General features: G+C 47.3%; 3 protein-coding genes, 1 long non-coding RNA gene and 1 other non-coding gene across 10 annotated transcripts; 4 read left to right on the top strand and 1 right to left on the bottom strand.

The window, feature by feature from the left end:
• The first annotated feature begins 75,064 nt into the window (after positions 1-75,064).
• Positions 75,065-235,556, top strand: PCSK6 (proprotein convertase subtilisin/kexin type 6). 5 transcript variants are annotated; one of them, XM_072950676.1, is made up of 22 exons: positions 75,070-75,618; positions 113,695-113,799; positions 126,363-126,473; positions 126,973-127,116; positions 128,537-128,613; positions 131,490-131,578; positions 165,898-166,070; positions 171,805-172,017; positions 175,247-175,347; positions 178,323-178,426; positions 180,057-180,174; positions 191,245-191,433; positions 194,141-194,277; positions 213,512-213,691; positions 213,856-213,894; positions 218,965-219,067; positions 220,274-220,470; positions 222,116-222,203; positions 224,984-225,087; positions 229,386-229,515; positions 232,200-232,312; positions 234,190-235,556. In XM_072950676.1, the coding sequence occupies exons 1-22, from the start codon at positions 75,322-75,324 to the stop codon at positions 234,285-234,287; spliced, it is 2,910 nt and encodes a 969-aa protein (XP_072806777.1). In that variant the 5' UTR covers positions 75,070-75,321; the 3' UTR covers positions 234,288-235,556. The 5 variants fall into 5 exon arrangements, with proteins under 5 accessions (XP_072806780.1, XP_072806779.1, XP_072806777.1 ...); XM_072950680.1 differs by lacking the exon at positions 75,070-75,618 and adding an exon at positions 111,718-111,739; XM_072950678.1 differs by lacking the exon at positions 126,973-127,116 and having other exon boundaries at positions 75,067-75,618.
• Positions 204,653-204,725, top strand: TRNAV-AAC (transfer RNA valine (anticodon AAC)). The gene has a single exon. It is a non-coding gene; the product is annotated as a tRNA-Val (tRNA).
• A 7,808-nt stretch (positions 235,557-243,364) lies between the features above and the next one.
• On the top strand, positions 243,365-256,794 carry SNRPA1 (small nuclear ribonucleoprotein polypeptide A'). Its single transcript, XM_006211489.4, has 9 exons — positions 243,365-243,535; positions 245,113-245,260; positions 246,239-246,317; positions 250,973-251,019; positions 251,313-251,415; positions 252,016-252,095; positions 252,500-252,575; positions 253,444-253,537; positions 256,519-256,794. The coding sequence occupies exons 1-9, from the start codon at positions 243,454-243,456 to the stop codon at positions 256,575-256,577; spliced, it is 768 nt and encodes a 255-aa protein (XP_006211551.1). The 5' UTR covers positions 243,365-243,453; the 3' UTR covers positions 256,578-256,794.
• LOC140689689 (uncharacterized) lies at positions 250,775-262,253 on the bottom strand. 2 transcript variants are annotated; one of them, XR_012064725.1, is made up of 7 exons: positions 261,597-262,253; positions 258,362-258,432; positions 257,342-257,507; positions 256,349-257,079; positions 255,687-255,819; positions 255,015-255,123; positions 250,775-252,164 (listed from the first exon to the last, which is right to left on the bottom strand). It is a non-coding gene; the product is annotated as an uncharacterized lncRNA (long non-coding RNA). The 2 variants fall into 2 exon arrangements; XR_012064724.1 differs by lacking the exon at positions 250,775-252,164 and having other exon boundaries at positions 254,275-255,123; positions 261,597-262,251.
• A 122-nt stretch (positions 262,254-262,375) lies between these two features.
• Positions 262,376-268,753, top strand: SELENOS (selenoprotein S). Its single transcript, XM_031691893.2, has 6 exons — positions 262,376-262,534; positions 263,050-263,184; positions 265,563-265,669; positions 266,259-266,348; positions 266,450-266,528; positions 268,174-268,753. Exons 1-6 carry the CDS (start codon positions 262,459-262,461, stop codon positions 268,251-268,253), a joined length of 567 nt encoding a protein of 188 aa, XP_031547753.1. The 5' UTR covers positions 262,376-262,458; the 3' UTR covers positions 268,254-268,753.
• The last annotated feature ends 13,106 nt before the right edge of the window (positions 268,754-281,859 follow it).

Consider the following 281,859-nt stretch of genomic DNA (forward strand, 5'->3'; position numbering starts at 1 on the left):
GAGCAGACATTGTGGTTCAGTTTTCCAGTCTCTTGATGTGTTGATCTGGTTGGTCATGTACGGGCTGTTTGGGGATCTGCCCAGGACTTCATCCACCAAATTAAGTATCCCTGTCTCCAGTTCTTTTGGCTCTGTAATCCTCACCCCAGCTCTCAGATTGGGAGGGAGTGGGTGCTTCTTCTTTGTTCTGCTTAGTGCACAGTGGGGCTGGTCACAGTCTCCGCAGCTGATGTACTAGTTGGTTGGAGTGAGCACCACCTCTTTGCTGACATGTGTTTACTGCAGAGGGGGAATGTAGACAGGGATTCCCCCATAGTTTCTACAGTACTGGGTTTGGAGCAGCCACTCATGTTAGTGCAGGACCAGAATGGTTTACCCCCAAGTCTGCCCAAAATCCCCCTAGTGTGGGGCAGGGATGATTGACAGGGCTCCTCAGTCTCCATGGTCACGTCCAGTGGGGAGGGAGGGATGGTCCACAGGGCTGTGCCTGCAGTCCTTGCGGCTGCAGAATTAGTTGGGGCTGTGGGTGGAGTAGCTCTTTGGGGGTGTTCATCTGGAGCAGAGAGGTTCTCTCTGCAGGGCTGCCCTTTATCAAGGCTTTTGATCGGAGAGAAGCAGCCTTCCTTGGAGCTCGGAGCGTGTCTGCGCTCGATGGCCTGTGTGGGTTGTGGGCTCTGTAACTCTCAGGCAAGGTACGTAAGGGGAAAGAAAGCTTCACAAGGAGCTCACTGCCTGGCTGTTGCTTGCGTCCCAGGGTCCCCGCCAGCCCATGTCTCTCCTCCGCGCAGTCTCCTGATCGCTGCTCTGTGTATTTGTGCAGTTCTGTTTGCAGACAGTTGTGAGGAGTAGGATGAGATGGGGTTCCTCTGTTTTGTCTGGAACCAGAAGCTGTGAACTTTCTTGCGTCGTGATTGAAAATAAGAAAAGTGTTTTATATTTACCTCCTTTTTGCCATGTCTGGTTTTCTTTGCTTCTCTGTGGACAGGTCTCCATCTGTCATCACCCTCCTTGTGGCAGAGATTAAGGCTCCACTTTTGGTGTTGGACCACTTACCACTTTCAAGGCCCCCTCCTCCTCTTCCCCTGTTCTGCCCCACATCGGGGGCAAAAGCCAGTAAGAAAGCTGGTAAGAGAACCTGCGCATCCTTCGGGTGGCGCCAGCTGGGTGCCTGAGCCCTCCCCTCGCCCCACCCGCACCCCACCCGCGGCAGAAGTCGAGGTCACTGGCCCCATGCTGCTCCCGCCTTTTGTCCTGGCTTACGCCCTCCCTTCCCTCAGGAAATCCCACGAGGTGCTGTGGCTTCATCAGTCTCAATATCTCCACCATCCCCCTGGGAGGGGGACCATCCCACCCTCCTTGGGGTGACCATCAAACACCCCTTCTCCTTAAGAGCTCTCCTTAACATTTTTTGTGATGCAGGTCTTCTGTCAGTGAATTCTATAAGCTTTTGTTTGTTTGAAAATGTATTTATCTTACCTTAATTTTTCAAAGATGTTTTCCCTGAGTATAGAGCTCAGAGGTGACAGGCTTCTTCTTCCCTCACTTTAAAGATGCCTCTCCACTGTTACTGGGCCCTCGTGGTTTCTGATCAGAAAGTCTGCAGCTCTTATCTCTGCTCAGCTGGGTGTAATGTTCCCTCTTTCGTCTGGCTGCCTTCAAGCTTCTCTTTCTTTTTTTTTCTTTTCAGTTTTCCCCCCAGTTTTATTGAGATATAATTAACCTACAGCACTATAAAAATTCAAGTGTGCAGCACAATGATTGGATTCCCACATACCATGAAATGATTACCACAAAATGTTTAGTGTGTTACCGAGTCCAAACTCATTCTGCTTACTGCATGACAGGCCAATAGATCAGGAGATGTGGTGTTGGAGCAAGGAATAGCAACTTTGTTCAGAAAGCCAGAAGACCAAGAAGATGGGGGTCTAATGTCCTGGAGAACCATCTTCCCCAAGTCAGAGTTCAGGTTCCTTTTATACTAAAAAGGGGAGGGGGTATTGTTGCTTGTTGCAACTTCTTGGTGTAGGAATTCTTTGTTCTTGGAATCTCTTGCTCTTGTAGCTGTCCACGTGAGTCAGATCATGGTGTCCCTGTAAACCTCCAACAAGACAAAGGTTATTTTCTGTTCTGCAACTTATCTTTATATGAATGGGAAAATGTTAATATCTTTAAAGATCAGAGCCCTGAGAATGGGCTGTCCAGTATATTTCAGGCTCTCGGCAACATTTTTTTTTACAAAAAATGCAGAACCAGCATGACTAAGCCTAGGAAACAGAGCACAGGGTTAGAGCCAAAGGAACAGATCTAAGATGGAGTCAGATTTGTTCTTTTCTGTTGCAAGTGGACAGCTATCATCTCACAGAAATACAAAATAAAAGAAAAAGTCTTCCTTGTGATGATGACTCAGGGTTTACTTTCTTAGCGACTTTCATATATAACATAGGCAGTGTTAATGATGTTAGCCATGTGAAGCCTTTCTTTTCAGCTTTCAGCATTTTGACCATGATGTGTGTGTTGGGTGTGTATTTGTTGGTGCTGAGTTTTCCTTTTTGGTTTTTATTCTTTTTGGGGTTCTCTGAATTCTTGGAGCTGTGGTTTAATGTCTATTCTTATCTTTGGAAAATTCTTGACCGTTATCTTCAAATATTTCTCCCTTCAAATTCCCCCTCTTCTGCTGCGACTCTGATTACGCGGGTGTCAGACCGTCTGACGGTGTCCGGCAGCCCTGGGAGGCTCTGATGTGCTTTATTATCTTTGTGTTTCAGTTCACATCGTCTTTATTGGCCTCGCCTCAAGCTTGTTGATTTTCCCAGAGCTACATTCATTCTACTCATGTGCCGTCACAAGAATTTCCCATCTCTGGTATCACTTAGTTTATTTCTAGGATTTCTATTTTACTCTTTGTTGTAGTTTTCATCTCTGGTGAAGTTTCCCATCTGTTCGTGCTTGCTGCCCCTTTCCCACTAAATGCATCTGCATATTAGTTATAGTTACTTTAAAATCCCCGTCTGACAGTTCCAACCCTCTGGGTCATCAAATCTATTTCTATTGATTGCTTTATCTCTAGATTGTGGGTTTGGGGTTTTTTTTTTTTGAAAATTGTAATTTTTTGACTGTATGCCAGACACTGTGTGTACAAGGACAGTACAGACCGAGGGACATCATGTTTATACCTGCAGACCAGCACGCCTCTTCTGTCTGGCTTTCAGTGTGCGACATTGAGTCACTTTGTTGGGGGGGAGTGAGCTGGACTTGGGTTTTGTCATTGCCGTTGCTGCTGTCCGTGCAGCTAAGGCCCCTGGTTTCTCCAAATGGGGGACCCTTTTCCCTTGTGCTTACTGGGGGCCTGATGGGTTTTCTCAGTGATTCCATTACTCGTGTCGCCGTCAGCTGTTCCTGGTGCCTGGGCTCTTTCTGTGCTCTGGCCTCCTGTTCCTCAGCACGAGATTTATGTTTGGGGGCGCGGGGGTGGGGTGTCCTCTGCTGTCCTGGTCCTGCCTCCTTCTTAGACCCTAAATCTCAGTGTGGGGCTTCCAGCCCTCCTGCCCATGGCGGCTCAGATAGGACTGGAGTCTGCGTTGGTTTTAGACGGGGGATTCCCTGCCCCTCCTCCCTCACTGGTAGCCCACCTCTGCTCGATATTGACACAGGACCCCGGGCCCCAGATACTTTCTTATCTTTCCGCAGAAATAGGAGGTTTCTGCTTCAACCCCCACAGTCATAACAGAGCTTTCCTTGCGTCCTTGGGGCAAGAAGTTTCTGATTTGTGGGCTTTGCTTGTCCCCTTTCTTCAAAAGCCGTGGATTTCTACCTGTGCCCGGTGAGAGGGGCTACTTGGGGCCCTTCCCTCAATGTCTCGACCTCTGCTTCACGGCAGATGGACTGGGGAAGTGGTGGGCTCTGTGCCGTCCTCCCCGGCCTCCAGGGGCCGCTGGTCTCCCCTGCGCCCGCACATCCTCTTCCCTCCCTGTCTCCTGCCCTGCTCCTAACACTTCTCCCAGGAGCCCTCAAAGATCTTGCTCGTGAGTGCAGACTCCCCAAAGTCTGGATTCCTCAGCTGTTTAAGATGTACATCTGGCCCACACTTAGCCTTGAAAAGTCTATTCCATTGTTTGCTGGTGTCTTCATACCCCATGGCGGCCACGCACTTCTCCCTGGAGGTTCTGCTCCTCTGGAATTCAGCTGATTTGGTTGCCTCTCAACCTTCCATCTCTGCTAGACTCAAGAAAAATGATAATTTTTGTAGACTACCCAGATTTTTCTTGTTCTTTGCAGCTTTCTACTTCCTACAGAGGCAAAAATTAGATGCTTTAAATCAAAGTTACTAACTCACTTTCATTTATCTGCATTTATTGAGAGCGTTGCATGACCTTTTTTCCCCCCAGTTATATACTTCCGTATTTATGAAATTACTTTTAAAGAGTTTTCCAGTCATATCTAAAAGCTAAAGGCTGTGAATGATCCGCTTTTCTTCTTATTTTGTAACCTAGTAACCAAGGTTATTCATGAATATCCAAGTTAAGCTTTTTCCCTTTGAAAAAATTTGAGTCAACGTATAATCAGAAGGTTAATTTTTCCTTTTTCCTTTGTAATTTCTCAAATTACAGGCAGACCTCATTTTATTGTGTTCTGCTTCAGTGCACTTTGCAGAAATTGTGTTTTTTTATAAATTGAAGGTTTCTGGCAACTCTGAATTATCAGATGATGGTCAGCTTTTCTTAGTACTGAAGTGTTTTAAAATTAAGGTTTGTCCATTGTTTTTTCAGGCATAACGCTATTGCACACTTAATAGGCCCAGTATAGTGTAAACATAACTTTTATATGCACTGGGAAACAAAAAATTTCTTATGACTCGTTTTATTGTGATATTTGCTTTATTGCAGTGGTCTGGAAGCAAACCCACAATATCGCTGCGGTACTATGCCTGTATCTTCTTTTAAATGTATATAAACTCTCCACAACCAATTAGGATAGTATCTCCTGTGCATTTTAAGAGACCTTATAACGTGATTTATGTTTCCTTTGTGTTGGGCCTGTTTACCTGGGCTAGTTGGTTCTGCAACGTGGGCATAATAACAGAACATTTTTGTTATTACTTAACGTTCCAATGTCTGTGGCTGTGTAACAAATCACCTCCAAGCTTAGTGGCACAAAACACTCGTTTGCACAGATATGGAGGATCAGAAATGTGGACAAGGCACAGCAGAATGGTTCGTCTCTGTCCCGTGATGCCTGGGAGACTCAGAATAGTGGCTTCCTCTACCCCAGGGCCCCTGCAGGGGTCTCCCTGTGGCACTTGCTCACGCAGCAGAGGCTGGACTGCCTGTTCCCACCTGGCTCCAGAGGTCACCAGCATCGCTTGTACCATAGTCTCCTAAGTGAGTCGGTTACAGAGGCCCACTCAGGACCCGGGGGAACAGACATAGTTCGTCTCTTATTGGGGGAGTGGGAAGATTCAGGAGGAGCACATATGAAACTAGACGTGTTTCGGTGGATATTTTTAGAAAGTATAATCTACTGCCATTAATTTCCAAAGTCTTTAAAGTGGTGAGGGAAAAGAGGAGAAAAAGAAGTTGAGCAGAAGCGGGCTACAGTCTCCCTTGGAGCCCCTTCAGAATACCCCAGACTTTCTAGGGCCTGTTTTCTTTGTGGCTGGGATGGGACAGTTAATTTCCAGTTATTCCTTTATTTGCAATATTGCAATATTGTTAGAAGAGTTTCCACTCTGAGTTTTTAAGGGCTGGTTAGCCCTGTATCCCTTTTAGGGCCATGCCACTTCGCTTTCCTCATCCAAAGCCTTGCATCTGCTGGCCCTACCACAGATGGATGGTGGGAGGGGGCCGGAGATGGTGGGAGGAGTCTGGAGAGGCCTGCAGGGCATGTGCTCAGCATGATTCTGAAATCGTCACTGAATTTACAACAGCCGAGACATGGAAGCAACCTAGATGTCCATCGACAGATGACTGGATAAAGAAGATGTGGTGTATTTATACAATGGAATACTACTCAGCCATAAAAAAGAATGAAATAATGCCATTTGCAGCAACATAAGTCGACCTGGAGATTGTCATACCAAGTGAAGTAAGTCAGATAGAGAAAGAGAAATATCATGATGTCACTTATATGTGGAATCTAAAAAAAAAATGACACAAATAAACTAATTTACAAAATAGAAACAGATTCACAGACATAGAAAACAAACTTTTGGTTACCAAAGAGGGAAGGAGGTGGGGGAGGGATAAGTTGGGAGTTTGAGATTTGCAGATATTAACTACTACATATAAAATAGATAAACAACAAAGTCCTACTGTAAAGCACATGGAACTATAACATCTTGTAACCTGTAATGAAAAAGAATATGAAAAATAATATATATATGTGTAACAGAATCACTTTGCTGTACATTAGAAACTAACACAAAATTGTAAATCAACTATACTTTGATTTTTTTTAATTAAAAAATGAAATCATCACTGAAATTCTTCCTTTCTGACAGGGCATTTGGGAAACCTTTTAAGTAGACAGTTTTAGAATGTGAGTTGAATTTAGATGTCTTTCGTGTCAAGTAAAGAATATAAGCCACTGAGTTTTCAGGATTTTTTCCCATCTGGGTTCAGATGCCTCTCAAATTAACAATCCTGTCTATGTTCAAAGTTACCAAAGTGGCCAGCTGATTTCAAGTTGTCCAGGGAAAGTGAGTCGTGTATGTGCTTTAGACTTATAATGGGCGGACATGGAGTAAGCAGGTGTTGGCATAATAGGGGCACAGATCTGGACCAAGATGAGACCCCAAGAACTGCAGTGGGTGGTAGGGGGTGTGTCTGCAATCCCGGGTCCCCAGAACCTGGCCCAGAGCCTGCTGTCATCAGTGGGGTTGCCCAGGACCCTCCTGTCATCTGTCTGCGTGTCCCTGGCACCTGGGAGTAGATGTCTGGAGGGAGAGGACAGACACAGGCCTTGGAGCGTGCTCCAGGAGGGACGTGTTGGGCCCACATCTGCCTCTCTCTGCAGACGTCCTGTCCTCTGATGGGAAGACAGCACTCAACTCACTGATCAGCCTCCTGAAGTCTTTGGAGTTCAGGCTCACTCCCCTTGTCTGAGGGTGGCCTCAGACAGATGATGGCTCAAGGGGTCTCAGATGTACTTGTGATCAGCAAGTCAGGAGCCTGGCCCGTGGGACTGAGAGTCTCAGCTGAACTGTGTGGAACCTCTATCATTGAAGCCCACCCACCTACGCCCACCAGGAGCACATCAGTTGCCAAAAAAGGTGGGCTTGTTTAGCCTGCTGCCCCCAGGGAGAGGCTTCACTCCCAATGCCTCTGAGCCCTCGGTGGCTCTGCCGTAACTGGGTTGCTGCAGTGTTCAGTGAGCTGCATGGATTTTCAGTGGTCGATGGACTAAGAGATGCCCCAGAGAACTAACTCATTTCCTCATGGTCTGGCTCTTCCTCTTTTGAAAGCTTTCTGAGTGATGCCTTCCTGGAGGGAGAGCAAGGGTCTCTGAGACCTGACCGTGCTGTGCTAGGGGTACACTGGGGACCCCAGCTCGTTTCTCTGCTGGCTGAGCCAGGCTCTGTGGGGGCCAAAGGACCCAAGGGTGCAGGCCTGCCTGTCGCCTCCCACGTGTCCCACGATGTCATGCACTTCCTCCTGCCTTCTCCAAAGGTGCTCTTTCTGCTTTAAAGAACACCTAGACTCAGCTGGATTCAGAGCTCAGGCAGAAGGCCTCCAGGACAGGAGAAAAGGATGGTCTAGGCTACGGATGGAACACAAACAGAATGCCTGCCTCCACTTCCCATCCTGTTGGTACTGAACCAGACTTGTGTCCGCTCGCCTGTGCACAGTAAAGCCAATCTACTGACCCCAGGTTGAGGTGAAGGGAAATGCAGCGTTTATGCAGGTGCCAAGCAAGGAGTCCCAGCAGCAAAGGCTTAAAAGACCCAAACTCCCCAAAGGGTTTCAGCAAAGCCTTTTTAAAGGCCAGGTGAGGGAGGGGCGTCCCAGGGTCTGTGATCTGATGTGCACAGCTGGTTGGCTGATGGTGAGCTAACAGGGCAGCATCTCAGGGGTTAACTTCCTCAATCCTTAGGTGCCTGTAGGTCTGGGGTGCTCTTGACCAACAAGTAGTTAATGTCTTCCATTTGGTGCTGGTTTTAGCATCTGTAAAACAACTCAGGAATATGCATCAGATCCTGTTATCCGATACTTCAGAGAGGAGCTACAGCAGAGGATGTGGGGGACAGGTCAGCCCGGGAGGCCCCACAGGGTCCTGCTCAGTTACACTGTGACCATGACAGACATCACTAGCTGCTCACCGATTATGGCGTTCTTGCCTGCTGTGGGTGAAAGTGGCCTTGCCACCCTTCTCAGCAGAGCACACCAAGCAACCAGTCCCACCGGGACATAAGTTGAAGATTTTTTGTCATTCCCTGGACACACTTTGAATCTTGGAATGCAAACATTACTTCAGCCTAGTCTGGTCTGTGGAGCCCTTGGCCAGAGTTCTGCCTCCTGCTATGGTCCCATGAGATGTCAGAAGAGGTGGCATCCTTGTGAAGCCACCCTCTGGGGTCAGACTGAGACCTGTCATAACCCAGGGCCCCTTGGGAATAAGGCTGGGAACCCAGGCTCCTTGGAACATAAAGAAGATGGGAATTTGCAAAGTTCCGCCAGCACATGCAGGAAGGAGAGTGGGACATTTGCAGACACAGACTCCTTATCTAAACTCTGCTGAGTCCACTTGAAATCCCTTGGTGACATAAAAAGTGGAGGAAAGTACTTGTGTGAAATGGTCATCTTCCTAAGAAGAAAATCTCTGGTGCTGAGGGACCCTGCTGAGGAAAGGCAGACTTACCCCCTAAATCCCAGGACCTGAGAGCTGGAGGAAAGCTTTGAAGTTAAAGCAGGGTGAAGTTTAGATCTTAGAAGAGAAATGTGTTATCTTTCTATTGCTATACAACAAATTAAACTTAACTTTAAAAACCTGAACTTAAAAAACCCCAAACATTTATAATCTCACAGTTTCTCTGGGTCAGAAATCTGGGGTGGTTTTGTTTGCTGCTTCTGACTCAGGCCTCTCACAAGGCTGTGACCAAGGTGTCGTCCAGGACTGGGTCTTCTCTGAAGGGGAGAAGACAGCCCCATGACGTTGTCCTATAATAAGAAATAGATACTCTGATGTTTGTCCACGGTTCTTGGCACAAAGCTCCCAAAACCTTTGTAATGTCCTTAGTGATTTGAACAATAGAGGCATCTTTTGTTAAAATATTTGATTTTTGTCTGCAGTTTCCAACACGGTTCTGAGTAATGAAGTTGAAATGGGTATCTTTTGTTATTCACAACAAACCCCTAAAAGGGAGTTTATGTTAATGAGGTAATTTGGGGGAACTCTCTAGAGAACTGCAGGATGGGGGCTGGTTGCCATGGGAACCAACCAGGCAATTACAGGGTTGGAACTTTCAGCCCCACCCCTTGACCTCCAGAGAGGGATGAGAGACTAGAGATTGAAATAATCACCAAAGGCCAATGATTTAACCAATCATGCCTACGTGAAGAAGCCTTCATAAAAACAAAAAAGTGTGGGGATCTCAGAGCTCCTGGGCCGGTGAACATGTGGAGATTTGGGGAGACTGACGTGGTCCTGAGATATAACTTGGTATAACTTTTCCTGGATCACTTGATAATAAATCAGCAATCTAGGCGGGGAAAAGAAAACCATACATCCGCGTGCCAGGAGGGTGGCGCAGGGCAAGCTCCATGAGGATGGGAGCGCTTCCAGACCTCACCACATCAATCTCTTCTTCTGGCTGTTCTTTGGTTCCCTTTAATATCCTTTGTAACAAACAGTCACCTGGTAAATAAACAGTCTCCTGAGTTCCAGGAGCCATTTTAGCAAATGAAGGTGTCACAGGAACCTCCACCCTACAGCCAGGTGGTCAGAAGTCCAGGTGACAACCTGGACTTGAGGCTGGTGTCTGTAGCAGGGGTGCCTTGTGGGACTGAGCCCTTAAGCTGTGAGGCTGACGTTTTCTCCAGGTGCAGAGTGTCAGGATTGCGATCAGGACACCCAGACGGTTTTGTTACAGATTTTCTCAGTATGGAAACCCCACGAATATGGTGACTGGAAGTGTCAGAGGCAAAGTCCTGAGAGTGAAGAGTGAAGGAGAGGAGCAACACGGAGGACTGGGTTTCATTCCGCTTCCGAGTTCACTCCTGTGGTAGATGGAAGGCCTCGTGTCGCAGAGAGAAGATGCCAGCTTCCTCTGGAATAAGACAGTAAGAGGCCTGGGAGCCTGCGGAGTGGCTGGAGTCTGGCCGAGAGTCCCAGGGGGTCCCTGGGGAAAGTGCTCAGCAGTAGGAGGGACCAGCTGGGTCCCATGTGCCCATGGGTCAGAGAGACAGGACAGAGCCGAATCTGAGAGGGGAGGCTGAGCAGCTTGGACTCAGCACATCCTGCAAGAGAGACAGGGAAGGGAGCAGATGGGTGGGGGCTGGAGGGCTCCAGGTGCAGAGAGACTCTGTAGCTCTGAGGAAGAGCATCGTGTGCACGTCTGTCTGATGGAACTGGTCCTGTCGAGGGGAATTGGACGATGCAGGAAAGGAAGAGGAGGGTTTCTAGGTGTGTCCTCGGGAAAGAGAGGAAAGGGTCTGGTATGAGCGGTGGGCAGGCTGGGTAGATCACAGGGGTGGGTAGGTGGGGATTTGCAGGAGCACTTTTCTGTGTCTGCTTTCCCCCTGAAATAGAAGGCCAGGTTGTCAAAGCAGCCACCTCTCAGTGACGCAGAGGATGCAGGGAGGTGACTCGTGAACAGAGATGCTCACGGTTCAGGGTTGAGAAACCCACCAAACAGTGTTATCTTTCTTACCTCAATGTCACAGTGACTACATTTTCCAGACTGAACATCCCGACCTGTTGTCTGACATGTGAATGTCAGGGGCTGACAGGCAAGACTGATTGAAAGAGCAGAATGGTTCAGAAACATCTAGCCCTGTAATTTCCAGACAATAGACAAGATGGGTATAATCATATCTGTTATACAATAGATGTCGTTTCCTTAGAATCTTTCCCGAGCAATGATCCCATGAGGCAAAACACTGTAAATATCCAATTGAATCAGCAACATCTTTCTACCTACCTCTGTCCATGGGGACCTCTCCTTGTGGTCTTTTTATTATTATTATTATTATTAAGTTGTAATTGACATATTAGTTTCAGGTGTACAACATAATGATTTGATATTTGTATACACTGCAAAATGAGTGCTATAATTTGTCAAGTTACCGTCTGTCATTATGTAAAGTTATAATTTTTCCTTCTGGTGATGAGGACTTTTAGAATTTACTCTCTTGGCAAATTTCGAGTATGCACTACAATATTATGACTGTAGTCTCCGTGCTGTACATTACATCCCCATGACTTATTTATGTTATGACTGGAAGTTTATACTTCCTGACACCTCCCTTCACCCATTTCCCCCACCCCCTATCCATCACCATTATGTTCTTCATATCTGAGTTTTGTTTTCTTTGTTCATTTGTTTTTTTTTTTTAGATTCCACAGATCAGTGAAATCACACAGTATTATTTCTGCCTGACTTAGTTCACTTAGTGTCATTCCCTCGAGGTCCATCCCTGTCATTGCAAGTGGCAGGAGTTCTTTCTTTTTTCTGGCTGGGTAATATTCCATTGCATATCTATACCACATCTTTTTATCCATTTATCCATCAACCTACAGTTTGGTTTCCAAATCTTGGCTATTGTTAAAAAAAAAATACTGCAGTAACGTAGGGGTGGCTGTATCTTTTGGAACTAGTATTTTCACTTTCTTAGGATAAATACCTAGTGGTGGAATGGCTTGATCCCATGGTAGTTCTATTTTAAATTTTTTGCAGAACCTCCTTACTGTTTTATGTTTTTAGTGAAACAGCTACCTTGCCCAGTCTTGAAGGGGTGGCCTGTGGGAGGCGAGCCTTGTCCTTCCACCTGGCCCTAGACTGGTCTCTCCAACCTTTGGAATTGTCTAAGCAGCCTGATTTATCCTGGAGATGTCCCAGTCATGGAAAGTGTGCTGAGCGTCCTGTCAAGTGTTCCAAAGGGAGCAATCACAGTCAGAGCCTAGTTTCAGGCTGCTTGGAAGCCAGTGAAGGTATGCAGATACAAACGATCCTGTGGGACTGCAGTTAGAAACCCACAAGACTGCTGGCCTCCAGACCTGGTGATCAGGAGGTGTCCGCTGGGTGACAGCTGCAGAAACTGGGGCTCCAGCTGAGTAAGCGTGTCAGCTCATTTCTGGGAGGCGTGGGCCAGCCATAGCGAGGCCCAGACAGAGCACTGAGACAGTGTCCCCCAAACCTGAATCTTACCCTCAGGCTAAAACTCCAGGGCAAGGAAATAGGCCTTTTTCTGGAGGAGGGGGCTGCGGTATAGCTCAGTGGTAGAGTGTGTGCTTAGGTCCTGGGTTCAAATCCAGGTCCCTCCATTAAAAAATAAATGAATAAACCTAATCTCCCCCAATCAATCAATCAATATACAAGAAATAAATGCTCTAAAAAAAAAGGGCTTTTCCACAGGCAGACTAGGGGGTGTGTTTCTGTGTGCTGCTCTGGGGAGGTAGCCTACCAGGAACTGTCTCCCCAATTTTTACAGTCTCATGGGATGCGGCCACACAAGCCCCCCATTCCTTGCCCCCCAACCAGAGTCAGCATCATGGAGATGCACCCGTGTGTCTGCACACAGCTGCCGGCTTCAGTGGGGCAGCGGGAGGGGCAGGGTCTGTGTGCTCCTGGCCGCACTAGCAGGGCCGAGGGAGGGTGGAGACGTGGCACCACTGGGGCCTCTGTCAGGAGAGAGTCCCAGCAGGTCCCTGCCCGCCCCACACCCAGCAGATTAGCAAAGGGATTCTGCTTTGCCAAGAATCCAGGCACTTTCCAAAGTGCTGCTTTTGCACTGGATCCTGGGCGAGTGAGTCTGCGTGGGACCCTTTGAGAGCAGACTCTCGGTTCATACACCCTTTGGGTCTCCTGGACACATGCTTTGTTCTTTCTCTTTTACTTTTCCTTTTTTTAATCGGGGTACTAGGGATTGAACTCAGGACCTAGTGTGTGCTAAATAGGTGCTACACCCTCCCCCACCCGGCACTGTTTTTCAAAGCCAGATGTTTGGGGACCTCGTCTTTTAAATGCAGGTCCCCAGGGATGGGGTACCTGTCGTGGGAGGCTTCACTTCTCAGGGAGAAATTCATTTCTGCCCTGTGCTGTCCCTCCCGATCGATCGTGGGTCACTGCGCGGGGGATGGGTGAGACTGCATCTCTGCCTCTCCTGTCTCCATGTGGCCCTTTTATCCTTGGTTGTGGAGGACTGTTCAGCTGGTTGTCAGATCTTTCCCAGGGGGAACTGTTCCACAAGTGGCTGTGGACCCGGTGTGTCCCTGGGAGGAGGAGTTCATGGGCTCCCTATGCTGCCCTCTTGGACCCACTCATGGTCTTGATATTTGAAATAATTGTTATTATTGCCCAATCCCAGGATATCTTTCCCTGTCAGGGGTTCCAGAAGCAATGTTCCTAACAGATGTTTTACATTTCATCTGCCGGAGGAGTCTATTTTGAAATCTTAGTTCTCCTTTCATTTTTTTTTTTAATTCTGTAGATACACACACATTTAGAAACTGAAAGAACACCTTCATTTATATTCCGTGACTCTGTGGGTGAGGGAAGAAGAAACTGTTCAGCATATATTATATTTTTAGGTTGTTAACCTCCCTTTTTCCTCTTTTTCTTTTTTTTTCCACTAGCGCAATGAGATTAACATTTAACAGCAACTGAGAATTCCCAAGGCAGCAACGGTAGATAAACTAAGCTGGAGATTGTCCTCTCAGTACCCCAGGGGTCAGCCCTGGGCTCTGCGCCCTCTGAACGAGCAGTTAGAGGATTGTCAAGGTCATTGGTTCCCCCCTTCTCAGGAAACTCAGTCTGAGAGCAGTTAAGGCGCCTGTGAACAGAGCCCTGACTCTCTCCTTTGGGACCGTGAGTCTCTCCCCTGCTGTCCTGGGAGTCCTGGGAGTCAGGACCGTGCTTTGTTCTCCTGTCTGTACCTGGAACCCTGTGGATTCTTCTGAGGCAGCAGATGTGGTGGGCACTAGGGATGCCCATAACCTTTCCACATCACCCAGGCGTCTTCACTGTCCCCTTATTGTGAGTGTGACTGAGAAGAGGTCCATACAGCCCCAGGCAAGGCACAGGCAGGGGCAGTGGGGTGGGGGCGCCTCCCCCACAGTGGTTGGGGGCAGCACTGGGTCAGCAGGTCCGGCTCTGGTTCTGTAGCTCAGCTAGAGCCTACATCTTCAGTCTTACTGATATGAGACTTCTCACAGCCACCAGTAACCCCTCCCACCGAAGCGAAACTGAGTGAATCTGTGGGTTCACGGCACGGACTCAAACATGATCTAACTGGGGGTCCCTTTTATGAAGAAGAAACAGAACTAAGCAGAAAGGTGAATATTTAATGTGAAAAAAAGTAAGAAAAGAAATCACAGGAAAGCACATATTTGAAACCTCAAGCATTACAACATTCTGAAAAATCACATAATTTTAAGAATTAATTTGATACCCTAACATACCTCTAGGATATGTCTTTCCTATGTAGTTTTAATAATAACTTTGTTTTTTTTTTAAAAATAGTGTTGGGTTTTTTGGGGGGGTTGGAGTTGGGGAGGTAATTAGGTTTATTTATTTATTTTATTTTATTTTATTTATTAAAATGGCAACACTGGGGATTGAACCCAGGACCTCCAGCCTGCTAAGCACGCACTCTACCCCTGAGCTATACCCTCTTCTACGATAATTCTATAATGGCATTTTCTGTAAAGAGAGAATTAAAAGATAAATGAGGCTTTCCTCTAGCACTGATGATTAAAATTTGATCTTCTTGATAATTTAGTTATTTTCAGCTTCACCACTTGTCATTAATGCAATGTCATGGAAAGTTCTGTATTGTTTCCAATTTGAGGAAATCTTTGTCAACTTCCCATCATATGTGAGCTCTGAGATTACAAGGCATCTCAGGTTTTCTTGTGCAGCAGACAATCTGAAACAGTCTTTCAACTGGTAACATTCATTATGCACTTAGTCATCAATATTTTCTCATCACTTGCCAGGTGAGTCAACACAGTGGGTGAATTTTTGGAAGACATTCCTAGACCCACTGACTTCCAGTCATTTAATTATACCCTGAAGTCACTGTGGATCACAAGACTGTATCCCACCAAACTCAAGTGTAATGTGTGCTCGGTTCACTTCGTCTTCAGATCCATAGCCGCCCCAAAATCACCCAATAAGAGGGGACATATAAAGGAGGGGAAATTAGAGTGGAAACAGAGACTGCTCAGAGCCAATTATAATTCAAATCCCTTAGTCTTGAAAATTTTAGAAAATGTGTAGCCATGTGAACACTGCTAGGACCCTGTCCAGGGATTCAGAAGGACCCACGCTAGTGGGGGCATCAGGATATGTGGGGAGACTAGCTGTGCTTCCGTCTCCAATAATAATGGCAGTAGTAGTAGTAATAATGATGATGATGATGATGATGATGATGATGATGATGATGATGATGATGAAGCAATTTAGTCTCAGATCTGTGTAAGGGCCAAGTCACAAAAAACTAATTAATATCCTGAAGCCCTCAGTAAACTGTCTTACTATTTTGATGGACTTTACACCATTGTGCTGCAGTTTAACTCCACAATAGACTTTGAACTGTTTCCATCTTGCAAATTCATCTCAGAAGCAAGGCCATATAATATGCTCTTGGAGATTCACAAAATATTTAACAGGTAGCCTCTTGGTACTGTGGGGAATCGACTTAGGTTCCCAATCCTGGGTAAATGAAGGGAAATTTTCATCTAAAAATGCACACATTCCAGAAATATAGCTTATACATACTTCTGCTGTCTCTCTCGTTAAGTACAATGTAAACACTGGAAATTGTATATTAAAAGACTGATCAGAAGGAGGCTCTGAAAAATTGAGAGAAGGCAGACTGGCTGGGGAGCTCAGGACCTGAGAAACTATAGGGTGCTGAGTTCCTGAGGATGCTTTTTGCCTCACACATCCCAGACTCGGAGAGGAGGAAGCGGATGACCTACAAACACTAATGAGTGTGAATAAAACGTCCCAGCAGAGCCTGCTACATCTCTAGGCAAAAGGCCAGGAAGAGGGAAGCTCAGCGAGACAGAAAACGCCTAGCCAGTAACTGTTCTCCTCCAGCCGGACTCCCCAGAGGGACTAGGGCGCCCCTACCGGTGGCAAGTGGGTGAGCCCTGCCCTCCAGCCTCGCCAGACTGTACAGCATGTACCCCAGCCTCGCTGATGGAATGATGCCGGAGAAAGCTGCGCAGGGGCTGGGACTTCAACCTACGCCCGCAGTTACAGAGCACCACAGACCATGCCCCCTGATCCATGGTGTCAGGAGAGGCCACATTGGGGATAGCGGTGAGGCAATCTTGCCTCTCCCAGCAAGACCTGGGAGGGGCCCAAATCCCCATCCCTGCCAGCAGCAGGGGGTCCTTCCCCGCCTGGTGTCAGTGGAGGCCACATGGGGAGCCTGGGCGTCTAACCCCATTTGGCAGTAACAAAGCAGGGCTTCTGTTCACCTGCCAGAGCAGAGTCAGAGAAGCCAGCTAAAACAGAAGGTTTCAGCGGTATCCAGAGTCTTGTAACATAATATCCAAATGTCTCAATTTTCGTTGTTATACCAAGAATCTGGAAAATCTCAGCTGGAATGAAAAAGACAACATGTGCTAACACTGAGATGACAGAGATGTCAGAATTATCCAAGGATCATTTTAAGGCAGGCTCGCTAAAAATGCTTCCATGAAGAAATTAGGAACACATTTGAAACCAATGAAAAGGAGAACATTTCTGCAAAGAAACAAAATCTCAGAGAAGAAATAAAAAATATGAAGAAGAGAAATGGAACTTTAAGAACTGAAAAATATATCAATGGAAATACAATCTCAATGGGTAAGCCCAACAGCAGAATGCAGGGAAAGAAGGATCAGTGACCTTGAAGACAGAACAATAAAAATCACCCAGTCTAAACCAAAGAGACAAAATAGACTGAAAATGAAAAACAAAAACAAGGGGGCAGAGTCTCCCGGACCTATGAGATTACAACAAAAGATCTAACATTTGTGTCATTGGAGTCACAAAAGAAGTTACCAGGGAAATTTTCTTTGAAAAAGTTGAACTGAATGAAAATGAAAATGCATCGTATCAAAATTTGTGGGGTGTAAGCTTAAAAGTGCTAAAGGCAAATATATGGCACTAAATATTTGCATTAGAAAACAATGTCTCAAATATACAGTCTAAGCTCCCACTTCAGAATCTAAAAAAGAGCTAAATAAAGCCCAAACATTAGGAAGAAAATGATAAAGCTAAGAGTAGAAATCAATGAAGTTGAAAATAGAAAAATAATAGAAAAAAATTAAACAAAAAGCTGTTTCTTTGAAAAGATCAATAAAATGCATCTCAGAGTCAATAAAATAATAAAGTACATCCCCCTAAATCAATAAAAGATTTATAAATTTTAGCAAGATCCATAAAATTTCCCCCTGAATCGATAAAAAAATCAATAAAATCAATAAAATAATAAAATGTGTCCCCCTAAATCAATAAAAGATCTATAAATTTTTAGCAAAGGAAAAAGGAAGGGAATGTACAAGTTACTGACAACACAATTTAAACAGTGGATATCAGTCTAGAGTCTGTGGATATTAAGTGAAAAATTTGAAAACATTGCAAGCAGCTATACCATAACTTTGATGACTAAGATGAAACAGACCAGTTACTGACATATACCAACTGCTACCACAATTCGCCCAATGTTAATTAGGTAATTTGAATAGCCCTAGAACTATTAAGGAAATTGAATTTTTAAAAATTAATAGACTTTCATTGTTAGAGCAATTTTAGGTTTACAGAAGACTTGAGCAGAGAGTACAGAGAGTTTCCATATATTCCTCTCTGCTCCCAGTTTCCCTCATTACTAGCATCTTGTATTAGCATGGTACGCACGTTACAATTGGGGAACCAATCAAGATACATTATTGACTAAATTCCATAATTTACATTGGGGCTGACTCTTTTATGTTGTACAATTCTGTGGATTTAAAAAAATAGATTTTCACTCTGCAAGCAGTTTTAAGTTCACTACAGAACTGAGCACAAAGTACAGAGAGTTCCCATGTGCCCTCTGCTGTCACACACTCAGTTTTCCCCCCATCAGTATCCCACACCACTGTGGTACATTTGTTACCTCTGATGGACCTACATGACACATTATCATCGAAGGTCCATAATTTACATTAAGGTTCACTCTTGGTGGTGAAAATTCTGTGGGTTTGGACAAATGTATAATGACATGTGTACACCATTATAGTATTGTGCAGATTAGCTTCACTGCCCTAAAAATCCTCTGTGCTCTATTTGCCCCTCCCCTACCCCAACTCCTGACCACCACTGACTGATCTTTTTACTGTCTGCATGGTTTTGCCTTTTCCAGAATGTCTTATAGTTGGACTCATACAATGTATAGCCTTTTCAGATTGGCTTATTTCACTTAGTAATGTGCATTTACATTTTCTCCATGTCTTTTCATGGCTTAATAGCTCATTTCCTCTTTTTAGTGCTGAATAATATTGCATTATATGGCTGTACCACAATTTATGTATCCGTGACATACTGAAGGAAATCTTAGTTGCTTCTAATTCTTGGCAATTATGAATGAAGCTGCTGTAGACATCAGTATGCAGGTTTTCGTGTGGATATAAGTATTCAGTTCATTTGGGTAAATACCAAAGGGTGCAATTGCTGGACTGAATGATAAGACCATGGTTAGCTTTCCAAGAAATTGCCAAGCTGTCTTCCAAAGTGGCTGTACCATTTTGCATTCCCACCAGGAATGAGTGAGAGTTCCCATTGCTCCACGTTCTTATCAGCATTTGATGTTGTCAGTGTTTTGGGTTTTGGCCATTCTTATAGGTGTATTGTAGTATCTCATTGTTTTAATTTGAAATTAATTAACGATGTATGATGTTGAGCATCTTTACATATGCTTGTTTGCTGTGAGTATAGCTTCTTTTGGGAGGTGACTGTTCAGATTTTTTGCCCACTTTTGGATAAACAGTTGGGTTGTTTTCTTATTGCTGAGCTTGAAGAGTTCTTTGTATAATTTGGATATAATTCTTTTTATCAGTTATATGTTTTACAGATATTTTCTCCCAGTCTGTGACTTATAGTTTCATTCTCTTAATAGTGTCATTCACAAAGGAGAAGTTTTTTATTTTAATGAAGTCCATCATCAATATTTCCATTCATGGTTATGTTTTTGGCATGGTATCCAAAACACTGTTGCCAAACCCAAGGTTACAAACGTTTTCTTTCATGTTATAGCCTCGAAGTATCATAGTTTGTGTTTTCCATTTAGGTCTGAGATCATTTTGAGTTAATTTTTGTAAAAGATGTAAGATCTGTGTCTAGAATTTTTTTTTCTGCACATATCCAGTTTATCTGACACTGTTTGTTGAAAAGACTCTCCCTTCTCCATTGAATTGCCTTTGCTGCCCTCGTCAAAAAGTAGGGACTGTATTTGTGTGTATCTAACTCTAGGTTCTCTGTTCTGTTCCATTGACCTGTTTCTCTATTCTTTCACCCCAGCACCATACTACCTTAATTACTGTGCCTTTGTAGTAAGTCTTAAAATTGGATAGTGGCAGTCCTCTGACTCTGCTCTTTTTCTTCAATATTGTATTGATTATTTTGGGTCTTTCGCTCTCTATGTAAACTTCAGAATCAGTTTGTCTCTATTTACAAAATACCTTGCTAAGATTTTGATTGGGATTGTGTTGAATCTGTACATCAACTCTAGTTGGGAAGAATTAACATCTTAACAACATTAAGTCTTCCTATACATGAACATGGACACCTTTCCATTTATTTAGTCTTCTTTAATTTCTTTCATAAAAGCTTTATAATTTTCCTCATATATATTGTGTACATATTTTGTTGGATTTATGTAAGTATTTTATTTTTTGGTACTAATGTAAATGGTGCTGTTTTTAATCCAGAGTCCAACTGTTCATTACTAGTGTGTAAGAAAGCAATTGATTTTTTGAATATTAACATTGTATCCTGAACCTTGCTCTAATTGCTTATTAGTTCTAGGAATTTTGGTTTCTTCAAAAATTCCCAAGAAGGAAACTACCAGGAACAGATGTTTTCACTATAGGATTCTACCAAGCCTTAAAAGAAAAAATATTCTACATAAATCTTTCCAAATATAGAAGAGGAGGGAACACACCTCAACTCATTTTATGAAGCCAGTATTACCCTAATATCAAAACCAGACAAAGACAATAGAAAAAAGAAAAGCTACAGACCAGTATCCCCTTTTCATATGGATACAAAATTTCTTAACAAAGTATTAGCAAATAGAATTCAGCAATATATAAAGAGGCAGTTATAAATTGTGACCGAGAGAAGCAAAATTGTGACCAAGTAGGGTTTATTCCAAGGATGGAAGGCTGGTTTAATATTCAAAAATCAACCAATGTAATGCAGCAAATAAACAAGGTAAGGAAGAAAAATCATTTGGTCAAATCAATTGATGCAGAAAAGCAGCTGATAAAATTCAACACACAGTCTCAATCTTAAAAATCTCAGAAAATGAAAAATAGAGGAAAACATTCTCTACTGGGCAAAGACCATCTACAAAAACCCTGCAACTAACATTATACTCAGTGCTTAATTGAAACACTGAATACCTTCCCTCTAGGGAGATAAGTAATAAATAATTCCTCCTGGGAATAAGACAAAGATGGGCTCAGTGGAAAAAAAAATGGTTACCTACTGTATGAGTTCATTTAGGTAGCATTCTTCATGGCAGAATTACGTGACTGGAGAATATATAATGATTAGTGGTCACTGTAGGTGAAGGACTGGGGTGGGAGGCAGGCAGGAGGTGGGTGTGGCTACAAAGGGACAAGAGCAGCCCTCCCGGAGATGGAAATGTTCTGAATCTTGACTGGATGGGTGTCCAGTTTCTGGTTGTGATGATACTACAGTTTTGCAAAACGTTACCTACCACTGGGGGAAACTAGATAAAGGGGGCACTGTATCTCTCCATATTATTCTTACAGCTGCTGATGAACCTGCAATTATCTCAAAATAAAAAGTTATTCACAAAACAGAGACAGACTCACAGACATAGAAAATAAACTTATGGTTATCATGGGGGGAAGAGGGTGGGAAGGGATAAATTGGGAGCTCGAGATTTACAGATACTAACTAATATATATATAAAATAGATAAACCACTACAACTGTATAGCACAGGGAACTATATTCAATATCTTGTAGTAACTTATGGTGAAAAAGAATATGAAAACGAATATGTTTGTTCCTATGTGACTGAAGTATTGTGCTGTACACCAGAAATTCACACAACATTGTAAACTGATTATACTTCAATAAAAATATAATAAAAAAATAAATAAAATAGAAAAAAGTTTACTTTTTAAAAAGCAAGACAAATGCAAACTAGTAATGCTAAACCACGTTAGACACAAGGCTACAGTGGCTGACAGTAGGAATTCTCCCTCACAATTCCAGATGTGAGTGGATGCGTGGCCCCAGTGTGAGTGTGTATCTGTTACAAATTCACCAGACGGATGTGGGAAATCTTCAAAAGTGGAATTCTAAGCAAGTAGGATGGGCCGCACCTGGCATCTTCTCCCAGTTCTGTCTCAAGCCAGCTGGGCAACTGTGAATATAGTGGTTGGTTGCTTTGAGCAGCAAGTAGCAGAAATAATCCTATCTCATGCAGTACAAGGGTTATTATCTAATCCAACAGGAAGCAGGGAGGTCGGCAGTTGCTTGGTGGATCAGTGGCTCTAAACTGGCCTTTCTGAAATTCCCTTAAGTGAGTCATAATAACTCAAGGCAGCACTGCCAGATACCATGTGTACAAAGCCAGAGAAAGGGGGACACCAAAAAAGGAACTTTCTCGTTTCATGCCCTTTCCTAATGGAGAGGAAAATGATTGTACAATTTCCTAGTGGACTTTTTTGTTTCATTGGCTGGAACTGGTCACATGGCGGCCTCTACCACCTCACCTGTGGAGGGACTGAGATCCAATCCCTGTCTCTGGGCCCATGGCCACCCACAAACAAGCAGAGCTGAGTCAGCAAGGAAGAGTGGAGAGGGCTGTGGGACCGACAAGCCACAGGCCTGCCACAGAGGAAAGTTGGCCCCTGCCCCATGGAATGTTCTGGGCTTCCAGAGGAAGGGTGTGTGCTGCTCGAGGTCTTTGCTCTGCAATCTTGGAGAGGCTCTCCGTGGGGAGAGCGGTATGGTGGGCAGCCCTAACAACAGCCCCTTACCCATCCAGCCGATTAGAGTGTTTACATCCACAAGAATGGGAAGTCTGGCCCAGCTATTTGCCCCACCGCCTGCTTCTCTCAGCTACAGAGACAGACGTCCTGCGGCTTCCTCGGAATTACTCTGCAGCAATAAGGGGCCTGTTGAGGTGGCCTGAGGACGGGGTAAGGGATGGGTGTCAGTGAGATTAGCAGGAATACGGAAGAGATAGGCCGATTGTTGGCAAGGGCACCTCATCTATCTCAAGCCAGATCCTTGAGACATTCTTCATCCGTTCCCTGGGGGGCTCGCAAACGGCCAGATTCCCTCAGCATGCGTGCGGTTTCATATAAGTGCCCGTTAAATTTCTCCTGCAATTTAGGGGATCGTATCTGGTTGGCTGTCTTGGTTAGCTTTAGGATATTGGTTTGAGGATGGGTCATAAATTTTATTTTCAATTTTGTTTCCGTGGCTTTTATACTTTAATATGCCCCCGCAGCCTTGCTGAGCCTGACGGTCAGGTTAAGGAGAGAAATGGGTAGTGGAGAAGTCTTCCACACCGAGGGAGGACTTTCAGCCTTAGAGAGAGTCCCTCTCTCCCTCTGCTGTGTCAGGCCAGTCTGGGGTCTAAATTGTAGGGCCCTTGTAGGGCCGAAGATGCAGATGCCATGCAGCAGGCTCTTGGGGGAAGACCACCCCTCCTTCCTCCTTTGGAGGCGGAGCTGGCCCCACCCTCTGCCTGCAGGGTCTGACATGTGACCCAGGTCCAGCCAATCAGAGAACTCAGCCCTCTGTAAGGGGCGGGGCAGCCTTCCCTGGAGCTGCTGGCCTGTAGGCAGCCGTCCCCTGGGTTGGGGTGTGCCCGGAGCTGGACGTCCCACGGAAGCCCCCTTACATGAGCCAGTAAGCTCCCCACCCACCCCCTTCCACCTGGTAAGCGGCTTGGTGTTTGTATTGTCTCTTGCCACGGAAAGAGCCCTGAATAGTACGTGGGTCTTTAAATACCGAATCTAAGGTGTGCGTTAGGTGTTCCCAGGGCGTCAACATTTGTCCCCACCCCCAGGTCTTCCTCTAGGTGGCATTGAACGGCGTCTGAAGGGCTTGCAGCCACTACTGCACACCTGCCAGGCCCACAGAAGGGCATTCTTTCCTGACCGTGCCTCAGTTTCCTCTTATATAAACGAGCTGCCCGCCCGAGAGACAAGAAACCCGAGATAGCAAAAAAGTGCAGTGTCGGACAACTCCTGATCTGGAATTCCCGACCCCGAAGAGCTCTGAAAGTAAAGTCTTTCCTAGCTTTTCTGATGGCCAAAACCGGGCCCGACTTAAATGAAGGGACATGAGGCTGCCTATGGTCTGCGACAGTTGACCCCTTTCCTACTTGGAGCTTCTTATATCCTTGGGTTCCCAACCCCCGCAAAAGTACTTCCACCCTGATGTGCTTCTCCGTGCGCTTAATGCCGTCTGGTTCCTGTGCTTCTCCATCACTCGGCCAAAGTAATTGAGCTCACACCTTGCACAGGGGAAGTGGTCCTTCCTTGCCTTCAAAGGGAAGTCACCAGTTACTGAAGCCAGGGAGACTTCCCGCTCTCCTCCCTTCTCTCCCACTCCGCGCCCCTCGCCGTCATGCACGCACACTCTTGAGAGGGGAGGGGTATCGTACCGAATTTTCTATGGATTCTAAGACGTGAGTGGTGGTGAGGAAGGCGGGCAGCTGGTGACGGCAGGGTCTAGGCCAGGGGTGGGCACTTTGGTGGCTGTGGCAGATGTCATCTGGCCTCCTTCTCTCCATCCCAGCTTCTTTGGAGATGCTTCCTTGAGGTTGCATTTCTCAGACCCACTTGCTGCTGGACCATCAGGAGGGCTGTGACGATTAAGTGCAGGTTACCTGGAAAAGGAGGTGAGGTTCTGCTGTTTCCCTTCCGCTCTGCTGGCGGGTGCAGTCCAGGAGGCATTTGGTTTTTCCTGCGGTGGTGAAAGCAGTGGCCTCACGCTTGTAAGAGGTGGGTGGAGGGCACTGGCGTGCCTGGAGTAGATTGTGGCTGAGAGCTGAGAGGTGGGGAGCTTCCTGTGCTGGGGAGCCAGTGGCCAACCTCCCCCTCCCCAACTTCCTGATGGCGCCAGAGGTGGCAGCTTGCCTAGTGTTCAGTTCCACAGGGAGAACCAGTCCTGAAGCCACTAGCCATCTAACCCAGATGGTTTTGTGCACCCCTCACACCCTCTGTGAGCTCCCATTCTGTGTCAACTTGCGAGGGTAGTTTCTCTGACTGCACTTGAGTCCTGACTGTCATGGGGTCACATGAAAGATGATGCAGAAGCCATTAAACTTGGGGGAAGAACTCTTCTGGAGGACTTGGAGTTCAGAAGGACCTCAAGAATTGGGGCAGGTTTGGAGGTGCTGTAGGTGATGCTATCAGGGAGACTGTGGATGATACAGACTTTCAAAGAGAGCAGCTCTGGAGATATGACCATGCAACAGTGTTCTGGATGCAGCCACAGGATGTGCCCTTGAACTAGGAGGAGACAGCAGTCCCATTCAAGAAGACAGTCTGGCATGGAGAGCCTGGCCTGGGGAGACCTCGGGCTTGTATAGATCAAGGAGCAGAAGGAGGCTGAGGAGACAGGATGGGGGACAGTGGGGAGATTCTTTCCCCTAGAACAGGGCTTGTCAGGCCAAAAAGGAAGTTCCGTGGAAGGACCTGGATAGGCGCTGGGAGTGAGAAGGAGGTCTGGGAACTCCACAGGTGCAGCTGGAGGCCAGACAGGAGATGAAGACAGTGGCCCCATCTGTCCCTTGGATGGTCCTTACCCTTCTCTGCGCATCACTGGGTCGAAACATAGCCCTGGGGCTGGGAATAAGCCCAGCCAGGAACAATTTTAGTAAATAATCCCTCAAATAAAATGAAATGAAAATGGTTTCCCTGGCTGGTCTCCTGTGATTATATAATTATAGGTGATTAAATCAGTCCATCATTTTTCCGTTTGTCATTTTTTTTTTCCTGATGAATTTGCACTGACTGACTTAAAAAAAGAAAATTTTAGCAGGGGAAGATATGATGGGAAGAAATGGTGTTGTGTTTACTATCCCACCCCTGTATTCTCAATGGGCTGATGCTCTGACAGGGAGTGTGTGTTTTGGGGAGGAGTTGGGGTCAGGGATGGAGACACAGCTGGAGGGCGGGGATTCCTGCCCCTGGAGCTAAGCGGTCAGGGCGGTGGTGTGGGAGGGTGGGAAGACCAGACAACTGTTGTCCTAGTCAACCCTCATCATCTGCTCCACTCGCCCCGCCCCCCTCCCAGCTGCCATGGTGGGCACCTCCGGTCCTGCCACCTTGAGCTTCCTGCCAGCCTTCCTAGCTGTGTAGGCACAGAACCTGCTTCTCGCCAGCCCCACGGCCTGGGGCCCACCTGGCCAAGCAGGAAGGCAAGCCCTTCCGCCCCCGTGTCCCCAGAGGTCTCTCCTGGGCTGCCCCTCCCTACCTACTGTCCTCCAGCCTCACTTGCCATTTCAATTTTGTATCATTCTGATGAGTCTCTGATGTTTCATTTACTTTTTTCTTTTTTAATTTTTTTGTTTCTGCTTTTTAAATTAAAAAAAAATTTTAAGTGGCTGTTTGTTTGTTTGTTTATGGGGCTGATTAGGCTTATTTATTTACCTTTACTGGAGGTATTGGGGGTGGAGCCCAGGACCTTGTGCATGCTAAGCACTCACTCCACCTCCCCCCGTCATTTGCTTTTTGATATTGGGATTCTTTTCACACGTTTATAAGCAGCTGGAGTTCCTTGGTGAACTGTCTGCTTACACCCTTTGTCTGTTTTCTAATAAGCTGTTTCTTCTTCTGCCAACACACAGAGCCCTTATATACGTATCTTGGACATTGATTCTTCATTGACCGTGTATGGCAAATATTTTCTCTCAGCCTTTCCCTTATCTTTTTCTTTTTGTTGGTGACAGGCTTGGCTTTGGTTTGTTTTGTTTGTTTTTGTTTTTTTGCAGTAAATAGGTTTTCATTTTTATGTATTAAACCTCTCCATCTTTCCTTTGGTGAATCCTGAGTTCTAGTTCTTGGTTAGGAAATCCTTCCCAACCCCAAGATTATAAATATATTCTTCTATACTTTCCTCTGGTTTTATTTTATTTTGTTTTGTTTTTATTGAAGTATAGTTGACTTACAATGTCGCGTTAGTTTCAGGTGTACAGAAAGTGATTCAGTTACACATTTACATATATATATTCTTTTTCATATTCTTTTCCAATATAGGCTGTTACGAGATATTTTTGTTTGTTTGTTGGGGGAGGGCAGAGGTAATTAGATTTACTTATTTATTTTTCTATTTTTAGAGGAGGTGCTGGGCATTGAACCCAGGACCTGGTGTATGCTAAGCTTGTGCTCTCCCACTTGAGCTATACCCTCCCCTCTTACAAGATATTGAATATAGTTCCCTGTGGCTGCTTTTCAGACGTTCTCTGCTTTGCAGCAGTTTTACTAGGCTGCGTCCGGGTGTGGTTTTCTTTTCGTTTATACTGCTTGGTCTTTCTAGCGCCTCTTACATCTGTGGCTTTCTGTCTTTCATCACTTGTGGACGGTTTCAGCCACCATCTCTTCACATATGACTTCTTGCATCCTTTCTCTCTCTCTTCTTCTGGGGCTCTCATTGCATGTGCTTCTTTTAAATCCTCTTTTTAAAATTTTTTTCTTTCTTCAGTCTGGATATATTTTTATCATCTGCCTTCATGCTCACTTATTTTCTTCACATATGTATAATCTGTAGTTAAGCTTAATTTTAGTTAAAATCAGTGCCTTCATTTTAGTTACCATTGTTAAGTTCTAAAATGTCCATTCCTTCTTCCAGGATACTGATGAAAATATTTATCTTGTCATTTAATTGCTGAACATATGAATCTGTTATTTTAAAGTTTTTAAAAGCCTGACAGCACCAACATCAGAATCTCCAGTGGTTCTGTTTCTATTGTCCATTTTTTTCTCTTGGTCCAAGCTTGTCATCTTTCATACTTGGTTATTTTTTAATTAAATGATGGACATGGTGAATGAAAAATTGAGGCCCTGGGTGGTATCTTTCTCCAGAGAAAATTTACTTCTGCTTCTGGCAAGCACCAAGGAAAGGGAGAGTCACTTAATCTAATCAGGGACCGAGTTGGTGTTGGTCCTAGAGGGCATCAGGGGTGTCCAACCATCCTGATTTGCCTTGGAGTGAGAAGGGGTTTCCTGGTGCAGGGAACTTTCAGGGGATGGCCTCTTACCTCCTGAACCACAGCTTGTGAACTGGCAGATGCCTCACGGGGAGAAGAGGGCACCAAAAGTCAGGCTTCTCCTCATGTGCACCCTTTTCCCAGGACTTTGACCTCGCAAGTCCTCACTGTCCTAGGGTGACACCTGTGCCTTCAAGCAGGTGCTTTATATATTTTTGTCCGGCTTTTCCAGTTGTTCTTGTGGGAGGTCTGTTGTTAAACAGATCAGTCTCATACTGTTGGAAGTATAAACTGGTTTGCACACGTGAAGGCTTTTGAAAATCTTGAGATAGTGCCTTCCAGAAAGGTGGCAATCTTTGCTCTTAGTTGTGGACAAGAGCCCATTTCCCCTCATCTCACCCACTGGGTGTCACCATCTATACCAAAGACACCTTCTCTTTGTGTCTTTGCCATAGAAACCTTTTGAATGGCACGGAGTTTAATTTTTACCTTTCTTTGACCGCTAGTGAGGTACAGCCTTATTTCTTATGCTTATTGTCCATTTGTATTTACACAAAAGAATGTTTACAGTGTAAATCTTCACTTGGATCAGTGATGTCTGTCTGTCTGTCTGTCTGTCTATCTATCTATCTATCTATCTATCTATCTATCTATCTATCTATCTATACACCGACTATATATACATGTATTGAACATTGCTGAACAGATCTGATGGATGGAAGAGGGAAACACAAGCTACTGATAAGTTTATGGACAGCAGTGTCTTTGTCACAAGCTCAGCCGGTGATTTGATCAGTTAAAACAGCTCCAAACCATCAGGGTTGACTCCTTTGCAAAGACTCCAACATCAGTTTCCCGACTGCTGGGAGACTCTTCCTATTGAAGCCATGCAGGCCCAATGAAATCCTGACCACGAAGACTGTGTCCCGACAGGAGAGGGTGCCAGGTTCTGCAGGATGAAGGACTCTGTAACAGATGCCGTCAGGAAGGAGGGCGCGAAGTCAAAGTTCCCAACCCTGTGGAGAAGCGACATGAGCGACGTGAGCGACATGCCCCAGACTCAGAGCAGACAGCTGTCCTGGTTTCAGTGGCCACCATCACAGGGGCACAGGAGAGCATTACTATTGCAGGATTACTCTGTCCCTGAGTGCATCCCAGGCCAAGCAGCCCTTCTGGGATCCATTGTCTCAGAACCCCCATCCCCTCATCACTGGCATGGAAAGGGTGCCCAGACAGCATCTTCTGCCGCAGAGAAGAGTTTGTACCTGGGCTGATTGTAGGTGTTTGCTGTCTAAATAATTCTCTTGGCATGTGCCAAAGCTTGGGCAGCTAAGTAGTCATTTAAAAATAAGGATGCAGAGAAAACATAGTAAGGGTGCAGAAATCGACACACTGTAACTGACTAAACTTCAATAAAAAAATAAAATAAAATAAGGGGGCAGGCGGAGCATGCTTCACTTAGGAGGGGACGGAGACCCTTCCGTTCTCCTCAATCCTGCACCAGTTCTCTTTGGGCTCCCTTGTGGTCACAAAGGCAGCAGCTGTGGGGCCAGATCTGGGTAAGCCTCACTGCAATGCCAATTTCCAGGAGAGAGTTTCACAGGTAATGACTCTCCAGGTTGCCCTCAAATGTTCATCCAGTCAATGTATAATTGGGAGTTCCCACCTGGGGACTGGCGCTTCTGTCCACAAGAACTTGGAGACCAGCTCCTCACTGGTTCTAAATGGGTTGTTATGGCCAAGACTCTAGATACAGGGCTATTTTCAAAGAATTTCTACAGCAATTAATGGCTGGAAGCAAACACCCAAACCTCAGATCCTGACCGAGCACCAGATTCTCCCTGCTAGGGAGACGCCCACAGCAGTGTTTGTTCTCTTAAGTTGCTCTAAACAGGGAATATTTTACAGCCATAAATAATTTTCTTGCAGGCATGAGGGGTGGGGGGAGCACAGGTGAGCCACCACAAGATATTTTTTTAAAGAAGAGACACAGTAAACTTATTATGCCTTAAGAAATTTCCAAGGATGTCCCATAGATTCCTTGCGGGAAATACCCTGTAATTTTCCTGACTCCCGTGCCAATTTTCCTTACCTTGTTGTTTTAATGAATGGGGCTCACGGCCATCCCAGGTTAGCGCCCGTCCCTTTAACGTTTTTTCCATATTGTTATTTGGAGACTGGCTCTCCCTGCCAGCTCCTTTCCACCCACGCACGTGGTCACTGGAAACTGGCCGTCCGGACCTGTCTTGGTGGGAAGGGGGAATCATGACATGGGGGGAGCAGGACCGTGACACTGTGGCCTAGATGTGTTGAGCGGCGCAGACTCCCATGGGTCACGTGGATGGGCAGGGAGTGGGGGTGGGGAGCATCAGACCCCAGGAAGTGGAGAATGTTCTCTGTCACCAGTTCTCACCCTGCACGGTGGCCACTTGGGAACTCAGGCCAAGCTAGGGGAGAGAAGTGACAGGGATAGATGATAAATGGGTAAGGCCTGTAGGTTTGGGGAGGGGGACATGGTCTCCTGGGAGGTGACAGCTTCACATTAGTTGAGAATGTTCTTGGAAATCCTCCTGGCTTTGGGCGCTTCTGTGAAAACTCACTCTAAAGCGAAGTCTTCCCTGTTTTCCAGGGATGTGGTCGTGAACATGAGCTTTCCCGGAACTGTTTCCAGACTCCAGACCTTGGTTCTTGTTGGCTCTGCTGCTGCGGGGGGGGGGGGGGGGGGCGGGCGGGGTGGTGGGGATAGACCCACTGGGGCTTTATGAAAAGGAAAAGGCTACTTGTCATGACCTCTCAATCATCTCCTTTTTTGAGCAAAATAAGAAGATTGAAGTGCTAAGTTCTCATGAATATGCAGCCTGGTTTGGGATGTGGGCTCCAGTCCCTGCAGACTCCCACTGGCTGGTTCCTCACCCTCCTGAGCCTCAGTTTCCTCTCCTGGGAAAGGACCTTGTGTGAGGACTAAGTCAGCGTTAGGAAAAGGGCCGGCCCACTGCGCGTGCTCAGTAACTGTTGGCTCTTGCTAGTAGTTCCCGCTTCAGCTAAGAAGAAGGAGTAAAACACATGCTCTGATAAATACATCAGAGGCAGGGGGAGGGGAGCTAAGGGAGCGAGTCTGGAGGGAGGACGAACACGGAGGAGGCTGGTGAGGCCGGACCAGGAGGCCGCTCCTTAGGGGCAGGAGGGAGAGTAAGCGAGGAGGGCCTGGCCCGTCCCTCAACCCAGCTGGCCCCCCGGGGTCCTACCACCTCCTGCCCACCTGTCCTAGCTTGTCTCATCCTCCACCTCCAGCCCCACGTGCCTTCACTTTCATGGTCCACGTGACCGACTCTCAGCCCTGGCTGCAGGCTCCGGGGAGGCCCTCCTGTGTGGGGTGGGGACCCCAGACTCTGACAAGGGGACTGTCCTGCAGCTGAGTGTGTGAGTCCATGCGGTGGGGGCCACTTCCCACACATTGCATGGGCTGGAAAAAGGGCTGGCTCGGAGTCTCACCTGACACCAGAACCACCCCCTCAGAAGGCCTGTGGCCTCCTAGACACACCCCAGGGGTAGATGAGGCTGGCCCGGGCACTGGCTGGGGAGAGGGCCGCATTTCGGGGACAGAACCTTTTCCCTGCAGGACAACAGGCAGAGCAAGGCCAAGGCCAGGTGCTGACCTTGGTGCCGACTGCTCCCCTCCCACCATGCCCCTCTTCGGGATCATCACTCTGGGCATTCGTCCATGTTGGCTTCCGCAGCCCAGGATGCTGGTTCTGGGTGAAGAAGTGGGGAGAGCAGTATTGGGATTTGGGGAGGATCAGGAGACATCTTTCAGCCTGAGACAGGGGAAGGGGCTGGCGTGAGGGCCGTGTGTGGGGACAGGGACCACAGTCAGGCCCCAGGGCTGACAGCAGGGTACTCTCCCTGCAGACCCCGGGGCACAGGTGTGGGGGCTGGACCTGGACAGAGTGCAGCCCAAGGGTTCAGGCCATGGCCCAGGACCAAGCAGGAGAAAGTGTGGTCAGGAGGGACAGGGATGGGGACTGAGGGTGTGCAGGGAAGACATCAGTGGAAGAATGGAGGCCCAGATAATCCGGAACTTGACAGCTGGCCTCAGCCTCCCCTGCACCCGGCCCAGATGTGTGCTGTGCAGCACGTCCCCAAAGTTCTCCTCCTTCCTGCCCATGGAACCTGACCTCCCCATCCCCGCAGGGGCCTGCCAACCCAGCCAAGACTCCTGCCCCTCCGTGCTGCTGTCTAGGGTTTAACCAGGTTATCCGCACACAACCCTGAGCCCTGGAAGGCATCTGTGGGACCCACCCCGGAGACTAGGACCTGGATCACTCACTCACTGGCCCTCCCCCTGGGCCAGGGCGGCCTGAGCCCAGCCAGGCTGCACGCTCTGAGCCTGATGGGCAGGCAGCGCCCCAGCCAGCAGGTCCCCATCCTTGCTGACCTGCTATCCCAGGCAGGAGACAGAAGATAGTAGACAGATCATTTCAGAGTGTGAGCAGAATCATGAGAACAGTAAACAACAAAAAACAGGACAAAGGGGTGGGGGTGACTTTGGCCCCAGTGGGTGGGCTTGTCCCCACCCCAGTCCGGCATGGAGGTTGCAGAGGACTGATGGCAGTGGGCGAACTTGGGAGCCTCCACCCTTCTGTGGAAAAACAGCCTTCTCCACCTGCACTGCCTCCTGGAGCCCTCCAGGGCCTCCCCTACAGGATCAATGATCCCAACCCAAGGGGGAGGCAGGTGCTCTCGGGAAAGAGTCCTCACGTCCCGGAAAGCGGGCCTCAGGCTGCACCGAGCCTGCTGGTCCTGTCACTGGAACCTGTGGACGGCCGTGCTGTATGCCTCTCTCCTTTGCCAGGGTTCCCAGAGCCCTGTTCCAGGTGGAGGAGGAACCGTGAGGCCTCCCTCTGGTAACAAACTTCCAAACAGCAGTTATTTTGAACCTTAAACACTGAAACTAGCGGGATGCTCTGGGGGAGGTAGGGGAGGGGAAAGAAATGGTACTTGCAGTGCCATCCTGATTTAGGGGAAAAGGGTGAGAGTCCCTCTGCCCCCTTCCTTCTCCAGATCCTGCAGGGCAGGTCTTGGCCTTGAACTTATTACTCCACAGCCCGAGATGTGCTGAACCACTGTGCTTGTGTGGAAGTGTGTCTCATCTCCTGGCAATCTGCATTCCTGAAACTCAAGATGCCAGCGTTTATATGCGTATTTTAAAACTGTTCTTAGGGGCAGCATTTGAGGCCAGGCTCCTTCATTAACTAACGTTTTGGGAAGGTGTTTGGAAAGGAAATGTGTAGCAGAGATGCATTATGGACTGAGCAGGGGCCCCTCTCACCACCTTCATGCACACGGCCCTGTCCACTGCAGAGAAACAGGTGCAGCAGCCTCCCCTCTGCAGGGGCTCTTTGTACTGTCCACCGACCTGTCCCCGCCCAGCCACAGGAGGGCGGCAGGGCCCCGGCTGGCCCCGCACAGCACAATGGAATGCATACTATGGTCCTGCTTCCTTCCATTTGAGGGATTCATTTGTATGTTTTAAGTTTATTTTCATAACGTGAATATTCTGCAAACATTAGAAAATACCAAAGGAGGTATTCAATCCTCAGTACCTCCAGTTAAATAAACAAACAAATCTAATTACCTCTCCCCACCAAAAAAAAACCAAAAAAACCCTCCACAAAGCAAGCAAAAACATTAGAAAACATGAGAAAACAATAAGTGAATAGCAGCTCGAATTTCTTTATTCAGATATTCAGAAATTTCCTCCAGTTACACACATACACGAGAACATACATTTCTGATGGCTTTGGCTATGGTCTGAACGTCTATGTTTCTGCAGATTCATACGCTGAAATGTAATCCTCAACGTGAGGGTACTGGGAGGTAGGCCTTTGTGGGGGAATTAGGTCGTGAGGGAGAAGCCCTCGTGATGGCGTTGGTGTCCTTATCAGAGACCTCAGGGCACTCCCTCACCCCTTCTACCTTATGCAGACACAGCAAGAAGGTGCAGTCTGTGAACCAGGGAGCTTTCACCACACACCGAACCTACCAGTGCCTTGACTTGGACTCCCCAACCTCCAGAAACGTAAGGAACAAAATGTTATTTATAAGCCACGCAGTTAATGGTATTTCTTGATATACCGGCCTGCGTGGACTAAAACCGCTGTGGAACAAATTACCCCCCAGACTCAGAGGCACGAGGCAGCCCTTTATTAATCTGTGGGCCAGAAAAGGAATGCGGACTGGGTACAGCGAGGATGGTGGGTCTCTGCCCCGTGATGTTGGAGGACTAGACAGCAGGGGCTGGAAGGTCACCTGGAGTGTCCTCCCCACTGTGGCCAGAGGTGGCGCTGTTCTCGGCCTCCTCAAGTGGCCCGGGCCTCCTCCCAGCACCGCGGCGGGGTTCCGAGGGAGCTTGTGCTGAGAGATGGAGGGCACCAGGCAGGGCAACTCTTCTGACCCCCCCGGGGGTCCTGTGGCATCACCGCACTACTGGCAGAGGCAGTCCCAGAGGCCTGCCAGGCCCAGGGGTTTAGGAGGCAGACTCTACTTCTGATAGGATCCTGGAAAAGCCGGCTAAGTGTACCTTTACCCCCGACCCACCTCATCGATACAGCTGGCTACCTTCGCTCCAGCCCCGGGCCCCTTAGGGCACCTTCGTGGGGCAGGTGGACCGAGGAGGTTACAAGCAGGGCGGGGCCCTCAGCCACGTGGGCACGATCCTTGGGTCATACTGATGACTTGGAGAGAGGGTCTGTTTCTCCGTGACCATCGGACCATCCATGCGGTGTGCGCGGCGGGTCCGGGGGCTGGGCACGTGCGTGGACGTGGTACTCGCTGTCCCCTCTGCTCCCGGCTGCTCTGCCCTATGGAGCGGGTGCTGAATATGCTTCGTGGGTAAGTGTCAGCATCTCGCTTTGCAGACTGTCTTGTCTGGTAACTGTTTACTATGAGGTGTCGCCTCGTGTGTCCAGAACCATCCCAGAAGATAAAGGGAGGAAAGAAGGGGGAGTGAGGCGGGGGTTGGGAGGAGGAAGAGGATGGACCCGCAGGTCTGTGGAGTCATATATCACCACGTTAGGTTTACAAATAGAGACACCAGAGGCCACGGGGGCTCAAACACAGGATGCAGACTCTCTGTCTGCAAGGCTTTCTTTTCTAAGGAAAATTAAATTCCAAAAATATTTGCACTGACTTAAAAAAAAAGTTTTCCTTCACATCTCTCATTTTTAACCTCATGCCTCATTTGCCTGTCGAGTCTGAGTTCCTTTTTTAAAAGTCCCAAACAGAATGGAAGCTATCTGCCAAAGCTGAAGCCAGGCTTAGAGAGAACATCATATGAATGGAAAGGACATCATAGCAGGAGACAGACTAAATGGAGAGAAGCCCCCTCCCCCATTTAACTGGCATTGAAGGCAGCCCCCCAGGAGCCCCTCTGGATCACTTGGCTTTCTGGGCAGTGGGAAGTGGGTGCAGTTTAAGGGGTGCTGTCTTTGGGACAGCAGAAAAGGAGGCCCCAGTGACTGAACGCCTCAGCCTCTGGGATGTTCCAGAAGCAACCAGATTTTTAAAAAAATTAAAGTATAGTCAGTTTACAATGTGTCAAGTTCTGGTGTACAGCATAATGTTTCAGTCATACGTATACATACATATATTCCTTTTAATATTCTTTTGCATTATAGTTTACTACAAGATACTGAATATAGTTCCCTGTGCTGTACAGAAGAAACTTGTTGTTTACTTATTTTATATATATACCTAATTTATCCCTTCCCACCCCTTTCCTCAACCGTAAGTTTGTTTGCTATGTGGGTCTGTTTCTGTTTCGTAAATAAGTTCATTAGTCTCTTTTTTTTTTTTTCAGATACCACAATGAGTGATATCACATGATATTTTTCTTTCTTTTTCTGGCTTACTTCACTTAGAATGACGATCTCCAGGTCCACCCATGTTGCTACAAATGGTATTATTTTATTCTTTTTTAGAGCTGAGTAGCATTCCATTGTATAAATGTACCACAGCTTCTTTATCTAGTCATCTGCTGATGGACATTGAGGTTGCTTCCATGTCTGGGCTATTGTAAATGGTGCTGCTGTGAACATTGGGGTGCATGTATCTTTCTGAATTAGAGTTTCCTCTGGATACATGCCCAGGAGTGGGATTGCAGGATCATACGGTAACTCTGTTTTAAGTTTTTTGAGGACTCTCCATACTATTTTCCATAATGACTGCACCAAACTACATTCCCACCCACAGTGTAGGAGGGTCCCCTTTTCTCAGGAGAGGGAGGGAACACAAAACTGGAAAGTCCTGGGAGCCCCATGGCTGGTGGGATCCCTGGGAGTGGTGATGGGGATGCTGAGGGGTGGGCCCAGCCGCCAGGGCGGGGAGGGCAGTGGGAGCCGGGGTGAGGAGAGCTGTTTCTATCTCTGCCCTATTCCCCCGAGACAGAGCCCAGCAGCCCAGCCCGGCAGCCTCAAACTGGGGGTGTCTGGTCTACAAGAGTCTAGTCCGGGCAGCCCCAGTCCTACAGGTGAGGAGCTGATGGAAACTGGGCATATCCAGGCCGACTTTCCTCTGACACCCACCTCCTCCTCCCCCCCCCTGCTCCCCAGGGCTGGTGGACTGTTACCTGGGAAGCCAGCTCCTCCTGGGCCACCAACATCTATGAGTTTAAGGAAAATTCTGGCAGAAAAACAGCAAATAAGGGGGGTCGGCAGTAATCCTGCAGTCTTAGGGCCCCTCCCTCTCTCATCAGCCCCTCCAGGAGGGACCCAGACACCCCGGTCAGGCTGGGCTTCAGCTGGCCCCCCATGACTGACCCCAAACAAGGTGACAACAGCCCCAGGGGGGCAGAAGCCCACAGATCAAGGGTGGAGAGAAGTCCCAGCAGGAGAGTCTCTCTCGTACGGAGCCTGAGCGCTGGGTCACAGCCACCCTGAGGAGCAGAACCAGATCCAGAACTGAAAAGAAGTCCAATAAATATTCTCAGGCAAGGGAGGGTATTAATAATATAAAACAGAAACACGGATTCATAAAAAGAACCACAAGGTGGAAAATATAACCCTGGCAAGAAGGGTAATGATACCCACAAGATGGTTTTGGCAGGACTGCGCCGTGGGGCGGGGCCGCCCAGGGAGGGGTGATCCAGCTGTGGAGCGCACACCTGGGACTCCTGGCCCCCGTTGATGCCAAGGCCTAGATGTGCGCACAGATCAGAAATTAGCCTTAAGGAAATGGTGCTGAGTGAAAGTAAGAAACCAAACAAGGCCAGTAGAGTAATATTACTTACAGAAATTAAAGCTACAAGGCAACTCTACATGTCAACCAATGCATGGATAACCGCACTGTGGTCTCCAGACAGTGGGATGCTTTTCAGCCCTAAAAAGGAAGGAAACTCAGGGCGGGGTGGTGGGGAGTAGCTCAGTGGTAGAGCGCATGCCTAGCACGCATGAGGTCCTGGATTCAATCCCCAGTACCTCCATTTAAAAAAAAAAAAAAGGAAGGAAACTCTGACACCCTCTATAACATGGATGAACCTTAAGGCATCATGCTCAGTGAGATCCGCCAGGGGCAGGGGGAGGGGAAGGGGAGTTATTGCTGGTGGGTGTGGGGTGTCAGGTGGGGAAATGGAAAGAGATCTGGGGAGAGGCAGTGGTGATGGTTGCACAACCATGTGGATATACTTACAGCCACTGAACTGTCCACTTAAAAGTAGTGACAGTTGGCGAGGGAGAGTGTAACTCAGTGGTAGAGAGGGTGCTTAGCATGCAGGAGGTCCTGGGTGCAAGCCCCAGTACCTCCATTGAAAAATAAAAACGAAAAAAGTTAGTGAAACATCAGAGACCCATCAATGGTACAAAATAGAAATGACAGGTGAAGCAGGGGGTGCCTCCCAGCTTTCACAAGGATGTTGCTGAATTTTGATTGACATGTGCAGTTCGGGGAACAACTGAGTGGATCAGGACTCCCAGGGAGGGTTTAGTGAGGGTAGGCAGCACGGGGCTGCCTGGGCGTTGCACAGGCAAAGAGGGGAGAAGCCGAGTGTTACATCAAGCAGGCCCGTGGCAGTTTTGACCCAGAGCTTCCAGGACAGGGGTGTCCTCCTCCGCAGCAGCACAGGGCTGGCGGCAGAACAACTCTGGGTAATCACTGGGAGAGGCATTTACTAAAGGGAGACCACGTGGATGGAGAAAACTTTGGGAAAGTGATCAGGAACCCAGAGAGGCTGGGTGACCACATCCTGAGCCCAAGTCCCACCCTGGACGTGAGACGGGCTCATCACACCGCTGCTCCCTGAGCCCTGGGTGCTGCTGGGGTGCCCGTGAGCCCCGCCCACCCCACCATTCCCAGGGCTCAGGGACAGCACATTCTGGCCTTTTAGGTTTTTGTGGAACAAAGCAGGGTCTTGCCTCCCACTAAAATGGCCGATTCCCCGAAAGTGAGAAGGCCATTCTAAACTAAAAATGACCAAATAACCGCTCAGTGAACATGGGTATTTCTAGACCCCGTGGCCTCTCTTTTACTGAAGTAGGTTCATTGCTGCCTGTTGTAGGGTGGTTTTGCTTCTTTTTGCCCCTTCAAGTGTTCTTTCAGATTTCTAGCTGTCACAACTACACAGTGAGAAACAGACTCACAGACATAGAGAACAAACTGATGGTTACCAGTGGGGGAAAGGGGTGGGAAGGGATAAATTGGGAGTTTGAAAGTTGCAGATACTAACTACTATCTATAAAATAGATCAACAACAAGTTTAGACTGTCAAGCACAGGGAACCATATTCAATATCTTATGGTAACTTCTAATGAAAAGGAATATGAAACCGAACATAGGTCTGTATATGGATGACTGAAACATGATGCTGTACACCAGAAATTGACACCACATTATAAACTGACTATATTTCAATTTTTAAAAAATGCAAAAAAAACTATACTGTGAACCCTGAAAGTTTTCTTCCAATAACTTAAATAGTCTTGTGCCCTTTTCTCAGAGTATAAAAATGTATTTGTTCTGTGAAACCCAGGGCCGAATCCACCGAAATGTTGGTTCTAATAAACTAAGAGTTATTTTAACAAGAATTGATGTGCAGGGCCCCATTTCTTGTACAGATCGGTCAGAAGGGGACACTGTTCAGCATTTCATCCTTTCTAGCAAATGGCCAGGTGTGTAAATAGACATTTGGAGAGCTGTCCTTGGGTCAAGGTCAACTGTGGTTTGGGGCAAGATGGGCAGTGACTGGCCAGGAGGTGCCTGGGGTTGTGTGTCTACGATTGGGTAACTCCACAGTCCATGGCCAGGATGATGAAACAGGGAGTGTGTGTCTTAGTGTCACACATGATCTCCACTGTGGCACCTTCGAGACCAGCAACAGAATTCAACATGACAGCATTCCTTGGTCTGAAACTGGAATTTCACGTCCAGTTGACCCCAAGAGTGATCTGTGCGTAGGGAGGATGTCAGGCAGGGCAGAATGGCGGGGAACAGGCCCAGGGGGAATCAGGCTTGAGTAAGTGCCTGACCCTTCGCTCCCAGCCTGATTTATCCTGACTGGGTGAAGATGATCAGGTTCCTGGAGGCCTGGACCAGGGTGGGTGGGAGATACCATGAAAAGACTCCTATCCCACAGTCCCTGAAAACAGGCTGGCTTGTCGTCTCTGGGAAATAGTCCGGCCTGTGTCCCTAAAGGCCCAAGCGTGAGCTGGAGGACTTTCAAGGAGGCTCAAGATTCTCTCCACCAGCAAGTGCCTCTCCATTTGTGAGCACCTGCCCCCAGCTGTGCACACACAGTCTGCAAGGATTCCTCCTGGGATGGTGCAGGAGGTCAGAAGGACAGCCCAGCCAGGGCCTCGGGGTGCAGCTACCCACGCGAAGGGCCAGTGAGCTGGCCAGGAGCCCCCTCCCAGGCCCAGCTGCAGGGCTGGGTTTCCTGCAAACCATGATTCTGGAGCAGGGCCGCCAAACCCATGATGCGTGTTGATGGTTTTCACCGCACCCCAGGGACAGCCGTGGGCCTCCCCACCCCAGGCCGGTGGAGGAGAGGGCTCACATCTAGAGCCGCTGGGATCTAGAAACCCTGGCAGCTGCTAGTCCCCTAAAGCCGCCCCGGGCTTTGAGCAATCTGGGATGTTTGTTCATCTCTCTTGTAAACAGTTGTTTTCCCAGCGACTGCTCAGATTGTGTTAAATATTAACAAAGAGCTGCTTCCACAGCTGCTCATAGGGTGTCTGCTTTAAATATTTAAGTCATCGCATCGTTGAGTCCCTGAGTGACTTTGGCTCCAACTGCTCTGTAAACTGCATTTGCCTCCCTGACACTCTCTCTCTCTCTCCCCCTCTGTCTCTCTCTGTCTCTCTCTTCTCCCTTATGTCTCTCTCCAAATCATACAAGGAAACCATACAAAGCAGCTGCACCTCATGCCTGCAGGAACACCGAGGGCCGCGTCTGGTTCCTGGAAGTTCTGTTGGGGCTCAGGGCCCGCCGGGTGTGCCCAGAGTGGACACCTCTCAGGCCCTGGGTCTGATGTAAATGCCCCACTTGACTCCCAGCTCCGAGGTGCCTGTGTATATGCGTCTGCATCTATGTGCACGCGCCTCCGTGCCCGTGGGTATGGGAAGCTGGCGCAGCGCATGATCTCTTGTAAGCCATTCCTCATTTTTGGTCCTCATGCACATCAGGGTTCGTGGGAGAAGTGTAGGTTTTCCTCTGCAGGCCCAGGAAGCTCAGGGAAGAGGATTAAGAGCTCAGATAGCAATATTGTCCCCACAGCCAGGAAGCCACGCTTCCCTGCACGAGACAGGGTGCAAAGGGGCAGCCCTCGGGTGGGTCTGGAACAGGGCTCCTGGGAGCTGGAATGCACTGGTCATCACCACAGGCCTCTGGAACATTCTCCCTGAAACCACAGATTTACCTAGACTCAGCTCTGGACACTCCAGTGGATTCGGCCCCAAACTGGTTCTGTTGAGGGGACCACAAGATGGTGGGTTTCTCCCGATCCCCCATTCCTTGTTTGAAGCCTGAGGATGAAACCACGGAAGCTCTCCACAGATACGGCAGGAAATCCAACCGTCCGCCCTTGTCCACCCCCTTCCCCTCACTGGGGTCCCCTTCCTGGCAAGGAGCCTAAGTAAAGTCCTCAGGTGGAAAACAGACTATAGAAATTTCTAACCTAGTTTTGTGAGACCCCCCAAGACAATTATGCATATCCTAAAAGCTACTGAGATCTTCTCAAAGCCAAACTAATTCAAATGCACTTTCATTTATCTTAAGAACTACTGGGAAATTCTGAGAATAAAATGAACTTCAATTCACTTTAATTTTCTAAAGTCATGTTCTTTTTTTTTTTTTAATTAGAGTGAATTGAAGTTCATTTTATGTATATTAAAAAATTTTTTTTCAGCAGGGATAAGGGGTTACAGTTACAAAGTTGCCCTTCCCTTGGGCCCAGGTAGGGCATCACCGTGCCCCGGCGCCGCGCCCCATGGGCGGAGCGCGTTGTGAGGTTGCGCGCCACCCACGAGCCTGCGTGGGAGTCTTGCTTCCCCGGGTGCGTGGCCTGCTCTGCCTCTCAGTTCCCTTATTTCTGTTGGAGAAAATAATAGCCCCTACCTTGTCGTGTTCAGAGATCGTGGCATACCCCGTCAGTGGACGTGCTGTCTAAACACGGCGATTCAGCAACACGCATGCACCAGCTGCGGCTGGGACCCAGCGCGGCAGAGAAGCTCGTCTTGGGCAAGCAGGGAGCGTCCCGAAGCTTGCGGGGTTGGCTGTGGAGGATGAGCTGGCTCCCGAGATGTGGAGGCAGGGGCGTTAGCAGTCAACAGATTTTAAAGGCGGCGAAGGGTACAGCTCAGTGGTAGAACGCGTGCTTATCATGCAGGAGGTCCGGGGTTAAATCCCCACCAACCCGGAGTCGCACGGGCTCCGAGCGAGCAGACCCAGAGGGGTGGGGGACAGGAGTGCCCAAAAGTGCAGGACTAATTGGACATCCGTTTATGAGGTGGCTCGATCCATCGATCGCCCCACCCAGTCCCCACCCCCAGGCACGCAGCAATGACAACTAGCGGCCAAAAAGGGGCTCTTTTTGAGAATTGAACAAGACGTCCAGTGTGGAAGAATTTACTCTAAAGCTGTGCTTCTCAAAACACGTTCCTTTACCGGAATTATCAGCATCACTGGGAACTTAGTAGAAATGCAAATTCTCAGGCTTGTCCCAGATCTTTTGAATCAGAAACTCTGGGCATGGGGGCCCATTCACCCGTGTTTTAACAATCCCTTTGGGAATCTGAGGGGACACTAAAGGCTGACAGTCTCTGATACAGGGCAGAGCTTGTCAGCCTCCGCTGCATATTGGAATCACTTTAGAAAATGCTGATACCTGGGGCCCCGTCCCCCTGAGATTCTGGCTTCATGGGTTCTGCCTGTGGCCCGGGCATCAGGATTTTCAGATATTTACCAGGTCCAGGTTGGAGAACCACTGGTCTAGAATAAGGCCTCCCTATTTAGCTTGTACCAGCCTACAGTGCATTTTCTAGTCCACAAGCCCTGTCCACTTAATCAGATCTCGCTGTCACCCTCCCCAGTTAAGAGAGAGGCCTCCTGGTGTACAACTATAACCACAGGGCACCCAGAACAATCAGCCAGGAGCTGTGCTCTCTAATACCAAAGGAGGACCTAGAATCACCAGACACATAAGGGAAACCAGCCGCGTGAAAGGGAAATATGACGATTAGCAAGCAAACCACCAACCGTACAGGAAAAGGAAAGAATTCAAGGGTCACAAGATAATTCCTAAAAACTGTAATATCCTCAGAGGGATATGAGATGTTATTAAATCTGTAAAGCCAGAACTGATGCTACGAACAAGAAGTAATTTCATAATCAAAAAGAAATCTTAGAATTAAATATATGATTTTTTTTAGATAAAACTTGCAGTAAAATAAAATTGGGAAGCTTCCCAGACGATAGGGCAAAAATGAGAAGGAAACAAAAAACATGAAAGAGAGGGAAAAGAGAGAAATAGCAAAGCAAGCCAGGCTGTCCCGCGTCTGACGGGTACAGGCCCAGAACAAGGAGAGAACACTGAGGGAAACAAGATCACCTCAGGTCTAATAGAGGATATTTCCTCAAAGACAAGAGATAGACGTGGTCGGCCTGCAGGGACCTACGAGGGCCACCCTGCATCGATAATGCAAGTCCACACCCAAGCATGGTCTCAGGAATTTGAGAACGTGGGGAGGAAAGGCAGGTACTGAAAGAATCCAGGGAGAAAGTAAATAAATACAATTCGCCTGGGAAGAAATAAGAACCAGACCTCCTGGAGGAGAGCCGGCTCTAGGAGGCAAAGGCTTTCTAAGATCAAGAGAAAGTACCTTCTTTCTTTCTTTTCTAATTAAAATTTTTTTCAATTTTATTTTTTAAATTATTTTTGTTTTTATTTGTTTATTGCAGTATAGTCAGTTACAATATGTCAATTTCTGGTGTACCGCACAATGCCTCAGTCATACGTATATACACACATATCCACCTTCATGTTCTTTTCCATTAAGGTTATTACAAGATATTGACTATTATTTTACTTTTTTAGAGGGGAATTTTTTTGTAAGGGGGAGGTAATTAGGTTTTTATTTTACTATTTATTTGTTTGTTTGTTTGTTTATTTTAATGGAGGTACCAGAGATTGAACTCAGGACCTTGTGTATGTTCTACCACTGAGCTACAACCTCTCCCCCACCCTAGAGAGGAAGTATTTTGAATGGAGAATTCTATACCCACTGAAACAATTCTCAGGATTAGGACTAACAAAGGCAGTTTTTAGACAACTGAAAACTGAGACATTCTGCAGACTTTCCTTGTAGAGTCTCTTGAGGAAGTACTCCAGCAAAACAAGGAGAAAAACCAAGAAGGAAAGACCAAAAGCTGACCAACTGAAAATCAACAACTCCTCCTAGGTCTCTAGGAGAACTGAGGTCACAGGCAAACAAACCAATGCCCAAATACTAGAGAGACAGACAGGCAGGTGCGGAGAAGCACAGCTTACTGGAGGACAGGCCCAGGAGAAAACCTCTGGGGAACCAGGTGCCGGAGACTCCAGTGCTGTAGACTGAGAGGGGCTCCAGTCTTAGGTGGGGGCTGCACATTTTTAGGAGTTTTACCTCCAAGATCCCTAAGTGAAGCTCAGAGAAAAATCTTCCCTTGTATTTCCAGCAGGCGGATTAGATAAGTCGCCGTGCTGAAACATTCCCACGGCTTTTGTTCTTCTGAACAAGACCTGGCCGCAAGAGAAACTAGTTTACCAGAGCCTGACCAACCAGGGTTTTACCTAACTGACCTGGGAGGAGAAAGATGCCCAGTTCCAGCCCCGTTAGCTTTCCTGTCTTATTGTAGGGGAGATCACTGAGGGACACAACCCAGAGGCAAAAGCACTGAAAGACTGAGGTCTGAACATAGGACTATGGGCTGCTTCCCTCCCCGCCATCTCACCACCACATCAGCAGGGCTCCTGAGAGTCTCAGGACCGTATGTCTCAGGTTCTGTTTCAAAAGCCTCTAGGGAAACCCAAAGATGCCAAGGAAGACGTAAACAAAGACACCAGAGGAAATTTTGCCCTCTGACCCCTAGAGCTATAGCAAGCAGTAAATGCAGCCTAATTCCTAGCCAGATACACCTAAGGCCTCATGGTGTATGCATAACTGAGTCACTTTGCTGCACACCTGAAACTAACATTGTAAATCAACTACACTTCAATAAAACTGTTTCTTAAAAAAGGCCTACTGACACGCTTTGGTTCCTTTTGCCTGATACATCATGTCTGGCTTTAAGCAAAAATTTACAAGGCATACTAAAAAGACAAAAAACGTAGCCAAAAAAACACAGCTGAGCAGAGGGTATACCTCCATGGTAGAGTACATGCTTAGCATGCATGAGGTCCTGGGTTCAATCCCTAGTACCTCTGTTACATTAAATAAATAACTCAACAAACAAATAAGCAAATTAATTATCTCTCTCCCCACCCCCTAAAAACCCGCCCACAGTTTGCCAAGGCAGCCCAAGCCTCAGAACCAGACTCAGATATAGCAGAGATGTTGGAATTATCAGACCAGGAATTTAAAACAACCGTGGTTCGTACACTAAAGGCTCTCATGGAAAAGTGGACAGCATGCAATAGAAGGGTCAGGTCAGCAGAGGGAAGGAAACGCCGAGAAAGGATCAACAAGAATTGGCAGCCATTGAAAACACCATAGCAGACATGAAGAATGCCTTTGATATAATATGAAAATGAATATTTGTATATATATGCATGACTGGGACATTATGCTGTACACCAGAAATTGACACATTGTAACTGACTATACTTTAATAATAATAATTTTTAAAAAAAAGAATGCCTTTGATGGGCTCACTGATAGGCTAGACAGGACCAAGGAGAGGATCCGTGAGCTTTGAGGGAATGTCAGGGAACAGTCCCCAAACTGAAATGCAGAGAGGCAAAAAAAGTCATTGAAGGGCTAGAGGAGCAGACATGGGAAGTGGATGTCACCCAGTGTGCTAGCCTGACTGGGCTGTCAAAACACAGCCTGTAACAAAACACAGGCTGGGGGGCTTAAACAGTACTTATGTCTCACAGGTCCAGAGGCTGGGAGTCCAGGATCAAGGTGTGAGCTGGTGTGGTTTCTGGTGAGAACCCTCTTCCGACTCTTGGGTGGCTGCCTTCTCACTGTGTCCTCATGTGACCTTTCTTCTGTGTGTATAGAAAGAGAGAGCGCTGGTGTCTCTTCCTCCTCCTTTTTTAAAAAAAACTTTTTTTTTTTAAACGGAGGTACTAGGGGTTGAACCCAGGACCTTGTGCATGCTAAGCATATGCTCTACCACTGAGCTATACCAGGTGCCCCCTTCCTCTTCTTATAAGGACACCAGTCTTGTTGGATAAGGTCTCCATCCTACGACCTCATCTACTCTAAATCACCTCCATTAAAAATAAATAAATAAACCTAATTCCCCCCACCCCAAACAAACAAACAAAGATTATAGAGTGACAGGTTAGTAGACATGCCCATGAGCAAATAAACAGCACAGAAGACAGGTTTGAGGAATCTGAGATACAAGAGAAAAGAAAGGTACTGGAACACTGAGGGAAACACCCCGAAGTTACCTACAAAAGGCATGGTCTGATCATGAACAAACTAAACACACGGCAGGATGCAGAGCAAGATGAATGGGTATAAGAGAAAGAATCTGTCTGACCTTTATGCTAAAATCATTCTCCTTTGTGTGACTCAGGAAAGACATTGGCCTTATAGAGAAGGAAACCACTTGAGTACCAGGGACAAAGAATGTCACCTGCCACTTCAGCAAACAAGGGATATTGCTACAGCCATGAAGCCTAAAGCCATTGGCCACTGCAGCCGTGCCACGGCCCCCTCAACAGTGTACCAGGGGTGGAGGTGGGGCAGGGAGGGGCTCTGAATTCAGGATGGAGAAAAACAGGATACTGGCCCTAAGTAGTTAAGGTGCAGATCAAAGGAATAAATTCAATAAACCCAGACGCTTGCATCTTCCTGTACATAGAAAAGCACTGAATCATTAACTTGAAATGTCTGCTTTTTGTGATTAGCAGTAATCTTTTGATGTTCGACTCCATGGTTTTTCTTTTTTCTTTTTTTACCCCAGCAAAAAACTCCTATAAATGCTGGCTTCTCCCTCAGCTCTTTGGAACAGTTCCTCAGAGCGATCTGAGAGGCTGCCTCCCAGGCCATAGTCCTCGGTAAAGCCCCCCAAATAAAACATAATTCTCAGCTTCTAGGTTGTGCACATTTTTTTCCATCAACACTACTGGGAATAGTTTACAGTGCTGTAAAAATGCAAATGTCATTTAACTGTCTTCAACACGCAGATAAAACTTAACAAAGAACAGAAAACATAATTACGGTTGTCAAACAGAATTTTCTAAATCTTTGATGCCATAAAAGGAAAACCCAGCTGATTGGGGAGAGAGCCGGAAGGGAGGTGGAGGGAAGATGAGGGAGGCCGTGATCTCTGTCACACGGTGAAAGTCAGCAGTCTCTAGTGGATGGAAAAGCAACGTGTTCCAAGTCTGTATTTTTGTTGTAAATGCAACAAATACGAAAAACTAAGTAACAAATATGAAAAATTTAAAAATCATGGTTGGAGGAGGCAAGTTTAAGCTAAAAAAGTGAAATTCTCATTTAGAAAAAAACATTTTTAATTTTTCTTTATTTTAGAATTATTTTTAGAGGGTAGGTAATTAGAGTTCATTCTTTTTTTGATGGAAGTACCGGGAATTGAACCCAGGACCTCATGCATGCTAAGCATGCGCTCTGCCACTCAGCTCTACCCTTCCCCCCGAAATTCTCATTTTTAATAGTGCAGAATCAGTAGATACTGTCTAAAGATGACAAATTTAAAGAAGTGAAAACAGAAGCCTACTGTCAAGAATTCTGATGGTGATTTAACAGATTCTTTTTAAGGATGAAAACAGAGCCCCAAACTGCAGACCTGTGTCACAGAGTTCCCAAGACGGGGTTGGAGGCCCGATCACCTCTGGACAGTTCCATGCTCTGTTTCGTTTTTATCCTTGGCTGTTTGCTTTCAAAGGTATTTATACGAGTTCTTCTGTTTCCTTGAGCTGTGAGAAGTTGCTGGGGATTTTTCTGGGCCTGTTTGTCTGGCTGAAACCACCACAAAGCTATGTGTATCTTAGATGTTTGTCTAACTTCTCAAAGTCACACTTTTGGCTCAGGGCACGTTTGCCTTGTCTTTCTGCCTTGCTCAGGGCAGGAAAGAAAGCCTGGGTACAGCTTCAGATGCCCTCGGAAGGGCGAGCTGGCTGCCCTCCGGCCCAGGCAGCTCCCTGCAAGGCTGTGGCCCAGCACACGACTGGGAGGCCCTGGGTCTGGCTGGGCACAAAAGCAGGAGGGCTGGGTGCCCCCGGTAGCCAGTCCCCGCCTGCCTGGCGCTCACATCCCTGGTGGCCCATAGCTGTGTGACCCCAGGCAAGTTCCTCCTCTCTTCCAGTATCCACCTTCCAGTCGGCCAGGGACAAATGATGCCACATCCTACCAGGTACCTGGTAGGCAGCAGCCCCCTGGCCACCCCAGCTTGTAGATGTCCATGTGCCCCTAGGCCCCCACCACGGCTGTCTCGGACCTCCAGCGGCTCCGGTTTCACCCTCCTCCCCGGAGCCCTATCTCTTCCTGCTTCCAAGTCCTGCTTGCCAGGACCTGCAGACACCTTTCTTGTTCCCCGGCAACTGAGTTCCAGCCCATCCACTGGCATTTCCAGCAGGTTGTGTGTCCTGGTCCTGACTCTGCACACTCCTTGCTGTTAGCCTTTCTTGCTTGACTTTCCTGCTGACCTTGCCAGAACTCCAGATACTGGCCTGATCCTCTGGCCCCGAGTCCACCCATTCTCACTTCAATACAGCCCAGTAGGTGACCTGCTGTAGCCATGCTGTGAGCAAGGGGACAGATAGGACAACTTGCCTTCTCAGCAAGCACCGACTGTGTGTTGGATAGCTGATAGCATCCCAGGCATTTCACATCTGTTAACTCTTCCACACCTTGTAACAGCCCAATCTGACCTCCTTTCTATAGATGAAGCTATTGCAGCACAGAGACGGTGAGTGACTTGCCTGAGGTCACACAGCAGGGATGGGACAGAGGCAGGGTTTGAATTCAGGCTCCAGGGTCCAGGCCCTTGATTCCTACACTTGACTGCCTCTCCCTGAGGGTTGTTAGTGACCTTGGCCCTGGGTAAAGACAAGTTTTCTTGGATTGCTCTCTCACTTGACGTCCAGAGCCCACAGGAGGATACCGACAACTCCTTGGGGTCCTTGCTAGGGCTAGATATTTAATATTCTTTTTTATATTATTATTGGAGTATAGTCAGTTACAATGTGTCAACTTCTGGTGCACAGCATAATGTCCCAGTCATATCTATGTATGTATGTATGTATATATATATATATATATACATATACACACACACACATATATATACACACACACACACATATATATACATATATATTCCTTTACATATTCTTTTCCATTAAAGGTTATTATAAGATATTGAATATAGTTCCCTGTGCTATACAGGAGAAATTTGCATTTTATCTATTTTTTTTTACATAGTGATCAACATTTGCAAATCTCAAAATCCCAAATGTATCCCTTCCCACCCCCTAAGTATTCTTCTCTGTTAGTTTCCCAGGGCTGCTATAGCAAAGTCCCACAAACCGGATGGCTTAAAACCATGGAAATTGGTCATCTCATGGTTCTTCTGAGGCTAAAAGTCCAACATCAAGGAGAATCCTCTCCTGCCTCTTCCAGCATCTGGTGGCTCAGGGGTCCCCTGACTGACAGTTGTAGCCCCTCAGCCTCTGCCGCCATTGTCACTTGGCCTTGTCCCTGCGAGCAACTGTGTCTTCTCCTCTTATGAGGACAACAGTTGCACTGGAGTGGAACCCACCCAAGTCAGCATTGCCTCGTCTTAACTTGATCACATCTGCAAAGACCCTAATTCCAAATAAGGTCACACTCATAGGTACTGGAGGTTAGGACTTCAGCATATCCTTTGCAGGGACACAATTCAACCCACAACACAATTATCTTTGTCCTGTGTTGTTCTTTGTGTATGAGACAGAACTAGTGTAATTTTCAGAATATGCAGCCATACCCCTTCCAACATATAAGTTGGCTTCTCAGAAAAAGTATTTTTCTAGGTGTGGAGAAAAGGGAACTTTCCTATACTGTTGGTGAGAATGTAAATTGGTGCAGCCACTATGGAAAACAGTATGGAGACTCCTTAAAAAACTAAAAATGGAGTTACCATATGATCCAGCAATCCCACTCTTGGGCATGTATCTGGAGGAAACTCTAATTTGAAAATACACATGCACCTCAGTGTTCATAGCAGCACTATTTATAATAGTCAAGACATGGAAACAACCTAAATGCCCATCGACAGAGGACTGGATAAAGAAGGTGATATATATATATATATATAATGGAATACTACTCAGCCATAAAAAGGAAATAATGCTATTTGCAGCAACATGGATAGATCTAGAGATTATCATACTAAGTAAAGTAAGTCAGACAAAGACAATTATCACATAATATCACTTTTATGTGGAATCTAAAAAATAATACACAAATGAATTTATTTACAAAACAGAAATAGACACAGACACAGAAGAAAAACTAAGGTTACCAAAGGGGAAAGAGGTGGTGGGAGAGAGTTGAATTAGAAGTTCGGGATTTGCAGAGACTAACTACTATATATTAAACAGACAAACAGCAAGGTCTTACTACATAGCACAGGAAACTATATTCAAAGTCTTGTAATAAATAACCTATAATGGAAAAGAATATGAAAAAGAATGTACATATATACACATAGGTATAATTGAATTGCTTTGCTGCACACCTGAAACTAACACACCATTGTAAATCAATTATACGTCAATTAAAAAAAGAATCTTTTTCTAAGGGGACCAAAGGGGAGGTTTGCTTTTCCCTCCCTGGCGAACACTGAGGAGCAGTGTGAAGACAGGATGTGCAGAACTGGGGCAGCCCTCTCGTGTGGTGGGGAAGTGAGGCGACACCAGGGGCTGCAGGAACAGAGTGGGACAGTAGAGAGGGGCCCTCAGTGACACTGCTGAGCACAAGCACACCTGGGGCTGCCTGCCTCCTGAGTTCTCCCGGTTTTGTAAAGTAGCAAAATTTCATTGTTACCCAAACCTCCATAACTGGATGCTCTGGCAGCCAAAGTCCCCAGTCAGTCCCGGAGCCTCCACTCACCAGTGAGCCTCTGTGCTGGGTCTTCAGTTCAGCTCGCCCACGAAAGGGTTCCTTGGGCCTCTGGGTTCCTGGGGGTGGCGACAGCACAGTCAGAGCCTGTAAGTGCAGCTCAGGGGGATGAGGGGGGTGTGGCATCTGAGCAAGACTCCTTCTCACCCATCCAGCAGCTTGGTGAATGGAGACAGGAACTCTGAGTCTGCTGCTTCCTCACAGTGACCCCTCTCCTGCCCGCCCCCTCGACCCTGATCTGCTTTCTTTCCAGGGCTTGACTTCCTGTGGGGCTCTGGCCTTGCCAACCTGTCCCCGCTGAGCACCCTCCCCGACTCCCCACCTGATGGGGACATCATCCTTGTCATGTGCAGGCCTGGTGTTCCCAGCTTGGAAACGCTGGCACAGAGGGGCACTTCTTTTACTGCATCTAATTTCTAGAGTTCCGATTCCTGTCTGGGAATACAGGTAAGGAAGGATACCCAGGGAGTGGCTCCCCTGGATGGGGTATGGGGTCAGGCGGTGACTGTAATGGGACACCAGGAAGACATCCACCTTCCGACTGTGTCTCTGTCTGGACACTGGTCCCTTCCAGGGCTGTGTCCATCTGCGAAAATCTGTCGAAGGGTGCATGTGTGATGAGTGTGCTTTTCTGAGTCCATGTCACATGTCAATAAAAAGGGTCCTGAGGGGGAAGATGTAGCTCAGTGGTAGAGCAGTGCTTAGCATGTACGATGTCCTGGATTCAATCCTCAGTACCTCCTTAAAAATAAATAAACAAATAAACCTAATTACCCCCCAAAAAAGTAAATAAATAAATCTAATTACCCCTCCCCCCCAAATGTCCTGATTATAGTTGAGGTATCACCTCACACCAGTCAGAATGGCCATCATTCACAAGTCCACTAATGATAAATGCTGGAGAGGCTGTGGAGAAAAGGGAATCCTCCTACACTGCTGTGGGACTGTAGTTTGGTGTGGCCATTATGGAAAACAATATGGAGGTTCCTTTAAACACTAAAAATAGCCTTATATGTGGAATCTAAAAAAAAAAAAAGACAAAAATGGACTTATTTACAAAACAGAAACAGAAACGGACTCACAGATATAGAAAACAAACTTATGGTTACCAGGCAGGGAGGGGGATGGGCAGGGATAAATTGGGAGTTCAGGATTTGCAGATACTGGCTACTATATATAAAATAGATAAACGACAAGTTTTTTCTGTATAGCCTAGGAAACTATATTCAGTATCTTGTAACCTATAATGAAAAAGAATCTGAAAAGGAATGTATGTATGTATAGGTAAGACTGAAACATGATGCTGTACACCAGAAATTGACATAACATTGTAAACTGCCTATACTTCAATGAAAAAAACAAGAGGAAGGAGGTCCTGGTAGGGGTTTAACTAAAGGGAACAACCAGATTAGCATTTGCTTTGGTGAACAGAGGACACAGGTGAGGGTTTTCCCGAGAGCCTGGGCTCCTGCTCCCCCTCTGGCAGTGCCTTGGTCCACGCCCCAGCCAGGTTCCCGTGGTGGCAGCTAGAGGGACTCTGTTGGGACCCAGATGTCTTTGTCACAGTCCCTGCCTTTCCTCCCAGTGCTGCCTTTAGGGATCGTCATTGGATCTGAGTTTGCCTGTTTCCTGCTGTGGAATTTGTCTGGATGGTTTTGTGGGGTGGCTGCTGAGGGCCTGGGGCTGTCGGGCATGGATTCCATCCAGCACAACAGTGGGTCTATCCATCCACCTCTCTGCAACATTTATCCAAAGAGAATTAGACCCAAAGCCACTGCCGTGATGAACGTTCATACCCTTGACTCCAACCAGACCTTCTGGTCGAGCTGGAGCCTGGCTCAGTCCCAAGAAGGATAAACTTAATATTAATGATAATAATACTTTGCACTTGGTCTAGTAAAAATATTTTGAATACAGTGGAGGGGAGGATATGAATGTTTGCCTGGCGCTATTTATCAGGAAGTGCTCCTGCTTGTTTATTATGTTAGGGCTTTGTATACAGAAGCTATTTTTGCCTCTCGCACCACCAGGGGTCATATTTCTTTTCCCTTGCTACATCCAGAGTTGAACAGGAAGTTGACGTTCATATTTAAATGGTATGTTTTTGAAACATATCTGTAAATAGCTGAGGACAGAACGGGCCGAAGGTGTAGAGTTGCTTCATATTCTCCCCGACAGATATTTTTGCACTTGAAATTACATCTCGGTAGTTGGGAAGCAGGAAATTTGGAAGCACCAACTCCAGGCGATTGTGACATTTTAATGCGTATCTATCTCTGAATCTGTGGAGGTTTAGAGATACATCCCCTATGGGGGCTCTCGGGCATCAATAAAACAGCAGTACTGGGATGATGGGTTGGAGCTGCGCGCATCCCAGCCACGGGTCCCTCGGATGGGTATTACAGCCATCCGTCTCCGGCGCAGGGCTCGGATAATGTATTATCCGCAGGATAGAATCACCCAAGGACCAATAGACTTCGGCTCAAAGTCAGTTTAATCCAAGTGCAGCTTCAGGTTGCTTACTGGGTCTACACGGCAAGAATTCAGTACTTTGTTATCCTTTGGAGTCACAGATCTTGCTACAGCAAATCTAGCTTCAGATCCCGGAGACTTTGTTTCCCCCACCCCCAAACCAGCAGACATAAAGTCTGTGCCTCACAGACCCCTGGCACCGGCTGGCTCAAGGACTTGGACTGTTCTTTGATTCCTACTTAGATATTTCTCTAGGTTAAGGAAAAACCAATTATGTGTTTATTCTGCAGAAGCTTAAGGGCTCAGAAAACGAGGGGAAAACAGACTTCTGGTTTAAGATGGTAGATTTTTCACATGGCTTTTTCGTTTTCCTTCCAAATCCCAATAAAAAGATACAAAATGAAAAAATCTCCCCAAACAGGAAGGGGAGGTTGGAGAGGGGGTTACAGGCAAATAAGACATGAAAAGGGATACAGGGAGGTGAAAAGGAAAAGGTAACAGATGGGAAAAAGCCAAGGACGGGTCTGCTGTGCTCCGCCAGCTCAGAGGACACAGCAGTGGGGCTCAGAGCAGTGCATAGTCCTCCCCACAGAGCATGGAGAGGCTGTGAAATCACAGCTGGAAAGTGAGGGAAGGCATCAAACAGGATGTTTAATTAATGGCTTGTCAACCCAACAGTGTGTCAATCAATTCCTTCCCTAAACCCCTTGCCACTTCACAGGGAGAGACTAACAATCAGACATTTACCCTGAAGCAAACTAACAAACCAGAGGCTTTTCCTAAAGACATTTGACTAAGGAGAGCCAAGGTTCCTAGTGTTGGTATAGGTGACCTCCTGTTCTAACATCCAAGATGGTCCCAAGAGCATCAAAACCCTACTGGTAAGCCCTAAAGCCACGTCTACCGGGGCACAAGGCAACCCCACATGTGAAGCTCCCACTCAAGCCTTTATTAGCTCAAGGATTGGCTTGTTGAAGAGACACGACATGCCAGCTACTGTAAATATGGTCCTTCCTCGTCAAATACGAAGAGACAACTAAAGATAATTACACTCATGGGGGAATCTGGTCATCTGAGAGAAAGGACCAAGAATATTGGGCAGAAGAGCTGACACCAGAAGAGAAAAATATAGCCCTGGAAACAGAGAGAACCTGCCAAGTCTCGTTAGTATCCCCAGGGAAATTTGGGGGAGATTCTGCATCCATAAAATCAGAATTGGATGCTCTGAAGAGAGAATGAGATGGAGGGGCTTTTGTTTGTTTGTTTATTTGTTTGTTGCCTGTTTGGTTTTTTGGCTTAAAACAACAGAAATGTCTCTCACAGTTCTGGAGGCTAGAAGTTTGAAATCAAGGTGTGGTGCAAGAAGATAATACTACAGACAAACTTCATAAACTTAGATGTCAAAATGCTTAACAAAATTTTGCAGAGTGAATCTAACAGTAAATATTAATGACAATACATTATTGCCAAGTGGGGTCTATCCCAGGAATGCAATGTTAAACATTTGAAAATCAACATAATTCACCATATTAGCAAAGTAAAAAAGAAAAAAACCATCTGACCATCTCAATATATGTAGAAAAGTATTTAGCAAAATCTAACCTCCATTCCTGATAACAACTCTCAGCAAACTACAGTAAGAAGAGAACTTCCTTAACCTGATAAAGGGCATCTATGAAAAACCTGTAGATAACTTCAAACTTAATGGTGAAAAACTGAACGCTTAAAGCAACAATAGGGTACTACCACACACCTATTAGACTCTGAATCCAAAACCCTGACAACATCAAATGTTGGTGAGGATGTGGTGCAACAAGAACTCTCGTTCATTGCTAGTGCAATGCAAAATAGTGTGTCCACTGTGGAAGACAGCTTGGCAGTTTCTTACAAAATGAACCATGTTCTTACCATACAACCCAGTAATTGTACTTCTTGGTATTTATCCAAATGAGTTGAAAACTTCTGTCTACACAAAAACCTGCACACAGATATTTATAGCAGTTTTATCCATAATGGCCAGAACTTGGAAGCAGCCAAGATATCCTTTAGTAGAAGAATGGATAAATAAGCTGTGGTACGTCCATACAATGGAATACTATCCAGGACTAAAAAGAAGTGAGTTATCAGCATGTTACTTAGAAACACAGAGGTAAATACCGGAGGCTAAAAGCATGAATAGTGGTGGCTTCTGGGCCATGGGATGGAAACTACCAACTTCATTGTAAGATTTGTAGATCTATTTAATTTTTATAACCATGTAAATGTACAACTTCTATTAAAATTAAAAGAATAAAGACACACTAGAAGAAAATTTCTCAGAACTGAAGAAAAATAGTTACCGCCAGACTAAAAGACCCTTCAAGTTCCAAGTAGGACAAAGAATAAAGGATTCATACCTTGATACAGATTCAAGATATTTCAGCACATCAAACAAAAAAAGAAATTTCTAAAGCTTCCAGGAGAAAAGAAGTCATCCTTGAAAGAGGAAAAATAATACTGACCTCAGTCATCTTAGGAACATTGGCTAGTAGAAGAAAAACTTCTGGAAAATATAATAATTTAAAACCCAATATTCTATATACAGAAAAAGTGTTATGCATTTAGATTTGTAAAGACTCCGAAAGTTTATCTCCAAAGCACTCTTTCTATTCCTGCAGGATATATTCCAGTAAAAAGCTTCAATAAATGGTAATGATTAAGAGGCTTGATAACTGCAAAGATCTAGCAAAGAAAAAATAAGGCAAATAAAAAATCCAAGAAGAAAAAAAAAAGCAATGTAAGAAACTCATGTCCATGTCTAAATGTGAAGGAAACAAGTGGCATGACTTCAATAATTGACCGTTCGTGTGGCCTGTACTTAGTGACACTGTAATCACAGAGAAGGAACTAAAATCCTACCTCACTGATTGACTTTGCAGCAACAGTATTTATGAAGTCATACTAGCATAAACAGTGTTTACTGTTTTTTAGATTTAAAAAATCAGCCTATTTGCAAAACATGAAAGACTTAATTATGTTCATAAAATAATATATAAAACTGTCAACTCTGACAATGTAAAAGTTGTGAAGGTATAGTTGAGAGAAATTAATAGATTGTCTGAAAATAATACAATATGAAGAGTTTAGCATGAGACTGAAAGTTACAAAGTAATCAACAGAAAAATTAAAATAGAAACTGTCAAACATTAGGGAGGGGATATAGTGTAAGTTAGCTAAAGCCCTGTGTTTCATTGCAAGGAGTCAAGTCGACTATCAAGACAGAGACATAATGGTGCAGTCATTATGGAAAACAGTATGGTGATTCTGTTAGACTTACCACAGGATCCAGCAGTCCCACTCCTGGGCATATATCCAGAGGAAACTTGAATTCAACAAGATACTTGCACCCCAATGTTCACAACACTATTTACAATAGCTAAGACATGGAAACAACCTAAATATCCATTGACAGATGACTGGATAAAGAAGTTGTGGTGTATTTATACAGTGGAATACTATTCAGCATTAAAAAGCATAAAATAATGCCATTTGCAGCAACATGGATGGACCTGGAGATCATCATTCTAAATGAAGTAAGCCAGAGAGAGAAAGAAAAATGTCATATGCTATCACTCATATGTGCAATTTAAAAAAAAAAAAGAGGACACTAATGAACTCATCTACAAAACAGAAACAGACTCACAGACATAGTAAATAATCTTATGGTTACCAGGGGGAAGGGAGTGGGAAGGGAGAAATGTGGGAGTTTGAGATTTGCAAATGATAACCACTATATATAAAAATACATAAAAAACAAATTTCTTCTGTATTACACAGGGAACTATATTGACTATCTTGTATAACCTTTAATGAAAAAGAATCTGAAAAGGAATATATATATGCATGATTGAGACATTATGCTGTACACCAGAAAGTGACACATTGTAACTGATTATCCTTCAATTAAAACAAAAAAAATAGAGACATAACTGATTATCCTTCAATTAAAACAAAAAAAATAGAGACATAAGTATGCTAGGATTAGGATGCTCACCACCAGAAATGCAGACCAAATGCAGAAATGGTTCAAGATGACTGCTTCTGGGACTATGGATGGGAAAGGGAATAAAGTGGGTGGGTTTTGCTTTTCTTTATATGCCCTCTTCTACTGTGCATGTTCAGAAAAGTGTTTTGAAATGATTTCAGTGAATAACATAAAATGCTGATGTAGTGTAAGCCCTGACAGTTTTTTGTTTTTGTTTTTGTTTGTTTGTTTGTTTGTTTGTTTGTTTTGTAATGCTAGTGCCTGACTTAAGCATTGATTGTCCAGGCATCCCTTTGAAATAGGCATCCACTTCAAAGTCTGCTGTCTCAGCAAACTCACTGCCAGCCACAGGGCTAGATAGACAGCCGGGCCACCTCCTCTACCGAGGTGCCTGTGTTTTAGAGGTCTTGGTTGATTTCAATAACTGACCATTCTGACTGCTTGTTTTTTCTCTTCCTGCTCTTGTGTCTTCACCAATAAAGGGGGAGGGCATAGCTCAAATTATAGAGAGCATGCTTAGCATTCAGGGGGTCCTGGGTTCAATCCCCAGTACCTCCATTAAAAAAAAACTAACAATAACTAAGTAGACCTAATGACCTTCTTTCAAAAAAAATTTAATTCACCAATAAAGAGGAAGTCTGTGAAACTCTAAACCCTTCCCCTCAACCCCCATAAAAGCAGAACCTGGGGCCCGAGAACTTTCTGTCTCCCCCATGTGGCCCCAGGTATGCTATGTAATTTCCAGGTCCCGTAAGCAATAAACCTTTATTTTTTTCAAAGTGTCCTGATGATTATTGCCGAAGAGTGTCTTGCAATCATAATAAGAACCACAAGGTTAGTTATTGACAGGCTGGGACTGGCAATAACCAGCCAGTTTTCAGCCGAAAACTTAATATGGAAACTTGTTGAGAGTGAAAAGCAATTTCTTAGACCAGCAGGACATGAGGGTCTTCAACATTTGTCATCCACTTGTCATCAGGCTCCAGGATGGTGGCCTGGCTGGGGGAAGGGGAGACAGTCCCTTCCTCAGTAGGACTTCCCACCCAAAAATTAAAGACCAGCTTACAATGGACAAGGCATTGTTCTGTGGCTATGTGTGTGTGTGTATTTGAGTGTGTGTGTGTGTGTATGGATGGGTGCACATGCGTGTACCAGGGGGATATAAGAAAAGTGAAATGTCTGGACTATAAACCAAAATTACCAGCTGTTTTTTTTTTAATGAGAATATCAGTCTTTTTTTCCCCACTATATGGAACACCATTTTCTTTTTTCTTCTTCTTCTTCTTTTGGGGGAGGAGGTAATTAGTTTATTTATTTATTTATTTATTTATTTATTTATTTATTTTTATGTTTTCTTTAACTGAAGTGTAGTCAGTTTACAATGCAATGTCCATTTCTGGTATTCAGCATCATGTTTCAATCATACACACACATAGATAAATTCCTTTTCAGATTTTTTTTCATTATAGGTTACTACAAGATATTGAATATAGTTCCCTGTGTTATAAAGAAGAAATTTGTTTTTTAGCTATTGTATACATAGTAGTTAGTATCTACAAATCTCAAACTCCACATTTACCCCTTCATACCCTCTTTCCCCCCAGTAACCATCAGTTTGTTTTCTATGTCTGTGAGTCTGCTTCTGTTTTGTAAAAAAGTTCATTTGTGTCTTTTTTTCTTTAGATTCCACAAATGAGTGATATCATATGGCATTTTTCTTTCTCCATCTGACTTACTTCACTTAGAATGATAATCTCCAGGTCCATCCATGTTGCTGTAAATGGCATTATTTCATTCTTTTATATGGCTGAGTAGTAGTCCATTGTATAAACATACCACAACTTCTTTATCCAGTCATTTGTTGATGGACATTTGGGTTGTTTCCCAGTCTTAGCTATTGTAAATAATGCTGCTGTGAACATTGGGGTGCAAGTATCTTTTTGAATTAGAATTTTCTTTGGATATATGCTCAGGAGTGGGATTGCAGGATCATATGGTAAGTCTATTTTTAGTTTTTTGAGGAATCTCCATGCTGTCTTCCATAGTGACTGCACCAAACTACATTCCCATTGACAGTGTAGAAGGGTTCCTTTTCTTCACATCCTCTCCAGCATTTATTGTTTATAAAGTAAATGTATTAAAACCCAGTTGGTTTTTATATAATGTGATTTAGAAGACCTTAACAAAAGGCTAAGTGTAAGAAAAAATCCATTGCTATGACCTTCAGTGATAGAACCAACCGCCAGCCAGGACCTGTTCTGAAACTCTCTGCAGTGTCCTCAGAGAGTCCCTAGTGTGTTGATATTAAGAGAGAATCATGCCAGAAAGCCCAGTTCAGTTCAAAAGACGTGGAGACCCTTTTTGCTTCCTGTTTACATAACCCCCAGCCACCTCTGGATCCTCACCAAGAGTCCCCTCTTGAGTTGGCCCATAGACTTGCCACCTGGCAGGTGCAACCCTGTCTGCCCAGTCTTCCACCCGTCTAGTGAGAGGAAGTTCCTACTTCGTATGACCTCTAGCATGCAAGCCCAAGTCCCCCGTGGACGTTGTTGAATAGCCCAGATCGTAGGACAAGGGTCCTGGGGCATCTGAAACAGCAGGGAGGTGGGCACAGCCCTCAGAGTGATCTCTGGCCCTACTCCCACCCTAACCACCTGGATAACCGAGTTGTAGAAGGATGGCACAGACAGCTGGGGGACCCCTGAATTTCAGCATCAGTGAATGCTCTAACCTTTAAATCAGCTCTGGTGTTCCAGGGTGATGGCAGAGTCCCCAAGATCACTTACCTGTCTCACACGGAAAAACATTCTCACCCGGCCAACAGTGCGGCCCATCTAGCTAACTGCCTCAGACTGTTTTCAGTGTCCTTGTCTTTTTTACTCGCACTTAGGATTTTACCTTGATTGCTTTATTTTTTAAAAAATTTTTTATTGAAGTTGCATTAATTTAGAATCTTAGTTTCAGGTGTACAGCGAATTCATTCAATTATATATATACAGACAGATAATTTTTTCTTTTCAGATTCTTTTCCATTGTAGGTTATTACAAGAAATCGAATATAGTTCCCTCTTCTATACCGTACGTCCTTGTTGATTGCATTTTTTTTAGTTTTAATGACCACTTGGTTAGCTGTGTCTTTGGGGCTGAGGACCAGACCCTTTGCCTGGTGTCTAAGGGAAAAGCTCTGAATGAAGTGTGTTTGCGTGGAGGTCAGTGAGCATGGCTGCACCAATTAAAATGAGAAACCACATCGCCTTCATGCGAAACCATCGGGAAGAGAACTGGGGGACCAAGATGAGCTATTGATACTTGGTCTAAAAGGTGCCCAGGGTGGGGAGGCCATAGCTCAGTCATAGAGCACATGCTTAGCATCCCTGAGGTCCTGAGTTCAATCCCCGGTACCTCCATCCAATAAATAGATAAGTAAGCCTAATTACCTCCCCCCACAGAAAAACAAGCAAGCAAAAAATTTTTTTGAATGGTGCCCAGACACCTACCGATGCGGCACATCCTGACTGCTCCTCAGACCAAGGAAGAAGCCACCCTGCCAGAGTGCGGTCCACATCCCCAGTGACAGTCAGCAGGGAGCCTCCGCTTGTCTGATGGAGCTCGGGGAGGGGAGGATGTCCCTGCAGATGCACTCGGCTGGAAACGCATTCCCATGATGGGCAGGCAGCACAAGTTGGTGACATTTCCATGGCTCTTTGCCTTTTAACGTGCTCATCTGGGGGACAGCCCTGACCTGCTTCTCTGCCTCCAGCCGTCATTTGTGTCTGGGTAAAAGCACATAATAATACAGAATAGAAAGAGTTCTGGGTCCAGCGGGGGCAGGTACAGCCAGCTCTCTGTTAACCTGATGAATGTAGACAGGTCAGAACTCACGGTTAGCACAGTGTGACAGGTGTACAGCCAACACGGGTGACCAACTTGCAAATAATTAGAAAACAGTTCAGTGAGACCCTCTCTTGTGGATTCAGTTTAACCCATGATTCAGACAAGCCTCGGGTGGTTTACAGCCTTGACGTCGACAGTCCAAACACGGTCATTATTCTAGAGAAACTCAGAAGGGCTGGTTAATATAGAACCACAGTCGATAACCCTTGACCCAGCCCCTTCCCCCTTGACTCCAACAACCTCATTTTTGGAACCAGAAGACAGGGCTGTTGACATTTCTTTGCGGTGCTGGACTCCTCACTGCAAAGGGCTGTGTGTGTCCCTATGGCCTGCAGCCTAGTGTCCGAGCTGCCCCACGCATGTTCCACAATAAGGGACAAATAAATGTCTTGCTGACTCACAGAAAAACATTGGTGGAGGGCGGGGTCAGTAAAAAAAAATGGAGGAAAAACAGAATTGAAAACTCAGGGAAAACAGATGAGACGTGAAGGAAAGAACAAAATAGAAGACACAGGAATTGTTGGGGAGGGGCACCTCTGACATGGGCAGTGGTCCATTTTGCTGAGGTGTCAGGGTTGCTGGTGGGAGTGGGGACAATGAGGAAGGGAGAGGCGGATGGAGCATAGCAGAAGGTCCTTGTCACTCTGCTCTGCCCACCACAGAGCCCATGGAGGCCAGACTGGGAGGGGGATGGGCAGGCAAAGGGGCTCTTCCCGGGTCACCCCAACCCTTTCCAGTAGACCAGCTCCAGAGCCTTCCTGGCGTGAGCAGCCTCTGAGCCTCCACTTGTCTCACGGACGCTGCTGCCCGAGGCCCCAAGGGTTATTATGATGGTCTCAGATGTTCCCTCCCTGTCTGTCTCTTTCTTTGTTTTTATTTATTTATGCACTATTTTCATCTGTCTGGATGCCTAATGGGCTGTATCCGAGCTCAGCAAGACACTTTTCATGGTTGGAGTTGCCTAGATTCCTGGCCCCATCAGAAAGCATTCTGAATTTTTAAACCAAAACCTTAGCCTGGCACGTCTTCTTAAAATATTGGTGGTACGGTGGGTGAAGGAGAGGTAGAGCTTGGTGATAGAATGTGTGCTTAGCACGCATGAGGTCCTGGGTTCAATCCGCAGTGCCTCCATTAAGATAAATAAATTAATCCATTAAGATTAAGAAGTATAAACTCTCAGGTATAAAATAAGCTACAAGGTTGTACAATATGGGGAATATAGCCAAAACTGAATTTCCTCTCTCCCCCTACCAAAAGCCTCGTTAAAAAATAATTAATTAATTTAATGAAAAATAAACTAAAAACAATATTGGTCCTACATCACCCTCCCCAATTCCAGCTGAAGTATTTGTTCCCCATCTAGAGTTGCCTGATTTAGCAAATAAAAATACATGACAGCCAGGTAAGTTCGAATTTCAGATAAATAATGAACCCCCTTAGTAGTATAAGTCTAGCCCAACTACCGTGTGGGATAGACTTATGCTTTAAAAACATTTTCTCATTGTTTATCTGAAATCCAAATTTAACCAGTATCTAGTATTTATCTGGCAGCCCTACCAGCTAGTCCTTCAATCAGTCTATGAAAACATTTAACCCCAGGCACAGACCTAAGACAAATTTAGTCATAAATTCGATTGCCCATATAATTGACTCATGGTGGGCACGTCTCTGCCCGTCTGGAAGCATCCACGTGTGTCTCAGGCAGCGAGCTCCAGGCAAGCTCTCCTGCCCGTGGCACTTAAAACGCTGCCCTCGTGGTAGGGGGCTGGTCGCCCCTCTCCCTTTTGGAAGGCAGTGAGTCCCTCGAGGGAATGCCGTCGAGCACTGAGCAGCTTGGCCAAAGGCGGGTGGGTGGGATTTGGCGCTGTTTACACTGACTTCTGGGACTGGGGAGTTGGCCCTGGGAGTTGCTGCGAGTTCAGCTTCCTGTAGGGTGAAGGAAGCCCCTCCTCCATGTCTCCAACAGGCGCCCCCCAGCTCTTCTTTAATCCCTCTCCGCTCAGGAGGCTCACTACATCACAGACAGCGGACCCCCGCGGGAACCGCTCTACCTGTGAGTTTAACCTTTCAGCCCAACTCCTTCATTTTACAGCTTAGAGAGGTGAAGGGGTCTCCTTCAAAGCAGGGGGTCCCGACAAGCCTTCTGATCTCTAGTCCTACTCCTTTTCAGACAAGGGTCCCGAAGATGTGATGTAGATGGTGGGAAGGTCCGTGTGCATGGGTGGGCAGCTGTCCCCGGTAACGGGCATGTGCCTCTGGACTCTGTGGCTCCCGCAGCCCGCTGGCCTGTCGGGGCGGGGAGCGAGGTGACTGACAAGAGGATTTATTTTTGCCAGTGAGAGAATGGCTCATAACTTACAGCCGGCTGAGCTGGCTTCCACCACGTCATTAGAGCCTTCTTTTTGTAGACAGTAATAAATTGTCTTATCACCAGTGCTGACATAACATGCTCCTTTTTAAGTGCACCATAATTTTTGTTTTTAAGAGAATGTACATATTTGATGGCAGAGCGCATGGGCATCTGAATGCTGCCCCAGAGAGAAGATTTTTTCTTTTTTCTTTTTCTTTTTCTTTTTAAAAAAGGTATCATTCCAGTTCCAAATGCCACTGGCAGGGGTAGGCTTAAATAGACACTAGGGGCAGAAAGATGTTCCCAGACCCTCGATAGACAGAGTGCCTTGTCCTTCAGCAGGAAAGCATCAAAAAGATGAAAGCAAGACACTTGGAATGGTTGGAGTTGCCTTGATTCCTGGCCCCATCAGAAAGCGTCCTGAATTTTTAAACCAAAACCTTAGCCCGGCACTTCTTTTTAAAATATTAGAGATATATATCACCCTCCGTAATCCCAGCACAAGCACTTGATCTCCATCTAGAGTTGCCAGATTTAGTAAATAAAAATACAGGCTAGCTAGGTAAGTTTGAATTTCAGGTAAATGACATTTCATTAGTATATCTCAACTATCGTGTGGGATATACTTATCCTGAAAAAATTTTTCATTGTTTAACTGAAATTCAACTTCAACTTGGCATCTAGTATTTATCTGAAAACACTACCAGCTACCTCTCTCAACCACTCTATAAAAACCTCAAGCTTGAGCTCATAGACAAGGCATGTCCTCAGATGTAGCCACACAGCTGCTTCTGGAAGAATATAACAGGTGCCTCTTTAGGTTTTCCATCCTATGGACCAGTTTGACTCACTTTCTTGAGTTCGTCTGACAGAGAGGTCTGGGGAGTGACCAGGTAGAAAGCAGAGGCAGCTTCTAGGCTGGTGGTCCCCCAGGTGGCCGGGTGTCCACACACAGCTTCTCTTTCCCTCTGTCTCCTCTAGGGGGCGACAATGTGGCCTGCTGATCCCCAGGGAGTGGTTCTGGAGGGACTCCGAGTGCCCCAGGAACACAGCCCTGGGTAAGGGTGCCACAGATGCTCACTGATGGCCAGTGACTTCCCTAGGCCTGTCCCTTGTTTCTGCTGACCCAGGGGTTTCCTGGCCACAGAGCTCAACTTCCTTTCCCTCAAGGCCTCACATGCCTTGAAGGTCACCCCCAGATCTCCCTCACTGTCTGGAGGGAAGAGACAGGGACCTGGGCATCATGTGGTTCCTGCCTCTGTCCTTCATTCTGCGCCTTCACAACCACCCTTCCACCCCTACTGAAACGTTCGCTAGCTCACTTAACATCGGGGGGGGGGGTCAGAGGCCTCAGGCAGGGCCCTTCCTCCCTCTGAGCCTTGACCCTTTTATCTGTGAACCAGGAGAAATGATAAGCAGTGTATAGGGAGGCTTTAAAAGCAAACGAGACACGCATGCACCCAAAGCCTTACAGAGACCTCAGGAGAACGTGAGTGTGTTTCTCTGCCTGGGCCCTTCCTTCCTCCTTCTTTCCCTGCTTGGTTCTCTCCTCCTTATCAGGCGCACATCAGGAAGGGCCTGGTGCCCCCAAGCTGTGTGCTCCTTCTGGGTATGGGATGTGGAGCACCTCCTTTTATGGAGATGCACGTAGTGCTCACACAGCTGCACACACACACTTCTAGTACCGTCTACACTGACAAGTAGCAGTCAGCTATCACCAGACCTCTGCCTGATAATCGTAGCTCTTCCATGATGCTATCTAAGTGTGAGGTGCAAGTTGGAACACTTTATCTACACTGACTCATTTGAGATGAACCTGAATGTTGTGCCCAGTTTATTCTCGGCTGGGAAAACCCAGGCCCAGAGAGGTTAACTGACTTGCCTGAGGTCACACAGCTAGGAAATGGCGGAGCTGGAATGAGAACCCAGATGGTCAGTTCAAGAATCTCTGGTCTGCACTATTTACAGTGCAGATGCAGCAATACAAGACATGGAAACACCCCAAATGTCTACCGGCAGATGACTGGATAAAGAAGATATGGCATATATACACAAAAGAATACTACTCAGCCATAAAAAAGAATGAAACAATGCCATTTGCAGCAACATGGATGGACCTGGAGATTGTCATACTAAGTGAAGTAAGCCAGAAAGAGAAAGAAAAATACCATATGATATCACTCATATGTGGAATCCAAAAAAAAAAAAGACACAAACGAACTTATTTATGTAACAGAAATAGATGCACAGACATAGAAAACAAACTTGTGGTTATCAGAGGGAGAGGGGGTGGGAAGGGATAAATTGGGAGTTCAAGATTTGCAGATACTAACTACTATACAGAAAATAAATAAACAAGTTTCTTCTGTAGAGCACAGGGAACTACATTCAATACCTTGCAGTAACCTATAATGGCAAAGAGTATGAAAAGGAAAATATGTATGTACGTGTATGACTGAAACATGATGCTGTACACCAGAAACTGACACAACATTGTAAACTGACTATACTTCAATTAAAAAAAAAATCTCTGCTCTAATAGCGGTGTTATATCTCTGTCTGGGCAATTCTGCTCTGTTTGGATACTCCCCTGCCTATTTCGTGGCACAGGACCTGAGATCCCTTCCTGTCACGCTGTCTCGTGGTCCTGCTTGTGCCCCAACTCCTGCATGAACTTTGAGAGGCACCATATCTGAGCTGTGAGTGAGGTGTGCCCAAGGGTGGGGACTGAAAGAAGTTTTCTTCTCAAGGACGATGGTGACCACCCGTGACCTGGGATGGCTATGTGCTTGGGAGTGAGCACACTGCTGCTTTGTGCTGGTTTCTGGTGAAAGAGCAGCTTACAGGAGAGAGGGAGAAGGGCTCAGAGGGAGAAAGAAAAAGAAGGGAAATTGCCCCGATCCAGATGAAGACAGTGAGACCCGACGTCACATGGGCCACAGAAATACTGTTTGGCTAGCAAATTTTCAGTCTTTTGCAAAAGCCAGTATGGAACGGCAGACACCGACAGCTTCGCTGGGGTTCCTGGGAGTGGGAGGGAGTGGGTGTGCTGGCCGGCGGCCCTGAGGTTCCACGTGGCAGACTTCAAAGGGCAGAGGAATTCCTGAGTCTTGCTTCTGGAAGAAGAAGGGTGACGGGCTTGCTGGGGCCATGGATCTCGCAGCCAGGTTCTCTGCGGCGGGTGGGTCTGGGCGGAGGCAACACGTAGCAGGAATGATTTGGGCCGGGCTGGGGATTTGGGAGAGTTTAGATTATAAATAGTGCAGAGTGTATAAAAAGCCTCCAGTGGCTTTTTGGAAGCCCCAAATCCACCGCGTAGATCCAAGCAAGATAACAGCGAACATCTCGGTTTTAGTAATGGCTAAAAGTAACTTGGCACCGCGCCCCTCCACTTCTGCTGTCACCGCAGCCCCTGCCAGGTCTGCCCAACCGGAGACACACATCTTGGGAGCTGGGATGCCAGCTCGCTGGCGACCAGGTCCCTGTCCTGTGGGAGTGATCTTACCCACTCTGCACTGGGAGGGACCATTTTATTTATTTTTTAAAAATTTTTTTGGGGGGGTGTGATTTTTAAAACTTAATTTTAAAATTCCTTTTTGGGGGAAGTAGTTGGTTCATTTATTAATAATAATTATTACTTTTTTATGGAGACACTGAGGATTGAACCCAGAACCTTGTGCATGCTAAGCACAAACCCTGCAGGAGGAACCATTTTAAGTGTCATCTCTGGGGGAGGAAACGGAGGCCTAGGGGGCGAAGCGACCTGTCCAAAGCGACACAGCCGGCGAGTGTCCTGGTTGGGTTCCTCACTCCACCTGAAGCCCACAGCCCTAATCGCTACCCCGCCCTGCCTCAGGGACCTGGCTGCAGGGCCGCACTAGGACAGTCCTGCAGGAACTCCCGTGACAATCAGCAGAAAGTCCCCAGAGCACATGGAAAGGAACGGGATGACTCTGTGTCTTGCTTCCTGGGGCCTGTGGTCACCAGCCTTCTCTCCTCCCTGGGGCCCTTGTTTCACTTAACGTGTTGACTCATCTTAAAGCCCCTTTGCACCCCCGCAGCCCAGCTTTGCTGCCCTCACCCCGAGTCTGCTGGATATCTGCAGTCAGCTCTTCTGACCAGTCAGGTCTTGACTCTTCAGAAAATCACCGTCATCTGATGCTGAGGGACACATAACCTGGAAGGAGTGACACTGAGGATTACAGCTGGCGATCACATTTACAGCAAAACTCCAAGGCCCCAGTGGATTTTGTTTTTCAACCTATTGGATTCCTGTTGCTGCCCTGCTGACCCACGTCAGACCATCCAGGCCTCACCCAGGTTCTGGAAGAGGCTACAGGAGTGAAGGCACGCCCGGGAGGAAGTGGTGAAGCCAAGCAGCCTGGGCCTGACCGGCTGGTCCATCTGGGAAGGCGGGTGGCCCTTGGTAGGGCAGGCAGAGCAAGAAAGACAGCATCAGCTTGTGAAGGCCACGAGGGCTGTGCCCTGAGTTTGGTCTCCACCCTGTTGGCCGCAAAGACTCACGATGGTCTCAGCAGAATCACGAGGGGCTTGGGGATGGAGCCCTCAGTCAGTGGGATGAAGGGCAGTGAGCTGGAGCTGGAGAGACCATGTGGGAAGTTATCCTGATAGCCCGCATGCGCAGATGAGGCCTCAGCCCCGAGGGAATGACACTTCTGTCAATGTCACAGGGAACCTTCCAGGCCAGGGTCTGGGTGCGGTGCAGGTGAGGAGGCTGGCGTTTAAGAGGCCAGAGTCAGTGAAGATGTTGAGTAAAGAGCTGAAGGTGTGGGAGCCAAGGTGTGGTCTCCTGAAGACAGAGAAAGGCTGCAGATATAGGCTTGAGAGCCATGAGGCCAGGCTGGCTGGAATGAGGGAGTGTCTCTTCTCTGCTTTGGGTCAAGCCCAAATTCTTGCTGGGGGTTGATGGAGCTGTCACAGCGTGGCCTCTGGCTGTTCCTCCTGTCCCCTCTCCTGCTACCCTCCTTTCATGATTAGTGCCCCTGCCCCTCGTCCCCATTCCACCTTCCTCCTACCGCAGGGCCTTTGCACATGTTGGTCTTACTGCAGGATGCACTGCCTAGAACCAGGTGACACCTGGGTAACCCACCTAGGGGTTGGGGAGACGGTGCTGATCCCGGGCCTTCCTTCCCCCATCCCAGCTCCTCCATCACCCCTGTTACTGACTCCCTTCTTGTAAACACTTAGGGTGGTTTCTGTTTTCCCACTAGACCTACCTGACTGATGTCCACTCATCTGGGTATTTCCAATTTATTTCTCTCAGCTCAGCTTAAAGTCACATCATCCGGGAAGCCCAAATCAGGGCTCTTGTAGTGTCTGACAGTCCCCACTGTGCATGGTAGGGGTGGAGGGTGGGTTTGGTCATGTGGGACCTTTGGGGCGGTTAGGGCTTTGAGATTGCTCCGCGTGAGGCGGCCGGACTAGGAGGGATTCTGGGCTGAGGAGAGGTGGGGCCTATTGACTTTGGATTTCACATGTTCTTTCTGCGTTGAGGATGCACTCGAGGTGGGGCGAGGGCTGAATAGAGGCCTTCAGGGGACCAGTGATGGCAGGGGAGAGGTGAGGGGGCCTGGCCCAGGGCGATCAGCGGCGGGAGTGGTGAGACTTGCGAGGACTCGTATTCACTGAGGCCCCGCCCGGTGAAGGAGGGGTAGAGGGGGCTTTGCTTTGCCGTGTTGGGAAATCTGGGGACTGGGGTCGGGGTCGGGGCGGGAAGACCAAGAGCTCGGTTTGTATGAGGAGCCTCAGGTGCCAAGGGGAGAAGTCCTGGTGTCTGGAGCTCAGGTGGGAGGTGCACCAGCGTGTAAGGGCTCCCGCGGCCGCGATGGATGGTTGGCATCACCAGGGGGTGGAGGCGGAGAAAAGACCCAAGAACCGGGGCCTGGGGCCCTGGAAGCTTTGGAGGGGCCGGCAATGGGGACTGAGGAGCAGCCTCTGCAGTGGGAAGACCATTAGAGTCCGGGGGCGTCTGGCGCCCCGCGAGAAACACTCCAGGGACCAGACATCGAGGGCTGCAGGAAGGGCTGCGAGGACCAGGGCTGAGAACTGACCCAGGAGGCAGCAACTGGGGCTGGTGGTGATGTGAGCAGAGGTGGGGCGGGAAGTGAGGGGGTGGCCTGATTGAAGTGGGTTTAAAAGAGAGCAGGAGAGACACTGAGATAGGCGGTCAGTACAGCTTTTTGAGAATTTTGTTTTACTCTAAAGGGAAGAAGAGACATGAGAGGGCAGGTAGCTGGGGAGCTTGTTGGAGTTGCTGTTTGGAGGAGAATAGAATAATGGCCGTGGCTACCCATGCGCAGAGATGGTTCAGCGGCAGGTGCAAGGACACCCCTGAGTGCCAGATGGGGTGGCGTCTGCTCGGGACTGGAGGAGGGTCTTCAGCAGGAGGCCCGCAGCAGGGGTGAGAGGGCAGAGCCAGCAGGTGTGGGTGGATGAGGTCGGTGGTGAAGATGGACTGAGGCCTCAGCTGAGAGTGAGTTGGGGTGGCAGTGGGAGGCAGATAAAGGAGGGTCAAAAGTGTCGCTGAGAAAGAAGAGTGAGTATCGAGCAGGACTGTGGAGGTGGATGCCGACGAGGTCAAGGGAGACCTGGCAGGGGTGGGGTGGGGGTGGAGGTTCTCCTCCACTCGCGGTGGCTGCGGGCACAGGTGCCAAGTCCACAGAGAGTGGGGCCCAAAGTGACTCTCGGGTCAGGAGTGAGGGTCCTTCTCCAAGATTTCTTCTTATGAAGGCAAGAGGAGGGAGGGGTGGTGACAGGGGCCACAGGGGTAGGGGCGCCTTTGCAGGGTTGGGGCACCCTGGAAACGTGCAGCAGAGGGCAAGGATCTGGAGAAGGAAAAGACGAAGGGGGTCCAGAGTGTGGGTGGTTGCCAGAGGCAGATCCTGCTGGGGTGTTGGGGTCGGGGGATGGTTCTCTGGGGACCGGGGTCAGAGGGTAGGAGCGGTCTGGAGAGGGGCAGGAGGATGGAGAAGTAACCGCAGTGGGGCCTCTGGCCTCTGTTGCTTTGAGGGAAGAGAGCAGCTATAGGATGGAATCTGCGGGAACCTTCCAGGAAGCACCCCAGCAGCCCACCCCTCCCCACCACCCAGCCTGGCCACTTCCCTTGCGTCCCCTGAGATGCACATTCCCTGTTATCTCTTTCTACACTCGGGTTCCCCAGACAACCGTTGTCTAGAAAGGCCTTGATTTCAAGCTCTTCCTCTTCCTGGCTTGTGGCTGCAACCCCCATGGCCACCCCATCTTCTGCCCTGTGAGAGGGAGCCCGAGTCCCTAAGTTACTCTCACCTGGGAAGAGTACTCGGGCCACCAACCCAAAACTCATCCCGGCATCAAAGTGCTGTCTTCACCCAGGAGTGAGACATAGATCCCATGGCCGGGACGCTGGGCTTGCGTAAAATGCTGTGAACTCCTGAGGGTCTGCTGGGTGTGGGGTGGGGGTGGGGGCCGCGCCTCCCTCCCCTTCCTCCCATCTCTCCTTCCTTGCAGTAAATGTTCATTTGCAGGCTGCTGTGTGCCTAACAAAATCGATATGAAGGCAGTAAAATGAGAAACAGAGAGGAGGAGATGGTAGGCCCACCCGACAGCCTTCCAAGAGCTGCTTCGTGCTAACAGATCCCTGGTTTGGCTCCACACGGAGCAGTACTGTGCTTGGGGAATGTTTCCCCAGGAGAAAAGCCAAGACTGATACAAACTCACCTGGGTAACCCTGCCCACTCTGTCAGTGATTCCGGGGAGGGGCGATGGCTTTGTGGCCCAGTTAGAGTCAGTGGGGCCCGAGGTGAGACAGGCTGGACATTTTGGGTGTGTCCTCTGTAAAGAGGTGACAGACAGCCAAGAGAGGGTAGGCCATTCCTCCTCCTCGTTCTCTGGAGGCTGTCTTGAGAGGATGAGGTGCTCCTGTCTGGGGAAGTTACCTACGCATGCAAGAAGGCCAGGCAAAGTACACCAATGCTGTCTTGAGCCCTGAGATCACTGAACTGCTGAATTAACAAGCCTGGGTCCATCCATCACCAAATTCCTATTCATGAAATAGTGAACAGTTTTTATTGTTGGTGCTCCTTTTAGTTGGGCATTCTAGAACTTATCACTAAAGGCTTCCTGACTGCCGCAGCAAGGAGAAAGTAGACAATTGTGATGGTCTCTCCCATGTGGCTCTGAGCCTCCTGGAAGCCAAGGCAAGAAGGGAAACTAGAGAAATCACAAAATTCTCCTTCTTAGGTGGGAAGGGCTTCTTAGGGAGTCTCAGGGGTTTTTTTGTTTGTTTTTTTTTGTTTTGTTTTTGTTTTTTTTGCTCCTCAATTCCTAGTGTTATACTAAATTTCCACATGGGAGTCTATGAAAGGAACACTGAGATACATCATTGCTGGATTCAGGGTAATTGGATAATTGTTTTGCCAGCGAAGCCGTTTTCACAAGACTCTTTCTCAAGACAATGAGGATCTAGATACATAGGGAAAGTCCAAGCAGAGAGGCAAAGAGTGGGTGGGAGTCAGGTGGGCAGATTTGCTCCACGCCTCCCCTACCCCAGATGGATTGACAGCCCCTCAGAAAAGAGTAAAGCCCAATGTGAATCGGAGCCCACACCGATGAGACAACTGGATAAACTGGCATTCAGACAGAGAGTGATGGGGGGAGGGGAAGACCCCAACATGCTACAGCACCTCCTGTCCCCCTGGGCAGGGGACCCTGTGGGTTATTCAGGCTTGGAGGGGCTGTCAGCTCTGTGGAATGCCTTTGCACATCCCACCAGGTATCACACCTCAGAATGGGATGACATCTAAAGTCCCAGGTGTTCTCCTGACAGGAAGGTAGAATTTGAAACTTCAGACTAACCAGGCAACAGAAGAGCCTTTGCTTTGCCAAGGGATTCACAACGTATTTTCCTTAAAAATACTGCACTATCTGGACCTTTGCTGTAGGCTGCTCATAGATGCCACAAGAAAAAAAGGTCAAATATATTTGAGAGTGAAACAGGTATCTTTACTGCCATGTGTCTTGAGGGCATTGATGCTATCTTCACCAGATCTAAGAGACACTTTTGGGTGGAGGACACATCGGTATTTTACGTATTACTAAGAAAGGAAAATTGGCCAAATTGGGGAGTGTCACGGGGACCCCTCTGTAAAGCTGTAACAGAGACAGGCTGCACCATCAGTGCAGGAGAATGTGACAGACAAACCCACCACCAGAGAGGGACAGCCGGGAGCCCCCTGGCCTCCACCTTGGCCATGATGCTCTCAGCTGGGGGTCACAGCACCCACGTGGTCCCCAAGGGGTCTCAGGACCTGTGCCCCAGAGCACTGGCAGAAGCAAACACAAGGTCTCCTGGGAAGAACTCAATTTCAGTCCCGGCCAGGGGTAACTGAAAAACACTGACTGTGAGATTCTCCCCAATTTCAGGGAGCTTAAAATGCGAGACAGTATGCAAATAGCCCTGGAAAGGAGTCACTGTGGGCACAAGGACACATCCTGCAGTAACATCTCCCCAGTGATGCCGCCTCCTCTTGCCTGATTGAGAAAGATACCAGTCTCCATGTCATATCGTTGTGTTAGTGTTTTCTCAAACTTCTGAAAAGTAATGAGGCTCCAATCACCTTTCTGGTCCAGGTCCTGTCCATCCCCAAGCTGGTTGACCTCAGTCTAGGAAAACAGCAGCCCTCCCGCCGCCTCCACCACCATCCCTACAGAGCTGTGCAGCTCTGGAGGACCATCTGCAGAGATGGCGCCTGAGTCAGTGGTAAATCCCCTCCCTGCAGGAAGACAAGCCAAGTCTTATTACGGATCCTATCACAATGCAAAGGGCTGGTACTTCAGTGATTGAACTGTCCTGTCACCGTGCAAATCAATAGGAAACCCACAGGAGGTGATGTGATTTAGGATGCTCCTTCTGGGATGCTGGCTGGTCTTCCTAGAACATTGAAGTTGAGATGTGGCCCAGGCATCTCCACGATAAATGGAGACTTTAGTCCAAAAGGATCAGATCTGTTCATAAAATAGATTTGGATCCCTCCAAATAAAAATGCAGATGCATTTCAGTCTCCCTCACAGTTCAGTGGGCTGAATCCCTTAATCTACTCAATTATTATGGAAAAACCCTTATCTCTTCCTGTCAAAATCACTGCCATCTTGGGGGGATTATGTGCAGTGAGTGTAGCATTATCTCGAAGAGGGTCACATCCTTGAAGAAGTAAAACCCAGGATTGGGACAGGGCCGAGAGACAGGCTGGCCAGTGAGGGCCAGGAAGGTGACAGGTGTCATCGCATGTGTTGCTGGTAAGTGACAGAGCGAGGTCTTTAATCCAGGCCCTGACTCGATCCAGTGTCCCTCCTCTGTGGGCAGCCAGGGTGGCATCAAGAAGATACAGGCTGAGGGTTTGGGGGCTATTTCTTCCCAATAGGTCAGAGTGGTCTCCTGCAGGGCCGCCCCACTAGCGTGAGGGCCTCTTGTCTCCTGCTTGGGCTGGGACAGGGGTGGGAGAGTGTTTAGTGTCTGCAGGAGGGGAATAGGTGGCCTGAATCCTGCACGGTGGGGCCGGCCTTGAGCCTTTGCCCAGGGAGTGGACCCCACTTGGCCAGGGGAGCGGAGGGAGGAGAAGCTGGATCTAGAGCAGAAAAGGGAAGAATGTGTGGGAAATCGATCCCCAGGTTCCAAGAGGGGCCCCTGGCGGGAGCCCTTTGAATGAGAATTTGGCTCACCCTGTCAGGGCTCCCACCACACCTCCTGCTCTCCCACCTCCATTCGGGGTGACTCATACCGGCAGAAAGGATGAATCATGTGGGTTATGAAACCAAAGGGCTCCTGAGAGGGAGGATGGGAAGGACCTGGGGAAGCCATCTCCCCGTGAATCCTGCTCTTCTGGACCCCTCGTGCTCCTTGTCACCTCCCTCTACCTGCCAAGCCACAGACTCACAGAACAGCAACTGCTCCCAGAAAGTGAGCATCAGATCACGGTTCCCTTCCCACCTCAAGGCCTTCTCTGTCTATTTTTGTTTCCCCTCCTGTATCAGGGTACAGGCTTCCTTTCCACCAGGGGCGGGTTGGGACCAACACACCTGGGGAGGAACGGAAGACAAGGTCTCGAGGCCATCCTCACCTCTCACCATCTGCCTGTTCACGGTGTGAACATCCCTACAGTTCTCCAGGGCACACCAGGTCAATATCTGTGGGAATCTAGGCTGCTTTGGGCAGTAGGGGCCAGGATGGTTCAGTGTAGTTTCCCACTGACTGGCCCCAGGTCACTGGGAGCTTTTAAGCATCTACACCTCTAGTGAATACCTAGAAGATGGCAGCCCCTGGATTCATGGAAACAAACATTTATCAAAAGCTTATTGCCTGACCAGTGTTCACATCATGCTCAAAACAACCCTACAGGACAGACAATTGTCACCTCTGTTTATAGGTGGAGACTTGCGCTCAGCAAGATGACACAGATGGGTAGGGGATGGCCTAGGGACTCACAGGCACCGTCTGCCTGCCCTGGTGGGCTACTACCTTGGGGCTGTACCCCTGGGTTTCTCTCGAACCCAGCTAATCTGTCAAGTATCTCTGCACCTCTCAATATGCCTAGTTCTGGACAGGGCCACGACCCTCTTTTCTTGTGACCTCTTTCCCCTAGAATCCAGAACCCCGGGCCAGGGCTAGTCTACTGTCTACTGCTGAGGCCAGCAAGGCTTCACGTGAAGGAGGTCAAAATCAGGTGAGGGAGGCCTCCTGGCTCCCCGAAGGGTGGGCGGTGGCGGGCCTGACTCTCCCCGCAGGCTGGGCACCTGGGCGCGGGATTCACCTGAGATGCCCTCCCCGGGCGGGGCTCGTGGACGCGCGGGGCTGAAGCCGCCCCGGCCTGTCTGGGTCCCGAGCGCCCCGAGAGTCTGCGAGAAGTTCCCGACGGGGGGGCGTTTCCCGGGGGCCGGCGCCGGAGCGGAGCGCGGGCCCAGGGGCGCCGCCGGGCCGCGCGGGCGGGAACGCGCGGCGGCGGCCGCCTCCTCCTCCCTCGCTCCCGCCCGCAGCGGCGGCGGCGGCGGCGGCGGCGCTTCCCCGGCGCGGAGCGGCTTTAAAAGGCGGCACCCCACCCCCCGGCACACTCGCCGCTCGGGCGCCGCGCAGCCTGTCGCTGCCATGCCTCCGCGCGCGCCGCCTGCGCCCGGGCCCCGGCCGCCGCCCCGGGCCGCCGCCGCCGCCGCCTCGGACGCGGACGCGGACGCGGACGTGGGGGGCGCCGGCGGGCCCGGGCTGCGGCCGCTCGCGCCGCGCCCCTGGCGCTTGCTGCTGCTGCTCGCGCTGCCCGCCGCCTGCTCCGCGCCGCCGCCGCCGCCGCGCCCCGTCTACACCAACCACTGGGCGGTGCAAGTGCTGGGCGGCCCGGCCGCGGCGGACCGCGTGGCCGCGGCGCACGGCTACCTCAACTTGGGCCAGGTGAGTGCGGCCGGCGCCGCGCGCCGAAAACTTTCCCGGCCGCCGGCGGGCGCGGCACGAGGGGGCGCCTCCTGCGGGCGGTGTGGGCAGAGGACCCGGACGGCGCGGCCCGCGTGGCCGGGGGTCCAGCTGGGAGCGCCGCGCGCGCGGGACCCTTGGCGGGCACTGGCGGGCGGGCCGGGTGCGACGGGGGCAGCTCCCCGGGAGGGGCCGCCTGCGCTCGGAAGGGTGGCCGGGCTCGGACACCTGCCCTGCCGCGCGGGAGGGGAGCCTGTGGAGTGCGGTGCCCTCGGTGCCCAGTGACCCGGAGGTGCCCACTGAGCTAGAAGTGCCCACTGAGCTGGACGGGCGGCGCGGGACCCCGGATCCTGCGCGCGGGCCAGGGTGACCGCGGCTCCTAGAGTGACGCGCGCGCGGCCTCAATGCCCGCGACTCCCGGACAGAGGGCGGCCTGGGAGGCTCTCTGGACAGCCCGGGACCAGGCAGCCGCGCAAAGGGTCGCAGGCAGGAGTCCTGCGTTTAAAACCCCTCCAGGTCCCTGGTGGCGGTGGCGGGGTTGGGGTAGTTTGCTTTGTCTCTGGGCTTCTGCGCCTGCTCTCTGCGTCGCAGAGTGTTGACCTTAGGCAAGTCACTTCCCCATCTTCTTCAGCTGTAGGGACGGTGACATTGTGTACTGTGCGCGGGTGTTGGGACGATCAGTGTTGTCTGGCAGCGAAGCGCCTGCCCAGGGCCTGACCCTGGCCTGTGAGCCAAAACCCCTCTCGCGGCCTCACCCTGGCTCCTGTTGTCAGTGAGCAAGAGCGGGCAGGCCCCTGGCACGAAGGTGGCCCAACTCCAGAGGACCTCGGAGGCTGGTCCCTTCTTCCCGCCCCAGCCCCGCGGAGTGACAATGGGGCGGGGGGTGGAGGGCGAAGGAGATTGATCCTGATTTATGTTTTTGGAGAGACTGCCGCAGGCTCAGGGGTGCGGTCCCACGGGGGACCTCTCAGTGCGGTTAACAAATCTTTTCCAAACTACACAGAGATGAAGAAGTGACAGAGATGCGCCGGCTCATAATTCAAACCCTACTACAGGCACTGTTACATTTAGTTCCATCATTATCCGTGACAGAAGCCAACAAAGTGTGGTGCGGCCCTGATGCAAATGACATTTCTTTGCATCCGGAGCCCAGAGCTCTGGGGCTGCTAATATGAGCTGTGTGGCCTTCTGGGAAAGCAGACTCGGCTGTTTGAACCTTACTTCGCACTGTGGGCCAGAGGGCATCTGAAAGGACCCGTCACATCCTTTGTACGTCTTGTTTTTGGTTTTGTTTTGTATTTTGGCCACTTGGGTCTCTCCAGACATCGTGTGATTTAAGATTTGCCTTTGGAGAGTAGCTTGGATTCTCTCTCTGGTTCCTAAGTCTCCCTGGTTCATAGTGCAGACTGACCACCTCGCCCCTCAGGGCCCATTGGTTCCTTGTGTCCCCTGTTTGCTTAGGGCTCGGGCTCCTGCCACACTTCACTACTGTGCCCAGGTGGCCCAGCAATTTGTCTTCAGAGAAAAGTGACTCTTCACCTGCCCAGTAAATTACAGAGCGCCTGGGCTTCTGGCTCTTATAATTAAACGAGCAGAGGGGAACTGAAGTCGAGCTGTGAGCTCCCAGACCTTGCACGTGAGAGGCGTAAAACTCCCCCTCCTGACCCCTGTCCACTGGAATCAAAGATCCCCACCCCCCGGCCATGCCGGATCTTTGAGACAACTTCTGGCAGACTCCCTGAGTTGCTTGTGCACCAAGTCTGCTGTCCTCTTTTGGCCTGTTGTTGAGAAGCTTCCTCCGGACACGTACCCCCTCCACTGGGCACATCCTGGGGAGTGCCTCAGTCTGCACCGCCTGGTCCAGTGCAGCCAGGATGGACTGCGCACAGCCCGGTCACTCAGCTCATGAGGCACAGTGTGGGGTGGCACTGTGGAGGCGTCTGCAAACTGAGGGGTTAGCTGGTTTGGGAATCAGAGCTGTGTCGAAGGCAGGCGCACCGCGCATGTGCGTGTGTGGGTGTGTGTCTGTGTGTGCATGCGTGTGTGTGATTACTCAGGAGGGCCTGTGACTCTTTATCCCCAGACCAGCTTTCTCCCCGCCTCCCCCAAGCACACTGCTAATGTGGAAAAGGCCTGGAATCTTCCAACAGCTACCTACTCAATAAAGACTCTTTAAAAACTGTATTTGCCTTTTTCAGCCAAGGAGAATTTATGACTCATAAATAAGATGTAGGTGTTATTAGCTTTGATTGACAGGTGAGTAAACTGAGGGGAAGTTAAGCAAGGGGACGGAAGCTGTTTGCGTCTGCGCAACAAGCGTGTCACCTCTGCCACTTGTGCTCCATGCGCTTGGACTCCCGCTGCTCCGTTTTCTGGCCCGAGCTCTCCTCTGTGTGATGTGACTCTTTCCCCCAACCCTTCGCGGGGCAGCTGGTGTCCTGCCCAGTCCTGGCCCTGACTCACCGGCCTGCTTTTCTCATGGGTCTTTGCGGCTCTATGTCCTGGCTTGATTGTTTTACTTTCTCTCTTTCCTACAACTGATAACCTGACTCTGTTTATTTTACATGGTGCAAAGGTAATTCAGACCAGTGGTTATTCACCTTCCTTTTCTTTTTAGACTCCTGTGGTTTTTTTTTTTTTTTTTTGAGTTTTGTTAGATGTATACACCTATGAAACCACCACCACAATCAAGGTAGCTAACATTTCCGTCACTCCCCAAGAGGTGCAAATTTCAAATTCCCAATTTATACCTCCCCCCGACCCCGGTAACCATAAATTTGTTCTCTATGTCTGTGAGTCTGTTTCTGTTTTGTAGATCAGTTCATTTCCGTCCTTTTTTTAAGATTCCACATATAAGCAGTATCATAGGGTATTTTTCTTTCTCTTTCTGACTTACTTCACTTAGAATGACAATATCCAGGTCCATCCGTGTTCTTGCAAATGGCATTATTTTATTCTTTTTGTGGCTGAGTAGTATTCCATTGTATTTTATCTTCTCTACCACATCTTCTTTATCCAGTCATGTGTCAATGGACATTTGGGTTGCTTCCATATCCTGGCTATTGTAAATAGTGCTGCTGTGAACATTGGGGTACATGTGTCTTTGTGAATTATATTTTCCTCTGGATATATGCCCAGAGTGGGATTGCTGGATCATACAGTACTCCTGTATTTTTTTTTTAAGAGCAGTTTTACTTTCTTTTTGTAGGGGGAGGGAGATAATTAGATTTATTTATTTTTAATGGAAGAACTGGGGATTGAACCCAGGGCCTCGTACATGCTAAGCATGTGCTCTATTACTGAGCTACACCCACCCCCCTACCTTTCTTGAATCTTGGACCCCTTTCAGAGCCTGACAAAGGCTATAGAGCATCAATTTAAAAACAGGCATCACCAGGAACGAGACAAATTAGTCCCTTTTTATCCCTCAACTCGTCATTATACTGGAGGTCCCAGATGGCACAGCACAGATTTTTTTAAAACAAGGAATAACGATTTTAAAGAGTTGGATGTCACTCATGATAGATGACAGAGGAGAACCTGGAGCCTGACTGTGAGGAATGGTGCGAGGGTCCAGCGGGCAGCTTGACCACCGGGAGCTGCCCACACAGCACCATCATCGGAGAAGGTGGAGGAACTGTGGTTCCCACCCGCATGGATGCTGTTAGATACTGAAGAATAAATCTTTTCAAACCGGGAGACTTTCACGGAGAAAGCAACAATACTGTAAGGAAGGGTTGAAAAAAGGCCTGAATAATGGAGAGATCTGTGACAGTCATGGCTGGGGGGATGCTGACTATCACAGGTCCCCTGAATTAAGCTGTAAATTCTGTGCAATCTAGTTGCACCCATAGGATTCGATGTGGACTAGGACAGCACAGAAGGGAATTCTAGAATTCCTGTGGAAGAGGAAGGGCTTGGAGTACCTAAGCCGACTTGGACAAGGGAGGATGGGGGATCCCGTGGGCTCGACCATCGCAAAACCGTGTGATGGAGGCAGTTCAGCCGTAGCCCAGCTGAGGTCTGGGCCACCAGTGGGACTGACCCCAGCCCAGGCACAATTGGGAGCTGGTGCCTGAGCAGAAGCCGCGCCAGCAGATGGGGAAGGGCGGACAGTTCAGTAAACGTGCTGAAAGGACCGATTCCACACGGAGAATCAATCAGACCCTCACTCACACTCCATGGTGATAAATTCCAGATCGGATAACAGGCCCGGACCTACAACTATCGTGAAGTAGCTTCAGGCCTTGGGAAAGGAAGAGGTTTCTTAAACAAGACACAAACAGATCAAGTAACAAAAGGAAGAGATTGATACATTAAAAGTTCTGTATAACAAAGGCAACATAACAGTTGAAAAGCGAGTAGAAGAGTAGGGAAGGTATTTATGACATAAAACACATAGATGAGTGCACAGATTATCTTAAAAGCTGTAAATCAATAAGAAAAAAGAGAAATGCCAGGTAGAAAAGTGGGGAAGTATATGAATAAGGAATTGAATGAAAAGGAAACCCAAATGGCCAACAAACAAGAAAAGATGCTCGGCCTGCCTGGAGCTATTGGGACGATGTAACTTGAGGCAATAATACCATTTCACACCTGTCAGATTGGCAAACTGGGAAACGCGTTAGTATCAAGTGTTGCCAAGGAGGTGGAGGGAGTAGAACTTTCAGATGCTGCCAGTGGGCGTGGAAATGTGCATAACTGCTCTGCAGAGCAATTTGGAGTCGAATTACATCAGCGGGTCCACATTGAGACTTGCAGATGAGAAGGTCTTGCACAAGGGGAGACTTGCACAGGAATGTTCACAGAGGCATTAAAGAAAAAATTTTTTGTAGGGGGAGGTAATTAGGCTTATTTATTTATTTTTAATTGAGGTACCGGGAATTGAACCCAGGACTCTGTGCTTGCTAACCATGTGCTCTACCGCTGAGCTATATCAACACAGAGGCATGTTTTAGAGGAAGGGAAGCCATCAGTAGAGGAATGGAGAAATCAAATAGTCACACCATGGAGTACTGAACAGCAGTGAGAGGAATAAACTCGACATGTATCTGTGTAGTTGAACCTCAGCAATAATGCTGAATGAAAAAGGCAAGTTGCAGACGCACAATGTGATGGTATTTATGTGAATTTTAAAAATCACTAAGCACTGTGTGGAGGGTAGAGCGCGAGGGTAGAGCACATGCTTGGCACGCACGAAGTCCTGGGTTCAGTTCCCAGTAACTCCATTAAAGTAAATAAATAAATAAACCTAATTAACCACCCCCCCAAAAGACCCATAAAAAACCCCAAGCAAAAAAAAGACATAAAAAAACCCCACTAAGCATTCATAAATATGAATGCTTACACATGCAGTGGAAGCATAGACGCTTGGGCTGGAAGGATGCACATCAAATTCTAGTCTGTAGGGGCCTCTGGGGACAGGGGGAAGCTGGGGAGAGGAATTTCAAACTTCATCTGCGATGTTCTAACTCATTAGGCATCGTGTAGGCATATATGGATGTATACAGTGTATATAAATTATATAGCGAGTTACTTTTATGCATTTTGCACTTTGTGTCAGAATAGACCTTGTATGGTAAGCTATATGCCTATATACAGACATGCATGTGTACGTGCATACAATCCTGCATATTTACATACATACATACATATAAACCCATGTAAACCTATGTACATACACGTACACACACAGATACCCATGAAATATTAAAGGGGATAAAAAGAAAAGAAAAACACCCATCAGGCACAGACAGCACCGTGTTCCCATCCATTTGAAGCACATCTCCAGACACGCGCATGCCTGTGGGACCAGGTAAGAAGCCCCTGCTTTAGAAACCCCAGGCTGGGCTGGCCCACTTGTTAAGGAGATGGTGACCTGGAGAAGCAATGCCCAGTGGCAGCTCACAGGGCTCCTTGGACAGAGTTGGACCCAGAGCCCAGCAACCCTGCTCCTGGCCATGCCTTCTCCCTCCGCTTTGAAGTTGATGACTCCAAGAAGAGACACAATAAGACGTTTGCACAAACTGAATCACGACAGCGCAGTGTCTGCTGCTCTTAGAAGTGATGTTTATCTTAAAAGGTGGCGCTTAGACATCAAACTGGCTCTTGCATTTTTGCTTCGCCTGGGGTATTGAGCTCATTTGTTGGTTCTGAGTCTGAACGTAAAATGGTAGGCTGGCTGCCAGGACCCTTCAAGATCTAAGAGCCTTAGATGATTTTGAACTTGCCTCAAATAGTTTTACCAAAAATAGCTGCCGAGCGGGACCTACCTGGCCTGGGATTTCAGGCGGGCCTTCGTAATTCACTTGTCGACAGAGGAAAATTGTCACGCGGCAAACGGCTTGCCCTTACGACCAGAAACCAGCTGAAGCTTTACCTAGATGTTAAAAGGATTGGCCGGAGCGCATTCCAGCGAGTGTTGGGGGCTTGGGAGGGACTTGGTAAGGCCCAGAATAGCAGTCACCTGCGACCTAGTTCTCTGGTATTGATTTTTGGTTGGAGGTTGTCTGGCATTTATGCCCTGAACCGAGAGCCGTGGTCACAGCTGGCCTGGGAGTAGAAAGGGAGAGGTTCTGGTGTGAGCTGGGTCCGGAGGACAGACAAAATCGGGACTGGGAAGACCTCTAGTATCAGACCTTCGTTCCCATATGCCGTCTGTTTCCAGGTGGCAACAGAGCTGGGTGGGCAGGGTCTCATTTGCTGAACTCCTGTCCTGTGTCCCTGGAGCTGCGGTGGAGAGAGGTGGGCGCAGCTGTATTGCAGAGCCCTGGAGCTGGGAATGCCCACTGAGGGCAGCGTCCCAGGGAGACCAGAACCAGGCCGGCGTGGATGGCTCAGCTGACTGGTCCACTGAGTTTTCCAGGGAGAAACCAAAGGTGCACATCAGACACTCACAGACTGTGGCTTGGCCTTGGTCCTGACCGGAAGCCCTGGCCTACACCTGTGCCTGCACCTGGTAGATGTCCCCCCATGGGTGCGATCACTCGTGGACAGGTGTCACCAGGTCTGTTTAACCACAGGGAGACTTGGGGTCCAGTTAAGTTTGACTTGCTGTGGATCACAAGCTGGTGACTGACAGGCCGAGGCCCAGACCCCTCCAGACTTGCCTGGAACCACATCCTTTGGTAGAGCGACCACATCCCTGCATCTCAGACCAGGGCAAGCCATTAGGCAAGAAAGCCTTTCAGCTCTCTGCTGCCGCCGACAAGCGGGCCTATGTGGACTTCCCTGCAGACCTGGCCTGTGTGTGCATGCACACACACAGGTACACACACACGAGGGACTGTATACTGGCATCACTCTGTCGGGAACAGTCTGTACTTGCTCCTCCTCGTCAGCATCAAAACTCACAGCTTTCCATGCGGGAGGGAAAGAATAAACCCACCCCTTGCTAGGATGCAGTCCTCAAGCCCAGGCCCCTCACCTGTCCCTGCTGCTCCCTCCCGCCCCCCTCCGCCGCCTCCTGCTCCGGCCCCAGCTCCTGCTCTCCTGTTCCCCTGACTTCACGCATTTGCTTCCTTTTCGACTTCCTGATGCTGTTCTTTCTGCCTTGAGTGGCTTCCCCCGCCCCCTCGGTCAGCCCCCTATCCTTCCCCATCGCCCTCATTTCCCTGGCTCTGCAGACGTGTCCTTCTGGGCTCCCGGGCCCCCGTCCTCCTGACATTGTCCGTTGGCTTGTCTGTTTCTGCCCTGGGCTCTGGACTTGGTGGCTTGGTGTCTAAGATGAGGTCTAGCTCTGCCACCTCTGACAGCAGAGTCTCCTCCCGGGGGTGGCCTGGGCCCAGCGGGCACGCCCTCATTTTATCATCCGTGTTTGCTGTGTGCTCGCGCTGGTGCTGGGCCCTGAGATGAGCAAAGTGTGGCCCCTGCCCTGCAAGAGCTTCTTGTTGGAGCAGGGGTGTGAGCATTTGTGACTGAGGAAGGTCAGGCTCCCGCCTCTCAGCGCCTCTCAGATGGACTGAACCATCTCCACCCACACCTTTTATCTTAATCCTTTGCTTGTTGGAGTCACTCTCCTTGGAGGCCTGTCCTGTCCTGGATTTATGTGTGTACAGCGGGGAGGAACTGCCCTGAGATGCTCTAGGCTGCTTCTGGGTTGGGTTAGTGGCGCGTTGTGGCCCAGCAGGACCTTGGAGCCCACCGTGGATGCCCCAGACCCCAAGGGTCCCATCATCCTGTCAAATCCTGGGTCTTCCTGATGCCCTTGCACCTCTGCTCTGGGAGGATCTGGAAGCCCGGGTGGCAGGCGCAAGGGCCTCTGTCCAGGGCTGCGAAGAACAAGGATGAATAACCGTCAACTGTCGGGAGGGAGCCTTACACTCCCTGGGATGGGATCAGCAGCTCCGGTTCCCATGGTAACTGGCCCATCAATGCCCTCAGTGTCAAGACGGTGGCACCGCGGAGAGGAAGAAACAGTCTCATTGTCTGCCCCTTGGCCACTTGGGTCCAAACCAGCCACACTCCGCAGGCCCTGACAGCCCTGGCCCGACGTGTGATGTGGCCCTGATGCGCACGAACCGCCCGCTGAATCCGGCCGGAAAGGGGCCGTGAGCTTCAGTTTCCTCGCCCTCTCTGGGGCTTATATTCCTGCCACTGGCCGACATCAGTCACTTACAGACTCCTTGTTGGGCGGCTCAGTCTTCTCAGTGGGAAAAAGTGGCCCACCCACCCCGGGGGTGGGTACCGTGTCCACTGTCGTAATCAGTCCTTGAAAAGGACCTGGATTTCCAGACCTCTGTATGCTGTTTGTGCTGACAGTCCCCGGAGGATCCCCTGTATTTATCCTCCAGAATCTCATTGCTCATGAAAGGCTCATGTCCACCCGGTGATCTTTGTCAGACTGTCCGGGGTGGGGTGCAGTGGACAGTGTGGGGAGGAAGTGGGGGGAGGGCGGGGCTGCCTGCTCCTCAGATGAGGCCCGGGTGCCCCTAGCCTGGAGGAGGCAAAACTGTCCCTTGCTTGACCGTTCTCACCCCGTCCTTTAAGCTGGAAGCCAGCACATTACTGCATTTCCTGCCTTCCCTGGTGCCCAGGCTGCAACCCATTTCCCACACTGCCAACGTGAAGGTGCTTCAGATCCATAAACCCCAGGCTGTCCTTTCCCTGCTTTGAAATGCCCAGAGGCTCCTCTGAGGCAAAGCCTGATGCATCTGGCCTTTGGGGAGTGGGCTGCCCTCTCCCTTCCTTCCTCTCCATCCTCCGCCTGGAACCCGCCTGTTTGCCCCATACTCCAGCCTGTCCAGACCTTTGCCACAGTGGAACCTCCCCGTGTGCTTTTTCTTTGTTTTGCATCTGCTGTTTGAAGCTTCAGGTTTTTAAAAATAACTTATTAATTTTTTAATTTTGGAGGGTAATTAAGGTTTATTTATTTGATGGAGGCACTGGGGATTGAACCAAGGACCTTGTGCATGCTAAGCACGCACTCTATCACTGAGCTATACCCTCTTCCTGCATTTTTTAAAAAATTGTGCATGCATGCATATATTGGCATATATGGGGCATATGAGTGTATACGGATGCACACACATACACACACACAAAGACACAAATATCTTATGCAAATACAATCGTGCAGTTTTGCAGCTTGTACCTCCCAGGTCTCTACCGCCTTTGTGGCGGACTTCCTAGTGGCCACTCAGTGTGTCATTTAGTGACTGGCCCATGACTTACCTTCTCTTTCCCCTGACATTGAGGGCAGCGGCTCCTTTATGACTCCTTGGGGAGGTGGCTCTTGTGCAGCTGGTCTGGAAGGTCAGCATCGTGTGGGGAGGTGGCCGGGCTTCCATCACTGCCTGGTCTCCTGTCCTTTACCCGGTTTCCCCATCCTGCATCACCCACCCTGCAAAGACTCCAAGACTTGATAACACTTGCTCAGTTCAGCTCCTAAGGATGTTATTGAGCATGTTTTCCTGATTTTATAAAATTATACATGTCTGATATGAATATTCTCCCGTTGTAAAGAATTGAAGCAATGCAGGGATATAAAGAAGAAAAATCCCAAATCTCTTTCTTCCTCTCATCCCATCTTCAACTTATTCCTTCCCTTAGGGGCCACCACTGCCCACAGTGAGTATATGTGTGTCCTGCACATGTACAGAGAGGGTGGCAGTGGGGGGGGTTACTTTTACTTAAATGTTTTTCTGCACCTAGCTTTTCTCAGCCTGACAAGTACCTCTTGGAAAGCTTTCCATGCTTATACATGGAGATCTACCTCTGTCTTTCTTTCTTTCTTAATTGAAGTATAGTAAGTTGACAAACTTGCGTTGATTTCTGGTGTACTGCATAATGTTTCAATCATACGTACACATACATATGTTCCTTTTCATATTCTTTTTTGTTATAGATTAATGTAAGATACTGAATGGAGTTCCCTGTGCTAGACAGAAGAAACTTGTTCTATCTGTGTCATTCTTTTAAGGTTTTAAGCTCTTCTGTGGAAGCAACCTATTTTATTACAGCATTTATTTACCGTTGTTATTTGATTTGCCTCCAGGTTTTCTTTTCTTTTTTTTTGTGTGTGTGTTATAAACAACATTGCAGTGATCACCCTTATCCATGCCTCTCTGCACATGTATGAGAATTTCTGGAGGCTATGTCATAGCAAAAGCAAATAATAGTTATAATAATAAATAATGATTCCAGATACCTACTGGCCTCTGTTATGTGCCAGGTAATTTTCCAAGTGCTTTCCTGGAATGGACTTATGTAATCTTAGAAAACCTATGAGGTAGGTGCTGCTATTACCCCGTTTTACAGACGCGAGGCACAGAGAGGTTAGGTAACGTGTCTCGTGGTGACATAGCTTGTACGTGCCAGGGCCTAGGTTTGAACTGAGATGCTCTGGCTTCAGAGACGGGGGAACTGTTGAGGCAGAGTGTGTGACATGTTCTGTTGTGTTTGTTGTGTTTGTTTTGTTCAGTCCCAGAAGCGAGTGAGAGGCCCTCACCCATCCTGGATGGAGATTATCTGTGGTAGTGTTTCCACTTCTTGCAGGTGGAAATGAGATCTCATGGTTGTTTTAATTTGCTTTTTTTCCTGATTGCTATTAAAGTCAAATGCCTCATCGTAAAGTTGTTAATCATTTTACTTCTTCTCTGAATTGCTTATTTTTATTCTTTGCCCGTTTTCCAATTGGGTTCTTCTTCTTCTATCTTAATCATTTGTAGGTGCTGTCTCTAGATTGTGGGTATTAATCTCTTGTTTGTGAATAGATTGCTGCTGTTTCTCCCATCTGTCATTTTCCTTGGTACTTCATTCAGAGGGTCTGTTTGCTTGCTTGTCTTCTGACTTAAAATCTGCAGTTCCATGGGCTTACAAGACTTTGGGCTCTTCACTTGGTTTAATTCAGAGGTAGACAAGGCAGGGTCCCTGACGACGATAGGACCTTAAGTAACTATTGCAAGAGGCATCGTGAAAGCAACACAGCAGTACAATCCAAATGCTTTAGGATAATGGGAGAGCCGGGCTGGTTTTCACCTGGGAAGTCCGGGGAGGCTTTGTGACGCGTGGCTTTAAGGGTCCAGGGGATGGTCATAGGCAGAGGAATTAGAAGTGGGGAGTGGTGTTGCATCAGGTGGACCATGGGCAAGAGCGTCAGTCTGCATCCCGTCGGGAAGCAGCTTCACCACCATGGCTCCGAGGGGGCTCTTATGAAGACATGCGAGTGGGGTTCAGGGAACCAACAAAGATGCTGACCTGGAGTGATGGGGAGCTGCTAACTGCCTGAGGCTGAAGAGACAAAGGGAGACCTAAGGTTATTCGAGCCCCAGTGGAGGGAGGAGACAGCCCCCTCCTGGCACCTCCTGTGGACTGAGCCCTTGGGAAGGTGGCCCAGGAGGGCAGGGCAGAGAATGGAGAATCACTGGCACAGTAAGGATAAGGAGCGAAAAGTTCTGGGTATGTTGAGAACTCAGCGGACACCCTGATGTCAGTAGAGGGGAGGGGATTCATTTGCTGCTGCTTTTGTTCAGCAAGTGCTCATCGGTGCTGGTACAATGCCTGGCACGGGGTGAAGGACTGGGTCGCAGAGACACCAGGCTGGCAGAGCATCAGGGATGTAAGCCTCGAGGTACCACTCTTTCCCCTCCATGTGCCCTCATGGAAGGGGACGGAGGCGTGTGGTTTCAGCCCCGTTAGACCCCATGTACCTGGATCTGAGCCCCCTTGTCCTGGTCAGAGTTTATTTAGGTCTGTCTGGCTGAGGACAGATTTTAACACGGAAAAATGTGTCCATTTTTGGCCCCTCCTGAGCGTGGTCTACACACATCTTGATCTTCTGCTGTTTTCTGAAACTTAAGCAAACAAACATAAAAGCCCTATTTGTGTGCCTCTTGATAAAGTCTGGTTTCTGTAAAAGGAAAGGAAACCTTGTTTCTGTCCTGCTCTCAAAGTAACCGTTCATGCCTGAGTTCGTTAGCAGTCTTTTTATGCACGTCTCTTAATGTCTCATTTGCAGGAATGTGACACTATTAGCCTCAAACAAGAAGCGGGATTTGTTTCAGTGGCTGGCACAAGTTTATGTACCACGACTTTGCCAATTTAGGACCCTCACAACCCTTCATTGAAGCACAAGATGCAAAAGCCATCCATGGGGATGGATGCTTTCTGTTCCCATGGAGTTTCGTGTCCTTGTACAGAATGAATTTGTTAGCACTTTCTAGGTTTCTTTTTCTCCCTTGGTTTGCTTTTTCAAGGAACATGGTTTTCTGCCGTACTCTGATATCCGGCCACACCAGGAACATTGGAAAACCAAATTGTTCCTTCTCACACTAAATAGTCTTGAAACCCAAAGGAAACCCCAGAGGTAGGTGTGGGTTTGCAACGTCTAGAAGACGTTTCTGTGAGGCTCCTGTTCAGGGGCCGGGATTTAGCACCCCACACAGTGACGCACGTGTCACCCCTACTCTGACTGTGACGAGGTACATTCCCAAAATCTAACCAGGAAAGTCTTTCCACTTTGCATCTGGAGTTTTACTCACTACGAGCCTGGATGTGTTTCTGTTTTCTTCTTGTGTCAGAAGTTCATTTGCTGCCTAGAACCACGAAAGATCCTATCTTCAAGGCAATTTGTTTGTCTTAACTAAAAGTTGGTTTTACTTTCCAGCAACTGGTTTCTTTCCTGAAGTTCATCACTGATGGTGCTTTTTTTTTTTATTGAAATATAGTCAGTTTACAATGTTGTGTCAATTTCTGGTGTACAGCATCATGTTTCAGTCCTACATACACATACATGTATTCCTTTTTATATTCTTTTTCATTATAGGTGACTACAAGATATTGAATACAGTTCCCTGTGCTATACAGAAGAAACTTGTTGTTTATCTATTTTATATATAGTAGTTAGTATCTGCACATCCCAAACTCCCAGTTTATTCCTTCCCATCCCGTTTCTCCCCTGGTAGCTATGAGTGTGTTTTCAGAAGAGAAAATCTTTAAGGAAGTTCTGAACTCTCTGTAATGATGTGTATATTGAAGTATTTGCGGGGGCAACGTGCTGACACTGCAGGTTACTTTGGGATGCACCCGAAATACAGTGGATTGGCAGATGGAGAGAAGCACGGATGGATGGAGGGAAATGTGATGGAGTAATTTTGGTGATTATGTTAATGGAAGAATCAAGGTGATGGGTCTGTGGGTATTTGTGCTACCATTCTTTCAACTTCGCTGTATGTCTGAAATTTGTTTTAACTTTCTTTTCTTAAAACATTATTTGATTGAAGTGTAGTTGATTTACAATGTTAGTTCCAGGTGTACAGCCCCGTAATTCAGTTTTGTGGATGCACATACATATGTATTTTCTTTTCAGATTATGGTGGAAAATTTTCACCATAAAATGTTGGGAGAAAAAGATTCTTAGGATTGTGGTGGGGGTAGTACAGATTTAGGAGACATCTTCCACTGTCCTTGGAGACACACTCATAAATTTGTGTTTAGAGATGAGGATTAGAAAGAAGCTGTGGATTTAAGGGGGCAAATGATGTCATCAGAAAAATCCCTGTGGAATCTGGGTTTGGGGGAGTTACGCTTTTGTAAGGTGTGTTCTGGAGACATATTTGCCTCTGAAAGGATTACTGTGGCTCCCCGAGCACTTAACTTGCTAATTTTCCCTGGACAGAGAGAATCAGCCCCCGGGGTGGTGGGGGGAGCCTCTCGGTGACTGTAAATGAGTGAAGCCCTGCAGGAGAAGGACCTTCCTGCAGAGGAGAGACAAGCCTGCAGCAGGTGCCCCTGGCGTGGCGGTGCTGGTCTAGGTTGTTTGCCTGCTGGTTCTCTTCTTGGTCTTGTTCTGCAGTGGGCTTTTTTTTTTTTGTAATTGAAATATAGTCAGTTACAATGTGTCAATTTCTGGTGTACAGCATAATGTCCCAGTCATACACACACACACACACACACATATATATACATATATATATATATACACACACACACATATATTCATTTTCATGTTCTCTTTCATTAAAGGCTATTACAAGATATTAAATACAGTTCCCTGTGCAGTGCTTTTTTCTTTTTCTTTTTTTAAAATGCCTTTATTTCACCTTCATTCGTTTCTTTTTTCTTTTTTCTTTTCTTTTTTTTTTTTTGGTGGACAGGGGTGGGGGCAGATAGTTAGGCTTATTTTATTATTTATTTTTTTAGAAAAGGTACAGATTGAACCCAGGACCTCATGGGCGCTAAACATGCACACTACCACTTGAGCTGCACCCTCCCCACCCCCAGCCCACCCCCACAGTGGTTTTTCTCCCCTAGTTCCAGGGTTGGAATTCTTGACTTTGTGTGGCGTTTTCTGCCTCCTTGAGTGGTCATGTTCTGTATGGAGTCCTGCTGGGTGGCTGTCCTGAGTTGGAATCCTGCCCCAGCGTCCCCTGGGGGCTGGCCAGGACCCGATGAGGCAGGGACACAGCCATCCTTGCAGGAGAACGTCTGCCTCAGAGAGGAAGGTCTTGGTCTGCTGGTAAATTTAGGGCATGTGTGAGAGGTGGGGGCAGGGAGAGAGGAGAAGAATGAAGGTATTATTCTAAGAAGCTGCTTTTATTTATAGATTCTCCTAATTCTATTAAAATGAATGCCAGAGGGTTATAAAACTTGGAACATGGAACACATAATAGAAATGAAAGAACGTTAAGTGAAAATAGGGAGCAATGGTAAAGGCAAAGAGCCCTAGCACCGAGGGGAAGATGTGGCGTTTTGCTGAAATAAAATTGTCTGAGAGCACACTGTGTGGGGAAAGTGAATGAAAATAAGGACTTGGTTAAGACGAGAACTTGGAAGGAGACATCAAATATTTCATAGTGGAAAGGAGAACGTGTTAGCTGACTCAAGGGGAAAGCAAAGACAGAGATTACACTAATTATGTTATGGAGACAAATAAATAAAATGTCATCGTTGTAAAAGGAAATCCAACTAATTAAATGCTTAATAGGCTTTAAGAGCAGTTGGCAAAATCGAGTGTATTAACTGTGATAAAATATGTAAATAGCCATGGTTTGCCCGCTTTGCTCTGGCAAATGAGAGCCTTTTGATTCCTGAGATAACACATTAACAGGGCAGAACACAAAGTAAATAGCCTCTTACATTAGGAAATCTGAAATCAAACAAATGCTTTTGAAGGAATGAATTGATTAATGAATATGTTTAAAAACATACACTCAAAAGGAAAAGTAACAGAACCACCTTCTAAAATGAAAATCTAATGAATGAAGGCAGTAACTTAACCTCTCTGCCCCAGCTCTTTCTACTGGAGAATGGAAATGACTCGCCCCTCCAACAGTCAGATGCTTGGAGTAGCGCCAGGCTTGAAGTGGACCCTCATGCATTTTTTGTTTTAATTTCTATTTTTTGAAATTGAAGTATAGTCAGTTTACAATGTCGTGTCAATTTCTGGTGTACAGGATAATGTTTCAGAATACATATATTCCTTTTCATATTCTTTTCCATTATAGGTTCCTACAAGATATTGAATATAGTTCCCTGTGCTGTACAGTAGAAACTTGTGGTTTATCTATTTTATATACAGTTGTTAGTATCTGCACATCCCAAACTCCCAGTTTATCCCTCATGCATGTTACTACTACTAATATTATCATCATCACAGTGATTATTGTTAATGTCAAAACAGAAGGAAATGACATGTCCTTTCAATGTCAGGCATCGGAGTCAGACTAGGAAAGCACTGTTTGTTTGTTTGGTCTTTTTGGTGGGGAGATAATTAGGCTTATCTATTTATTTATTTTATTGGAGGTGCTGAGGATTGAACCCAGGGCCTTGTGCATGCTAGGCAGGCTCTCTACCACTGGGCTATACCCTACTCTCCAAAAGCACCAGTTTTAAAATTTTTATTTATTTATCTGTTTTATTGAAATATAGTTGATTTACAATGTTATGTTAGTTTCAGGTGTACAGCAAAGTGATTCAGTTGCACGCATATGTACACATATATATATATCTATTCTTTTTATGTACACACATATATAAATCTATTCTTTTTCAGATTCTCTTATGCTATAGATTATTAGAAGATATTGAATATAGTTCCCTAGCACTGTCTAATTTTAATAAAGGAGGAATTCACCTCTAGCAAAGGTGTCATGGAGATTTCAGACATCCTGTTGCTTTTACCTTGCATCTTTTTTGTGAAAAAGGTGAGCTGGTGTGAAAAGTTTAGGATAGGAAAGACAGGAGTGAAGCCAGACCAAGAAAGACCCGATGAGCCTTGGTTTGGGAAGCCAGGCCCTCCCGGCCGCAGAGCTGCCCACCTGGTATGCTCAGCCGGACTCGTTCCACCACCATGGATGCAAAACAGGACACTCTTGCTTGGAATTAGTTAATGACCCTCTCTTAAAGATAAAAGGAAATAAAAATTTGGATTCAATAAACTTTGCAGATCAGTTAACCTGTGTGAGCTCCTGGGAGCCAGCACAGAAGCTTATGAAGGAATACTGTGTTGCCTGAACTTGGCCACAGAGGGCCCAGAGCAGCTCTCTGCAACGTGCACTTGCCTGTTAATGACAACGGACACGTCCACTCATTCCCGAGGGAGACTGGTGTGCCTGGAGGTGCTGGCTTTTGATCCTTTCCCCCAACTTTTGTTAGTCTGGGCACTGTTCAGAGCAGTGCGCACAGAACACTGACTGTCCTAATTAAACAAGTAAGAGTCGTACTGGGAGTCCGGGAACAGGAAGGCAAGAGGTGGTCATTTTTTCTCCTACTGCTCCTCCCATAAGATCCAGATCTCTCCACATTGTGAGTTTTTCATTTTCTAGGGCTGTTTTGATCTGGAAGCTCTTGCAGGCAGAGCCAGTGGCCACAACACAGACTGTAGAATAGAAGAGCCGGATTCTGATCCACACATTTTTGTCTGCAAATTGGTCAGCGGTTGATGGCTACTTGACTTCTTTGGATGTCAACTCACACACATTCATCTGTAAAGTATGATTGTAGCAATCAACCCCCGCCCAAAGAGCGTTCTCAGCTGTCTGTGGTGAGAATTGCAGTGTAGACTTAAGCTTCTTCATGACTTGCCTCAGGAGCAAGTTCCAGGCAGGAGACAGGGTTGGGGCAAAAGGTGGAAGGGTGAAGTCTTTCCCTTTTTACTCGGGAAGGGTCACCATCCCCAGATGCTGACCTCTCATGGGACAGAACCAAGTCCTTGGCTGTGCTGGCTTCAAGGGAGTCTGAGAAATCGGGATTTTGAGTCTACAACCTCTGTAGAAGAGACGAGCAGAAGAGAAAGGGCTGGAAGTTGAGACCATATCTGCCAACCACATGTCACAGTGACTATAGTCTGCTTCTGCTGTCTTAGGCATGATCAGGAAGGAGACAGCCTTGGGTTATTATAGGAGAGAAACCACCTCATAATGGTGCTCAGAGAAAGCAGCAACTCAGAGAGGGGCAGGCTCTGACCTTGGAACCCTGAGGAGGCACCAAGGCAGGCAAGCTGCTCTCAAGACTTACTCTCCAACAAGGGAGATACCTGCACCAGTAACCACATCCCAGTAGCCTGTGGGAAATTGTCCAGGAGATGTGGAAGTGATACAGGAGGACCGGGCGGTGGGGGAATCACTTCTACTTTGTAAAGGAAAATGATGAGGATGATGATAAGGGTAATGATGGTGAGGATGGAGAGGAAGAGGAGGAGGAGGGTTATGAGGAAGAGGATGATGACCATGACAATGACAAGGATGGTAAGCTCTTTCGGGGCCAGAAACTGCTCTACGTGGTTGATCTCATTTACTCCTTAAGGCCACCTCCTTACAGTGGGTACCTCTTCCTGCCCCCTTGTGACAGATCAGGAAACTGAGGCATAGAGAGGTTAAGTAACTTGTCCAGATTAGAAATGGCTGAACCACATTTCTTTCTCCTTTGTTATCTTTCAAACATGTTGTTTGATACATATAAAATATTTCTCAGAACATATGTGTTAGTTGTTAAAAAGCATAGAAATAGTACTGTTGAAGCCAAGACGCAGTCCAGAAAGCAGACAATTATCAATATTGCTTACATATTTCTCTTTCATCTAAACCACTGCTAAAAGATAAAGGGAGGCATATAGAACATTTTAAGAATTTCCTTGAGCAAAAATCGATTTGAATCAGGCAGTGCCAAACCAGGAGTGGCAGGGAGCACTCTATGGCCAGGAGCAAGACTTTTATAGAGGAGACCCGGAAGAAAAGCAAGGAGGTGATTTGAATGGCTGTAGTGTAAGCCTTTGCCGTATTTGGGAACGCCTGGTTGGCTGTCTGTGACTGGTTGTCCTTAGGTGTTGACTTCTTAACCTTGAGGCATTTACAGGCTTAGATTTGGATTTTGCTTACATAAGCTGATAAGGCGTTGGAGTCACCTCAGTCTAATGGCCTCCTCGATTGATTAACTTAACCCCACCCTGCGCCCCCCACCATGACCTCTCCAGCCCCACAGGGTGGCCACTGTCCACGTGGTGTATGTGTTACAGGTGTAGGTGTGCTTAGACAGTACGTTGTTTAGTTTTGCTTTGAGCTCTGTAACAGTGATATACTGTGCATGGTGTTCTAGGGCTTGCTTTTTTTTTTTTTTTCTTCACTTAATGTCATGTTTCTCAGGCTCAGCCACATTGTAGATACAGCCCCAGCTTAGCTGTGGTTCGTTTGTTTTTACTGCTGTACCGATACTCATTGGCCAACAAATCATGATGTATCCATCCTTCTCCTGGCAATGAATGTTTGTGATTTTTATTAAGAACATTGTTGCTAAGGAGAGCCTCGTACGTGACCTCTGGTGCATGTATGCCCTGGTTTCTCTTGGGTGCGTGCCTGGAATTGGGATGATTGGGTTTTATGTATATTGGATACCAATGCTTTGTCAGTTACAAGTGTGGAAAACAGAATTTCCCAGTCTGTGAATTAAAACAAAACAAAACAAAACATGTTTCGGTGTCTTCTGATTAAATAGGAGAATTAACTCTTACATAATTGTATGTATCTTTTTTTAATAGCAGTTTTATTAAGATATAATTCACGTACCATATAATTTCCCTATTTAAAAAGTATGATTCAGGGGTTTTTAGTGTAGTCATGAAGTTGTGTTACCAGTCAATTTTAGAGCATTTCATCACCCAGTAAGAAGCCCCTTCCCCATCAGCACCACTCCCCGTTCTGTCCCACCCCCCGTTCTGTCCCACCCCCCAGCCCTAAGCAACTAATCCATTTCCTGTCTCTATAGTTTTGCTTGATCAGGACATTTCACATAACAGAATTATACAATATGTGGTCTTTTTTGTGACTGGCTTCTTTTCCTTAGCATGTTTTCAAGGTTCATCCATTTTGCAACTTGTATCGGTACTTCATTCTTTTTATTTTCAAGTAATATTCTACTGTATGGCTATACCAATATCTGAATATACCAATACAGGCGTGTTTTATTTGTCTGTCAATCAGTGGATGGATGTTGAGGTTGTTTCTCCTTTTTTGGCTGTTGTGAGTAATGCCGCTATGACGTTCGTGTGTAAGGTTTTGTGTGGGTGTGTGTTTTTACTGCTCTGGGATTATACCTAGGAGTGGCCTTGTTGGGTCATTTGCTGATTCTCTGTTTGGCCTTTTGAGAAACTGCCGGACTGCTTTCTGAAGTGGCTTGGCCGTGTTACAATCTCACCAGCCGGGTGTGAGTATTCCGGTTTGTGCACACACCCTTGTCAGCTCTTGTTACTGTCTTTTTTATTACAGCCACCCAGTGCTCATCGTGGTTTTGTTTTACGTCTCCCTGATGCCTGAGGATGCTGAGCACCTTTTCATGGGCTCATGGGCCTCGTGCATGTCTTCTTCAGAGAAATGTCTGTTCAGATACTTTGACCATTTATAGTTGGTTTGCCTTTGATCACTGTGTTTTTTAGACACAAGTCCCTTACCAGGTATGTGATTTGCAGATACCTTGTCCTGTTCTTTGGGTTCTCTTTGAACTTTTTTGAGTCTGATGCCTTAGACCATTCGGCCATCCTGACACACTGTCTTTGTACTTGCAGCACAAGCTTTTTTCTTTTTAATCCATTTTTTCATTTTCGGTCTTTCAATTGGTAGATTTAGACCGTTCACATTTAATGTGATTGCTGATAGCGTTGGGTTTCTATCCACCATGTTTCTCACTGTTTTCTGTTGTATTTGTTCTCCTCCCTGCTGTTTCTACCTTCTCTCATGATTATGGAACCTTCTAGATAGTTGCATTTGATCTCCTCACCTAGCATATCAATTATGCTTCAAAAAGATTTAGAGGTTTCCTTAGCTTTCACAGTACACACCATTAACTCACTGAAGTCCACCTTCAGATAACACTGTGCCACTTCACGGGCAGTGCAGGTGCCTTGTGACAGAGTTTCCCCAACGTCTCCTTCCTGTCCCTGGTGGTACCAGTCTCTCCTTCTGTGGGTACTGCTTCCTCTGCTCTTGCTGAAGAAAGCCTTCCTTACCAAAGGTCAGAAAGGTCTCCCCTGGTGTCAGTTATTGTCACAGAGGCAGTAGGTGGCTCCTTGGCCCTTTTTTTTTTTTTTTGGAGGGAAGGGGAGGTAATTAGAGTTATTTATTTATTTTTAGGGTAGGGACCAGGGATTGAACCCAGGATCTTGTGCATGCTAAGCATGTGCTCTACCACTGAGCCATACTCTCCCCTCCTTGCCCCCTTTGTGTTTTTAATAACATCCCTCATCCCAGAGCTGTTGTGCGGACACAGTCATTCCCTGGGATGTCTGCTAGCTAGTTTTAAAATACATAAATAAACCAGATAAGAAAGGAGACAATGAAGTTAGAAGCAGAATTCGGTAAAAATAGAAAATAAGTTTATAATAAAGAGAATAAACAAGGCCCAAAGTAGTCCTTTAAAAATCTAGGAAGATAGGGCAAACTCGTGGCAACACTGATATAGGAAAAATGGGAAGAGACACAAAGAAGTAATGTTATCAGTGGGAGACAGAATCCATAGATAAAGCAGAGAATTGAAAAATAATAAGGTAATGCTACCAGTGATGACGGGTTGGATCCCAAGGGGCCCAGGAGCTACTCCGGGAGGAGGGGGCCGGTGTGTGTGGGCAGGAGTCTGGGCCACGTGGGAGCAGGGGAGGGGATGAAAATAGTCAAGGTAGAGCCAGACTCGTGGATTCGGACGCATTCCTCACAGTCGGGTCAGGCAACGTGTAACTCAGATACGCAGTGGGGTTTACAGTCATTAAGATGGGCTAATTAACATCTTGAAAGTATCAAAACCAGCGGCTGATGAGGCCAGTGTCAGGGAGCTTCCTGACACCCTGGGGGACACTGAATCCCTGGAGGGACTTATCGAACTGCGACTGCTGGCCGTGCCCCCAGAGTTTTTGGTCCAGGAATCTGTGTTCCTGATGGGGTCCGTGATGCTGCTGTGCTGGTGACAGTCAGGTGGGGCGTGGGCAGATGGCAACATTGGAGGGTCTGCTCTGTGAAGCCTGCTGACCCACCCCCACCAACGCACCTCTGCCCAGGAGCTGCAGAGATGCCTGGGGGAGGCAGGGCAGTGTCCTCAAGGGACTCCATGGGGACCGCCCTCTCCATCCTGCAGGTGACCAACAGATGCTGCCCTGGTGCCGGGTTCCTTCCCAACTCTCAGTGGGAGCCACGGGATTCTGAGCAGTAGAGACCAGGGGCCAGCACAGCAGATGGGGGCCAGAAGCATGGACAGAATTATGACCCAGAAAGAGTCGGGCATCCTGACAAAACATGGCTTGACACACAGAAGCTAACACCTTCTCAGCTACTGGGCAGAACCTGCACTGGGGATTCACAATGTCTTAGTGCCCAGACCCAGAGCCCTTCGATGATCACAGGAAGACTGGGTGCCTTTAAGGGGGGGCTGTGACAAAAAGGGACGGTCACTCCCTGACTCTGGCAGTGAGAATAGCCAGAAACCAGAGTGGTGGCAGCAGGCAGTGTAGACTTGGGATGGGGAGACTTGCTGAGCCCTGAAAGCTGTGTTGGCCCATTGGCGCCTTCACCAAGGTCACGTGGCTCACTCTCCAGCCCAGGATGTTTCTCAGGCTGAGAAGCAGCCCCAGGAAGTCTTATCCCAGACTTCAGGACCAAGAACCAGGACACACGCTGTTTCCTGGGCTGGATCACCAGGCAAGTGGGAGCTTTCAACTAAGACAAGAGTGTGTAAGGAAATACTACACAGGCAGAGTTGTTTTTTATTTCTTGTTTGGGGCTTTGTAAAAAAAAAAGAACCAATTGTGGTAAAATACCTGTGATGTAAAATTGACAACTTTAACCATTTTTCTGTGTGCAGCTCGGCTGCATTAGGTACATTCCCATTGTGGTGCAGCTGTCAGCACTGCCCCTCTCTGAAACTCATCTTGCAAAACTGAAAATTTGTGTCTGTTAAACCCTTATTTCCCCATTTTCCCCTCTCGGCTTATCCCCTGACAGCTGTCATTTTACTTTCTGTCTCTGTGAGCTTGATGGCTCTGGTTACCTCATAGGAGTGGAATCTTACACTATTTATCTTTTTGTGACTGGCTTATTTCACTCAGCATAATGTCCCCAGGGTTCATCCACATGGTGGTAGGTGTCAGAATCTCCTTCCTTTTCAAGGCTGAATAATATCCCATCGGATGGATAGACCATGTTGGTTATCCATCCATCCACTGAGGAACGTGTTGGCTGTTGTGAATCGTGCTGCTGTGAGCAAAGTGTGCAAAGATCTCTTTGAGATCCCGTTTCTGATCCTTTTGGGGATATAGTCCTAAGTGGAATTACTGTACCATGTGGTAATTTTACGTTTTCCTTTCTGAGGAACCACAGTGCCGCACCACTTTGCGTTCCCACCAGCAGTGTACAGTGGTTCCCATTGCTCCATGTCCTTGTGAACACTTGTTACTTTCTGTTTTGTTTTGATGCTATTCATCCTGATGGGCGTGAGATGCCATCCCATTGTGGTTTGATGTGCTTTTCCCTGATGATTAGTGATGTTAAGCAACTTTTCAGGTGCCCATTGGCCATTTGTGTATCTTCTTTGGAGAAATGTCTATTCAAGTCCTTGGCCTGTTTTAACGTTGGATTTTGTGGTTGTTGAGTTGTAGGAGTTCTTTATTTATTCTAGACGTTAACCCCTTTTCAGATATACACCTTTGCAAATATGTTTTTCCTATTCTATTTTGAAAAAATAATAGGGATTCCCCAAGGGTTCAGTGACAGGAGTTGGGTGAGGACATTTGAGGGGTGGAGGGTGGGGAGAGCTGACCTGGAGAGAGTCTGAGCGCATGAAATGAGTGAGTAGCAGTTGGTGTCTGAACCTTGGAGAGAGTCACCCATATGACACATGTGTGGACGTCTGGGATGAGGGGCGCTGGGCTGTTATGTTAGACGGGCAGCAGGGGTGGCTGGGCGTGTAAGGCAGGGGTTGTGTGAGGGGCTGACACCCTGGGGTTCCCCGGCCTGCTGCTGTGGTTACAGCCCTTCCAGACTCTGGGGTCTCTCGACACCAGGCCAGGTGGTTTCTGTGACTTGAGGGCAGAAGAGCCTCCCCAAAGTTGAGTTTTCATTTCTTTCTCTGATCTCTTCTTCTATCCCAAAGCCTTTCTCCCTTGGCTGAGAAAAGCCACACATACAACTATTCTGTATGTGTATTTGGCAGAACTGCTGGTGGTAAATAGCCAGGTGCGTAAAAGATTCTTTAGGAAAGTTCCAGGGGCGAGCCAGGTAGTCAGGGTAAATGGAAGGCAGTGTGTTTTTTCCCAAGTGTGATGGACTTGCAGGAAGTGTGTCAAAGCTGACAGAGATGTACCAAAAGCTGCTGCACGTAGCTTGGATTCCAGATCAAAGAGCTTAAAGAAGTGATACATAGTGTATTCAGACCCATGGCCACGAATCCGAGGTCCGTTTGACAAGGTATGTGTCTAGTTGTCACCGAGGAGAAACAGAACAGAAGGGAAGTCTCTGAAAAGACGATCTGCTGAGAATGTGGAGCCTTAGGTGTTAGAAACATGCTCTGGGATGCTGGGGTCTGTCCCTCGCGAGGAGAGGTTCCAAGGGGAGCATGTGTGGTGAGTGTGGAGCAGCACGGGGTCCTGGGAGGTGGAAGACGGCCCCCCCTGAGGGGTGAGCCCACCTGGAGGGCCTTCTGTAGCTCCCCAGGGGCGTTCTGTTTTAATTAGAATGTTTTTAGAAAATTGAAACAATTATCAACATTTAAACCTGGGGAGACGTCAGACAGAAATGTTAATTTCCAGCTTTTTGTGAAAAACAGAAGCACTGGTCCCTTGCGCAGGTGGCAGAGAGGGAGGGTGCAGACACTGCAGAGCGCGGTGTCCTGTTGGGTCTCAGGATCCACGTCCCCGTTGCCACAGCCCACGGCGTCCCTCCCCATCCTTCCCGGGAGGGAGCACTCAGCCCAGCCCAGCCACGTTGGGTCCTCACTGATGACCCAGGTCCAGAACCAAAGCCGCTTAGCCCTGGGATAGCAGGGGTGCGGCTGCGGCCCCATGAGTCCCCCGCGCAGGGGATGTGTCATCAGTGTCTGCCAATGAGGGTGTGGGCAGTGCCGGTTCTCTGCTCTCGTGAGTGGTGACCATGACTCAGTGTCTCCCACGACCTAATGAGCACATCTGTTGCTCTGAGCAAGTTTGTCTTTACAGACTTGTGAACATGAATGATGACATGATGCGTGGATTCATTTTACAGGATGGGAAAAAAACGGTTCAGCCTGGCGTCGATTGTATGTGGCAGCCTCCTTTTATACGAGTGCATAACAATAGAAAGGCCAAAAACAAGTCCGTCTCATGGAATGGAAAAATCCAGTGGGTCATCACATGCGGGAGAACACGCAGCCTGTGGGTGGTGGGAGGGGTGCACGTGTGTCCCACGTGTCCCGGGTCCAGAGCACAGGCCTGACCAGCAAGGGCACCCTGTTCACGCCGACCTTTTAGGCTCTGTCTGGGTGGGATTGTTTGTCCCATAGGGACCCTCCCCGCTGCCCCGGTAAAGAAGTATATATATGTACATTTTTAATTGAAATCAGAGGGAGAATGGTATCTAACTACCTTTGCAGCTGGCTTTGTTGCATTCCATTTTTTACCCCAAACAAAGTGAGATGCATGTTATTTCTGTAGGAAATAACATGAAAAAAGCTACCTGAGTGACAGCCGGCCATGCGCCAGGCCCACTGCAGGCATTTCCCATGCGCTGTACCTCATTTCCCAGCAACTGGTGGGGGATGTCGGGGGACTCTGTTATCCCCATTGCACCGAAAGGGAAATGGAGATGAAGAAAAATTAAGAAACTTGCCTAGAGTCTCTTTTCAATTAAACTGAGGAGCTGGAATTCAGATCCGGGCAGTAGGGCTCTGAGGCTCACAGTTGCAGCTTGGAGTCCCACTGGGGTGTCCCCCAAGGTCCACGCAAGGTGATGACCGGGGTTGCCACCTCCCCACCCAGCCTTCCGTCCTCACCTCCTGTGTCCTCCATCTCCCTGCCGGGCTCCACCTTTTCTTGAAAACCCACAGAGAAGTTGTTCTCTCTACCAGCAGGACGCCAGCCTCTCCGAATGTGGGTCCCGTTTCTGTGTTAGGATGCGTTCAGGCCTCGTTGCTTGGAGTTTGGTGTCTGAGTGCCAGCCTGGCAGGAGGGCAGGCAGGTCCCAGGCCGTGTGAATAACACCTGCCCTGAAAAGCTGCTCAGAGCCTTGTGGGGAGGATGAAGGCGTGGACCAGCAGATGCCCAGCAGTCGGTGTGGGTGTGTCGGAGCAGTAAACACAGGAGGTGGCTGCGGAAGAACGGCAGGTCACTGTTGAGGGGCAGCCCCTCATTCACTAGAGGAGACCCCCATCTTGTGCATTGTCTCGGAGAATCGCGGGCGGGGCGGGAGGAGCCAGATGGAGAGTAGGGTGATCTCTTTTCTTCTGCTTTCCTTTTTTTTTAAAAAAAAATTTTTTTTGAAGTATCATCAGTTACAGTGTGTCAGTTTCTGGTGTTCAGCGTAATGTTTCAGTCATACATGCACATACATATATTCCTCTTCGTATTGGTTTTCCTCAGAAGTTACTGCAAGATATTGAATGGAGTTCCCTGTGTTGTACAGAAGAAACTTGTTTATCTATTTTATGTATAGTGGTTAGTATCTGCAAATCTTAGACTCCCAATCTATCCCTTCCCACCCTCTTTCCTCCTCACTGGTAACCGTAAGTTTGTTTTCTATGTCTGTGTGTCTGTTTTTGTTTGGTTAACAAGTTCATTTGTGTCTTTTTTTTTTCAAGTGTGGAATCTCCCGCTTTCATTTAAATTACTTCTCGCCTGCAAAATGAGTCCTTCTGAAGTTTTGCTTTGAATGTAAAAGTTCTGTGGAAATTTTTAATGGCTGAATATTCCATCAACCGCATCGTTACCATGAAAGGGACACAGAGAGGTGCTGATGCGGCTCCTCCCCAGACAAGAGAAGCCCCTGTGTCCCCCTGCCTCCTTCCCACAGTAGCTTCCGTGACAAGTCCCCAAATGTCACAGGGAAAGGGCCAAGAGGAAAGTGCTTGCACCAAGCCCTGCTTGTGGTTTACGAATCCAGATGTGCTCTGTGGGCGGGAGAGGGTGTCCCCTCAGTTGTGTGCTGGGAACACCGTGACAGCTGCCTCCCCGGTAGTGTCTTCCTTCTTAATTACCGGCTTGAGGTTGTGTCACAGAAGCCAGGTGACAGCACGTGTTTCTCTTGCCATCTGTTTTGAGTTTATGTTACTGAGTTTGGGCACTGATACACTTGGACGGAAGGTTTCCAGATCTCCACGATATCTCAGCCTCCTCTCTTGGCAGAGCAAGCACCCCCACCCCCGCCCCCCCTGAGGCCAGCTTGGAGGGTGGGTCTGCAGAACTTCAAGGCTGTCACTTGGGATGGGCGTCAGGATAAAAGGAAGCTGGGAGGATGGCGTTGGGTGCATGTGGTCTGTCTCCACGAGCAGGGCCATCCCCTCCCTGGTGTCTTTATTCTGTTTAAGGGAAACCACGTAATAGAGAGGGACATGGAGGAGCTGAGCTGCGTGGAGCTGAGAGTAAGTAGTGATCCCAGCTGGGCAGCATGCTGGGCTCTGGTTTCTGTCCAGGGCTCCCTGGGGCCAGCTCCGCCTTCCCCCATCAGGCCTCCAAATGCCACTGTCACTGGAGTCAGTTTTAGGAAAGGTGGGGCAAGACTGTAGAGGAGACTTTTTTTAAATTGTAGTAAAATAGACATAATGAAATTCACCATCTTCACCATGTCTAAGTGGACAGTTCAGTGACATTGAGGACAGTCACAATGTTGTGCAGCCACCACCCCCGTGCATCCCCAGAACAGCTTCATCTTCTACCCACCAAACACTCACTCCCCATCCCCTCCCCCAGCCCCCGGCGCCCACCATCTACTCTCTGTCTCTGTGAATGTGCCTCCTCCAGGACCGCACGTAAATGCAGTCATATACTCTCCGTCCTTTTGTGACTGGCTGAGTTCACCCAGCATCAGGTCCTCCAGGTTCATCCCCGTTGTAGCAGGTGTCAGAACGTCATTCCTTTTTAAAACTGCGTGATAGTCCCTTGTAGGAATGGACCACTTTCTGTTTATCCATCCGTCCTTCTGTGGACACTTGGGTCGTACCCTCCTCTCAGCTGCTGTGAGTCGTGCTGTGGTGAACATGGGTGTACAGCTACCGGTCCAGTCCCTGATATGCCTTCCTTTGGGTATAGCAACTCTTGATTTTTAAAGTGAAAATTTTGAAGATTAATTTCTCTAAGATACTTCTTAATCTCCATTAAGATCACTCTTCTCAAATGAGAGTGTTTTAGACATTAAAGTTTGAATTTTAGACGTTGCTTTCATAGGGATAAAAAATCCTTTTTTTTCCAAACCTTGCATCTTCCTGACCTGCCTCCATCAAGTGGCCCCAAACTGCAGCCAAGCACTGGCCCTTTCTCTCTGGGGAGGTGGTCCTCCTCAGTCCCCTGGGGATCCACAGCATCACCGGCCTGCCCCCGTGTGCTGTGTGTGGCCACTGTGCCAAAGGTCACGGCCATCTTTTTGCTCACAAGCCAGGGTGCTCTTTGCTTAGAGCAAATCCAAGATGTCCCAGAGCGTCTCTTCCCTGGAGAAGTTTCCAGCTGATACTTCCTGAGGAGAAGGCTCTCCCGCTTTGTCTTCCATACTCAGAAAGAGAAAACTAAGCCTCAGGCCTCCTAGAGTGAGGAATGTCTGGACCAACCATCTAGGCTCCCTGCTGCAAGGACAAAGGGCTGCCTGCAGCCTGCAGCCAGTGTTGTTAACATTCTAAGATGAGTTGCCCATATAATACTAAGAACTTGAAAGAGCTTGAATAGGATCTCAACGTTGCCTTCTCTGGAAGAATTGGGAGCTCTGGGTTCCCGAGTCTTCACCCACCCACCTCCTCCTGGTCGTGGGGTCCCTGCCTGGGCCCTGCGGGCATCGGGGGTGCCTCCCCCAGCCTGAGGCCAGACAGACTGCAGAGCAGTTTGCGGGCAGCGGGGCACGTGGTGTGACCCCAGCCTCCCTATAAATCAGCCGCAGACGGGCTTGATGGGGGAGATGGTAGTTACAGGACAGGCTGCGGCCAGATTTCCACCTGCAATGTCTTCATCTGAAGCTGGGCCCTTTGGTTTGGTGACTTCGGGGGAGAGAAAATGAAGTCTGCTAAGTAAAAATGAGTGATTTTTCAGGGATTTGTAGGAAGTCGAGCAGCCTAATTGCATGCTTCGGGTGGATACGTGTTGAAGAAAGCAATTTCAGGAGGCGAGGAAATTGGGCAATAATCTTAACTTGGGCCAGAATTGTAATTATTACAGCAACAGAATGTTGCTATGTGTATATGTGACCGAAATGGGAAGCAGGATTTTTTTTTCTTAAATGTTTAAAAAAAATAACAACAAAATGTCCATTCTTTCTCTCTGGACTTCCTTAATTATAAATACCGGGTAACCCAGTGCTGGCTAAATATAGGTTCAGTGGCCATCTGTATTTATAACTTCAGGCAGAAGTTACCAGAGCAAAACGGAATTAATTTGGAGTGTAGGTTTTATAGGCTCTAATTAGTTATGTTTTTCTTTTTTCCTTCCTTTTTTTTTTTAATGGAGGTACTGGGGGTTGAACCCAGGACCTTGTGCATGAAGCACACGCTCTACCGCTGAGCTCTGCCCTCCCCCCTCATTATGTTTGCCTTAAGCAGACCACCTGGGCTCAATAACATTATATAACTGAACTCTGACGCCCGGGCCTTTTAAACATAGACTCTACTCCAAAAGCCGGCCTGCTGCAGCTGTGAACAGACAAGGCTCGGAACATCTGTTTCCAGCTAAGGGCAGGCTTTGGGAGTGATAAAGTGAATCGTTTGTTTTGCAAAGTCAGAAGCCTCATCCCCGGCCCATTGTCTCTGAGACCTTGAATTGTGACATCTTGTGACCGCTTATCAGCTGTTCCTGTGAGGCCGATTTTGCTGTGCTGGCCTGGGGAGGTGGCGGGGGTGGGGAGTGGGGGGGTTGCTGTGGATGGGCCAAAGTATGCGCTTAGCCAACCCACCCCTGTCCCCGAACCCAGCCTGCTGCCTCTCTGGGCTTACGGAATTGCACCTGCATCTGAGGTCACATCCACCCAAGGGCTGTGTGGGCGGGTGGACCTTTGGATCGGGGGTGGATTCAGCAGGCTCGTGGTGACTCTGCCGTCAGTCAAACGTGCTAAATTAAACAGGGTGCTCCTCCTCCGTTCCCGAGGCTCTGCACAGAATGCCCAGTCATCTTCTTTTCCTTCCAGAAGGCAGGGTACACCCCAGCTGGCAGCACTCGCTGATGCCTCTGACCTCACCCCTGCCGCTGTCAGCAGGGAGGTGGTTGGAAGCTGGCTGCACTCATATTTACAGGGGTAAACAGGACAAGAGAGTCTCTTCCTGTAAAACCCCCAGCCCAGACCTCTCCCCCCATCGCTCTTGGCTTCTGCCCCTCCCCTGCTTGGCTTTGTAAGCTGTTTATGCTCATCCCACCTGTGGTCCCAGAGGTGCTTGCTCTCCACTGCCCGTGTGCTCGCCTCGAATAAGGGCTGCTGGGCCACTTGGGTGGAGGGCAGAGCCCTGCCCTGCCTGCCTCGCTCAGCCCCGAGTGCCCGGGAATGGACATCAGAGGAGCCACCTGGTGCCCCGCACTGGTCATGTGGCTGACGGGTAGCCAGCCTGACTCGAGACTGTCCTGAGGGGCATCTAGAGAGAGCCCAAAGGCAACAGCAGCCCCTGAGCTGGGGGGCCTGGGGTCTGGATCAGCCCCACCCCTGAGCTCAGGGCCGCTCTGGATATGAAGGTGGAGAGAGAAAGCAAGTGTGTCCTTCTCGCATCACTCGGGGTCTGGTCATTTCACCAGACATTTTTTGAGCTCTGGCATACACCAGATGCTGCCGGGGCCTGACAGTTGACAGACGGTAGGTCCAGCCTTTGGGGAGCCTACCGTGGAGGGAGGGGGTGTGGGCTGTGGTAGCCACATGCAGGCAGACCTGGGCCTCGGAGGCCCAGGAGGGCTTCCTGGAGGCAGTGATGGCTGAGGTGATGGTTAAAAACAGAGTGGGAGGTGGACTTTTGGTGTAAGGTGGCTGGCAAGAGCAGGCTCCGGGCTGTGAAACAGCACATGGGAGCAGGGTCCCTCATACATGGTGGCGATGCTGGAGGACAGAAGGTGATGTGGGCGAGGCCAGGCCTGTAGCTGGATGGCTGGCCTGGCCCGGTTATAGAGACATCCACGTGTCCTGTGTGGGGCTCAGGCTCCATCCTCTAAGGGGAGGCAGAGCTGGAATGGAAGTGGCAGAATGATGGAGGCGGGAGGCCAGCAAGGGTCCTGCTGTGGTTCAGGCAGGGGCGGGGGTGATGGGGTGCAGCTGAGGTCAAGGGCCACTCGGGAGGGTTTGGTGACTCTGGATGCACGTGGAGTGTGGTGCCTTCACCAAGACCAGGGATTCCTCAGGAGGTGGGACAAATCTGGAAAGATGAGGGTGGCGAGATGGTGTTTACTAAGGATGGAGGCGCTGATCGTGATGGGGGTTGTCTGGGGACACGCATGTTGGGGACATGCACGCCAGGAACAAGGAGACAAGGTGGTTAGGGTGTGGACCGGCTCTGAGGATTCAGCCTTTACAGAGCAGGGTGCTGGGGCCCAGGTGGTGCTAAGCTGAGCGTGCATAGCCGGGGTGGTCAGCAGGCAGGTGAGGGAGCAGCCTTCTCCGGGATTTGATGGCATCAAAGACGCAGCTCAGGGTCTCCAGGGGCAGATTTCAGAATCCACATGCTCAGTGGCGGCCCAGACTCTGGAACCAGCACCTCCATCTGGGAGCAAGCCCGGCTCATAGTGGGTTTCTGACCAAGGTGGTGGGCCTCTGACCCCAGGGTTAGGGTGACCAGCAGTGCCTAGGAGGTCTGCTTGGATGGGAAGCTGTGGACAAACCAGGGACTTGCCTGGCTGCATTTCAGAGCCAATTTGCTTGAGAATCTTGCATAAACACATATGCACAACTCTCTATCTACAAACATAAATATATACTCAAAACTGAAATACACACACAACATACGTGTACATATACACACACATCTGTGTACTTACACATGCAGTCTCCATCTATATACGTTCATCTGTACATATATAAATACGCAGACACACACACAGACATAATGGAGTAGATGTATGTGGAACACAGGAGTGTCTCTTCTGGTTTCTGCACTGGAAGGAGGGGGCAGTGAGCCCCATGGAAGGTCTGGGCTGTATGTGAACAATCCTGCCGCCGAGAGGAGAAGGGCCACTGCCCCCTAGACGGGACAGTGATTCTGCAAGATGTGTCAGGTTAAAGATGTGAACTTTGACCTCAGATCCTCACTGTGGTGGTCTTGACACGTTACCTAACCACTCCATGCCTCAGTTTCCCCATCTGTAAGATGAGGATAATCATGGCAGAATCTCAGGGTAACACATCTGAACTCTTAGGTGGCTGCCTGGGTGGGCGGGGTGGGGGACGGTCAGCAAGCACCCGCTGCTCTGGTGAGGGGCCTGGGGCACCCAGAGAGAGTTGGGGACCTCAGCGGCTGGGAGAAAGGGCAGGAAGGGGAATTACTGGTCCTTTTGTACCGTCTATACTTTGTACCGAGTGCATGTATTACTGGATTTTTTTAGTGTCTAATAGAGGATCCCGTTGAAGAGGAACCCCATCCATCTCTCCTCGCTGTGGGTTCTTTGATCTCATTTCTTCCAATGTTCTGGCTGAGATCGTTGAGCAAGATTTTTAATGATATTTTAACGATGTTACCAATTTTATCAACTAATATGTATAATTACACATCAGTGTTGAGTAAAGAGACGTGAGCATCGCGTGCTCAGCGGATTGTTCATTTGCCGGGATGGTGCGCTAAGAGACTGGCTCTAATTACCACGCTGCGAAGATACCACGGACAAGGAAGAGAAAAGCACGGACAGAAATTGTATGTTTGGACCAAAAACCAAAACACAGCCCACCTTGCAGACCAGAGATTAGATTCACTGAGGAAATGCAGATTGACGTTCTGGGAGCTCAGAGCAGCTGGGGGTGGCAGGAGTTTCTCTTACATTGTTCAGGACAGGAAGGCAGAGGAGGCCCGCAGACAGCAGGGTCCTGTTGCAGCCACTGCTCCTGCGTTGATGAAACAGGCTGCTTGGATGCTGCTGCCTCAGGGAGGGCACAGGAGGCCCCGGGGTAGCGTTTACCCTGGGCCACCACTGAGGAATGGTGGTCCAAGTGGACCACGTGCTCTCATGTCAATGCAGATGTCAAATAAAAATCAGAGTCTTTTCTCTCTCTTTTAAATATATTTTTGTTTTTATTTATTTGTTTTGGGGGGAGGTAATTAGGTTTATTTATTTTTTTGATGGAGGTACCAGGGATTGAGCCCAAGACCTCATGCATGCTAAGCATGCGCTCTACTCCTGAAAATCAGAGTATTTTCTTACTGGGAGATGACTTGGAATTTAAAAAGTCTCTATGCCGCCCCCCACCCCACCCCAGTCCATCTTCTATTCATCCTTAGGATTCCACCTCTTGTCACTTTGACCCTGAAGGTGTACCAAAGTGTAGCCATAGTCCTATGCCCTGCTTTGTGTGTCCGAGTGTCATCTGGTGTACGGTGTCATCACCCGTTTGTCTGTGGGCAGAATGGGGGGACTGTTGGATCAGGAATTGAGAGCCTCTGAGTGTCACATTGGGCTTACCCTCCCAGGGCCTCAGTCTTCCCATCTGTGAAATGGGGCCATCTCTGTGGTCCTTTCCCACAGCCCTCTCTGTGAGGTCAGAGGACAGCAGGCATCCTTCACGTTTAACCGGGCCAGCGGCCATGTCCCCAGAGTGACCAGGCTGTCCTGTCCTCTTCTCTCATGAGAGAAGCTTAAGGCACTCGAGGAGCTTAAGGAGCAGGCCCCCATGTGGGATTGGCACTGCTGAGATGGGTGAGGTGGGTCCTGAGAAGGACTCAGACGGGGCTGGGAGGAGGAGGGAGCAGGCAATAGCTGTCATAAATGCCACGTCACAGCTGAGATGAATGTCACTTGGCCGTGTCCCACTTGCGGTCGGATCACCCGCCTTCTGACCACTTGCCCGTCATGGGAACCTTGTCTTCCCGACCCATGCCTGATGCGGGGGGACAGCTGGGCAGGGGGCAGCACAGCGTGAGTCAGACAGACAGGAGTGACCCCCTGGGGCCTCTGACAAGGAGGGGCCTGGAAAAGGGACAGCTCAGAGACTCAGTGAGATGCACCGTAGCTGCCCCTGTGTTCCCAGCAGAGGCCCTCGGCGTGTGGACTGGTCACCCCCAACCTTTACAGAAGCTGTGTTCCACCTCAGAGCCTTAGGTGGGCTCCCCAAATACAGCAGCAGCAAATGCTAGAAATCACTGGTGGGCAGACTTCTATAACGTCCACCTGTGACGTGTTTTGGATTTGGGGTCCAGAGGGTCTCTGTAACAACTCTTCCACATGGTCATCGTAGTATGAAGGCACTTCTGGGCAGCAGGTGAGTGGCTGTGCCCCAGTAAAGTTCTATTTATAAAAACAGGAGGAGTTTTAAAAAATCACTTTTATTTTTATTTATTTTTTGGTGGTGGGGGGAATTAGGCTTATTTATTATTTATTTGTTTATTTATTATAACTATTTTTAATGGAGGTACTGGGGGGTCAAACCCAGGACCTCGTGCATGCTAAGCTTGTGCTCTACCGCTGAGCTATACCCTCCCTGCCCCAAAAGGATTGAAATCCGGTTCACGGACAGATACCTGTACACCCAGGCTCACAGCAGTGTTATTCACAATAGCCAAAAGGTGGAAGCAACCTGGGGATGAATAGATAAACAAGATGTGGTATAGACACACCATGGAATGTTATTCAGCCTTAAAAAAGAAGGACATTTTGGGTGGAGGGTTTAGGTCAGTGGTAGAGCGCATGCTTAGCCTTGCACGAGGTCCTGGGTTCGATCCCCAGTCTCTCCATTAAATAAATAATAAAAGAAAATAAATAAAAGCACAATTACCCCCCTTCAACGCCCCCCCCAAATTAAAATAAAAAAACAGGGATGAATGTAGACCGGATTTGGCCCATGGGCCATAGTTTGCCAATCTTTGCTCTGAGTGGGTTAGTCTTTTACTAACCACACAGCACATCCACAGGCTCTGGAGGGGACACTTTGGGGGTCACATCAATCCAGGCTGCAGACAGGTCAGGGCCTGTCACCGCGTCCGGAGTCCCTCCCGAAGGCCTAGGCCCTTCCTCCCACCTTTCCTTTCTTTTCTTATCCTCACAGCAGCCCCAGCCTCAGCAACCCTTTATATCCTCGCCCTGAATCTGACTGTCTGATCTGTGTTTGCCTGACTCTCCAATCTTTGGTGGCGGGGAAGAGGGTGGCTGGCTGCTCCCCACACCCTCAGCCCCACCCTGTGAGGACCTGCAGGGTGGTGGAGGCTCACGGAGTCTCAGAGAGACTCAGATTTCTGAGCAGCCAGTGACCCGGCTCTCTCCTCTTTTCTCCTGAGTCAGACTCCAGCTTCTTCTGCAGCCGCCTGGGGAGAGCAGGAGAGTGGACCTGACTGGGGTCCCCTTCTCCGCTGCATCAGGAGTGGCCCTCCCCAGACCCTTAGCCTCCATGCTGGGCTGGATATATGTCTCCAAACAGGGTGACAGTGGCCACTGCTGACCTGGGGGCCAGTTTGTCTGGTTAGCACTCTGGGAATTGTCTGTTCATCCCTTGAATTGCTCAAAGAGAAGGGCTGCATTGATTCAGACCCTCTGAGCCATTGCAAAGGATGGGGTTGGATGGGAGCAGAGGCAGGGGGCCGAATGGCCTTGGGACTGGCCTTTGAAGAGAGGCTTGGCTGCCTCTGGCCTGGCTTGGCTGCCCTAAGGCCTGTTGCAGCCCTGAATGGCTTCCAGGGCCACTTTGGGGTCAGCAGCTCTGCTATGAATCCATCTCTGCCAGCCAATTTGATTCATTTCTCCGTTTCTCCATGTCCCCGAGCAGGAATTGACTTGAATGCCCAGAGTGAAAAGACCGAAAGCTGTGAAACATCCCCAGGGATGGTGGCAGCTTATAAGCAAACACGCTAATTAAATATTGCTGTAAGTGAAGGCACTGTTACCGCTTCTGTTTCTAAATCCCAGCTCTGGCTACAGGAGGTGCCCTTGGACATACGGAACAATTAACTTTGCTGAAGATGGGAGCAAGGTGACTGTCTGCTGTAGGAAGAGAAATACAAGTGCTTTTGCTCAAAGGAGGCCAGAAATAATGAGGTTGATGATGGTGGAAAAATATCTTGCGGTAGAAAGTGAACTGAGAGTCATAATTGCAGAAAACCACTTATAGGGCACCTCCTACCTGCCAGGCTGTCTACTAGCTCTTCATATATGTGCATAAATGAAATAGTCTTGGGGCTGCCCTTCAGGGTAGTGGTTAGTTTTCTCACATGGAAACTAAGACTCAGAGAGGATCTTCAGCCTGGGTCATCCAGCAGGAAGATTGAGCTGGGATGCATCCCAGACCGAGTGAAGGGATGGAGGAACCTTGGAGAGGAGCCATGGGGAGAACCCCAGCCCCCCAGTACCAGGCAGAGTTTGTTGCATATCCACCAGGTTCTAGGCATTGAACTAGGCACCATACAGGTGATACCTATTAACCCTCACAACTGTCACAGTATTTGGTGTTCTGTGGTTGTAAGCAACAGAAACACACTGGAGCAAGCATAAGTGAACAAGAAGGATGGATGGGCATCTCCTGAAACTCAAGAGCAGAGGGCAGCCAGACTGCCAGGACTTCTGGAAAGGAGGGCTGAAGGATGTAGTAAAGAGAGCTCTCTCTGTAGACACCTGCTTTATCTTCTTGTGGAAAGATATGAAATGACCACTTAGAATATCCACACCCCTCCAGGTCTCTGCCTGGGCCGATCAACTCTGTTGGGGTCAAAATGGTCACAGACAGAACATCTGTGAGTGGGGAGGGGGTGCAGCAGAAGGGTGCAGTGTACTGGGTGGATGTTAGTCCTACTGAACTCCATGGGATGAGTGGTTTTATCCCCATTTTACGTGTAAGGACCTGAGATCTGCAGGAGGTAATCTTGCCCGAGATCACACGGTCATTGGCAGTGAGGGGAGTGGGAGGGGTGTGAACCCAGGCTCACAGTCACCATCTCTATCTGCTCGAGAGATCACTGAGTCTGAAACTCACCCTTCAGTCAGAGGCTGGAACAGAAACCAGGATGGTGTCACCTGAGAAGGGCAGTTGGAGAGTCTGTCTTGTATTCAGTCCATCTTGTTTTAGAAAGCTTTCAAGGAAGGAGACCAGCGAGCTGTTTTCAGTAACCAGTGAATGTTAGAACAAGCAGCAGGCCTTCTAAGAGCAGTGTCCAGATGCCCTAGGGTCGTGGGTGCTGCAGGGAGGGTCAGCCCATCCAAGGGCCCCATTCTTCCCTTCCCTGCGGCCCCTCCAGCCCTCAGGCTGAAATCTGTCCTGACAAACAACCCCTGGCAGAAAACTGGACACCCTGGGGGCTCAAGTGTTCGCAGCTGACCTTTGCACAATCCTCGAGCAGATGCAGCCGCATGTTTTCCTTGGCTCCCTTCTTGAGAGGGACGTTCGTTCTTGGATATTCCAGTTTACCCGTGGGGTGGAAAGGATGGAGTTTGTTTACACATAAATATTTCAGTGTAGACCTGACTTGACACTCACTTAGCTACTTCAGGGATGCTTGACCCTGGATGAACATTCATTCATGTCTAAAACACTTGGCCAAGATAACACAAGCTTTAAATGAGATGAACTCACCACATGCTTTGGGGTGGGAGGAGTGTGCTTCCTGGGAAGCATTACCTAGTGGTGTTTATCCAGAAAGGGGGTATCTCAGTTAATCTTCATACTCTCAAATGTGACCTCTGTGCCGGGATCGGAGTGGGACAGCGCAGTCGGGGGCATGTTTCCCCTGGGAGCAGGACGAGCCTCTTGGAGAAAGGGGAGATTTTTGTGGAATGCAGGATTATGTAAGACTGTTTTAACTGAGAATATCCTGCTTCTTGTTTTGCAGATTGGGAACCTGGAAGATTACTACCATTTTTACCATAGCAAAACCTTTAAGAGATCGACCTTGGGTAGCAGGGGCCCTCACACCTTCCTCAGGATGGACCCCCAGGTACGGATCTCTGTTCTGTGCACACGATGCTGTCTTGGGGCCCCTGAAGTGCTGTTTGCTTATTGCTTTGATCTGTGGTTCTAAAAATGGCCAAGTCTGGATTTTAATGTGATTCTAGATCACCATTAGTTTTCCCTATCCACTTTGAATAAACCAAAACCGACATGTAGCTACGTATCAGACCAGCTAAAGGCTCCAAATATTTGGGTCCCTTAGGAGACTTGAGAATTTAAATTCCTTAAAAAAATTTTTTTAGCTGAAGTATAGTCAGTTTACAATGTTGTGTCAATTTCTGGTGTACAGCATAATAGTTCAGTCATGTGTATACATACATATATTCATTTTCATATTCTTTTTCATTATAGGTTACTACAAGGTGTTGAATATAGTTCCCTGTGCTGTGCAGTATAAGCTTGTTGTTTATCTATTTTATATATAGTCATTATTACCTGCAAATCTCGAACCCCCAATTTATCCCTTCCACACCCTTTCCACTTCACCCCACCAGTAACCATAAGTTTGTTTTCTATGCCTGTGAGTCTGTTTCTGTTTTGTAAATACATTCGTCTTTTCTTTAAATTCAATATATGAGTGATACCATATGGTATTTTTCTTTCTCTTTCTGACTTACTTCACTTAGAATGACGATCTCCAGATCCATCCATGTTGCTGAAATAAATGACATTATTTCATTCATTTTTATGGCTAAGTAGTATTCCATTGTGTAAATATATCACAATTTCTTTATCCAGTTATCTGTCAATGGATCACCTTCTCTTAAAAGCAATGTGCTGAGTGTTGGTTTGGGCTCCCAAGCTGGCGTATGTTACCATGTCAGCTGTCTCTAGCGAACACTGATCACCAGAGTTCCTATGGAGAAATCAGTCTTGGTGTTGTCCCAAGCCACCCCACTGACAACCGTGGCTCTTTTGGGGTTGACTGAGCTGAGGGTGGTGAGAGAGATGGTTTATCCCTGGGCACTGTACCTGAAACACCCTTCTCCAGGGCATCGCTCTGTGGTGTTCTGATTCCAAGCACATGAGGAAGTGGTCCCATGGAACACATTCCTGCAGTTGGGGTGTGAGAAGGTGGACATGTAGTACCTGTATTTCTGAATTCTTTTTATAGGTGGGTGGAAGGATGGATAGATGGGAGGGTGGATGGGTGGACAGATAGAAGGAGACATATATAAAGCATTATGCTAATCCCATTCTCCCTTCTTGGCAGGAAAAGGAATTTCATGTTTATCAAGGGATTACTATGTACTTGGGCACTTTATCTGGGGGGGTAATTAGGTTTATTTATTTATTTTTAATGGAGATACTGGGAATTGAAGCCAGGACCTCGTGCATTCTAAGTACACACTCTACCCCTGAGCTATACCCACCCACCCCCCTTGCTTGGGCACGTTAACATGAATTATACGGGGCTATGATTATACCTGTGTGTGCTCACACCGTGGAGCTGGGAGGAATGGTTTTCAAGGGGGCTGGTGCATGTTTTTGCTCTTAGAAGCAAAGCCAGATGGTAGTAGCTCATTCCCACGGAACCACTGAGGCCACTGAAGATGAGTGAGCAGATCTGATGCGGGTCTCCCTGCACAGCTGAGTGCAAGGGATGCTCTGTGCGGAGTGCACAGACCTATCACCAAAGAGACATGAGTTCTGTGTGGCTGGAGGAGAGGCTGAGGTCCCCAGTGGTCCACCACCACCTGTCAAAGTGTGGAGACGTTTCTAGGCTTGCAAGGAAGTTGCTGCTGGGCCCCTCCACAATTTTGCGTTGAGCAAGCAGTTACCTGTCTTGTGAGGTCAGAGGTCTCTGGAGTCCTTAAATTGTTCCCACAGAGGTAGTTACAGCAAGGGGCCTGTTGTTGGCATTGGGGAGCCCCAGTCCCCCCACACCGGCATGTGCTGAGGAGATAATGGGATGATGGGTTCCTTGGTCCCGTTTCCCTAGGGATTTCTAAGGATTAAGCTATTTCTCAGCGGTTAGAACTGCCTCACAGTTGAAACAGGAGACTCAGCCTGTGTTTTGTGGACATCCACTTCTTTTGTGTGACTAAATTTTAAAACTTTTAAAGATACTCCACTCAGCTGCTCTCCCCTTCCTTCCGAAACATTAATTAATTGTGCACCTGCTGGGTGTGACGCAGAGATGCCCACCCAGCGGGTCTCTGCCCCGGGTGAGCCACCAGCAGATGTGAGATCATATGCGGGAGGTGGCGGAGGGGGATTCAGGGCGGGCCCCAGATGGCTTCCTCTGCAGTATCTGAGATGATGGGCTTCCTCATCTTCCGTGCGTTCAAAGGACTCCATCCAGTTCGGGTCTACGGGCCAAATATTCCCAGTAATCAGTTATGTCCTTGAAGGAGCGAGAAAGAGGCAGAGACTTATTCAGCAAAGGCTATGGCAGTTAAGTTTTTTTCAAATCAAAATCCCTTTTATTCAGAGCTTCTTAATAAGCTCCTGGCAGGACCGCTATGGAAGCATCCTGCCAACGAAGAAGAAAGAGAGAAAAGGTAAACAGCCCGCAGACTCCAGCCCTGCCTGCAACTCCCACGTGATTGGCTGACCCGTTCTCACAGTCCTAATTGTCTAGCCCCAGGGACAGCATACAGACATCGGAGCCAATGATGAATTCAGAATGCCTCTGTTTAAATCAGTCTAGTTTTAATGCAAACCAAATCAATGAGCTGTCAGTCTGAGTAATATTTCCTTTACCTAGTCCTGCCGATGAAATATTGGGCAAAATTAGCTCTTTCACGGAAGTGTTGAGTGTTATCTTCTCTGGCAGGGCACCGGCACGCTGTCTCACATGAGCCTAGCGTTTCTGGGACCTTAGTGATCAGAGAGTCGTGTGATGAATATTATTAAGAAAGGGAAAAGATGAGTTCATGTGAGTCAGAGACATTGGAATGCCGTCCCTGTTGTGTTTTGAATGAACAAACTGGAAATGAATGTTGCGGGGCTTGGGGTAAAGTTCAGTCGGAGGCAGATGGTATTTTATTTTAATTAGCTCCAGTCCTTATTGTCTACAATTGCTTTGATAAGTGATGGAATTTACCACCCAGCCCCACTTCGCGTGAGTGCACGTTGGTTAAAACAAAACGGAACAGCGCCCTTGCAGGAGGGAAGATCTAAGGCTGCGTTAGTCATACACGCACCTCTTTTCTTTAATTTGTTGAGCATCTCTGCTCAAGGATCCTGTACCAGAATCATGCATTCATTTTCCTCACAGTCTTGATCACCTTGTTTTTTGTTTGTTTGTTTGTTTGGTGGGGGAGGTAATTAGGTTTGTTTGTTTGTTTGTTTGTTTGTTTATTGGAGGTACTGGGGATTGAACCCAGGACCTCATGCATGTTAAGCATGCGCTCTGCCCCCGAGCTGTACCCTTCCCCCTTGACTTGATGTGTTTAACCCCCTTTGAAAAGGGCCCTTTTGCTCAAAGTGCTTCGTTGACCAGCCCTCTCCTCTGGAGGACAGCCCAACTGTTCTCAGGGTGCTGGGTCCCTCCCTGGGCTCTTCCAAGGGCTGTCATTTAAGCAAACTGAAAGCATTTGTTTTTAACTTGTTCTTTCGCCAAAAGTCTGGAGGAGGGTGGACGTTACAGAAGCGTCGGCCAATAGCTGCGATTGCTCGCAAATTTTCTTAAAATGACGCGTTCTGATTGTGTTCCAAGCTGGCTTAGAGTTCGACATTGCTGTCTGCGTCTTCCAGCCCTTACATTTTAGAGCGATGACTCTGGTCCAGCCCTTCTCTTCCCTCAGTGCTCGGCTAGACTAATGACGGAAAACGGAGGATGAAGATGTTATTAGGGGGGCCCTCACTGGCTCCTTCCCGGACGGTGGGAGGCTTCAGTCTGCTGCTTCATTTCGGTGCTTTCACACTCAGAAGCTGGAAAATGATTTCCAGGACCTGAGTAGGCATTCTGTTTTGGAGGCTGGGACTTTGCCCCCAGAGTTTAATCAAAGCTCAGGTTTCTTTCCAGCAGTGATGCAACGTTTAAGCAGATCTTTCCATTAACCACAGATGGAATTTTATCTGTCAGTTTTGTGTGCTTGAGCCATTCAGAGTGCAAATAAACAAAAAGTTCCTGGCAAATGCAGGCACATAGACAGTAAGTGACCACATTGATCTTGGGGTTGATGAACTGTGGGATGGGCTGAGGGTAGGGGCCTGGTGGATTTACCCACGTGGGAACAGGAGAGATCTCCAGCACAACCCAGCTGGGTCTGGTAGAATGGCTACTATGAGTTGGTAAAAAGCTAGAATTTTAAAGTAAACTTTAAGAGATGGTGCTTTACTGTTTCACAGTTACCACTCGACAGTCCCACATAGATCCTCAAAGATGTCTCAGAGTCAACCCATCCTGACTATAATTTGAAAAGATACATGCACCCCAATGTTCATAGCAGCACTATTTACAATAGCCAAGTCATGGAAACAACCTAAATGTCCATCAACAGATGAGTGGATAAAGAGGCTGTGGTATATTTATACAATGGAATACTACTCAGCCATAAAAATGAAATAATGCCATTTACAGCAATATAGATAGACCTGGAGATTGTCATTCTAAGTAAAGTAAGCCAGAAAGAGAAAGAAAACTACCATATGATACACTTATATGTGGAATCAAAAAAAAGAGACACAAATGAACTCATTTACAAATTAGAAACAGATTCATAGACATAGAAAACAAACTTACGGTTACCAGAAGGGAGAGGGTATGGAAAGGGATAAATTGGGAGTTCGAGATTTGCAGATACTAACCATTGTATATAAAATAGATAAACAACAAGTTTCTTCTGTACAGCACAGGGAACTCTATTCAATATCTTGTAGTAACCTCTAATGAAAAAGAATGTGAAAAGGAATATATGTATGTGTATGTAGGACTGAAATGTGATGCTGTACACTAGACATTGACACATTGTAAACTGACTATACTTCAATTTAAAAAAAAAATTGTACAACCGCCTGGGGAAGAAAAAGAATTCTAAAGCAAACAAAGAGCAATAATAAAATTAAAAAATAAATAAATAAATAAATAAATAAATAAATAAACCCAACCCAGAGCCGACTGACCACCCTTGACTGCACCTCTGTCTCAGAGAGAGGCAGCCTCCCTCCTCCACCCTGTTCCACTACCTGTGCAGCTCCGCCCCCTTGTCCTGCCTCCCCACCTGCACCCCAGCCCCAGGCCACACTCCTCTGTTCTGGACGCTGCACTGCCCTTCTTAGTGATCTACTATGGGCATTCTCGCCCAATACCAGTCCACTCCCCACTGTCCTCAGGGATCCTAGGAGACATTCCTATAATGATGCCACTGCCCCTTGGAACGTCCTGCCAGGGCCCTCCTTGGTCTGACCTCCCTGGGGACCCTGGACCCCAGCCATGCTGGCCTTTAGCATCCTCATCTGATGACATCTCCTCTTTCCCCCTGCACAGCCTTTGCACAGACTGCCTTCCCCCCGTATCTCTCTCCCCTAACTTCCGGTTCTAGCACGTCCATCCCTACCACAGGGATGCTCTTCCCAGCAGTAGTATGTCCACATTCCTGATTTGTGAGGTCCCACCTTAGCAGCTGTCTTTCCCACCGGACTCTAGGCGCTGAGGGATCAAGTCTGTTTATATGGTATTTAAAAATTATTTTATAATGGTAATTTTTTTAAGCAGGGAGGTAATTAGGTTTGTCTATTTATTTATTTAATGGAGGTGCTGGGGATTGAACCCAGGACCTTGTGCATGCTAAGCACAGTGCTCAGCCACTGAGCTATACCCTCCCTCCTGGACGAGGGTTTCTAAATGGCCTCTACATCCTTAGCTCCATCTTGGAGCAAAGACCCTGGAGTCTCCTGCCAGGATGTACCAGTTCCTGCCGACTTCCTGGGACTTCCGGAGCTTCACGGGGGCCCGCTTAGCAGTCAAGGGCTTTAGGCAGCGCCTGGGCAGATGGTAGCTTTGGATGGAGCTCGAGGGTCTCTCATGCTCTCTCTGGTGACACTGGCTCACGAAGGAGGCTTCAAAACAATTCCCTTGGTCGCTTGTCAAATCCAGGACCGGTGTGCCGGGCGCCTTCTGGGCCAGCAGCATGCCCAGGGCCCATGAGGAAGGGGACGTGTAGGGGCTGCCAGAGACACACTTGCCCAAAGGACAGTTGGACGATTTTACAGCTTGGCGTCACTGAGAACCCATGGCCTCTGAGGCTGGTGACTGGGATCCTGCTCACGTCTGTGCCTCTTTCTAAGCATCTTTTAGGTTCACCTTGTCTTATCCGCAGAGCTACATCCTGCAGGTGCCTCGTTGTAATCTGACTTCTCAAGGAGCAAGCTGGGGGAGGCGTTGCCTTCCAGAGGAAAGGGTTGCTGTTCACGTAATCTTGAGGTTGTGAAGCCTTCACGACTAGAATGTTTAGCAGGAGACGTACAGAAAACGGATGAAATGAAATCGGTCAGAGTGCAGTTCCCTCTTCAAAATATGAGTTTGAAGAATTCAAGCCATTTTACGCAGGTTGATACAGCTTTACCGGGAGGGACGATTTGTGTGCGGCTTTTGGCAAACGTTGCTCTTGCCCCAGATCACTGATGGTGGGTCATCTGCAAAAAGCCAACAGATCATCTTGTAGTCCCTAACACCCACTCCCATTTTCTCCTCCAAAGTGTTTTAAATAGTTTGCCTGTGGTTACAACATATTTGTCACCTGAAGGGTATTCACTGAGCGTCATCCCTTCGTTCAGGGAGCTTTAGGGACCTCCCACTGTACGCCCAGCATCACCTGCACATGGAAATACAGTGGTGAGCAAAACGGCCCACATGGCGTGTCCAGACAGGCCGGCGGGGAGCAGAGGGTCATCAGACCAACGCGGACACACCCAGGCACAGCTGCGGCTGGTGCTGGACCAGCCAGGTCAGGGCAAGCCCCCAGCCCCCGGCCCCCAGCCCCCAGCCCCCAGCAGAGACACACCTAACTTTGCATTTGTCTAGCATCCATTTTCAATTTGCCTTTTCATGAAGAGAGAGGATAATACTTGAGTCCAGCAAATCGTAGTCGAGCAAGTCCCTGTCACAGGGCAGGTGCTGGGTGAGAGCTGGAGAGACCAGGGTGACTGAGATGCAGCCCTCTCTCTGGGGGGAAGGTGAGCTTCTGAATGGATACCACCCATGTCCTGGGGTGAAGGCAGTGTCACCGTGCAGGTGTCTGCAGCCTGGAGGTCGGAGAAGGTTCCAGACGGGGGTGGGTGACAGGGCAGCACCAGTAAGCTGGCCTGGTGAGCAGGGGAGCAGGCGTCCCAGGCCCGTGGGTACCCTGAGAGCTCAGACCTGCAGGGACGGATGGGTTTTAGGGCCGCCGAGTTGGAAAGGAGAATCAGGAGGATGAGGAGGACCTGGGTGGGGGGCAGCTTTAATTTGCGGGGACTGCGAGGAGGGGAGTCCAGGGCCCAGTGACGTGCAGGGCACGTGGTCAGGGTGAGAGTGACGGGCCTGTATGGGTGGGGCTTTGAGCTGGGGCTGGCACCAGAGGGCACACCAGGATGACTGTCCCTTTTGTTTTGTTTTTTTTTTAATTCTATTTATTTATTTATTATTTGGGGGGAGGTAATTAGGTTTATTTATTTATTTTAATGGAGGTACTGGGGATTGAACCCAGGATCGCATGCATACTAAGCATGTGCTCTATCACTGAGCTCTACCCTCCCCCTGGTTTTTGAAACATCGGTAAAGAGCTGCTGCCTTGAGACCCCTCCCTGCCTGGTGCACCTCCCTGCAGCCTCCGCCAACGGGGTCCTGTCAGCTCCAGTCACCCGGGACACCTGCCGACGGGGGTGACTTCAGTTCCTCCTTTAGGAGGACAGCCTCGTGGAGCCTCAAATATTTAAAATCATCCTGGGTTCAACCCCCAGTACCTCCATTAACATAAATAAACAAACAAACAAATCTAATTGCCCTGCTTCTTCCACAAAAAAAAAAAAAATTACAACCCTGATTTAGCCCATGATTGAAACCTGTGGGTTAGTCTCCTAGGGCTTGTCCTGAAAAAATGACAGCAAACTAGGGGGACTTAAAACAACGGGAACTTACTGTCTCACAGTCCTGGAGTCCAGGAGTCTGAACCCAAGTGCCGGCCGGGCCCGGGTCCCTCTAAAGTTCCTGGGGGAGCATCCTTCCTCTCCTCTGCCAGTGTCCGGTGGTCCCAGGCATCCTGGGCTTCTGGAATCTCTTCCTTCACAAGGTCTCCTCCTTCTCCTGCTGTGTCTCCAGCTTCCCTCTGTCTGTCTTTAGTGAGGACACTTCTCATGGGATTCGGGGCACACCCAAGTGATCCGGGGTGACCTCATGTCGAGTTCCTAAATTTAATTACACCAGCAAAGACCCTGTTTGCACGTTCACCGGTGCCGGGTGAACATGCTTTTGGAGAGGCCCCCAGTCAAAACCAAAGCGGCATGGTGTAGAATGGGCAGGGACTTTCTTGTGGGCGAGGCTTCCGCTTCCTTTGATCCAGTGATCTGAAGGCTGTGAGGACCAATGGGTTCTCTTCACGAGAAGGCAGGGGACACTCCGTGATGGTCCAGCTTTTACCATGCACCCTGAACCACAAAATGTATTTTAATTCGCCCCAGGCCCACTCATTGCAGGCTTGCTTGGGTGTAGGACTTACCTCCCGGGTGTGCAGTCATGACCTTCAAAGGTGGGCAGTGTGTCCTGCCGTCTGTTCCCTGCCTTTTTCCGCAGGAGAGAGTCTGAGCATCTCCCATGGACGTTCTGAGGGGTCTGGAGAGTAGATCGTGAGTCAAACTTCAGTGTAAAGTGGCAGGTAAACTGCCAGCAAAATACTCTGATTTCTCTTGGGTACCAGCCCCCTTGGGAGAGGAGGAATGCTTCTAATCCCACAAAAGATCATAACTTGTTTTTCCTCGTGAAGGTAATCGCAGGGAGAGTATCACAGGCAGGCCTCCCTCCCAGCCTGGACTCTCAGCATAAAAACCAGCTCACCATATGCTCTGCTCGGCAGAAGCATCCACTCTGTGCGTGACATGTCCATGGGGACCCGAGACCGTGGGTTCCTGTGGCATCACTGGGGGGAGGGTATAGCTCAGTAGTAGAGCGTATGACTAGCGTGCATGAAGTCCTGGGTTCAATCCCCAGTGCCTCCATTAAAAGCAAATTAGTAAATAAAGCTAAAAAATGGCATCACTGTTGACAAGTGAGGTACCCCTCACCAGGACAGGTGCACCTGCTATTTTATGGGGGAGCTAAAGTTTCAGGCACTCAGTTTTGGGTCAGTGGCCCCTCTGACCTTCCTGGAGAGGCTCTGGTTCCCACCTGAGGGGTGTCTGGAGCTGAGCTCTGCGTCTGAGCTGGAGGTGCAAGAGAGGACGCCTTGGACCTGGATGGGAACTAGAGGTGTTCATGCTTCTGTTCCCAGAGCCTGGTGCCGGACACACCCTAAGACCCCGGGCAGCTTTGTTGAACGAGCAGCTGGATACGGGACCACAGGGACCCAACTATCCAGGGGAATCAGGGGAAATCTGGAACATGGCAGGAGGATGGAATCCAGGCCCCCCATACTTTCCTGGAGTTGGGTGAGGAGCAGGGCAGGGACTGGACCCCGGAGAAAGGAGTGGGAAGCAGGCCCTGAGCACATGACCACCAGCTGAGGCAGCCCCTGGCTGTGATGTCACCCGTGATTCCATCTCCAGAGGGTTGGGGGCCTGGAAGACCCTAGGCTGGGCGAATGATTTATTATATTCACTTCCATTAGCCTGATGGTACCTGGGTGGCTGTCACAGCCTTACAGTGACCTGGCCCAGGGGGAGGGCCACCTATGAGACCATGAGAGAGGGAGGGCCCCCAACTGTGTCACAGACCCCATCCCAGCACAGTCCACCCCAGAACTGTGAGTTAATGCTGGGTTCTTACCTGGAGCCCAGCAACAGCTGGAGGCCAGGATGCCTTCACTCTCATCCCAGTGGGGGATTGGGCTGTGACTCCTGGCAGCGTGCTTTCTGTCACCTGCCTGATTTGGGGGGGGTCCCCACTCGGGCTTGGAAGACGAGCGTTCACCTCGTCTGTGATGGGAGGTCAGCCTGGTGAGCGGAAGGCGCTGGATGTGGGTGGATGGGCCAGGAGTCAGCCAGGCCGGGTGGCGGGAGCATCTTGGGGGCTCCGAGCTGTCAGTGGTACGTGCACCACTGTGTTTTATAACAGGGTGCTTAGCGGATTAGGGAAGGTGGTCTTAGATATTGCGCACCAAGCGAAAGCTTCCTGGTTCAGCAGTAATATATGGGACAATGCCGTTAGAAGGTGTTTTAGAAGAATGTCTCACTGGATCCTTTGATTAATTTTTTTAAATTTCTACTTTTTTGGAGGGGAAATAATTAGGTTTATTTATTTAAAAAATTATTAAATGTCTACTTTTTGGGGGGAGTAATTTTATTTATTTTTTAATTAAACTTTTTAAAATTTTACTTAAAAATAATTTCCATATATATACTGTTCATTGTTTCTAAGAACAGTTTAGAGCTTTAGCTTTATAAACTTACATAGTATCAAAGGAATAAAGCCAACCACAAAATAAGAATCAAGAGAATGCAGTAATCCAATCATAAAGGATGGTCAGATGTGCTTACACATGTTCAAGAAATCAGTCACCTAAGTTATAAATAATGAGTAGTTCATTTGTGTCCTTTTTTTTTTAGATTCCACATATGAACGATATCATATGGCAATTTTCTTTCTCATTTATTTGTTTATTTTCCTAATGGAGGTACTGGGGATTGAACCTAAGACCTTGGGCATGCTAAGCACACACTCTACCACTGAGCTATGCCCTCCTGCCTTGTATAGTTTAATTTTGCATGAAAATATCCATCAGTGGCTGTTATCAGTTCTCTGGGGTCACCTCCACTGCCCCCACCCTGGAGGGTCCCATCCCCCCTCCGCATCCCCCTTCCCGGCCCTTTGCCTCCTGTCTGCCTCCTCAGAGCCTGCCTCATACTCTGGGTTGCCTGGTGGGAGCCCCTGACTAGAGCACACACTTCTGCGAGCAGGGCCTGGGCACCCTCCGCCCGCCTGTCTCAGCCCCAGTGCAGAGCTGTGCCTCAGTGGGAGTGGTACTGAGTCGGGGCGACCGTAACAGCAGGACCAAGAAAATGTTTCTGTTCAGGGTATGGGACTTGTCTTCCCCATGACCTTTTATAAAATATTTATTTTATTAATTTTTTGTTTTGTTTTTGTTTTGGGGGTAGGTAATTAGGTTTATTTATTTACTTATTTATTTTAATAGAGGTAGGTGCTGGGAAATTGAACCTAGGACCTCGTGCATGCTAAGCATGCACTTTGCCACTGAGCTATTCCCTCTTCCCAACCTCATGACCTTTTTTAAATATTTTTTTTAAAAACTGAAGTATTGTCAGTTACAATGTGTCGATTTCTGGTGTATAGCATAATGTCCCGGTCATGCATATGTATACACATACTCGTTTTCATATTCTTTTTCATTAAAGGTAATTATAAGATATTGAATATCGTTCCCTGTGCTATACAGAAGAAATTGCCTTTTTTAATCTATTTTTATATTTAGTAGTTAACATTTGCAAATCTCAAACTCCCCCATGACCTTTAAAAAGTGAAAAAAACTCTTCCACTTTGAAAAATGCTTGCACACCCACAGCCACACAGACACACACGCACACCGTGATAATACAGCCGTGTGCCAGGCACTGACATGCACCTTATATATACCAAGTTCATGTGCTAGTGTGCCCTGACAGCAAGCCATGCTGATGCCTGCTGTACAGACGGGCAGACAGGCCAGGGAGGCTGGCTGACGGCTCTAAGTCACACTCTGGTGAGTGTGCAGCTGGGTTTTGAATCCAGGCAGCCAGGCTCCTGGATTCCTGCTCTTAAATGATGTTTGTTCTACCTCTCAAACTTCTCCCCTTTGTTGTGAAGGCAGGTCATATGGATTGAAAGAAATTTATAAAACCTTGAAAATAATTTAGAAATTTTAAACGAACAGTAATGTTGCTGTCAAGGAGCTGCTGCTGTTAGCAGTTTGCTGTGTTCCTTTCTAGTTTTTCTCTGGACACGTTCTGGTACCACGTTTCCAGTAGCTGCTAAAAATTCCAGCATATGGATTTTCATACTTTACTTAGTCATATCCTCACCATAAAATATTTCATCTCAGCCTTCCAATAACCGTTTGACCAACTTCTCTCCTCTCTTCACTTGTGCTCGTCCCTCGCCTGGGTTTCCTTTTAATTAGAGTCAGGGGTCACCAGAGAGTTTATTGGCAGCTTCATAAGACTTTTTTTTTCAGTAGAATGATTTCAGAATCTCTGAGGGTGGTACTCATTCCTCCCCTACAGACACAGACTGCTTCTCACCTTTCAAATACGGTCACTTGGAAGTGAAAACGGTTCCTTGGAACTTACCATCCAAGACATCTAAGGTGACACAGGTATTCATGGAGAAGGACACGTGTGGCCCCTACGAAGAGGCCACATGAAATCAGCCGATCGTTGTTAAAACATAGAGTAACCACCTTTCTCCCCTGGCAGGTGAAATGGCTCCAACAGCAGGAAGTTAAACGCAGGGTGAAGAGACAGGTGCGAAGTGATCCCCAAGCCCTTTATTTCAACGACCCTATTTGGTCCAACATGTGGTACATGGTGAGTAGGGTGTGAGCCTCTGTCCCTAAGCATTCTCAGTGCCGGGGTCCTAAGACGGGTTAATCTCCCTGGTACCAAGCTGAATTCTCATGACAGCTCTGAACAGACACTTCATTTGAGTATAAAACCCCCACTTTCTTGCTGTGCGGTCCCAGGTTTCTTGTGAGTTTTTTAAATGATATGAAAAGCTTGGGCGAGGGGCTGTCTGAGTAGGGGAGCAGAGGATGCACACTGTAGTGCTAACAATTCGGTGCAAGGAGTCCTCGGACCAAGACCCCTGGGGGGAGGTGACTCCGAGGAAGATGACAGACAGGTCGCGGGGGACAGAAGAAGTGGGAGCCCTCCACATCGACTCTCCTGGAAGTGGGTGGTGGAGAGGGGGCCCCGCTCTGTCTCCTGTTCGCTTGCAAGCATGGAGGCGCCCCGGCTGGGTTCGCGGGTCTGTCCGTCCATGTCAGGGGTGTGCCTGCTGGGGCCTTCATGTCTCCTGTGCCTGCAGCATTGTGGCGACAAGAACAGTCGCTGCCGGTCGGAAATGAATGTCCAGGCGGCGTGGAAGCGGGGCTACACGGGGAAGAACGTGGTGGTCACCATCCTGGATGATGGTATAGAGAGGAATCACCCCGACCTGGCCCCCAATTACGTAAGTCTGGCCTTGGGACTGACAGGCAGAGATACAGCCGTGCTGATCGGTAAACAAGGACAGATTTAAAAACCAGTGAGATGCCTGGTCCCCTGTTAGATTGGACGGTACAGACAACCACGCTGCGGGGGCTTCTGAAACCAGCCTCCCCCACCGTCCCGGCACCAAGGGTCTCACAGAGGGATTTGCCCACATGTTAGAGGATTCACACGTACTTCTGGGAATGGGTCCTAAGAAACTCAGAAATGCGTGTGTTGAGGAGTTCATCAGGTCGACATTAGCAACATAAAAATGGGCAGGTTTGGGGGGAGGGTATAGCTCAGTGGTAGAGCATGTGCTTAGCATGCATGAGGTCCTGGGTTCAATCCCCAGTACCTCCAGTAAATAAATAAACAAATAAACCTAATTACCCCCCCAAATCAAAGTTTTTTAAAAAATGGCAAGTTCAGACTTGGACTCTGGACCCAAAGTGCCTGGGTTCCTACTGGGTTCCTATCCTGTCTCTATGACTTATCGACTCTGAGACCTTGGGCAAGTGACTTAACTTCTCTGTGCCTCAGTGTCACCATCTGTAAAATGGGATTAGTAATATGACTACTATCTCCTAAGGTTATTATGAGGATTAAATGGCTTCATAAATGTAAAAAAGACAGCCTGGCACTTGGTAAATATGATAAATGCTTTCAATATTCTGAGAAACCTAGGTGCCTAACTTTGGTGAAGTCCATCATCTCTAGTCTGTTTGACAGACAATCATGCAGCTCTTAAAGTTGACAGTTTTGAAATCAGCCATCTAGAGAGCTTATATAACTTGTCTGAAAAGGAGGGTAGGAAATTCTATGAATACTATGATTATAAGTATGTAAAAAAAAACGTACATATTAAAACTAGAAGATGAAGGACATTCTGACACCGGCTACCACGTGGATGAACCTTAAAGACACAGAAAATGTCACAAAAGGAGAAACACTCTGATTTCTGTGAGGTCCCTAGAGCAGTCAAATTCATCGAGACAGAAAGTGGACGGTGGTTGCCAGGGGCTGGGCTGCAGGGACGGGGAGTGAGTGCTGAATGGGGGCAGAGTTTTGCAAGATGAAAAGGGTTGTGGGGATGGATGGTGGTGATGGCTGCACAACAGTGTGGACGCCCCTAAAGCGATTGAACTGTGTGCTTAAAAATGCTTAGGGTGGTAAATTTTATATGTATATTATCACAGAAAATACATGTATAAGATGATCATCAGGGTAAGAGAGTACCTAATGTGTGTTTTTTTGTTTCTAATCGGGACGTAAAAATAAGTTAAAGCAGGGGTAAAAATAATTTAAAACAACAAATAATAATGTTGATAAATATTTATCAGTATTTAAAAATAATGATAAGCTGTGCTGTTTCCGTTCGGTCACGAGGATTTTTTCCTTAGGATTCCTACGCCAGCTATGACGTCAATGGAAACGATTACGACCCGTCTCCTCGCTATGATGCCAGCAATGAGAATAAGTATGTTGCTCTGACAGCTTGTCACATTGTCCCTTGGCTCCTTCCTGCCTCCCATCCCCTCCCCCTGCAGAGTCGCTGTTGACCTGCCCACAGTCGGGCCCCTGGAAAGTGATGGGGCTGCCTGGCTGTGGGGGGCTCACCCGGGACCCGGCCCTGCACAGCCCTTCAGGCATAAGGCAGCCTCTGTGGGTTTGGCCACCTCCGGGGGGTGTCACCGAGGCTGGTCCACCAGCCACGGATGTGTGAGCAGCATGGTTCCTCTGTGCTGCGTTGTCGGAATATTTTAAAAGAATAACCCTCATAAACACAAAGGCTCGATCTAATAGTCTGACAAGCTGCGTATGTGTGTTCAGTCACTCCTCTGATTGGTTATCGGGCAGGCAGGCAGTGCTGTAAAATGTAGGAATTTTAAAGTTTGTGGTTTGGAATTAGAGGGTTTGGCTTTGAATCCATGCTCCTCTGGCTAGAGCTTCAGTGATCTTTGACTAGGAACGTAACTTCTTTTTTCACACTCAGTTTTTTTAATTTCTCAAGTCAGGATAATTACTTTCCTCTCAATGGGTTTTGTGGAAAGTAAAAATTAAATGTTGCGCTCATGCTTAGCACGGTACCATCAATAAATAGGTTTTTGTTGTTAAGAAAAGAGAAAGAATAGCCCTTCACTCTAGCGGTCGCCCTGGCCAGCCAGCTGTGTTAAGAAGCATTTTGGTCTGTTGAGGCACACGGGTCACCTGCCTGAGCCTTTGTGACTCTGTCTGTGACCTTCTGAGGGAGGTGGGGTGATGTTGGCTAAACCTGGACTCAAATTTCAGCTCTACTGGTCCTGGCTGTGTGGCTGGCTCTGTGCATGTGGGGTGACCTTGTCGAGTCTCTGTGTCTTAGAGACCTTTCTGCGGCCTGATGCTATGGGAGGGGTGAGATGACAGGTGATGGACACCCGCTGTGGGTGTTCAGTCAAAGATGGTTTTTATCATCACTTTGCCGATGAAGGCGGTGGTGTCTGGAGAGGTCTGGTGACTTGGAGGCTGTGAACTGCAGCTCTGGGTTTGGAGCTCCATGTCCCAAGCCTGGTCCTGGGGCTTCGTTCCCTTGTCCTGCTGGTCCTTTTTCTGTCAGTCCACCCGGGCCCCCAGCTCCTCCCACACTTCCAAAAATGTTTACAGGAAAAGAACAAAAACCCTTTCTTTCTTCCTCACTGTTGACATGATGTCTGCCAAGGTGTGTCTCTCTCCACGGTATTTCAGTTTTCGGTTGATTTGATTCTGAGTCTCAAATACTGGTGCCCACGGGGTGTGGTGCATGGGTCTCGGCCGGCCATGTGGTCCGCACACACAACAGACAGCAGGGCCCGTCGGGTGCCTGCGGAGGCCCAGCCCTGGGGCTGCTCTCCTAGTTCAGCAGCAAGCATCCTGGGGTGCAGGCGCCCCATCCTCAGCCCTGAGTCCAGGGCAGGGAGGAATCCTGCAGACAGCAGCTGGCAGCAACCCACAAAGGGCAGGATTGAATCCGAGTGGGACGTTGGGCTCAGGACTTGTGAAAGCCCCTGCTGTGGGGCTGCAAGCGGTAAAGACAGACCTAGGGCTATTTTTAAAGGTGGTTTTAAATTGGAATCAGGGGGAAGGTATAGCTCAGTGGTAGAGTGCATGCTTAGCATGCATGAGGTCCTAGGTTCAATCCCCAGTACCTCCATTAAAAATGAATAAGTAAAATAGTTAAATAATAAACCTAATTACCTCCTCCCTCCCCCAAATAATAAACCTAATTACCTCTTCCCTCCCCCAAATTTTTATTTTGAGTCAATGTTTCTAATCCCCCAGGGACTCTCTCAGACATGGGCTGTTTAAACCTGCCCACGTTTTGGCCTCTGCTGGAGGGATTGACCCAATGCAGCACGTTGAAAAATGGGGTCATGACTGAGGCTAAGCAGTTTGTTTTTCTGGAAATCTCTTCCCAGTCCCTCTGCTGCCCGTGAGTGTTCCATTGAGGGCGGTCTTCCTCTGCTCCTGCTTATGTGGACGTGGAAGGGGTGAGAGGGCTGCCCCGAGGTGGGAGGTACACAGGGGACCAGACTGAAGCACTCATCTGTGCTGTTGTTGTCTTTTTAGGTGTGATTATAATGTTATATATAAATGTATTTTATTGAAGTATAGTCAGTTACAATGTGTCAGTTTCTGGTGCACAGCACAATGTCCCAGTCATGCATATACATACATATAGTCTTCATTGTATTCTTTTTCATGAAAGGTTATTACAAGATACTGAATATAGGAGTGAAGGGTGTAGCTCAGTGGTAGAGCATGTTCTTGCCATGCACGAGGTCCTGGGTTCATTCCCCAGTACCTCTGCTAAATAAATAAATAAATACAGCTAATTACCTCCTCTCTACCCCCCCAAAAGAAAAAAGATACTGAATATAGTTCCCTGTGCCATATAGAAGAAATTTGGTTTTTTAAAATCTATTTTTATATATAGTGGTTATCATTTGCAAATCTCCAGAAGGAGAAAGAAAAGTATCATTTGTTCTTCCTTCGGGCTTGTCACCCAGGTGGGTGTCCATGTTGCACCTGGACATACCAAGCAAGGTGTCGTCATCACAGGGAAGCAGGGTGGGTGGGAGCCCCTCCCAACATGGGAGTGTGGCAAGAGACCTCCCTGTGCGGTGGAGCCGGCGGGACTGCCCAGGGCTGTGCAAAGCCCAGCCTGATGCTCCCCCCCACCCCCTGGAGTGGGCGGTCGGAGGAAGGGTGGTGATGAGAGAGGGTGCAGGAACAGGGCTCAGGGATAACGGACTCTCCTTGCGTGAGAACTCAGCGGTACCCTGAATCCACTAGGAGGCGCTGTCCTGAGTCCTGACTTGGTTTTCTCCTTTGCCTCAGACATGGTACTCGATGTGCAGGAGAGGTCGCAGCCTCGGCCAACAACTCTTACTGCATCGTGGGCGTGGCGTACAATGCCAAAATCGGAGGTAAGGTCCAGGAGCACGCAGCTGGGAGCTTTGGGCTGGGGCGGGGGAGCCGGAAGCATCTTTCTCTGCAGGTCTCAGCAGCTTCCCCTCCATTGGCCTTGGGGGTCAAGTCAGACCCCCTGGGCCTGGCCTCATGCTGGGACGGCAGCCAGCACAGCGATGGGGCCTCAGGGGCAGAGGCATTACTCACTGCTTTGCCTGAAAAGCCTTCATGGGTCCTGCTAGTCTGGCTCCAGACTCACACCAACAAGCAGACCCCTCCTCCTCATGGACCACATGGGTCCCCTTCTGCTGCCCACCCTGTGTGGGCTCCCTGTCACTTTCCTCACAGGGTTTACCATCCTTACTTGGGATTGAGACCTTTCCTTCGGCTCCAGCTGCAGGCCCACTTCTGCCGCTGCCCTCCAGCTTTTAGCCAGAGGACATTTGTCCTTGTGTCCTCCAGACATGCCTGGTCTCCCCTATTTATGACTGTGTTTATGCCTCTCCCCGCCTGTTTTAAAAAAATATTCTTTTTTTTAAATGGAAGTACTGGGGATTGAACCCAGAACCTTGTACATGCTAAGCATGCACTCTACCACTGAGCTATTTCCCTCCCCCCCCTCTATTCAGCTCAGTTCACCCTTGACTTATGGCCACTCACGCCCGCTGTGCTTCAAGGAGGACTCCCCAAATCCAGCTACTCCCCCTTACCCCTCCACCTTGTTCACCTGGGAGGCCAGCCTTCCAGGTCCCTAGAAGGAGCACGGCCTGACCCTGGGTATCCCTGGTGACATTGTTTGGTTTCTCCATTTGGGAGTCAAGCTTTCCTTGTTGGGTGGAGTTTTAGAACAAAGAGTCACGTGTCTTTCTCACCATCCCCCACCCCCAACCCTTAGGCCTGGCAGGTTGACAACTCGAACTGGCAGACAGTCAGAGAATGGCATGAATGGGCCTCAGCATCCAGATAGCTTTGGGGCACTGCCGTCCTCACCCGAGGCCCTGGCTCTCTGTTTGGAGGTGGCCATACTCTCTGTGGTGGCTGGGCTGAGATGCCACCTTCTCAGGGCATGACCTTGTCTGCTGCTTTGCCTTTGAGGCAGTGCTGGACTCCCTCAGCTCCCCGGGGAGCGGATCTAGGTGGGGAAGTTGGGTCAGAGGTTCTCTGGATCACCCAGCCCTTGAGAAGCTTCTTCAGTTTTGCAAACAGGATCCCCAGCTTTTACCTAATTGGACTCTCTGCCTGCCCTTTTCCTTGGCAATCTTTGAAGTGGCTGGGATTTGTCATTCTGTGACAGTATTAACTACCAAGGGTGTGTCCTGCTGAGCAGGTCAGGAGGCTGTCACTTGGCCTAACTCCTCTGTGGATGGTTCTTTTAGGTTGAGCTGTGTAAGTTCTCCTTGGAGCTTTTGATGAGTGAAAACCCACGAGAAGTCTCCCTAGAGGACCTGGGTACCAATTCCATCCCCACCACCCACTGGCTGTGTGCCCTTGGACAATGGGTATAGCCTCTCTGTGCCTAGGTTCTGAAACCTGTGGGGGAGGAACAGCAGTAATGCAGCTGCCTCCTCAGATTTGTTGACATTAAGTCCAATGCCAAGTATGAAAGCAATGGCTCGGGGCTGAGTCTGCAGGGAGCCTCTGAGAAACTCCATCCCTCCTGCTGAAACTCTCAGAAGGAGAATAATGATTTGTGTTGCTTTGAGTGAGGGGCTGACCCCATCTTTGAGGTGATCTGAGCCTTGCTCTCCAAAGTCCCTAGACCAGCATCTTTGACATCGTCTAGGAGCTCTTAGAATCCAAGCCCCCACTGCTGACCTACTGAGCCAGAATCCACCTTGTCACAAGATCCCCAGAGGGTGTGACAATAGCAGTTTGAGAAGTGCTGGTTTAGTGGGCTCTGGAGTCAGATAGGTAGGTCACACCTCCACTGTGTCCTGTGATGAGCGGTCAGTGAAGTAACAAAGACTAAGAACCTACAGAGAAGTGGATGGTGTGCGCTCCCTAGATGTGCTCTGCCCTCGTTGCGAAGTTGTGTACCCAAGTGTCCCAAATTCCAGAGAGAGCACCCCTCCTGCTGGGGCTGGGGAACAGGAATATTTTTTAATTAATACATTTAATATTTTGGAGCATCCCTGCATGTGTGGTACTGTGCTAGCCACCAAGGGAAAGAATGAAGGGGTGGCAGGCACAATTTGGGACCTCCAGGAGCTCATCATGTCTTTAGGGTGAACAGTGCCGACACGGAAGACGGTACAGGACCAAGTACTGAAATGACAGGGCGGAAAGGGAGCCTCAGGAGGGGCAGGGTCAGTGCTCAGGGAGGGAAGAAGATGAAGGTGCAACATGACGTCGACAGGGGAGGGTGTGTCTGGGAGAGGAGGGAGCACTGAGGAAACAGTAGGATCTGCAGCATGGAGCCTGCCGCACAGGGAGAGGAACACAGGGCAGGGCTGGGTGTGGAGAGACACATGTGAGGTTGAGATGGGCATTGACTCAGGGAACCCATGACAGCCATGTCCCCAGAGTTGCTGTACAGCTTCAGGTGCTCCCCGCAGGCAGTCATGCCTTCTGCCCACCTCTCCATCCAAGCCCACCACAGACGGGCAAACTTCAGGCACTCCTAGTGTTGACTCCCTCTCCAAGTGCCGGCACACAGCAGGAATTTTTCTGAGATGTCCCTAGAGCTGACCATTAGCTGTACTTTTATGTCTTTTTTAAAAAACTGTTGCTCAGGAGATTAAAATGTATATCCTAACTTATTCCAGCCTATGTGGAATTACTGTTATACCACTTTGTGAATAATATATGAACCTAAGGCAGATTATTTGAATTCATGCTCCCTGTCATCCCTTGTGCCATTGTTTTTAATGTTTTACTTTATATTTTATAACCTCGACTTGAAAACACTTATGAAATATACTTGCCTCTGTATTTACCATTCTCAGTGCTTTCCCTGACTTTCTAGCTCCAGATTTCTATCTGGTTTCCGTTTTTCTGCAACCTGACAATTTCTTTTAGTATTTCTTGAAGTGCAGGTATGCTGTTGAGAAATCATCTCAGCTTTATCTGAAATTGATCTAAATTTCTTCTTCATTTTTGAAAGAAGTTTTGCTGAACATAGAATTCTAGGGTGACAAGTTTTCTTTCAACCTTTTAAAGATGTTGTTCCATCATCTCCTGGCACCCGTTGTTTCTGATGGTGAGTTCGTTGTCATCCTTATTGGTGTTCACCTTCATGTAATGTGATTTGTTCCTCTGGCTACTTTTATAATTTTTCTTTTCTATCTGTACTTTAGTTGTGACTGTAATTTTCTTCATCTTTATTCACCTTGGAGGTCTGCTGTGCTTTCTAGTGGATTGTTTTTTTCTTTTTCCCTAAATCAGATTTGAAGAAATGTCTGTCAATTCCTTAAATATGTTTTGCAGTCCTGTTTTCCCTCTCCTTTCTTTGGGCACCAATTCGAGGTGTTAGATTATTTGATCTTCTCACAGTTTGAGACTGTGTTCATTTTTTAAAATACTTTTTTCTCTGCTTCAAATTTGATGATTTCTTTTGCATTGTCTTCAGGTTCACTAATCCTTTCTTTTGTTGTGTCAAATGTGTTGTTGATCCTATCCAATGAATTTTTGCTTCTTTCTTTCTTTTCTTTCTTTCTCTCTCTTTCTTTCTTTTTTTTCCTTTTTCACTCAAATATTGTGCTTTTCTGTTCTATGATATCTATTTTGACTCTTGCTCTCTCTCTTTTTACTGTTTCCAAACCTTTCCTGAGATTCCCCTTCTTTTCACCTATTATAACTATATTTTATTTTAGACTCTTTATCATATTTATGAGTTATTTTACAATTTTTTGTACTAATTCCAATAGCTAGGTCATTTGTGAGTATGTTTCTAATAACTCAGTTTTCTTTTTACAATGTGTCACATATTCCTGTTTCTTTGCACATGTCTAGTAATTTTTTTGTACGCTAGACATTGTTATGCTACATTGTAGGGACTCTGGATTCTGTTATGTTTGAATACTGCTGAGTTTTGTTCTGACAGTCAGTTCAGTTTGAACTTATGAAGGCTTGATTTTTCTTTTTTTTTTTTAATGATTGATTTCTTTCTGATTTGCCCTTAGCCTTAGAGAAAATCCTTTAGCTCAAACACATAATCCTTACTCTTACATAGTGTGACCCTTCTGGTATTTCAGTGGAAAGACTGAAGTGTTTACCAGCACCTTTCACTTGCAAGATTCAAACTCCAAATTGCCTCCCCTGTGATGAGCAGCAGCTGAAATATCTGCTCAGCTCAGTTGAGACTCTTGTATTCTTTTCTTCCTGTACTTCTTAGAGACTTGTCCAAACATGTTTAATTCAGGAGTTAGTCAAGTGTTTGAGGGAAATTTATGCATATCCTCTTATGAGGCTCTTTCTCTTCTAGGATTTCGAGAAAGGTTTCTTCTGGGTTTCAGTCCCAAACCAATCTCATGACTCCCCAGGAAAATAAAATTGTGTTTTCCTGATTGAGTTCTAGCTTCTCTGCATCAAAAGAAATGGAGAGTTCCCTTAGAGAAAAAATCATATAAACTTGAATCAAACCCAGTATGATTTCTCTTTTACGAACTGAATCCCCTGCCTGCCTCTGCCTTCTTCTAGTTGCGTTCCCATGCCCTTAAAAGTTGGCTTTTTCTTAAATAAATATTTTGTCCAGAGTTTATAATTACTATTTTCAGAAGAGTTAGTGTGATAAAAGCTGCTCTGCCATTATTAGAACTAAAACTTGTGGTTTCTATTTATTTACCAAATACATGAGGTATTAGATGCATGACAGTTACTTCAAGATGTAGCTGCTTACAACAGTAAACATTTGTTATCTAACACATTTCTTTAGAAATGAATCCAATGGACAGTCAAGGAGAGAGAAGTTAGGCTACACCTTTTGAATGGAAAAGTGTCAAAGATTTGTGGATATGATTTAAAGTCACCACAAATGGGCTCCTAAAAATTTGACTACATACTCATGCAAATGGAGTAGTCTTTTCTATCAACTTCTTTGGTTAAATTCTATGTTTCTTTAATGTTTTGTCACATGAAAATAATTAAATTGAATGAAAGAAGTAGTAGAACTATCCAAATTATATCTTTAAAATAATATCCTTGCTAGAACATTACTACAAGTCAGGATAACTCCAAAATATGTATAATGCTTTATCAATTTACAGAAGAGTACAAAGAAGGTAGAATATCATCTAGATCGTGGTGAAAATAGGAATAACCAGTATGTACTGGGTGTTTGATGATAGGCACTGATCAAGGGTCTCTATATGTATTATCTTATGTAATCTATCAAATGCTATGTCATGCTGCTGCTTTTATCCGCATTTCACAGATGAGGGCTAGAAAGGTTAAGTAACTTGCCAAAGACCAAACTGAGCTGATTCCAGGCCCCAGCTCTCTACTCTTTAACAGAAATCTTTAAACCATATTTACCAATTTTGAATGGATGGACGGATAGATGGATGGATGATATTATTTCTTTAACATTTGATCATATTGTACAGATGGACCCTGACAATGATGGTTCGACTTATGATTTTAAAACTTTACCATGGTGTGAAAGTGATACACATTTGGTAGAAATCCTACTTTGAATTTTGAATTTTGATCTTTTCTTGAATTAGTGATATTCAATACTAATACTCTCTCATGATGTTGAGTGGGCAGTGGTAGCTAGCCACAGCTCCCAGTCAGCTGCACAATCACAGGAGTAAATAACCGATATTTACAACCATCTCGCTTTTCATTTTCAGTACGGTATTAAATAAACTGCATGAGCTACTCCACACTTTATTATAAAATAGGCTTTGTTTTGGATGATTTTGCCCAACTGTAGGCTAATGTAAATGTTCTGAGCATGTTTGAGGTTGGCTAGGCTGATCTATGATGTTTGTAGGACAGGTATATTAGATGCATTTTTGACTTACAATATTTGCAACTTATAATGGGTTTATCATGATGTAACTCTGTAGTAAGTCAAGGAAGATCTGTACTTGTTTTTAGTAACATATGTTAAGTTAAATTTTATGCAAACTTGAGAGAAACTAAGTCAAACTGAATGTTGCTGAACTTCAGATTTAATTTTATGTTTATTTTTTAATGTTTAACCTTATACTTAATTTATTTGACGTATGTGAATTTATCAGAAGAAAAAGAAACAAGTTTAGGGGGAAGGAATTACTGAACTTCATATGTAAACATGTCATTATAATGAGATATTCTCAGATATCCCTGTCAGGTTATTAAAAAAAGAACCCCAAGTTTATGACAATCTTTAAGAGGCCAGAGTTCCTTGTTTTCCAGTTACATGTTTCCCATATTAAGTATAATTATCACTTACTTTAGTTTGTTCTCACTTCTTCACCCTACACCTAAATTTTAGCTTTTTTCTGACATTGCTTTTACGTTGTCAGGGTTCAGTCCTCACCATCTGTCACTGTAATTCTCAGAGTTGTTTAGCTCATCATTTTTAGCACTGACTTCCTGAGTTACTTATTTTGATTCATCTCTTAATCCACTGAATTTTGCCAGCAAGTAACTTTTTCAAGAAAAGCCATCAGGTGCTGTTTTCTTTCATCTTTGAGAAGTTCTGAAGGTTGCACTTGAATTATACCTGTTACATATTATATCCTTACAGAAATTGGCAAAATCACTTGTTTGTCTTCTGGATTCATTGTTGTTTGGAAAAGCTGAGGCCAGAAGTTTGGGAGAGGGGAGTGTTTTTGTTTTGTTTTGTTTTGTCTTTAAGCCATTTTGAGTTTATTTTTGTGTATAGTGTAAGGGAATGTTATAATTTCATTGCTTTACATGCGGCTGTTCAGTTTTCCCAACATCACTTGCTGAAGAGACTGTCTTTTCTCCATGGTACATTTTGCCTCCTTTATTGAAGATTAATTGATCGTAGATGTGTGGGTTTACTTCTGGGCTCTCTGTTCTGTTCTGTTGATCCATATATCTGTTTTTGTGCCAATGCCATGGTGTTTTGATTACTGTAGCTCTGTAGTATTGTCTGAAATATGGGAGGGTTATTCCTCCAGCTTTGTTCTTTTTCTTCACCATTGCTTTGACAATTCTGAATATTAGTCTACAGCAGCTGTTCTTGGGACTCAGGATACTTGAAAAGATCTGGGCATTTAAATAATTTCAGGCAGATTTTCTCCTGTCATGATTTTTAAATAGTTTTGGTTACGTATATTCAGTTTTGTTCTTCATGTGTACACTTACACATGTGTTGGATTTCTGTTTCCTGATTTCTCTTTATCATCATATTTAACTTATTTTTTTCTATTTTATTTTTCCTCAGTTTTTCTCGAGCTTGCCCTCCATGTCTCTGACAGTTTCACCAGTGCCTATTTTCCTAGAGAAAACTCTCATATGGCTTTCATTTCTAAATTGTTTAGTTTTCTCTTTCTGTTTCTTTCCTGAGGATGCCCACACTTTGGGCCTCTTTCTTTTGTCTTGTTATTTCTTCATTGAGTTCTGGTAACTTTGAGCTCTTACTTCAGAGAGAAATCATTTTTTTCTTTAAATTTTAAGTATTGTGGGGGGAATGTCTGTTTAATTTTGCATCATTTCCTTGGACTTGTTATGCCTCCTTTTTCCTTATTTTTGCAGCATTGTTGCACAAGTGTCATGCTAATCACTTTCTGGTTGTCATTAATGATTGGCTGGTGAGGATGCAAGGTCTTTCTCTCTAGGCCAGTAAGATGCTAAAACATGGGAAGGAAGGGAAGAGGGTAGTGAGCTGGGCTCTAGGCAATGTGGGCTCAGATCATCCTCTTCTGACAGACCAGTAGCTGTAATAGATCCCCTCCCCTCAGTAGTATATTAGCATTAATTGATTATATACTGACCACAGTGGGGACAAGAGCAGAGCTTTTCTCTTCCAACAAATCATGCCACAAAAACAGCCTGTTCTTGGAAAGATGGTCTGTCTGTCTGACTCCTGGTCAGACCAAAAAGGACATTTAGGTGGCTTTTCACTTTTGCTATAAAAGCAATGCAATGTGGCAAAGAAACAAACTCCCCCAGCCACCCAGTCCTATGGCCTCTGGTGCATCACCTACTTTGGGGAGAATTATACACTCTTGGGAATCACAGAGACATGTGTCATCTTCATTGTGTTCAGAGAGGAGAGTGGATCACTCCCATGTGTTTAACTGGAAGTCCTGAACTTTCATTTTCAAGGAATTTTAATTATTTTTTAACATTGCAGAGCTGTGTGTAGATGATTTTTGCCCTTTTTCTATATGTGATATTTCAGTAAAAATCTGCTTAAATTTTTAATGCTGTTGTATTTGTTAATCTTCCATTATGACTCTTGAATTTGGGCTCTTGCTTAGAAAAGCCCAAGATAATACATCTAGTCTGTATTTCATCTAAAAACTTAGCTATAGGAGAATAGTTTATCTTAAAACCTTTATGGTTTTGTCTTTTCTGTTAAGGTTTTTAATCTATGTAGAATTTATTTCTATGAATGTTGTGAAGGAGAAACCTAACTTTGTTTTCCTCTAGAATTAATATTTAGTGATCTCTGCACACCACCCTTATCATATACTAAATTTCCCCTATACTGGGTCCTCCATTATGTTTCATTAGTCTATTTGTTTATATTCCCTAAATAATGTCATTTTAAATTATTATAGTTTAAGAAGATTTTTTGATAACTGATAGGATAAGTTTTTCTCTTAAGGTTCTTTTTCAAAAATTTCTTGGCTATTCTTGCACATTTTCTCTTTCAGATGAACTTGAGACTCTCCTTATCAAGTTCCATAAAAAATCCTGTTGGGATTTTGATTGGGATTGCATGGAAATTATAGATTAATTGGGGGAGAATTGACATCTTTACAATATTGAGTCTTCCCACCCAGGACCATGGTATGTTTTCATTTATTCAGGTCTTCTTTGACATTATTTAAAATAGTGTTATCACTGTCTTCATATTGATCTTATACATTTCTTGTTAGGTTTATATCTAGGTTGATTTTTTAAAAACTGTATTGCTAATTGGTTATTGTTATTATGGAAATGGATAGAGGAAAAATTACTGATTTTTGTGTGTAGTTTTTTGTATCTAACCACCTTAATGATCTCTGTTGGTGCTATTGTTTTTTTATTCTCTTGACTTTTCTAGACAGGTGTAAATAAAAAGCTGTCTGTAAATATAATGGTTATTTTTATATCTTTAATATTAATAGCATGTTTCTGTTTCATGTCTTATTTCAATGTACAGGGACTCTTGATGAATAGTAAATAGTGACGGTTTTTAGGTTTTGTTGTTTTATTTCTCATGTATACAGGAATATTCCTAGTGTTATTCCATTTTTGGATGTCTTCTGTAGGTTTCCTGTAGTTATTTTTTATTAAATTAAGGAAATTTTTATGCTCCTAGATTCCTAAGAGGTCTGTTCAGGTGTGGATATTGAATTGTATTACATGCTTTTTAAAAAACATTTATTGAGGTAATTTCATTGTTTTTCAACTTTACTATTTAATCTGTTTCATGTAGTAAATTGCAGTAATAGATTTCCTAACATTGGAAATTTCATTCTTCCATTCTTATAATAAATTCTATTTGATTGTGAGTGTTGTTCTTTTAATATACTGCTCCATTCAGTTGTTATTATTTTTATGCATGGATTTTGCGTCTTTATTTATAAGATAGATTGAACTACATTTGCTTTTTTTTATGATATCCCTCACTAGTCTGCATGTCAGTGTCATGCTGGTTTTTAGACTGAGTTAGGGAGCTTTCTTTCTTTTATTGTGCTCTGAAACATTTCATATACTGTGGACATTGCTTGTTTTTTTGAAATGTTAGTAGAACTTATTAATCACTCTGTCCAGACGTGGTGACTCTTTAAAGGGTTAGGAGAGTTCTGGCTTTCTATTTCTCTTTGAGGGAATTTTGTTAGTTCAGTTTTCCTAGAAAATCATCAATTTCTTCAGAAGATTTTCAAATATATGACATAAATTTTATATCATATTTTCATAATTAAAAAAATATATTTTTCATGTTTATAGTTAAATTGTTCCTAATCTTATTTGTGGCATCTCTCCTTGGTTAGCTAATGAACAGTTTGCCATTTCCTATAAAATAAGTTTTCAAAGAGCTAGATTTTTAAAAATTGAAATACAGTTGACATCCAACATTATATTAATGTCAGGTGTACAACATAATGATCAGTATTTGTATACATCATGAAATGATCACAGTAAGTCTAGTTACCATCTGTCACCCCACAAAGTTACAAAATATTTTTTCTTGTGATGAGGACTTCTAAGATTTATGTTCTTAGGAATTTCAAATTTGCAGCAAAGTATTATTGACTATACTCACCATGCTATATGATACATTCCCATGGCTTATTTATTTTATAACCGGAAGTTTGTACCTCTTGATCCCCTTCCCCCATTTTACCTCCTCCCGACACCCTCCCTCTGGCATCCACCAATCTGTTTTCTGTACAATAGAGCCCCCTTATCCATGGTTTTGCTTTCTGTAGTTTCAGTTACCCACAGTCAACTGTGGCCTGAAATACTAAGTGGAAGATTCCAGATATAAACAATTCGTAAGTTTTAAATTGCATGCCCATCTGAATAGTGTGATGAAATCTCGAGCCAACCTGCTCTGCCCTGCCTGGGACGTGAATCTTTGAATTCTTGAATTTCTTTGTCTAGTATATCTCACCATTAGTCAAGCAGTAGCCTTCTCAGTTATCAGGTTGACTGTCGCAGTAACACAGTGCTTGTGTTCAAGTGACCCCCCAAACCCAAGAATAGTGATGCTGGTAATTTGGATCTCCCAAAGAGAAGCTGTAAAGTGCTTCCTTTAAATGAACGGGTGAAAGTTCTCCACCTAATAAGGAAAGGAAAAGTTGTATGCTGAGATTACCACGATCTCCAGTAAGAATGAATCTTTTATCCATGAAATTGTGAAGAAGGAAGAGAAATCGACTAGTTTTGCTGTTGCTGCTCAAACTGCATAAGTTATGGCCATGGTGCATGATAAGTATTCAGTTAAGATGGAAAATGCAAAATTTGTACAATAAGATATTTTGAGAGATAATTTTATTACAGTATATTGTTATAATTGTTCTATTTTATTCTTATTGTTGTTAATCTCTTAGTGTGCCTAATTTATAAGTTAAATGTTGTCGTAGGTATAGGTACGTTTATATAGGAAAAAAACATAGTATGTGTAAGATTCAGTACTGTCCATGGTTTCAAGCATTCACTTCAAGTCTTGAAATGTATTCTTTACTGATAAGGGGGGACTACAATATCTGTGAGTTTTGTTTTGTTTTTTAGTTGCAACATGTAAGTGAAATCATGCGGTATTTGTCTTTATCTGGCTTATTTCACTTAGTACAATACCTTTTAAGGTTTGTCCATGTTGTTGCAAATGGCAAGATTTCATTCTTTTTAATAGCTGATTACTATGCAGTTGTGTATATATAGACCACATCTTCTTTATCCATTCATTCATCAGTGGACATTAGGTTGTTTCCATATCTTGGCTTTTGTAAATGATGCTGCAGTGAACATAGGGGTGCATGTATCTCTTCAAGTTAGTGTTTTTGCTTTCTTCAGACAAATACCCAGAAGTGGAATTGCTGGATCATATGGTAGTTCTATTTTTATTTTTTTGAGGAAACTTCAGAATGTTTTCCATAGTGGCTGCACCAGTTTTCATTCCTGCCAGCAGTGCATCAGGGTTCCCTTTCTCCATGTCCTCACTTAACACCTGTTATTTCTTACCCTTTTGATAATAGCCATTCTGACAGGTGTGAGGTGATAGCTCACAGTGGTTTTCATTTGCATCTGCCTGATGATCAGTGATGCTGAGCATTTTTTCATGTGCCTGTTGACCATCTGTATGTCTTCTTTGGAAAGATGTCTATTCAGATTCCCTTCCCATTTTAAAAATCAGATTGGTTTTCTTTTTGTTGTTATTAAATGTATGCGTTCTCTAGAATATTAATCCCTTATCAGATACATGACTTGCAAATATATTCTTCAGTTCAGGAGGTTGCGTTTTTATTTTGTGGCTGGTTTCCTTCACTGCACAGAAGGTTTTTAGTTTGATGTAGTTCCATGTTTATTTTTTGGTTTTCTCACCATTGCCCTTGGAGTCAGACCCCCCCCCCAAAACTGCCAAAGAGAGATGGCAGTAAGCTTACTACCTGTGTTTTCTTCTAGGAGTTTCATGGGTTTCAGGTCTTCACATTCACATTTTTAACCCATTTTGAGTTAATTTTTGTGTATGGTGTAAGATACTTGTCCAGTTTCATTCTGCATGTGTGTCCAGTTTTTCCAACACCATTTATTGAAGAGACCATTGTGTATTCTTGCCTCCTTTCTTGTAAGTTAATTGAGCATATGCGGTTGGATTTGTTTCTGGGATCTCTATTCTGTCCCATTGATGTATATGTTTGTTTTTATGGCAATACCATACTATTTTGATTACTATAGCTTTGTAATATAATTTCAAATCAGGGGTCATGATGCCTCCAGCTTTATTCTTCTTTGTCATGATTGCTTTGGCTATTCAGGATCTTTTATGGTTTCACAGAAATTTTAGGATTATTTTTTCTAGTTCTGTGCAAAATGCCATTGGAATTTTGGTAGGGATTTCCTTGAATCTGTAAATTACTTTGGGTAATATGAACATTTTTACAGTATTAGTTCTTCCAGTCCATGAGCATGAACTATCTTTCCATTTATTTGTCTTCTTCAGTTTCTTTCATTGGTGTCTTATAGTTTTCAGTGTACAGGTCTTTCACCTTCTTGGTTAAATTTTTTCCTAGGTATTTTATTCTTTTTGATGCACTTGTAAATTGTATTGATTTCTTAATTTCTCTTATGATAGTTTGTTGTTAGTGTATAAAAATGCAACAGATTTTTGTATATTAATTTTGTATCCTGCAACATTATTGAATTTATTAGTTCTATTTTTTTTTTTTTGGTTTTCTGTATACAAAATTACATCATCCACAAATAGTGATAGTTTTACTTTTTCCTTTCCAGTTTAAATACCTTTTATTTCTTTTTCCTGCCTAACTGCTCTGGCTAGAACTTCCAATGCTGTGTTGAATAAAAGTGGCCAGAGTGGGCATTCTTGTCCTGTTCCTGATCTTAAGGGAAAAGCTTTCAGTGTTTCACTGCTGAGTGTGATGTTGGCTCGGGGCCTGTCATATTATGTTGAGGTGCATTCCCACTATATTCACTTTGCTGAGAGTTTTTATCATAAACGGGTGTTGAATTTTGTCAAATGCTTTTTCTGCATCTAATGAGATGATCATATGATTTTTAATCCTTCATTTCATTAATGTGTATTATATTGATTGATTTGCAGGTGTTGAACCATCCTTGTATCCCTGAAATAAATCCCACTTGATCATGGTGTATGATTCTTTTAATGTATTGTTGAATTTGGTTTGCTAATATTTTGTTGAGGATTTTTGCATCTATGTTTATAAGGGATATTGGCCTGTGTAATTTTCTTTTTTTTTTCTTTCTTTCTTTCTTTCTTGCTTGCTTGCTTGCTTGCTTGCTTTTTTGCTTGCTTTCTTGCTTTCTTTTTTTTTTTTAATGTCCTTGTCTGGTTTTGGCATTAGACCAGTGCTCATAATGTGAGTTTGGGAGTATTGCATACTCTTCAGTTTTTGGGGAGAATTTGAGAAGAATAGATATTAAATCTTCTTTAAATGTTTGGTAGAATTAACTGGTGAAGCCATCTGGTCCTGAGCTTTTGTTTGTGGGGAGTGTTTTTTGTTACCCATTCAGTCTCCTTCGTAGTAACTGGTCTATTTGGATTATCTATTTCTTCATGATTCAGGCTTAGAAGATTGTATGTTTCTAGGAATTGATTCATTTCTTCTCTGTTGGCTGACTTGTTCATGTATAATTGTTCCTAGTGGTCTCTTATGATCATTTACATTTCTTTGGTATCAGTTTAAAGTCTCCTCTTTAATTTCTGATTTTATTTGAGCCTTGTCTTTTTTCCTTAGTGATTTTAGCTAAAGTTGAATCAATTTTGTTTATCTTTTCAGAGAACCCATTCTATTGATCTTTTCTATTGTCCTTTTAGTCTGTATTTTATTTATTTCTACTTTGATCTTTATTATTTCTTCCCTTCTACTAATTTGGGGCTTTGTTTCTTCTTTTTTAAATTTCCTTAGGTGTAAAATTAGATTGTTTACTTGAAATTCTTCTTGTTTCTTGAGGTAGGCCTGTATCACTGTAAACCTCTCTCAGAACTACTTATGCTGCATCCCATAGATATTTTAGTATGCTGTATTTCTTATTCATTTGTTTCAAGATATTTTTTGATTTCTCCTTTGATTTCTTCATTGATCCATTGGTTGTTCAGTAGTAGGTTGTTTAATTTCTACATATTTGTGATTATTCCAGTTTTCTTCTTATAATTGATTTCTAGTTTCATGCCACTACTTAGTATGATTTCAGTCTTCTTAACTTTATTTACATTTGTTTTGTGGCCTAACATATGGTTTGTCCTGGAGAATGCTCCATATTGCAGTTGAGAAGAATGTGTATTCTGCTGCTTTTGGATGGAATGTTCTTAGGTCTTCATTTAAACATCATATAAGTTTGATATTTCCTTATTAATTTTCTGTCTGGATGATCTACCCATTGAGGTAAGTGGGATATTAAAATCCCTTACTATTATTGTATTGCTGTCAGTTTCTCCCTTTAGGTCTGTTAATATTTGCTTTATATATTTAGGTGCTCCTATGTTGGGTACATAAATATTTACAAATGTTTTATCTTCTTGTTGAATTGATCCCTTTATCATTATGTAATGCTTATTTTTGTCTTTTATTACAGACTTCGTTTTAGAGTATATTTTGTCTTATATCAGTATAGCTACCCCAGCTTCCTTTTGGTTTTGCTTGGTATGAAATACATTCTTTCCATCCCTTCATCTTCAGTCTGTGTTTGTCCTTGTGTCTGAAATGAGTCTCTTATAGAAAGCATATAGTTGAGTCTTGGTTGTTTTGTTTTTTTTTCCTTTTATTCATTCAACTGCTCTGTCTTTTGACTGGAGACTTCAGTAAGGAATTATTGATAGATATATGCTTACTGCCATTTTGTTCATTGTTTTCTGGTTTCTTTTTTTTTTTTTGCTTCTTCTATCTTGCTTTCCTCCCTTGTGCTTTGATGACTTTCTGTATTGTTATGCTTAGACTCATTTCTTATTATCTTTTATGCATCTACTTTTATGTTTTTGCTTTGTGGTTACCATGGGACTCATGTATAATAGTCTATATATAACAGTCCATTTTATGTTTATAGCAAGTTAAGTTTGGGTACATTCTAAAACTGCATTTTCACTCCCTGCATCACATTCTGTGTTTTTGATGTCACTTTCTACATCTTTTTATTTTGTATGTCCCTTAACTAATTATAGTAGTTACAGTTATTTTTTTACTGCTTTTGTCTTTTCATCTTCATTTTAGCTTTATAAGCGATTAATCCACTTTCTTTACTCTATGTTTACCTTACCAGTGAGACTTTCACTTTTGGATGTTTTCTTGTTGCTAATTAATTCCAGTTCTTTTCAGCTTAAAGAAGTCCCTTTGACGTTTCTTGTAAACTCAGTTTAGTGGTGATGAACTTCTTTAGCTTTTGCGTGTCTGGAAAACTCTTTGTCTCTTCTTCAATTCTGAATGATAACCTTGCCCAGTAGAGTACTCTTCGCTGGAAATTGTTGTTGCTTTTCCTAGCGCTTTGAATATCTCTTTCTACTCCCTTCTGGCCTGCAAAGGTTCTGTTGAGAAACCTGTTGATCTGCTGGTAGTCTTATGGGGAATCCCTTGTATGTAACAAATTGATTTTCTCTTGCTGTTTTTGAGATTCTGTCTTTAACTTTTGACATTTTAATTATAATGCATCTTGGTGTGAGTCTCTTTGGGTTCATCTTGTTTGGAATTCTCTGGGATTCCTAGATCTGGATGTCAGCTTCTTCCCCAGGGTAAAGAAGTTAATCTTCAAATAAAATTTTCTCCTCTCTCCTTTGGATCCCCTGTAATGTGAATGTTTTTGTGCTTGATGTTGTCCCATAGTTCCCTTAAGCTATCTTCCCTGTTTTAAGTTCTTTATTCTTTTTTCTTCTCTGTTTGGGTGGAGTTCCACAACCCTGTCTTCTAGCTCATGGATTGTTTCTTCACTTCAACTAGTCTACTGTTGAACCCCTCTAGTGTGTTTTTCAGTTAAGTTATTGTGTTCTTTGGCTTTGTGACTTCTCCTTGGTACTTCCTTATATTTTCTGTCTCTTTGTTGAAATTCTCACTGTGTTCATCCATTCTTCTCCCAAGCTTGGTGAGTATTTTTATGACCATTATTTTGAACTCTTTATTGAGTAAATTACTTATCTCCATTTCATTAAGATTTTGTTTCTGGGATTTTATCATGTTCTTTCATCTGGAACTAATTCCTCTGTTTCCTCATTTGTTTGACTCTCTGTGTCCGTTTCTTTGTGTTAGGCAAAACAGCTGTCTCTCCCAGTCTTGAACGTGTGGCTTTGTGTGGGTGACGAACTTTATCATTTAAACTTGCCCTCATTCTTGGTTGTCTCTCAAACTATCTCCTTGATTGTTTCAGGCCTGTTAGCCCCAGAAACACAATCCTCTCTGGCCACCAGAGCCTGATGCTCAAAGGGCATACCTTGTGTGGGCTGGATGCACCCACTGCCTTTAGGGGACTGTAGGGGGATGGAGCATTTGCTTTCTGCCTTTTTAAAACAATTGGAATAGAATCTATTTACAATGTTGTGTTAATTTCTGGTGTACAGCATAGTGATTCAGTTATACATACACACATGTATATGTATTGTGTGTGTGTCTATGTGTGTGAATATATATATATACATATATATATATATATATATATTCCTTTTCACATTCTTTTTCATTATAGGTCATTACAAGGTATTGAATATAGTCTCCTGTGCTATATAGTAGGACCTTGTTGTTTGTCTGTTTTATATATTAGTCTATTTTATATTAGTCTATATATATATATAGTCTATTTAATATATTTTATATATTAGTGTCGACAAATCCTGAACCCCCAGTTTATGCCTCTCCACCCCCTTTCCCCCCTGGTGACCATAAATTTGCTTTGTAGGTCTGTGAGTCTGTTTCTGTTTTATAGATAAGTTCATTTACATCATTTTTAGATTCCACATATGAGTCATATCATATGGTATTTTTCTGTCTCTTTCAGACTTACTTTACTTAGTATGATAATCTTCAGGTCCATCTAGTGTTGCTGCAAAATGGCATTATTTTATTCTTTTTTTGGCTGAGTAGTATTCCATTATCTACCTAACTATCTATAGCACAACTTCTTAATTCAGTCATCTGTAGATGAACATTTAGGTTGTTTCCATGTCTTAGCTTTTTAAAATAGTGCTGCTGTGAACATTGGGGTGCATGTATCTTCTTGAATTAGAGTTCCCTCCGGATATATGCCCAGGAGTGGGATTGCTGTATCATATGGTAAGTTTATTTTTAGTGTTTTAAAAAATCTCCATACTGTTTTTTCCATAATGGCTGCACCAAACTACATTCCCACCAACAATGTAGGAGGGTTCCCTTTTCTCCACACCCTCTCCAGCACTTAACCTTTGTGGACTTTTTAATGATGGCCATTCTGACTGGTGTGAGGTGATACCTCATTGTAGTTTTGATTTGCATTTCTCTGATAATTAATGATGTTGGGCATTTTTTAAATATGCCTATCGGCCATCTGTATGTCTTCACTAGAGAAATGTTTGTGTAGATCTTCTGCTCATTTTTGGATTGGGTTGTTTGCTTTTTTTGTTATTGAGTTGCATGAGCTGTTTGTATATTCTGGAAGTTAAGTCCTTGTTAGTCTCATTGTTTGCAAATATTTTCTCCCATTCCATAGGTTGTCTTTTTGTTTTATTTATGCTTTCCTTTGCTGTGCAAAAGTTCATAAGTTTGATTAGGTCCCATTTGTTTATTTTTGCTTGTATTTCTGTTGCCTTGGTAGACTGCCCTAGGGGAGCACTGCTGAGATTTGTATCAAAGAATGTTTTTGATGTAGCTCTTTTATCCTTTGCTGTGGAGTTGCTTGCTGTCCAGCTAGTTCTCAGGTCCTTTTGAGAGGGAATTTTTCCATGTGTAGCGGTATGGTCTTTCGTGTCCATGAAAGGAGATGAGGTCAGCATCTTCCTGTGCCACCATCCTGGACCACCTCCTACCTCTTGCTCCTGACAGTCTCCATGCCTGGATGAGCATCCTCTGCGGCTGGCCCCCTCTGGTCTCCAGGTGTCTAGTTAGTCCCACTGATTCCACCCTGAAGAACTCAGTGTTCTGTCTTGCCCCTCAGAGAGCAGGCAGAGGCCATGGGATGCACAGCCACTTTGAAGCCATTACAACACCTGGCAGTCTAGATGGTCTGCCTCTTTATTCACTCTCTCCTTGTGCTCCACATACGGGGCCAATTTCAGATTTCAGCCCTGGAACCATGAGGTTTCCAGCCAACACTGCTGAGGCCTGGACCCCCAGCTCCACTTTCTCAAGCCCCTGGAAGCCACCTTGTCTCCCTCCCAAAGCTGAGGCTGATTTTTATGTCTTTGATCATTTGAGTTCTTTTATTTTCTAACTCACGAATTTCTACTTTTGTTTGTTTATTAATTCCTTCAGCTTTTAAATTTTTATTATTTTCTTTCTTGGGTCCTTGAATAGAATGTTTTGCTTTTAATTTTCAGGCTTTGATGTACTTTAATAAGTAATAAAGTTTTTATATATTTTCCTCTCGTTACCTATCTCTGGCTTAATCACACAGCGCTCTTATTGTTAGTCACTTCTGATAAATTTTTTATTTCAACTTTGATTTTTTTTCTCTTTAACTCAAAAGTTATTTATAAGGACTTGAAAATTTTTTCCAACTGGATAGCTGTTTTTTTGGCACTCCTTTTGTTGCTAATTTTTAACTTTATTATACTGGGATCAGAGATGGTGTTCTGTATCATTTCTGCCTTTCTGAATTTGTTGAACAGTTTTCTTGTGTGGCCTAGTACATGTTCAATATTTGTAAATATTCCAGTGGGTATTTGAAGGCTTCTTTTATTCTGTGGTTATGAAGTACAAAAATCTATATAAATTAGATCAGAGGTTGCCACTGGTGGCCCACAGACTGCTCGGCCTGCAGACGTGTTTTGTATGACCCACACAATTAAAAAGAAGAACAAAACTTGAGTAAACATCTACAAATCAAGACAGGTAAAAAGTTTCTTTTTATGTGATCAGAATGCTTTTCTGTCTTTAATTCCTGACCTTAATTTGTGATTATTAATATCTAATCCAATTGATTTGTAAGAAAACTTGAAAAAAAAAAAGGAGCCATATACTGAGTTTGGGATTCATATTTTTTCACTCAGCGTGATTCTTGGAAGATTCATCCAGGTGGTTGTGTATATCAATCATTTGTTCCTTTCTACTGATAAGTAGTATCATTCTGTGGCATACACGTAACAGTTTGTTGAACCACTCATCCACTGAAGCCCATCTGGGCTTTGTTTCTACTTCTGGGTGTTACAGACAAAGCGGCTAGACACATTCTTGTATAGGTGTTTGTGTGAACACTGAGTCTTCATTTCTTTGGGATAAATGTCCAGGAGTGCAGTTGCTGGGCTGTACAATAGTTACATGTTTTTTTTTTAAGAGACTGGACATTCCCACTAACAATGTATGAGTGATCCAGTTTCTTGGTCTGCTTGCCAGCTTTTAATATGGTCGCTATTTTTCATTTGAGCCCTTCTGATAGGTATGTAAAAACAGCTCATTAATTTGCATTTTTCTAAGGCTTGTGATGTTGAGTGACTTTCATGTGCTTACCTGCCATCCGTATATCCTCTTCAGTGAAATGTCTCTTCATGTCTTTGGCTCATTTTCTAAGTTTTAACTGACAAGTGTTGAGAGTTCTTTATAAATTCCAGCTGCTGGTCTTTTGATGATTATGTTATTTGTAAATATTTTTTCCCATTTTGTAAGTAAGTTGTTTTTTCATTTCTTTAACTGGGACTTTTTTTTTTTTTACAAAAAAGTTTTAAATTTGGATACAGTCCAATTGATCTTTTCCTTTTACAGATTTTTTTTTTTTTTTGGTATCAGTTTTAGAACGCTTAGCCTTGTCTTAGATTCTGAAGACATTCTGTGGTGTTTTTTTTCCTAAAAATTTCATAGTTTTATAAAAGTTTTACATTTTGAGTTGCATTTTGAGAGATCTACTTTGAGTTGATTTTGTATAAGGCGTGAGACAAGGTTTTTTGCTTTTGTTTTGTATGCCTGCGGACGTCCAGTTGCCCCAGCCCGTTTGTTGAGATGCCTGTCTTTCTTCCATTGAGGTGCCTTTGCACTTTTGTCAAGAATCATTTGGGCATATTTGTGTCAGTATATTTCTGGACTTTCTGTCTGTTCCACTCATCTGCGTGTCTGTCCCTCTGCCAGCGCAGCATAGTCTTGATTATTGTAGCTATATAAAAGTTGCCCAAATGTGGTAGACTGATTACTCCCACTTTATTTTTCTTTTTCAAAATTCTGTCAGCTTTTTAGTTCATTTGGCTTTCCATGCAAGTTTTATCATTATCTTGTTAGTATCTACAAAAAAAAAAATTTGATGAGATTTTGGTAGGGACTGTGTTAAACCTGTACACAAATTTGGGAGAATTAACATCTTGACTGTGTTGAGTTTTTCAGTCTATGAACCCAATATATCTCTCCATTTATGTAGATCTTCTTTAATTTCTTTCGTCAGCATTATGTAGCTCTCACAGCAGAAGTCTTATATATGTTTGGTTAGAATTACACCTAAGTATTTCATTTTATCTTAAGCAATGATAAATGGCATTGTATTTTTAATTTTCATGTTCATGTGTTCATTGTTAATATACAGAAACATCACTGGTTTTTGCCTGTTAATCTTTTATCCTGCAACCTTTCTGAACTTGCTTATTAGTTCTAGGGGTAGATTCCTTTAGATTTTATACTTGATGATGTCATCTACAAATAGGAGCAGTTTTACTTCTTTTTGATCTGTATGCCTTTTATTTCCTTTTCTTGCCTTATTGCTATGGCTAGAACTTCCAACCTAGAGCAAATGTCCTTCCCTTGTTCCTGATCTTAGGGGAAAGCAGTCAGACTTTCTTTTTTCACTTTTTACACTTATATACTTTAAGTAAAATGTTACCTGTAGATTTTTTAAATAAATGCTCTTTAGCAAGTCCTTGATATTCCCTTCTTTTCCTAGTTTTATGAGAGTTTTCTTTTTTAATGAATGGATGTTGAATTTTGTCACTGCTTTTATCTCACTGAGTGAAATGACAACATGTTTTTTTACTTTAGCTTGTTAATATGGTGGATTGATTTCTGAATATTGATCCAGTATTGAATCTGTGGAATAAGCCCTACTTGGTTATAGTGTTTTCTTTTTTATACATCACTGAAATCTGCTCGCTAACATTTTATGAAGGATTTTTGTGCCTGTGCCTATATCATGAGGATTTTTGGTCTGTATTTTTCTTTTTCTATCTTTTTTTCTTTTTCCTTTCTTTCTTTTTTGTTTTTTTCGATATTGTCTTTGCTTTTGGTATCAGGGTAATACTAGGTTCACTAAGTGAATTAAGACATGTTCCCTCCTCTTTTATGTTCTGAAAGTGATTGTGTAATTGGTGATAATTGTTTACACTCTTAGTAGAATCCTCTGGTGAAACTACATGGACCTAAAAATCTCTTTTGGGGGGAGGTGTTTTATTTTTTAGTTACAAATTAAATAGAGCTATTCAAATTATCTGTTTCATATTGGGAGAGTTGTGGAAGTTCGTGTGTTCTGAGGCAGCGGTCCATTTCATCCAGTTTGTCAAAGTTACGTGTGTAGAGTTGTTTGTCACTTTCCCTTATCACACTTTTGATGTTGGCAGAGTCTGTAGTTATAGCCTCTCCTTCATTTCCAATATTGATAATTTGTGTCCTTTTTTTTTTTCTTTGTCATTCTTGCTGGAACTTTGTCAGTTTTATTGACTTTTTTCACCAAACCAGCTCTTTGTTACACTTACTTTTTTCTAGAGTTTTTCTGTTTGCAGTTCCGTCGTTTTCTGCTCTTATCTGTATTATTTCTTTCCTTTTGCTTTAGGCTTATTAAGCTCTTCTTTTTTTAGGATCTTGAAGCTTTGGTTATGGATTTGAGATGCTTCCTCTTTTCTAATAAAATCATAGTGCCATAAATTTCCCTCTTGGCAGTAGTTGAGCCATGTCTCACAGATTCTGGTATGTTGTATTTTCATTTTCATTCAGTTCAGTGTTTTCTTTTTCCCTTGAGACTTCCTCTTGGACCCGTAGCTTACTTAGAAGTGTGTTGCTTTGTTTCCAAGTGTTGGGAGATCTTTCTGTTATCAATTATTAGTTTGATTCTATTGTGGTTTCAGGACACATTCCATGAGTTCAATTGTCTTAAATTCATAGAGGTCAGGATCTAATCTGTCTTGGTAGGTGTTCTGTGGGCCCTTGAATATGTATTCTGTTGTTGGGTAGAATATTCTAAAAATGCTTATGAGAACCTGCTGGTTGATGAAGTGAGTTTCTTTCTTTCTTTTTCTTTTTTTGAACAGTTACCCCCTTTTAAAACATTTGTATTTATTTATTTATTGTTGTGGGGGAGGTAATTAGGTTTGTTTATTTATTCATTTATTTTTTAATGGAGGTATTGGGGATTGAACCCAGGACCTTGTGCGTGCTATGCAGAAAGTGCTTCTACTCCATCTGCCCAGAAACAGAAGCTGTCTAGTGGATTTCTAACAGATGTGATACTTGCCGGCATCATTGCATGGCTATTCATGATACTTCTTTGAAGGGCTTTCCCCATTTGCTGTATTAAGCCTGTCCCCTTGGGTCCATCTTCTTTGTTGTCCTTGTTGTTTTGTTTAGCTTTTGAATTTAGTGGTTCTCTTTCTCGATGTTGATTTTCTTCTGATACCCACTTGATTCTTGGTCATCCGCTTGTGTTTTCCATGGTGGTGGTCAGGTCTGATGGGAGGGTCTGTCTGTGATGTGGGGGGAGGACCCCCTGCTGGGGAGCATTTCTCCTGGTGGTGGGTAGAGGGTGGACTCTCTGTTCCTTGGACACTGTCCAGCCTCCCCAAGCTCAGTGCCCTCTTTCATGGCATCTGCCTCTGTGCAGAGCCGCTGCCCACTCAGCCTGGAGGGGAGGCCACTGATCTGTCACCTCCTCGGAGCCCCCTGCCCTGCTCTCTGGCCCCCCAGGCCTGCCTCCTGCCACCCCATCCCACTTGCTACTGTCTTCCCAGTCGCTCAGAACATGTTTTAGAAGGACTGTTACAGATCTGTTCTTTTCTTTTTCATGCCACGTCTAGGGATTGGTGGACCGGGTGCTCAGTTTTCCTTGGTGGCCCCACCTGCTTAGTCTTTCTGTTGTGACAGCTGTTACTGTGTCCTGATGGCCGTTAGTGGCCAGATGCTCCACCAGAGACTCGTTGTCGTCTTTGCATCTTATCCTTAGGACGATTCTGCACGTTGGATGTTGTTACAGCCGTTTTACACCAGGGGAGCCTGACCATCAGAGAGGTCACCTCTGCGTTCAGGGTCTTGCGGCTGTGGGAATGGAGGCAGAGCTGAGATATGAACTCAGGCCAGCTGACCTGCAGCCTGGGTGTCCCTTTGCACACTTGTGACTCTGATGCCAGGATGTCAGGTGACTAGAGGCAGACAGTGCCCCGAGCCCTGTGAGCAGGAGCAGAGTGGGAAGGGATGTCCATGGTGGGCATGTGCATTCTACCCCCTGACCGAGTTCACCATCCTGCCCGAGATCATGTGGCCTTGCTTCTTTCTCTTGGCCTAAAATATAACACGCCATGTCCTTCATCTTTGCTCTGATCATGGGAATGGCACAGGAAGGTGGGAAACAGGGGTCCCCTTTCTCATCCTCTCTTTTCACTTAATCTTTCCTTACTCTCTCACTGTGTGAACCCTTTTTTTTTTTTTAAATTTCAGCCCTTTATTTAGTTTTCTCCTTCTCACTCCCTGTGATGATCCTTCCCTCTCATCCCATCTGCTTCTGGTTGGCATTGGTGGTGGGTGGTCTCAGACTTGGCTGCATCCACTGGCCTTCAGTCCATCGCCACCATCACCACCACCACCATCATCATCTCCTCCCCTGTGAGGTGAGCTCTGTGCGTTGAGCTCACAGCTCCTGCTGGAGCCTGGAAAGGCACAAAGGCCCCTCCCGGTGTCCTGTGAGACAGGCTTTCTGGGGAGCCCGGTGTCCACCCCCAGCCTGGCCTGAGCAGAACTTGCTCCATCAGGGAACCTGCAGGGCCAGTGAAGCCCTCGCCCCTTTAACTTAAGGAGGTGCCTGGCTTTGGGGGAGTTTCTCATCTGAGCTGATGCTTAACGAGTTTCAGACACTCTCCTGGGGCAGTACTGGTGTCACCTGGGACACAGCATGTCCCTGCGTCCAGCTCGGAGAAGCACCACTAGCACGAGGGACAGAGCCCAAGGCTGCTTGGGAGCAGGGCAGATGCTCTGAAACAGACAGGACCCCTGCTCAGGTGCTCAGGCTGCAGGAAGCTGCGCATCTTTTCAGCCTGTGTTTACTCTGTTTCTGGGAAGGAAAAGTCAAATTTCTGTTGGTGTTTTTATTCCCTATTTTGATTGGGGAACAGCATCATGTTTCTCTTTTCATAAACATGAGAATGTTAAGTACCTAACAGCTAAATTAATCCATGCCCCTAAATGAGTTAATTATGTTAATTCAGAGTCACTGAATTCAGTCTCATTAGCGTTTCCATTAAGCAGTTTAGGCTTATGAGCATTTAAGAGGGCTGAAGCTACAGATTAATCTTCAAAGGCTCTGAGTGCTTTTTCAATTGCAGTGGGATTTAAATGCATTGGGAGGTTTGGGGGGATTTGGTGACTGTGGGCAGCTACTACTTGGGAGTCAGAGCTCTCTGGGAGCTAAGCTTCCCACCTCCCTCCCCCACCAGCCCCCACATTCTCATCAGAGGCCCCTCCAGCTGGGTCTGAGCGTCCTTGGGCTGAGAGTCACCGTGGGAAGGAGGAGGTGGACAAGAATGAGCCACGGTGCCATCTCCCCAGTGGCCACACTGTCCCCAGGCCCCCCTGCTGCGGCCACCTTGCTAGGTGGCTCTGGGCTGCGCGCCTGAATCCCCAAGATTGTCCTCCAGACACAGGTTGGGGCAGAGCCCTGCCTCTGGGGGTGTGTGAGAGGGACAGTCAGGGAGGGAGCACTTTTCTAGTCTAAGCAATAATCTCTGTTAGTGGCCTTTGTTCTGGGTGATGTGAATGTGTTTTTTTTTCTAATACCTTTATTGTGGTACGCTTCCTGCACAGTAAACAACACATACTTCAGATGTACAATGTGATAAATTTTGACAGACGTAGACACCTGTGGAAGAAACCACCACCACAATCAAGGTAGCTAACATTTCCATCACTCCCCAGGAGGTACAGTTTTCAAATTCCCAATTTATCCCTTCCCACCCTCTTTACCTCCTGGTAACCATAAGTTTGTTCTCTATGTCTGTGAGTCTGTTTCTGTTTTGTAGGTAAGTTCATTTGTGTTCTTTTTTTTCTAGATTCTACATATGAGTGATATCATATGGTTTTTTTCTTTCTCTTTCTGGCTTACTTCATTTAGAATGATGATCTCCAGGTGCATCCATGTTGCTGCAAATGGCATTATTTTATTCTCTTTTATGGCTGAGTAGTATTCCATTGTATATATAAATACCACATCTTCTTTATCTAGTCATCTGTCAGTGGACATTTGGGGTATTTCTGTGTCTTGGCTATTGTAAATAGTGGTGCTGTAAACATGGGGGTCATGTGTCTGTTTGAATTAAATTTTTCTCCAGAAATATCCGAGGAGTGGGATTGCCGGATCATATGATAACTCTATTTTTGCTTTTTTAAGAAACCTCCGTACTATTTTCCGTAGTGGCTGCACCAACTTATATTCCCGCCAGCAGTGCAGGAGGGTTCCCTTTTCTCCACACCCTCTCCAACATTTATCGTTTGTGGACTTTTGAATAATGGCTGTTCTGACCGACGTGAGGTGACACCTTGTGATGGGAATGTCCCTGTCGCCGTCTTCTTGCCTTCTCCAGAGCTGCCTCGGGGTGTGCGCTCGCTTTCTCTGTCTTGGGTGCAGGTGGGTACTGGGTGTCCCCTTTGGATTGGAAACACATCTGCACCCCCAGCTGCCAGCTCTCACTGAACCGCCATAGGCCCTGAATGGTGGTGCTTTGTTGTCCTCTGTTCCCTGTCCCCTGGTGGGGAGACTATGAAAGCCAGTCTAGGTTGCAAATCTCTGGAGAACTACTGAGATTCTCCACTTTTTACTGCTCTCTGAAAAGTCAGCAGATCCTGATTATGCTGAAGAGTGACCTGTTATAAAATGCATTTTCATTATTATTTAGGTAGGACAGGGCCACCAGATCAGGAGACAGGGGCCACTGAACAGAGTTTGCTACTCATGATTCCCAAGGAGAGGGATCACGCCACCCACAGGGGACACACGGGGATGTACCGGGGTTGGTCGGGAGGCAGAGGGAACGAGGGAACCAGTGGACTGAAGGCTTTCCTGTGGTTTCTGCAGGAGGGAGCAGGTGAGGCAGGGTAAGCAGACTTAGGACAGGCTGGTTTGAATAGTTTCGGTGGCTCTGGGGCTCAGGGGCTGTCCCCGGTTGTCTGGTACCTGGCCCTGGGGAGGTGAGGGCAGGGGGCAAGTGGCCAAGGGTGTGAGCGCCCCTTAGAGGAGGTGATCGGGATATGGCTCTGCATTGGCCGGCTTGCTTTGGATAGACATGCTCCCGGGAGAGGTCTCATTATCTCCAGGAACTGGCCAGCCCCAGGGTGCGGGATGTCAGTCCCTCCAGGGCTAGCAAGGCCCCGAGATGCAAAGCACCAGGATTCAGCAATTAAAAGACACGGTTACTACATGACCCTACCTAGGAAGGGCCTCCTCTCATTGGCCCAGGGCTCCTTGGCAGGACAGGACCTTGAGTTGGCTGGTGCACCGCTGGACAGCTGTGTTTCCACCGTGGAAGGAGATTGAATGTCTCTATCGAGAGACCAGGAACCAGCAGGAGGCCAAGAGAGACTTGGCACGGTCTGCAGGCACTTCGTGCGACAGTGGGGACTGCAGGTGTGCCTGGACAAGCCCGCAGACCGCAGCTCCCAGGGGTTCATAGAAGGAGCTTGTCACGTGGGGGCATATTTAGAGATTTGAGAGCCCTGTTGGTGGCTTAGGCCATCATGAGTGTTCAAAGAAACCTTTTAGGTTTGTAGCATATTTAAACAACTGTGGAGACCTCACTTGGCCCGGAATGGCTGTTGGTAGAACAGAATGTACTGTAGTTTTAAAGGGAAACAAAAAACAATGAAACCCAATTCTCTGTGGATTTACTAAACTCGGGATTAACGAGCAAAATTTGTTAGAGGCCAATTTGTCACACTCAGGAAGCTGTAGTCTCATTTTACTTGCTGCTGTTCGTGGCTCTCATGTCGCCATTCATTTGCTAAAGGCAAAACACATTACTTCTCAATAAACAAAAGTGGGTCCCACGCGCCTGCTCCCCTGCCTTCCGCCAGATGTTAACAGCCAGGCTGATAGCTGACGCCGTGTGTCCGTGTGTGTCTGTGTGTGTGTTGTTCCCGTTGCCTAGTTTTTGGCTTACCAACAGAAATGTATTTACTGTCAGGTCTGGAGGCTGTAACTCCAAGATCAAGGTGTCAGCCGGTTTGGTTTCTTCCAAGACCTCTCTCCTCCCAGGGTCTTCACGTTGCTAGTGCCTCAGTCTGTGTGTCATCTGTGCCTGGATTTCCTCGTCTTGTGAGCACACCAGTCATTGGATGAGGGCCCACCCATTTGACCTCATCTTAGCTTAATTACTTATTTTTTTTTTATTGAAGTAGAGTTGGTTTACAATGTGTTAATTTCTGGTGTACAACATAGTGATTCATTTATATATATATATATATACATATATATTCCTTTTCAGATTCTTTTTCATTATAGGCTATTACAAGGTATTGAATATAGTTCGCTGCGCTATACAGTAGGATCTTGTTGTTTATCTATTTTATGTATAGTAGTTTGTATCTGCAAATCCCAAACTCCCACTTTATCCCTCCACCCTGCCCCTGTTCCTCCCTGGTAACCATTAATTGCCTCTTTAAAGACCCTGTCTCCAACTATTAGTGGGAATGTAAATTGGCGTAGCCACTATGCAGGGCAGTATGCAGGTTCCTTAAAAAACTAAAAATAGAGTTATCCCACTTCTGGGCGTATATCCAGAGAAAACGTTAATTTGAAAAGATACATGACCCCAGTGTTCACAGCAGCACTATTTATAATAGCCAAGACACGGAAGCATCCTAAATGTCCATCGACAGAGGACTGGATAAAGAAGCTGTGGTATATGTATACAATGGGATACTACTCAGCCTTAAAATAAGAATAAAATAATGCCATTTGCAGCAACATGGGTGGACTTAGAGATGATCATATTGAGTGAAGTCAGTCAGATGGAGAAAGACAAAAATCATGATATCACTTATATGTGGAAGCTAAAAAAAATGGCACAAATAAATTTATTTCAAAACAGAGATAGACTCATAGAGATAGAAAACAAACTTATGGTTACCAGCAGGGAAAGAGGTGAAGAGGAGGGATAAATTAGGAGTTGGGGATTAACAGATACACATTACTGTCTATAAAATAGATAAACAACAAGGACCTACTGTATAGCACAGGGAACTGTATTTAATTTCTTGTAAAACGCATAATGGAAAAGAATCTGAAAAGAAAAAGTATGTATGTATGTATGTATATGTATAACTGAATTGCTTTGCTGTACACCTGAAATTAATATTGTAAATTAACTACACATCAACAAAAAAGTTTTTAAAAGACCCTGTTTCCAAATACCACACGGTCTGATTTCTCCATTGCCTTCTAACTTGGAACTTCTTCAGAAAGTTTCCAGGTGAAATGCTGTGTCTCGTGCTGCGGCCCCTCCTTACTTCTGCCCAGCCTTATATACAAAGCCAAGGATTTGCAAAGTTGCACCATAAATTAGGAGCAAGGGGAGGGGCGGAAGGATAGGTCACTCTGCATAAATTGTGGTTGATTTTTTCATCTTCACCAAGAGACTGGTGAAATCATTTATTTCATCAAGTTCTCCTGGGGCATTTAAAACGTCACTGGGTGCCGGCAAGCTTGTGGAAAGCATCTCTTGTTTAAGGCGAGGCAAGCTGTGTGAAGTCCTCCCTGGGTGCGGCTTCCGGGTGTCTCCAGGGCTCCAGTGATTTGCCACCCAAAATGATTTATCCAAATTATTTTTGTACCCGCCAGTTTATGGGAAATGGGTCTTTATTTTTTCATTAGAGGAATGATTACTGTTCTCCTCAATTTGGCATTTCCGGCGAGCCATTCACATAGAAACCTAATATTGGGACAGCAGGTGTCCACTGCAAATATTTACCATGTCCCTGTTGGCAACTTGTTAATGTTGGGGAAATAGATGCTTCATTAAAATCGAAATGCAGTTTGCTTTCTCTCTCACACGGCCATCGGAGCATTGTGAGAGGTGTTGGCAAATCATTCTGGTCTTCTGTTTTTACATTTTTGGGGAATGTCTTCTGGCAGCTTGTTCTTGTTCAGAAATAGGCATTCCGACACCTATAACTTGCATGGAGAGGTCCTAGAATAGCAGGTGAAATCTCACTGCTAGAACATCAGAAGTGGTTTTGGCGGCCCGCGTGTCTGGCGGGGTCTCTTGCCCAGGAAAATCCATCACCAAATATCAGGGCACAGAGAACGCAGCTGCTGCTTCTGAAAAAGCACAGGGCCCCAGGGCCTCAATGTATATTTGATCCTCTCAGCTACCTGGCAAGTACTGTGGAAAACAAGGGCTCAGAGAGTTTGAGACTGTGGCCCAAGATCACACATGGCCAAGATTCCACCCCAGACTCTTTGACCTCTGTTCTTTTTCCCCCCACTGTGCTGTGAGCTGCTCTGTATCTTTCCAGGAGCCATCCCTTTGCCATATCACCCAGCCACCATCACATACTGACTGTGGCCCTTTCCTGGGGTTTGTGGCTCAGAGCACCCGGGCCCAATGTCTCTGACACAGCCCTGTAGACGGAGTCCCTGGATGCACAGACCAGCAACAGGGGAAGGGATTATGCTTTGGGCCACTTTGGCTCCTCTCATTCCTCCAGAAATCAGGAAGGAGAAAGTGCAGGGAGCCGATGCCACAGAGGTGTCTCTGCCCGACCTGTAACAGGGAGGAAGGCACCTGCTGGGGTGCCGCACAAGCCCAGAAAAGATGTGACCCTCATTATAACACCCTTGATCTTCAAAGGGAGATTGGTTCATACTCTATGGAAATTAAGAACCTCTATTTCTCAAAAGACACCATAAACAAAAGGAGAAGACAAGGCACCAACTGGAAGAGGATATTTATAACCTACAGAACCCACGAAGGATGAATTGCCAGCCCAAGCAAAACTAAGCAGTGTAGTATTGAAGCATGCAGACAACCATATTAAAACACCAGTTTTCCAAGGCAGTGGAAAGAATAACCCCAGATTCTGAGCCATTTCTCCTATGAGGGGCAGGGCACAGGTGCAGGCCCCAGTGTGTCCAGTTTGCATTTGCATGGGGCGGAGGGCTCATGGGGGGGTTCAATATTTTATTAGGCTTTGTAACTAACAGGTATGTGCCATGTGATCTGTCATATGTATCCCGTAGTAGAGGTTTTATTTTTATTTTTTAAGTTTTTTTCTCTTTTTTTATTGAAGTGTAGTCAGTTACAATGTGTCTGTTTTTGGTGTATAGCACCATGTCCCAGTCATGCATATATATACATATTTGCTTTCATATTCTTTTTCATTAAAAGTTATTATAAGATACTGAATATAGTTCCCTGTGCTATACAGAGGAAATCTATTTTTTTCATCTGTTTTTATATATAGTGGCTAACATTTACAAATCTCAAACTCCCAGATTTATCCCTTCCCACCCCCTTTAACCCCTGGTAACCATAAGTTTGTTCTCTATGTCTGTGAGTCTGTTTCTGTTTTGTAGATAAGTTCATTTGTGTCTTTTTTTTTTTAAGATTCCACATGTAAGTGATATATGGTATTTATCTTTCTCTTTCTAGCTTGCTTCATTTAGAATGATGATCTCCTGGTCCATCCATGTTGCTGCAAATGGCATTATTTTATTCTTTTTTATGACTGAGTAGTATTCCATTGTATAAATATAGCACAACTTCTTTATTCAGTCATCTGTCAATGGACATTTTTAAAGATAAAAAGTCACTAGTTATTGTTAACAGCCCCTGGAAGTAGGTTTTGTTATGTCCATTTTTACAGATGGGGAAACTGAGGCTCTGTGGGGCCAGACTAGGTGCTGACACACACCCTGCAGCTGCCCGCCTGCTGGGCCATTTGTGTGAACTGTCTGTTTTAATGTGTATGGCTCCTCTGTAGTTACAGTGATTCTCATCACCATAGTTTATGGAAAACTGAAGCTTAGTGACAGCAGGTAACTTCCCCTGTCACGAATGGGCCACATGTGGTGACCCACGCTGAGCTCTCACCTGTGACATGCCCTGATACCCTCCTGGGGGTGGGAGGCCTCCTCCATGGACCTATTCTTGGGCAGATGATGAGGTGCCACTTCCACTTGTCCTGGAGTGCCATCTCTGGTCTGGGACAGTGGTGATTCTCTTTATTCCACACTGTTCTGGAGGCTAGACATCCAAGGTCAAGGTGCCGGCCCAGTGGTTCCCCTGTGAGGGAGGGCCCATTTGGTGGCTCGCAGAAGCCACCCTCTCTGTCCTCACACAGCGGAGAAAGACAGGGAAATCTCTCTGCTGTCTCTTCTGATGAGGGTGCTAATTCCATCATGGGCCCCACCCTCATGACCTCATCTGAACCCAACTACCTCCCAAAGGTTGCATCTCCAAATACTGTCATCTGGGGGTTAGGGCTTCAGCATGTGAATTGGGGGTGACAGAAGCTTCCAGTCCATAGCAGGTATGGATGGAGAGAGGATGAGAAGACGGGTGGTGTTGAAGTTAAATTCACCTCTCCTGCTTGCTGCTAAGGCCTCCAGATACGAAGGGATGGTTCTTCCGACACTATCAGCACCAACAGCTCTCAGCACTGCTGCTGAGTATCTGATGCTTCCCAGACCTAATTGTGCTGTTGTTTGGCTGTGAATTCCTCTGACATTGTTTTTGAGTCCAATTTCCAGGCTTTCAGAGCAGAACTTTCCTGTTAGCATGGTGTCCCCGAAAGGAGTGGGGGTGAGGGGCCATGCCCCAGGATGGCCTCCCTCCCCACCACCGCCAATGACCTACTCGGCCTCCCAGGGACCCTCCGCAGTGACCCTCTCTCTCAGCTCACACCTGGGGAATCAGGGTGGATGTTAAGGAGAAATCCTCAGGGAAACCTGAACCTTAGAACCGAGTAGAGTGAACTGATAGATTGGAAGAATTTGGTGCAGTTAAGTCCTCTTCAGATCCTGTTAGGCAGGAAGTTTCTCAGCCTGACCCATGACGAAGTGCGTTTACCTATTTGTTTATAACCTATGTGCTACTGGGTGAGCGATTACAGGGCAAGATCCTTTGACACTGATGTGAGGGATCTCCGTGCACCAGTTATCTGCTACAGTGACATCAGAGCATCACCACGGTGACAGTTTTGGTGGAGGGGACAAGAAGCTTAATTTATGCAAAGCATCTGTCTCTGACCACCTGGGGAGGGGGTCTCCTCTATCTTCTTCCTGTGTCTCTTCCTGCTTGACCCCTTCCCTTCAGCTTGGGGAAGAGCCACTGTTCGTTTTTAAAAATCAATTATGTTCATAGTTGCTGTTTCTTGGGTACTCACTCTCTGTTGCTGTAGATTTTGGGATATCGAATGGGTAGATCCAGTCCAGTCTGGGGGGGCCCTCTCCTTGGTGAGGCAAACCCTAGAAAAAGTCCTGCATGGGGGTAGGGTGTGTGGGCGGGGGGCTGTAACCATTAACAAACATATCTTGGAAGAATCTTTAACGTCACAGAGAAATGTTCTGTATAAAGTTTAGTGGGGTAAAACAAAAAACTTGAAACCTGAAAAAACTTGGGGGAAAAAAAAAAGAACAGAAAATCTATGCTACGGGCCAAGAAAAACACTAGAAGAAAATAGCCAGGATACCGTGATTCGTTATTTTTCTGTTTCCCAAACTTCCTCTGAAGAGCATGGGTTAGTCTCGTAAGCAGAAGAAAATCTTTTCCATTATGTCCTAAAAAGCGCTAAGATTTAAAATTCGTTTGGAAAGGCGCTGTCGCTGCGTAGGTGGAGCTGGGCTGGGTGAGAGGGGCTCCCCCGGGGCCTCTGTTGGGGGTGATTGGGGGTGCCCAGCGGCCACTGGAGTCCTAGGTGGGTTTTGTGCGTCTCAGGTTCTACTTTACATACCGACTCACTAGTGCCCAGGCAGGACGGCTGGCGGCTGTCCTGTCCCCTGTTTTCAGTCTCGCGCCGGCATTGTTGCGGGGGAGGCCTGGGGCTGGGAAAGGGGCTGGTCCACACTTGCTAGATGCAGTGTGATCAGTGATGGACACCAGTGCGGGAGAGGGAGGAGGGGAGACCCCTGGGAGGGGAGGTGGGCACTGGGAGAGCTCCCGGGAGCCCGCTCACCCCCTCTTCTTTTGGGGTGCTCTTGGGGGAGCCCTCCTCCCACCTCCTAAACCTCTCAGGAAACTTGGAACTGGAGCTGGCGGGGATGAGGCGGCCCCTCCGTGATGGGCAAGGGTGTGGCCGTCGGTCTCCCAGCGGGAAACCTCCGGATGATGAATCAGGGGTGGAGTCATTATTATTACTTTTTAGTGAAATGAACTGTTAGCAGGCGGGAAAGTTGAAAACGACTCCGGAGTCCTGTTACCGAAACGTCCGTTTTCCCTCCCAACTGGCCACTGCGGTCCAGGGAAGCCGTATAAATCCTGTTTTCCGAACAACTCTGCCTTCCGTGCGCCTCCGCCTCCGCGAGGACGGCACAGCGCGGCCTCTTGGGCCGTTTCAGCTCTTTCACGCTAGCCAGCATGGGCCGGGGAGGAGGGCTTCCGCAACGGCAGAGCGCAAAGCCCGTCCCGCCGCGGCCCCGGGGCTCCGCGGGGCCCCCGGCGCCAGCGCACCGAGAGCCGCCCTGCTTTCAGGCGTCCGCATGCTGGACGGCGACGTGACCGACGTGGTGGAGGCCAAGTCGCTGGGCATCCGCCCCAACTACATCGACATCTACAGCGCCAGCTGGGGGCCGGACGACGACGGCAAGACGGTGGACGGGCCCGGCCGCCTGGCCAGACAGGCCTTCGAGTACGGCATTAAAAAGGTGTGAGTGACCCAGGGCCCCGGGGGCAGGGGGGACCTCGGGAGCCGGGGAAGGGGGCACCTGGGGTGGGGGGGTGGGGAAGAGGGAGCGTAGTTTAACGATGAAAAAGCAGAAAAAAAGGGGGAAGGAGACAGCTCAGTGGTAGAACGCATGCCTAATGCATGAGGTTCTGGGTTCAATCCCCAGTACCTCCCCTAAATAGTATGAAAGTAATATATAGCCCCCCAAGTAAATAAAAATTAGACTGTTTAAAAAAAGTCATTAAAATAAAGCAGAAGAAATAAAGGGGCTGGAAAAAGAATATTAAAGATCCTCTCAACCCTACAAACCTAAAGACCATCTTCTAAAACACTCTTCTAACGCCTCTGCGCTTGGAGAAGGAACTGAGTTCCTTTACTTTTTAAAAAAACAAATATGGGGTCATCCTCAGGCTCTTTCACAATAAGTCTTCTTGGATGACCAACAGGTCATCTCAGTGACAGGCAGACTTGTCATGGAGGTAACAATAAATAAATCTGAGCAGCACACACACACACACACACACACATCAGAGTGACATAGCTTAGAGCCCTGAAGCAGGCGTGGGGTGGATGACCCCTCTGTGTCATGACCCAAGTGAGGGACAAGTCATGAGGGGCTCAGGGAGGTGGCTGTGTACCAACCAGGGCAGAAGGGTTTCTCATGTTACCAAGTAGCTGTTCCCGATAGTGCCAGCTGGTCACTCACCAGCCCCAGGTCCCTGTGCCTTGAAGCCTGACGGCCCCCCACTGAGGGCTGTGTGCAGGTGGGTGGTGGGGGTTATAGGCCGACCCCCTGGCCTGTGGCTTTTTTTTTTTTGCTTTAGTTGAAGTATAATCAGTTTACAATGATGTGTCAATTTCTGGTGTCAGCATAATGTTTCAGTCATACATGTACATGTATTTGTTTTCATATTCTTTTCCATTATAGTTACCACAAGATATTGAATAGAGTTCCCTGTGCTATACAGTATAAACTTATTGTTTATCTATTTTCTGTATAGTTGTTAGTGTCTGCAAATCTCTAACTCCCAATTTATCCCTCCCCCCTCCCCCCCATTAATCATAATCTTTGTTTTCTATGTCTGTGAGTCTATTTCTGTTTTGTAAATAAGTTCATTTGTGTCTTTGTATTTTAGAGTCCACATCTAAGTGATATCATAAAATATTTTTCTTTCTCTTTCTGGTTCATTTCACTTAGCAATATTTGCTGCAAATGGTATTGTTTTGTTCTTTTTATGGCTGAGTAGTATTCCATTTTATAAATATACCATAACTTATTGGGACTGTGCAGGTGAGAGGGGTGTCTGGGCCTCAGCCCACCTGCCCACAGAAACATCAGGCTGAGGAGCTCCGCATGTCTGTGGTGGGGTGTGGCTAATCCACGCCCCAAAACAGCAAGTCTCAGTTTGGTTTCCCTGCCTGGTAGCACGCAGCCCGCCATGTTTGGAATCTCTTGGGTCAAACCTCCCCAGGCATAACACAGAGCAGGCGTCTGAGTGTTGCCTGAGGGGAGGCAGAGGAGGCTGGCAGGCTCCTCCCAGGAGGCCCACCCCAGGTCAGTCTGTCATCATCCGTTCTGGTCCCCTGTGAGTCAGGAAGGCCGGGGAGGGGGAGAGGGTGGGCGCTGGAGGTAACCCAGTGCTATAAGCAGAATGGCAAGGTGGACTTCTGGGTGAGGACAGCTTCTTGGAACAGACCCGGAGCTGTGGTCAGCACCTGGGTGGCCCTGGCTGGTCTAGCAAGCCCCAGCCCAGAGCACAAGGTGTGGCCCAGTGGTGCTGGCAGGCTTTGAGCAGGAAGTCCAGGCACCCCTGAGGCAGCATGGAAACCTCTGTCTATGGGAGACAAGAGAGTAGGGCCGGAGTCAAGCCCATTTTCTCATTTATATATTTTAAAACACTTTTTAAAGTATTTTATCTTTTTCTTTTAATTGAAATATAGTCAGTTACAACGTGTCAATGTCCGGTGTACAGCATAATGTCCCAGTCATGCATATACATACATATATTCGTTTTCATTAAAGGTTATTACAGCATATTAAATATAATTCTCTGTGCTATACCAAAGAAATTTGGGTTTTTTAATCTATTTTTATATGTAGAAACTAATATTTGAGATTTGCAAATGTTAGCAATATATATATATAAAAGTGTTCATCTTACTGTAAACCAGGCACCATGATTACAACGTGCATCATAAACAGTCAACAAATCAGATAGTACCAGGGGGTTATTTTGGAAGCAGCTCTCATCCCCCGCTGCCTATTCCCTGCATCCTGACCCACCAAGGAGCAGTCTTTTTTTAACTCTGTGATTTCCTTTTTCTAAACAATCCAATTTGATGGCTTTTCTGGATGGATTGAGTTTGGTCACTTTCTAGACGTTCCCTTACATTGGGGTGGAGTATTTACCTCTTAATGTCCCCAACCCAGCCACCCCACCCTCCCGACTGCATGCCTGAGAGTTTCCTCCATTTCCTCTCATATCCCGGGCCTCAGACCCCGTCATCCTGCACCTCCTGGCTGGTGAGCCTGGGCTCTGCCTTCCCCAGGGGAGGTGATGTTGTCCACAAGGATGAGGCAGAGGCTCCGAGCTCCTCGCCCTCTCCCCCCACCCACTCAGGGCTCGAGTGTCTGCAAAGTAGTGACCAAAAGCAGGGCACCGTCGGAGCTCAGGACTCACACACAGCGTGTCTACAGCGTTTGCCCCTGTGCTTGTGCTTGGTACACCAGACAGCTTCCTTTGTCCGCATGAGGCCAAGCAAATGCAAAGGCTGCTTTGGTCCAGGTGCTGAGCCCCATGCTGGCCCAGAGATGCTGGCATGTTCAGGTGTGACCAAGTCAGCCGCTGCCAAGTACAAAATCCCACCATCCCAGCAGACCATTCAGGTCTCACTCTTCATAACAAGCGAAACCTGAAAATTAAGCTTGCTGTAAGTGATAATAAGTTAGAGATTGCATTTTCTGCGTGGAAGGTGCTGCCTTGGAGGGTGTCAGTCCTGAAGGTCTGTCATTTCTAAGAGATGACTTCTGAGATTGGAGAGCTTAGGACGGGGCCCCGGGTCTCCGGGAGGGGTACTGATTGCTTTCAGATGGTTGTTGGGGTTCTCAGCTTCACATAGGTTTGTGTGGACAGAGCCCAGGCAGGATTTGGAGAGTCTGGAGATGTGGAGGGGCTCTCTGCAGCCCAAATTCTGAGCAGCACCGACTGCGTCGAGCTCTTAGGGGAGAGAGGAAGGTGCCTGTACCACGTGGTTTGCTGTCATTCTTGTCACAGTTTCTTGAAATATTGAGGTCGTTTCACATTTTTTTTTAGTGCTTCTGAATAAAACGTGTCGTATAGGGCGCCTTAAATCCCAGCTGTCACTGAAAATCCTCCTAGAAATTCGATGATCTCACACCGAACCGCATTCTCCCATCTGTTTTCCCGCCTTGATGCCCCATTTGTCCCCTCCCATCTTTCTCTGTAAAATCCTACTTGGTCTCTGGTAGACAATGAGGCTTGGTGGGAGGAGACTTCAGACGCCATACTTGGGCATCAAGATCTTTTGATGTTAGTCCTCACGTGGCTTGTCACCCAGAAGGGGAGATGAAACATCACTATGTCTGAAGACACTGGCCTTGTCCAGGTGCATCCATGGCTGAGCCCTCTCCCCACTTCCCAGGCGAGGTGCTGACATACCTTCTGGCCGGGTTAAGTTTGTGGCTTTCCTGACCCCAAGTGCAGGGTCACAGCTGGGGTTGAAATGTCCCCGACAGCCTCCGTCCTGCAGCTTCTGTGTGAGCAGCAGACCTGGAAAGGGAAAACGCCATCCTCAGAGGCAGCTGAGACTTCTCTTCCCACCAGATCTGGGTGTGTCCTCTGCCTTGTGCCCGTGTTCTCTTTCCAGGGAAGTGTTTTCCGATGTGACGCCTGTCAGAACTGATGGTTCTGATAATACCCTCGAAGTGGAGGGTGGGAGGTGCACATCTCTGGTGCTTAGGCCCTTGTGACTCTAAGTGGGGTCCAAAGCGGCGGCTGTGGTGTCACCCAGGAGCCCATTAGAAATGTAGACTCTCAGGTTCACCTGGACCAGCGGCGTCTGATCCTATGCCCTGCAGCGGCGGTGAGGTTGTGCTTTGCAGAATGACAGCCTTTCATGAATAATTTGGAGTGAGGTGGGAAGTCGGAGGTGGATGTGTCTCAGGGATGATGCTCTGGGAGTAAAGAGAGGCTCTGATGGGTTAAAACCCATCTGGATCTTAGTTGCCTTGAACCAGCTTCCGATTCTTCTTTCCCTACCAGTAATTGGAAGCACAGAGACATCCATTTCCTTAGTACTTGGTGCCTTTCTTCCATAAGGTTGACCTTTTTGCTGAATGTGAGTGACTTTCTGTTGGGGTCTTTGGCATCCTGGACAGACCCACCCTGGAGATGTGGGAAACAGAGTGAATGAGGCAGCTCTGAGCAGGAGACGGACTTGGTTGAGAGCCTTGGGTTGGAACTGATGGAGATGTCGGAGTTAGGACAGAGGCACGAAAGGGCAGGGAGCTGGGGTCCACTCGGTCTCCACAGAGGAGTGTCATGGGGCTTCTGGAGCAGGTGAGTCCCCTCAGCCCGGGTGGACTTGAACTGAAGCAAGGCTTCAGCAGTTGGACTCTACAGGAATTGCCGGGTTTTGTTGAAAGTTTTCTTTAGATTGACCAGCTGTTGGGCGTAAGTCTCAATTTCCTCTTGCATGTTTAGGAAGGAGGCTTCTTGGCAGGGACGCTGGAGTTACCAGCCCTGTGGGTCCGGTCTCGTGCGGAGATGGGTGTTGGCACCCTCTCTGGGGCTGGCTGTCCACCACTAGCAGATCTGACTAGATTGGACCAAATGGATCAGTTCCATCTTGGAACTGGTGTTCTTTTTCAGCTGGTGTTTGTGGCTGGGCTGAGCCCTTGATTGGGTCATAAATCCTAGTTCCTGTGGGTGTGGGACGGAGCAGCCGCAGGGACCTGCCCTGACCCGCTGCTGTCGATCAAAGACCTGCTTTCATGTGCACGTTCCTAAAAATGAAAACCCACATACAGGCGAGGCTACTGGCCTTGGGAGGGGTTGGCCATCTGACCGCTTCAATGCCTACCCACGTGGAGACCCTGGGGAGCTCTCCTGGGACAGCCCCAGGGGTTCTGGACCTTGACCCATGTACACTAATCAGTCCCCACCCACAGTTCCTTGTCCTGCTCCTCTTCTCAAACAGTTGGTCCTCCAAGAAGGGTGCTTCCTCAGCTGGGTGTGGAACATTCACTCTCTTCCTCCCAGGACTGGCTCTTTCAATCCAGAGAAATTAACGTTTGTAAAGTCAGCTGTCAGCTTTCATCTCAGTGTGACTTGCGACACTGCTTGGTCTTTTTGATCATAGGTCATTAGAGGGGAAATTACAGGCCTCGCTCTGGAAGAGGGCAGCTTGTAGGATGGCCTTGACCTTGCCGTGGAGAACAGAGAGGGCTTTCCGGGCCAGCTCCTCTGTGCGATCCTGTGATTCTATGGTTTCAAGGGTGTCGCCACAAGGCACCAGATTAAAATCCAACCAGAGCCCATGAACCATGTCCTGGGGGTATCCATCTGGCCTGATCCCATCCTCCAGGGCCCCTCTGAAGAGTTCCGCAGGAGGAGGGCACCAGGCATGTGAAGACCCAGCCTGGAAGGGCCGGGGCCCGGGCTGGGGCTGATGCCTGCTTCTCTCCCCTCCAGGGCCGGCAGGGCCTGGGCTCCATCTTTGTCTGGGCGTCGGGCAACGGCGGGCGTGAGGGGGACTACTGCTCCTGCGACGGCTACACCAACAGCATCTACACCATCTCCGTGAGCAGCACCACCGAGAACGGCTACAAGCCCTGGTACCTGGAGGAGTGTGCGTCCACCCTGGCCACCACCTACAGCAGCGGGGCATTTTACGAGCGGAAAATCGTGAGTTCTCTGGGTGGAGTGGCGCACGTAGGACGTTCCTTTTCCTATTGGTAAAACGATGGACCAGGTCAGGCTGGTTTGTACCAGGGCCCAAGGTCCCAGGGTCCGAGCCCCTCCTGGCTGCGAACCCGTGGGGCCTCAGGGTAAACCCCAGTCCCTTGGCAACTTTCCGCAGACCCTGCCTTTCTAATTTTAGCTCAGGATGCCAATTAAAACCCTCTCTGGCTTTAGAGATCTAAAAATACCCTTTAAGAATGGGGTGCATTCTCAGCAGAGCTTTCTAAAACTCTGTGGTCACATCGCTTGGGGTCGAACTGGCCAGTTCAGTCAGGTTCAATGTGCAAAACAGAGTAAAAGAAAGTCTTGGCTTTATACTGAAATATTTCAGAAACCTGAGTGTTTTTCTAGGTATTCCCTTCCTCGCAAAAGGACTTTTCCAGACACGTTAAGTGAAGCATGGTTTCTGTCTCTTACGCTTACTTCAAGGAACTAAGTGTGATTTATCTTTTAAAAAGTAACTTTAAGTTGAGTACATAGGTGGAGTTTGTGCTTCTTCCTCCCCATCGTGCTTTCCTACTTGGAAAAAAAAAAAAAAGAGAGGAGGGTTTCAAGGTGAAGTTAATGCCGAATTCAAATGCATGTCTTAAGTTGGTTTTTTAAGCATTTTGAAAATGAGACAGTGGAGCTGGCCCGACGTGATTTGACTTTAAATCTCACCAGCATCTTTTCACTTCTCCTGCTGCTTGGCCACAGCTTTAGAAATTATCTGCAAGTGTAGTTTTACATTTTTCTGCGGGAGCATACAGGCTCCCTGTTCTCTGAGCTCTGTACCAGCTGAAAGGTCTGCCATGATCATTCCCCCACCAGCTTGGCAGCAGCCCGGGCTAGTTAACGAAGGTATTAATTTAAGTGGTTATTTTCCTTTTCTGCTGGCGCACGCGTCTCTGGGATGGGGCCGAGATGCTGAATGGGTGTCCTGTTCCTTTAGAAAGCTGGCTCATTGGAACATGGACTTGCTAGAGTCTTGTGAAACAGAGGCCGGGGGCTGGAGGGGTGCAGACGGACCCTGGGGTGTCGGACGCTTTGTACCGGGGGCTCCATGCTGGGCAGACACTGTTTTCCCTCCCTGGGAGCAAGGCTTCCGGCTTTATTTGCGGTATTAATCACACTGCATGTGCATGATTGTTTGTGTGCACACAGGGGCACGTGCCTTAGCCACTAAATTCCTGAATTCCTTTTTCTTTTATTAAAAAAAAGATCTCGGAGTCATAACATATGGGTAAAAAGGGTGACATTGGGAGAAGAAAAGGAAAAAAAGTACTTAGTTGCAGCTACTATCCTAGAACTCTTCCCTGATAGTGTGGGTGGCTTTTTTTTTTTTTTTTCCACTTCAACCAGGGCCAAGTTTTGCTCTGAGATCCCTTAGAGATTCTGCAGGGGGTGAGCCACCCTCTGGATGGTCCCCTTGTGTTCTCCGTTCCTCTTGTGTGGAGAGATTGATGCTAAGGCCTAGCTCAAGGCAACAGAAGGCACCCCCCAAATGGGCATCACACACTGAACTTGAGCCATGCACTGAATGCGGTGTTCTGTCTCAGGATGGGGGCTACCCACCCTGATTCCGTTGTCCCCTCCCTGCGGGGAGGCCTCTCTGATCACCCCGCCAGGACCCTTTGTCTGAGGCTGGAGAGCCAGCCGTGGGCCTCACCTGCTCTTGGGTGCTTGGCCTCCTGCTCAGATGCCCCGTTTCCCTGTCCAGCCACCCCTGACTGACTATCTATGTGCTGGGTGCCAGCTGTGACCTTCACAGAAGGACGTGTCATTATGCCCATTTGCAGATGAAGATCCGGGAGTCAGAGAGATTGCATCCTGGGCTCTGCTCCCTTGCCCTCAGCTGCCCTCCCAAGGTCAAGGTGCCTCTGTCTGCTGGATGAGGAGGCCAGAGAAGGCTGGCCTCTGGCAGTGTTCCTATCCAGTTTTCCTGTGTGTGTGACACAGGCTGGACTCCCTCACCCTGGTGATTGTCCGTCCAGCTGCAAAGTGACCAAGGAAGATGCTCCCTTTGGAAGAGGATCTGGGTTGTGACCACCGTGTTTTGCAGATGGGCTCCTGCAGCCTTGCAGTGGGTGGGTGTGTTAGTTTCTTGTTGCCGTCGTAACAGGTTCTGCGAGACGTAGCCAGACGGCACAGATGTGTTACCTCACGGTTCTGTGGGTCACAGGGGCAGCAGCCCCCGCCCTGGTTCTCCGGCCTGCATCTCCCAAGGCTGAGATCCAGGTGTTGGCTGAGCTGTGTTCCTTCCCAGAGGCTCTGGGGGCGAATGCGTTCATTGCTCAAGCAGGGTGTTGGCAGAACTTCGCTCCTCGTGGTTATGGGACTGAGCTCCCGTTTCCTGGTGGGCGGGCTGCCGAGGGCTGTTCCTGGCTTCTGCAGGCCACCCACGTTCCTCCCCTGGTGACCCCCAGCACCTCTTCAGAGCCAGCAGCAGGGATTGGACCCCTCTCCTGCCTCCTCTCTGACAGACTTGTGAGGGCCCTGGGATGACACTGGGCCTACCAGCTAATCCGGGGTAGATCCCTGATGTAGGGTTAGTCGGTGAACAGCCTTAATCCCTTCTTCTGCAAAATGCGCAGAGAATCCCTCCAGCACTGCAGGTGTCCCAGGTGCGCCCACATGTGCGTCTCCCTTCAGCTCAGAGAGCAGGTACAAACCAGGTGCGTGCGGGGGTCCAGGTGTAGCTCCAGCCGAGAAGGAACAGGAGGTGCTTTGGGACACCAGAAGCTACCAGGAGAATGACCTGTCGTCTTCTGTGATCCACCCATGACCCCTGGCTCCCAGCAGAAATGCTCTGTGGCCACGTGTTTCCAGCTGCTCTGAAGGCAGGAGTGACTTGGGGGTCGCTGGTGAGGGAATCTGTTTAGCTGCGTCTCCCCGTTGAGTCCGGGCACAGCCACCATGCACATCGGCACCACTGACGGTGTGTGGGTCCCAGCTCCTTGCCTCCCTCTGCCTTGACCTCCGTTCTCACCCTGCAGTCTGCCTCTTCCTGTAGTGGGTCCGTTTTTCACATGTGAGAGCCAGGCATCTTTGCAGGGAGCGGCAGACGCGCCAAAAGCCCCATTGCGGAGGTGTGTCTGCAAAGCGCCTTTTCCGTCCCTGGGACCCATGACCGCGCCTGCCCAGGGGCAGCGCCATGAGTCACCTCTGACCCCGCCTCTTGCCGTTCCCCCAGGTCACCACGGACCTGCGCCAGCGCTGCACTGATGGCCACACTGGGACTTCGGTTTCGGCCCCCATGGTGGCCGGCATCATCGCCTTGGCTTTAGAAGCAAAGTAAGTTCCCTTCTTTTCCTTTTTTCTCTTCTATTTATTTATTTATTTTTTGGAAGGGGAGGTAATTAGGTTTGCTTATTTATTTATTTTTTAATAGAGGCACTGGAGATTGAACCCAGGATCTTCTGCATGCTAAGCATCCACTCTACCAATGAGCTATACCCTCCCCCTCTTTTCTGTTTGTTTTTTTTTCTTAAAGTTTCTATTGTGAAATACACATAAAACTTACCATTTAAACGACTTTGATATATTCAATATCTTGTAATATCTTTTATGAAAACGAATATATGTACGTATATGCATGACTGGGACATTGTGCTGTGCCTCAGAAATTGACACGTTATAACTGACTTTACTTCCATAAAAAGAAAAAGAAGGAAAAAAACCACTTTGGGTGTATCATTCATTAAGCATGTACACACTGTTGAGTGGCTTGTCACTGTCCGCCTGCAGAACGTTCTCATCTTCCTGGACTGACCCGTATACCCATCAAACAGCCCCCGCCTAGTCTGCTGGGGCTGCCCTAACGAAGCACCACAGACAGCAGGGCTGACGCTACAGGAATGTGTGATCTCAAGTCCCGGAGGCTGGAGGTCTAAGATACAAGGTGCTGGTGGGGCTGGCTTCTTCTGAGGCCTTGTTCCTTGGCTTGGAATGGCCACCCTCTCTCTGTGTTGTCCTCAAGTGGCCTTTCCTCTGTGTGTGTTCAGATCCTTTTATAAGGACACCAGTCATACTGGGTTAGGACCCACTGTAATGATCCTATTTCACTGTAATTACCTCTTCAAAAAATTTTATTGAAGTGTAGTTGATTTACAATATTAGTTTCAGTGTATGGCAAATTGATTCATTTATGCATATATGTACATATATTTTCTTTTCAGATTCTTTTCCGTTATAGGTTATTACAAGAAATTGAATATAGTTCCCTGTGCTCTGCAGTAGGTGCTTGTGGTTTATCTATTTTATAGACAGTAATGTGTGTCTGTTACCTCTTCAAAGGCTCCATATCTCCAAGTACAGTCACGTTCTGAGGTATTGGGGAGGGTGAGGGCTTCAGCGTGTGAATTTGGGGACAGGACACAAGTTAGCCCCTAACACTCTTCATCTCTACTCCCCCAGCTCCTGGCAGCCACCGTTCTGTCTCTATGAATTTGACTCCTCTCGGGACCTCCAATGCGTGGGGTCACACAGGATTTGTCCTTTTACGTCTGGCTTATTTCACGCACACACTGTTCTCAAGGTTCAGCAATGTCGTAGCGGGTGTCGGGATTTCTTCCATTGCAAGGCCATCCTTAATGGGCAGGGAGTGGTTCCTCCCTTTCCTCCCTTCTCTCCCTTTTCAGAGCTCTTGCCCCCTGTGCTTTGTAGGGGAGCTGGGTGGCCCGAACCCCAGGCCCACCACCCATCCTGCACCGCATCACACTCTAGGCTGTTACCCCCCCCCGTCAACTTTAGTTCCTAAATCGACAACACAAAGGTGATGACTTATCAGTTGTAAACCGAATAAAGACTCTAGCACTGTTAGTGTGTGGATGGGTCAGAAAAAGAGAGTTTACTACAGGTACAATGGTGGTGTCAAAACCAAATTTATTTTAGTTTAAATATCAAAACTGGTTCGGAACCCCCCAGCCATTTGAAGTAGTCATTTGCTGTAGGTGAGATTTTAAATGACTCAGAAGCCATATCTGGGTTGCTGAAATCCTTCTAATTTTGCATATTTTTGCATGTTGATTTGCATAAGGCGAAAGAGCTTAAGACTCGCATGCTACCAATTTAGTAAAGAAACAGCTAAATGGTTTTGATTTTCAGGCCAAAGTGTTCGTTTCTGTGTCCTGAAGCTCATTTAAAAAACTTTAAATAGATACTTGCCTGGAAAGTTGTGTTCACTTACTCAGCCTTGAAGAGGAAGGATGTTCTGACACCTGCTACTACGTGGATGAACCTGGAGGACATGATGCTGAGTGAACTAAGCCAGTCACAGAAGGACTAATACTGGGTGACTCCACTCTAATGAGGTGCCTGAAGTCACCAAATTCATTGAGACAGACAGTAGGATGGTGGGTACCTGGGGCTGGGGTGAGGGGTGGGGAGTTAGTGTTTAATAGGGACAGAGGTTCAGTTGGTTAAGATAAACAGGTTCTGGAGATGGATGGAGGTGATGGTTGCACAGGGTAGAAGGTGGATCCAGTTTTCAAGGATGCTAAAAAGACAGGAGACTGTAGCTTAGAATCAGACATCTGATCTACGCTTTTTTTTTTTTTTTGGAAAGGAGGAAGTGAAAGTGTTTATTTGCAGGTGACATAATCATACATATAGGAAATCTGAAAAAGTCTCCCAAAACCACTAGAAGTAGTAAGAAGATTTAGCAAATTGCTAAGGCGTTATGGTAATAACTTATCACAAACATGCAGCCATCCAGATAGTGTGGGACTAGCAAAAGGCTAGCCATATTGTTGAATGGAATAGAATTGAGAGGTCAAAGAGAATCCCTCACATTCATTTATTTTTTAATAGAGGGCACATGTTCTTTTAATGAGAAGTTTCTACTCTACACCAGAATGAATCCCATGTAAATGTAAATTCCTGCAATCTGAAATTACAGTCCGTAGCCAGCGGGTCCCCCCTGGGGACGGGGTCTGGGCTGGGGAGGGGCTCAGGTACTCTCAGCATCATGGTCACCTGGATACTCAGAACATCTGCTGATACGTAAGGACATGCATCCGCTGCGGCCACAGTGTCCTGTCGAGCCCTTGTGCAAACTCAGGGAGAGCTTGGTAGCAAGGCTGGGTTTCCACGCTGTAGGTTTCAGGCCTCCCATGGTACTGTCTCTTCTCAAGATTTAGTCGCTGGAAACCATTCTTTACAAGAGGTTGTGAGATCAACCCTGGCGCCCCACCTCCAGTGGCCCTGTGTTGCCAACATCACTGACCGGTGTGGGTGACAGCCGTCTGTCTGTCCTTGTGTCATTGCAGCAGCCAGCTGACCTGGAGGGATGTCCAGCACCTGCTTGTGAAAACGTCCAGGCCGGCCCACCTCAAAGCCAACGACTGGAAAGTGAATGGTGCTGGACATAAAGGTGCGGTCATGACTCCGGGGCTGGGTGGGGTCCAGGCCCCCGTCCTGGTAGGTTCTCTGGAGGACCTCCTGGAGCCTGTACTGGGGGAGACATGCATTTCTCAGAAAGAATCCCCAAATAGCATTAACTGGGTGTCACAAGAATGGAAAGTACTAGCCAGCGATTTAATGGAAGTATCCTAAGGTCACTCAAGTTCACAACTTTAGCCACATCCAGGGACCACCTGTACCAGTATTTAATAGTTCTCATTAAATTGGCTTGCCTTTTTTTTACACAAAGAACTGTATTCTTTAAAAGAAAACTTTATTACATCTAGTTAATCACAGGTTTGATGTGTAGTTATGTTTTTCACATTAAAACAAATCCATCATTATTAAGACAAATGATGTTTGTTTATGTGCCGCCCAAGGGCAACTTGCCTTCCTAGCCCTGGGTAGCTCTGTGATTTTGAAACTAGCCCTCAGTTTCCTCATCTGTACAATGAGGATCTTGAGATAGTTAAGTAAGTTACCTTCTAACTGTAAAACTTCTGTTGGCAAGCCTTCATGTTTTAAAAGGGCCCTACTGCCACAGCATAGCCTGGTTCAGAGCCAGGTAACATGAAATCAACCCATGGTCAGGGCTTGTAACCCAGATATTTGGAGACTCTTGAGCAGGTAATTATAGGACTGAGCCACTGGCTTTGTTTGTCTTGCTTCTTAGCAGAGATACTTGAAGATTTACATTCAGCTCGGGTATGTTAGGGAGGACTTTTTGTCTTCTGGGAAGCTCAGGTCCAGCTATTTCAACACCAAGCCTGATTCTGCTATGTGTAAAATATAGGTCAAGCATTGTTACCCTAAGTTCCAAGGGACACTCCTTTTTAATAAGGAGGCTGTTGGTGAGGCCTGATACGTCTTTGTTTTGCAGGAATGTTGCTGGGAGTGGGGCGCTTATAATAAGAGCTGACCTACATTTCAATTTTGGCCTAATTAAGTAGGAAAAGAGATGGTATCTCATGCTCGACCTTGCCTCTTAAATTAAACTTTGAAACTCTCCTGCCTCGGCCAAATTAAACACTGGCCCCGGGCCAGCCCCCAGTGCTCCCAGTCGCTGTGCTGGGCAATGCTGCTCTCCCTGAGCCCCCTGGAAATTCAGCAGGGAGAGCACATGGCCAGAGGTCTGAGCAGACCCTTGTTTGATTGTGTTTATTGCACATCGTGGTTGCATGAACCAAGGGGTCTTGGGTTTTGTTTTTCTCGTCTGGTTCAGGGTTCAGGGAGCACAGATGCCAAGAAGTCCCTTTAACATAAAGAAACTCGTCCTCATTTTGCAAAAATTAAGTACTAGGCCCTCTCATCACTTCTACTTTGCACCAAAATGGGACATCTTTTCTGGCCTCACTCCTGAGAGAGTTCAGTTCAGAGAGAGAACAAGGCAGCTGGGACCTGGGGGCGGTCCCAGAAGGGCTGGCCCTGCAGCCTGGGGCTCTTGGGAGTGGCCGCGGCCCTTTCAGGCCTGGAGGGACATGGATGACCTGTCCCTCCAGGGACAGGGCACCCACTTAGGAACCAGGAAGGGTGCAGGAGCCAGGCTTCTCTCCGTCCCTGGCGGGACTGGGGAGCCAGGTCTGAAGGCTCTGTCTTTTCAGTTAGCCATCTCTACGGTTTTGGCTTGGTGGACGCGGAAGCCCTGGTCCTGGAGGCCAAGAAGTGGACGGCAGTGCCCTCCCAACACATGTGTGTCGCCGTCACAGATAAGAGGCCCAGGTGAGCTCAGCGTTTCAAACCTGCTGTTTGACTCTGCTCTAGGGTATTTCGGGAAGCGGTGGGGAGGTGTTCACACAAGTATTCCTGTGCACATTGGAGGGGGTATGCGTGTGTGTGTGCGCACACGCACAGGCAGTGTGTATACAGACATGGCTACATTTTGTCTTATAGATTGTGAATTGGGGACAGGAATCACTTTTTTTTATTGAAGTATAGTGAGTTGACAGTGTTGTGCCAATTTCTGGTGTACAGCATCTTGTTTCAGTCCTACATATACATATACACATACATATATTCCTTTTCATACGTTTTCATTATAGGTTACTACAAGATATTGAATATAGTTCCCTGTGCTGTACAGTAGGACCTTGTTGTTTATCTGTTTCATATATTATCTGCAAATCTCAAACTCCCAATTTATCCCTTCCCACCCCTTTTCCCCCTGGGTAACCATGATTTTGTTTTCTATGTCTGTGAATCTGTTTCTGTTTTATAAATAAGTTCATTTGTGTCATTGTTTTAGACTCTGCATGTAAGTGATATTTTTCTTTCTTGTTCTGGCTTACTTCACTTTGAATGGTGATCTCCAGGTCCATCCATGTTGCTGCAAATGGCATTATTTTATTCTTTTTTGTTTACAGCAGCACTATTCACAAGAGCCAATACATGGAAATAACCTGCATTTCCATTGACAGGTGACCGGATAAAGAAGTTGTGCTGTATTTATATAGTGGAATATTACTCAGCAACGAAAAGAATAAAACAGTGTCATTTGTGGGAATCACTTCTTAATCTATAACCGTTTTGAGGCCTTTTGCTGTCAATTGTCACTTCCCTTTTGTAGAGTGCTCCATACTGGGGTGTCTGTCCCTCAGCCCAAACCCCCAGCTACAATTGGAAATTCTTAAGAATAATATTTAGCAAAGCCAACCAGACCAGGGGTCTGCCCTGCCTGGTGGAGGTGGGGTGTGGTGGACAGCAGCACTGGACATCCTCTCTGTTGTCCTTACGAGAGGCTGGAGCCGTGGCTCCAGACCAGCTCCTCCTGCCCCGAAGGCCCACAGCATGACTCGTGGGTCGTGGACCAGGGGGGCGGCACTAGCCGCTTCTCTGTTGAAGGAGGGAGGTTAGTACCCACAGTGCACAGCAGCCCCGTGTTGCTTTTACTGGACCCAGATTGCTGTCTTAGGGTTTAAGCCCTGGGATTTTTCTAACGAGCCTCGAGCAGTGGGCTCTAGGCTCTTGGCTTCACCCTCCTCCCATGACTGGGACACTCCTAGCTTTGCCCTTTGTGGTAAGTTGTTGTAAATCACTTATATTTGTTCCTTAAGATTTTTGTTTAAGAAAAAAATCAGCTATTAAGTAAAATCACAAGACCCCTGCTCCATTAGGAGAGGAAATCAGACCCTTGTCCTGAATTCTGCGGTGGTGGCTGCCCTGTCCTTTTAAAAGAAGAATGGTGTTTCTCTAGGCCTTAAAATCTGCTGAAGAATGGAATGTGTTTCTTTCTAGCTGTAACTTTTTATTGCCTTTGGAAATAGTGTGTTTGAAAAAAGAAATGATGGGGTGATGAAAAGTGACCCTTGTTTCATCAACAAGTCAAGATCACTGTCTTTGAGATCACCCCTTCCTTGAAGGCATCAGCCTCCTACAACGTGCCCTTTTGCTATCGAATGTTAAAGAAAGGGTTTCTTGCTGATGCCTTGCGTATGATCGGGATTCAGAAAGTGTTTGGATGAATAACCACGGAAGGATCTTTTGAGAAATCACATGTCCACCCTGCTGCTGACGGTGAAGACTGATGGCCGGGTAATTCCTCCGAGGCCTGACAAGCCGGTCGGCTAGGAGGCGGGTCTCAATCTTGACCATTGACAGCATCGTTTTCTCCGGGGAGCCTTAGACTGTCAGATCCAGAAGAAGGCGGGAGAGAAAGGAGGCCTTTGGCATTCCTCTGCTTTGTTGGTTGGTAGATGCCTGGCGCACAGCTGCCCAGGCTCTGGTGCCGGGTCCTGCCGGCGAGGCTGCCTCTGCCCGGCGGGGCGGCCGGGTCCAGACCTGCGGCCCTTCCCGTCGGGGCGGCTCCTGAATGAAGCATTCTTCTCCTGCCAGAAATAGTTTTAAGATGGGAGAGTGGTGCCCAGGTGGCGCAGGGTTGTTTTTATTTGTATTTTATTTAGGTTTTGAAGTGCGAGTGCATGGAGTCTAGACAGCGCAGGCCAAGGGGAGCGGCCGTAACACACACACTGTGACATTGTTCGTGTCCTCTGAGGAAAGGGAGGTCTCCGCAAACTCCAACAGAGGGGAAGAGTCGGATTTCTGTTTCTAAAGGCAAATCATCTTTCCCTTGAGCAGTTTCAGACCCTTTCTGGAGTAGTCAGTCAACCTGCCATCCCCAGCCACGCCCTTGGCGGCACACTCAGTTGTTCTCAGACATAAGGGCCAAGAGAGAGACAGACAGATAGAGAGAGAGAGAGAGAAGGGGAGAGACAGACAGACAGAGAACCAAGTACTCCTGCATGGAAGGTTGACCCTGGTTTAAACCCATTGGCCTCTTCTCCTGGCTGAGAGCCCCAGGCTGTTTGCGGGGTCACTTGACTAAGGCCGCCAAGCATCCCCGTGGTTGTGGCTAGCTTCCTTCATCAGGGTCCTTGTGTAGCTTTACTGCAGTGGCCGGGCCTCTCTTCTCACTGCTCCCTCCACGTGCTCCCCTATTGCCACCCCCCCCCCCCAGGATGGCTGTCTGCTTTCTCAGCCTTTCTGGTTTTGTCCGGCCACCTCGAGCAGATCTTTGTGTCCACATGGGATTTGTTTCCCTGTTTCCTCTTGAGTGGAGGGGAAATGCCACCCTGGGGCGACCTTCAGAGACTGATACTCTTTTAGCTTCACGTACAGGCGTCCTAGAGGGGACCGTGGCCACACCTGCTGTTTCCGCGGTGACATCATGTAAGAGGGGCTCTGGGTTAGGGGCCTGGGTGTCGATGGTCACGTGAGGGCAGGAATGAACCTCTCCACCTTCTCCCTACTCAGCCCTGACCTGGCCATCCTCCCCTGGGGTTGTGTCCTGCCTGCAGGGACCCCCTGGGCGCCTGCTGGGTGCTGGGGTCCCTCGGCCGGGCTGCTCTGTCCAGCACTGCCCCCACATGCCCCTGCGTCAGGCTCAGGCCAAGAGGAGCAGCATGGCCACCAGCTCAGCACAAGGGGGGCTCTGATTGGGGGAGGCCAGGCTGCCATTACCAGCACATGGGAGGCGGCTGTTGGGGTTGCTGCCCCTTGTTCTCCTTTGAAGAAGACCCCCAAGCAGTATTTCAGCATCTCCAGTCTGGACACTGCATCTAGGGACTGGGGAGTGGGGCATCCTGCCTGTCTCTGTCCGGACCCCCTTTGCAAGAGACAATGAGAAGTCCCCAGGGTCATGGGGAAGGTCAGGGAGCCCACTGGGAGAGGTCACTGCATATTTGGAGCTGGGCTGTGTGGGAGGGGCTCCTGGGGGGTCTCAGCGGAGGGTGGCTGGGGGTGCCCAGTGACCATCTGGAGTCCCAAGTTGGGTGGCAGTGCTCTTCTGAGAGGGGCTAGATCTCTTGCTTCGAGGCATTTCCAGATGTCCCCGAGCCATCTCTTTACACTCCCTTCCCAAAACAGCCCACACACCCCATACAGAGGCTGTGTATCTGACCCACCTCGCTGGCATCCACGGGGACAAAGCATGTCCTGCAGCTTCCAGTGCGTGCTGAATCTCAGTGCGAGGGCGAGGGGAAAACAACTTGAACTTGCCAGGTACCTTTGCCACACAGAACAACCACTTGTTACCCTCCTGATGGTGACACTGGGCAAAAATGTGGGTGGAATTTGCATCTCTGTTGTGACATTCAAATGCACAGAGAGAACATGCTTGCCTAATCTGGGGCACACTTGGCTTTAAATCTACTTAGAAAGTGTGTCAGTTAAAGGAAGGTGAATAGGATCATGCCCAGTGACTTCTGCCTGTGCAACATTATTTCAGAGTCTGTGCGTATTAAAAAAGGAGAAAATTGATACTTTTTATAATGTTCCTGAAAGTGAAAAAGAAAATCAAGCTTAGTATAATTCCAGGGAATGAAAAAGAGGCCCAGCTCTTAAATATCTTATCTGACCCTTAGGATTTTCTAGCCAGCCCTTCCCTTTAAAAATCCCTTAGTCTTTGAAAATCCAAGGTGACACCGAAACAGTTTATGACATCTGTGACTCTCTCCTCGGTGCTGGAAAGACAGCAGCAGGAAGTCTTTTCAAGCAAAAAGAACTTACCTCCTTGTCTTTAGTCTGAGCAGGTTTGGAAGGTCACAGTGCAGACAGTTTACAGTTTAGTGTGGCTTGTCTTTTATTAAAGAACTTACACCGCACACAGGAAGGTACTTCAAGACGGAAAGCTCTGAATATTTAGGGGTCTCTGTAGAGCAGACCGTCTGTTTATAGCTGTTCAAGAATTAACTGTGGATTGACCACGTCCTGCTTTCTCTTCAGGTGTTTCATTAAGCAGACCACGTGTGATGGTCATTTTATGACAATGCCTCTTATAAATACTCAGGTAGCTGTGTCGCTGGTGGTTATTGGGTACTGACTGTGCACTCTGCCCATGTTCGTTCATTCAAAACCCCCAACGAGAGTGTGACATTTAGGAATTACTTTTCTCCCCATTTTATAGATGAAGAAGCTGAGGCACAAAGGAATTAAGGGACAGCCCAGGGCTGGGATGTGGTGAGGCTGAGCTGCCACCCAGGCTGCCTGTCTCTGCCACCTGGCCCCTCTGGGAAGAAGAGAGCATCCCAGATACTCGGGCAGGACTGGGCCAAGCAGAGGACCTCATGTCCTCTGGTGACCTTTCCTCCGCTCCCTGTTTCCTGTCCAGCTGGGCACACTGGCTCGGGGGTGGGGGTGGTGAAGAACCTTGGCCCTGGTGACCTGGAGGCTCCTCCAGCCTTGGCCACCTGCCAGCCCTCGAGAGGCTAGGCCCCAGCCTCTTCTCTGCAGTAGGTTAGCCAGGCTGGCACATAGCCGCCGAGTCCCCATGATGGAGTGAGTGCCTGTGTGGCTGGGACCCTTGGCCCAACTCCAGGACCCTGCTGTGCTGTGGCCCATAGCCTGCTGTCACATCTTTGCAGGATAAAAGCCCCTCTCTCCTTTGGGCGCACTCTGCCCAGGCCCCCCCTCTCCACCCAGCCCCACTCCAGAGCATCTTGCTTTGTGCATCCCCGGGTACCATCCAGGGCCACTCTCCTGGTTACTTTGGTCGGCCTGGGTACCCAGAGGAAACTCATGGATGCTCTGCAGTTCTGCCCGGGCAGGAGGTAGTGGGGTGGTGAGCATAACCTGGTCATTTATTCTACTTCCCAAAACCCTTTTAGTTAAGTGTGTGTTTTCCCACAGCCCTTGACGTTCTTTGCTTATTTTTTTGACACAAACCTATTTCCCCCAAATTGTCAGCGCTGTCTGCCTTCAAGGTGAGCATTGGACCGTGACCGGTCCAGACTCCAGTTATTCACCGTCATTGGGTCCTGTGAGGTCACCACCAGTGCTGACTTTGGGAATGCAGGAGAAAGACAGGGGAGGTTCCTGGGAGCCTCCACTCACAACATTTCTGTCAGCTGATCCATACAGAAGCTTGCGTTATGTGCGTTTCTGTTTGAAGACACTCTGATGTGTTTTGGACACATTGATGTCATGGCCACAGTAACTCCTGCCTGAACTGAGCTCCTCTGACACGTGCGTTGACACGAGCACCTTCTTGTGCTCAGGAACACTGGCCCCACTGCCCAGCTATGGTTGGGGGCCATTTTAAACAGTGAAACCGTCATGAAAAGCACAGAAATGTGAAACGCGTGGCACCAAGTGAACCACAAGAAGAGCCCTTGATGACAGTCTCAACTGAAACTCGAAGCGAGAGCACACATCAGATACTCTGGTTTCTCTCTGCATGTGTCTGCAAATGACCACGAAGCACCACAAGTATGGACCTGGGGCTCACAAATAAATCTTAGTGAGCAGGCGAATTTGCAAACGTGGAATCATGATCATGAGGATTGGCTGTACATTTTTATGATCCTTTTTTATTCCCCATCAGATTGAATCTTAGCATCAGGAGGTATGCTTACAGCCAGCGAATGTAGCCTCCTTTCACACAGAAGAGAAACATGTGCTATAAATTTTAACATTCTGTATTAAAACACCTCATAGTCCAATTAATCATGGATAGCATTGTCTGAATGTACTGGATTAGCTTCCTTTTTTTGTTACTTTTTAAGTTAAATTTTATTTCCAGCCTAAATGATTTTCTGTGGTTGGATAATCAAAGTAATTTCATCCAAGGAAGATTCTAAACGTGAATGAATACGAGTGAGAAGGTGCACAGAATTTGTCTGCCTCAGACTCTTGTAACCATCCTGTCAAGAACGGTCACCCAGGAGGAACATAGGTCTAAGAAATGACCCAGAACCTTCTTGCTGTCCCCACACAGATGACTCTGAGCCATCCCGCAGATCTGGTTTCTTTCCTACAGTTTAGTTTAAGTAGTCTGTCCTGCTTAACCCCTCTCCACTCCAGTCATGACCTTTAGAAGGTTGGTGAAAGGGTTTCCTGGTTGACCTTCCTAGTTGACCCTTTCAGGTTGACCTTCCTGGCTGACCCTCCATGGTCATGGTCCTCAGCTCTGCAGCAACCTGTTCTCCCGCAGAGGGATGCCAAAGACAACAGAGAGAAGGATGCTGCCGCCTTCTGGTTCTGGGGTGCCTCCTGCTCCACACAACCTCAGAATCATCTGTTGAGAAACTGAGCCCCACCCGCTCTGGCACCAGCCCCACAGCTTGAAAAGGTGACATTGCCCTGGGAATGTTCCGTGCTGGGGTGCAGGGCTGGCCTTGAGGCTGAGCTGGGGAGAGGTCTTAGGGTAGAGGTGAGAAATACAGGCTGACCTCAGAGATGTGATGGATTTGATTCCAGACCACTGCAGTAAAGCAAGTCACACTAATGTTTTGGTTTCCCGGTGCATATAAAAGTTACGTTTCCAATATACTGCATTCTGTTAAGTGTGCAACAGTATTATGTCTAAAAAGACAATGTACCTACTTTAATTTAAAGATACTTTATTGCTAAACAAGGCTCACCATCACCTGAGCCTTCAGCAAGTCATAATCTTTTTGCAACAGTAACATCAGAGATCACTGATCACAGATCACCAGAACATATAATACTGAAAACTTGGACATACTGTGAGAATGACCAAAACATAACACAGAGACACGAAGTCAGCTTTTGGAAAAATGGTGCCTATGGACTTGCTTGACACCAGGTCACCACCAACCTTCACTTTGTACAAAGCGTCATAAAGCGAAGTGCAACAGAAGGAATTCTGCCTGTCCTGACGTGTAGTAGCTTCCCAGCTGGAGCAGAAAGACACATGGGTAGGTAGAGAGATCCTGCCTGGGGCCCAACTGCTCCTTTGTTTCCCTGCACCTTGCTTTCCTTGAAAAGATTTCTACCTTTGATTCTGAACATCACTCCAGTGTCCTGAGAGTCTAAGCACCATGATTTGGTGAGTGCCTTGCATTTGGTAGATTGGGAACTTGTTTCTACGTATTTACAAGAAATTGGACAGCGTCATGTACTAGAGAAGACTGGATGGAGGTACTGGGAAGTGATCGTGAAGGCTGCGGGCAGGTAACCCTCCACCCCTCGGGAAAAGGGACCTGCTGGGGGACTTTGGAGCCACTGCTTAGGATGAAAGAACATCTGAGTGTCAGTAATCACATCCGAAATGTGGCTCTACAGGCGATGACAAGTCTCTGCCCCCAGAGGTCTTTCCCAGACAGGAAAAGCACAGCTTGACTTCACTGCATCTGGAGGTAGGTCCTTTTAACTCCTCGGGCTCCTGTAGGGTCTTCAGAAGATGGCTTTATGGACACAGACAGCAGTTCCAGAATTTAATCACAGAGGAGCATTTTCGGTCATTGTGGGAACTTTTGAGATTTCTCTAGATCAGTTTTCGTAATTCAAGTCCAGCTTACCTGTGTTTGTGTGTTTCTGTGCACTGTTTAACATAAAACCTGCAGGCAGGGTGGCTCCTGTAGTCAGACCAGCCAAGCTCTCTGACCTCAGAGGGCCTCGCAGCTGGAGTCCCTTAGCAGGAGTGAAAACCGCCGAACGCGAGACCCTCTAGTGATCTCCTTGAGTATTTAACACTCCCTGAGACCCAAGATTTGTTTTCCTCTCAATGCTGACACCAGGACTGGGCCCAGGGAGGCGGCCTGTGAGGCGGGGTCTGGCTGGGTGGGTATTTTTCCTCTCCTGTCCCTGTTCTCTGAAATCCTGCACCTTGCCGTTAGAATTAAGGTCTCCTCGCTGGGATTCCAGGTCTCTTTCTGGAACAGAGTGGTGGCTCCCCACCCCAACTGACAGATTGTTAGGGGGTTAGGGGACAGGGGCAGATTTTAAAACTTTGTTGTGACTGTTGTTTGTTTCACCCCGTCTTGCTGTCGAGCCCAGGAAGGTGTGGGGGTGATTTAGTGAGTCTTCACACGGAGGAGTCCCCTCCCCCCAAACACGCCCACTTTGCCTTCTCAGTGCTGGGGGGCCGGGGAATAATTTACCTGGCGGTACGTGTGTGTGTGCCCGGTGGGGCTGGAACCCTCCGGAACTCTCCAGAGCTTTCTGTTCTGCTCTGCATCTGTCTCAGCGGGGCAGGGTCTGCTGACGGGTGAACACAGGCCGTAAAACTTGGGAGAAGGCAGTGAAAACAGTCAGCATCTTTAAATCAATTTATGATGTATGCAAATCATGTTTTCAAATATTTAGAGAGTCTCCAGGGAATTGCATCACTGTTTCTAACTGTTTGGATTGTTTTTTTATGACTCAGGCCCAGTAGAACCCAGCCATGTAATTCCTGAGAGACACTGAGCCCACACTTTGAGCCTCCTCTCCCCAGAGGGAAGTTGGGCATAATGCGAAAACCCCCCCGGGCCAGGCAGGAGGAATCGTTACTGTGCTGCTGGGCGGAGGGTGGGTGGGCCTGTCTTCAGTGTACACATCACCAGGGCAGCTGTGGGGGGTACAGAGTCTGTGGGTGGCCCGGCCCTGACTCTGGTGAGCACCTGGTGCAGGCTTGTCTGCTTCATCTGGGGGGATGTGAGAACGTTCTGGTGGAACTGACTCTTGAATAACCGGGGCTTGGTGCTGGTCCTCAGATTCCACCCCCAAGTGGTGGAACTTCCCTGAGTTTGGAAAGAGAGCCATCGTCATTCATTCCTGTCCCAGGGCAGAAGGAGGGGCGCCCAGTCTTCAAGCAGGAGGGTCCAGAGCAGACCATCTCCTGTCCATCCTCCAAGATTCTGGTCCAGTCACCAGTGCCTCCACTCGTGCATTCAGCACAAGAGACCAGTTCTGAGCCTGGGTCCCCTGTCCATCTCCTCTTTCCCGGCTGCTTGACCACAGGCGTGGGTCCACACAAGATCTTTGCGGGACAGGCTGGCACAGAGGTGGACGCAGGGGGCTCTGGAGCCTCAGAGCCCAGCTCTGCCTCTCGATAGCTGTGTGACCTGGGGCACGGTCCTTGACCTCTCTCTGGATTGAATGGGTCAGTCCTTGTAGATTCTCAGACCAGTGGCTGGTGCCTGGCATGTGGTCACCTCTGGAAATGTTTACTGTTGTTAATACACAGCATCAAGACTTAGATTTTCCAGGCCAATCTTTGAAACAAAGTAGTGGGGTTATCAAGCTTTGCAGACTCCAGGCAGGTAGGAAGATGAGCTGCCCAAAGGCTGTTTAAGACAAGCCCCCTCTTGGGCACCAAGAGGGCACATCCCTGGGTGCGTTAGTTGAGTCTGCACCAGAAGATGTTCTTCGCTTTGTTTTGTTTTTTGAATTGAAGCATAGTCAGTTACAATGTGCAATATCTGGTGTACAGTATGAGGTTTCAGTCATACATACACATAACATATATCCCTCTTCATATTCTTTTTCATTAGAGGTTACTACAAGATATTGAATAGAGTTCCCTGTGTTACACAGAAGGAATTTGTTTTTTAATCCATTTTTATATATAGTAGTTAATATTTGCAAATCTCAAACTCCCGATTAATCCCTTCCCACCCTCTTTTCCCTTTTCTTCCTGGTAACCATTAAGTTTGTTTTCATTGTCTGTGAGTCTGTTTCTGTTTTGTAAATAAATTCATTTGTGTCTTTTATACACACACACACACACACACACACACACACATATATTTTATGGAGGTATAGTCAGTTTACAATGTTGGGTCAATTTCTGGTGTACAGCGTAATGCTTCAGTCATACATGAACATACATATATTTGTTTTCATATTCTTTTTCACCTTAAGTTACTATAAGATATTGGATATAGTTCCCTGTGCTATACAGTGTGAACTTGTTGTTTATCTATTTTATACATATTTTTTACATTTTACATTTTTATACATATCTGTTGTATACGTATGTATTTACATAGTATCTGCGAATCTCGAGCTCCCACTTTATCCCTTCCCATCCCATTCCCCCTCTCATAACCATAAGTTTGTTTTCTATGTCTGAGTCTGTTTCTGTTTTGTAAATAAGTTCATTTGTCTTTTTTTTAGATTCCACATGTAAGTGATATCATACGGTATTTGTCTTTCTCTTTCTGGCTGACTTCACTTACAATGACAATCTCCAGGCCCATCCCTGATGCTGCAAATGGCATCATTTCATTCTTTTTTATGGCTGAGTAGTGTTCCATTGTATATGTGTGTGTATATATATATATATATACATATATGCCACAACTTCTTCATCCAGTCATCTGTCTATGGGCACTTAGGTTGTTTCCATGTCTTGGCTATTCAGAAGACATTTTTAAAGTCTCTCTCAGCAAATTTCAGAATGATGAATGTCTCTGGGCAGATGTGTCTGAGAGTGAGACATCGAGGGGCTACAGTGTCCCTGGGGGTCCCCAGCACAGAGGCCATAGCAGGGAAGGCCTGGGTCCATCCATCGGCCTTGTGTGCAACTTTGTGCTTCAGGCGCTAAGTCTTTCACCCTCCCTCTCCTCCCAGGAGCATCCCTGTGGTGCAGATGCTGCGGACCACAGCCCTGACAACCGCCTGCGCTGACCACTCAGACCAGCGTGTGAGCTACCTGGAGCACGTAGTGGCCCGCATCTCCATCTCCCACCCACGCCGAGGGGACCTGCAGATCCATCTGATTTCTCCCTCGGGGACCAAGTCTCAACTTTTGGCAAAAAGGTAAGGCCAGGCTGGCCTGGGAGGCTGGGGCAGGAGCCGGGCTCACCTTGGAGTCCCAGGGCCCCACCAGGCACCTGGCATGTGGGCGGGGGTTCTACCAGCAGCTTCCTCTTGGAGACACTCACCTGTAGACCCCACAGACCTGAAACCTGCCCTTTAAAGATGTCTTGGAACACTTCAGATTTAGGATAGTAAGTGACTCTGAGGGAGTGGGGAGCTGGGTCCTCCTCACCCCTGCCCGGTCCCCCAGCAGCCTGGTCTGTCTGTAGCCGGCAGTAGGGGCAGCAGGCTATGGGCACAGCCCCGGGCATGTCCTCAGTGCGCTGGAACCACCTTGAGACCAGACCCGGGCTCTTCACTGGTTCCCAGCACTCAGCCCCTACCGGGCTCCCCCCGTCACCACTCAAGAGTGACCAGGGACTTCTCTCCCCCCGGAGGCAGGTCCAGGCCCCCCTCTGGTTTGCACGTGGAAGACCAGCACGGGCATCGGCTCTTGAGGTTGCCAGCTGGCAAGCTGCGGCTTTGTGCTGCTTTGCAACCGAGTTGTTATTGTTGGTGTTATTGTCAGGCCTTTTGGAGTATTCATTTGAAAAGCCCAAATATCTAGTGTTTCTTGAGTAATTGGAAGCTCTTCAATACCAGCCCCACGTTCCCCGTGCAAACATGAGCCCAGAGCCAGCAGGTGGGCAAGTCTGCTTCCATGTGCCCCAGGCCTGGTCCTGGCACCACACTGCGGCCAGGCGTGGGGTCCCCTTCTCCCAGCTCTTGTGAAGTCACCTTGCTGGACCCCCGTTCACTCTACACCTGAGTGGGGATCCCTGAATCCCAGGCGGGAGCTGGGTGCAGACCCCAGATGGTGGCCTCCGTTGACTGCGCACCATGCTGAGACTTAGGGCTGTGGGGGGTAGTGACCTGGGTGAGCAAGCGGGGGCTCTGGGGCCTCGAGACTTGAGCTGACACCCCAGCTCCTTTACCTCCCAGCTGGGCACCTGGGAGCCAGCACTGCCCCTCAACCCTGGAAATGTCACATGACTCCTCAGTCACAACTGGGAATATTTCAAGTCCTGGCTGTGGATGCAGATACGGGCGCTGCCCTTCCTGTCCTGTTACACCACCCACCTGCCCAGCAGGAACCTTCTGGCACCCCAGCTCTGATTTCCTCCCTTCCTATCTTCCCTCTTTCTGCTCAGGCCCAGGGTTTGAGCCCCTGGGTGGGAGAAGGCGGGTCCTCCCGGGTTCTTCTCATTCATGGCTACTCAGTCTCTAGGTCAGGAGCCATCAAGCCTTTGAGAGCTGCCTTGAGGCCACTTGTCCGTCAGTCCTCTAAGTCTTGGAATTTTTTTTCCCAAGGCAGATTGCATGACTATATAAGAGTGTGTGTTTTAGGATTCAATCCCTTCTCCACCTTTTGGCCAAGAGCTAGTGTCTGGACTAATGCCTTCTGCTTTATTTCACATCTTGCTGAATTCAGCAGCTGTTTCAGGTGCCTGGGGTTTCTTCCACGAAGAGTAAGTTGACATCGTTAAGCCCGTCAGCTCTTAAAAGACAGTGGGTCTTTGTTCCGCTGCCAGTGCGTTGGAGGCCGTTTGGCATCCTGTGTGAAAACCAGCTTTGACCTTTGCCATTTCCCCTCCCCTCACATTCTCCCTGCAAAGCGTGTCCTCTCGATAAACATTTTTGTTCAGTGGAGGCTCAGAGAACCCCCAACTGGGAATTGAATCTTACATCACACAAAACATACATATCTGAATTTCTGATGGACAGTAAAGCACCCTTACATTAAAAAATTGTCACTCTGAAATAGAGATGGAAAATTAAACTATGAAGGGAGAGTAAAGTGAAGAACCTGAAATTGTTTCTTCAAAGGAGAAGGGACTGCAGGGCACTGGGTGCTGGAACATATAGGATGCCCAGGAGTCTTCTCTGTTTCTTCTTGAATCAGGCATGAGAAAGTGGTCCAGGGCTGGAGGTCCAGTGGGACGGACCTTATTCAGTCTGGAAGGACCGAGGGAGGCTCGTGCAACTGCTGGGAAAAGCTGGCGATTCGGGGGAGGGGTGCAGCTGATCCTCAGCCTGCCACACTCGCCCAGAGTTGCCTCCCACCATCCTAGCTCCCAGATGCAGCAGTGGGAACTGCTAAGCCCTGGAGATTAGGGGACGACATCTTTCCCACAAGTTTGTGTAGCTGTTCATTTTTTGTTTGTATCTTCTGAAGGACATCCACAAGACTCGCTCCGGACAGACGTTAAAGTTTCTTTCATTCCACAAACAAGAATTTTTTTTAAGTTGAAGTATAGTCAGTTTATAATGTGTCAATTTCTGATGTACCAGAATAGTGATTCAGTCATCCCTATACATACATATATTCGTTTTCATATTCTTTTCCATTATAGGCTATTACAAGGTATCAAATATAGTTCCCTGTGCTACAGTGAGAACTTGTTGTTTGTCTATTTTATATATAGTAGTTAGTATCTGCAAATCCCGAACTCCCAATTTATCCTTTCCCACCCACTTTCCCCACTGGTGGTCAGTTTGTTCTCTATGTTTGTGAGTCTGCACAAACCAGCATTTTAGGGAGACCTCCTTCCTGATGCTCTTGGGGCTTCAGGGGAAGAGTCATGGAGTCCAGACCACCCAGGCTGGTCACCACACCCACCCCTCCTCTCGGGACCTCCGTATTCTGACCCCACATCTCCAATTGCAGATTGCTGGATCATTCCAATGAAGGGTTTACAAACTGGGAGTTCATGAGCGTGCACTGCTGGGGAGAAAAGGCCGAGGGGGAGTGGACCTTGGAAATCCAAGACATGCCGTCCCAAGTCCGCAACCCAGAGAAACAAGGTCAGTGGCTCTTGGGCATGTCCCCCAACTTGTGTGTTTCAACCCTTTTGTTAACGCCAGGCTTTTATTCAACTCCAGTGCCTTGTTGATTCTGGGTTGTTGTTTTTTCAAAGATGAAAATGTTACATTATATGAATCTCTCCATTCTAATCATTTTTAAGTGTACAATTCAGTGGCTTTTAGTACGTTCGCAGTGTTGTGCAACCATCACCACTCTCTAGTTCCAGAACTTTTTCATCACTCCAAAAGGAAACCCCAATCCTCATTAAATAGTCACCCCCATTCTCCATCCCCTCCCAGCCCCTAGTAACTCCTAATCTGTTTTCTGTTTTCTGGACTTGCCTCTTCTGGGCATTTCGTATAAATGGAGTCATGTAATATGTGACCCTTTGTGACTGGCTTTTTTCAATGGCATAATGTCTCCAAGGTTCATCCATATTGTAGCGTGTGTCTGAACTTTATCCCTTTATATGATGACATACCATCCTGCTGTATCAATCAGTTGATGGACAGCTGGGTTGTTTCAACTTAATAGCTGTTATAAACATTCATGTATAAGTTTTGTGTGGACATATGTTTTCAGTTCTCTTGGGTCTATATCTTGGAGTGGAATTGCTGGGTCATATGGTAATTCTCTGTTTAACTTTTTGAGGAACTGTCAGGCTGGTTTTCACAGTGGCTAGGTCATTTTACATTCCTACCAGCACGACTGGAGGATTTTAATTTCTCTACCAGCAGTTACCCTCACCGGCACTTTTTTTAAATTACAGCCATCCTAGAGGATGTGAGTGGTACCTCATTGTGGTTTTGATTTGCTTTTCCCTGATGATCAGTGATGTTGAACATCTTCTGGGCTTGTTGACCATTTTATGTCTTCTTTAAAGAAATGTCTGTTCAAGTCTTTTGCTCCCTTTTAAATGAGGTTGTTTTTTCTTTTATTGTTGAGTTATAAGAGTTCTTTAAAATATTCTGGATACTAGAATCTTAACAGAGACTATGATTTGCAAATTTTTTCTCCCATTCTGTGGGTTGTTCTTTCACTTCATTGGTAATGTCCTTTGATGCACGAAAGTTTTTAACTTTGATGAAATTCAGTTTATTTTTTCTAGTTTTGCTTCACAGTTTAGCATCATATTTAAGAAACCCTTGCCTAATCTGAGGTCATGAAGATTGAAATCTATGTTTTCTTTGAAGAATTGTATTGTTTTGGCTCTCATGTTTAGGACTTGGATCCATTTTTTGAATTAATTTTTGTAGACAGCGTAAGATAAGAGTCCGGTTTCATTCTCTGCACGTGTCTGTCCAGTTGTCCTCACACTATTTGTAGAAAAGACTCTTCTTCCCCCAGTGAATGGTTGTGACAGCCTTGTGTAAAACCAGTTGGCCATGGATGTGCAAGCTTGTTTCTGATCTCTCAGCTCCATTTCATTGGCCTATAGGTCTGACCCTATGCCAGTATCACATTGTTTTGTTTACTGTAGCTTTGTAGTAAGTTTTGAAATCAGGGACATGAGTCCTCCAACTTTTTCACTTTCAGGATTATTTTGGCTATGCTCGGGCCCTTGCAATTCCGTGAATGAATTATAGAATCAGCTTGCCAATTTCTGCCAAAAAGGTAGTCGGGACTTTGAGAGGGATTTTGCTGAATCTGCGGGTCAATTTGGGGCTATTGCCATCTTAACATTATTAAGTTTTCCCATCTGTGAACACAGATGTCTTTCCATTTATTTAGGGTTGGTTCTTTCAGCAGCATTTTGTAGTTTTCAGTCTACTTCCTTGCTTCAGTTTGTTCCTCAGCATTTTATTCTTTTTTGACGCTTTGGCAAATGGAGGGGCTGTTACATTTTTGCTTTCCGGTTGCTTACTTCTCTGGTCGTTTGCTCCCTTTCCTGGCTCTTTTAGTGAATAATCATCTACTTAGCCGATCTGTGCTGAATGCCTGCTCTGAGCCAGGCCAAGGTGACAAGGCCCAGTAGGAAAGAAAGGTAGACTTGCCGCTACGTCCTGGCCTGTGGCCACCACAGCGAACTGTGGGACCCCTGGTGACGTCCAGGACTGGGCTCCTGTCTTGCTTGTCTGTGGAGGCGTTTTTCCTGAGGCCTTCTTTCTCTGATGTCTTGTCCCTGCTTCTCTGTGCAGATCTGTGTCTTGATCGCTCCCTCAGCCCAGGTTCTTTTTTGATTTTCCGTAAAATACAGTTTCAGGGATTTTTTTTTTTTAACTGGAGGGAATAAAAGAACATTGACTTGCTTTATGCAAAAAATTGATTTGAGATAATCAGGCCAGCTACAAGGTTCCCCTGCCCCCTCCCCAAATCACTTTCTTTCTGCCTTTAAAATAATCACTATGATGAAATACGTGACTGTCACAAATTCTGAAAATCAAAAAATTCAAAATTTTACATCATTTGAAATGGACATTTTGTAAAAGTAGAAGCTCTTAAATGTATCTTCCAAAAGTCCTGGCATGTACCGGCCTCCTATTACGGTCAAGGGCTGACTGCTCACGCCGGCTGCCTCCTCCAGGGGCACAGGTCAGAGTACCCATGCCAGCCCTCACTGCCTGGGGGCCACTGCAGGCAGCAGAGCATGTGGAGGGAGGCTGGCAGCATGGCCGGGCATCCACATGGTGTGGTCAACTTGTCTGTTTGAAGCTGAGGAGAATCGTGCATACCATCCTGAGCCTAGCAGGTGTCCCGTTTCTAAGAACTTCGTGAGTCCAGGTTCCTCTCTGGACCTCAGTGTCCTAGGCTGTGATAAGGAGCTGAGCAAGATGCTCTCTGAGATCTGATTGAGGACATGCCTCTCTCTGCGGTGGTGGCGTGTGCGATGCGTCCACATCCCGGGAGGGACTTTGCTGGCCCGAGGTTCCTCCTCCCCTCTCTCCAGCCCACACCGTTCCCGCTCCTCGTAAGACCCAGTTCAGGACAGCCTCCTCCTGCAGGGCTGGGGTGTGTGGGGAGCCAGGCAGGCGCCTAGGGGATCCCCGGGTCCACTAGTCTAGGGCTTCTCCTGGGGGCTTGGTGGCCTGGACCAGGTAGCAGCCATGGAAGTGTCCTAAGTAGCCAGTTCCCAAAGCAGAGTCAAGAAGATTCGCTGACAGATCAGATGTGGGTGATGAGAGAAGAGAGTGGACACCTTGGACTCCAGGAGTTTTGTTCTGTGCAGCAGAAGAACAGGGTTGCTGTCCCCTAGGTCTGGAACATTGCAGGTGGAGCAGGTGCTGGAGAGGTGATCAGGAGCTCGTTTTTGAAGATGACTCTGACAAATCCAGGTAGAGCCAGGTACCTGGAGGTTAAGGGAGGTCTGAGCTAGAAATGCACATGTAAGTGCTGTCACTAGGGGAGGGTAGAGCTCAGTGGTAGAGCACGTCCTTAGCAAGCACGAGGTCCTGGGTTCAATCCCCAGCACCTCCATTAAAAATAAATAAATATATAAACCTAATTACCTCCCCTTGCCAAAAAAACAACAACAGCAAAAATATTTTCTCTATCAGTTTGTTAAGTCTTGAAAATTGACAGTAAACCCAGCCCTCATTTGTTGCATTTATTAATTTCCATGTATAAATGCTCCCACCAGACTGATTTCTAGGTACCAAGGTGACCTCACTGGAAGCAGAATTGGGAGGAGGCACACGGTGGCCACCAGTAGAGAGTATTTCCCTTGTATGGTCAGAATAGATGTAAATAACCCAAAGCATAGAAAAATGACAAAGTAGAGTCAAATAATAAGGAAGCAATGATTTCTGAATATTTGTTACCTTGGTTCTCAATATAATTGGTTTCATTATAATTTTATATATTTCAGTTCTAAATAATGGCTCTGTTAAAAACCAGCTCACAAAGTGCTCGAAAATGTTAACAGTTGGCACTGTTAGGTCAATGGTAGCTGGCCCTGGTGCACTACTGCCTGTTAGGAATGGTGACGTGGAGGACCTTCTTTTGGAATGAATTTACTTTAAGGGGGATGCACTCAGTTATGACCGAGTGCTCTGCCTGCCACACTCCAACTCCTCTTTATCCCAGTAGCCAGCCCCCTCTGAGTAGAGCCGTGGTCTCTCTGCAGGGACCAGACAGCACAATCAGGAGCTCTCATTTCATTGGTTTCTATCTTTCCAAAACCTACTCGGAGGAGTAAGGGTCTAATTGCCATTGGTTTAACTGCTTATTTAATAAATCAAACTTTTTTTTTAACTAAATGTTGCTACTCAGTAAACAGTCATCATTCAAGTTCTCAATATGCCAAAAAGTCATTTTTTTTTTCAAGGGAGATCATTGAAACAGCATTTGGTGTAAAAAATTCCAACACGAGGACAGACACCTTCTTTATCTTTTAATACCTCAGCTCCCATGGTTAGCTGATTGCAAATGGAGTGTTATACTGGATTGTAGCCTTAATATATAAAGAATCACTAAGAAATTTTTACAAATCACTAAGAAATGTGCAAAGCATCCCGCTAGAAAAATAGACGGGAGGAGGAGGGTATAGCTTAGTGGTAGAGCATATGCTTAGCATGCATGAGGTCCTGGGTTCTGTCCCCAGTACCTCCATTGAAACACACACACACACACAAAATAGGCAGAGAGCTTCCAAAGGCAATTTATAAAGGAAAACTACAAAGAAGCAGTCAACAATAGATGTTTCATCTTTTCAATTATGGAAGAAAATATAAATGAAATTACAATAGCAAACCAACAAGCAGAAGCCTCAGGGATTCCCAAACAATAACCAGAATGTGCATGGATTTCTGCACGTGAGGCCACAGGGCAATTTGTTGTGAAGAGCATGCATGTGGAGGGAACAGGTCCTTGGCCCCAATACCAGCTCCACCAGTTCCTGCCTGGGAGGCCTCGTGAGTCATAGTAATTCCCTCATAGGTGTGTTTGGAGCACCTGATGGAAGCGAACATTTCTAGCACAATCTGGCACGTGACAGATTGTCATGGAAGCTCAGGTCCCCTTTCCCCCTCTTCCCACAAGTGTAGGTTCTAACCGAAGCCTCTAGGAACTGGTCCATTTGCCCTCCAGGAAAGTTCCAGCCCAGAGGTAACAGGTAGAGACCTGCCTCGGTGCCTCTGAAGAAAACTGAAAGGGCTGTCTGTGATTCTGGAGAAGCCAGGAATTTGGAAACACCAGAATCAAGGGCGGGTGAGACGAGGGCGAGCTGGACCACTCTCCAGTCGACAGGAGGGAGCAGAAAACTCTTCTGAGTCTTGAGCTCAGCAAGTCCATCTCTATTCTTCCTTTTTATTAAGCATTTTTTTTCTCAAACAAAAGAAACATTTGCTCACCTATGGCTTGGGTTTTGAAACTACTGTGAGGAGCTCATCCTCCATGAGCTACATTGGATTTTTTTTTTTGTTTTTTTGAGATATAGTCAGTTACAGTGTGTCAGTTTCTGGTGTACAGCACAATGTCCCAGTCATGCATGTATACACATATATTCATTTTCATATTCTTTTTCATTAAAGGTTATTATGAGATATTGAACATAGTTCCCTGTGCTCTACAGAAGGAATCTGGGTTTTTTAAATCTATTTTTATATATAGTGGTTAACATTTGCAAATCTCAAACTCCCAAATTTATCCCTTCCCAACCCCTTTCCCCCCGTAACCGTAAGATTGTTGACTATGCGTTGGCTTTTGAGTGGATTTTATGTGCTCGCGGGTGCGTCCATGGGGTCAGAGCCGTTTATGAAGCTCCCACACATCTCGGCTTTCTTTGGAGCCCTGCCCAGCATACCTGACTCCACCAGCTGGCTCCCATGGAATCCCATCTTTGGTTTTCTCCTTCCCATAAACCTGAAAGTTGAACAGAGTAGGATCAAAGAGGTGCAGGCAGAATTTTTGTGTGTTAACCAAAACTTACGGAGTGAGCTGTAGGGGCACAGATAAGGCGTGAAGATCAGACCTGAACCATAATCAGGTCAACGTGACTGGGAGGAGAGAGTCTGTGAGAAGGTGGGTGCTGAGGGGAAGACCAGGCTGCCGCAGAGGCTCAGGTTGGGGCACGGGAATCAGGGCTGGGGACCCTGTTTTGGGTACCTGCAGGTGTGGTCTGAATTCCAGCTGGACCACTTGCTAGCCTGGTCCTGGAACCTCTCTTGGCCTCCTGTCCTGCCCAAGTGTGATGGGAATGGCAATATCTACCTCACAGGCCAGGAGGAGGCTCACAGGTAGAAGGTTTGACATGAACAGATGCCTCAGGGGGAGGTTGAAGATTTTAGAATTAGGATCTGAAACATCTAAAGCCCCAACTGTTGCCGGTGATTAAGTTCTCGTCTCGTGACAGAAAGAATTCAGAGTTGAGACACGAAGATTAAGAAAGTAAAGTGGGGATTTATCAAGGGATGGATAGCACACTCTCAAGGGGAGAGCGGGGAGGCTCAGGTGAGCAGCTGCCTTGAGTTTCTTTGACAAGTTGGTTACTTAGGGTGTAAAATGAATGGGTGGAATATTCATTGGGAAGGGAGGGGTTTGGGGTCGTATTCCCTGATTTCCAACCAAGCTCCACCTTCCTGAAGGGAGGAGGGATTTTTGTCCTTATTTAGTCTGGATAGAAAGTGTCACAGCATCAGTGCATGATGGGTACTTCTAATCTGCAAGGCTAATTTTATTGTAATGAGGGCATAATGAGCAAAAGATTACATTCAGACAGTGGAGATTCCTACCTTTTCCCACTTTTCTTTGTCGACCTCCAGGCCACTTGTCACCCCAAAATTTGTGACTACTTATTAGCCCAGAAATTCCTGTTTTTCGCTGCCTGCCCAGGGACCCCTGTTGTTTACGTGATGTACGGTTTCCTACATTTGGCTCCATGAGCCCCTTTTTTGTCCAGTTCCTGCCATTTGGCCTGTGTCCCCTTTCTCTGCTCATATCTGGCTGCCTGCCTGCTCTGACACAACAACTCTTGGAATTACCTTCCTCAGCACTCATCATGTGTTTCTCTTCTGTGTCACATTCTGAGTTCTGCCTGGTCCTGTTTGGTGGTGACCTTCACAGCTGTTGTGCTCACTTGTGTCGACCGAAATAAAATGCACAGTGTGGAGAGTTACGTTTCATTTGGTGGACTTTCTGAGGACTAGAGGCTGGGAGGCAGCCTCTCAGGGCTCTCTAAGAGACTGCTCCAAAGTGGCAAGGTAGAAGCCATGATATATAAGTTTTTGCAACAAAGATCAGGTAGTCGGAACATCAAAAGGTTACTGTTAGAGAAAACCAGACATGCCAAATTAAGGAACTTAGTGCTTTTCTATGTACGGGAAGGTGCAAAGGTCTGGGTTCATTGAAATCATTCCTTTGAGACGCACCTGGCTGTCTCGGGCCAGTGTCCTGTTCTTCCACATCCTGAGTCCCCTCAGGGGGCACCGTTGGGGGTGGCAGCAGAGGCCAGGCTGCCTGCTTGTCTGCATCCTGAGTTCCCTCCACTCACTGTCGGGGGTGGCAGTAGCAGCTGATGACTTGATGGCCACAACATCCTTTGTTTGCTGACATGGCTGGCAGTATTTTTTGTTCACACCTGAATGGAAGGGAGGGGACTAGAGACAGCCCAGGGAAGTACATTCTTTTCAAGACTTCACTCATGCTAGTTCACGCATCCTACATTGAACCGTGTACCCTAATGATGGTTTGCTCTGTAAATCTCACGCCGCACCAGCTCTGTGCCCCAAGGTTGGCTTTTCTCTCCACTCCCGGGGGAGACATGAAATCCAGCCTCCCCTCCATGTCGCTCTTGTTCCCGGGATTGCACCTCCTAGGAAAGCCTCAGCCCCTCATTCTCCAGAGAACCTGGCTTAAAGCACGTGTTCCAGGGAGACTGAATATGAGCTTCAGTGTCCCTGTGAGCGGCTGGAGAGGGACGGGCCATCACGGGCACCCCACCGCGACCTGGCCCAGCGTGACGCTGTGCTGGCCGTGCCTTCGGAGCTGCAGGATGAGGTCCCCTCTCCCTGGTGCTCAGTACCTGGGATGTGGCTCACAGGTGCTTGTCAGGTGATGCGATAAACAGACATTCACCCAGCCTAAATTGGGAGCTCATATCATTTGAATCAACTCTGTTCAGCTGTGCACGCTCGGTAAAACATTTAATCATCGCTTAAAAGGGGAAGGAGTTAGTCTCTCTTGGGTGACTATTTTGTTTTCCCTTTTTTCATCATAAAAAGTTCCACAGTTTCTTGATTTCTGTTCAGTAGCTCTTGTGTGTTTCTTACTCCCTAAGAGCGTAGCTGTTGTTGCTTTCCTGCTAGTTTTATTGACCGAGGGTGAACTGACATCTCTTTTGAGCTCATCTTCATTTCCAGAGTCAGAATTGCAGCTTTGCCATCTGTGTTGGGTGGCTCTGTTTATCTGGCTAGAGAAAAAGTCGGATTTCAAGCACATGGCTTCTGTGCTGGGTTTCAAGTTTGTCACTAAGCTCTCGTGCTGGAAAGTGTGATTGTAGAGAATCACTCCCCCTTCCCGGGAATCAGAGCCGAAGGGCTCCGTGAGGTTTCCAGTCGCCCTGCGCACAGCTGTCCAGAGGGTCATGTTTAACCCCATTTGCTTCAAAAGGTGCATCTCAATGTCTGTGGTGCCTGCACCAGTCAGCATTCTGGCAACCAAATCCCACCCTCACCCAAATACATAAGTGCTTTTAATTTTTGAACATTTGACTTTACTATTTTCAGAAACACATCATGTTCAAAACTATGTCTCTATTTCTATTTGGTCTTTTTTTTCCTTGACATTTTACAGAGTTCTAACCATGCTGAGAATATAACTTTGTATTTCTTTTTGTTACTTGCATATCGAACACTTTTTGATGCCATTATGTATATCCTTTGTAAGCAGCATTTTATATATTTTTATAGTGCTTCACCAAGTAGAAACACCGTAGTTTATTTAAGCATCCCTATATTGTTGGATATGTGGATTGTTTTCTGGGGGTTTTGCTATTATAAATAGACAGCTTAGTGCAGGAAGCTTTCTCCTAAATTAAAAATTATTTCCTTGAGATGGTTCACCAGAAGTAGAATGACTGGGACAGAGAACAGGTGGAAACCACAAATATATCTAGTCTTGATACATGTTACCAGTTTGCTTTTCAGGATAGTTGAAGCAACGTATGCCCTCCTCGGGCACAGGTAGGTATGCTCACTTGCCAGTTTTAGAGACGATAAAGGGTATCTTTCCTTAATTTGCATTGTGATCATTACTAATGAGGGTGAATACTTCCAAATGTTTATGTACAAGTGTGTGTGGGCTTTTTTTTTAAGAAACACAGGATCTTATTATTATTATTATTTGTTGTTGTTGGGAGGTTTCATTCTATTTTTATTCCCAGTTTGTTTACGATTTGATTTTCTTATCATCTATCTGATTTTTTTTTTTAGCGTAAGGTAAATATTTTTCCTAAATAGCTAGCAAAGTACTCGAAAACACAGACAAAATCGAAATGTTAAACGATGTTGTGGACGTCCGTGTCTGGCAACAAGAACAAAATAGCTAGAATACACAAAACAAGTTGTTAAAAATCAGCCCAACCGTCTGGATAGGGTCCGTAAAAGTGAATCGACAAATTGCTCCATTTAGAAGACAAAGTTTGTCATGTTGGGTTTTTTTTTTAAAATGTGTTTACTGTTGTGCCAGGTATATTTCATTTTCCCACTGGGCCCACTCTCCGCTCTCCTCTGTCCCCTCTGCCCTGAGACTGGCTTGTCCACAGACTCTGCCTCTGGCTTATGATTGAGTTCAGCCAAGGGGAAACTCCAAGGGGAAACTCCAGCGGGAGCTTGGAAGCAGGAGGAGATATTTATTTATGAGCTATTTATCCCTCCAGCATCCCTCAGGGTCCCAGCCCCTTCCCCTCCCTTCCATAGATTATAGCATATCTCCGGGTTTAACACCCCTTCTGTTCCTGGCCCCAGGGAACCCTACCGTCCCCTCTGGCTTTGCTTCGCTTTGCTCACACCTTTGTAAATAGTCTCTTTATTAAAGCCTCATTGGCTTATCCCAGCTTAATTATGCTGTCTGCTTCCTGCTGGGTCTGACTGGTATAACTATATATGTAAGAACGATGTCTAAATTACAAGAAAACTGCAAAGTTACAAATAAAGTGGATGGGGAAAGATGCACCAAGCAAATACTAACCAAAAGAAAGCTGATGTAGTTATATTAACAGACAAACAGAAATGCGATGGTCAAAAGTGTTACCGAGACTAAAGAGGGTCACTACGTCCTGATAAAAGAGTCTATTCAATTCTAAGATGGCCTCGAAATATATAAAGCAAACACTTGTTAAAGCTACAAAGAGAAAAGAGATACTCATATACGAGGTGGGAGGGTCAGCATACCTCAAATATATTTGATAGATAAAACAGCAAGAATCAGTGGGAAGAGGAGGGAGGGTATAGCTTAGGGGTAGAGCGCGTGCTTAACATGCACGAGATCCTGGGTTCAATCCCCAGTCCCTCCATTAAATAAATACATGCATACATACATACATACATACATACTTAATTGCCTCCCTCCCAAAAAAATAAAAATAAATCTGTAGGAAGAGAAGATTTGAACATCACAATCGACAATTTAGGTCCAACCAATGTGCCTGTTGGAACATGACACCCAGCATACACTAGCCTTTCAAGCACAGATGGATTATTTATGAAAATTGGCCACATAGTCGGCCATTTGGCAAGCTGCGGGGTATTTCCAAGGATGGGTAGTACATAAATGCTGTTCTCTGACATTACACTTAAGAAATCAAAATTTCAAAGATAACTAGAAAAATCCCATGCATTCGATAGTTGAAGAACCCTTCTGAATTACTCATGTGTCAAATGAAAAAAAATCATAATTTAAAATAGGAAATCAGTGGAACTGGAGGATAATAAAAATGAAACTGGATGATAATAAAAGTACTGCATAGCCAGACAAGTGGAACGCAGGTAATGTAGTGGTGAGAGCGAAGTGTCTGGCCCCAGCGTCAGGTCCCACAGGGTAAGGGTTCAGTCCCACAAGACCGTATCCCCGACACGCACACACCCTCTTCAGGTCCCAGTTGTAAGCCTGGGTTATCACCTGTGCCTGAAGGTCTCAAGATCCCCCTCCTTGGGTGCCGTTAATTTACAGCAGCAACCAGAACTCAGGGAAATACTCACGTTTATCAGTGTATTAAAGGACACAGATGAACAGCTAGATGAGGAGACAGAAGGGGCGAGGTCTGGGAGGGTCCCACGCACAGGAGCTTCTGTCCTTGTGGAGTTGGGGTGCATCCCCCTCCTGGGGTGACGTGTTCACCCCCTAGAAGCTCCCTCAACCCCACATTATTAGGATTTTATGGAGTCTTCCTTGTGCAGACAGGGCCAATGACTAACTCCATTTTTAGCCCCCTCCCTTCTCTGGAGAAGTAGGGAGCAGGGCTGAAAATCCCAAGCTTCGAATCATGGTTTGGTCTTTCTGGTGACCAGCCCTGTCCAGGAGCCCCCCTCCCCCAGAGTCATCTCTTCAGAACAAAAGTTGCTCCTGGTACTTTTATCACTTAGGAATTTACAAAGGATTTAGGAGTCCTGAACCAGGAATGATGCGGTAGAGACCAGCATATAACTCCCCTATCTCATCGGTACCCTCAGGGAAGATAAAGTATTTCAGCTATGAAGTAAGAAGGGGATGCTGCATTTTACAAAGGAGCAGTGGAAGAACCAGAGAAATGCCTGGAGAACTTTAAACATGAGGCAAAAGTTAGACAGTCCATAGCGAGGCTGGGAGACCCGGGAGTGGATTGGGAGAGGAGACGGGAAATACTGACCCCGTGAGAAATGGTGTTAGGAGAGAATTGGGAACACGGGGAGGACGTGCAGTGGGGTGGGATGAAGTAGGAGAAAGGATTCCCCGATGACCTGGATGCGAAGGTGCTGGATGGCATCTAACACTCAGAAACTAGGTCACCGCAGTTGAGCATCACTGTACCGAGGTGGCCGCCCGCTCCCCGCGTGGGAGGAGGCTGGGTGTGGTGGAGAGCACTGCTGTTTTTGTTCTAAACCGTGCAGCGGTGTTTGTCTGTTTCAATGATTTATTTCTTACCGTGAAAAAAAAGGTAAAAGATGATAATTCCAGTTGTCTAATGCTACAAGTGATTGTTCTTTACCAAATGAGTATTTGTTTCTACACTTCACCCCCAAGAAATACTGGAGCTCAGGATTCGTAGATCTTTCTTCTGGCGCTGAAAATACCATCTTTAAAGGATTTTATGGCCACAAGATAAGGGGGAAGTTGCTCCCATCTGCCCGGTCGTATATCTGGCTCTGGAGGTGTGCGTGTGCCTCTGTGTGTACAGGGCATATCCATCCTTCCTTTTCCTTGCCAGGCCACTTCCTGAATTCTCCTTATCTTCCCCCCTTTCGGTTTTGGAATGTGCACTTAAAGTGCATTTATAACCATGTGTTAAATGTATTGAGTCAAAGCTGATATTTCTGTGTGTGTGTCTAATATTTGATGTAATGGCTTTGTTGAAATATAATTCACATCCCATCAAATTCACCCTCTGAAAGTATCCTTGCATATTTTTATACACAGAGGGAGGTGAGCCTTTTTATTCCTTCCACCCAAACTGCTGCGTTAAACTTTGTAAACGTTGTGAACTCAGGTTCACCAGACCTCAGGAGGGAAAAAACCTCCCCTGCAGTGTTAGGCTGTAACACATTTCTTGATTTTCTGGGGCCTCTCTTTCTTTTCTGTGTTTCGACTAAAGAATTTCTCACTGCATGTTTTAAAGTGGGGATGGGGAGAAAATTAATAGATCCTTTAATTTTTTGTGGAGGGGGAGGCAATTCTATTTATTTATTTACTTACTTACTATTTTAATGGAGATACTGAGAATTGAACCCAGGACCTTGTTCATGCTAAGCACGCACTCTACCACTGAGCTGTAGCCTCCCCCTAATAAATCCTTTATTGTTGATAACTTCTCTTCTGGCCAAAGAAAACGCAGGAATTCAAAAGTAGTAGCTCTGAGTCCTTAGTCTAACAAAACCTTTCCCCATTTCTATCTGGTTTGTCTCTGATTGTGAATTCCCCTCTCAAGGATTTTTAAGACTTAATTCCAAATGCTGGGGAGAGAAGAGCTTTATTACCTTGGTCCTTTCCTGTTGGCAGATTCAAGCTGAGCCTGCCCTTAAGTCTCGTTCTGTCTTCGAATAGGAATAATCCTGTTTGTTCATTACGAATTCAATTCTTCGAGGAGAAATGCCGCACAGAGATAATGAATGAGGATAAAACCGTTTATTGGCAGCCTCAGAGGGCATCAGCAGTGGATTAGCCTCTGCCTGTCACAATCACAGTTGCCTGGGCTGTGCTGGTGACATTTCTTCTTTGGTCTTGGGAATCTGATGGAGAGAAAGCCAAAGCATTTGGATTTGGGCGTCTTTTAAGACCTCTTCCTGGAAATTAAGGAATTAATGATGCTAGTTGGGTTTTGGTAAGGGTAAACTGGAACAGGCATGCCGACTCTCTTGACTAATAAGCAGCACACGCTCGTTAAATGCTTTGTCCAAAGCAGACCCACATCCTAAAGTCCCCTCGCCTTCTGATGGCAGTTCTGTTGAGTGTGGACTGGTCTCTGGTCTGGTGTCTCCATGAATGTGTTCTTCTTCCTTGGTTCATCCACACTCAGATGTCTCATCTCCCCAGAGCGAGGGCAGACTCTGGGCATGGTGGGCATGGGGGACGTGGGCATGGGGGCCTCAGGGGACCTGATCTCAGCGTGTGCTGGATACTCCGGGTGGTGGCTTACCATGAGGAAAGGATGACACTGAAGCCCAGAGCTCAGAGCTGCACATGCCTGTGTGTCTCTGCCTTAGTCTGTGATGCCAAGTCACTGAGATCTGACCTCTCTGACTCATTCCAGCTGGTTCTGCACCACTGGACGGGATCGGGGTGGGGCGAGGAACTGTAGACCAGGTGCAGTTCTTCCAAGGGAAGTTAGTGGCGTGTCCCAGGTGCTCTGTGGTCTCACCTGGTTGTTTTTTTGTTTTTTTAAAATTTGTTTTCTGGAAGTGTAATTGATTTACAGCGTTAGTTTCAGGTGTACAGCAAAGTGATTCAGTAATACATGCACATACATATATATTTTGTTTTCAGATTCTTTTCTATTATATGTTATTACCAGAAATTGAATAGCTGTATAACAAGTTTCTACTGTACAGCACAGGGAACTATATTCAATATTTTGTAATAGCCTATAATGAAAAAGAATATGAAAAGGAATATATGTAAATATATGTATAACTAAAACATTGTGTTATACAGAAATTGACACAACATTGTAAACTGACTATACTTCAATGAAAAAAACAAAAAAAAACAAAAAAGAAATTGAATATCACGTGACTGTTTTTGAATCGAGCTACATGAGATGCTAAACCCCGTGGAGAGGTCATTTGACTTCTTAACATTATGTGTCAAGAGCCTTAACAATGTCTTACTCTCTTTGGGGAACCTACCTGGAGAGAGCAGTTCAGATAGAGCAAGGGAGATTCCTGGCAAGTTCGTGCATGAAAGCAAAAAGGAAAAGGAAACTGGAATGCGTGTCCTAGTATAACCCTGTCCTGAGAGATTGGCTACATAAATGCTTATATTCATGTGGTAAAATATCTTGCTGTCAAAAAAATTATATTTTGTGGGGAGGATATAGCTCAGTGGTAAAGCGCGTGCTTAGCATGCATGATGTCTTGGGTTCGATCCCCAGTACTTCCATTAAAATAAATAAATAAGGCAAATAAACCTAATTAACCCCAACCATAAAAAAAAAACAAAACCTTAAACAGAGAATTGCATTTCAAATTATATCATCCAGTGTAATACTTATTTTCATGTCTTATGAAGACAGAAAAGGCAGAAGGCAGGAAAAACAGACTCCTTTGGTACAAGTAAACGAGCATGTTGGAGGGGAGGGTATAGCTCAGTGGTAGAGTGCATGACTAGATGCACAATCTGGTTCAATCCTCAGTACTGCCATTAGAATAAATAAAAATTTTTAAAAGCCTAATCACCTCCCCCCCAAAATAAAATAAATAAAAAGTTTTAAAAAGCATGTTCACCTTTAAGTAAAAGAAAAAGGAAGGAAGTATCTCCAAAATCCCTGCTGTCTAAACCTTCCTCTCAGGTCAGGTTTTCCACTTAGAACCTTCTAGGAGAGGGGAGGGCTCCTTCTGGGGCCGCCTCTACCTGCCTGCTTCCTTTTCTGTGCCCCTAACTCACCAGCACAGCGCCTGGTCCCTCCTAGACTCTCCTGAGTATCTCTTGCCGATGAAGAAAAGGATCAAAAGTTTAAACCACATGTGAGCAAAACACCTTCTTGTTCACTTGTGTTTGATGCGGACATGGCCAAGGTGCACTTTTCTGTGTCTTTGAAGAAGCCTCATCACTTGTTCCCAGCAGATATTTCTGGTACATTTCTGAGTTGCTAAATTGCTTCAATTTTATCACATCAGAAAGGTGTCAAGCTCTTAATCATGAGAAAAGATGCTCAGCATCTCATGTCAGGAAGAGAAGTGCAAGATGAATGCCTCTGAGGTAACAGATTGTCCATCCAAGGTTGTAGGAAGATGGGCGTGTTGATGTGTTGCTTTGTAGGGCTGTGAAGCGATCTGACCCCGTGGAGGACAATTTGGCGATGTCTATCAAAATAACAAATCACGTTCTTTTTGACAAGGAGTATAGACTACAGATGCACTTACATATGAAATGATCCACTCACTAGATTTAAAATGCCCTATGTAGCAGCTCCTATATGACAGGCACTGCTCTAAGTGTCCTACCAGCATTAAAGCCATTTAATTTTCCACGCAATTCTATGAGGTTGATGACATTGCTATTGTTATTATCCTCACTTTACAGACGAGGAAACTGAAAAATAGAGAGGTTAAGTCACGTGCCCAAGGCCACACAGCTCATTGGTGGTGGAGCCAGGAGTCAAACCAGACCATGCAGCTCCAGGGTCCTTGGTCTGCCAACCTCAATAGGTTCCTCCTCATGGGAACAGGGTTAGAGCCCTGTTTGTAATTGCACACCTTTGGAAAGAACCTAAATGCTGGTCAGGATGGGGAGTGTGAAGTCAGTGATGCCACACCTCTCTGATGCAGGGGTGGAAAGATCACCAAGATGCATCTTGGTGGAAGGAGCAAGGGGCAGAAGGTGCTATCAGGTGTGTTGATAAAGAGGGTGGGGCAGAGTGCGTGTGCAGTTTGCTCGGATAAGAATAAATACCTCTGGAAGGATGCACGAGACATGGGCAACCAGGATGCCCATGAGGAGGGTGGCAGTGGCCAGAGAATGGGGTCTTTTATACTCTCAGATTTTGAGCCATTCATAATTGTTATTTATTTGGAAATGTAAATCAAAACCCTGAGTACCACAGCTTTTCCCTGTTTTTCTCCTTGACGGATAAGCACGTTGTTTATAGATTTTAAATTCAACTTAATTTTAAAAATTCACTTATATGAAGGGTAATCTATGCTATGGTTTATTTAAAAAATCAAACGGGAGGGTAGAGCTCTGTAGAGTGTGTGCTTCACATGCACGAGTTCAATCCCCAGTACCTCCTCTAAAAATAAATAAAAACCTAATTACCTCTCCCCAAAAAATAAATTAAAAAAATTTTAAGTGTGAAATTGTAAAAAACAAAAACAAAAACGAAAAAAACCTCAAAACAATTTTTTAAAGGGGAGAGTAAAGCTCAGTGGTAGAGCACATGCTTAGCATGCATGAGGTCCTGGGTTCAATCCCCAGTACCTGCATTTAAAAAAAAAAAAACAAAAACCTAAAAATTTCAAACAATATAAATGAAATCCTTCTTCCGTTCCTGAACCCCAGCCTCCCCTCCCAGCCCCATCCTGCCAGACAGCTCCGACTGCTGGTTTCTTGGGGTTTTTTTTCCTTCCTTTTCAGTTTTATTGAGATATCATGGACACACAACACTGGTAAAAGTAGGGTCCGCAGCATGATGACTTACGTATATTGTGAAATGATCGCCGCAACCAGTTTCGTTAACGTCCATGATCTCATATAGGCACACGCACAAAAAGAAAAAAAAGACAAAACAGGTTTTCCCCTTGGGATGAGAACTCTTAGATCTGCTCTCTTGGTTTCTCGGAATTCTCTCTTCTTCCCTTCACTCAGGGTGTGTGTTGATCCTGGGCTGGGAGCAGCCCTTCTTGTTTGTCCTACCAAAACTGTATCCGAAAATAAGCATCTAATTTTAGTGACTTGGCCTTCGGTGGGTGTTTTTGGAGACCTCGTAGAGGGCTGAACGAAATCCCAACTCAAATTACAGAGCACAGAGCCCTTGTTCCCTGGTGTGTCATCATTATGTCCCACCGTAATCACAGTTCATCACTCAGCAGTTAAAATGCCCAGATCCCTTTGTGGTTTTGAAGTGTAGCTTCAGTTTGATCCTGAGGAGTTGAGGACGGATGAGGGTGCTAGCCAGGCACTGTGTTTTCTGCACCCGTGTGAAGTCCTTCTTGTGTCATGAACTGAGCAGCCTGTGCTCGGACCGCGTTAGGGGAACAGCCACTGGGTGGCTGAGGGAACCAGGCCTTTTGGAAGACTGTGCCCTGGGAGTTTTTTTTCAAGCCAAAGGACCTACATCCTTCAATCCTGGTAGAGCCAGGAGAGGCCCAGGCGATACAGGGCCTGATCTGGGGGCTTTAGGGGCTGCAGGCTTTCAGGACCTGGGACCTTAGCTGGGGGAGAGGGTACAGCTCAGTGGTAGTGTGCGTGTTTAGCATGCACGGGGGCTGGGTTCAATCCCCAGTACCTCCATTTAAAAAAAAACAAACCCAAAAATCTAATTATCTCTCCCTACAAAAAAAAAAAGAGAATTGTAGTCAAATGCCATTTAGAGCAGCATCGGAGTTGGCCAGATGAGGGGCCAGCCTGTCCTGCCCTGTCCTCCACGCACCCACCTGGGATGGGGTGGCTCAAAGCCCCGGGCTTGTGGGGTATAGGGACAAGCAGAACCTCCCCCTGTTTCTGTACTAGGATTTAGGGAGCCTGAGATACTCCTGGAATTGGAACGAAAGACAAAGTTACATGGTAGAGCTGCTCGCATTGCAAAAAATGGTCTATAGACAGAGAGCTAAAGAGAGACGGCGTTCCATTTAGCAGAGTGCAGCGGTGTGAGCAGAAGTGACATTAATATCCAAACAAATAGCAAGGAATCAGAGCCACCATTCCCACTGCCTACAGCAGCCTGATAACAGAAAATGCAGAGGATGTGAAGCTGTGGAGATAAGTCCCATGCTCCGGGCCGAGGGTTCTCCCGGTGGCTCACAGCTGCCTGCCTCTTCTCAGTAAACGCTGAGGGGCTGGGGCGGCGCATCCCCAGGTGGATGACACTGGACCGGGCCCCTCACCTGCCCGAGCGTGACGACAGTGACCTCCCCGGCACGGTCGCAGTGCCGGATGCTGGCCACAGCACGGTAGGAGAGGGCAGCCCGGACCGTGGCTCTGATAAGGCCTCTTGTGTGTGTCTCATTACACCCTGGTCCCACCTGGACACTGAAGGCCAGGTCCCCTCTTCTCTTTACACCAGGAGACCCAGCAGCCTGGGCCACTGTTTCCACGTGGGTGTGGTCGGAGTTGGGGGGTCCCTGCTTCCCACCCCTCCATGCTTGTCTGGGTGCTGTCCCCCCACACGTGTCCCTCATTCCCTCACCCTTGGTCCACCGTCCGTGCCATTCATCCTCCTGTTTTCGAGGCTGCCATCTCTACCCGTGGCCTCTGCAGACATTTGAGTTTGTCTGCCCTCCTCCCCCAAACTTGCCCGCCTGCCTGGGCTAACTCAGAAGGAAAGAGCCCAAGGCCAGTCTTCCTGGGACCCAGTCTGGAGGCTCAGAATAGCAGGTTTAACCCGCTTGTCGCATTTGGAGCTCATCAGACAGGCCAGGTCCACCCACTGGAGGTTCCAAGAGGAAGAGGAGGCTAAGCATGGGGGTGAGGGCCAAATGGGGGAGGCTGCAGTGAAACCTGGGGGCCCAGATTGTGGCCTGGGCAGAAGGTGCGTCCCCAGGTGACTAGGAAGTGAAAGCGGGGTCCCCGAGCCCCACTGTGGGAGCAGGGCTGGGGGACCTGAGCAGGCAGTGCCTGGCACTTCTGTGGGTGACAGAGACCCCTGCCAGGCCGAGGGGCTGGGGGCCATCGAGTGCTTCCCAAGGGAGGGTCATCTTGATTCTCAGGGGACTCTGGTGTGGCGCCTTCCAGGGAAACTGAAGGAGTGGAGCCTCGTCTTGTACGGCACGGCCGAGCACCCCTACAACACCTTCAGCTCCCATCAGTCACGCTCGCGGATGCTGGAGCTCTCGGCCCCCGAGCTGGAGCCACCCAAGGCCGCCCTGTCACCCTCCCAGCCCGACGTCCTAGAGGACGACGAGGACTACACAGGTATGAACCTGACGCCAGAGGAGACGGCTCGCCTGGCGAGTTCTGGTTTCCCAGTGCAGCTCTCCAGATGCGGGGCTGTGCCTGGCAGGAGGCGGGGGTGAGGACTGGAGGTCTCCCTCCCTGCCTGGAAGTCGTAATAATGATGGTGATTTGCACCCACACAGCTCCTCCCACCCACGGCTCTCCTAATATTTTACAGACCAGTAAGTATGCTTCAGACCAGTAAGTACCCTTCCGCCTGCCCAGGCCGGGAAATCGAGGTTCCATATGCCCAACCAGAACTGGGGATGTGCCCCCTGGTGGATGAGACCCCCTGCCCTCAGGGACCCCCTGAGTCTCACGTCTCAGCCTCCTGACTCTCTCTCAAGTCCACCCACTTTCAGTCCTTGTGGCCAGATCGTGGGATGGACCAGGGTCCTGACAGGAGCCCAGGATGGTTGGGTTAATGAGCAGAACTGGGGAAGGAGCTGGCCGTGGAGGTCTTGGCCAGGCGGTGGAGGTCTTAGCTGAAAACCCAGGAGAGGGTCTCGAGATGGACATCAGTGGATACTGATGTGACACAAAACGGCTGAGGAATCTCGCCGGAGGTCAAGCTGCCTCATTGCAAATCGGAGAGCCAGGGCGGCGCGAGAAGGCACGTTCCTGGCCGCTGGGCTGGGGCAGTCTTGATTAGCACGCTCGGTAGAAAGCGGTTCCTTTCCCCACCAAACCGTCCCGGTGATTTGTGAGAAACAGAGCCTTTCTGGTTGGGCATATTTTCCTTAGCTAAATATTACGGCTGTGTGATTCGTGACGGATGGTATCTAAGAATATTGATGCTTTGAGTTATCGAATAGCTTCGGGAACCAAAGAAAGGAACAAAATGGGGAATTCCACCAATACATCTCAGGCATAAATTATGGCCAATTCAATTTCAAATTTCTTCTACCAGCCCTTTAAAATGGAGCATTGAATTATGTATGGACTAATCTTCTCTGTGGCCCCCCCGGTGATTTATAAACTGCAGCAAGATTCAGTAATTATTAATAAAGGACTGATTTTTTCCCCCTTAAAATCTGCTACTGACTAACCTCACCCTCTCTTGGAATCTCACCGTAAGACTGTTGTGCGGCTCCAGCCGTTCAGTCCTTCCTGAGCACAGCCTGGATGGTTAGGGGGCTGTCTCTCTGGGATTAGGATGTGTTCCTGGTGTTGGAGGAAGGTCTTGGGGGCCAGTGGGATGGGAGCTCCAGTAACAGCAGGAAAAGCCAGAGACGAGCGAGAGCAGAAGGCCACCATGCATGGAGGGCATGCAGGGGGGTATCGGGGGGAAGCCACGTTGGACCCGACCGCAGTAACGGGCGTCAGGAGTGGAGCACCCATGTGTAGAGCCCAGAGGTGATGGGCAGGGGGGATTTTGACGCAGGGCGATGGTGATTAACTTTCTGTAGAGCTTCAGCACACAGCCGAGGGGGCCAGGGCAGGAGCTTGCAGACTGACTACATGGCTAGGAGGCTTCTGGAGAACTCGGAGGGCTGGTCACAGGCAGACAATGCACGGTGGGGGGGCAGTCCCAGGGTCCAGCAGCAGGGGTGCCTAGCTGCCCTGCCATTAGGGCAGAGAGCTCTCCCTGGGACAAGGAGTAAAGGGGAGGAGGGGAACAGGTGGGCAGGGCTCGTGGTGGGGGAAGGCATCAGGAGAGCTGCCCTGTGAAGGGGGCAGCTGTGAGGTGGACGGGAGGTAGGGTGCTCGGCTGACGTGGCTCCCTGGTAAGAGGGCGGAGCTATTGGCCAGGCAGAGGAGGGTGGGAGGCCTAGGCACTGGTGGAGTCCGGGGTTCCTTAAGGTAATGAGGGTGTGGAAACCCAACCTCAGGGGAAATCTAAAAGATCAGGAGGACTGGGGGGTCCTGGAGGAAGGGCAGTGCCACGGCGGGCCAGGTGATGTGCCAGTGGCTGAGGCATCAAAGGTGGGGCTTTGCAGTGACAGCCAGTTTGCTGGGGCTGAAGAAACATGGGGGCCAATGGCCAGCATGGGGTGGCTGAGACTTAGGCCCCCAGGGACTCACCTGGGTTGCCTGGTTGCAGGGCAGGTCTGGGGCATCCCCAGAGATGGATCCCAGGGCTGGGAAGCTGCACTTGGAGGACTGCCTGGGTGATCTGATGTTGGGGAGCAGAGGAGTCGCCTGATGGTGGAAGCAGGGTGAGAGAGCGTCCATGAGGGAAGGAGAACGGAGGCAGCCGGGACTTCAGGAAAGGAGGACACACAGGCTGAGGACAGGGTGGGCAGTCACGCAGGACTGTGAGAGGAGCCAGAGCCCGGGCAGCCTCGGCGTGGACACGTGGCCCAGGACAACGCGACGGTGCAGGGGCTGATTCCCCAGGACGCGCGGAGCGTGCAGTGCAGGGCTGTGTCAGTCACAGGCTCACGGCATGTCAGCACCCACTCAACAGACGGGCTGAAGCTTTAAAGAACGTGCCATGGTCCCCAAGAAAGAGAGCAGACCTGCAATGAGGGGTCTCTGTGCAGTCAGACTGATACTTACTGAGCCTTGCTGCTCCTTCAGGAATTGGTCTGAGCACAGAATAAAACCCATTGGGAGACACCCCCCCCAACACCCCGCCAGTTGCTTCCTAACCTTTGTTCATGTATGTTTTTCATCCTGGATTTGCTCCACCCTTGACAGGAGAGTTGTCAGTAAGCCCTAGTTGATCTGACACCCTGCAGAGGGGAGTCAGCTGTTAGGCAGCCGGTTCAGCACAAGAGTCGTGCTTCCCTGGGAGCTGGAGCCCTGGGAAGTGAGGCCAGAAGGCAGTGAGTCTTTGAGGAACGTTCAGGCCAATTGTGCCAAGAGGAAAAGTAGACAAAAGTACAAACTGCAACACAAATAACGTCCACTCGCCCAGAGAGTGAGTCATAGCCGTGCTGACACCCACAGGCAGCCTTGGGAATGATGGAAGGTTTGGGATCAGACTGCCAACTGGGTGGATTTCATTCAAGAATGTTTCCTGGAAGAGAAGAGTCTTGCTGCTGGGCTTTTCGAGATAATTCTAGTAGACAGCCGTACTGGGGAGGATGCGTACGGATATTTACCGAAGCATCCCAAGTGGGTGGCATCTCACCGAGCTCTCCGGCAGGGAGGGGTGGGGGTGTGGGGCGGCTGGACCAGGGCAGTTACCAGGATGCCCTGTCTGCCTTCTGCCACCTGGCTGTTGGGTGGACCCTGGCCTTGCACGGGGCTCCACACCGGGTTCGTGATTTACCTTTCCAGCACAGAGAGGCCTGGGAGGGACGGGGCTCGGTCAAAGTCCACTCACCATGAACCAGTGGCTAGAAGCACGGCTCCGGGTCTTCCTCGAGGCCCTCCCTGTCCTGGGACACTGGAGAACACTTGTGGACAGGAGGGTACCCACCCCTCCCCAGTTTCCACCCTTCCATCCGTTCACTCACCCTTGGCCACTCACAGATACATTTATGGAGCACCTGCCTGTGCCAAACGCCCTCCAGGTGCTGAGGCTTTGGCAGTGAATACGCTACACCAACTCCTGCCCTCAAGGTGCTTTCTCTTCCCTGCCAGGGAGGAGTGAGGAACGTGGTCTGTCTCCCCCGTCCTTAACTCACTGAGGAGACTCTTCACCTTCTCAAGTGAGATAGCCCTGCCTTGGGGAGAGGTGGCTGCGGGGGACGGCCGGGACGTTGGGCCAGCCGGGCAGGAAGGCTGGACCTGGGAGCCAAGCTCCTGGTCTTCAGTGCATGTGGCCCCGTGAAGCAAGGGTTTCCAAGGACATCTCCACCAACGGTGGGGGACAAGGTGGGCAAGACCCAAGCAAAGGAGCATTGACAGCAAAACCGCACACCGGTCTGGGGCTGGGGAGGGGTGGGGGTTGGGCGTGGTGGGCCTGGTGCTGGAGGGTGACCTCCAGCGAGCGCCCTCCCCACTCCAGACTGGGAGGAGCGGTCTAGAGTATCCCCAGGGACGGACTCGGCTTTGAAAGGGGTTCATGGCCGGACCCACAATGAAAACTTTGGAAATAGCAACAACACTAAACCTTCGGGGAGGGAAGCAAAATACAGCGGGTCTAACACTGGGAGGGTCTGGAGGCGCTTTAAAGACGAATGAAGAGGGCTTTGTGTGGCTCAGCAAAGACCCATTGTGGGCAGAGAGAATGGGGACTTTTGTCTTTCCCTTGCGTCCCCATGAAATGCTGGTGGCCAGCAAATCACCTCCTCTTTGCTTCGGAACTCACTCCCCACCCCCTCCAATAACTCAAACCTTGTAGAAAAGGTGTTTTTTTCTTCCAAAGACTTGAAAGCATTTCTATTGCCACCACAGGGACCCTGCGCAACCTGTGGAGGTTTTCTGGAGCCGTTTCCCTATGGAGGAGCGGGGAGGGAGGACGGGGCAGGTGGGGGTCCCACCACCCTGCCGGCTCTGGCCCGCCACGGCCACAGTCACATTCTTCAGGCCGGGAGAGAGGGACACCTATGGACAGGACCACCCGGGCCTAGGGCTGATAGCCAGTCAAACTGGGCTCCTCCCGGTGGCACATAGCGAGGGGGCACCTAGATGGGGGTGGAGGGCTTGCTAAGGTCCCCAAGCTCTCTGGACTTTTCTCCATCACTTTGCCAACAGCACACAGGCTCCCAGAGGTGGAATTTGGGGATTGAGGGAAGACAGAGGTAGCCCACATCCCCCTAGACCCTCCTGGGACAGCCACACCGGCGGTGCGGGGGGCGGTCTTGAGCACATGGGAACCCACCTGGCTCCACCGCCACGTGCAGGGAGCGTAGCGGGTTTCTCTCCCAGCCTCTCCTGCTTAACTATCATCACTGCTTGGCTGCTGCTTCCCTAACGCCCTGCAGCCTGTGGTGCCCAATAGTGCATTGCTGCGTCCTTCAGAGGAATCAGAATTGGCCGCTGGTCTAGCATCGTGACTCTGATGCCGGTGGGGGTGGGGAGACACTGACTAAGGCCGCCCCCTGGCCCTCCAGCTCCTGTCCCAGCTTCTTCTCTAGAATCGCACAGTGCCCGTCTCTTCCGGGATTGGGGTCCCCACCCACTGCTGGCTGCTCTTGTTCCTGGGCCATCCCTGACTGGAGTCATCAGACTCTCTGACCCCAGATCCCTGAGTAAGGGCTGGATCCCCGAGGGGGTCGGTGCTCTGGCGCTGAGGCCCGGCCATTGGCCCCAGCAGGGCCCTACCAGGGTTTGAGACCCGGACACAGGGTCCTAGGGGACTGGATGTGATTGAGAAGGCATCTCTATGGGTGAAAGGAAATGCTTGTTTCTTTAAGGTGTGTGCCACCCGGAGTGTGGGAACAAAGGCTGTGATGGCCCCAATGCTGACCAGTGTTTGAACTGTGTCCACTTCAGCCTGGGGAGCGTCAAGACCAGCAGGTAAGGGGGCTGGGCAGCCTCTGCATGTCCTGGAGACCCTTGGCATGCGGTGGAGGTGCCTGTCCTGAGCTGCATTCTTCGCCCACCCCCCACCCCCAACCCTGGCCTGCTGCCCTCCTGAGAAATTAATTCACCCTCCTAGAAAGGAGATCACGTTGGGGTTCATGGCTTCAGAACTGTAGGTGTTAGTAACCTCTCATTCTCAGCACACACATAATTCATGACCACGTCAGAGAAATCAGAGGCTGTGGCACCATGGTGTCCATACTGCTAAACTTTTTTCTCCGTTTTGTTCAACAAAAATGGGTCACATTGAGGGAGAGGGAAATCGCTCAGTGGTGGAGCACATGCTTAGCGTGCATGAAGCCCTGGGTTCAATCCCCAGTCCCTCCTTTAAATAAAATAAATTAAAAAAAAAAACTTAAGGAAAAAAAAGGTCATATTGAGCATGCCAACCACTAGGGAATGACAGAAAAATGTCATTTTAAGGGCCAGTGCTGTTCTGAAGGTCAGCGCAGCTGGCGGTGAACCAGGAGGCCCCATCCCTGCGTGCCCAGGCCGGGGTGCGGCTGTGACTCCAACTGCCCTGGGGTCTTGGAGGCAGAGACACGGCCTCACTCACCCCACGCTGTGCAGAGGCCCTCCTGCTGCTGGCTGGACTCCCAGCCTTGGAGACCCGCCCACTCCCCGTGGGCAGCCAGTGTGGTTTTGCTGGAGCTAAAACTTCCAAAAGTCAGACAGCATCATCGTGTCGCTAATGGAAGCCAAGCCCAGCCTGTGTGCCCCTCCCCTGCCCCCTCCCCTCCCCTGAGAAAACTCCTAAAGGAAGGAATTCCCAGGTTCTTTTTTTTTTTTTTTTTTTGGTGGTGGTGGAGTGTAATTAGGTTTATTCATTTATTTGTTAATGGAGGTGCTGGGATTGAACCCAGGACCTCGTGCTTCCTAAGTGCACTCGCTACCACTGAGCTCTATCCTCCCATCTCAGGTTCTCATCCAAGCCCTCAGCCCTCCTCTGCATGAGGAACCCCTCAGCTACCTGCACCAAGACCCCGGGCACTGATGGGCTGACCTTCCCCGGGGCCTTTGTCTCTTCGGAGTTTTGCCGACTGGGAGGCAGCCAAGTTTTCCCTCCCAGCCTGAGACTGCCCTGCCTTAGCCTGACCCGGCCACCCTAAGGTCCTCTCCCTCCCAACCCTGCTCCCACAGGAAGTGCGTGAGTGTGTGTCCGTTGGGCTACTTTGGGGACACAGCAGCCAGACGCTGTCGCCGCTGCCACAGGGGATGTGAGACGTGCTCGGGCCGGAGCCCGACGCAGTGCCTGTCCTGCCGCCGAGGGTTCTATCACCATCAGGAGACCAACACCTGTGTGACCCTCTGTCCTGCCGGATTCTATGCTGATGAAAGTAAGTGCATGTTCCTGGGCGTACAAATGAGGAGTCAGCCCCCTACCCCTCTGTGGGCCGGGGTCCTCTTTCCCAGCCCTCTGCTCCCTGTCTCCTTCTGAGAAAGCATCCTTATGGGAGGAAGGAAGGAAAGGGAGAGGGATGGTGAAATAAGCCCTCGGACCCTGTTAGTTGATAGCAGTTCACACACACACCTTTCACAGCGTTCAAAGTGATGGCGGAAAGTTGCCACCGTGGTCCGTGGACAATCACGCGTCTGTAAGTTACTATTCATGATTGAGGATGGACAAGGAGGTGGCTTGAGCCAGCAGCCTCCAGGCTCACTCTGATTTCAGATGTCTGAACAGAAAGGCCTCCAAAGATGCTCTGCAGCTCCTCCTGGGCGGGGCTTGGGGTCCAGCACCGGCTAGTGGACTTGATGGATGAACCTGGGTGGAAGCCCCTCCCAGGAAGAGCCCTGAGCTGACACTGGGGTTTAAGGACAGGGGGTTTGCAGCTCTCCATGAAGGAAAAGGAGCCTGTGCTGGGTAGACTGGGCTCAGAAGGGATGGGTCGGTCCTGGTGGTGCCTGTTACACAGTGACCGCATTCCTGAGAGGTGGGGGATGCCTTTCCCGCCTTACGGATGGGGAAATGAAACTGAGAGGGCAGAAGGCCACACCTAGTAATGACACAGGCAGGACTTGAACTCAGAGCCACAAAGCCCAGTGTCCTGCTGTCCCTCTGGTCCCAGGAAGATGGGTGGATAGGCTCTGGGGGCCAGGACCCCAGGCCAGTGTTTCACCACTCACCTCACCTTGGAAGAGGCAAAAGGGAGGGTTTGGGTTAGACTGATGGAAGACAGGTCTCAGACAAGTTAAAAGAAGCTTCCAGGTTGTTGATAGCTGTGCAGGGGGAGGCCTTCCCACAGACGCATTTCACAGGCTTTGGAGAACCTGACCAGAGCTGCAACCAGACCCGTGTTCCCGGCGGAGGCTCTTTCATCCTCACCCTTTTCCCTGGCAAGAATCCGCCCCCTCCGTCGCCCCCTCCCCACATCCTGGCTGAGCACCTGCTGCACGTGTGTGTGATGCCGCCTGCGGGGCCCCGAGAAGGAGGCACCAAGGTGTAGTGTCTTTGATTCCAGGCCGAGTGCAGGGTGGTGGTAATGAGGTGCCGGGATGGGTGACCTGGATAAGTTGTGCCAATGCAGGTGGGAGTTGAGACCCAGAATTTCCCCCAGACGTTCCATGGGCATCTTCAGGAAAGACCCTTCTGAAGGCACTGGGGGTGGGGAGCTCAGAGGCATCCTCAGGCCCCTCGTCACAATTAGGCAGACGGGCACCAAGTTACTCTGCTCCGCCGGCCAGGAGCTGGCTTCCGTCCTGTGGGAATAAGCCGGACCAGAGTGCGTCTCCTCTGGAGAGGGCATGCGTCCAAGCCTGAAGGTTGTTGGAGGGCTTAAATTTACTCCAGGAAAGAGGGGAGACACTGTGATCTGACACCTGTGCATGTGGTCCCCAGATGGCCTCGGGCAGTTCTGTTATGACGTCACCCATCCTGGAGACGGGCTGGCTGCTCTGTCAACCTCGCTTGGAAAAAATCAAGGTCTTGTTTGCCCGGATTTGGTCCATGTTCATTTTTCTTCCCACCTTATTTCCCTCCAGGTCAGAAGAATTGCCTTAAATGCCACCCAAGCTGTAAAAAGTGTGTTGATGAACCAGAGAGATGTACTGTCTGTAAAGAAGGATTCAGGTAAAACCCTCCTTTCAAACCTGAAGAATGGCCGGCGGTTAGGCTGCTTTTAGTTTCTGTCATTGATTTACCAAGTATTTACAACATTGTTTTTTTTCCTTAAAAGATCAAATTTCAGAGACCCAAAGCTTTTCTGGGTAAAGATTCTGAGTCTTGTCAAAATCAGGTTTCTGCTGAGAGATTGATGTTAAGATAGTAAGTTTGGGGATGGGTAAAATCTCTACATTTTATGCAGCATTTGGAGAATTGCCAAAAGCAGGAGCTGATGGTATCAGAGACAGTCAGGCTGGCTGCTGGAAGGAGGGGGAGTTCTAACGGGGCACCAGTAACTCCACCTACCCCAGCGTCCCCTCCTGGTTCAGGCAGTAGGGGGCGCCCTGGGAAGCCCATCCTCCCTCCTCTCCTTTACTCCTTCTTCTCCCCGCCCCGGTCACCTCGGGTTCTTCCATCCCCTTCTGGGTGGGGGAGCTGGCTCCCTGGGGATGCTCTGCAGATTCCTGGTTTGCCTGAGTCCCCTGACCTCTGCACACATCTCCTTTAAAAACATCTTCTTGAGCTAATGATTTGTACTAGAATATTTTGAAATGCATGTTTAGCCCATAGAATGCAACCCAATCTATGTTACTTGTTCTGGAAATTACTATCTAGAAGCTAAGAAAACATTGGAAATTGTGCTGTGAACATTGGCACAGCTCAGTCTCAAACCTGGATTCACACCTTCTGGGACACCAAGTGCCCGGGAAGGAATCACTGGGGTGCTTGTGAACATGCAGGTTCTGACTCTGCATTTCCAACAGGCCCCCCACCCGGGGCCAGGGACGCTGCCAGTCTTGCCACCCACCTCCTTTCCACCCAGCTGCTGCTGTGACCCGAGTTTGCCCACAGGGTTGGATTCTTTCGGAGTAAGGATGAAGGAGGGAAACTTAACAAGCCGTTTATTCCCGGTGCTCTCACCAATACTGCCTCCTCATTTAATCTCCATAGCAACCTATGATGTAGACATTATTTTTTATTACTCACATTTGACTCACAGGGAAGAGAAACAATTTCCCTGGAAACTTCCACCACGTTGCTGCCCCCTTTTCCAGATCAGGGTGTCAGAGGGAAGAGGGCCCACTCCCCACCTGAGTGCCTGTGAGTCTAGGGAGGGAGGGGAACAGGACCCCAGCATCATAGAGCACACCTGTTCTCATTCAAACCTGGGAGCCGGACAAGGCAGGATTAGAAGTGAAAGGATGAAGCGGTCCAGGGGGAAGTTTCGCCAGACGGGAAGATGTTCAGCTGGGGCCTGATGGGAGAGGGTGTGACAGCCAAGGCTTCCCCACCCAGCTGGCTCTGTGGCTCCAGCTCCTAGGAACCGTTTCCCTGTGGGGGTGTGCTGGGAGGTCCTGGGGGCTCGCTTCTGCTCCTGTGGGTCCAGTGGGAGAGCGGGGGTCAGGTCCTCAGTCCAGGAACCAGGACTGGTGTCGGGGAGAAAATGCCTTGGGCAGCAGCCCCACGATGGAAGCAGCATCTCCAGTTGTGACAACAGTCAGAGAGGCACATGGACTCAGAAAACATCATCGGCCTGAATCCATGGAAGGCTTCTTTCTATTGCCCCATATCCTCTCAAGCTGTGGCTTCAAATCACCACTGTCACGTTAAAGCAGTGACAGCCGCCAGGCTGCCATCTCCCACCCATCCATCTCTTTGGAGCTGGGACATCAGTTACTAAAGACTAGATTTGACTGCGAGCTGCAGCCTGGGTGCCATGGCAAGGACATGCCCTGGGCTGTGGATGTGGCGATGCGCTCAGCCCCCCGAAGACTCTGCATGAAATGCGGGAGCTCCGCCCTGGATGCGGAGAAATGCAGGCGCCTCTCATCTCACAGACCCCAGGGCCAGTGTTCGGTGCGTCTGGTGACAGATCCATGTACAACGTGCGCATCAAACACAGAGCCACCCTGGGAACTGAAAAAAAACCCTTCCAGGGTTTTCCGTGTATTTGCTTGTTCAGTCCTCAAAGTGACCTTATGATGCAGGGGCTGTGATTGTCCCAGTAATGGCCGAGGAGTGGAGGTGGGGGCAGCTTAGCCATCTTGCCCCGGGTTGGGATTGTAGGAGGGGCAGAGGCTGGTCCACCTCTGGGGCTACCCCAGAACCCATGCACCAGCTGTCTGGCTGGATCAGGAGACAGAGGAAGGCAGGAGCCACAACAAGCACTGCCTTCGAGGTCCCAGGAGTGGATTTCATTTCAAGTTCTTCGTGAAGCACAGGCGGCTTCAGGCAAGGGAGAGGCAGGAGCCCATCAGGGTTCCAGGATCAGTCTTGCTGCCCTACTCACATGTCGTAAATGCCACAGCCACGCCCGGGGCTCTGACCCAGTAAGACTGAGCCCACTGCCCCCAGAGTGACCCACACGCTCTCACGTTCTCCTCCTGGGGCTTGGGTTCTACTGTGATGAGTGTCAGTGAAGAGAGGCTATCACGGTCCCAGAGGCAGTGGAGGACATGGCCTCCTGCACAGGGACCGAGTTCGTGGGGAGGGGCATCAGGGAAGGCTCAGACCCACCAGCCACCAGAAGGCGGAGACTCAGCTTCCAGCCCGGGGAGCCCACCCAGCCTCCAGCTAGCGCAGCCCTGCTTTCCATTTTCATGAGCTCAGGACCTTAAGTGACACCCAGAGCTGTGCTTTTAGCAACTTCCATTTCCTCTCATGAAAGACATTTGAGGGCAAATCATAATTGAATTTGAATTTTGGAAGGGACAGAAGAAACTGCCTTTTTTTTTTCTTTTCAACAGCCTTGCACGGGGCAGCTGCATTCCAGATTGTGAACCGGGCACCTACTTTGATTCTGAGCAAATCAGGTGTGGAGAATGTCATCCCACCTGCCAGACCTGCGTGGGTGAGTTCACGACCTCCAGAGACCAGTCAGGTGGAGCCTAAGTTGCCTGGATCAGTGGGTTAACTACCTTGAAATCCAGAAAGTCCTAGGACTCCGTGGTCTTTCCTGCCTTATCGCAGCCTTAAATCCCAGGGGCCCTACCAGGGGATGGGGAAGAGAGGGTGAGGAGATAGGGTTTGATGGGTACAGGCCTTCATTGAAAAAGTCCTGGGGCTGGATGGATGGTGGTGATGGTTGCACAACCATATGAATGTATTTAATGCCACTGAACTGTACGCTTACATGGGTAACATGGTAAATTTTATGTTATATTGCAATTTACCACAATTTTCAAAATTTAAAAAAAACCACCAGGGGCCTCCTTTGAGCTGCCTGGGTTTACCGGCGTCAGGAGTCCAGCCAGGCCGGGGCGGCTTTCAGGCTGAGTAGGGGTGCTAACTGCTCCTGTGCTGTCTTGCCTGGAACCCCAGCCCTTGCTGAGGGATGTCACTGCCCGAGGTGGGACTCTGTGAAGATTGGGGTGTGGAGAGGCATTCTGGTGAAAAGAAGGAGGGGGGAGGCTTTTTAAAATGTAGCCTTGGTACTTTGTTCCTGTCTTCACTAATTTTGAACATTGTATTCAAAGAGGGAAAGACTTCCACAAAGCATTTGATGTGCATTACAATTCCCCGGCAAGACTGGCGTGCAGATGCCTCCCGGGCCTGGTTTTTATGCAGAACAGCAGGGAATGCAACTGTTTGGTGGGATTTCCTGCTGCGGGGTTGTTTGCACCAGGACATAGAAGCCTGTTCGGAGTTGGTGGGCTCACATCCAGATCTGATCAAATTTCTCCTCTTGACCTCCTCCCTTCCTGACCCAGCACTTTGGTCCTTGTTCTAAGAAACCCACATCAGACTGAGGTTTTGCCGCACTAAGGATGTAAGAGTTCTCTCTCTGCTAAATCGCCAGTCTTGGGACATGCAATGGGATGGGCACAGCGCCCCCAGTGTGGCCACGTGAGCCCCATGTCAGGGCCCTTGACCCAAGTGGACATGTCAGAGAGGGCAGGGCTGTGGCCAAGGCCAGCACCCTTGAGGCCCATGGAAGATGCCCCTTCGTGGGTCCCAGCTGGGACAACCCCCCCGAGAAGCGCTTGGAAGCATTCTCAGCCCCTGGCGTTCAGCTGCCTGTCCTGACATTTGCCTTGTTGTCTGTCATTTTTATTCTTTGTTTCTTTGACTCATTGTTTAGCCCAGGATGATTAAGGAGCATCGCTGATGCCACTTATTTAAATTTCACAGCCACTTGAGTTCATAAAATTCAGGCATGTGGCTTTGGATTTCAGTCATTCAGTTTAGTTTCCTTTCTCTCTGTCCCCATACCACCTGTCAGTGCACAGCTTTCTAGAGTCACTCGTGGGTTTTCTTGTAACGGGAGAGTAGGTTTTTGTCTCGTCACAGGAAGAATTCAGAGATGAAACACAGAGGTTAAGAAAGTAAAGTGAGGATTTATTAAGGGATAGGACGCTCTCAAGGGGAGAGCGGGCAGACGTAGGTGAGCAGCTGCCCTGAGTTTCTTTGGCAAGTTGGTTACACAGGGTGTAAAAGTGAATGGGCGGAATTTTCACCAGGGAGGAAAGGGTTTGGGGTTGTTTGTATCCCCTGATTTTCATCCCAGCTCCACCTTCCCGAGGGGAGGAGGGATTTTTGTCCTTACTTAGTCTGGATCCGAAGTGTCACGGCATCGGTGCATTATGGGTACTTCTAATCTGCAAGGCTAATTTTATTGAAATGAGGGCATAATGAGCAAAAGGTTACATTCAGACACTGGAGATTCCTGCCTTTACCCACCGTTTTTTGTTGGCCTCCAGGACACTTGTCACCCCAAAATGTGTAACCACTTATCAGTCCCAAGGTTCCTACTTTTCTCTGTCTGCCCAGGGACTCCTGGTGCTTACGTGATGTAAGGTTTCCTGAATTTGGCCCCCTGGCCTTCCCTTCCCCCTCCCCCTCGGTGACTGCTGCTGCCCACCCGCCTGGGGCTGGCAGTGCCCCAGGACACTCCGTGGGTCACTTGGTAGGAACAAGCCTCTCGTCCATCTCCAGTCCAGGCACCCAGAGCATCCAGGCACAGAAGATGTGATCCCTTGGGGTTTCCTACCTGCTTTGGGACAGGAAAGTGCCTGGCTGGGATGTGGTGTGGGTCAGCAGTTCTCAGCCAGTGAGGTGCACACGTGCCAAGTTGAGGGCTGGTGTCCCCGGCATCCAGTCCTCAGCTGTGAGAGCACGACATGAAATAGCATATTAAAAAAACACCGAAACAGATCGAGAGAGATTGCAGAAGAAAGGAAAACGTTCTGTATCTTAGGACCCTTCCTAGCAAGTCTTTCCTGCTTTTTGAATAAGGACCCCACAGATGATGTGGGAGTCCCACCTAAACTTAACCCGTTCTGCAATGATTTTTATGACCTGTGTGTGCTTTTCTAGTATCTGGGGCCTGCAAAGTCTTGCGACTTCATGGAATCCCTAAGACTCTGAGCTATAAAGTTGATCACTTTTAGCAATTGTGAAAATGACTTGTTTAGGAAATTTGGGTTTCCTCGGCATTTCTCACTGTGGGAAAATGTCCATAACAGAAAATTTACCATCTCACCTGTTCGGAAGCGCACACTTTGATGGCATTAAGCACCTTCCCATTGCTGTTTGGCTGTCACCACCCCCCCCCCATTCCAGGACTTTCTCACCTTCCCCAACCAAGTATGTTTCGTCAGCTTCCAAGTTTAGTAAATTGAGCATCACACTGGGAACAAACAAGACTGCATATTCTTCCCACTCCAGAAGCTCCTCAGGCGCTGGGGACCCAGTGGCCGAGGCAGGACAATGCCGTGACAGGGTTCCATGGTTGGGGGTGGGGCACTGAGGATTCAAGGGCCAAGCCACCAACACCAGATGCTCCCTAGAGATAAATGATGGGGCGGGGGGACCAGGTACACTAGCAAAACGACATGAACTGGACACGTGGGACAACTGTCCTGCTGAATGGCAGTGACAGGGAGGACACCCACACCGAGACTCCAGGCCGGTGGGCAGCTGTCCTTTACGAGGGCCCCATCACTCGCCAAGGATGACAGTCACCTCCCACTCACAGTCCTGGATGAGCTCAGAGCCACAGCTTCCGAGGGGTGAAAGTGGCCGCCAGAACACTGAGCCTTGTGGCTGGCAGAGCCCCCCTGCCAACCCCCGGCTGCACAGGGCTCTGCCCTTGACACAGCCAAGAGGCCTCATCTGATCCAGGAGTCACTCCAGGAAGAGGCCTGGATACCACTGCCTCAGCTGTCAGCCTCAGGCCAAGCCCCGCCGCAGTCACAGGGGGAAGAGGTTTTCCGTGGTCACCCTGAGCACCTGAGATGGGTCCTTCCCCGGTTCCCACCTTCTGAGCCATTAGCAGCCCCGTCGCAGCATCAGGTCCTCCTCAGGCACAGAGTGGACTCCAGCACTTACTTGTTGGAATGAGTGAATGGACAGATGGACAGATGGTCAGATGGACAGATGGTGTCTTCTGTCTGGACCTCTGCCAATGCGTCCTCTCCACCGAGCTGCAGGTTACCTTCCCGACTCCCGATCTGGTCGCCGCTTCCGACCCCATAAGCCCTTAGTCATATCGTTTTCTCTGTTGAAAATGTCCTGGTCGTCACACCAAACACCTGCCAGCTGCATCCCCCAAACCTCTCCCTCCACGTTCCCCACATCAGCAGACTCAGTGTTCTGTCCATGGAGTGTGATGTGTGCCAGTGATGCAGTTGTAAGAGCCCCAGAGGAGCAGGTGAAGTCTGACGTGCCTCAGTGAACCCCGTGGATCTAAAATCTCCTTTCTACCTGACGTCAACGTTGGCACATCGACGACCCCTTTCCACATTTTTCTCTAGCTGAGTCTCTGAACTCCAGTGTGTGTGTTTTACACTCGCAGCACACCTCAGTTCAGCCTGGCCACCTTGCGAGGCCTTAGAGGTCCCCACGGCTGGCTTGAGCAGAAGTGGGGCCCAGGCCTTTGGGGAAGGAGGCACTTGTGGTCAAGGCCAGTGACCATGGCTCATGCCTCCATGTCCCTATCCGTGAAATGAGGGCTTGATGTCCACCGCCCAGGACTGGGTGAGGAGGGCCCAGTGCAGGTGCATGGTGGGCTCTGGGAAATCTAGCTGTAGTGGTGGCCCTGGCGTGTCTCAGTGGGACCTGGATGTCACAGGGCGTTGCAGCAGGCCTGGGACGCATGATGGGGAGTGGGCGGTCCTTGACATCTGCTACTTTCCCTGAACCCCCCAGGGCCCAGCAGAGAAGAATGTATTCACTGCGCGACAAACTTCCACTTCCAAGACTGGAGATGTGTACCGGCCTGCGGTGAGGGCTTCTACCCAGAGGAGATGCCGGGCTTGCCCCACAAAGTGTGCCGGAGGTGCGTGCCCCTTCCAGGCAGTCCTCCGGGCTGAGACCAAAGCAGCCGGGGAAGGGGGCAGGAGGGCTGGGTCTGGTGGCCCCTTCTGTGGGAGCTGAGGGAGGTGGGTGTAGTGGGCTGAAAGGAACCCAGTGACAGAGGATGGGACCTTCCCTAAAGTTTGTGATGGCCGAGGTCACAGGTCAGTTAGTGGCTCTCATTCCTTTATTCACTTCTCAAGTGTTTGTTGAGGACCTACTGCGTGCTGGGCGCTGGATGGCTTGGGGCGGGTGGGAGGCAGAGGACCATGGCCTTCCTGGTGGAGCTCACAGATCGTGGTGCCTTCACACCGTTGTGAGTAAGGAAACCATGTGTTGGATTATTTTTTAAATGAGATAATTCAGAGAACATAAAGATCCAGACAGAGTCCTTCTTCTAGAGCCATTTCCAGGCGATGCATGGACCCCGGAACCCTCTCGCCTACCTTCCTGGCTCTGCTCCTGTCTCCACACGGTGCACCCTTCTTGGTCAGTGGCTCCTGGGTAGAGTCCCCTTTGGTCATGGGATGTGGGCAGTGGAGGAAGAAGCCACGTGCTTAGGTGTCCTCTTGCCTTGCTGAATATTGCCTTCCGTCGGGACTTCAGAGCCCAGAGCTCGGAACCGGGGCGGGGCAGCCCATGTTGTTGGGTGAGAGCAGCGAGGAGAAGATGAGGGGTTGTCCGTGACCTTGAAGCTCGTGATTGATGCTGGGCTGTGGGGAAGGGACATTCCTTCTGAAACAGACTGGAAACAAGGGAGTCCCCGAGGCCTGCATCAGAGCGAAGTGGGGAGACTGTGCCCCATCTTCTAGCTCCCACCTGGGGACCCGCAATGAGGGGGTTGCCTCCCCAGGCTGAGTGGGAGAGCTGTTCTGGATTGTAACATCTTCTCTTAAAAAGCCAAAAACAGAAGTGGGGAGGGTAGAGCTCAGTAGCAGAGCATGTGCTTAGCATGCACAAAGTCCTGGGTTCAATCCCCAGTGCCTCCATTAAAATAAATAAACCAAATCCCACCCCCCCAGTGCACCCAAAAAACACACACACAAAAAAACAAACTCCAAAACAGAAACACCAACGACCTGACGATCAGCCAGTGAGAGGCCACCTGGTCCTTGCACAAGAGGGTCCAGCAGGGCTATGCATCTGTGCAGGGCTGGCCCCGACTGTTGAGCTGGTTGGAAATATGAAACGTGCCGCCTTCCCCCAACCTCGCTAAGTCCGGGCAGGACCCCCACCCAGTGTCTCAAGTGGATTTTCGTTTCAACCAGCCAGCCGGCTGCTTCGAGGAGGCTTACCCTACGTACAGGAGCCCAGGGCCGATGTGGAATCACACGTGGTCATCACTTCCATTTGTCATACACTCTGATCCCAGAGGATGTGAGGTCTTCCCATGAGTGTGTCCCCCAGCCCCCACTCCCGCAGGGCACCCAGAAGTTCTGGGGTCCCCAGCCCCCCTAGCGCCCCTCCTGGGTGGTGGCAGATGGGAGGCCCCTGCCTGCCCACCCCACGGGCGGGAAAACTTTCAGCTCTGGAGGAGGGTCTGGTGCTGAGGCTGACACACCAGGGCTCAGAGATACACCGCCGGGAGGAGCCCTGCCCAGGGCATCGAGGTCGTGAAATGCCAGCACTTCTGAGAATTTCCGTCTCTCAAATTCCCTGGCTCTGAAGACCGCTTTGATACAGAAAAGTGTGGGGCGAGAGGATGGCCATGTCCCAGGTCTCAGCTGAGCCTCTAGGACGAGCCCCGCCAATTGTAGGTCCTTGGCTTTGTGCAGGGAAGAATTCAAGAGTGAGCCACATTTGAGTAAAAGCAGATTTATTCAGAGAGGTACACGCTCCATAGAGTGCAGGCCATCTCACTCAGAGGGGAGAGCGGCCGCGAGGTGCCAGGTGCGGGGTGGTTAGTTTTTGTGGGCTTGGTAGCTTCATATGCTAACAAGTGGGAGGATTATTCCAACTACTTTGGAGAAGGGGCTGGGGTTCCCAGGAACCGGGCCACTGCCCACTTTCTGACCTTCAATGGTCAGCCTTGAAGGTGTCATAGTGCCTGTGGGAGTGCCATTTACCATGTTAATATATTGCAATGAGCCGTATAATGAAACTCAAGGTCAAGGTCCACTGGAAGTCAGGTCTCCTGCCATCTTGAGCTGCAAGGTCCACTAGGAGTTGAATCTCCCACCATCCTGGTCATTGCTGTGTCATTCTTTAAATGGTTGTGCCCTGCCCCTTTCCCTCCTGTCTCACCTTGGGTGTGGATTCCTCCCGGAGGAAGAATGACCTTGGTTCACGGGGTTCTGTGAGGCCTCTCCTCACTCAGGCAGCCGCCTTTAGAGAGCTGGCTTCCTGCAGGCCCCAGGATGCTGACCAGCCTGGGGCAGCTCCATTCAGGGTAGAGCCTGGCCCTGAGCCCCAGGAGTGCCCAGGAGGGCATCCAGGTGAGCTGGAGACCTGGGTCTGTCCACAGCTCCGGGCGCCCTCCTGCCAATCTGCCGTGACCGTGTCCACCCTCCCAGGGCAGGAGAGCAGTCAGACCAGAGGCAGGACTGCTGGTGCCTGGCTGGGGCATCAGGCCCTCGGGGGTGGGAGGCTCAGTGCCAGAGGGCTCTGGGAAGTGGGCCTGGAGCAGACAGGCCTCTTTCCCACACGGGACCCCGTGTCCCCCCACAGATGTGACGAGAACTGTTTGAGCTGCGAAGGCTCCAGGAGGAACTGCAGCCGGTGTAAGGCGGGCTTCATGCAGCTGGGGACCTCGTGCATCACCAACCACACGTGCAGCAACGGTGAGCCCGGTGTTGCCGAGAAACCGGCTTCTGGACCCCGGGAGCTGAATTGCGAGTTGGAGGCCGAGTTTGGGGAGGACAGAAAAGAACAGCTTTATTGCTTTTCCAGGCAAAGGGAGTCACGGAAATCTCATGCCTTAAAGATTGTGAGCCCCTCTTGGGGTCAGGGTCTTAAGGTTTTATAGAAAAACTGGATAGAACAGAAAAGGTGTTAACAATCAGGGTGTGTTACAGGGTGTTCCATTCTCTTCATCTTGATAAGAACTTGCTGTTGTTATGGAGGAATTTGGGAGGGTCTGCCCATTTTCTTGAGGTTCAGTCCATGACCTTCCTTTAGGACCTCTAAGGAAGAAGGATAAGTTATTTTAAGAATAGTGCACAGGGAGGAAAGCATGTTATTCATAAGGTCAGTTTAGCTAGAAGCACAGGCCTGAACGATCAAGAGCCATCTTGTTAGTTTTCTACTCTTCCAGCCAGCTGGGGACGGCCGCCTGGCCACCCACCCTGGGGCTGCCCTTGGAGGAGCTTGGCCCGCTGGCCCTGGTCCAAAGAGAAAGGAAAAAGTGCCGCAACAGCAGCGTCTCCTCTGGTTGACCTCCTTGGCCGGCCCCCGGTCCTCCTCTCTTCCCTTTCCGCCTCTCCCATTGGCCAGAGGGGCATCTCAGCCACCAGCCCTGCTACTTCTGGTCGGTTTTGTTGAGTGACTCTTAAAAATGATTTTGCTCATGTCCCATTCGCACTCTCCTGCCATAAGCCCCAGGTGGTCTGGCCATGGTGACTTCTCTTAGGAGAGGCCAGACCTTAGAGGTCAAAGGCACGAGGCCCACAGGCTTTCCAGCTCACTGAGTCCACCTTGAGGCCCACGTGCCCCGGGGAAGGACCTGCGTCTGTGCTGTGGGAGAGAGCCCTGGTTCTCTGGGCCAACACAGTGGGGGAGCCAGGATGGGTTGTGAAAACAGGAACGCAGAGGAGACCAGAGACCAGTTTGGGGATTCTGGGCAAGAGGAGGGGCTGGCCGAGGACTCTGGCCTGGTGACCTAGTGCAGGGGCCTTCGGGCAGGTATGCTGGGGCGGGAAGGAGATCTCGGGGCTCAGCAGATGACACGGAGGAGCAGCAGAGGGCCAGCTCCAGACACTATGGGCTGGTGCTCAGGACTGGGGTCTGCCAGCTCCACGGTGGCCCTGAGCCTGGCGCCGGCACCAGCCTTGACTAGGCCTGTGGAGAGAGCTCTGGGCACGCCCTGCAGGCCATGAGGTGGCCTCTGTGCCTCAGTGTCCCACGGTGTTCTGGGCATGCAGAATCATGTCCCTTCAAAACCAGGAAGCCCTTGCTTTAGGAAGTCACCTGCTTGGGTTACGAATCCAGCCAAAGGAAGTGAGGCTGTCACTGGAGGGTCTCCTGGGTCCCATGCATGGCAGCATCCTCTAAGGCCAGCAGCCTGGGGGGACCCGGCCTCTATGACCCCACCCCTCTCCCCAGCTTTCCCATCTGCCTTAGTGACTCTCCCTCTCATTCCCCTTCTACCCCCATTTGGGGGTGTCCCCTGGGTCATGGCCCTGGCCTTCCTCCTTCCTCCCCTTCTCCCCCTAAGTCCCCCGCTAGCACAGCTATCCAGAAAGGATTGCACGCCATCCTGGCATGGCCCAGGTGTCCCCCTGACCCTGCCCACTCCTGCCCCACGACTCCCTTACCTCCTAGACTCAGCGAAGCCCCTGCCTGCCCAGTGCCCAGTGTGATGAGGGACGGAGAGGGCCATCACCCCCAATCCCTCTGGGCCCCTGGCCTGGCACACCATGAAGCCCAGTAATGGGATGTTTGAAACAATCAAACAGCCCCAAGTCTGACATGTCCCCTCTTCTCTCTCCTGGGACCCCAGCCGACGAGACGTTCTGCCAGATGGTCAGATCCAACGGGCTCTGTGAACGGAAGCTCTTCCTTCAGTTCTGCTGTCGCACGTGCCTCCTGGCTGGGTAGGGCGCCCCATCCGCCCGTCCGCCCATCCGTCCACCTTTCTCCAGACTGTCGGCCAGAGCCCTGCCTCTGACAGCATCACCTCCCAGGAGCCAGGTCCCACTGTGGCGTCTCTGGGCACCTGACCAGGTGGGTGGGGGCCTTAAGGGGGACTTCCTGAAGCAGGGACATCCCCCTCATCCTCTGCTTGCTGGCTGCATCCTTCTGACAGACTCAACATGGGAACAGAACGAATTACAGGATCCACAGCTCAGAGCAGCTTCCGAGACCTTAAGTTTACTGAATCTTCAAGACCAAAGCAGAAAGGCAGGATGCTTGGCATTCACACGTCACCCTCCTCCCTGTGCTTCTGTGCAGCTCCGTCATGAACCTTGGCCCACTGGGGTTGCCGGCAGAACTCTGGGCTGACCCCCCGGGGGGCTCCACCAGCCACGGAGCTGTGGGGGAGATGGTGTGGTCAGACTGGAAATAAAACCGATTTGGGGGGAGAAAGTGTGTGACCCCTGGTGACGGAGCCTCTGTGTCTACATAGTTAGCTACTTCTGAAACCACAGCGATGGCTTAGAAAGTCAAATCCCACACCCGGATGGGAAGCCCCTGCTCCCTCGGCAGATCTTCCCTTCGAGTGGGCCCAGTGCCCCTGGGCACGGCGTCCTGTCTGTGTCTCTAGGAGTCTTGTGGCCTGAACGGTCACCTCTACCTGATGCAGGGCCTTCCCAGGGTCCCCAAGAAGCATCCCGGGGGGCCAGCCAAAAGGTGCACCCACGACCAAGCAATTCCTCCTACCAAAATGCAGACCCGGCTCAAGAATTGTGAATCGTTTGTCACTTCCCACTCCCACTTTGTGGAATTGATTCTGCTTCTCGAGAGACTTGTTCTTAAGGTGGGTGCTCCTGTATCTGTGTCCCAGGAGCCTCACGACATGGCTGGATTGATTTCTGCCAAACCTGTGTAGGCATTTTATAAGCTACGTGTTCTAATTTTTACCAATGTTAATTATTTTGCAAAATAGTTCATATATTTTCATCGATATGCACAGATCTGCCTGATCGATTCCCTTGAAGACGGGAGGAAACATTTGCCTTAAATTTTTTTGAGCTCATTCTTCTCCATTTGGACCCGCTCCCCTCTTTGACTGGAACGCCTTGGATGTGTCCCCTGTCAGCTGGGGGGGAACCCAGCTGTTGTTCCTGGAAGCCACAGCTCCGGAAAAAGAAATCCACAAAGCGAATACAGTGTTAACCCTAAATTAATAAAAGAGTTAACATCCCAGGGCAGAGAAGCCTGTGTTTCTTTCCAGGACATGATCATTAAACGTGGCTACTGGCCAATGTGTGTAATGGCTCTGTTGATGGTTTTATTTGAAGGTCTCTGAGCTTCAGCGGACAGCGATGTAGCAGAGTCCTTGGAGAATTCCAGAGTTCCAGTCCCAGCGTGTCCTTGGGCAGACAGACCCTGCTCAAGCTGCAAAAGTCTGGTTGTGTGGATGGTCTGGATACAAGGACACCTCCTTTCTGTCTCGGGGGACCCCTCTGTGGCCCAGACCACAGGCCTCTCCACCTTAGAGCTGCCAAGTATGATTTCATGAGGTTCCAACTTGTCTTCTGTACAGAGACTAAAATCCTTGCACCCCAGGGTTCTGTGCTGTGTGGGATTTTTACCAGTAAGGTCAGAACTTATACTTACTAGGAATCCTTTGGCTGCAAATAAAGGAAATGCATCAACTACAACTGATTTATGGAGGAGGGGGGTACATCTCAGTGGTAGAGCGTGTGCTCAGCATGCACGAGGTCCTGGGTTCAATCCCCAGTGCCGCCATTTTAAAAATATATATATATATATATATTTTTTTAAACATAATTACCTCCCCCAAAAAGTTTAAAAAATAAAATAAAATAGCAAGATTCAAAGAAAAACTGACTTAGGAAAAACAAAAGTGGGTGAGGGGCACTGTTTTGGGATGCCAGGGTAGCCTCAGAATTTCAGGAAAGGTGCCGCTGGGCCTTGGGAACCATGGAATCAGCATTAAGTGTCACCTAGACCCTCTCTCGCATTGCAGCCGTGCCTCCTCTCCCTCCGGTTGGCAGGACAAATGGCAAGACCACCCATATCGCCAAGTGAAACTGGTACAAATCCATCCCCTAAACAAGCTTTCTGAACCTGCTTCTTGGCCCCGACCGGTCTGCCGCGCATCAGTGTTTGCCTGGTCCCATCGGTTCTGGCCACAGGGACAGAGTTGTGCAGCAGGGGCTTGTCCAGTGACCGCAGGGCTGGAGGAGGATGCAGGGGAAGGCCACACGACCCGACAGCTGCCCACCACCAGTACGGCTTGACCAGAATCATTGGTCAACATGAGGCTGTAAAGGATGAGTGAGTGTTTGGGAGACCGAAGCCAGGACTGGGCAGAGAATCAGTGAATTCAACCTCCACCGTGAGCCTGACATTAAATTGGAACCAGCAGCTCGCTAAGCCCCTCTGGGGTCCTCTAAACCTGTCCTCTCACAGATGGAGGCTCACAGAAATGCAGGGACCTGTCCTGGGCCACACGCTGGCAGGGCTGCTTCCCTCACGTGCCCAGGGAGGAAGGCTGGCTCTGCAGGAGGGGCAGTCACTTCTGCAGCCAGCCAGACGCCACCAGGAGGCATTGGTTTTAAACTAGCTTCATCTCCAGGGGTAACATTGTTCTGACCTTGTCTCCAAATTCTTTGGCACCTCAGAGTGGCCCCCAGATACACATCTCCATTACTCCCAGGCCACTGCTGACTTGATACCTTGTAGCTCTTCAAAGGACTGGGGAGAACTGCACTTTTTATAGAAGATGCACCTATAATGGGAAGGTGGCCAGAGGGCAGTGTGGAGGTGGACAGAGCTTTAAGGAAAAAAAAAAAAAGGACAACATGGTCTAAATGTGGCCAACAGTGGAGTACCCTTGAACTTGGGAAGATGCCAACCATTGCTTTTATTTGTTTTGTTTTGTTTTAATATGGAAGAGGGTAATTAGGTTTATTTATTTTAATACAGGTACTGGGGATTGAACCCAGGACCTTGTGCATGCTAAGCACATGCTCCATCACTGAGCTATACCCTCCCCCTCCATCCATTGCATTTTAAAAACACCTTTATTGTGGTATGGTTCCTGTATAGTAAACTACACATATTTCAGATGTACAATTTGATGAATTTTGATAAATGTATGCACCCATGAAACCACCACCACAATCAAGGAAGCTAACATTTCCATCACTCCCCAAGAGGCACAATTTTCGAATTCCCAATTTATCCCTTCCCACCCCTGGTAACCATAAGTTTGTTTTCTGTGTCTGTGAGTCTGTTTCTGTTTTGTAGATAAGTTCATTAGTGTCTTCTTTTTTAGATTCTACGTATAAGCAATATCACATGGCATTTATCTTTCTCATTCTGGCTTACTTCACTTAGTATGATGATCTCTAGGTCCATCCATGTTGCCGCAAATGGCATTATTTCATTCTTTTTTATGGCTGAGTACTATTCCATTGTATAAATACATCACAACTTTATCCAGTCATCTGTTGATGGACATTTGGGTTGTTTCCATGTCTTGGCTGTTGTAAATAGTGGTGCTGTGAACATTGGGTGCATGTGTCTTTTCAAATTATATATTTTTTCTGGATATATGCCTAGGAGTGAGATTGCTGGATCATACGGTAAATCTATTTTTAGTTTTTTAAGAAACTTCCATACGGTCCTCCATTGTGGCTGCACCCATTTACATTCCCACCAATGGTGTAGGAGGGTTCCCTTTTCTCTACATTATATCCAGCATTTATCATTTGTAGTTTTTAATGATGGCCATTCTGACTGGTGTGAGGTGGTATCTCATTGTAGTTTTGATTTGCACTTCTCTAACAATTAGTGATATTGAGCATCTTTTCATGTGCTTGTTGGCCATCTGTCTGTCTTTGGAGAAATGTCTATTTAGGTTTTCTGCCCATTTTTTGACTAGGTTGTTTGTTTGTTTTGATATTAAGCTGTATGAGCTGTTTGTATATTTTGGAAATTAGTCCCTTGTTGGTCACATCACTTGCAAATGTTTTCTCCCATTCTGTAGGTTATCTTTTTGTTTTGTTGATGGTGTCTTTAGCGTTGAAAACATGGCTGGATGAGGCCTTAAGGCTGAAAGCTGGGGGCCTGCTGGGGCCCCTGGGAGCAGGTGAGGGGTGGAGGTTTAGATCACAGGATGGAAAAAGGAAGAGAAGGACACTTGAAGACGAACAAGCAGGGCTGATGGGAAGTCAATCCCAAAGCCATTCTCCCGCACCCTGAGGTCCTGCCCGGCCAGCTGGTGCTGACTGCCATGGAAAGGGGGTTGCATCCTGCCCTGCCGTCTACGCTGCTTTCCCTCCTGAACTCAGGCTTCATCCTTCTCGGCCAGTTGTCTGAGGCCTTTCCTGCCTTCCCGCTCTGTGGCTTGTCTGTGCACTGAATGGCACCCTTACTGGTTCAGCCCTGTGTACCCACCTCACGTCCTGGGATTCAGTGCCCACCACCCGAGGCCCCTCTTCACTGTGTAGCAACTATACTGAGAGCGATCAGATCTCTCCCAACCTTCCTGCTGAGCACCGAGGAACCAAAGTGCCTGGAGCAGAGAACAATGCATGGCCAAAAGCAGTAGTTCTTGGGGAGAAGGATACAACTCGGTGGTAGAGTGTGTGCTTAGCATGCACGAGGTCCTGGGTTCAGCCCTCAGTACCTCCATTAAAGATAAATAAATAAACCTAATTATCACCACCCCCAAAATTCGATTCAATTAGAAATAGTTTTTTCTTTTTTAATTGAGCAAGAGAAGCGCCAAGGAAAAACCAGCTCTCTGGTCCAAGGCTTCCACCTGGTGGTTCTCTCTGAAATGAAGTTTGTTCTTTTTTTTAATCTCTAAACAATCCCAAAGCAAAAGTACAGAAAAGTTGCAAGTACAATACAAAGAAATGTTTTCCAGAACAGTTTGAAAGAGAATTACCGATAATGCCCTACCGCCCACTAAATACTTGAGCGTATTTCCTATAAACGAGGGCCTTCTCCTAGGTAACCACGAGAACCAGGAAATTTACACTGTCGTGTCACTACCGTCCGTTCCTCTGACTGGATGCAGGTCTTGCCAACTGTCCTGATGCTGCCTTTGGCCAAAGGATGCGGCTTAGATCACACTCTGCAGGTACTCATCCTGTCTCTCTAATTGTCTCCAACCCAGAACTGTTCCTCAGTCTTTCTTTGACTTTTACGACCTTGCACTTTTTAAAAAATACCAACCGGTTATTTGCAGGCTGTCCCTCTGTGTGTTTGTCTGAGGACTCCTCATACTTCGGTTCCGGTCATGTGTCTTTGGCAGGAATCTCACAGAAGTGATGCCCTGTTCTTCTTAATGCATCCTAGCAGGTGATACAGGATTTGTATTTGTTCCATTATTGGTGATGTTAACTCTGATCACCTTTGATTAGGGTTTTATTTCCCCCTCCCTTGGCTATGAAGTAAAGCCTGCTAACGAGTGTCCACTCTCACCACTGTCCAACACTGAAGATCCCAGCCAATGCACTAGGGTGAAAAGTAGAGAAAGAACTAGAATAGTAATTGGAAAGGGAAAAAAACTGTCATTATTCTCAGATAGCATAATTATGTGTGCAGAAAATCCAAAAGAATGGTTATAGATAAATTATTAGAATGAATAAGCGAATGTGGCAAGCTTGCTGGATACAGTGCCAGTATCAACTGTCTTTCTTTCTTTCCTTTTTTTGCTCATGGCATTTATTAGAGTTGATTGGACTGCTCTTAAGCCCTGTAATGACTGAACTGTCTCTGAACTGAGATATCACTATTTTTCTTTTTTATTGAAATATAGTCAATTTACAATATTGTGTCAGTTTCTGGTGTACAGCATAATGCTTCAGTCATACATGAACATATATATATTTGTTTTCATATTCTTTTTCACTATAGGTTATTACAAGATATTGAATATAGTTTCCTGTGCTGTACAGAAGAAACGTTGTTTATATGTTTTATATATGGTAGTTAGTATCTGCAAATCTCAAACTCCCAATTTATCCCTTCCCACCTCCCCCCCCCGGTAACCACAAGTTTGTTTTCTATGTCTGTGAGTCTGTTTCTGTTTTGTAGATAAGTTCATTTGTGTCTTCTACTTATCTTCTTTTTAGATTCCACATATAAGTGATATCATATGGTATTTGTCTTTCTCTGTCTGACTTCACTTAGTATGATCATCTCTAGGTCCATCCCTGTTGCTGCAAATGGTATTATTTTATTCTTTTTTATGGCTGAGTAGTAGTCCATTGGCTGAGTAGTATTCCATAATTGTATTTCAATTGTACAGTGTTTCAATATACTAGAATCTAATGTTTATAAAATGGAATTTTTTTTAACAGGAGACTATTTACAACAGCATCAAAAAGTAATAAATACTAGAATAAATCTGGTAAAAGGTGCGTAAGATCTCTACACAAAAACAATAAAACACTAAGAGAAATTAAAGAAGATATAACTAAATGTAAGGTTATACCATGTTCATGAATTGGAATACTCAATATTGTAAAGTTGTGAACTCCCTCTAAATTCACCTACAGTGGATCCAAATCAAAGCATGGGTTCATTTTAAGATACAAGATTGATCTAAAATTTCTATTAAAATGCAAAGGGCAAGAATAACCAAGACAATCTTGAAAAAAAAGTGGAAGCTCTTTTTTGAAGCAGTCAAGCTTTTATAATAATATACTAATATTATGATATAATAAAGCTGATTATTATAAAGACAGTATGATATCATACTAGGATAGGCAACTAAACCCATGGAACAGAGCAGACCTCCCATATTTGGACACTTGATTTATGAAAAAGGTAGCACTGCAGAGCAAAGGGGAAAGGGTGGTTTTTCCAATAAATGGTGCTAGGTCAATGGAATATCCATGTGGATTTCCACGAAGGAAAATATATCTTGATCCCTACCTCAGACCACACATAAAAGTCTATTTAAGACAGGTTGCAAATCTAAACAGGAATGATGAAACAAAGCTTTTTGAAGAAACTATTCATGATGTGGGAATAGGCAAAGATTTCTTAAAGAGGGCTCACAAAACAAGAACCATATAGGGAGAAGTTTGTAAATTAGACTCTACTAAAATTAAGAACTTCTGTTCATCAAAAGGCACCATAAACAGTGAAAAGGGAGACCACAGAGAGAGGGAAGAGATTCACTGAACTCTCATCTCACAAAGACTCATATTCAAAAAAATATAAAGAGCTTTTACAAATTAGTGGGGGGAAAAAAGCCCAATAGAAAAAATGGGCAAAACACCCAAACAAACACTTCACAAAAGCTACCCAAACAGACAATAAATACATTTTTTAAAGTTCTCAGCTGTACTAGTAATCAGGGAAATTGAACAAAAACCACAATGGGCCCATTACCAACCCACCAGAATGGCTAAAATTAAACAGACAGACAATACCAAATGTTAATAAGGAGAATAAACTGGTACAACCACTTTGAAAAATTAGCAGAATCTCTCCTTAAGCTGAAAGTAAGTGAACCTTCTGGCCCAACAATTCTATTTCCAAGTATGTATTAGTATATTGGTATTAGTAACGTATATGTATGTATTATAATGTTATTAGGTGCACCGTTTGTAATAACTCCAAATTGTAAATGACCCCAATGCTCATCGACAGCAGAACAAATTGTGGAACAGTCACATGCTGAAATAGTTTATAACAATGAGAATAAGTGAACTACATCTACATACAAACAGGTTAATGAGCAAGAGATGCATAAGGTACAATTTCATTTTGCGTAAATACAAAACTAGGCAAAACCTATCAGTGTAAGACGTTAATTAGTGTTTACCCCTGGGGCAAGAGGGGACTCTGGGATGTGGCCACGTCCTGGTGCTGATCTGGATGCCCACTGCTTGGGGGTGTTCAGTTTGCATTCTGTATGTGAATATCACATGTCAACAAAAAGTTTAAGAGGAATCTATTCCGGGGTAATCAGAGAACAAAATGTGAAAAGTAAAACAATTGAGCCTCTCAGAGATAACAAAAGAAAACTGTTTTGGAGATGAGGGCACACACACATGCATAAACTGAACTACAAAAAAATTAGAAATTTCCAATTATTAACACCATGAAGAGTGGAAAGGTCAGTAAGCAGAAAAGCCTTTCCTGTCTGTCCCAGACCTACGTGACCATAGTAAAACTGTCCCCCTAACCAGAGCACAACCCAGACTCCATGGGGAGGCCTCCTGAGCTAAGAAGTTCTTCCTCTAATGTCTCTGCTTGAATTGGACCATTTGAAACTTTGTTTCTTCTGCAAAAGGAGAGAGCGAGCCACGTCTCTTATCCTTTTGATTCAAATTACAGCCCAGATTATGATTAAGTGATCTGGGGAGTAGGATGTTTCCTTAAGTAGAATAAAATGCACAAAAATTTGTGTTCTGCAACATTGATGATGTGCACGAGGACAGTATTTCGCTTCCCTGTGAGGTCTTCGGTACTTAAGCAATTTGAACCCCCCCCCCCAAAAAGTGAAAGCCAAGCCACAGAGTATGCTCATACCCAGAATATATAAAGAAGTCCCATAATTAATAAGAAAAAGACAAACCAATAGGAAAAAAGAGGTGAAAGACTCGATGGGTACTTTGCAAAAGGTATTGGAATGGACAATAAACACACGTAGTCACAGCTTCCCTTCATCTCAACATGCACTGATGCATGAGAGAATTCCACTCGGGGGCTTCCACATTGTGCTTAATTTGCGGACACAAATGTCTAGTATCAGGGGCCCTCTGGACTGCAGATGTGCCAGAAGAAAGGGGCCAGAACCAAGCGGTCCCGACGCGCGCCAGAATCTTGGCAGGGCCAAACCCGGGGGCGTAGCTCTTCGATTGCTTCTGCCTAGACGTCGAGCTGCGCGCGCATGCGCCCGCAGCTACTGGTGCTGCCTGGCGGCGGGGCGCGGGGAACGCCGGGACATGTGTCTGTAGGAGGCGCGGGGCAGGCTGGGAAGTGTGTCTGGAGGAGCGCGGGGCATGCCGGGACGTGTGTCTGCGAGCGGCGCGGGGCACGCCGGGACGTGTGTCTGGCGGGAGGCGCTGCGGCCGCGGCTCCGGGAGCGGGAGGCGACAGGATGGTGAAGCTGACGGCGGAGCTGATCGAGCAGGCGGCGCAGTACACTAACGCCGTGCGGGACCGCGAGCTGGACCTCCGGGGTGAGTGCGGAGGGCGGCCGGTCTGGGGCGTTCCCGTCGTCCCGCGCCCAGCCGCGTGCGCCCAGGGCCTGCGTCCCGCCTCAACCCGGGCCTCGCCAGGCCCGCCCTGCCCGAGTACCGCCGTAGTCGGCGGAAGACCGCCCTCAGGCTCTTCCGAGGCTTGTCTTCCCACGGCTCCTGCCTGCTCGGGCCGCCTCGACTGCTTCGGGCCCGGAGTCGCGGGCCGCGGTTGGGCTTGACGGCCGTGTGTCCCGTTGGAGCCGTCGCAGTAGATGCTCTGTTAGTGGTCGTGACCCTCGTGCCGAGCAGTGAATACGTTAGAGGGTGTCGGCACGTGCTGCAGTCTTTCCCTGGGAGGGCGGAGAGGAAGTCCGGGGCCAGAAGCGGTTGTTTCCCCCGTGTTTCCTGCTTACCAGCTTCGGTCGTCTGTTTCTCTCTTACCTGTTTCAGCCCGGCCCGCACCGCCGGGTGCCGTGCGTAAGGGGTGGGGAAGGCTCCCAGACTACTGAGGTTCCTGCAGCTGTTCCGACCTCAGTGAGGCTCGGTGACGCACTGGCAGTGCAGCTCATGAGCATCCAAGGAGGCGGCTTCAGGGAGGGTGTGAGGAGCAGCTTCTCTGGGGCCAAGACAGTATGGTCTTGACCAGAGATTTGCTCCCGGAGGGAAAACAGGGTTCCAGGAGCAGCACTGCTTCGGGCTCTGCTTTCTGCTTGGATTCCTTGCTGACAAAGCCCGGTGCTGGCCCCTTGTTGGAATTCAGCTTCTCAGAGAAAGGTTCCGTTCAAGAGGAATGGGCCACTTTTACAGTCTTGGCACAGGAAGGTCTCAAGTGCATACAGTGTTGCGGACACTTACTTCGGTACAGCACTTACTTTGGCGTATCCCTTACGGCTATGAATTGTGTACTTGAACCGTGGCTGGGTCAACTTCCTCTAGCACCTAGCACAATAGTTGTACCCTATTAGACAAATCAGTGAGTATTTGAGTGAATTGTTCACAGGGTGACTTACCTTTGTGTATAAACCACTGACTTTCAACTCTGGGTTGGCACTAGGGGAGGTGAAGTAAGGGGAACTGTCGTCATATCACGAAGGTGTCCTGATAAGTTAGTTCCATGCATCTGTCCTGTGGGAATGCAAAAGAGGGGGAGAACTGTTGTCCACAATACGTGAGCCAGGCTTGGACGCTGGCAGTAAGCAGCTCACGGTGCAGGTTCCTGTTCTGCCGCTGAACTAGCTGTGGGCTTCGCTTAGAGCGGTGTGAGGCATCTTGTAAATAGTCTCAGAAATGTTACCCACCAATATTACTGTCAGTAGTAGTCTTATCCTTACTGTCCTGTCCTGTCATCATCACCGCTGGACCCTTGACTTAGTGGCAGCTGGGGCATGTGATTGTCCTGTTCCTGGTCTTAGGCGCCAGTACCTTGCAGTGTTTGGCACACACAGCACAGGTGCTAGGTAGACACTTCCCAAATGAATGAAAGCTTTGTTCCCATTACCATAAAATGCTGCTAATGTTTGAAGGTACCTTTTAACTATATTAATCCTCGGATGATTTTTTTCCGCTCCTTTTCACAGGGTATAAAATTCCTGTCATTGAAAACCTAGGTGCAACCTTAGACCAGTTTGATGCGATTGATTTTTCTGACAATGAAATCAGGAAACTGGATGGTTTTCCTTTATTGAGAAGACTGAAAACATTATTAGTGAATAACAATAGAATATGGTAAGTGTCTACTAGTGGAAAGTAATTTTTTTTCCCCTAGAGTAAACGTTGCAGAGTTCCCTGAAGAAGTTGTAGTGCATACTGCTGGTTAAAGCTGCTTAATTTCTTCTGAAATGAGAATTGAGCTGCACGTTTCCTACACAGATCCAGAGATTAATCTGGCATTGCTGTAGTCTTATCTGTGTCTATTCAGAAATCTTGGGTATTTATATATTCACGGTAAATTTCTGGTTTAAATTAATAACATGCTTCTTTGCACTCATTTTGGCTTATTTCTAAAGTGATAATTATCACTGTCAGAAAGGTCATATTAAAAAGATAATGTAAAATTTAAGAGTTATATTTTTGACCCAACATCTCATTCTACCGCATATCGTCTGCTGTTTTTCTTTCACTACAACTGATTTTTAGGCTACTACTTATTGAAATGGAGATTTGTTTTTTGGACCCTCTTTCATTGTCTCTGTGTAAATATTATCAGAGAAAAGTTATTTAAGGTCTATAAACGATGTCTTCAAGAAGTTGTGGGTGGTGAGTTGCTTTTTCTAAATAGTCGGATTTCTCATGAATTAACTATTCTGTCCTGTTTAATTGTTGGGTGTCTTGCACTGAGCTGTGAATGCAGCTTCACTTGATTTCCCTGCTACCCGCACAAAAGTCACGAGATGAGCCGAGTGGTCTGTTCTACACCGGAGGTTCTCCTTTCCATGGGTTTCATTAGACGGTGTGGCAGTGGAAAGAGCCCTGGGCAGCTGTCAGGAGGCGTGGGTTCTAAAATCACACCCTCTTCTGTTGCCTCTGTGACCCCAGGCAGTTTCTTCTTTGTGCCTTGATTTCCTTCTGTCGGAGAGGGTGTTGGAAGAAAGATCTCTTAAGTTCTGCCCACTTTGAAGTCTGAAGTCCTCTGGTCAGGGACCAGATAAAATTGTTAGCTTACGTAATTTTCCCTTTTTCTCAGAGTCTCTATTTTTATTGCAGCCGCATAGGTGAAGGACTTGATCAGGCGCTGCCCTGCCTGACAGAACTCATTCTCACCAACAACAGTCTGGTGGAACTGGTAAGAGGATCCGGGGGAAAGTGTGTTTGGGGGGAGGGGTTAAAGGTACCACGTGCCCCTTATAGAGAAGTTGCAAAATCCAGAAAATTATCTCACCATCCTTTTTCTTTGTCTTTTGCTTCATTAATTCAGTGTCTGGGCCTTTTTGGTTATGTGTTGTAACAGTGTTCCATGCTCTAGCTCACCCTTTGACTCTCTTAGGGTTTTTTTGTTTGTTTTTTTAAATATATTTTTGTTGAAGTATAGTCAGTTTACAATGTGTCAATTTCTGGTGTACACCACAATACTTCAGTCATATAGGAACATACATATATTTGTTTTCATATTCTTTTTCACCATAGATTACTATAGGATACTGAATATAGTTCCCTGTTCTATACGGTATAAACTTGTTGTATATCTAGCAAATCTAGAGCTCCTAATTTATCCCTTTCCACCCTTCTCCCACCCTGGTAACCGTAAGTTTGTTTTCTATGTCTGTGAGTCTGTTTCTGTTTTGTAAACAAGTTCATTTGTCTTTTTTTTTTTAGATACCACATATAAGTGATAATCATATGATATTTTTCTTTCTCTCTCTGGCTTACTTCACTTAGAATGACATTCTTTAGGTCCATCCATGTTGCTGCAAATGGTATTTTATTCTTTTTTATGGCTGAATACTATTCCATTGTATAAATATACCACAGCTTCTTTATCCAGTCACCTATCGATGGACATTTAGGTTGTTTCCATGTTTTGGCTTATTGTACATAGTGCTGCTATGCACATTGGGGTGCATGTCTCATTTTGAATTAAGGTTCCTTCTGGATGTATGCCCAGAAGTGGGATTGTTGGGTCATATGGTAAGTCTATTTTTAGTTTTTTTGAGGAATCTCCATACTGTTTCCCATAATGGCTGCGCCCATTTACATTCCCACCAGTGGTGTAGGAGGGTTCCCTTTTCTCCACACCCTCTCCAGCATTTACTGTTCATGGACTTTTGAATGATGGCCATTCTGACTTGTGTGAGGTGATACCTTATTGTAGTTTTGATTTGCATGTCTCTGATAATTAGCAATATTGAGCATTTTTTCATGTGCATATTGGCCATATATATGTCTTCATTGGAGAATTGTTTGTTTAGATCTTCTGCCCATTTTTGGATTATGTTGTTTGAGGTCTTAATAGAGAATTTCCTGATTCAGTGTAGTCCACTTTATCGATCTTTTTTTCTTGTTTTTAGCTCTTTTGGTTGGTTGTCTGTTAAGCTTCCACCACCCCAGGGTCAAAAAGAAACTCATCTGTGCTGTTTTCTAGAATTGCGGTGTCCCATATTGTAGCCACTAGCCACAAGTGGCTGATTTGAATTAAGATATACTAGAACTTGGGAGTTCGGGATTTGTAGATACACACTACTATGTATAAAATAGATAAACAGCAAGGTCTTGCTGTATGACATGGATAGCTATAGTCAATACTTTGTAATGACCTGAATTGAAAACGAATATAAAAAGGAAAATAGAGGTGTGTGTGTGTGTGTATATATATAATATATATATAATATATATGATTCCCTGTAAACCAGAAATTAACACAACATTGTAAATCAACTATACTTCAATTAAAAAAAAAGTTTAAAAAAAAAAAGATGTACTAGAACTGTAAAATACACAACAGATTCCAGAGGCTTAGCACCCAGAAAAAAGAATGTAAATTATCAATACTTTTCATATATTGATAGTGAAATGATAATATTTGGGGAAATAGGTTAAACAGTGTGTTATTAAATTTACTTTCACCTGTTCTGTTTTACTGTAGCTACCAGAAAATTACTTTTGTGCATATATTAAATTCTGTTGGACAGTTTCACTCTAGAATCTGTTGTTTTACTCCATGTTGAAAGCAACAATCCACTTGAAGTTGATTTTCCTATGAGATAAGGGGGCAAGTTTCATTTTCTCTGTTTGGATCTGCTTATTTTGATCTCTTTCTTTTTATGCCTTTTAAATTTCAGTTGTGTGTATAATTTTTAACAAAATTTGAGCTTATACATAGCTTGAGTAAATTGTTTTGTAACCTGAATTTTTCATTTAAATATTAGATGTGTAAGTCCATATTATATAACTCGATTTTAGGTTATTCTTCCTTAATCCTGTCGTCCCTGTTTCCCTGAGCATTCCTCTCCTGGTGGACTGGGTTTGTATCTTCCTTCAGATTCCCACAGGAGTACTTGACTCCAAAAGTAAGAAAGTACTGATCAGGGGATATGCCTTTCTAAACTATGAGGTGTAGAACCCAGAGTGTGCATTGATTAGGAAGCTGTGGCATGACACATGTCACTGCATAAAGGTGATGGTGAAGATAGAGGCCATTTGTCCTAATCTTACGTGACAGCGGATTTGACTATTTCCCTGGCATTCTGTCAGTTGTAGTTTTATTTATCTTTAGGCTATCTTATGAGATATCTACAAATTTTATGTATCTTACTGGTGAAGTGAGCTTTTTATCATATGTTGTGACCCTCTCTCTGAGTGCTGTTTTACCTGGATGTCCGTTTTATCTGCTGCACTGTACCAAAACAAGCTGTCTTTCAATTGGTATTTGCATAATTTTTTTCCGTCCAAAATTTACTTTTGTTTTTCTGTACTTAAATATTTTAAATTTGTTTCTTGAAAACAGCATATGATAGGATTCTTTTTTTTTCAATCCAGTCTGAAATCTGTCTTTTAAATGAAATAGTCTGTTTATATTTAGTGTAATTACTGGTATATTTGAGTTGGTCTTCTCTCTTTTCTAGAATTTTTTATTTGTCCCATCCATCTGCATTCCTTTTTCTCTCCTTTATTGCTCTCTCTCTTTTTATCATTCCATTTTCCCTTCTAATAGTTTAGAAATTAACTAATTATTAAATAGACTCTGTTTCTGTTCTTAGAATCCTAGGAGTTAAAATACACCTATTTATCTAAGTTTAAAGTTAACCAGTACTTTTACCCCTCCTAAATAATGTAGCAGCCTTAAACATTTCACCCTCATCAAGACATCATTGTTTTACACAGTCTGTATATATGTGTGTGTGTGTGACAGAAGTTACCATTATTCCTTTCTTGTTTTTTTTCAGCTTTGTTGAGGTATGATTGACAAACAAAAAACATATATTTAAGGAGTGCAATGTGAATTTTGATATATGTATACATTGTGAAATGATTGCTACAGATTAACTATCCATCACTTCACAGTCATCTTTTCATGTATGCAGTTAGAATACTTGAAATTTACTTTTTTTAATCAAATTAAGAATACAATGTGCTATTTTTAACTATTGTCACTATGTTGTACATTAAGTCCAGAACCTATTTATCTTATAACTGAAAGTTTCTCCTCCCTAGTCAATATCTTACCTCCCACTGTCCCCTGTCCCCTAGCCTCTGGTAACCACCATTCCACCCTCATTACGATAAGTGGGACTCCACACATAAGTGAGGTCATGCAATATTTGTCCTCCTTTGTTCCTTTTGGGTCATTCTTTAGATTTCTTGGAGTGATGGCAGGCGGGTCACAAGCTCAGGCGCTCCCTCGGGTAGTGGAGTGTTGACAGGTGGCAGCTGTCTGAGCCACGGGCCCTGTTCCCCTCCCTGCTTCTGTCTGAACTTCTTTTCTCATGCCCCTCTTGCCCATCCTGTGCCATTTAGATCTGGTCCTAGCAGTTTCTCCTCTGTGTAGGGCTCTGTTCGGGGACAGGGGTAGGGGCGGCTTAATTTCTGATTAGCATTAAAAGAGTGAAGGCCCAAAGGCCTTCAGTACTTGTCACACTCTTAGGGTGCCCATTGGTGGCTGTGCCTATTCTTTGGCTGTGGTTCTCAAGCTGTGTGCCTGTTGGTCACTTTAAAGTTTGGGGGTTTGTCGGATGCCTCTGCCTTCCCTCGACGTCTTCCTGTACAAACGCTGTCACCATGCGAGTCTCGTAGCTTTCACAGTAGTTTGTCCTTGCGTGCCCGTTTTAGGTTCTTGCCACAATACCTCTTCCTCTAGTTGGGTTGTAGCTGTTGACCAGAGATTTTTGGTTTCTCTATCCTTGTTGGACCATGTTTTATGCGACAGTCGGGGAAGATTGAAAAACTAACCTTCCTTCCCTCCTTTTTTTTTTTTTTTAACTCCTTGTCCTTGAAAAATGTATTTGAAGAGATTGAGAGTAGCCTAGATAAAGGTACCTTCCCTCAAATATGACGTGCCGGTGTTGCTCCCAGCACCAAAGGTACTAGCAGGAAACACCACCTCACAGCAAGATCCAGGCCTGAGGTTCCCTGTATGAGTTAACTTGTTCCCAACTTATGTCAGCTTTCACATTGCTGACTTATCTAAATCATTGCTTTAAAATCAGTAGCCCCTTTGAGCTTGCTACAGGAAATCAACTTTTTTGGGTCTCTTCTGTTGAGACAGAAACTGTTACAGCCAAGATTTTAAGCTTAAGAAAACTCAAATTCATTAACTAGTTTATTCAGTAAAAATTTATGAAGCATCTATACATCATGATGTGCTAGTATTGTGCTACGTGCTGGAGCAGTAAAAAATAAATAAATAAACAAAAGACAAGTCCTTGCTCCAAAGGCATCCACCATCTCTAAGTATCAGAATAGGATGCAGTATCCGTGTTCTTACCAGTGGCTGTTACTTTACAGGGTGACCTGGACCCTTTGGCATCTCTCAAATCACTGACTTATCTAAGGTAAGGAAGTTATTTGTGGTGACAATGAAGTCCCTTAAAGTAACACCATTACCAGCCTTGATCTTAAAGCAATCAGTTAGTAAAAAGTACCTTTAAATAACAAATATTGAAAATACTTCCTTTGGGCCCAGTGCTCGATTAAAATTTCCCTAGTGTTAAGTTGTCATGACCCTGAAATGTGGAGAATAGTGAACTTTTCCTTAATTCAGGGACTCATTAGATTTTATTAAAACGAACCTCTTGAATGCTGTGCTATGAACAAGATTGGCATTATATTGTTCCTTTTCTTGTAGTATTCTAAGAAATCCTGTAACAAACAAGAAGCATTACAGACTATATGTAATTTATAAAGTTCCACAAGTCAGAGTGCTGGATTTCCAGAAGGTGAAACTGAAAGTGAGTATTGTTCTGTTGTAAGTCACTATAGATTGGTGTGTTTTCCTTTATACTTTTGTTACTGATTTTTGTAAATTTGCCCAATGAGTTTTGTCTTTGGTTTCTGATAAAAATGTGCGTGGTGGGAGGGACATGTTAGGCAGTTTTTTTTTCATAGCAGAGTTTAGGCTAGGACTCGGAGTTAAAGCTGTCTTACGTGGTATTGGTGATTTCAGAGGTAGCATGGTCTCAGGGCCACAGTGAGCACTCTCCCCAGCAGGCTGTCTGCTTAGAAACATTCCCTTTGGGGAGCTTAATATAACCCATCCTCAGCAGCTTTAATTGTTGGAATGATTTTCCCCTTATGGGGAGATTTTTTTTTTAAACTTTCTTAGTTCCTTGGGAGCCCCTCCTTGAAAACTAGGAGTGGGAACTTTCCTCAGGGAGCTTTCCCAGAGAAGGCAAGACCCCTGAGTCTCCTTTGAACTGGAAATGGGCTTCTGATATTTTTACCAGCCCAGAGTGTTTCAGGAGAGTTTTCTTCCGTGTTTTTCTGAGGAATGCATCTCAATGCACGTGGTATTCCTGTGTCCATTAACTCTGTGTGTGGTGTCGCTGTAGGAGCGTCAGGAGGCAGAGAAAATGTTCAAGGGCAAACGGGGTGCACAGCTTGCAAAGGATATTGCCAGGAGGAGCAAAACGTAAGATCCGGGTATCCGACTTCACTCCACTTCCCCTTCAGAAACACTGTCTGTCTGGCATTTTGCCTCCTGCAGAAAGAAACAAAAGCCCTGCAATCACATAGCAGTAAATTTGCGTGATGATCCGCTATGACCATCAGTGGTCTGTAGGTCACATCAAATTTCTTCCAGGTTAGCAGAGCAAATATTGCAGTGTCCAGCCTTACTGTGATGTTACCCACATCCTCCTTTCTGGGAAGATGAACGGGGTGGTGTTTCTGAAGGAGAGAGTTTATCGTATCAGTTTGTTAACAAAGATAAGATACTACACTGGTTGAATTACTTTCAAAAGCTTTTGAAAGTAAAAGAGAAGCAGTTTCTGTTGGTCTGGATTTGACAGTTTTGTTCTTCCCTCCCCTCCCAAGTTTCAATCCAGGTGCCGGTTTGCCAACTGACAAGAAGAAAGGTGGGCCGTCTCCAGGGGATGTGGAAGCAATCAAGGTAGTAATATGTTTACTGTATATAAAATAGATAAACAACAAGGACCTACAGTAGAGCATAGGGAACTCTATTCAGTTTCTTATAATAACATATAATGGAAAAGAATCTGAAAAGAAAGTAAATATACATATATATGTATAACTGAATCACTGCTGTGTAATTCACAACTGAAACTAACATTGTAAGTCAACTAGACTTCAATAAAAAGTTAAAAGAAAAAAAGGTAGGGATGTGTTAGGGTTCTTGGACTGAAGTGAGCTGTTACGGGTTCAAGAAACAAGAGTATGTAATGTACCAAGTGATATGTCAGACATTGCAGCTTCTCCTCACAGTTGGGAGAATCCCAACTATTTTTGTATGAGGAACAAGCTATATTTTTGTATGACCAGACTTTGACTGGAATTAATTACACAAGTCGGTCAAAGTCGGGGCAGCGCTGGTCTTTCTCATCTTCCCAGCATGCATTTTTTTGAACAGTCAGTGACCATTGCATGTTGCCTTAATTTTTACTTCCAAAGATTTGCTGTCTGAAAGATCCTGCTTGATGAGAAATCCTCATTTTATAATATTGTCTCCCAAAGTATCCAGTAGCATAATTCCAAGTAGGTACTTCAGTTAGGTGAAAATTTAGGACACATACAGTGATTATTTGCTCTCTTATAAGAGGTTCTGCATCTCTTTACCAATTTGGGAAATTTATGATTTGGCTTTTGGGTTGATTTCAGTGTGCCAGTAAAATTCTTCCCCCAACAAAGAACTATTTAATATTCTAGCTTGGAAAGATGGTGTGAATTTCTCTAAGTGTTTTCTCAGTGGCCGATATAAGTAGATAAAGTAATTGTCATCTGCACTGTCTTCTGCCATCCAGAGCGCCATAGCGAACGCGTCAACCCTGGCTGAGGTGGAGCGGCTGAAGGGCTTGCTGCAGTCCGGCCAGATCCCCGGCAGAGAGCGCAGAGCAGGTCAGGAAACGATGTTCTGTCTTTGTACTTCCAAAGTGAGAGCACACTCGAGTGACCCCGCGCCAGTCCCGATCCAAGATTGCTAGGGTCGTGCCTTGTGACCATCTAACCTAATGTACACAAAGTCCCTTTAAACACACTTTGAAGAGAAATCATGTGACAATGTTACGCCATGGAGTTTTTATATGTAAAAGTTGAAGCAGATGTTATTTCACAGCCATCGAGTGAGACCGAATCAAGGCCTTCTGCCGCTGCACGTGTCGGGTTGCCTCATGGGCGGGGCCACAGGCTGCAGAGCCACTCCACCTGGGCCAAGCTCTGTCCTTGGGTAACTTTCTTAATCCCCACTTAATTGTCTGTCTCATCTTTAAAGCTGAGACGGTAATAGTGCCAACCTCACGAGGTCACAGGGGCGCTGAGCAGACCCTGCGTGGACAGCACATAGCACAGGCCAGGGCCTTGGAAGTGTCAGCTGTCCTGACAGTCGTGTCAGACGGCGTGCTGGGCGCTGGGGTAGAGAGTGAGGCTACCCCAGTCATGCGTGTTACAGGTTTTGGTGTGAACGTGACTGGGGACCTCTAACTAGACCAGCAGCTCAGGGCAGGTTTCCTGGGGGAGATAATGTGTGAACTGAAGCTAAAAAACAAGTAAGACATTCACTAGACCTGTGGTTCTCACTGTGTGGTCCTTGGGCCCCTGGGATTTTGGAAGGAAAACTTCCTATATTAACACCACGGTGTATTTGCTTTTTTTTTTCTTTAATGGTATTAACACTTGTACCTGCTGGTGCAAAAGCAAGGCTGGGTAAAATTGGCGCCTCAGCACAGGTCAGGGCAGACCGAAGGGTGTTGCTAGGCGTCATTCTACACTGCCGTGTACTCCGCCATCAGTGAACTGTGTACAGGTTTGCTTAGGAATGTCCTTCCTGAGGCAGTGACGACTAGTAGTGCTATTAACTACCGCCCCATGCGCGGCGTCTCTCTGGAGATCCAGGGGATGGAGTCCAGCGCACAGAGCATTCTGCACCCAGGCGGGGCTGTCTGCCCACACCGTGCACCTGCTCCACCCTCGAGGCAGGTGGCTTCTCCAGCAGGAAGTGAAGTGAGCTTGTCACATCAGAATGGCTCATGGTGCCTGTTACCAATGATGATACTCAGAACTTCAGGCAAAAATTAGAGGTTGGAAAACTTTTATCTACAACTGTAACCTGATAGTTTCCCAGGACTTCTGGACTTTTCCTGTGGAAAGTGTTGGTATTCATGAATGTGATTTTTTGGACACGGTGTAATGAAATGGGTCAGCATTTGAAAATCCATGTGACTTAGCGACCCAGTGTTTTCCAAGGCGACGCTGGAGCGTGTGTGACGTTCAGTGATGAGCTTTCTGACTGCACATTGCCATCTAGGGCCTGGTGTGACAGGAGGCATCTACAGCTGTCTGTGGAGGCCACGAAAATACCCGTCCCTTTCCTAATCACCTGTCTGTGCGAGGCTCATGTTCCCTCTAGCCTTCGGTCAGAACGACATCGTGTAGCCGGGGAACGATGAGTCCAAATGAGGGTCCAGCTGCCTGCTGTCCGCCAGGCACTACAGAGATGGGCAGAAATAGATAGTGAGGCCAGCCTGCTCACTAAAGATGTTTGCTTTAGAAAATACTGTTATATTTTATAAAATTGTAAGTATTAACATGTATTAGATTTACTGTTTCTTAAAATACTCTTAATTTTTAATACAGTATTGGTAAATGTAATCTACTTGAACAGAAGCTGTTTGGGTCCTAAAAGTAAAATATTTGAGAACTGTTTGATAAAGGCAGAGGGGCGTTCTAGTGGGGAGGAAACCACACCAGCAAGATACTTGTGGTTAAGGAGCCTCACACACTTGATCTGAGGAGCACAGTGTGAGCGGAGGGCCAGGGATGCAGGCAGTGTTGCCAGATGGGCCACAGTGAGGACGTGAGCCAGGGCACTGCAGGCCACATGGTGGGTCAGGTCTGGGGTCCTCAGAACAAAAGAAGTCCATGGAAGGCTTTCAAGGCTCAGTGGTGACAGGGTGGGGGGAACACAACGTCAAATTGCTTATTGTGACTGCAGGATGACAGAATTTCTGAGTTAACGTGCTTCCCCTAGTATATTCTGTTTGGGCCTTACCTGAGCACACACGGAGCACGCTGAGGAGAGGGTTCTCTGGATCTCAGCAGGCCCGGGCTTCTGAGGGGCACTTCCCAGTGATTTTCTTTCTTGGTAGTTTGTGTGTCTTGAAATGTGATGTTTTTGGGTCCAGCTGTATAAACAGTAGGCTCAAACATGAGTAATTTTCCCAAACATTGACAGGGTTAAAACATTTCCTTTTTTAGAATACACCGACTCAAATATCTGCAATAAATTGTTGACAAATATAACAACCATTTGGAGGGGGGAGGGTATAGCTGAGTGGTAGAGGGCTTGCCTAACATGCATGAGGTCCTGGGTTCAATCCCCAGCATCTCCACCAATCAGTCAATCAATACACCTAATCCCCCCACCAAAAAAAAGTGTATGACAGCCATTTGGTTGTTGTTGCCATATTTTTCCTAGCGTAGAGACAGTAAAGTCAATAACTATTCCCAGTATCTGGCACGTAGTAGGTATCCAGGCGTTCTAAGTGTTCCTCTAGTTTCTTTGCGCGTAGTAGTGGCAAGAACAAAACAAAGTATAAGCTTTCCATCCTCACAAAAACCGAATTAGCTTGACCACAGTGGGTTAGAATGACACACAACAGGTATGACTTTCTAAGTTCGTGACCCTTTCCCTTAGGAACTAATTTCCCATACCTGCCAAGACAGGTGGTCTCTGGACTCCCAGGTGCTCAGGGCAGGGGCTGCTCTCTGGCTTTTGTACCTAGTCCCAGGCCTAGCCTGTAGCAGCCCCACGGGGTAGACGCACGCACATGGGGCGAGCACATGCTCTCAGGTCAGTGTGACCCCTGGCTTTTTTTCCCTAGGCCCCACTGATGACGGTGAAGAGGAGATGGAAGAAGACACGGTCACCAACGGGTCCTGAGTGGCGTGGCTTCTCAGAGTCTACAGGATGCAGAGTGGGCCCACTTGGGACAGGTCCTGTCCTGCTTTTGGAATAATAGCCTTGTTTCTGTCAGCAAAGTAGAGTTCATAAGCACCATGGAACTGGTTCAAACTGCTGCTGGTAATTTTGTAATATAAACTTTGAAATCTAAATCCCCGTTTTCTACAAATAGTAAAAATAAAGGCACTGGCACGGCTGGCTTGCACGTCATTGGCTGTATGCGCCATGAGGCACGTGGGCGCGTTTCAGGGAAAGGCAGGAGGGTGCGTCCCTAGGTAGGCGTCCTCCAGGAAGGGTTCGGATTTTTCAGTTCTGAGTAAAACCCACGGCTGTCTGTGTGCTGCCGTGGTCTGAGAGACCTGGGGGTCTCCAGTGAGTGTTCTCCTGTGTGAAGAGTAACAAGGGCTTTACGGGACGCAGCATCCTTGGAAGTTCTTCTTTTCCTCTGCATCCGAACGTCACGCAAGCAGCAAACTGCAGACTGGAGAGATGAAGGGATGAGAGTGACTGTAACGCCTGCTGTCAGCCAGTGGGGCTCCAGCGGCGGGGCAGCACGGAGCAGGGTTAGGACAGGTGGAGGTGGAGGGGCGCGGGCTGCATGGAGTTGGTGCGGCGCGGCGGCCACGTGGCTCCGGGTGCCCCCGGCACCCTCCCACCTCCGCTGCACCCTGTCGTGGCCAGCATGGGCCCACCTGAAAAGTGGGGTGGCGGCGGAGAGTGCCTTCGCACCTGTCTTTTCTCACCTGCTGGCGTTGATCTGGGTTTTTTAAAGCTCCCTAGTGATCCTAAATGTGAGAAATGCTCTTCTCAGTAGGCCCCGGGAAGAAGGTGAAGGGACTCTGCCTTGGAGGGGTTGACGGTCCAGCAGGGGAGGCAGGAGCACAGCTGAGAGGAGAGACCTGGCGGAGCCTGTGGAGACGGGGGCAGTGGGCGCGGGCATCGGGAGCCCCCAGCCTTTGGAGTTCCTCAGCGGGGCCCTCAGCCAGTGCCCTTCCCGCCCCGGTGCGCTGCGAGCCTGCTGGGGGCCTTGGCAGGCACGCGGTCTTGGATGGGGCCCGAGGCTCTGCTTCCAGCAGGTTCCAAGGTGCTGTCCCTCGGAGGACAGCCCTCGGAGTTGTGGCCTCACTGCTTACCCCTGAACTTCTGCCCGGCGCCCCTCAGCCCCATTAGGGGCAGCCCCCACCCTGTGCTCCCGAGGCCCAGACCAGGTGGGATTGCTCTCTTCTCATTCTACCGTCGCCTCGACAGACTTGGAGCATGACTTTTCTAGATGAATTCCTGGGATACTGAGACACCCAGGAGGTAAACCAGATCTGCAGTCTTGTCATTAGGTGACTTTCAGAGGAAGGTCCCGTCTTCACTGTCTGCAGTGCAGGCTCTCCCTTCCTGTCACCCAGGTGCCCTGTGGAATGAGGACTTGGCTGCATGTGTGTGAGTCAGAATAGAAGGACTTGGGGTTCTGAAGCTCTTTTTCTTCCTGGTCTGGTTTGGAATTCAGCTCCTAAAACATCTTTCATGACATGCCAGGGAGGCCGCCTTGTCTACTTCCACACAGCCTCTCTGTCAGAGCACACTTACCTGTTGCTTCTGCTTCTGATGGGACAACTAAAACGGTTTGGGGTTTTATTTAAGATCCAGGGCCGCCACCCCCACCACGTTCAGGAGGCTCCTGCCCCCACCATCTGTGAGCCACCCCACAGGGTCGAACTCTGGGGCTCTGGTCAGTAGCCTCAGAGATAACAAGTTGGTTGCAGTTGACTTACCTTCTCCCCAGTTGTACGTTTGACCAGAGGGAAGTGAGTGAGGGCTCCTGTGCTCAGAACTCAGCCTCCATCTGTTGGGACCAGAAGAATTGGCTTTACTCAGACCCAATCTTTCCTAGGAGCCTAGAATTGTCAGTGTGCAGTTTGGCAGAACAGGGGGTTCCTTCAGGATAACGTGTGTCTTGATGTAGCAGAAAGTTTTATACCAGTGACGTGGTCGTGCAACACACAAAGGAAACTTGTTTCTGGGGTACTACATTACAATGTTCATTTGACTATTATTAGCTCGGTAGTATTTGTCTGTAATGAATAAGTGCCCTGGTCTTGAGGGTATAAGAACTATACATTTAAGAAAAATGTATTTAGTGTTATCTATGTACATATTTAACATAATTTAAAGGCCACAAGAATGTCATTGAGAGGTCTTTATATTTTCAAATTTAGGAAACACTGTGGTTAGATTGCCTCTGTAATCTCCTTAGTTACCAGTACCTTTGGTCCTGTCTTGCTGTGTGTACTTTCGGGAAAAGCTGAGGTTTGGCAATTTGTCAGTTAGCTGGTGCCCCAGTAATGCTGCAGAGCAAACCACCCCAGAGCTCATTTCAGGCACCAGCTCCCCTTTCTTCTCATAGCTGCCTCTGCTTTCACTGCGGGTCTGTGGATTAACCAGGGTGGCTCGTCCTTCATTCTCCTCGGGTGATTTAGTTAAGCAGGGAGAGGCACAAAAAGGAACCACTAGAGAGACTTCTTAAGGCTTACACTCAAAACTGACACACTGTTACTTCTTTCTTGCCATTAACCAAAATGAAACTAAGTCAAAGGACCGGGAAATAGACTACTTTGAGCAGACAGCAAGGGTGTGGTTGCCAGGAGTGACAGATTGGGGCCAACTGTGTAGTCTACCAGGGCCAGTGACTGGTTGGGCATTCTGGGGACCTTTGTCCTATTTCTCATAATAATACCTGAACAGCTGTACTGAGCAAAGTGTTTGTTGAAATAACTTTATGGCTCTAGACCAGCTGGGTGAGATGATACACAGACTAAAGGAACAAAGGTAACATCAGTCTGGCTAGGAACAGTGAGCACCCTCCATCAGTGGGACCATGAGACCAGCAGTGTGCAAGGAACAGAGAAAGCCCAGCATCCATGCGCTGCAGTTGTTAGAGCAGGCAGGGAGCTGGACATGAGCCCAGGAATTGGGGCACGGGCCAGGGGCCAGGAAACCACACATCCTGTGAACAACGGGGATCCTTGGGCAGAGAAAAGCAGGAATCTCCAGACCGATAAGAAATCACACATTTTGGGGTGACAAGTGGCCTAGAGGCTGACAAAGGTGGGAAGAGGCATGAATCTCCAATGTCTAAATGTAACCATTTGCTCATTATGCCCTCATTTTCAGTAAAATTAGCCTTGCAGATTAGAAGTATCCATCATGCCCTGACGCTGTGACACTTCTGATCCAGACTAAATAAGGACAAAAATCCCTCCTCCTCTCGGGAAGGTGGAGCTGGGATGAAAGTCAGGGAATATAACCCCCAAACCCCTCCCTCCACAACGAATATCCCACCCATTCATTTCTACACCCTGTGTAACCATTTTACCAAAGAAATTCAGGGCAGCTGCTCACCTGAGTTTGCCCGCTCCCACCTGAGTGTGTCCTATCCCTTAATAAATCCCCACTTTACTTTCCTGACCTCTGTGTCTCATCTCTGAATTCCTTCAGTGACAAGATAAGAACCTACTCTCTAGTAACATAATCATTCAAAATCTGTTAAATTTCAGTTCAGCACACTATTCATCATTTTATGTGTGTACATATGCACACACACAAACACTGTAGTTCACAATAGTATATATACAAAGGCACTTTGTGTAAGTTTTAAATGTCCATTATTTTTCATCAGTGTTGTGCTGGTTTCTATATCACAAAGTCCTGAGTGACAGATTGTTCACTATGTGTGTTTAAATGCTGGAAACTAAATGTTACAGTTTGTTCCATCTTCATGATTAAAAACATTATAGGTCAGGGTGGGCAGAAACGGCAAGTAAAGCAGTCTCTTTTCTCCCATTTAACCAGATGCAGCATTTTGACTTTTTTTTTCCACATTTTTTTCTCTGTGATTTATCATAACATTTTGTGTATATTTCCCTGTGCTATACAGTGTAATCTTGTTTATCTATTCTACAATTTTGAAATCCCAGTCTATCCCTTCCCACCCTCTACCACCCCCGAGCATTTTGACATTTTTATGATCCACAGGTTGACTTAATTCATTGACAGCTCATTGACTTGTTCTGAAAGCAGCAAATCTTTGCAGTGTGAGATCTTCCTCCATGGCTACTCCAGGTATCTTAATTCCTGAACGACACTGTGAACTCTGAAGTGATGGTCACATTGAATATCACACTGAAACATTCTTGAGGCTTTCACATCTTAATCTGACACCTCTTGTTAAGGCAGGGAACTGTCTGTTAAAAACTGTCTTAGCTAATCCAAGCCACCAGCAATCATAACCACTAAGTTACCGTATAAAAATAAACTGCTCCCAAGCAATTGTGCCAGTCCCTAATCAGAGTATTAACTCTCTGAGAGGTCCTAACCAACTAATTCCATGAACAGTGACCCCAGGACAGTCTGCCCAATGCCCGGAGTATATAACCAAAGAGGTCAGGTAACCCTGGTCATTATGACTAGTTCATCGGATTTTACATACAAGGTATCTTTAAAGCTGTTCCCAGACCGAGTATTGCAACTGTAACCACAAGAAAAGTTTCCATTTTAGCACGTTGCTACTGCAAACTTTCAATTAATTATTGTCCACATCCCAACCATCATTCCTCTCTTAGGATGCAAGTTGCCAGAGCACGTGACAAACCACCTCAAAAGATAGAGCTAAGTATCTTTTACACGCGAGGGGGAAAACATCAAGAGGGAGGAAATAAAATCCCTCCTAAACTCAGCAGATCAATGGCCATCTTCACAATGTTAAATTGATAAAATCCAGAGTCCTCAATTTCCCGATTTGAGGAACCCATTTTCAAGATGAAGAGCTTTCAGGCTTTTTGTTGTTGTTGTTGTTGTTGTTGTTGTTGCCATGGCCCATGAGCTCAAGTCCTTCAGTGCAGATCTCCTCTTTTATTGCTTTCTGACACGTGTCGCCGGAGAGGTTGTGGTGCGGTCTTCCGAGCTGCCCCCCCCCCCATCCCCGCCCGAGGAACTTATGGGCAAACTTACGGTGGGCACCCCGTGGTCCTGCAGCTGCGCGGCGGTGCGCTCCGACATCACACCCTGCTCCTTACTTATTAGGTTGCATTCCTAATTCTTAGCCCTTCTTTTGAGACACAGCTGGGTACGTTCACTTCAAATCCTCCTCCAAAATGCCTCAAGGTGCGATAAGGTGGTTAAGGTAAGGCTCAGAGCGGCGGTGACAGGTGAGGGGTGGAAGAGGGTGGAGGAGGGCATTGCAGGCAGAGAGCACAGCCAGGACTTCTATTAACTGTGATAACGACTTGTGACACTTAGGAAGATTCAGTGTGTGTTGGAGCCACTGTGACGGTAATTCTTTCCCAAGAGGTTTTGATTCTGGGTGCAGGAATCGCGGGGACGGGGGTGGGAGGGGGGCTTTCCTGGCACCTTGGTGGGCAGGCCTTGGCCACAACCACCGAAGTCTGGGAGTCGCCAAACTGCCGAGCTGTTGCCCAATCGACCTGAACAACGGTGTGGGTGCAAATCCTGTTTCCAGGCGGCCCCAACCCCCGGAGACCTCTGTGTCCAATCACTGCAAAAGTAAACATTCGGTAAGGAGTCGGCGAGGAGGTCAACCAAGCAGCCTCGGCGAGGACACCAGGAGAGCAGGTGCGCGGCAGTTGGTGGGGCTCATCCCCGCCCTGCTCGCCCCGCCCTCCACTGTCCCCGCCCCTCGGCCACGCCCTCGTTGCGATAGGCCGACCGTCTGGGCCGGGTCGAGACGCGATTGGCCGGAACGCCGTACGCCAGCCCCGGCGCGCCACGTGTACGTAGGGCGGGGCGGAAGGCGAACGCTCCCGCTGACGCGGCCGGGCCGGGCCGGGCCAGGCCGGGTTGAGCGGCGGTGACCATGGAGGCGGACGGGGACGAGCTGTCCGCGCGGCCGGCCCTGGAGACCGAGGGGCTGCGCTTCCTCCACGTCACGGGTGGGTCGCCGCGGCCACAGGGCAGCGGGTTCGCGCCGCCGTGTTGGGTGGGTTGTCCGCTGCGCGCCGGGCCGGGCGGTGGGCCTCCGGGAGCCGCACTCAGGTCCGCGCGGCGCCTGCGGCCCTTCTTTGCGCGAGTCCTTTAGTTTGTGCGAAGCCCTTCCGGGTTGCGGTGACCGGGGTCGCCGGCGCGGTGTCAGCCTCCACGGCCACGCCTTTCTGTATGTCTCCCGGATCTGAAGGGCCTCTGCCCTCCGAGTCACATCCACGATCCGTGTCCCCTCAGAACCCAGTTGGCGGCCCCACGTCCTCTGGACAGGTGGTCGAGAAGCTCCTTCTCAGGGACCCCGGACGGCGGCGCTTCTCACCGTCCTAGCCGCCCGCCTGGGAGGTCTTCGCTCGACCGCTGAGGTTTTCAGGGCGGGAGCTGCGCTGCTTTTGCTTTCGTTGAGTTTTATAGAAGTCCGGAGGGAGTATCGTTTTTAGTTTCCTGAAAACTGTGTTCTTCTTTTCAGTGGGCTCCCTGCTGGCCACCTATGGCTGGTACATCGTCTTCAGCTGCATCCTTCTCTACGTCGTGTTTCAGAAGCTCTCCGCCCGGCTCAGGGCCCTGAGGCAGAGGCAGCTGGACCGCGCCGCGGCCGCTGTGGGTTAGTGCCGGATAACAGACGAGGGCGGGGTCTTAGCCTCCTTGTAGAATTTAAAAGTTAAGAGTAAGGAGTACCATTCTCATCTACGTGGGAGAAAAACCATTTTATGCTCCTGAAATTGATTTTGGTGAAGGGGCAGTAGGTTTCTTTTTTTCTTTTCTTTTTCCTTCCTTCCTTCCTTCCTTCCTTCCTTCCTTCCTTCCTTCCTTCTTCCCTCCCTCCCTCCCTCCCTCCCTTCCTCCTTTTCTTCCTTCCTGAGTATTTGAGAAGATGAAAAATCTGCTTGCTGGCTTGTAGAGCGCTCACTGCATCTCTTGTTGCGTAGTTTTTCATTTATGGGGTAAATGCAAATGAAAACTTCACCGCTTGTCCATATTTGTGGGTCTGCCTACCAACTCTGAGTTATCTCTAGAACCAGTGTGAGTGACAGGAAACTCAGCCTCTGTGCTTCATGTCCAGTGAAGTTTGAGTTTCACAATTTACTCATCAGACTGGATTCCATATTATACTTGGCTATTTCAAAAAACTCATTCCCTGGGTGGGGGGTGGGGGGTATACCTCAGTGGTAGAGCGCGTGCCTAGCACGCATAAGGTCCTGGATACAATCCTCAGTACCTCCTTTAAAAATCAATCAATCTACCCCCCCTCAAAAAAACAGTATCCTTTTAATTAGTTAGAAGCTGCAGTTTCTGAGGACATATCCAAAAGAAATGTTAAGTGTTTTGAGAATAGCAGTAAATTAAACAAATACACACCAATCATTCATCTGAGTCACCACAGTTACTGAGGTTGGGGAGGAAAGCAAACGCCATTAACACAAAGTCATTGGTAGAAAGACTTAGAAAATTCCTTCACTCACACGGACCTCCCTCTTCTCCCATGAACCCCTGGGGTCCTGCCATCCCCTGAGTCTTTTTGATTGTTGGCTGTACATCCAACAACTGGCTACAAAGTACAGGTATAAGTCTTGCGTAAATTGCAGGATTTGGTGAAGTGGATGAGGATGCTGTTAGGAAACGGCTCCCGTCCCCTGGTACAGCCATGGCTGCGGGGAGACTTGCTGACAACTGAAGAGAAGATTTTTGAGGTTGTAGGGTGGGCACTTCAGAAGAAGAGTAATTGTATTTATGAGGCACTGCAAGAAGTAAGTGTGCAGTGAAAAGTGTTAGATTGTGCTGTTGTACAATTTTTTCAAAAAAATTTTTTTAATTGAAGTATAGTCAGTTTACAATGTGTCAATTTCTGGTGTACAGCCCAAGGTTTCAGTCATACACATATTCTTTTTCACATTCTTTTTCATTAGCGGTTACTACAGATGTTGACTATAGTTCCCTGTGCTATACAGTAGAAACTTGTCATTTATCTATTTTATGTATAGCAGTTAGTATCTGCAAATTTCTAACTCCCAGTTTATCCTTTCCCACCCCTTTTACCCCCTCGTAACCATAAGTTCTCTATGTCTGTGAATTGTGCTATTGTACAGTTTTGTTGGAAAAATGAGATTAAACAAAACCCAAACCTACACTTGATTGACTGTATTCTAAAAGTGACCTAACAGTTACAGATGTTACACACACAAGTATCTTGTGCTATTTTGACCATGACATTTTCGCCCCTATTTTATGTAGATTCAGTTAGGAGACCACTTCCCACTACTGAGTCTGTAAGTAATGATGATCACCTATCCTTTGGGTGATGCAGATGTGAACATAGAAGTTCTAGTCTGAAAAATTAGTCACACCCCTGGGGAGGTCCCCTCAGTGCTCCATAACACGGTGGTCTTAATAGATGCCAGATTCTCTTTTTATATAATTTACTTTGTTTTATAAACTAGATAAAAGCGCATTCATTGCTATTAATGCTAGCTGGAAGGATTTTTCTTTTTTTTTTCTGTAGAAACAAGGATAAAATATCTAAAGATCTTTACCTCTTTCTTGTATAGATCTGGGCTAATTCAGTGATGGCTAATGATCTGAAAACATTCTCTCTCCTTGGTTGTCTTCTGGAATTCTGGTCAACCTAGAGACTGGGTGTTAGGAGGTATCTGGGTTATGGAATGGAATCTCACTGTGGCCCTCAGACCCCTTATATTTCAGTCACGGAGCCTTTGCCAGACTCTCCGAGGCGGGATTGCTCCAGGGGCCGGAAATGTATTTCGAGTGGAGGTTTCTGATGCTGTCAGTATTTAACACGGGCTGAGACTGCGGCCATGGGGTCGCCCTTGTCCCCTGAGCAGTAAAATACGTGCAGAAGGTTGTCCCTCGGCATATGTTTTTGCATTGTCTGAGTTCTGTGTACTTCTAACAATATGGACTCTCACGAGTTCCCATTGTATGTTACACAAGCTGCTTTAGCCCCAGTTTTCTCTGCTGTTTTAGAACCTGATGTCATCGTTAAACGACAGGAGGCTTTGGCCGCTGCTCGGCTGAAAATGCAGGAGGAGTTAAATGCACAAGTGGAAAAGCACAAGGAGAAGCTGAGACAGGTGTGAACCGGTTTGAGTGTGAACACATGGTCTCAAGAAGTAGTTTGAGTCTAGTGTGTAAAGCGTATATGTGTGTGTGTGGTATGTGTTTGTGTGTGTGACGGGGCGGAGTACAAGCTTTCTCAAGTGCTTGTTGTTGGGCCTAATTTTCTGCTGAGAGATTAGTTTTCCCTTATGTTCCCTAAGTACTTGACTTTCAAAGCACTCTCAGATCTGCTCTCATTGGGTCCTCCCAGCCTTCGCAGTAGAGGGATTGAGTGACTTTCCTAGTGTGATACAGCCAGGTAGCAGCAGAGCAGGCCTGCCACCCATGCTGACTCTTGCCAGGTCAGAGTTCTTCCACGTTATCAAAATGTCCTCTGTGGGCCTGTTTCAGAACTGAGTCCGTGTTATTTTTTCGACCACACTTTTTGCGTTAATAGTGTGCAAAAACAGATGGCCCTGTTTGTGAGTTAAAACACTAGCTGACAACAGTTTTAACTGAAGAAAGTGCAGGTGGAAGGTTGTTTAAAAGTGATCAAAGTTACATGTTCTTTGGGAAAGATGGTGGCTTCTGAATTCATTCTGGACCATGTATGATTCTTCACAGCTCGAAGAGGAAAAAAGGAGACAGAAGATTGAAATGTGGGACAGCATGCAAGAGGGAAAAAGTTACAAAGGAAATGCAAGAAAGCCTCAGGTGATGTAGCCTTCGGCCTAGTGGACTGTCTTCAAGTGCATGAAGATTCATGGAGTAGAGCGTTTTCAACTAGATCCTTAAGCCTGTGTGTGTTCCAACAGGAAGAAGACAGCCCTGGGCCTTCTGCTTCATCCGTCATCCCGAAACGGAAATCGGACCGAAAGCCCTTGCGGGGAGGGGGTAAGTACCAAACATCAAAGCATCCTGAACAATCACAGGATGCTCTTACTTTGAAAACCAAGGTTGTGTGTCTTTGTTTCATTGTCCATCAATTGAGACTAATTCCTAAGTTTAGGATAACAGAGAATAAAGGAAAGAGAAAGGAGTTAGTCTTGAGAATGAAGTAGGAGGGAATCTGGCGATAGATGGAGTTCTTTACACCAGTGGGAAAAAAAAAAATAGATTTGCCTTGCGAGACATGGGACTGTTCTCCAGGGCCGTGGGCTTTGTCTCATGAGAAAAGGGGCAAATCTGAACAGCTCTGCTGACCCCCTTGTGAGAGAATAAGGGGACATTCTCGTGAGAGTAAGTGGGTCACTGAAAAGAAGGAAAAGGGGTCCACCTCTGGAATCAGAAAGGAGTTAGTTTTAGGGAGTTGCCAGCCTGCTGAGACCAGTTGTTGCCTAGGGGGCCCCGGGCAAGGATGTGGGCACCGATCCTGTTTCCAGGAGGCCCAGGACCTCCTCGGCCTCAGTGTCCGCTCACCACAGAAATCAGTGTTCGACCAGCCCTCAATAAAGGAGGTCCCGCAAGGCCCTCAGTAAATATGGTTGCACTTGTACCTCAGTACCTCACTCGATCCCGCCCGGCCCTGTGAGGACAGAGGTGCCAGGAGCCAGTTGTAGGCCAAAGACCCCCTGCCCTCCATTGGAGGAGAGGGTTTCCCATGGGGAGGGACCGTGGAGGCAGAGGTGGGAGCCTGGATGGCCTCAGAGTGAACCCTGGGGAGAGTGGACATGGGCTGAGCTGCCCTTCAAGGCTGGGCTCTGAGCCCCTTGTGTTAGGACCCCAGAGCTGGCTTGCTGTAGGAGAGGCCTGTGTCTGAAAAGAAAATGCTTCTTTCAGTCTTCTTGCCGGGAGACCATTTTTCAGAGCTGAGTGGTGGTGTCGAGGAGAGGAAATTGTAGAAAATGGCCCACAGGGTGTGCCATGCGTTTGCCCCCTGGGGCACCCCTAGCAGTCCAGGGCCCTGACTGGCCTGGCTTCACAAGTAAGGCACCTGAGGCACAGGGAGTTAGTGACCACAGATCCCACAGCAAGCAAGGAGCCGAGCCACCTCATTTGGGGTCATCGGACTCTAGAGCCTGAACACTCAAGCTGGTCCCCAGACGGCCATTAACTTGGGGAGGAATGAGCAGGTGGACCGGCAGGACCTGGGCCCTGGGTCGCCCAGTCCTGACTGGCAGAAGTGCCCAGTTCCACTCGGTTGTGATTTTTTAAATCTGATTTCTTTTGCTTGAACAGTTTTTATTTTAATGCATACATTTTATTAAGCACTGCAGTTAGATCTTTTAGACACTTAAATCCAGCCATCCAGAGAGGTTTTTGGAGGGGGGGGAGCAAATTTTTTTGTGTGTTTGGGGGAGTTTTTTTGTGTGTTTTGAGAGTTAAAACCAAGAAGCCAAATGGCTTCTTTTATTCCCACCAGAAAATCAATCCAAAGGGTGGTTGCAATGTGAAGCATTTTTTTCATGTGGGAGCTGAGTCTTACGAAGATGCTCGTGAGGACAGAGTCTGTATCTCTGCAGTACTTTGCATGTTGGGCTCAGGGCTTTACGTGTGACACGGAACGTTCTCAGCACTGTTCTGCTTCCTCTCGTCCCAGGTTACAACCCTTTGTCCGGTGAAGGAGGGGGAGCCTGCTCCTGGAGACCTGGACGCAGAGGCCCGTCAGCTGGTGGATGAGGCTAAGAGTCCTGTTAGTGTCGCTTTTGACATTAGCAAGATGAACCCTTCACCCCTGACTCAATTGCCTTATGCACGCTTTTCACAGTGACTAGCCAGTGGACAGGGCTTTCTCTCTGGCCTTGGATGTACCTGCATCTTTCAGGGTCAAAGTCCTTGTGGGGTGTGGATGTGGCCCTGGGCAGTGGCTGCAGTTGGTCACTCTCACTGAAGCCAGTTTGTTGATTTCCCGGGTTGTTGCTGGTGGGTCAGTAAAGGCCTGCAAGTGACTGGGGATCTTGACAAACAGACCTGGCCACAATCCTTCCTTCCCGTCCGAGGTCCGTGCCGGCAGGACAGTCTCTGTGACAGGTTGTGTCGAATGATGTCTTCCTTGTAAATGGTGAGCCCACCAGCGAGGATTACTGATGCAGACAGTTGATGGGTTGTTTCTGTACATTTTTCTTCATGTACAGAACCTTGTAAAAAACTGTAGATATTAAAAAACAAATTGCAAAGAACAGTTTCTGAACTCTCTTTAATTCAATGAAATTTCGCTACGAATTGGAATTTGTTTATCTAACATTGCGCAGTTTTTATCATTCACAACCTCCTACTCATATTACGTATTTTCTCATTATCCCACACCCACAGTGAGTGTGGTGTGTGGCCTGCTCCATGGGGTTTATCCACAAAATCAAGCACTTGGAGTGGAGTTTCTGAATTAATAGGATAAAGAAATATGTTGCCTCGAGGTGCGTCGGGGACCAGCGAGGCTTCCAGAAGCCCTGTGGGTGGTTAACATCTTTCCCACATCCTTGTCTGCAGGCTGTGTCCAGTGTGCTCTGAAGGGCCAGCTAGTAAATGTTTTAGACCTTGTAGGTCGCACAGTCTTGAATTTTTACATTTTTTAAAGGATTGTTAAAAACATCTAAAACTTCTTAGCTCACGGGCTGGACTTAGCTTTCCTGCTGCTGTTTGCTGATTGCCACTTCAAGTCTAGAAGGTGAGAAGGAACCAAATTAGCCTGTAGGGTGGTGGCCATTAGCTGGGGAAGTGTTCCAGGTGGGCTTGTCTCAGTCGGTCACCATTCCTTGGGTATCTAATGTGTGATATAATCCGTAGTTGTCTCTGTTGACACATATAAAAGAAAAATAGAATCTGGTCTTAGGGGGCTTAAAATCTCTTGAGGAGGGCTGGGGGCAGCGAAAACAAGACTTTGAAGACAGTGTAAGTACAAACAAATGGGATGCTTCCATGTCTTGGCTGTTGTAAACAGTGCTGCTATGAACACTGGGGTGGCTGTGTCTTTTTGAATTAGAGTTTTCTCTGGGTACCTGCCCAGGAGTAGGGGTGCTGGATCATAGGGTAAGTCTATTTTTAGTTTTTTGAGGAATCGCCATACTGTTTTTCATAGTGGCTGCACCAGACTGCATTCCCACCAGCAGTGTAGGAGGGTTCCCTTTTCCTCCACACTCTCTCCAGCATTTATCATTTGTGGACGTTTTAATGATGGCCATTCTGACTGGTGTGAGGTAATACCTCATTGTCATTTTGATTTGAGTTTCTCTAATAATTGGCAGCGATACTGAGCATCTCTTCCTGTGCCTGTTGGCCATCTAGATGTCTGTTTTGGAGAGATGTCTATTTAGGTCTTATGCCTGTTTTTTGATTCGGTTGCTGGTTTTTTTGATAGTAAGCTATTTGCTGTCATTTCATCCATTTTTAAAGGCCTGGTCATGTGGTCAGGAAATAATCAGATCCAGTTTTTGTTCAGTGCTTGAGGTTTTACAACAGTGGCAGAAAAACGTGCTGGGCAAATGTCGGGCTCAGTGAGATGCGGTGGAGGTACAATTCCCTGAGACTCCCTAGGAATACTGTGTGGCTGGCACTTCTCTTTTCCTTCCTCCCAGTCACATTAGGAGCTGCTGACGCTTGGTCTGCAAGATTGGAAAGAGGCCGTCACACGAGGTCACAGGTGAATTCAGGCCCCATTGTTTCTGAGTCGGTTAGCTGTAGTGTGCTCGGCTGGGCTGAGGTCTCCAAACACACTTGGATTGCTTCCACAACAGTGTCCTTCGGGTATATGTCTAGGAGCAGAAATTCTGGGTCAGGTAGCATTTCTATATTTAACTTTCTGTGGAATCATCAAACTGTTTTCAGCAGTGACCGAACCACGTTACATTCCCACTAGTGATGTGTGGTGGTGCCAGTTGTTTTACAGCCTCATCAACCTTTTTATTTTATGCTTCTTGTTGTTACTGAGTTGTAGCCATCCTGGTGGGTGTGAGGGGCTAGCTCCTTGTGCTTTTCTAGTTTTGTTTTTGTTTTGTTTTGTTTTTGTGTTTTTGTTCGTTTGTTTATTTTGTTAGTGGAGGTGCTGGGGATTGAACCGAGGACCTCATGCTTGCTAAGCACGCGCTCTGCCACTGAGCTCTACCTCCCACGTTCCTTGTGCTTTTGATTTGCATTTCTTGAATGACTTGTAATGTTGATTGTCTCTTCATGTACTTGTTGGTCATTTGTGTATCTTTGAAGATATGTATGTTCAGATACTTTGTCCAGTTTTTGATTGGGTTGTTTGTCCTTTTTGTTGACTTGTAAGTGTTCTTTATATATTCTGAATACTAGAGCCTTGTCAGATGTGTGATACACAAATATTCACTCTCATTCTGTAAGTTGTCTTTCCACTATCTTCATAACGTCCTTTGATGCACAAAGTTTTTCATTTTGAAGAGACCCAATTTATCTGTTTTTTCTTTTGCTGCTTGTGTTTTTGGTGTCAAATCTAAGAAACCATTTGTAAATACAAAGCCACAAAGATCACACCTATGTCTTCTTCTAAGTGTCCTATAGCTTTAGCTGTTGTATTTAGGAAGTTGATCCATTTCAGTTGTTTTTTTGTGTGTATATATACATATATGAGGTCACGATCCAGCTTCATGTAGATATCCAGCTGTCCTAGCACCATTTTTTGTCAACTGTTCTTTTCTCAGTGAGTGATCGTGGAACTCCTATTGGAAACCAGTTGGCCATAGAGGCATAGGAGGCAGGTGCTCTTGACTATGAGAACCTTAGCAAATCACTTAATATGAAACTTCTGTTTTTTCCTCTATAAGATGGGGAATATAAACTTTTCCTCTCAGAGTTTCAGAATAAAACGAGACAACATAGGGAGAGGTTCACTCACACTACCTGGAACACAGTAGGTTCCCCAGTGAATGTTAATTCTTCTCTCGCTGCAAGAAACAGGGGCGGCGTACGCAGTGCTACATCAGTCACTGCCACTGTGCATCCTTCCTCGTGTCTCTGGGACACGAAGACCCTGACGCAGAAATGTCTGTGTTTGACTCAGTTGTTTGGTGAGTGTATGCTTCCACCCCTGGACATAATGGTGTGGGCAGAGGTGATGACAGGGTGAAGAATCATTTAGCTGGAAATGCAGCCTCGCAGAGGAATTAGTGGTCTGCCTTTAATAATTCAACCAGCATTCAATAAATACTTACCTAGAGCTGATTCTGTGCCAGAATCTGTTCCCGGTTCTGGAGATCCCGAGGGGAAATGCAGCCCCGTCCCTGCTCTTAGAGAGGTCTCAGTCTGCAGGAGGAGACAGACTGGTACACAGGTAGTTATAAAGTGGTATAGTCACTTCTGAGAAGGAATGACGCAGAGATCACTGAGAGTGTACAAGAAGAAAACAGTCCTAGACAGAGGACTCGGGGATGGCGCTGAGAAAATGACACCGGAGCTGGATTTTAGGGAGGAGTCTAACGGTAGATAAAAGGGAAAAGTTTTATAGGAAATGTCCTATAGAAAGTTATGAAGGCATGAGTGTATGTTCTGGGTTCTAGGAGGTAAAAATACTCTAGGGTGCTTGGAACATAAAATAGGGTTAAGAGGTGGAGTGAGAAAATGATCAGGTTTTATAGGTGGCCATTGGGAGCGGTTAGTGAGGTTAAAACGGGGAAAGAGACATGACCCGATCCATATTTTAGAATTCAGAGGGAGATTGATATGGAATGTGAATGGCTGGGAAAAGGGTGAGGCTGGAGACAGAAGAGCTGGAGAAACTGCAGTAGTGAGGATGAAGAGGAATGAAAATGTAGTTGGATTTATGCCAAATCAGACACGAGTGTGAGACAGGAAGGGCCTAGGATAATTCTTGTATCTCTGACTTGGAGACTTGGGCGTGGAGCCATTTACACAGCTCGGGGAGACTGAAATGAGGAGCAGAGTGAGAGAAGGAAAAAAAAAAAGGTTGCTTTTGCAGATGAATCCAGATGGACATACCCGTAGACAGACTGTATGTGGGACAGAGGGCAAAATAGTGTGACCTGAATACGTGGGTTAGTGTAAACAAGGACACGTTATTGTCTGGCCTTCTAAAGGCAGGAGTGGCTTCTATTTGTTATGCTTTGTTGACGTGTTTGCCGATTTTGATACTAATGAGTTTCTTATAATACCAACAGTATAAAAAAAAAACAGCCCATAATTGCACTGCTCGCATAACCGCTATTGAAAGGTAGAGAGGATAATACATATTGTTAAAGGGGGAGGGTACAGCTCGGTGACAGTGCGTGCCTAGCATGCACGAGGTCCTGGGTTCACTCCTCAGCACTGTCATTAAAGTAAATAAATAAACCTAATTACCTCCCCCCCACCAAAAAAACCCCAAACAAACCTATATTGTTAAAAAATAAAAACAGTTCAGAGAAGCATAAAATGAAAAGTATCGGCCTCCCTCTAGACCATTTCCTTGACTGTATGAACACTTTGTTTCCTTCTAGGAAAAAAAAAGGCACATATACCAACTGGATACTGTGTATCCCCAAAGGGGTCCTGACACACACCAAGTTTAAGAGGCCGGTGTGACTGAGCAGATCAACCGCTCACTGATTACAAGCCCGCTGTCCTGCTGGGATGTGGCTGCGAGCTCCCGTGGGGAAAGCTGTATCTCCACGTCTGTAGCTCAGGCATGGGGGCTGCATCAGGGCGGAATGACTGAATGAGCTGTTGGAAAATTGAAATTTTGGAGAGGCTTTTCCGCTGGTTCCAGTTGGTCAAGTGACTTAGTCAACAAATTATTTCAGAGTTCTACATGTGCACATGCGTGTGTGCGTGCACGTGTGTGGGGTTGGGGGTTGGGATGAAGAAAACTATCAACTCCTGGTCTCACCAGTGGTAGAACTGGCGATACCAGTCATCTTTTCCCAATATTCTCACTTTTTGAAGGAGAAATTGAGGTCCAGAGTGAGGTTATAATTTGCCTAAAGTTACATGGCCTGTTGAGAGTCAACACATGAACTGAAGATGAGTGTGGGGTAGGGGAGAGGCAAAGAAGAGCCCGGCGGCCCACTGGAGGGGTTAGTCAGCTACCCTTACTCATTTCTACCCCTTCCTCTCCTGCCGTAAAGTAGCAACAGGGGTGGGGGTAGAGCTCAGTGGTAGAGCGCGTGCTTAGCACGCATGAGGGCCTGGGTTCAATTCCCAGTACCTCTATTTAAATAAATAAATACGTAAACAAACAAACAAAACAAACCTAATTAACCTCCCGCAAACCAAACAAAATAAATAAATAAAATATTTAAGACAAAGAATTTTTTAAATAAATGAAGTAGCAACCAGCCATCCCCAACTGCAAATCCTTGGATGGAAACAAGGCCTTCCTGATGTGCTGTGCAGCCTTGGAGCTGGGCCTGCGTGGGGCGGGCAGGCTCGGCTGACGCACTCTGCCCCTCCCCCTGCACGGCCAGTGTAGGAGGCAGAGCGCAGGACTGGGAGCCTGGAAGGCTGGATTTCAGGGCCAGCTCTGCCGCGCTCCACCGTGCTGCTGTGGGCCAGGGTGGCCTCTCTCTCCTGAGCATGGGGGTGGGTCTAACTACATCTCCAAGGTCCTTCCTACCGTTATTGCTCCCTATTTGTAAGACTATATGTAATCAGTTACAGGAAATCAAATTTTAGTACTCTGATTTTAAAATCCTGGCTTTCCAAGCTTGCTGGGATGCTGCGTGTGGGCCCTTACTCTGTGTGAAATCCTGTGTCGTGAGGTCTTACCTGTTGTGTAGTAGGGAAGGGCTCCCTACGTTTTTCCATTTGAGATCAACACCAAAGAAACCAGACCCCTCCATTCAAAGTGTGGAAAGTCAGTCAGGACCCTTGTTGGGGGTAGGTCAAGATGAAAGACGCTGATCCTAGAGAGATGGGAACAAACATGATGGACATGGGGTTGCTCCAGATTTCCGCCTTCAAAGAGTTTCCAGGATGTGGTACAGGAAGAGCAAAACCCTGGTGGAACCTTGCTGACTCCTAACATTGAAAAGACAGCTGAAGTTGGGGGAGACCCAAGTGTCTAGAGTTTGCAGGAGAGAGCACCAGGAGAAAGAGAACTGTACCCAGGGAGAACTCTGGAATTCAGAGGGTCCCCCTCAGATATTGGCAGAATCCCAATCCGCAGATGCACATGAGAATGTTATCCAAGACTGGGAAAAGGACTCCAAGGACTACTATCTGGCAGCCACATAGGGCCGGGAATAGTGCCTGCTCCCACCAGCCAGACTGGAAAGTCTAGTCATTGTCAAGGTGCTGGGTAAAGTACTCAGGGAAGTCTCGCCTCAGGAGCAGAGAACAGTTGGTCCTGGACTGAGCATCTCCCTGGACCTGCCTAACAAACCATAGAAGCAAGACCTGAAAGGATCAAACTACTTCCGAGGGACTTGGCTGCATCCCAGACCAAAACTCAAGGTTTATAGGAATACAAAAATACCCAGCAGCCAGTGAGGTAAGATGCATAATCTCTGACATCCAAAGATTACCCAGCATGCAAAGAGGCAGGAAAACACAGCCCATAATGAGGAGAAAGCGGCTGAAATGGATTCACAGTCGACAAAGGTGTTAGAATTGGCAGAGAAGAACACGCAAACTGTTACTATAACTGTATTTCATGTGTTTGAAAGGTTAAGTAGAGACATGGAAGATATAACTGTTAAAGACACAAGTGAAACTTCTAGCAACGAAAACCACAGCGTCTGAGTTGAAACATACACTGGATGGCATTGACACAGGATGGGATTAGACACTGTAGAGGAAAAGCTAGTGAACTTGAAGGCAGCGCCACAGAAACAATGCAAAATGAAACCCAGAAAGAAAAAAAAAACAGTTAAAAAAAATGAAAAGGGCAAAATAGAATATATAGTAAGGGACTTTTAATTTGGATAATCTCAAAATTCAAGAATAAAAAACAATCCAAATTTTTTTTAATGGGCAAAAGCTTTGAATAGACAGTTCACCAAGAAGACACGTGGTTGGGTCATAAGCACATGAAAAGATGGTCAGCCTCATTAGTCATTAGGAAAAAACCAAAATAAAAACAACCATGAGATTCTACTACATATTTATTTAAAAGGCTAAAGTGACTCACTATTCCAAGTGTTGGTGAGGTTGTGGAAGAGCTGGGATTCTCACACACTGCAGATAGAAAAAAAAAAAAGGAAGAAGGTTTGGCAGTTTCTTAAAAAGTTAAATCACACTACTGCATAACCCAGTCATTCCTCTCATAAGTGTCTGCCTAAGGGGAATGAAAGCATGTGTCCATGCAAAGACTTGCACATGAATGTTCATAGCAACTTCCCATGTAGTAGCTTAAATCAAAACCAGTGCAAATGTCCATCAGCAGGTGAATGGATAAATTCTGGTAGGTTCATAGAATAACCTACCAGCAGATAAAGTGGAATGAACCACTGATACATGCAACAACATGGATGGATTTCAAAATTATTAATGTGTGAAAGAAGCCAGATGGAAAAAAGTACCTACTGTAGGATTCCACTTCTACAGAACTCTAGAAAACGCACACTAGTCCATCGTGATCAGTGGTTGCCTGAGACAGAGTTTGGGGGCAGGGAGGGAGTAACTTTGGGGGATGACAGAGTTCACTGTCTTGATAGTGGTTGTCTCTGTCCGTTTGGACTGCTGTAACGAAATACCACCGACTGGGTAGCTTATCAACAACAGAAATGTGTTTCTCACAGTTCTGGAAGCTGAAAGGCTGAGATCTTGATGTCAGCTTGGCCAGGTGAGGGCCCTGGTCCAAGTCTCATACTTCTCATTGTGTCTTCCCGTAGGGAGGGAGCTAGGGAGCTCCACGGGGTGCTTTTTATAAGGGCACTAACCCCATTTACGAAGGCTCCACCAACATGACCAAGTCACCTCCCCACAACCCTATCTCCTAATACCATCACCTTAGAGGTTAGGATTTCAAAATACGAACTTGGAGGGACACAAACCTTCAGACCATAGCAGTGATACCATAGCAGTGATGCGAACTTGGAGGGACACAAACCTTCAGACCATAGCAGTGATGGTGGTTTTACTGGTATATACATTTACAAAAACTTATCAAATAGCAAATTTGAAATGTGCAGTTTCTTGTATATCAGTTAGACATCAACAACACTGTTTCTAAAAATTCTCTGTTCAAATGGCTGGCGAGGTTTCTATCCCCTGACTGGACCCTGATGGCACAGGTGGTTCTGGTAGGGGTCAGAGCTCTCTAGGGACTCTTTGAGTCTCTGTTAGTTTTGATCTCTTGACATCACAAAACTTTTATGTCCCAGGCAAGTGTCATGAGCAGCTCCCATGTCCGAGCCCATGTAATGCAGTTTTTCACCCTTGCTTCCGATGTTAACCTTCTTATAACTGAGGCACTTGGCTTTATTACCATCAAATATTTAGAAATAAAATGTATTTTGCAATTGCATAAGTGTTTATTTCTCATATAACCAAACAAAACGTTGATTGTCAAATGTCACAACACCTGGAAAGCGTAAAGCAGAAAACAATTATTGTTACTTCAGTCAATTTCCTTCTGTTTACTTCAACATCACTGAAACGTCTGGCAGCAGGGCTAAATGTATCTTAAGGTCACTTCCAGTCTGTGATTAAAAAAACATATAATCTATGAAACTTCTCTTGCATTTGCTAGGCAAGAGGGCATATCTTCAGAGTGCCCTCTGAATTCAGCTGTGGGCAGGGACTGGGGCCTTTTCTTGGGGGGACACAACCAAGGCAAACACTGTATGCAGATGACTACGCCACTGATAGTTCGTGTGAGTGCAAAAGGATTAAAGGTGGCTTTTTGAGAACTGCAAAGAAAACATTTGGACCTCCAGAGCCTGCAGACACCCTCTCCAGTAAGAACCTGTCTATGGCCAGCAACCCCAGACAGATGCAAAAGGAAATCTCCTCCCATATACGGTCAGTTTACACTGGCTGATACTTTTCATCTGATGGGGAAATGGACCCATTTCCCACAAGGAAGCAGTGATCTACGTCTCTCAAAACTATCTGGGTATCAGAATCACAGGGAGAGGTCCTTGCTAAACCTACACTCCCCCGGAGTTTCCCAGTTTCAAGAAGCATTCTAGCTAACCGTTTAGTTCAACTCCGCTCATTTCACGGTGTCACCAGCTAGTTAGCCACAAACTCAAGACCGGGATATCACTTTGCAAAATGCTGGTAAAGGTGATAATTAGAAACAGGTTATAATTAACCATAAAATAAAATATCTGACCATTATTCTGAGTTCAAGGATTACTGACCTTCACTTAACAGGAACAGCTACCTACCACAAGAGGGCGCCATTGTCACAAAGTTCTAGCACTGCCCTTTGCTTTCCTGTGTTTAATACAATAGTTCAGGAAAATGTTGAAATATTGATACTTTCATATGCTTAAGGAAGGAAAAACAAGAGATGGCATGAGGCTCTAAGATTATGGAAGATTCAAGAATCAAATACAAGGAGGAGCCAGTATAAAACAAGTGGAGTATGAGATTCTGAATAAATACAGGCATTTGACTGGTTTGGTAAGGTTCAATAATATTTCCCTGCTGGGAGAACACATAATGATATGCCAAGGAAACTGGAAAGTAAAAGTTCAGTTAGATCTCTGAAATTTTCATTTTAACCAGTTGCTAAAGGGTGAGAGACAAAACTGGAAAAAAAAAAAACATTCGGGGGAATCTTGCCTACAGCCTGAGGCGTTTTGGGCGGGGGTGCTGGCTGATTGCTGACAGCCCTCCCTGTGCGGCTCGTGGGTTTCTTCTCTCCGGGCTCCAGTTTCCACTTCCGTTAAACAAGACCAGTTGCACTGAATAAGCTCTCAGGAAGAATCTACAGTCTCAGTGGTCGATGCTGTGTTAGTAGTATTTTAGAGCTTTGACTTGCGGGAAATTGGTACTTTTTTGGCATAGATAATAGACTCACATAATAAAAAATCAGACAGACGCGTAAAAGTATCTATCGGAAACTCTCACGCACATGTCTCAACCAGCACGCCCTTCACAGGTCTCACTTTTATTTCTTGTGCATTCTTCTAGTGTTGTTATTTTAAAAAAATAAAAAACTAGCAAAATTCTTATTCTGCTTTCCGTCCTGTACCAAGCAGCACTCTCTCCAGCTCAGAAGGGAAAGCGCTTCCTCGCCCTGTTTTACATCCGCAGAGCAGCTCATTCTCCGATGGATGCGGAAGCGATTCCTCCCCCACTCCCCACTAAACGGACGCGGGTCTAATCTTTTACTATCACAATTAATGTGGCAGAGAATAACCCTGTACAAGCGTCATTCTGTACTGGTATGACTGGAGGAAAACTTCTCAGGAGTGGGATTGTTAGGTCAAAAGTAAATGCATTTGTAATTTGCCATTTTGATCAAATTGCCCTCCAAATGGGTGGTTGGACTCTGCTCTCCCCTCAGCCTGCTGGAGAGCCTCTTTCTCCAGACTCCGCAGCAGAATGGCTCATCCCACGGGGTTTAAACTCCCGGAAAGGCCTTACTGCCCTGTCTGATAACAACCCTTATCACCCAGCCCTGGATGGCCCTAGCCCAGGCCTGACAGCATGACAACAAGGTGTGTGAAAGCTCAAGGAACTGGGGTCATCTAGCAGGTCTTCCGATGTCTTCTCATCGTTGTGTTGTACTTAAAGTGTTTCTGGATCTGAATTTCTGCTGCCTCAGTTTGGAGCTTAAACCTTCTTCTGCAGCTTGAATTTTTTTTTCCCTCAGGCAATTTTATGCCTCATTAGGCCTCAAGTAAAACAAAGAGAGTTTGAGTTGCACATTTGGAGCGTTTCCACGAGGCGCCCAAGCCTGACCACCACCGTGTGCGGCCCTCAGGTGGTGATGCTGCAGGCCAGTTGACCAGCACCTGGGTTCTGATGGAGGGGCCCCCTTCCCTCCTGAGGAATGGAAGCTTTGTCTCTGTGCAAACTCTCCAGCTGTGGAAACTCTGGCACTGCTTTAAAGATTAATGGCATTTCTTGGCAACAGATGGGAAAGGCAAACTTCTCTGCTACACAAGGATTAAGTCTTAGGCTAGAAGCAAACTGTCCCCAGTCTCCGCAGTGAGGTTATCTTCCACAGAAAGTTTGGGCAGTTTCCCAATAATGCCTGTGCTGGCGGCAGCCAACGTTTTCCAGTTAGTAAGGTTACATCCCATCCGGCCAGCACACAGAGTAGTGCTAAACTTCTCTCGGTCTCTCTCCCATATACACATGCACTTGTGTGAGAAACACACACACACACACACACACACACACACACACAGGCTCAATATCTGATGGACAGAATGGACAGAACTGATAAGCAGACCAAGGAAGCGTGAAGAACATTCTAGAACAACCAATGTCAGATCTACTAGAGTCTGGAGCCAGAACATAAACCATAATCACTTGCCCATTCCTGCATCTAGCTGGAAATGCTGCAAATAAAAGGGAAGTCTGAATAAAGTTCATTAGCTAATGAGGACCTTAAATGTCAGTTTAATAGCAGCATTAATAATAAAGTGAAGTTTTATTGGGTAAATAGAAGTTAAGTGGTAATATTAGTAAAATGGTCATTATAGATTTTCTTCTTTGCAGGCAATGAACAGAGCTTCTGAAAGGATGGATTATTATAACTCCCCACTTTGCATTTGCTGTTTCTTAAAAAGAGGCATCTTTAAAGGTTTTAAAAAATTATTACCACTTTTTGCAGGGCCCCCGCCTGAGGCAGGAATCCAGGAGCTGTGTCTTTAAAGAAGCCCTTACAGGGAACTCGGTCGGTTGTTCAGGCTTGCTGCCAACAAACAATTGAGGTATTTACTGAGGGTTTCCAAGAAATTGCTGCAAATTATATGAAATGTTATACCTGCAACAGGCGTTCAATGTATTAGGAACAGGATAAAAATGCAGTATGTGTGGGAACAGAGTTGCAATTTGTGAGAAAGTGTTCGGTAACGTAGGTAGAGATGAATTTTAATTGTGTGTCATGAGGAATCACACGCATGGAAATGGAAAGGAAGTTAGAGGATGTGGCCTTTTTGAACAAATTTATAATCATCCGTCTAGAATCACCAAGGAGGAACTTTTAACATGATCTAGTGGAAAGACTCATTTAGAGACAAGGAAACTGAGACCCTGAGGGGGAGGCGCAGCTGGTCCAGAGGGAACTGGCTCAGTGCAGAAGGAAGCCCAGAACCCCGACTCGGTGTCCCTGATCCAGCCCAGGCCCCTCCTGGGTGGGCTGTGTGCCATTAGGGGTCTTCCTTACTGCGACAGACTCCGTCTGATCATAGTCAATACCACTCCTTTTTCAAACAAGAAATGTGGCCAATGACTCCCTCAACTGAACAGAGAGCATTTCTGGTGCAGCTACTTTGAGAAAAGCTCTTTTCTCAGTTTCCTCAGTTGAAATGCCTAAGAAATCTGATCAACTGGACTTCTCACCTTTAAAGATAAATCAAGGAGAGGAAGATGTGGGGAGTGAGGGGCTGTCCCGACCTTGAGAGGGTTTCAGAGAGGGGGTGTGTGTGTGTGTGTGTGTGTGTGTGTGTACTGGGGGGCAGGGGCTCAGATGCACGCCATTCTCCCAGATCCTTGCTGGTACTGGCTGTGTTGGGGTCAGTGGGGCCGGTCTCTGGACAGACTTCCATGCTGGGCTTACTTAGACGTCTGACTGTTTGGGCCTCTGGCTGTCACCAAAGTCCTCGGTCCCGGCACTTGCCTCCAGTTGTGAAATTCCCCAACTAGGACAGCTCTGCCTCCTGATCCAGGCCTCTGAGAGGGCCCTTACTGGGACACGCTTGGGCGCCTCCCCAGGAGAAATTCCTCAGCCAGACCGTCCAGCTGTGCAGGAGCTCCCCGCCCCTCGCCCCCCGGCAGGCTGCGCCTGGGAAGCCGCCCCCGCCCCACTGTGAAGGTTCCCGGAGCCGCGGGCTGACTTCTGCAGAAGCCCAGTTCCCCTCTTCTCCGCACGTCCTCCCTTAGCCTGGCACCCCCGCTCTTCCTGGGAGGGCTTCACCTTGTCGTGCTCTCCTTGACCCACGGGCTTCAAACCCTCGGGCTTCATGGAGCACAGGGTGTCCTCTCTGCATTACTGAGGGGGCATTCCCGCTGAGTCTGCCTGTGGACAGGCGAGCTTGCTGACCTAGGAACTGAGGGACATCCAGCAGCCAGGAAACGGAGGCGGACAAGACACTTAGCATCCTCAGAATGTTAACTGCCATCACACGTTTATGTACTTTTCATCAGATTTTAGTCTAGATGAGGAAATAGAGAAGTTTAAAGCAGATTAGAAAATACAGAAATCATTATG

Source organism: Vicugna pacos, chromosome 27 (genome assembly GCF_048564905.1).
Source record: "Vicugna pacos chromosome 27, VicPac4, whole genome shotgun sequence".
NCBI classification, from domain to species: Eukaryota; Metazoa; Chordata; class Mammalia; order Artiodactyla; family Camelidae; genus Vicugna; species Vicugna pacos.

Coding starts and splice junctions, on each gene's coding strand:
- PCSK6 (XM_072950676.1), top strand. CDS start 75,322: ATGCCTCCGCGCGCGCCGCCTGCGCCCGGGCCCCGGCCGCCGCCCCGG. Junction 220,471..222,115: donor CGGATTCTATGCTGATGAAA/GTAAGTGCATGT, acceptor ATTTCCCTCCAG/GTCAGAAGAATTGCCTTAAA. Junction 222,204..224,983: donor GTCTGTAAAGAAGGATTCAG/GTAAAACCCTCC, acceptor TCTTTTCAACAG/CCTTGCACGGGGCAGCTGCA.
- SNRPA1 (XM_006211489.4), top strand. CDS start 243,454: ATGGTGAAGCTGACGGCGGAGCTGATCGAGCAGGCGGCGCAGTACACT. Junction 243,536..245,112: donor CCGCGAGCTGGACCTCCGGG/GTGAGTGCGGAG, acceptor TCCTTTTCACAG/GGTATAAAATTCCTGTCATT. Junction 251,416..252,015: donor TCCAGAAGGTGAAACTGAAA/GTGAGTATTGTT, acceptor GTGTCGCTGTAG/GAGCGTCAGGAGGCAGAGAA.
- SELENOS (XM_031691893.2), top strand. CDS start 262,459: ATGGAGGCGGACGGGGACGAGCTGTCCGCGCGGCCGGCCCTGGAGACC. Junction 262,535..263,049: donor GCGCTTCCTCCACGTCACGG/GTGGGTCGCCGC, acceptor TCTTCTTTTCAG/TGGGCTCCCTGCTGGCCACC. Junction 263,185..265,562: donor CCGCGCCGCGGCCGCTGTGG/GTTAGTGCCGGA, acceptor CTGCTGTTTTAG/AACCTGATGTCATCGTTAAA.